The 264,549-nt window shown below is 41.5% G+C and overlaps 18 protein-coding genes and 1 non-coding gene across 34 annotated transcripts; 10 read left to right on the top strand and 9 right to left on the bottom strand.

Annotated features, from left to right (window-relative positions):
* The first annotated feature begins 6,737 nt into the window (after positions 1-6,737).
* Positions 6,738-17,356, top strand: LOC121197531 (natural resistance-associated macrophage protein 2-like). 6 transcript variants are annotated; one of them, XM_041061184.1, is made up of 13 exons: positions 6,738-6,855; positions 7,204-7,326; positions 8,535-8,654; positions 9,957-10,063; positions 10,184-10,254; positions 10,338-10,405; positions 11,151-11,306; positions 11,406-11,564; positions 11,670-11,756; positions 12,381-12,530; positions 13,620-13,693; positions 13,777-13,930; positions 14,646-17,356. In XM_041061184.1, the coding sequence occupies exons 2-13, from the start codon at positions 7,255-7,257 to the stop codon at positions 14,751-14,753; spliced, it is 1,326 nt and encodes a 441-aa protein (XP_040917118.1). In that variant the 5' UTR covers positions 6,738-6,855; positions 7,204-7,254; the 3' UTR covers positions 14,754-17,356. The 6 variants fall into 6 exon arrangements, with proteins under 6 accessions (XP_040917118.1, XP_040917151.1, XP_040917159.1 ...); XM_041061217.1 differs by lacking the exon at positions 14,646-17,356 and adding an exon at positions 12,084-12,186 and having other exon boundaries at positions 13,777-13,908; XM_041061225.1 differs by lacking the exon at positions 14,646-17,356 and adding an exon at positions 12,084-12,186 and having other exon boundaries at positions 12,381-12,540; positions 13,777-13,908.
* Positions 17,357-19,893: 2,537 nt separating this feature from the next.
* ctdsp2 (CTD (carboxy-terminal domain, RNA polymerase II, polypeptide A) small phosphatase 2) lies at positions 19,894-29,479 on the top strand. Of its 2 annotated transcripts, none has more exons than XM_041055509.1 (7): positions 19,894-20,608; positions 23,297-23,460; positions 24,707-24,805; positions 25,288-25,344; positions 25,984-26,076; positions 26,806-26,991; positions 27,560-29,479. In XM_041055509.1, the coding sequence occupies exons 1-7, from the start codon at positions 20,548-20,550 to the stop codon at positions 27,683-27,685; spliced, it is 786 nt and encodes a 261-aa protein (XP_040911443.1). In that variant the 5' UTR covers positions 19,894-20,547; the 3' UTR covers positions 27,686-29,479. The 2 variants fall into 2 exon arrangements, with proteins under 2 accessions (XP_040911443.1, XP_040911434.1); XM_041055500.1 differs by having other exon boundaries at positions 19,897-20,608; positions 24,704-24,805.
* A 14,421-nt stretch (positions 29,480-43,900) lies between these two features.
* Positions 43,901-49,070, top strand: tegt (testis enhanced gene transcript (BAX inhibitor 1)). The gene is made up of 10 exons (XM_041049023.1): positions 43,901-44,044; positions 45,694-45,802; positions 45,887-45,995; positions 46,267-46,387; positions 46,707-46,755; positions 46,958-47,055; positions 47,220-47,299; positions 47,386-47,486; positions 47,689-47,764; positions 48,054-49,070. Exons 2-10 carry the CDS (start codon positions 45,747-45,749, stop codon positions 48,075-48,077), a joined length of 714 nt encoding a protein of 237 aa, XP_040904957.1. The 5' UTR covers positions 43,901-44,044; positions 45,694-45,746; the 3' UTR covers positions 48,078-49,070.
* Positions 49,071-49,615: 545 nt separating this feature from the next.
* nckap5l (NCK-associated protein 5-like) lies at positions 49,616-84,777 on the bottom strand. Of its 3 annotated transcripts, none has more exons than XM_041049019.1 (13): positions 84,625-84,777; positions 67,329-67,414; positions 59,845-59,985; positions 59,202-59,270; positions 59,057-59,095; positions 58,831-58,950; positions 57,765-57,857; positions 54,596-57,489; positions 53,908-54,037; positions 53,579-53,651; positions 52,455-52,733; positions 51,549-51,700; positions 49,616-50,916 (listed from the first exon to the last, which is right to left on the bottom strand). In XM_041049019.1, the coding sequence occupies exons 3-13, from the start codon at positions 59,983-59,985 to the stop codon at positions 50,656-50,658; spliced, it is 4,251 nt and encodes a 1,416-aa protein (XP_040904953.1). In that variant the 5' UTR covers positions 67,329-67,414; positions 84,625-84,777; the 3' UTR covers positions 49,616-50,655. The 3 variants fall into 3 exon arrangements, with proteins under 3 accessions (XP_040904953.1, XP_040904954.1, XP_040904955.1); XM_041049020.1 differs by lacking the exon at positions 84,625-84,777 and adding an exon at positions 69,862-70,032; XM_041049021.1 differs by lacking the exons at positions 49,616-50,916; positions 51,549-51,700; positions 52,455-52,733; positions 53,579-53,651; positions 53,908-54,037 and adding an exon at positions 54,088-54,239.
* Positions 84,778-85,064: 287 nt separating this feature from the next.
* On the bottom strand, positions 85,065-93,720 carry kansl2 (KAT8 regulatory NSL complex subunit 2). Its single transcript, XM_041048446.1, has 10 exons — positions 93,646-93,720; positions 92,402-92,659; positions 92,132-92,304; positions 91,860-91,974; positions 91,137-91,300; positions 90,811-90,974; positions 90,137-90,233; positions 88,994-89,247; positions 87,714-87,920; positions 85,065-86,260 (listed from the first exon to the last, which is right to left on the bottom strand). The coding sequence occupies exons 2-10, from the start codon at positions 92,650-92,652 to the stop codon at positions 86,174-86,176; spliced, it is 1,512 nt and encodes a 503-aa protein (XP_040904380.1). The 5' UTR covers positions 92,653-92,659; positions 93,646-93,720; the 3' UTR covers positions 85,065-86,173.
* On the bottom strand, positions 89,790-89,923 carry LOC121177352. The gene has a single exon (XR_005893227.1). It is a non-coding gene; the product is annotated as a small nucleolar RNA SNORA2/SNORA34 family (small nucleolar RNA).
* Positions 93,721-96,876: 3,156 nt separating the features above from the next.
* Positions 96,877-101,905, bottom strand: ccnt1 (cyclin T1). Its single transcript, XM_041048434.1, has 9 exons — positions 101,729-101,905; positions 100,968-101,049; positions 100,732-100,860; positions 99,997-100,057; positions 99,234-99,296; positions 99,064-99,118; positions 98,696-98,859; positions 98,497-98,567; positions 96,877-98,375 (listed from the first exon to the last, which is right to left on the bottom strand). Exons 1-9 carry the CDS (start codon positions 101,899-101,901, stop codon positions 97,050-97,052), a joined length of 2,124 nt encoding a protein of 707 aa, XP_040904368.1. The 5' UTR covers positions 101,902-101,905; the 3' UTR covers positions 96,877-97,049.
* A 1,256-nt stretch (positions 101,906-103,161) lies between these two features.
* On the bottom strand, positions 103,162-107,348 carry LOC121201018 (SAP domain containing ribonucleoprotein). The gene is made up of 11 exons (XM_041066614.1): positions 107,286-107,348; positions 106,454-106,553; positions 106,236-106,279; positions 106,057-106,127; positions 105,744-105,795; positions 105,520-105,593; positions 105,251-105,288; positions 105,084-105,109; positions 104,920-104,988; positions 104,250-104,336; positions 103,162-104,052 (listed from the first exon to the last, which is right to left on the bottom strand). The coding sequence occupies exons 1-11, from the start codon at positions 107,316-107,318 to the stop codon at positions 104,011-104,013; spliced, it is 636 nt and encodes a 211-aa protein (XP_040922548.1). The 5' UTR covers positions 107,319-107,348; the 3' UTR covers positions 103,162-104,010.
* Positions 107,349-109,773: 2,425 nt separating this feature from the next.
* On the top strand, positions 109,774-121,375 carry pmelb (premelanosome protein b). The gene is made up of 12 exons (XM_041058742.1): positions 109,774-109,831; positions 111,612-111,707; positions 111,911-112,057; positions 112,468-112,596; positions 112,980-113,141; positions 113,256-113,579; positions 119,326-119,556; positions 120,187-120,324; positions 120,418-120,520; positions 120,622-120,827; positions 120,932-121,022; positions 121,213-121,375. The coding sequence occupies exons 1-12, from the start codon at positions 109,774-109,776 to the stop codon at positions 121,373-121,375; spliced, it is 1,848 nt and encodes a 615-aa protein (XP_040914676.1).
* Positions 121,376-122,296: 921 nt separating this feature from the next.
* tuba1c (tubulin, alpha 1c) lies at positions 122,297-125,376 on the bottom strand. The gene is made up of 4 exons (XM_041061689.1): positions 125,256-125,376; positions 123,777-123,999; positions 123,533-123,681; positions 122,297-123,418 (listed from the first exon to the last, which is right to left on the bottom strand). The coding sequence occupies exons 1-4, from the start codon at positions 125,256-125,258 to the stop codon at positions 122,438-122,440; spliced, it is 1,356 nt and encodes a 451-aa protein (XP_040917623.1). The 5' UTR covers positions 125,259-125,376; the 3' UTR covers positions 122,297-122,437.
* A 4,388-nt stretch (positions 125,377-129,764) lies between these two features.
* On the top strand, positions 129,765-142,095 carry LOC121197890 (tubulin alpha-1A chain). 5 transcript variants are annotated; one of them, XM_041061661.1, is made up of 5 exons: positions 129,765-129,921; positions 131,068-131,290; positions 131,383-131,531; positions 131,646-132,572; positions 141,969-142,095. In XM_041061661.1, the coding sequence occupies exons 1-5, from the start codon at positions 129,919-129,921 to the stop codon at positions 142,014-142,016; spliced, it is 1,350 nt and encodes a 449-aa protein (XP_040917595.1). In that variant the 5' UTR covers positions 129,765-129,918; the 3' UTR covers positions 142,017-142,095. The 5 variants fall into 5 exon arrangements, with proteins under 5 accessions (XP_040917595.1, XP_040917603.1, XP_040917578.1 ...); XM_041061669.1 differs by lacking the exon at positions 141,969-142,095 and adding an exon at positions 137,162-137,224; XM_041061644.1 differs by lacking the exon at positions 141,969-142,095 and having other exon boundaries at positions 131,646-133,009.
* A 757-nt stretch (positions 142,096-142,852) lies between these two features.
* jph2 (junctophilin 2) lies at positions 142,853-158,633 on the bottom strand. The gene is made up of 6 exons (XM_041061632.1): positions 157,765-158,633; positions 154,699-155,515; positions 147,793-147,911; positions 145,853-146,775; positions 144,969-145,069; positions 142,853-144,842 (listed from the first exon to the last, which is right to left on the bottom strand). The coding sequence occupies exons 1-5, from the start codon at positions 158,141-158,143 to the stop codon at positions 144,989-144,991; spliced, it is 2,319 nt and encodes a 772-aa protein (XP_040917566.1). The 5' UTR covers positions 158,144-158,633; the 3' UTR covers positions 142,853-144,842; positions 144,969-144,988.
* Positions 158,634-161,081: 2,448 nt separating this feature from the next.
* On the top strand, positions 161,082-173,608 carry gdap1l1 (ganglioside induced differentiation associated protein 1-like 1). Its single transcript, XM_041057137.1, has 6 exons — positions 161,082-161,301; positions 166,290-166,482; positions 170,008-170,181; positions 171,863-171,957; positions 172,950-173,064; positions 173,146-173,608. The coding sequence occupies exons 1-6, from the start codon at positions 161,119-161,121 to the stop codon at positions 173,487-173,489; spliced, it is 1,104 nt and encodes a 367-aa protein (XP_040913071.1). The 5' UTR covers positions 161,082-161,118; the 3' UTR covers positions 173,490-173,608.
* Positions 173,609-176,234: 2,626 nt separating this feature from the next.
* On the bottom strand, positions 176,235-179,664 carry fitm2 (fat storage inducing transmembrane protein 2). The gene is made up of 2 exons (XM_041057280.1): positions 179,479-179,664; positions 176,235-178,748 (listed from the first exon to the last, which is right to left on the bottom strand). The coding sequence occupies exons 1-2, from the start codon at positions 179,649-179,651 to the stop codon at positions 178,139-178,141; spliced, it is 783 nt and encodes a 260-aa protein (XP_040913214.1). The 5' UTR covers positions 179,652-179,664; the 3' UTR covers positions 176,235-178,138.
* A 3,634-nt stretch (positions 179,665-183,298) lies between these two features.
* On the top strand, positions 183,299-192,205 carry r3hdml (R3H domain containing-like). Its single transcript, XM_041052583.1, has 6 exons — positions 183,299-183,323; positions 185,806-186,200; positions 186,725-186,843; positions 186,941-187,043; positions 187,215-187,330; positions 187,825-192,205. Exons 1-6 carry the CDS (start codon positions 183,299-183,301, stop codon positions 187,955-187,957), a joined length of 891 nt encoding a protein of 296 aa, XP_040908517.1. The 3' UTR covers positions 187,958-192,205.
* A 9,583-nt stretch (positions 192,206-201,788) lies between these two features.
* On the top strand, positions 201,789-207,477 carry hnf4a (hepatocyte nuclear factor 4, alpha). Its single transcript, XM_041057072.1, has 10 exons — positions 201,789-201,969; positions 203,011-203,185; positions 203,518-203,612; positions 204,032-204,138; positions 204,223-204,378; positions 204,891-204,978; positions 205,127-205,279; positions 205,460-205,696; positions 205,846-205,968; positions 206,443-207,477. The coding sequence occupies exons 1-10, from the start codon at positions 201,882-201,884 to the stop codon at positions 206,583-206,585; spliced, it is 1,365 nt and encodes a 454-aa protein (XP_040913006.1). The 5' UTR covers positions 201,789-201,881; the 3' UTR covers positions 206,586-207,477.
* Positions 207,478-208,570: 1,093 nt separating this feature from the next.
* On the top strand, positions 208,571-213,736 carry ttpal (tocopherol (alpha) transfer protein-like). Its single transcript, XM_041057124.1, has 6 exons — positions 208,571-208,722; positions 209,387-209,613; positions 210,049-210,292; positions 210,494-210,687; positions 211,019-211,129; positions 211,832-213,736. Exons 1-6 carry the CDS (start codon positions 208,671-208,673, stop codon positions 212,108-212,110), a joined length of 1,107 nt encoding a protein of 368 aa, XP_040913058.1. The 5' UTR covers positions 208,571-208,670; the 3' UTR covers positions 212,111-213,736.
* Positions 213,737-216,476: 2,740 nt separating this feature from the next.
* pkig (protein kinase (cAMP-dependent, catalytic) inhibitor gamma) lies at positions 216,477-238,856 on the top strand. 4 transcript variants are annotated; one of them, XM_041057342.1, is made up of 3 exons: positions 216,477-216,745; positions 236,679-236,860; positions 237,812-238,856. In XM_041057342.1, the coding sequence occupies exons 2-3, from the start codon at positions 236,707-236,709 to the stop codon at positions 237,889-237,891; spliced, it is 234 nt and encodes a 77-aa protein (XP_040913276.1). In that variant the 5' UTR covers positions 216,477-216,745; positions 236,679-236,706; the 3' UTR covers positions 237,892-238,856. The 4 variants fall into 4 exon arrangements, with proteins under 4 accessions (XP_040913276.1, XP_040913249.1, XP_040913267.1 ...); XM_041057315.1 differs by having other exon boundaries at positions 237,809-238,856; XM_041057333.1 differs by lacking the exon at positions 216,477-216,745 and adding an exon at positions 223,713-223,797 and having other exon boundaries at positions 237,809-238,856.
* A 1,062-nt stretch (positions 238,857-239,918) lies between these two features.
* Positions 239,919-252,956, bottom strand: ada (adenosine deaminase). Its single transcript, XM_041057110.1, has 11 exons — positions 252,813-252,956; positions 249,636-249,697; positions 248,761-248,883; positions 247,144-247,287; positions 246,909-247,024; positions 245,648-245,772; positions 242,987-243,058; positions 242,308-242,409; positions 241,883-241,950; positions 241,655-241,784; positions 239,919-240,929 (listed from the first exon to the last, which is right to left on the bottom strand). The coding sequence occupies exons 1-11, from the start codon at positions 252,954-252,956 to the stop codon at positions 240,825-240,827; spliced, it is 1,191 nt and encodes a 396-aa protein (XP_040913044.1). The 3' UTR covers positions 239,919-240,824.
* Positions 252,957-264,549: the final 11,593 nt, after the last annotated feature.

The following is a 264,549-nucleotide window of genomic DNA, read 5'->3' as shown; positions in this document are numbered from 1 at the left end:
ACTCCATACGTACCAAGCATTTCCAGACAACTATGTATAATGATCTTAAAATTTCTACGAGCTAACCAATGCTGGTAAATAGACCGAAAACTGAAACAAACAAACATGAGGGAGACACAGGGGAGACAACAGAACAATAAGTCATTACAAGTTGAAAAAAAAAAAATTCAAAATGAAAAAAAAAAAAGAAATCAATAAGATTTCAGTGACACTTAACCTTTCTGCAATAAAGATGCGTATGTACATTTCACAGGGAATTTTGCATGGGTATATAATTTTATTCTTCATCACATAACATAAGCACATGACAAATTTGCTCTATTTCGAATGGTGCTTGCCAAAATAAACACTTTAAAAACATCTGATTTCATTGCACCAACTTTTTGTCAACATGACAAATGGCAGTGTGTTACAGCTATTTCAGCTAAAATACAGATTGTTGCTGCTGTGTGCTGATTCAGATTTGATAATAAGTCAACTATTGGATTAAAAATGGGGATCAGATGATCTCTTACCCATCAGTCTCATTTGGCCTCTTCTTTAACCCACCTGTAGCTTAAAGCATGCAAGGTCTGAGTGTGACGTTCTCTGGTGTGAAAATGTAGTGGGGTGGTGTTGTTATAAGGAAATAAAATAGGTCATCCTTTATTTACAGTAGTTTTATTTTTCATTTACTAATGTGTTTAAACTGACTGAATCCCCCCTTAGGTAAATGAAGTCCCTAGCAAGCAGATCTTAATAGAGTTAATTTGATCAGATTAAACCTGCAAAGAGTAGTTGATTGATCAATTAGTGGATCGACAGGAAATTAATCACAAAACAGTTTGTAAATTAACTGAGTTCTTTTGAAGGAAAAAACTCTAGTCATTCTTTGGTTGCAGCTTCTCCAATGTAATGATCTGCTGTTTTTATGTCACTGTAAACTGCATACTTAGGTTAGGTTAACCTAACCTAAGTATAAATGCTAAGGTTTTGAGCTGCTGGTCAGAAAAAAAATCTGGACGTTTGTAGACATCTCTTGGAGCTCTGGAGATCATTTGTTGTGATTTTCTGTCAGCAGATTACTGCTATGCACCGCAGATATGTTTTTGGATATTTAATAACCCAAAAGGTGATGATTCATTCATTCATTTGTTCATTCAACAGTCATGCTAACACCGTTGAGCTAAATGCTAACGCTAGCAAACTAACATTCTCACACTGACAATGATAAATGTTAATGCTAATGTTTAGCAGGTTGGTTGTTCACCATCTTGGCTTAGCGTGTTAGCATGCAAACATTTGCTGGTTGATTGTAGTCTGTTATCTGGTTATCTGGTTGTCAATGCCTTATCTTGGTGACGTCTTATCCAACCCTGATATATTTACATAAATAATGCATAACAATCCCTGAAATTGGAATATGAATAATTGCTGAATTGCTAATCCCTAACTCAACATTGTCTCTGTCACACAGCTGTCATTTCTAAGATATCCAGTTCACCACAGCTTCACTGTGCTGGGTCTTTCATGAATGATGAAAATCCTCTTGCATATACAGAGTGATGCATTTTATATTCCCATAATAAATAAATTTTGGGAAATTTATATTCCCAAAATTCCCTAAATAAGAGTCTACAGCCAGGCTCTTAAATGCTAACTTTAGCGTGCTAACATGCTCACACTGACAATGCTAACATGAATATTTAATGTTTACCAAATTCAGCATCTTACTTTAGTGTGTTAGCATGCTAAATTCTGCTATATAAGAACTAAGTACAGCTGATGCTGATGGGAATGCCAGTAGTTTTTCTCGTTTGGTCATAAACCAAACTATTAGACAAATTTTGATCTGATGATGGTGCTAGGTGAAAGGTTACAGGATCAACAAAGTTATTTGTTCATCCTCTGGGCACCAATATCTGTCTCAAATTTCCTCACAATCCATCCAGTAGTCTATGAGACTCAAAATGTCCACAAATGTCAACCTCAAATTTTGAGCCAATCCATCACGTAGTTGTTGAGATATTTCACTGCATAAGTGAAAACTTTGACTTGCTGGTGGTGATAGAGTCGTTAGGATTCATCCTCTGGGGAACGTGATTGTTTGTACCAAATTACATGGCAGTCCATAGTAGTTAGAATATTTCAGTCTGGACCGACAGGCCGATGGTGTGACTCAACAGTGTAACTAACCACTGCTGTAGTTACTGTGATGATACATTAACAGGCTTTTTTCACAGAAGACATTTTGACAGGTCGCAGCAGGTAAAGCACAGGTGTAAATAATAAAATTAACAGTGGCTGAATTCCATGTAGCTGCTTCAATTTCAGGGTTCTGATATTTTTTATGCTGGCTTGCTGTCACACTGTCATTGGGGTACTTGAACTGAACGGAGCCATCATTAATGTTATTAGAAACACCTGGGATTTTCCTGCTGTGACGCATCAAAGCGTCTGCTGTGAAATAGACATATCGGGGTTGGAGGAGGATGACTGAGCACAGGTTGTCAGAACAGGGTGTCTGCAGCAATCTATCACTGGGAGCCTCTGGTAAAATTGTACATCATTTGGTTTGTGGTGGGTGTTTACTTGAAGCATGGACACAAAAGTGTATCTGTAGTGTGTGGATATGATCCTCCTGGATGTAAATCAGTCAGCATTTGTCGCCACCAAGTGGCTGTTTGTGTTGTTGTCACCCACTCCCTCAGTGTGAGACCATTTTATCTCTTTGCAGGACCTAAAAACAACACACACTACCTTCTGCTGCTAGAGGGCGTACAATTACCTGGAGCAGGAGGTGAGTACACATTTTCAAGGGAACATCACCACAAGATAACTGGTAGGTTTCTGAGTCTTTGTTTATTTTTTACCAACCAACTGTTATTTACTTTATATGATTTATTTACATTCATACATGACAAAGAAATGCAGCAAATTCTTCCATTTGAGAAGCTGAAACCAGCACATTTTTGTAATTTTTGCTTGAAAGTGCCTGAATTATTAAAATAGTTGCAGATTAAAATTCTTTCATTTGACTAATCTACTAATTGTTTCAGCTCTAATCTAAAATCCTGGCTGCTGTACTGACTGGTTAGCCTCTATTATGACATCAATACAGATTCATAGCTACCATATGTTCCTTATTATCTTTTTGGTAATTTTTTAGGTCAGTGGGTCTCAAAGGGTCATAAGAGGTTATTACAGATGAATATTAAATACACGAAATTTTGCTACACAAAATTATGTTTATTTCCTCTAATCTTTGTTTTGTTTAGGTTCTTTTTATTTCCTGTGGTGAAATACTATTTCTGCTATTTAATCTTACCTCTTCAGGCCTCTGAATATTAATAGTATGAGAAGGGATATAAATTTAATTAGCCGGGTTTTGAAAATGTCAGTTTTCACTCATTAAAACTTTAAGTATTTATGTTTGTTTATATAATACATATTCCAGGCAGAATTAACTTTTATGTTCTGTCACTCCTTTCATTTGTCAGTATAATTTTTGATGCTATTATGAATAATAAAAAAAAAACATACTTCTATGAATGTGCTGGAAATAAAGCAACAAAAACAAACAAATATATAACTACACAAATTGCCTTGTCCCAGATAAAAACTGCGATTTTATGTCAAAAGAGGGTTTATTTTGAAACTTGTAGCCGGAAACAAACCATGGTTTTTGCTCAGACTTTTATTTTGAAAGGAACCAAAAGATAATTTAACTTCGGATCATTTAACAGGAAGATGAATGAGTGAATAAACGTTCTCATGTCTGGATTAAAGGTGCGTTTACATTTCAAAATAAAATGTAGTTATAAATAAAAAACAATAACCTGATTCACAACAGTTTTATTTTGGTAATCTGAGACCCCTCCAGGATTCAGGTGCAGGATCAGCTCAGACCATTTCATGGTATAAACCGGGTCACGTGGTATAAACGGGTTTAATGGGGAACAACGGGTTCATTTGTCAAACATTGGCCTTGTCTGTGACTTTGTCCTCAGGCGGTTTCTTCCGACCCCTCCTCCTCCTTCCGATCCTTACTTACCTGTCCTGTGAGTCAACACCTGCAGTCGGAGGGACGATGTCCAACCTGCCGGACATTCCTGCGCTCCATAAACTCCACAGAAAAGTACAAGGAAGCCAGGAGGTGGGGGAAATGGATCATTTTATCGGAATGTAAGCGCAGGGCTCTGCTGCTCGATTCGTCTGATGTGGAGAAGTTTGCGCAGAGTTCGAGGAGACGATTCCCGCCGCACACGATGAAGGTGTTCTCGTTTGAGTGGACAGGTGAGTTTGAGATGAGTTCTGACTGCGTTTCTTTGCTGTGAAAGGTTTTCCTTTTTCCAAACAAGTTCCCATCTATATTTAGAACATTTTAACAAGGATTTATAGTCAAAGTTCATATTGATCTTATCATGCTTTAATGGCATTTATTACTTCCTGAGGTGTAATACAATATAATACTATATAATACAGCACAATATAATATAATGTTACACCCCATAAACTCTCATAAAATCTCACAGGAACTTGTAGTTTTGCCGTGAAAGCAAAGTTGGATTTTCACCTGGACACAGCAGGTGACTTCCCAGATTCAGTCCATGTGAAAGTAAAAGTTTTAGGGTTCAGTATCAATAAGAGCTGCTCTTAATGGTTGATTGATCGATGAGTCCAAACAAGACCAAAACAAGTAATTTAAATTTTTTAACTTGGCAGCAGCACTGTCCAACCAATGCTCGAAAATCCAAAGGCTGTTTTTCACTCTATTATAACATTTTACAGCTAAATGATTAATTTATTAATTGACAAAACAATCTATGTTTATGTGTGTATGTGTATAAAGTGTACACATGGCAGACAAACATAAAACCTAACATGCAAAAACATAAAAATAATTAATAATAAAAACAGGAGTCTCAGTATCAGTTGCCCTGATACTGAGATGGGTCCTTCCTGATCTTGTAGAGGGTCAAAGTCTTTTGTGTTAATCACATACAAGTGTTCTGCTGTCACCAAAGACTGTTGAGACATCAGACAACACAACTTCTTACATGGAACAAACTGGGGCTGAAACTAACGAGGTGTTTTCATTAGATATTATTTTCTTAATTAATCTCCTGATCTATGAAATGTCAAATATCAATAGTAAGTAGCAAAAAGGGTCCATCACAAAAATAAAAACAGAAAAAAAGCTGCATATTCTCACACCAGACAACACAACCAAAGAAAGATTGGAGTTCTTGCTTGAAAATCAACACAAAATTATCAAAAAAGAAAAAAAACTGTCCACTAATTTTCTGTTGATGAACTTATTGATGAATCTACTAATTTTTGCAGTGTAGTTATGTTATTTACTGTGTCAGTCACATACAAGTACCCACATGCACACCACATTAAAATCACTGATCCATGAGTGGGAGACTTTACAAGCTACACAATGAAATATAAAGTAATCAGAAGTAGTGCCACCTTTACCAGCTGCAAGATTAAAGTAATGCTCACACATTAATGTAGTAATTAACTAAACTATGCACAATGTGAACTTTAACTTTTAGTACTGTAAATATATTTTGATTTGCTTCCTCCACCACTGCTGATCCACAGTCCAAGTTGGTCTTCAAATGTCTTTTGTTTTTTTTCTGACCAATAGAACAAGAAAGAGATTCAGTTAATTATGATATGAAACAGTCGGAGGCTCATAAATAACACATCACATAAATATGAAGCTACAGGCCAAGATCCAGTTTATCCAATTTAATGTGCTGCTATTGGTCCGCTATCATTCATAGGTTTTTATTCTGGCTTTACTCTCCCAGTACTGACTGGTGGTGTCTTCACTCTCTGCTCTGACGTTCTCCTCCCTTCCTCTGTTTCAGTTTTGATCAGCCTCTGCTCTGTGACCCTTAATCAACAATCACCTGATCACTCCCTCCTTCAATCAGACTCAGTCAGTTATGTGCTAACCACAGTCCAATTCAGCTGAGTCTGGTTTCCAGCATCTACGGTGGGAACGTGTCCCAGAGCAGCGACAGTTTCTTCTTCATATGTTTTCGTCCTGCTCGAAGCTCAAAGCTCGACGTTCATTCTCATGGTTTTCAGTGTGTGTGGAGGATTTTGTTTTGTTTTGATTATAATCCCAGTATAATTACCTGTTTGCTTCCAGTCAGGCGCCCCCCCTCCCAGTGTTCCCACAGATCAGGAGGAAGAACAAACTGGAGGACGAGGTGAGGATGTTTATTTTGTAGACAGTTTTTTTTTTTTTTTTTGTGACGACTCAACACAGTATAACAAATCCCCTCAGCGTTGAGAGAGAGAGAGAGAGAGAGAGAGAGAGAGAGAGAGAGACGTCTCTTCTGAAGCATCAAGCTCTTCTTTTGCCCTTAAACACTGACATTTGTTTTTTTTACCCTTGTTTTCATATCCCAGGACATTTCTCAGCAGATGAAGATGTAGTTAAAATTTTACATTCTGTTCATCATGTTTATATTTTTACTTTATTTCTCTTCTGTCGATCCATCTCATGCGTCCATGCCTGTAAAGCTGGGAATAAACTGATTATATCAGAACATAAAAGGAAAATATTTATAATAATGACATTAACCTAACGATGCAGCTGACACTGTGTGTGTGTGTGTGTGTGTGTGTGCGTGTGTGCGTGTGTGTGTGTGTGTGTGTGTGTGGGGTCTCGTTTCACCATGTTTGTGTCATGTTTCAGCGGGTGATGCCGTGGGAGAGAAAACCGTGATCCAGACCACACACACACACACAGTCTCTGCTCCCTCGGTTTTCCTCCAGAAACAGGATAATGACCCTGTTTCTAGTACTTACTTTGACCAGAGGGTCCCTGTTCCCGAGGAGGACAGTGAGGTAACCGACTAGTGCCATGTTTGGAAAGACCTACTGTATACTGAAAGTATGGGGGGGACGTATGAGGATGAAGATATAAACACAGAGATTATATAAATTTGAGATTTTTTTTTTATACAGTTTGTATTGTGGTGATTAGCCCTTCACTGTTTCTGTCAGTGTTGGGTTTGATTTCTCAGGCATTTAAAGGAATAGTTCAACACTTTGGGAACATACATCAACATACATTCTTCTCCTGTGTTGTTTTACACAATATATTGACATTGTGATATAACTGCTACTTGAAAGTGATTTTGCAGCGTAGATCCCGCTGACGTTAGTGTTTCAGCCGATGTCTCTCTCCTGCAGAGAGGTATTAGCCTCCGTAAGCTGTGGGCCTTCACGGGGCCGGGGTTTCTGATGAGCATAGCGTACCTGGACCCAGGTAACATCGAGTCTGACCTGCAGTCAGGTGCTAAAGCTGGCTTCAAGGTAAGGCTGCGAGTAATGATTATTTGCATTATCAGTGAAACTGCAGGTTACTTTCACATTTAAAGTGACTTCAGATTGCTTGTGTTTTTCTGACTGACAGTCCCGAAATCCTGAGATATTCAGTTCACGATCACATTAGACAGAGAAAATCAGAAAATCCTCACAATTAAGAAGCTGGAACCAGGGAATCTGTGGGTCTTGCTCTTATGTAGAGGTTGTGGGGGTTTACACGTCTGTGCTCAGGGGCCGGTTGTCTCATAGTCCATCCCTGACATTTATGAACCATCTTGAAGGACAGGTCGTTCCCGTGTCTCTCAGATCGACTGGACAGTAAAGAGTCTCAGGTCAACGTTTAACAAAGACAAACTCTGTCCTGCGTTACCAAAACTGGAAACTTGAATTGGTCACCTGTGGTTTAATGAAAGTGAATGGGAGGTGGAGTGAATATTCACAGAGGGTGGTGAAAGAGTGACTGAGACAATCCAGTGTTAAATGATTCTTTTTAGGTTTTTGAGGTGCACCATTCAGGCAGCCATTCACAGTGACAAGGCTGCAAAATACTGAGGAAAAACATGACTTTGCTGTGTTTCTGAGACACTACTGCCAATTCTGTCAGGATGAATTTGGTCCAGTCAAAACCTATTTACTATTTTTGAGAAATTGTTAGTAGTATTGTGGCTACAATGATCAAAGATGATTCAATCAGCTTCAGTAATTTTAAAAAAGTTTTAGAAACGTTTCCTTATTGGAGAGTTGAGGAGAAGAAAAGGCAACAGGAAATCTGTACCAGACGATTGTGGGTCTGGCATGAGGATATAAATATTATACAGTATTGATGTTTCATCCAGTTCCATGGACAAACCGAAAGACACACGTGGGTGAAAATATAACCTCCCTGGCAGAAGAATAAGAGCATGATGTAAGAATGAAACCAGACTTCCTTTATCATTTTTAGATTTGCCACAAAAAAAAAAACGATCATGTATGTTGAAAAATGAGCATCAGCACAGGGCCTAAAAAAATAAAAGTTTCCACTTTTATAGTTTGCATAAGCACTTTTACATAATTCCTCGGAAATCTACTGTAGGTAACCATGTATATGTCTATTAAATAAGCCGCTGTAGCTCTGTTCAAATGAAATGAAAATCTCAAAATAAAATGTGTTAACAATAAAAACATCTCTGTCATCTCTGTTCTCGTCCCGTCAGCTCCTCTGGGTGCTGCTGGGAGCCACCATCATCGGTCTGCTGCTGCAGAGGCTGGCGGCCCGGCTGGGCGTGGTCACCGGGATGCACCTGGCTGAAGTCTGCCACCGCCAGTATCACACCGTGAGTCTGTTACACATCTAATCTCGGCTGTTAACGGCTTCCTTTTTGCATGAAGTATCCCCTCTTCCTGTCAGCGCTCACTGCGTTTACTCACTGTTCTGTTCTGTGATTGGCACAAACACAATGTGGAACCAGTGTTGTCTCAGCAATGATCTAAATAAGAGGCTGTAAGCAGAAGTCCTGGTTTATTGAAACTGCCTCATTGCATAACCAGCTCTGCTGTTGCAGAAGCTGTAATCCTTTGATTATATAATCAAAAAAACCTCAAATCGAATGTTAAGCGTAGTTATCGAATGTGCAAGAAAATGTAAATGTGGAATTTATTTAACTTTAAAAGTTAAATTCACAGTGACTGAGCGAAGCATTCGTGTGGATAAACTTCTAAATCCAGCTTTGTGTAAATATGTATCTGCTTCCCTAATACCTGAAGAGGAAAAGCAACTGTTAACCGCATGACAAAAAATCACGTGACCTCCTCTTTTCTTCTCTTTTCTTCTCTTTTTTTTTTCTCCTCTGGACACATTTTATGAGGCTGCAATACATGTGAGAAAAATATGTAAACAGCGACGTGAATTGGAGAACATTTGCTCAAGTTTGTGTCTTTTATCTTTTACTGAGACTGAGACTTTCTTGTGTTTGGATATCCCAGAGTCACGGCTGAAGAATTCAGATGTTTGTCTTTTGGATGGTTCAGCCAGTTCACCCAGTCTTTATGTACATAAACTCCTCCATTTGAAACCCGTGGGTCAATTTTCTAATTGGTGAAACACTGATGTGAATTTGGGAACAGTCGGTGCTAATGACTGAAAGCTAAAATGGGCCTGTAGACACTTGTCCTGTGCACTTTGTCCACATTGTCTGAGCTCATCATTTCCAGTCAAAAGACCTTAAGTTAGAACAAAACATTCAAAGTTTGACAACACTGATGACAATAAAAGACCCACTGGGGTAGTGAAGCTGGACTGGGGCACAATCAGGGGGCTGGTCAACAGGTTCAGGTCCAAGTGGATCCACATTATGGTTTTTGTTTCCTTTGGAGCCATCATCATCATCATCATCATCATCATCATCATCATCATCATCATCATCATCATCATCATCGTCTCTGCTGTGTTGCTGCCAGCATGGATTGTGTGTAATATAATAATGTGACCTGAGTGATGGTGAATCAGGAGGTGCTCCATAACACTTCCATGCATCAGGGGAACCAGAGAGATCCTGACTGCTAGTCCTTGATTTGAGTTAAGTCCCAGTGATGGAGCGTAACATCTGCAGCTACACTCACCTGTGTCGTTTGTCCAGGTGCCTCGTATCATCCTGTGGTTGATGGTGGAGCTGGCGATCATTGGCTCGGACATGCAGGAAGTCATCGGCTGTGCCATCGCTTTCTACCTACTCTCTTCTGGCAGGTGATGCAAACGCACTCAAACATTGATCAGAGTTTGATTAGAGCTTTAAAATCACTTGATTACTAATTAGATATTCACTTATTTCCAATGTGTGTGTCTTTGGTGTGTTCTCACCCACAGGATCCCTTTATGGGGCGGTGTCCTCATCACCATCTTGGACACCTTCGTCTTCCTCTTCTTGGACAAGTATGGTACGTCACGGTCGCTCTCTGTCGCGTCCTCACAAACGTTTACGTGGATCATTTTCAAATTATGGTGAAATGCGTTCTTTCAGGTCTGAGGAAGCTGGAAGCCTTTTTTGGATTGCTCATCACTATCATGGCCATCACATTTGGATATGAGGTACAAACATTAAACATAGCTACATACGTGATGAGAGTCCATTAAACAGGTTGACCTTGCTGTTTGTCCCACCCATATCTGTGATTTTTAACAGTGAAATGTTGATTCACAGGCTAAAATATTATAAAACGAATATAAAATAATACAGATTTTAATTTTTTATACATTTTAATTCATACATTGTTGTAATTATCTAATTAAACCAGAAGAAGATAAAGATGTTGTCTTTATAGCGCATTTATAGTGGAATTCTAGTATTTTTATAACCTGGTTTGTCAAAATCATCAGATTCATATTTAAAATTTGGTGACGGATACACGTTTTTTGGACCCGTTCTTGTTGTTATCTCCTCACATCTATGACCATCCTCTTACAATCCATCTATGCATATGTTAGGATGCTAATATTTGCTAATTAGCACTAAATAGTACATGAATGACATATGTTTTTGCAGGTATTTGGTCATAAATCAACATATTGGACAAATTAAAATGCTTTTGGACCGACCTTATAACCAAAACAAAACAGACAGCAGGAAACATTAACCACAAAGCCAACAGATTAAAAATTTCCAAGACTGGGCACCAACCAGCACACTTTTTAACTCGTCTCCCAGTCAGTGAGCAGGTGGTGCAAAACCACCAGGTGCTGCTTGCGTGTCCAGATTCCTCCTCATTTGCATTTTAAAAATGTCCACACAGGCTTTTGAAGTTTATTCAGTTGCTCTCTGCTTCCTGTCCGTCAGTATGTGACGGTGAGTCCAGACCAAGGCCAGCTGCTGATGGGGATGTTCGTGCCGTACTGCAAAGGCTGCGGGCCCGTTCAGCTGGGTCAGGCCGTCGGCATCGTGGGAGCCGTCATCATGCCGCACAACATTTACCTCCACTCTGCTCTAGTCAAGGTGAGATGAAGCCGCTGGATAATTATGGCTACTTCCTGTTCTGATGCTGTTCTGTCTGACTGCACCAACTAATCGTTACGTGTCCAAATGTTTTTTCAGTCTCGAGAAGTGGATCGGTCGAACAAGAAGGAAGTGAAAGAGGCCAACAAATATTTCTTCATTGAATCGACCATCGCGCTCTTTGTCTCTTTCCTCATTAATGTCTTTGTGGTGGCTGTTTTTGCCGAGGCTTTCTACAAACGCACAAACACAGAGGTGGTGAGTATCTGCTTTTGCGGCTGTAGTGAAATTTCAGGCTGTGCTTTGAGGAGTGTGAGTTCTTCAGCTGCTGTGCTACAGGTGTGTGTTGTTTCCTGATTCCAGCACAGTGTCTGCAATCAGTCAGGAAGTCCTCATTCACATCTGTTCCCGCTGAACAATGAAACTCTGGAGGTGGACATCTATAGAGGGGTGAGTTTTAAGCTGTTGAGGCATTCTTTATATGTAAGAGTGAAATACAACAGTAAAACCAAAACAGGGGGCTGATAGATCCTAAAATGCCCAGCAGCTCTCAGGGGAGCTGCAGGGTTCTCTGTGGGCTTATCACCGCTAGTGTCACCTTTCACATTACATAGTCATTTCATCCACTGTCCACTATCCTGTCAAATCAAATCCCTGCCTTGTTTTTACTGAAGCACCATGAGCCTGTGCTTGTTTTCTGGTTTATGTAACGCGGCTGAAGTTGTTTTTCTAAGTTGGTTTCGTTGACCGTCCTCCTTGTTTGCGTGTCTGTGGCAGGGAGTGGTGCTGGGCTGTTTCTTTGGCCCAGCAGCGCTTTACATCTGGGCTGTGGGGATTCTTGCAGCTGGTCAGAGCTCCACCATGACCGGAACGTACTCTGGTCAGTTTGTCATGGAGGTCAGTGGAGGAGGGAGGAATTGGCTGTACACTGTAGCTTTACATCAGACACTCTAGTGTGGAATCCGAGTGACTGTAATTATCTACAGCAGCATGTTGTTTACTTTGCTTAAACAGCTGCAAACACCTGCGTTTTTCCTGTCAACGTCACAGGCTGATGTGTTTTCCTTCCCTCAGGGTTTCCTGAACCTGCGCTGGTCGCGTTTTGCCCGGGTCTTGTTGACCCGCTCCCTCGCCATCACCCCTACCCTGCTGGTGGCCGTCTTCCAGGATGTGCAGCATCTTACAGGCATGAACGACTTCCTCAACGTGCTGCAGAGCATGCAGGTCAAGCAGGGTGGGGGTTCACTGGCACCTTCATCCAGGCATTCGCCATCGTCTCACCACCTGTTTTATCCTATAGATCAGCTTTATCTGTGCTTTATCAGTCAATAACCTGATTTATTCCTATCACAGCCTAATGCAATTCTTAGTAATGAATGAGCTAAAAAGCAAATATGTTCTTGTATGTTTCTAGTTATTAAATATTGAGTTATTTAAAACTTTTGCTACTAACGACCTGTTAAACAGATTTAAAGGGACACTCCACAGATTTTACTCCTTAAGATGTCATCAGGGTTTACATCAGCTAATGTTTTTAAAACCAAAAGTCTGTGTTACAAACGAGCCATGTAGAGTCCAAAAGATGGTTGCATTTCCTAGACAGGGAGGTTCTAATGAAAGAGACTGTTGAGTTGCATTATGGGAAATGTAGGATCCAGTGTTTTTGGACCTTGACCAACACTCGGGCTCCTGCTGCATCAACTGTGACCATTCTTTTTCAAGTCCCCCAACTTTATGGGAGTGTGACACTAAATCAGTGTATTCCCCCCTTTTTTTAGAGTGTTTGTACAAACACCTGGAGCAAGTAACAGTAAAGTACAGCAGCTGAATAAATATCAAAATGATAAAATATGGAAATTAAGTAAGAAAAATATGTTATAAAATATCTAAAATGCTTTTTCATGGTAGATTTCACAAATTCGATTTCCATTCATCTTTATTGCTGTTATTAATGTTGCAGCTGGTAAAGATGAAGCTAATTTTAATCTGCTGTTGGGAACTACAAAAATGAATTAAATTTTATTTGCTGATCATATGTTTTGTATCTAATAATTCTAATTGCTTCATAACCTGCTGGGAAGTTTGTGAATTTCTCCTGGGATTAAAAAGTCTGAATCTGATGATTACATTTTGTACTATTAATCTGAGAAGTGAGTAGAAACTAAAGTTATCAAATAAATTTAGTGGAGTAAGAAAATGGAAACATTCAAGTAAAGTACAAATACCTGAAAATTGTACTCAGGTTACTGGTTTAGTACCAGTTACTTTCCACTGAAAACATCACATATTTCTTTTTTATTTCTTCTCTCACAGTTGCCATTCGCCCTCATTCCCATCCTCACTTTCACCAGTTTGCCGTCTCTCATGAACGAGTTTGCCAACGGACTGTAAGTTTATCTACGTTACGAGATGCGAAGGCAAATAATGCTCCACTCATTTTATTTTCTCCCCTTTGATCTTCTCCCTGCAGGGTGTTTAAAATCGGAGGAGGGCTGGTGATCTTGATCGTGTGTGCCATCAACATGTACTTCGTCGTGATTTATGTGACCACACTCGGAAGCGTGTGGCTGTATGTGCTGGCAGCGTTCCTGTCCATAGCATACCTGACATTTGTGGGATACTTGGTAGGTGACATCAGGTCATAGGGGAGAGGATCAAGCAAGAAGGAATTTACTGTGGTTGAGTTCTGTTCTGCTGTGAACATAAAAGTTGTTTAACCAGAGCTTCCAGCAACTCGATCCTCAAACACTCAGGCAGTAAACGATCTTTACTGTGATTTGGTCAAATGTTCAAGTCAGTCATCACAAAGCATCGTCACAGAAAACCAGATAATGCTGTCCAAAGATATTTGCAGTGCTGTTGCTTTTAGCTGCCTGTTAGCCCGGCGTCTGGTTCTCTTAAACATGTCGTGTTTCAGTTAAAACTGTAACAGGAAAATCTGATCATCCGATCATTTTAGTGAACTGTGGACAGCTTTTACATCCTGTTTTTCTGTGGTCACTGAGATTGAAAATTAGATTTCGTTGAATAATCGATCAACAGAAAATTCATCTGCAATAATGCTGAAAACTGATGAAAGTTTTTTTTTTTTTTTTAAACTGGCTCCTTGTCTCCCAGGTGTCAGTGTTTGCTGGTTTTCTTGTCCTTCTATGACAGTAAAATTAATTTAGCAATTTTCTTACATTTAATTGATAGTAAAAATAATTGTTAGTAAGGAAATAACCTGGAAAATTCAATAAAGAGAGATAGAAAAGAAAAGAAAAAGGAAGTATTGTTGTGTCATCTGATCAATCAAGAACTGATTAATTTCTAATCTATGTGTCTGGGTCTGTGCTGCAGGTGTGGTTGTGTCTGATAGCTCTGGGAGTTTCCTGTCTGGATCCGAGCTCCAGGAGAGCGAACGACACGACCATTCTGATCGAGCAGCAGCCAGAGTTCGACTCCTGAGTCAAACCAGTGTTGGACGTTCATCGTGAAAGTGCAGGTTTGGGCAGAGCGACCTGACTGTTCCACCACATTTACTCTTCTTTGGTGCTGATTTATTTATATGAGAAGTTGAAAGTTTGTATGAACGGTGTGATATAAACATACAGAGCTGTGCAGACGTTTCAGGCACTGATGCCACAAACACTTTTTATTTATCAATTAACTTCAACTGCTGTAAACTGAAAAACCCTTAATCAAACTGATGTAGGCTGGTTGTTCCAAGCATCTTGGAGAACTTGCCGTGGTTCCTCTGTAGAATTAGGATTTAGTCTCAGTGTCTTTCGTCTCTTTTGGTTCTGTGGGGGCCAGACCATCTGCTGCAGGACTCCTTGTTCTTCTCGTCTCTGAATACATTTCTATATGACTCTGGTTTCATGTTTGAGCACGTTGTCCTGCAGCAGAATGAATTTCTGACCGATCCAACGCCTCCTTGATGGTGTTGTGTGATGTACTAGAATCTAAACATCTGCCTAAAACTTTTGCACTGTGCTGCACTTACTTAGTAATGAAGAAAGTGTTCTTGTTATTGTCTATATCTTCAGTCACACCCTGATTACTGATTGTACAAAGCAATTTAGATGAGAAGATGAAAACATACAACACATTCAGAAAACTCTCAGGGTTTCTGCAGGTTCAGCAAGTTAGATCTTTTTAAGACCTTTTTCCATACCACCTAATAATCACAAACATGCCAAATTATAACAGTATGATGGAAAACCAGTAGAGAAGACATGGCCTAGAAATATTTATTATTATTATATAAGATTTTTTTCACTACTTTCTAGCAATGACAATAATTTCTTTTTTTCAATTTATTATTTCTTTGACTTTTCTTTTTACTTTTTTTTGGTTTGGTTGATTTTCTGTTTGATTTTCGGCTCATTCCTGGGAAACGATACGTTCATTTAAATTTATGCAACCCAGACTCAGACAGGTGCCCAATTAAAATGTTATGGATTCTTTTAAAATTACTTTTTGCTAAATCGGCACACGGCCATTATGAGTCGATGAGTGACGGTTCAAGGTCTGATGGTGCTGACTGAAATGCCACAATCCACATAACCCACTGACACAACAATCACACTTTTAGTTTATAAGTGTAGAACGTGTCCTGACAGCCTGCAGGAGGAAATCTGTGATATTTAAGACTTTTTAAAAGCTTTTAAGCCTTTTTTGAGGAAACTGAATTCAATGTTTTTTAAGACTTCTGAGGACCTGCAGAAACTGTTATCTCCAGGCAGTCTCTCTTTTGGCCACGGGGGGGCAGTGCAGGCCACAGGAGAAATTCCTCAGCTACAGTAAATGTCTCACCACCAGAGCTGTAAAACATAACAACACATTAAATGACATGGTGTGTTACATCATGTTTTATGTGTTGTTACAGCTTCAGAGACACAAAATTATTATATTAAACAAACCAAAATATAAATAGCTGCAGCGATAGGACTTGACTGTAATATTCCCAGTGTACATTCAGATGTGGCTGGTGTCTGACATGCCTGTGGTGGTGGTATGTCTGAAGAGTTGCAACTATTGTGCAACCGTAAGCGAGTGCTGCTGGATTCAGTGCTGCTCGAATTCCAGTCCTGAAGTGCTTCAGCCTTTGCTTGCCGAGGAGAGGCGGATGGACAGGTTTTTCTTTGCATTGTGGCGGGGAACTTTTTTTTTTTCTCTCTCTCTCCCTGTCATGGAGGCAGAGTTATGTAAGAGGGGAGAGTCTTCCCACCGCCCCTCTCTGTTTTTGTTTTTCTCAATGAGCCAATGTCTCCCTGCCTAGGCCTCACAGCCTGTCCAGTAGGCCCCTTTCCTGGAAACATAGCCTAGCAGAGGCCACTCAGGGGCAGGCCTGTGAGGTGGGAGGAGGGGGAGGAGGAGGAGGAGGGGGGCTCTTCCAGCAAATCACATGATTGTAGACCCTACAGTCCCAGCCCTACATGAGGCTCAGATGCTGCAAGCACATTTCAACAGCTAGTTTGTCATCAGCATGATTGGATGTAGCTAATGCATGGCAGAGTGCATAAAGCTGTAAGTAGAAACTGGATTCCCAGGTGTGAAATGTAGAAATAGAACCACAACACCTGATGGATGGACTGTATGTGTGTGTGTGTGTGCAAGGCGTTCTTTTTTTTTTGGCAATGAATGTCAACATCACCAGTGATTTTGACTGTAACTTGATGAACAGTATTCCGTTGAATTTTGTCATGTTACCACATATTTGATTGTTGATTCAGTGGAATTAACTTTCTGAATCGTCCCCTGAGGACGACCGTGCGGCCTCAGTGTCCTCGATATATTTCCAGATGATTTATGAAAACATGATCTAAGCTGTTGTAACAAACACTGATGTATTTGTACTGTATATTTGCTGTCATGCTACAGCTGGTGACGTGTACCTGATTAACAGACTAAGCCCCCGATTTGTTTTTGTGAAAAGATAAACTTGAACCAGCGTGTTGTTTTATTACTGTGGCACACCAGAACTGGTGGACTTAATGAGATGCAATTATAAAAATCATTAGATGTGTTGTTGTGTTGTAAACAAACAATTCCACTGAACAAACACATTAAACCACAACATAAAATTGCAACCGCTGTATGTCAGGATTATTTAAAAATAATCACATTTGTTTGCATCATGACTTGTTTTCATATCTTTTCCTTTCACTCTCTGGGATTTTAACTGCGATGAACTTCCAGGTCTCAGGTTTGAAATGTGGTACACTTGTGATTTACTTCTCCCTTCACCTCGTGTTGTTTTTACTTGCTTGTGATGAAGAAAGATGGATGTAGTTTTTACTAGTTTCTGCTGTTTGAAGTCACATGCTGTGCACAGATTTTTCAGGGGTGCAACTGCGGCACCCTGCAACACTCGGCCCAGGGCCTCCTTAACACCATTTGACCCCTTTGCTTTTTCTTTCTGTCCTTCTGTCTTCTCTGAGGAATGCACATGCAACGTTACCAGAAGAAGAGGGCAAGACGCACCAGAGAGCAGGCAAAGATAATGAATTTAAACTTGATTTAGTAAACAGTGGCATCAGCTTCAAAACCACATGACATTTTCCAGCTGTGCGGTCCATACTTATTTTGTATATATTTTTACACAGATCTGTCAGTGCTGCCTTAAAATGTCCGACACCAGGAATGCAAACAGCGGGGCCATTCTTGTTTATGCCTTGCATTGTGGCCACTGTGGGCACTGGCTGAGCTTGTGGTGTAATGGGCCCACATGTGTTTGGAATGGGTGGACCGACTATCTCAGCTGTGTAGTTATTCTGTTATTAACAAGTTTATTTTTATTGTTTCTTTCTCTTCTCTTCAGCTCCACAGTCTTACGGATATACGCTGCGTGTGTTGTTCTCTACGTCACTCGTGTGCTTAAATACAGCAAATATCTGCTGTTACTTAATTTCACACCACAGCTCTTCACCGTGCACTGCAGCAAGAAGATCAGTGTGATTTACACAGAGAGGTTTCTTTACATCCAAAGGATGAGGAGGCACTGCAGAACCTCCACACTGTAAATATAAATATCTGGGGGACCCATCAGTTGACCACATCGCCTAACATGGTGTCAAACCTGCTTCTATTTATATGAACAACTTAAAACAAATGTGTTTTAGCCTCGGCTGCTCAGAAAATGACTATACTCAGTAAAAAAATATAAATGAAGAGTAACAGGATCTGTTTGCAGCTGAATACAGCTTCATTTAATTCAAACCGATAGTAACGGGAAATGTTCATGTCATTTATTACTTATTCACTGGATTTAGATCAAAATGACTTTTTTTTTGTCTGAACTCAGCTGAATTTTTACATGATGCAACCATCATGTAATGTTTACGAGCAGCAGTGTCATGGTAAAGTGACTGCATCAGAGCATGGGTGTATGGCTGTTGCACAAATGTTTGGTGATTGCTGTAACACAGTGATTACCAGAGTAAAGTCCCCCAGAATTCTTCAGGCAAAACAACATACAGTTTCATTTTACTGCTCTGTCACTGGAGGGAAGCGAAGTGAGAGAGAAAATGAAAGGAGCCTGGGTCATTGGTTTCACTTTGCCCTCTGTTACCTCCACACATAAAGTCCTTCTGAGGAACAGTTACATGTAGTTCTGCGCAGAGCTGTATCTACCAAGCAAACCCTTCTGATGTGGAGGAGCTCGGTGGAGACTGTGGGGGTCCTTCAGAGAAACTGAAAAGCTCTACCAGACCATTACATACATTACAGGTATAGTATAACTATTTACAGTTTCCTTTAAAGGTTAACATTGTACTTTAAGTTCCCCTATATTTAAAATTGTTGACAAATATAAGCACTTGTATCTGCTTATATTATAGAGTTATAAACAACTTATTAAATGTTTATGTACTATTTATAAATGCTAAATAAGGGAACTTAAGGTAAAGTGTTGGCCGTTTTAAGTGATTATAGCTCTTCAGTGACATGCTGTACACAGACTGTCAGCATGTTACTGAGAGGGTTGAATAGTTTAGACCCCAGTGAGTGCTTTTGCTTCCCATATTAATCAGGGATTATGATATCGCGATTTTGCTCGTAAAAACCGCGGATTTTAGAGTTGCAGTGAAGTAAAAGATAAACCTTAAGTAAAAAAAGCAACTTCTTGATATTAATCCCGGTATCGTGACTAACCAAGCGATGCTGTTGTTGTATTTTTTGGAGCTAAATTTGCATTATTTTGGGCCATAATTCAAAAAAACAATCACAATTTCCACCTTCGCGGATGCATACATTCAAGTTGAACAACAGTTAAAAACATAAAAATTTGCACACTGGAAGCAATAAATTAATATATTTATAGAAAATAAAATATAAACAAACACAAAGAAAATAAGGCCCAGGTGTACAAACACGAGAAACAATGCAGAAATACACCGGCTGTTTTCATTTATATGTTAATTTAGTTGCAGGGATTAACGTTTGTTTATTTGTTTTTTTTTAATAATTTACAAACAACGTGATCTCATTTGCGAGAAAGCAGCGCTGGAATGTGTTCGCTGCGGAGCGTGCGGGACGGGGAGGAATGCCTTGACCACGCCCCCCCTCCTCCCGGCCGTCCAATCACGGAGCGGAGACCGTTTCAAGGCGCCCGCGGAGTCCCAACCGTAGAAAAACAAAACCCCGGATAACAACAAAACTCGTATTTTACACCTAACTACGCCCTGGAATCCGTTTTTCTGCGCCGAAACCTGCTCCAGACGCCGATTCTCGGTGTTTTCCGTCGCTCTTTAAGTCTTCTCGGGCGATGTTGTTTATCTGTAGTAAGGGGGGGCTTGAAACCGCCCTCCCTTGCCCCATTTCCTCGGTTGTTTTCCTTCTCTCGCCTGGATTCTCCATGTTGTTGGTGCAAAAGTGAGGACTTCGCTGCGACGGGAGAGGGGGACTGCTCGGCGATATTACCAGTAATAGTAGCGGTAAACCCGAGACGACGGAGCGGACAGAGACTCAAATAGCCTCCCTCCCCCCCCAACCCCACACACACAAAAAAAAATCATATCCAAGTGCCTTGCCCCCTCCCCGGGCGGACCTCCGAGAGGAGAAGAAGGAGACGCGGTGTGGGGAATAAAGAAACCCTGGAACAAGACAAACCCCACTCTCATCGAGGATCGTTAACTGAGGCGGATGACAAGTTACCTCGGTGAATAATTGAGTCGACTTGCCAATAAAACCCAATGAGGGATGCCCATCAGTTCTCGGGGACAGGATTTGAGGATTTTGAGGGCTCCGTGATTGTCAGATGGAAAGTTCTGTTATCACCCAAGTGCAGAAAGAAGACGTTCAAGTGTCACCGAAAACAGGTGAGACGGGCCCGCGCTGTACACGAGCAGCACCTGCCTCATGTGGCTCGGCGTTATTTGATTGTTTTCTGAATAATGATCAGCGGGGTTGAGGAAGCCTGTAGTGCGCCCATTTGACAGTTGAGCTCTGCGGACGCTGGTTGAGCGCGGTTTGAGGCGCATTGCTTTTTTTTTTTTTTTTTTTTTTTTTTTTTTTTTTAACATTTATCATTTAAACCCTTTAAAATCTTTAATCGAACTCCTATAAAATAAGAGCTATGGAGTTTGAAAAAATAAAATCACACTAAGCTTTTTTTCTAATGACCCCCCCCCCCCCCCCCCCACCCCCACCAGCTGCAGCCTTAGTTGTTTTTCTTCAGTGATCACCTGCAGATTACACATAAAGAGCATATGACTGCTAAATTGAAAATATAAGACTGAAAAACATCTGGTACCAATCTTACATCAGAGGCCATGTTATTATGTACCTGACTGTGCTTTACCACAGCCAAGTTGTTCTTACTGTATTGGATATAAGCTCAAGTGTAAGTTCACAGTCTCCATTACGCACTGGGTTTGCCATCCAGAGCTTAGCTGTTGTTGATCCTGTTTTTGTCTCTCTCTTTTTTTTCCTTTCTCTGCTGTGGGTGCTCTTATTGTGCAAATTCGGTGTCTCTTCATAACATGTGGTGTTGTGATTAGTTCTTCTCGGTGGTGTGCTGCTGCTGATCACGGCCAGCTCTCCAAAACCTAGCTGCTGCCGTGTATTTATGTCTATCAGGTTCCAGCTTGTTTGGCACCATCCCATATCCTACTACTACCAGGTACAGCGTGAGGATCTCGTCTGTCACCACGGGCAGCACTACAGCACGGTGCAAACCAAGCTGTTTTGTTCGTGTATAAACTACGGTGTGGCTGTTTTGTCCATATTTTGGTCCCAGATCAGTGCGCGTCAGTGGCATCAGGGAAAGATTGCTGCGCTCTTCTCACGCTTGTTTTTTATTTATTACCTCTACACGCAAACAGCTCGGCCCCTACATTAATACATCGGGATGTGTATTAAAGGCTGATGGGTGCAAACGGGGTCTAGACTGGCTGTGGATTAACAGCGGGGCTGTATAGAAATACCAGGTGCCGCGGTATTGACAGCGGAATGCACAAACACACCCCTCCGCACACGCCCATTGTAGCGCCGTTTCAAAGATTCCGTTGTTTGCACGCTTTCCCCGGGCTTGAAAGAGGCTTTGCTCATTGATTCTGGCTCACCTCTTGCTTGTTAATATCGAGGATATTGCACGATTGTGGTGCGTTTTTTTTTTTTGCCTCAGGTCATGTTTTGTTTTTTTTTTAGAAAATGATTCACAGTGGTTCCTGTATTTTTTTTTATTTTCCGCCTCGCATGTTTTGTTGGAGTGAGTGGGTTTTAAATGATGTGTTGCATTCTGGCTTTGTCAGCGTGTCACTGATAAACCTCTGTGGGATTAATCTGCTGTTATATTTCTGCCCTTTTACATGCAGGGGAGCTTTAATGTATGTGTTATGTCATAATGGCCAATGCTGCCTTCCTGTGGGGAATCAATAGGCTGAGTTATGCTGACTGGCAATCAAGATTCACATCCATGGGTTACATATAATGTGGGTTGTATTGAACGGCTGTCTTAATATTTTCAGAAAAATGGCGTTGGACTAATGAGGGGAATCTCACAGAATTACCAAGATAAGCTCCAGTGTCCTTTGTCTCTTAAACACAGAGTTGTGTAACGTGGTCACTGGTTGTGTCTGCATTATGTCTTCAGAGCTCTGGGGGTCAGCAGGGTGGACGCCGTAGATGATGGAAAAAAAACGTGTAAATCTCTGAGAAAACAGTCGGCTGGCACACTTCTGGCTGTTTATCAGCAGTTCCTCTTTCTAGGAGGGAGTGAGCGTGTTTACGAACTGTGATGGCACCGTATTGATGGGCATAAATTCATGCAAGTCCTCACACGAAAAAAGCCACACTAGAAAGGACTTGCATGAATGTTTTTCCTCCCCGTCTTTCACTGAGTCTTGTGTGGGGCTGCTGGGAGACCCATCGTCACAGTGACTGATCAAAGACCTGCACAGGCCACTGAGGTGTGACTGCTTGTCCGGCCCGCTGACTGCCTGCCTGCCTGCCTGCCTGGCTGTTCTGGCTGTTCTGGCTGTTCTGGCTAGCTTCAGGCAGCTCTGAGAGGTCTTGGAGTTTAAAATGGCTGGAATGTTTTCTGTCTGTGTTTTCTGTTGAAGGTACTGCTGAAAAGTGTGGGTTTTCCCGCCCTCTGTGATTATATAACATGTACCAGCCATTTCCAGCAGCAGCAGCAGCAGCAACAGCAGCAGAGGCAGGCGCATTAAAAACAGATTTCATGTGCGGGCTATGCCATCCGTGTAGACAGATGGATGGTGTCTTTAGGAAAGAGGAAGCTCATTCCATACGTTACAAGCAGTTCACACTTAATTACGCTGAATTTCTTTTCTGGATTCTGTGATTCGTTTTTGTTATGTTTTTTCATTTCTGTATTGTTTGTATCAGGATTTGTTTTGTGTGTGGAGGGAAGAAAAAAAAAGATTAGGTTGGCTGACGGGAGTTGTGGCGTGTAATTCAAAGCCCCACTTGGCATTTCCATGTTGACTACATGCAGTTTGACTCGGTTTGCTCATGAAAGTCTCTCTTTCTCTGTGCTGAAACAGGCCAGGTGAGCCGGTCTGCCCTAAAACAGCCTCGGAGTTGTAACATCTTCAAAGCGCTCTTCTGTTGCTTCCAAGCTCAGGATGGCCCCAAACCGCCACCACCACTACCACCACCTTCCCAGCAGGCCTTGCTGGATTCACAGGAAAATGGGGCGGTTGTCAAGGTAACACTATTCTTATTCCAGCAATATTTCACACCACCGAAAACAATTTGAAGACCTCAGCTCAGTCCTGCCTTTATTTTTGTTTATTTAAGATTTTACTTCCTTGTCACACCCACACACGCTGCCTGCCATAAGAGAGGAGGTGTTTGAATAGTTTGGCCATCTGTACGAATACACTTAACACGCCGTCGTAAAAATGTGCTTATTATTGTCTTCGAGCACTGTTTTCGTTTTTATAGCTGCGCACTAAAACCACCATTGCACCTGCTCTGAACATCTTGAAAGCCCACCGCAACTGTCTGCGGATATGGAATCACTTTGATGCTCACACTTGATCCTCCAAGGAAGATAAGAACGACAAAGCGACTATCAGTCCTTTAAACAGATGGAGAGAGCGAGCAGAGAACGGTGTATAGCATGCCTTGTAATTGCTGAGGTGGAGAAAAAAAATAAAAAATAAAGCCTTGAGCGCCGGCTGCACACAGCTGGCCACGCTGGTGAACGCTGTCAGCCTGATTAGAGCCTCAGTACCATGTAAGGGGCATTTTAATGAGATGCCATGTTTGTTCACATTGAGGAGTGTCCTCCAGCATCAGGAGCAAACAGGAAGCAGCATCTGTAGGGCCTGGTTATTGTCTGGCAGGCTCCCGCTGAAATGAAACCAAATTAAACATTGGCGCTGATGGGGTTACTCTGCATTGGGGCTTATTGTGGAGTTGGTGAAGGAAGATTGTTGCTCACGGATGGCATATTTCTCAATCTTAATTTTCCTCCTGTAGTGGATACACGATTTCTGTTATGTAATATATTAATAATTAATTTCAGTTTGATTGTTCCCATAAAGAGCCTAGAAACAAAATTAACAAAGGGGGGGAAGATCTCTGAAAATTAGATTATATCAAGGTAATTTCTTTTCCCTGCAGGTGAATGTCTGTAGAGTTTAACAAGACGCTATTGGAAGTATAATGAAATACATAAATATGCTAATCCCGAAGATGTACAACATAAAAGCTTTCGCAGTAAATGATTAAGCCCACTCTTTCAGCCATCATCACATACATGCCTTTCTAAAACCGAGTCTTATCTGTTTTCCCAGAGGTAAAATCAAATGGCCAAGCTTTGGTTTTCACATGAATCACTGTGCCATGGGGACTAATCATGCTCCTCAGCCTTAAATATAGCACCGACAAGACAAATGATATAGGTGGCATGAAACATAAAATCTGTGTGTGTGTGTCCTCAGCAGTCTGAACCCAGCCTCCTGCCTGAGGTGAAGGCCCAGGACCAAGGGAAGATATGTGTGGTCATAGACCTGGATGAGACGCTGGTGCACAGCTCGTTCAAGGTACCACAGCTGTCACTCACCTGATCATGAGACGAGCTTGTTTTTCTTAATGCAGATGTTAGAATTGACCTCAAATTGATATGCTTAGTAGTGTTGTTTTGACCACGAAACTTGTGACGTTACTTCGCTCAACGCTTCCTCTGATTCTCGAGAAATCAACAAACCTGTTTGGCGAACATCGAGTAAACGACTGTATGTTTATTTAGCTGATATATACATCATGGCAGCCGGTAGCAGCGGTCCATCAGCCTGGTTCCGCTGTGATTATTTATTCCTCAGTGTTAGAGTTTCTTCACACGTGTGTTTGAGTAACATCAAGTGAATTATATTCAGTTTGTACTGAGTACTGTGATTTACAGGAGCGTAGAGGAGTCTGGTTCTAAGTGTTCAGCTGTTATGTAATGCCATGTGAATGTGTATGTACACAGCGCGGCTCATGTGAATGAGCATGCCAACCATCTCCCTCTGTGTTCTCCCTCCAGCCCATTAGTAACGCAGACTTCATCGTGCCTGTGGAGATAGAGGGGACCACACACCAGGTAAACGCGCTGTGTGTGAGTGTGTTTGCTGTAGAGGGGAGGGGGTTGTGTTTGTGTATGTGTATGTTGATGTGTTTGCAGCGGTTGCTGAGCTGAAAAGGGATGGGTCTTGTAACTGATCAGCCAGGTTTTCAATGATGGGTGCACGGAGCCCTCTACTGGCCAGATGTTGGAAAAAAAAAAAACGGATACACAAGTAGAAGTGGATGCATCAGCAAGAAAACGAGTCATTTCAGCCCAGTTTGGGTAAAATTTCACTAATAAGTGATACAGTTAAAATTACTGTCTCTGTGAACAACATGTGGAAAAAAACCCTTAACGTGCACTGGACCATTTGTTCAACTTTGCTGTAGAGCCTCTCACTTTTGGACATGTGGAAATGTAATTAACTCAGAAATGTGATTCCTGGGACCCCGTGTGCTGGTAAGGAATCCCCTGTGGGCCTCTGCCTGGTTCAAGTAATCCAGGATAGGCTGGTTAACACTGGCACGGCCTATTCTTGATTACTTGTTTCAGGAACGGGCTAAGAGCAGCTAACGGATGGAAACAATGAGTTTGAAATGTGAAGAAATGAAATGAAATGACAGTTAAACAGTCCCGCAGATCGTACTGCTTATTGACGGTCAGTTTGTTTCACAGGTGTATGTCCTGAAGAGGCCGTATGTGGACGAGTTCCTGCAGAGAATGGGAGAGTTGTTTGAGTGTGTGCTGTTTACAGCCAGTCTCGCTAAGGTACATCAGACACTGAATTAGATCCTGAAATAGAGCTTCATATTTTATCAGGCGTCTTTTGTTTGATATTTTATGTAATGTCTGATCTGTCAGATGTTGTTCTGCTTTCTCTTGCCTTTTAGTTCTTCTTTTACCGTGAGAGAAGCAGCTTAACTTGCTGTTAGTCACCTTAGCCGAGCAACCCTCCTCACATTTACGTTTGTCTCTGGGTTTGGTTGCACCAGCTCTTCCTAAGTTCAGACTTAGTTGTAACATAATTGATTACGAAGAGGAGAAGTACGCTTATCCAAATCACCACACACACTACTTCTTTACACAGAGACAGCTGCTACATAGCTAACTGAAACCCACAGACAAAACATATGACTTCTGAACACTAATACACATATTTATCCTGCATCATAAAGTAAACAAAGTATATCCTGCTTTGTTTGCAGCTTGTGAAGCTACAGTGACTTCCTTAAGTTTAGTAAATCATATAGTTTAGTAGCTAAAGTTGGTGGTTACTAAGAACTTGGGGATGCCTTCACAGCACAGACTTAGGAGTGGATTTATGAACAGCTGGTGCAACCCGTTCCAGATGAGCAGATTTTGAATGCGATGCTGTTTGTTAGTTATTTGCTCTTAGAGTAAATATCCACCATTTGTAGTAAGTGCTTCATTAGCGCAGCCTTGCACATCCCTGCTCTTCCCTCACCCACTCCCTACATCTCCCCTGGCCTCCTTCAGTATGCAGACCCAGTGACGGACCTGCTGGATCAGTGTGGTGTTTTCCGGGCTCGGTTGTTCCGGGAATCTTGCGTATTCCACCAGGGCTGCTATGTCAAAGACTTGAGCCGCTTGGGCAGAGACCTCCACAAAACCCTCATCCTGGATAACTCTCCTGCCTCCTACATCTTCCACCCTAATAATGCTGTGAGTTTTGATCTGCTTCCGTTAGCTATGATGTGCCTCCATGTGTTGATAAATAATACAAATAATATTGATATCCATTATTGAAAAGATGTGGCACTCACTTAATCATTTCATCCATAAAATGGCACAAAACAATGAAAAATATCCGTGATCATTTCCCAAAGTGACATGATCAAATGTCCAAAAACCCAAAGATATTCAGTGTACTGCTGTATAGGACAAAGAAAAGCAGCAGTTCCTCAGATCTGACTTACTGGAACCAGATAATCGTGGACATTTTTGCTTGAAAAAATGCGATTAATCTAATATCATAATAGTTGATTAATTTTATGCAGATTGACTAATTGTTTCTGTGAAAATCCTGATTTGTATGAATGTATTCTGCACTGACACGTCACATTAAATTCTGATTTAAATTGTGCACGAATCTGTTTAAGTTTATATAAATTAATACGCTGCTTTGGTTCAGAACTGTTCATGCACATTAGCCAGGTGCAGTTTCTACATTAATTTTTTAAAAATAGTTTTTAGTCTAAGTTGAATGACAGTTACAATTTGTTTTCTTCAGGTTCCTGTGGTGTCATGGTTTGATGATGTGGAAGATGCTGAGCTGCTCAACCTTCTGCCTGTGTTTGAAGAACTTAGTCAAGCTGATAACGTTTACACCCGGCTGGACCAGCTTCGTGGACATTAAGCTCTCTAGGGACCTTCCTCAGCTCCTGTTAGAGCTCCAGCTTGAAAACCTCTTCAACTACAATAGAAACCGCATATTGTGAATAGGGTTTCCAGAAGTTGTTCTCCTAGCCTCTGCACAAAATACTCTTGTTTAGAAAAATTTGTTCGCATGGAGTTAAGGAAATTCCAAGCTTGGAAAACACAATGTCTTTGGCTCAAACTAAACTATAGATCGCAATCTGAGGCCTTTCCTCTGACCCTCAGTGCTGACAATATTGACAACCACTATTTGAAAACACTACAAGAAAGAGTGGGGAACAACAGCCAAAGCAGTCCCATCACAATCACTCCAGTTAGTATGAATATTAAAGTGGTTCTTTTGCCAAAGCAGAAGCCTGCCTGCCCTGACTTGACTGTTGGACATTGTTTTTTTTATTATTGTGCCTTTTAAGGAACAACAAAAAAACATCAGCTCTTTTTTTAAATCTCCACCAGATTTTATACATTTATTGATTTCTTTTTATAGGTTGTTTTATAAGGAAATCTATTTTTAAATGGTGAACATGGTTCTTCTATGCAACCCAGTTCTGTAATTACATGGACCGTACCTCTGAAGTAGCCAGTCAATAATTGCATTCAGCAGATGTAAACATAACTGTAGCCTTACCTACCTGTAAATGATCAGCAAAAGAAAAGTGTATTTCACACTTACTTCTATTTCTATAAACAGAAATTCTACAAAACATTCAAATATACATAATTAGTGGTCAGATTGATATGATATTATCAGTTATAAGTTAAGTAAACAGGGCGAATTCTCGTCTTTGATGGATCTGTTGAAAGCAGACACACTGGAATATGTTGGCACATAGGATGACCATAAACGCCACAGTTTTCAGTCAAGGTTTAATAACAGTTCATTTGTTGCTATTTTTTTTTTTCTTTTATTACTATAAGACAAACAACTTGCACTTGTTTTATACTGACAGTGCTGAAAGTAAAAACTGTGCCTTTGAAATTCGGACAGAGAATGGTGTTCTGCCTGAACAGAGATTTGCAGGCCTACACACTCTGGTGTGTCATGCTGAGCGTGAGAAAACACTGTCAAGAGCAAGTGTAATGCCATGTGGCTGTGGTACTTGCAGTGCAACACTTGAAAATATCAAATTTGATTTTTTAAACATGTATGAGTGTTTTTTCTATATTTATTGGCCAAAAACTCTGTGTTGTCCAGTACCTCTCAATGCTTAACATTTTCTATTGTAATCAGTTTGCCTACTTTGAGGCTGGCCTTGCGTTTGACTGTTTTTTTCTGTGCCTAAATAACAAACATTTTGTTGTCAAAGTTCATGGATAGTTCAAAAACTTAAGCAGTTAAATCAAATCAAGAGATAGGTGTAAATCTAAGATTCAATCATGCAAGAAAACCTTTTCTTTTTTTCATTTAAAAATTCATTACAGCAGATATTTTGTGGGGTTATGTTTCCTGGGTAATTTTTTTTTATTTTTATGATGTTTGATGCCTGATGCAATTATTGCCTGCATGTTAACTAGTGAAATACGACAACGAAAATGTACCAGTTGTGATGACCAAAAGTATTTGTTTGACAGTCACAATTTGTCTTTGTGTATCAGAATAAATCAAGAGCTTGTTTTGTCTACCTGACCAAAACTCTAAAAGACAAGGTGCTACCAATTTTTATTTTTAAATAAAAATTGGTTATATTTTACTGTTTTTGTGTATTTTTCTGTCATGTGACACAAACAACCCCTTTCACCAACAGTCCAATAGAATAAAACTGCTTTTGCTGTATGTCTGCATACAACAATGAACTATCTTTTTAAATAATTAAATCTTTTATACAGTCATGTTCTACTCACAACATTTTTGTTAAAAATAGAAAAAAAACTCTTTATTTTGGAGAATGTCTGACATCGCTGTACGGCTTACACGTTACGCTTAAGCATATCCAGACTTTGGCCACTGAAAAAGATTTTACACTTGTATTTTTAACTGTCTACAGTGGTGAAATGTCACAAAGTACATTTACTGAAATACTGTACTTCAGTACAAAATGGAAGTACCAGAGTACTTCCACTTTGTTGTATAACTACATATCAGTTTATGAAGTCCTTTAATTTGATCGTTATCATTATATAATATTGTTTTATTTATAGTTCAATATGACAAGGGCTGTTCAGTATAATGATCACTTTTGATCCATTCCATTGCAAATACTTTTGTACTAAACAAAAATGTTGAATATTATACTTTTATTTGCAATGCAGTATATTTACATTGTGATATTACTACTTTAACTCAAGAAAAATATCTGAATATATCTGAAAAATTTTTTGGTTGACCATTTCAACCATGTGTCATTGTGACTGACATATATATATTATTTGCTGTCATTAATAACAGATTGTCCAGTGCAGATCTTTTACTTAAATAAAAGTAGCACTGTACCACTGTGTAGTACCACTGTGAAAAACACAGTACTCCATTAGCATGAGTCCTAAAAGTCCTGCCTTCACAAGCTGGGCCTCATACAATTATGAGGTATCATCATCAGAAATTAATATTCAGTGAGTTTTTACTTTAAAGCAGTTTAAAAACAAAAAGATCTAACAAGGACTGTCTGTAGCTTGAAACGAGACAGAAGTGATCGCTTTGCTGTGAAAGACTCGGGGTCAGATGTTTTAATGAAGGAAATAAGACTTTAAGGACTCGACCACAGACTGAACTGACATGTTAAGAAGTAGATTCTGATAAATTATAAGTCAGTTAAGTGTAATACTTCAGTACTTAGTTACTTTCCATCACTGTAATTTGCATCAGCCCAATTCTTATTCCGGTTTTATCATACGCGTATCTCTGTTTAATTAGTCTTTTAAACGTGAGCTCGTATTAAAAGTGAAAGTTTAAAAACAGAATGAAACAGAAAACCCGCGGCTCCGCTGCACAGCTTCGTGATGGTGCAGCTAAATTTATGAGTCGGCCATTTTAGGTGCACCGGGGACATTACTCGGTGACACCAGGAAGTGCCTTTAAATATAAAAAGGGCACACACTGGTTCTCTGTGAAGAATAACAAATGTTGTTATGGCACACAGCAATTGTAAACCAGCAGACTGGTGACTTTATGCCGCCGAGCAGCGCTGAGAATCAGCGTATTTTCAATTTCACCCTCGGGAATCGGGAGTGTAATTTTCTGACGACACTGAAGTTGGCTTCAGATTCGTCGATTTAGCCTCCACAGTTGAGGTTAAAGTTGTAAATACTAATATTGACAATATTGATAATATTTATGATTCACCCACTGCTGTGAAATGGTCTTCAACAACCCAGTTAAGGCATTAACGCTTTTAAAAACGCACCGTAACTGTGAAAGATTTATTTTACTTATGAAAGCAAACATTTTCACCATCTGGAAAAGACCTAGTTCTAGCTGAAAAAAATAAAATAATAAAAAATAAAAAATAAAAATGAAATTTGCCAAACCTGGACCTAATTAACAAGTAGTCTTCAGTATCTATTTAAAGCACAGTTTCAGATTGGTAAAACCTATATTCTTTGTAAAAACACAAAAAGGGCAGTTATACTACTTTTTGCCACAAACCAGACCACATCAGACGGGGTCTAGATCAAAAACCACTACGCACAGACTTGTAAAATGTGGACCACATTAACCCAGAATCACTTAAACCTGTTTTAACACAGTTTCATATCTGTAAAACTTTTTTTCTATTTGTGAAAACACAGAAATGGGCAATTTCACTGCTTTTAATTTTCTCCATCTAGACCACATCAGACCTGGGCTTGTACATATAAAACGTCTTTACACTTAAAGAACCAGCTGAAGAGTGAAAAAGTTGTGGACTGAATGTGAGCAAAAACACACATTCAACACAATCAAGTGACTTACTAAACTATGACTTCTTTTGGCATATTTTGACGCCTTACTATGCTATGACGTTTTTTATGACATTTTGAGGTCTTACTAAAATATGACTTTTTTGGCATATTTTGACACCTTACCCCCATATTACACTTTTTATGACATTTTGAGGTAAAAAAAAAATTGACTTTTTTTGGCCGATTTTGACGCCATACTATACTATGACCATTTTTATGACGTTTTGAGGTCAAAAAAATTTTTGACTTTTTTTGTCCGATTTTGACGCCATACTATACTATGACATTTTTTATGACATTTTGAGGCCAAAAATTTTTTTGACTTTTTTTGTCCGATTTTGACGCCATACTATACTATGATGTTTTTTATGACATTTTGAGGTCAAAAGATTTTTCGACTTTTTTTGGCCGATTTTGACGCCACACTATACTATGACGTTTTTTATGACATTTTGAGGCCAAAAAAAAAATTGACTTTTTTTGGCCGATTTTGACGGCATACTATACTATGACCATTTTTATGATGTTTTGAGGCCAAAAAAAATTTGACTTTTTTTGTCCGATTTTGACGCCATACTATACTTTGACCATTTTTATGACATTTTGAGGCCAAAAAATTTTTTGACTTTTTTTGGCCGATTTTGACGCCACACTATACTATGACCATTTTTATGACATTTTGAGGCCAAAAAAAAAGTTGACTTTTTTTGACCGATTTTGATGCCATACTATACTATGACGTTTTTTATGACATTTTTAGGCCAAAAAAAAAAATTGACTTTTTTTGGCCGATTTTGAAGCCATACTATACTATGACCATTTTTATGACATTTTGAGGCCAAAAATGTTTTTGACTTTTTTTGGCCGATTTTGACGCCATACTATGCTATGACCATTTTTATGACATTTTGAGGCCAAAAATTTTTTTGACTATTTTTGTCCGATTTTGACGCCATACTATACTATGACCATTTTTATGACATTTTGAGGCCAAATTTTTTTTTGACTTTTTTTGGCCGATTTTGACGGCATACTATACTATGACCATTTTTATGACATTTTGAGGCCAAAATTTTTTTTGCCTTTTTTTGGCCGATTTTGACGCCATACTATACTATGACGTTTTTTATGACATTTTGAGGCCAAATTTTTTTTTGACTTTTTTTGGCCGATTTTGACGGCATACTATACTATGACCATTTTTATGACATTTTGAAGCCAAAAAAAAATTTGACTTTTTTTGGCCGATTTTGACGGCATACTATACTATGACCATTTTTATGACATTTTGAGGCCAAAAAATTTTTTGACTTTTTTTGTCCGATTTTGACGCCATACTATACTATGACCATTTTTATGACATTCTGAGGCCAAAAAATTTTTTGACTTTTTTTGGCCGATTTTGACGCCACACTATACTATGACCATTTTTATGACATTTTGAGGCCAAAATTTTTTTTGACTTTTTTTGGCCGATTTTGATGCCATACTATACTATGACGTTTTTTATGACATTTTGAGGCCAAAAAAAAATGTGACTTTTTTTGGCCGATTTTGAAGGCATACTATACTATGACCATTTTTATGACGTTTTGAGGCCAAAAAAAATTTGCCTTTTTTTGGCCGATTTTGACGCCATACTATACTATGACCATTTTTAGGACATTTTGAGGCATAAAATTTTTTTGACTTTTTTTGGCCGATTTTGACGGCATACTATACTATGACCATTTTTATGACATTTTGAGGCCAAAAAATTTTTTGACTTTTTTTGTCCGATTTTGACGCCATACTATACTTTGACCATTTTTATGACATTTTGAGGCCAAAAAATTTTTTGACTTTTTTTGTCCGATTTTGACGCCATACTATACTTTGACCATTTTTATGACATTCTGAGGCCAAAAAATTTTTTGACTTTTTTTGGCCGATTTTGACGCCACACTATACTATGACCATTTTTATGACATTTTGAGGCCAAAAAAAACGTTGACTTTTTTTGGCCGATTTTGACGCCATACTATAGTATGACCATTTTTATGACATTTTGAGGCCAAAAATTTTTTTGACTTTTTTTGGCCGATTTTGACGCCATACTATACTTTGACCATTTTTATGACATTTTGAGGCCAAAAAATGTTTTGACTTTTTTTGGCCGATTTTGACGCCATACTATACTATGACCATTTTTATGACATTTTGAGGCCAAAAAAAAAAGTTGACTTTTTTTGGCCGATTTTGACGCCATACTATATTATGACCATTTTTATGACATTTTGAGGCCAAAAATTTTTTTGACTTTTTTTGGCCGATTTGTCGGCATACTATACTATGACCATTTTAATGACATTTTGAGGCCAAAATTTTTTTTGACTTTTTTTGGCCGATTTTGATGCCATACTATACTATGACGTTTTTTATGACATTTTGAGACCAAAAAAAAATTTGACTTTTTTTGGCCGATTTTGAAAGCATACTATACTATGACCATTTTTATGACGTTTTGAGGCCAAAAAAAATTTGACTTTTTTTGGCCGATTTTGACGCCATACTATACTATGACCATTTTTATGACATTTTGAGGCCAAAAAATTTTTTGACTTTTTTTGGCCGATTTTGAGGCCATACTATACTATGACCATTTTTAGGACATTTTGAGGCCAAAATTTTTTTTGACTTTTTTTGTACGATTTTTACGCCATACTATACTATGACGTTTTTTATGACATTTTGAGGCCAAAAATTTTTTTGACTTTTTTTGGCCGATTTTGACGGCATACTATACTATGACCATTTTTATGACATTTTGAGGCCAAAAAATTTTTTGACTTTTTTTGTCCGATTTTGACGCCATGCTATACTTTGACCATTTTTATGACATTTTGAGGCCAAAAAATTTTTTGACTTTTTTTGTCCGATTTTGACGCCACACTATACTATGACCATTTTTATGACATTTTGAGGCCAAAAAAAAAAGTTGACTTTTTTTGACCGATTTTGACGCCATACTATACTATGACGTTTTTTATGACATTTTGAAGCCAAAAAAAAAATTGACTTTTTTTGGCCGATTTTGACGCCATACTATACTATGACCATTTTTATGACATTTTGAGGCCAAAATTTTTTTTGACTTTTTTTGGCCGATTTTGATGCCATACTATACTATGACGTTTTTTATGACATTTTGAGGCCAAAAAAAAATTTGACCTTTTTTGGCCGATTTTGAAGGCATACTATACTATGACCATTTTTATGACGTTTTGAGACCAAAAAAAATTTGACTTTTTTTGGCCGATTTTGAGGCCATACTATACTATGACCATTTTTATGACATTTTGAGGCCAAAAAATTTTTTGACTTTTTTTGTCCGATTTTGACGGCATACTATACTTTGACCATTTTTATGACATTTTGAGGCCAAAAAATTTTTTGACTTTTTTTGGCCGATTTTGACGCCACACTATACTATGACCATTTTTATGACATTTTGAGGCCAAAAAAAAAAGTTGACTTTTTTTGACCGATTTTGACGCCATACTATACTATGACGTTTTTTATGACATTTTGAGGCCAAAAAAAAATTGACTTTTTTTGGCCGATTTTGACGCCATACTATACTATGACCATTTTTATGACATTTTGAGGCCAAAAAATTTTTTGACTTTTTTTGGCCGATTTTGACGCCATAATATAATATGACCATTTTTATGACATTTTGAGGCCAAAATTTTTTTTGACTTTTTTTGGCCGATTTTGACGCCATACTATACTATGACGTTTTTTATGACATTCTGAGGTAAAAAAAAAATGTGACTTTTTTGTCCGATTTTGACGGCATACTATACTATGACCATTTTTATGACATTTTGAGGCCAAAAATTTTTTTGACTTTTTTTGACCGATTTTGACGCCATACTATACTATGACGTTTTTTATGACATTCTGAGGTCAAAAAAAAATGTGACTTTTTTGTCCGATTTTGACGGCATACTATACTATGACCATTTTTATGACATTTTGAGGCCAAACATTTTTTTGACTTTTTTTGACCGATTTTGACGCCATACTATACTATGACGTTTTTTATGACATTTTTAGGCCAAAAAAAAAATTGACTTTTTTTGGCCGATTTTGACGGCATACTATACTATGACCATTTTTATGACATTTTGAGGCCAAAAATTTTTTGACTTTTTTTGTCCGATTTTGACGCCACACTATACTATGACCATTTTTATGACATTTTGAGGCCAAAAAATTTTTTGACTTTTTTTGGCCGATTTTGACGCCACACTATACTATGACCATTTTTATGACATTTTGAGGCCAAAAAAAAAAGTTGACTTTTTTTGGCCGATTTTGACGCCATAATATAATATGACCATTTTTATAACATTTTGAAGCCAAAAAAAAAATTGACTTTTTTTGGCCGATTTTGACGCCATACTATACTATGACCATTTTTATGACATTTTGAGGCCAAAATTTTTTTTGACTTTTTTTGGCCGATTTTGATGCCATACTATACTATGACGTTTTTTATGACATTTTGAGGCCAAAAAAAAATTTGACCTTTTTTGGCCGATTTTGAAGGCATACTATACTATGACCATTTTTATGACGTTTTGAGACCAAAAAAAATTTGACTTTTTTTGGCCGATTTTGAGGCCATACTATACTATGACCATTTTTATGACATTTTGAGGCCAAAAAATTTTTTGACTTTTTTTGTCCGATTTTGACGCCATACTATACTTTGACCATTTTTATGACATTTTGAGGCCAAAAAATTTTTTGACTTTTTTTGGCCGATTTTGACGCCACACTATACTATGACCATTTTTATGACATTTTGAGGCCAAAAAAAAAAGTTGACTTTTTTTGACCGATTTTGACGCCATACTATACTATGACGTTTTTTATGACATTTTGAGGCCAAAAAAAAATTGACTTTTTTTGGCCGATTTTGACGCCATACTATACTATGACCATTTTTATGACATTTTGAGGCCAAAAAATTTTTTGACTTTTTTTGTCCGATTTTGACGCCACACTATACTATGACCATTTTTATGACATTTTGAGGCCAAAAAAAAAAGTTGACTTTTTTTGGCCGATTTTGACGCCATAATATAATATGACCATTTTTATGACATTTTGAAGCCAAAAAAATATTTGACTTTTTTTGGCCGATTTTGACACCATACTATACTATGACGTTTTTTATGACATTTTGAGGCCAAATTTTTTTTTGACTTTTTTTGTCCGATTTTGACGCCATACTATACTATGACGTTTTTTCTGACAGTTTGAGGCCAAAAATTTTTTTGACTTTTTTTGTCCGATTTTGACGCCATACTATACTATGACGTTTTTTCTGACATTTTGAGGCCAAAAATTTTTTTGACTTTTTTTGTCCGATTTTGACGCCATACTATACTATGACCATTTTTATGACATTTTGAGGCCAAAAAAGTTTTTGACTTTTTTTGGCCGATTTTGGCGCCATACTATACTATGACCATTTTTATGACATTTTGAGGCCAAAAAATTTTTTGACTTTTTTTGGCCGATTTTGACGCCACACTATACTATGACCATTTTTATGACATTTTGAGGCCAAAAAAAAAAGTTGACTTTTTTTGGCCGATTTTGACGCCATACTATACTATGACCATTTTTATGACATTTTGAGGCCAAAAAATTTTTTGACTTTTTTTGTCCGATTTTGACGCCACACTATACTTTGACCATTTTCATGACATTTTGAGGCCAAAAAATTTTTTGACTTTTTTTGGCCGATTTTGACGCCACACTATACTATGACCATTTTTATGACATTTTGAGGCCCAAAAAAAAAGTTGACTTTTTTTGGCCGATTTTGACGCCATAATATAATATGACCATTTTTATGACATTTTGAAGCCAAAAAAATATTTGACTTTTTTTGGCCGATTTTGACACCATACTATACTATGACCATTTTTATGACATTTTGAGGCCAAATTTTTTTTTGACTTTTTTTGTCCGATTTTGACGCCATACTATACTATGACGTTTTTTATGACATTTTGAGGCCAAAAATTTTTTTGACTTTTTTTGTCCGATTTTGACGCCATACTATACTATGACGTTTTTTCTGACATTTTGAGGCCAAAAATTTTTTTGACTTTTTTTGTCCGATTTTGACGCCATACTATACTATGACCATTTTTATGACATTTTGATGCCAAAAATTTTTTTGACTTTTTTTGGCCGATTTTGGCGCCATACTATACTATGATCCTTTTTATGACATTTTGAGGTAAAAAAAAAATTTTGACTTATTTGGCCGATTTTGACGCCATACTATACTATGACGTTTTTTATGACATTTTGAGGCCAAAATTTTTTTTGACTTTTTTTGGCCGATTTTGACGGCATACTATACTATGACCATTTTTATGACATTTTGAGGCCAAAAAAAAAGTTGACTTTTTTTGGCCGATTTTGACGCCATACTATACTATGACCATTTTTATGACATTTTGAGGCCAAAATTTTTTTTGACTTTTTTTGGCCGATTTTGACGCCATACTATACTATGACATTTTTTATGACATTCTGAGGTCAAAAAAAAATGTGACTTTTTTGTCCGATTTTGACGGCATACTATACTATGACCATTTTTATGACATTTTGAGGCCAAAAATTTTTTTGACTTTTTTTGACCGATTTTGACGCCATACTATACTATGACGTTTTTTATGACATTTTTAGGCCAAAAAAAAAATTGACTTTTTTTGGCCGATTTTGACGCCATACTATACTATGACCATTTTTATGACATTTTGAGGCCAAATTTTTTTTTGACTTTTTTTGTCCGATTTTGACGCCATACTATACTATGACGTTTTTTCTGACATTTTGAGGCCAAAAATTTTTTTGACTTTTTTTGTCCGATTTTGACGCCATACTATACTATGACCATTTTTATGACATTTTGAGGCCAAAAAATTTTTTGACTTTTTTTGGCCGATTTTGGCGCCATACTATACTATGACCATTTTTATGACATTTTGAGGCCAAAATTTTTTTTGACTTTTTTTGGCCGATTTTGACGGCATACTATACTTTGACCATTTTTATGACATTTTGAGGCCAAAGAATTTTTTTGTCCGATTTTGACGCCTTACTATACTATGACCATTTTTATGACATTTTGAGGCCAAAAAAAAAGTTGACTTTTTTTGGCCCATTTTGACGCCATACTATACTATGACCATTTTTATGACATTTTGAGGCCAAAAAAAAATTTGACTTTTTTTGGCCCATTTTGACGCCATACTATACTATGACCATTTTTATGACATTTTGAGGCCAAAAATTTTTTTGACTTTTTTTGGCCGATTTTGACGCCATACTATACTATGACCATTTTTATGACATTTTGAGGCCAAAAAAAAATTTGACTTTTTTTGGCCCATTTTGACGCCATACTATACTATGACCATTTTTATGACATTTTGAGGCCAAAAAATTTTTTGACTTTTTTTGGCCGATTTTGATGCCATACTATACTATGACCATTTTTATGACATTTTGAGGCCAAAAATTTTTTTGACTTTTTTTGGCCGATTTTGACGCCATACTATACTATGACCATTTTTATGACATTTTGAGGCCAAAAAAAAATTTGACTTTTTTTGGCCGATTTTGACGGCATACTATACTATGACCATTTTTATGACATTTTGAGGCCAAAATTTTTTTTGACTTTTTTTGGCTGATTTTGACGCCATACTATACTATGACGTTTTTTATGACATTTTGAGGTAAAAAAAAAATGTGACTTTTTTGTCCGATTTTGACGCCATACTATACTATGACCATTTTTATGACATTCTGAGGCCAAAAAATTTTTTGACTTTTTTTGTCCGATTTTGACGCCATACTATACTTTGACCATTTTTATGACATTTTGAGGCCAAAAATTTTTTTGACTTTTTTTTGCCGATTCTGACGCCACACTATACTATGACCATTTTTATGACATTTTGAGGCCAAAAAAAAATTTGACTTTTTTTGACCGATTTTGACGCCATACTATACTATGACGTTTTTTATGACATTTTTAGGCCAAAAAAAAAAATTGACTTTATTTGGCCGATTTTGAAGCCATACTATACTATGACCATTTTTATGACATTTTGAGGCCAAAAAATTTTTTGACTTTTTTTGGCCGATTTTGACGGCATACTATACTATGACCATTTTTATGACATTTTGAGGCCAAAATTTTTTTTGACTTTTTTTGTCCGATTTTGACGCCATACTATACTATGACGTTTTTTCTGACATTTTGAGGCCAAAAATTTTTTTGACTTTTTTTGTCCGATTTTGACGCCATACTATACTATGACCATTTTTATGACATTTTGAGGCCAAAAAATTTTTTGACTTTTTTTGGCCGATTTTGGCGCCATACTATACTATGACCATTTTTATGACATTTTGAGGCCAAAAATTTTTTTGACTTTTTTTGGCCGATTTTGACGCCATACTATACTATTACCCTTTTTATGACATTTTGAGGTAAAAAAAAAATTTTGACTTATTTGGCCGATTTTTACGCCATACTATACTATGACGTTTTTTATGACATTTTGAGGCCAAAATTTTTTTTGACTTTTTTTGGCCGATTTTGACGCCATACTATACTATGACCATTTTTATGACATTTTGAGGCCAAAAAAAAATTTGACTTTTTTTGGCCGATTTTGACTCCACATTATACTATGACGTTTTTTATGACATTTTTAGGCCAAAAAAAAAATTGACTTTTTTTGGCCGATTTTGACAGCATACTATACTATGACCATTTTTATGACATTTTGAGGCCAAAAATTTTTTTGACTTTTTTTGGCCGATTTTGACGCCATACTATACTATGACCATTTTTATGACATTTTGAGGCCAAAAATTTTTTTGACTATTTTTGTCCGATTTTGACGCCATACTATACTATGACCATTTTTATGACATTTTGAGGCCAAAAAAAAATTTGACTTTTTTTGGCCGATTTTGACACCATACTATACTATGACCATTTTTATGACATTTTGAGGTAAAAAAAAAATTTGACTTATTTTGCCGAAATTGACGCCATGCTATACTATGACGTTTTTTATGACATTTTGAGGCCAAAAATTTTTTTGACTTTTTTTGGCCGATTTTGACGCCATACTATACTATGACCATTTTTATGACATTTTGAGGCCAAAAAAAAATTTGACTTTTTTTGGCCGATTTTGACTCCACATTATAGTATGACGTTTTTTATGACATTTTTAGGCCAAAAAAAAAATTGACTTTTTTTGGCCGATTTTGACAGCATACTATACTATGACCATTTTTATGACATTTTGAGGCCAAAAATTTTTTTGACTTTTTTTGGCCGATTTTGACGCCATACTATACTATGACCATTTTTATGACATTTTGAGGCCAAAATTTTTTTTGACTATTTTTGTCCGATTTTGACGGCATACTATACTATGACCATTTTTATGACATTTTGAGGCCAAAAAAAAATTTGACTTTTTTTGGCCGATTTTGACACCATACTATACTATGACCATTTTTATGACATTTTGAGGTAAAAAAAAAATTTGACTTATTTTGCCGAAATTGACGCCATGCTATACTATGACGTTTTTTATGACATTTTGAGGCCAAAAATTTTTTTGACTTTTTTTGGCCGATTTTGACGCCATACTATACTATGACCATTTTTATGACATTTTGAGGCCAAAAATTTTTTTGACTTTTTTTGGCCGATTTTGACGGCATACTATACTATGACGTTTTTTATGACATTTTGAGGTAAAAAAAAAAATTGACTTATTTGGCCTATTTTGACGCCATACTATACTATGATGTTTTTTATGACATTTTGAGGCCAAAAAAATTTTTGACTTTTTTTGGCCGATTTTGACGCCATACTATACTATGACCATTTTTATGACATTTTGAGGCCAAATTTTTTTTTGACTTTTTTTGTCCGATTTTGACGCCATACTATACTATGACGTTTTTTATGACATTTTGAGGCCAAAAATTTTTTTGACTTTTTTTGTCCGATTTTGACGCCATACTATACTATGACGTTTTTTCTGACATTTTGAGGCCAAAAATCTTTTTGACTTTTTTTGTCCGATTTTGACGCCATACTATACTATGACCATTTTTATGACATTTTGAGGCCAAAAAATTTTTTGACTTTTTTTGGCCGATTTTGGCGCCATACTATACTATGACCATTTTTATGACATTTTGAGGCCAAAAATTTTTTTGACTTTTTTTGGCCAATTTTGACGCCATACTATACTATAACCCTTTTTTTGACATTTTGAGGTAAAAAAAAATTTTGACTTATTTGGCCGATTTTGACGCCATACTATACTATGACGTTTTTTATGACATTTTGAGGCCAAAAAAAATTCGACTTTTTTTGGCCCATTTTGACGCCATACTATACTATGACCATTTTTATGACAATTTGAGGCCAAAATTTTTTTTGACTTTTTTTGACCGATTTTGACGTCATACTATACTATGACCATTTTTATGACAGTTTTAGGCCAAAAAAAAATTTGACTTTTTTTGGCCGATTTTTACGGAATACCATACTATGACCATTTTAATGACATTTTGAGGCCAAAAAATTTTTTGGCTTTTTTTGGCCGATTTTTACGCCATACTATACTATGACATTTTTTATGACATTTTGAGGCCAAAAAAAAAAATTGTGTTTTTTGCCGATTTTGACGGCATACTTTACTATGACCATTTTTATGACATTTTTAGGCCAAAAAATTTTTTGACCTTTTTTGGCCGATTTTGACGCCTTACCCCCGTATGACGTTTTTTATGACTTTTTGAGGTCTTACTAAAATATGCCTTTTTTTGCTATATTTTGACGCCTTACTATACTATGATGTTTTTTATAACATTTTGAGGCCGTTCTGAAAAATGACTTTTTTTGGCCAATTTTAACGCCTTACTATACTATGACGTTTTTTATGGCATTTTGAGGTCTTACTAAAATATATATAAAATAAAATATTTTGACACCTTACTCCTCCGCCTTCAGGATTTTTGTGGATCGTACATCATCATTCTATTAGCAGGGCACTGTAGGGAATTGAACCCCACCCTAGTGTACTAGGTGTACCATAACCAGTGCCTTTTGCTTTTCGAAGTGATGTAAAGGTAAAGTAAAACCTATATTTCAACAGCATTTCTTAAATATTGTGTTATCAACATATCTAGTTAGAATGAGATATGGTATTCGTAGAAATGCTGTTGTAATGAAGGAAAGAAAACCTTACTTTGAATAATGTATACGACATATGTAGGTATTACTGCTATAGAATCAAAGCATTGATTTATGGCATATAATCTATAATGTGTTATGTATTTTTGCGTTACATCTGTGGGTAAGTGGTGATGTACATGATTGTATATGATTTGAAATAGTTCTTAATTGTTGAGAAAGTAGAGAAAGCAAAGGATTTGGACACGTAAAGAGCACACAAACACAACAGGCTCCATTAACCTGCTTCATCAGACAGACAGACAGACAGACAGACACAGATAGACAGACAGACAGACAGACACACACACACAGTGTGTGAGCATATGTAGCTTACTTTAGTACACTCTACTGACTGTATATCATTAGATTTCTATATTGCAAATAAAGTATTCATGCTAAAATCACAGTTCCACTTGCGTCTCGCGTGTCTGCGAGAACATATATATTCTTCAACACATTCAGTTTTTGTTAAAATAGTTGATACTACGAAGATACCTGAGCCCCTTCACTTGGACTATATCTCCCAAACCAGTCTTTCTACATCGATACAAATACTCAATCGACCTTTTTATTATTCTCGTTTGTTTAGTAAATGCCAAAAGAAAATAAAAGTGCTGCAACCTCCTATCACGTGTTCAAATGTAGAGAAAAACATTGTACCGTTCACAGTTTGATAAACAGGTCTAAATTGAAACCTACTGCACCCAAACTTTCCAAATCTGGAGCACATTAAAATCTGACATTAAGATTGTGTCAGACTTCTGAAGCCTGTATTTTAGTTGTAAAACAGAGAAAAGTCGAAGGGGGGAATTTTTACTGCATTTTCCCCCACATCCAGACCATCATCACACCAGACCAGGACCTCCACCTGAACCCAGAGAGACTTAAAAAACAGCTCAGAGCCGTTTCAGAGCTGTATGACCTACGAATCTGAGGCGAACTTCCGTGTCGTCATTTTCTGGGCGTTTCCATGGTGACATCAGCAGGCCGCTGAGAGCTGACTGACACGTACGGGTTTATTAAAAAAAAAAAAAAAAAAAAAAAAAAAAAAAAAAGAGTCAGTCAGGCGAACAGCTCGGAGCGCAGGAGAGTCCACAGGTTTGTATGTTGTGTTAGCATGTTGTGCCTATTGACCCCGGTGTGTCGTATTAATGGTGACCAGCGGTATCTGCCGAAGAACGAAGCGGACGTCGAATTGTGTTGACAGGCGCGCGGACGGGAGCTAGCCAGGCCGCTCGTTATTCAGGGCTAGCTGGCGAGCGACGTTAGCTGTTAATGTGATAGTGCGATGCGTCAAACGCCGTTTCGGGCTGTGCGACCGTGACTCGGCTGGCGTGTCCCGTGTGTGACAACATATTTATTTATGAGTTAAACGAATATGGTTCGCCTGTGCTGCCAGCAGACGGTTAAAACGTTAACATGAAATAATAATAGCTAATACGCTAGCCTGTTACTAGGAATTCCCTTGTTAGCTTGCTAAACGCGATTGTGCGGTAGTTAATGCTCTCAACGCTTGACATTTAGCGATAACCTGTTGTGTAACTTCGCTAATGTTTCAAACCCTCATCTAAATGAACTGCGCACTTTGATCTGCAGCATAAGGTGTATCATTAGCGGTGGAAGCAGTGTTCAGAATATTTAGAGTGTAAGGAAGTATAAGCGTCTTTTATAAACCGAAAGTGTCTTTTGTATGTGAAAAAAAATAAACTGAGAAGTAGCCACAGCTGTTAAATAAATGTGATAAAATGAAAAGTAATTGTTTAAAAAAAAGGGGGGGGGGGGGGGGCTAAAAGAAGATGGAGACCTCTGAAATGTCGAATATAAGTATAAAGTAGCATGAAATGGACATACTCAGCTCAAATAAATGTAGTGAGTGAACAGTATTTAAGCTTAGATAAATGTGCCTGTTAGTGGACTCAACGCTGATATTTAGAAGTAACCTGTTGGGCAACTTCGCTAATATTTCAAACCCTCATCTAATTAAACTACACACTTTGATCTGCAACGTGAGGTTTATTAGTGGCGAAAACAATATTCAGAATATTTACGTACCGTAGCTTAAGTCAAGCAGCTGTAGCACATTACCAAAAAACTCCAAGTAAAAGTGGGTGTAGTATTGAGGGGAATAGTTAAGACCATAAGAAGATTTGAAACACTAAAAATACATTTTTATTTACATAAGTATTATACAGTATTACATAATTTTAAGATGCTTGTAAGGCACAGTGTTTCTCAAGTGATCTTTGAAATGTGATCGCTTTACTGGCTTTACTGGTTACAGCAGCTTCTATCCTGTGCTTTCAGTTTTAACACAGTTCTTTTTGTACTGCGTGAATTTTACCTTTAGGTTTTAGAAAAGTTTTGTACTATTTCTGTGTTGCAACTCAGAAGTTGCAGCAATCATTTAATAGAAAGTAGTTCACCTTAATTCTGAAAATAAAACAGTACTATCATTTTTACAAATGTATCAGTAATCCTTTCTCAGTGTAGGGCCCAGAGTAAGATGGATTTCCATCTTGTAGTAGAGAAAAAAGTACAAATCTTCGCTCTGAAAGGCTTAGAGTAGCATAAAATTACGAGTAAAGTACCTCAAAATAAGTACTTTAGTAAATGTCTTTGTTTTCCCAGAACTGCTCATTAATAAATGGTGTTTGGATGCTGCAAGTCAACATTTATGGTTGTAGAATTTTATTTCATTCTGACTTTTAAAGTGGAGTTGAAGTGTAATCATACGTGTTTCTGTTCAGAGGAGGCATTACCCGAACAAAAATCTCTTCAGATCGCAATTCCTGGTTCCATCATGAACGTGTTTGACCGCAACATCAACATTGATGCCCTCTTCAAGCTCTCCCAAATGTAAGTATGTCAGTATTGGATGTTATCTGCTTTATCTCAAGTCTCCATCTCTCATGCACTGTTCATTGTAATCTCTTTCTGCAGATCTCACTCCACCCAGGTGCACTTGAAGCAGGTGTACTCCAGCTTGGCCATTTGTATGTTTGTGGCTGCAGCTGGCTCCTACGTCCATGTCGTCACACGCCTCTTTCAGGTAACGCTAACAACATGCTAGTTCACATTCCTGTGGAAGACAGTGAAACCGAGCTGAACAGATTGATTGTGTAGGATGATCTCATACAGAATCAATTCAGTGTGTTCTACAGAAGGAGAACAATTCTGAAATGAGGTGTTGTCTTTGAAACAAGTGTAGAGTAATTCTGTTCAAGATTGGGATTTAGCATCATTCAGCACAATAACTGAGTGTTTAGCATCTTAGCCACAGTGTTGTTGCCCTTACGTTTACACTGTGCCCTTGTTCTCAGGGCGGTGTGCTGTCTGTGCTCGGCTCTCTGGCCATGATGTTCTGGCTGGCCATGACACCACACAACCCTGAGACAGAGAAGAAGAGACTGGCCATCCTCACAGGGTTCGCCTTCCTCACAGGTAAACTGATGACGTCGTGGGCTGAACGTCTTAGAATGTCATCTTGGGCTGTCAGAAACTGGGACTGCCATTTTTCACAGTTATCTCACTTTTTTGACACAATTAACTGAGAAAATCATCATCAGATTAGTCGATAATGAAAACAGTTGTTGGTTGCAGCCTCAGCTGCGGGCATGTTACAGGTAAATTTGTTACTTTGCATGTGAACAGGGCTGTCTTTGTTAAATTAAGCTCATGTAAGAGTCTAAAAGCAGTGCTTTCCCTTCTCTCTCTCTCTCTCTCTCTCTCTCTCTCTCTCTCGCTCTCGCTCTCCCTCCAGGTGTTGGACTTGGCCCCACACTGGACTTTGTCATCGCTGTCAATCCGAGGTATGTGAAAGGTTACTCAGTGCACATGCCAGCCAACAGCTGGCTGAATAAAAAGCAAACATTATAACCAAGAATCTTTGAAGAGTGATCTTAAAACGAAACAACCAGTGTGAATATTATTGTGTAATGAATGCAGCTACAGTACTGCGGGTCAGTGGATATTTACTGAAGACTTAGTTTACTCTGGTTTGTTTCTCCTCAGCATCATTGTCACGGCTTTCATGGGAACCTCTGTGATTTTCATCTGCTTCACTCTGAGCGCCCTCTATGCCAAACGCAGGAGCTACCTGTTCCTTGGAGGTAACGCCAGTTTATGATGACTGTAACAATCACCATCTAAAACTATATTCTGTAAATTACAGAATTTCCTCTGAGTTTCTTCTCCTCCAGAAAAACATGGTATACTCAACCTTTACATGCTTTTTTTTCCCCCTTAAAATGTATTGACGTTTTTTTCCTGTCAGGCACACTGATGTCTGGCCTTTCCATCCTGTTCCTGATGTCTGTGATGAACATGTTCTTCGGATCTCTGATGCTGTTTAAGGTAGTTAAACATCATTCCTCACTAAAAGTTCGATCAGCTGTGTGTCACAGTGTGAGGTGTAAATCACGTTCTTTCTTTTCTGACAGGCACACATGTACCTCGGGCTGCTCATCATGTGCGGCTTTGTGCTGTTTGACACTCAGCTCATCATTGAGAAAGCAGAGAACGGCGACAAGGACTATGTCTGGTGAGGATTTATATTCAAGTCCACCTGTTCGCTCATAACCAAATACCATGCAAATACTGTCCCGCAGTGAAGTGTTCAACTATCAGTTCCTGCAAAAAGAAAGGAGCCTTTATTTTACTTTATATTCAATGATGTATGTCAGTGTTTTTTTGTTTTTCAGCATATATACTGATTCACAATCAAACTTTATATTTTTTTAAAGGCACTGTGTGGACCTGTTCCTGGATTTCATCACCATCTTCAGGAAACTGATGGTCATCCTTGCCTTGAACGATAAGGTACGATAAGTCAAAGGATAAGTCTGGTTATTTTCTGTATTTTTCTGATTGTCAGCAAATCCCATGAAAGGAAGAGAGTGAACAATGAACTGATCCTACTAACAAGCATCACATGTGTATTCAAAGCCTGATAAATCTTTCTCAAATACTCACTACAGCACCAAATGTGGATTAAGCCACTGCTGAAAATAGTTCCCAATAAATGCAGTTAAAGTAAAACTTGTTAAAATCTAGGATTAGGAAATTATTCAGGCTTTTTAAATTCTGATTATTTGCCTCTTTTTTTCAGGACAAGAAGAAGGAAAAGAAGTAAAGAAGGTTTGAGTCTAGAAATCAAAAACAATCTGTCAGAAAAGGCACAATTTGCAACGCACTTGGTGCTTTTCACTTTCTGTCTTCATTTCTTGAATTAACTCCTATGTGGTCTTATATTATTGAAATTTCTTTGATTTATTTTTGGAACTTATGGGTTGAATGTAAGTTTCTGGTATACTAATGCTAGTCCCAACATGGCTGTGAGTGGAAAATAGACTAAAGCTGCAGTGATCGGGTTTGACCTGTAGAGGGAAGTGTTGCTCTGTGAAGGCTTAGAGGCTGAGCAGCACTAAATGAGGATTTTTATATTACTGTTATTTAGTGCCATAAATTAATTACAATAGGCTCCTTTTTTTAGTGGGTCGTGAGCTTCTGAGACTGATTATAGTTTAATTTCGAGTTATGTAATTTTTTTGTTGATTTGCTTATTTATAGTTTTCCTCTGTACTTTTCTTTAGTGGAGTGTCACATGATATGGTGTCCCATGATCCCGACAACAGATCCCCCTTTCAGAAATTTCCCACTTTGTTTTGCCCCCCCCCAAAATTTTATTTTGTGACCAACATTTTGAGTAAGAATGGTGAAGCCTGGTAATGCTGACACAAACCGTGACAGCCTGTCAGACTCATGCTTTACAGTAACTCACGCAGATGGACTTACAGCCACTCGGTGGTCTGGATTTTGGACTCTGGCTGGTGGAGGAGGAAGAGTCAGTGCCATCTGTCCATATTTTCAACTTGGAGCAAAGACAGGCGAGTTAACTCACACCACTCCCCTTGTAAATTTCTCCAAATATCTGTTGTCTAGAAATTAGTTTGCCAAACGACGTGACGTTAACCTGACGATTTGGCTTTGGTATTTTGGTACATTGGTATGTTTTTTTTTTTTTTTCTTTTTTTTTGAAAGTGTAAACTGTGAAGAATTTATTTTATTGATGTAAAATTGAGACTGATAATTTGATACATTTGCTCAAATAAATGTGTTGAACGTATTGAAAGTAAGCAATACTTTACTGTCTACCTGTAGATTTACTACTTGCTAGTACTACTAGTACTAGCAAGTAGCAATACTCAATACTCAATACATATTACAAGTAGTAGTTCTGTATTTAAAATGTTAGTAGATTTTGGTCAGTTGTGAGAAAACTAAACTATTTTGATGACAGATTTTTCATTTCAGTTGTTTTTCAGACAAAAATTTCACATTTTCTGGTTCATTGTTAAAGACAAAAGACAAATTCACTTTTTTTTAACGAGAATTAAAAACATAATTGGACGGTTAATCGATCGTGAAAACAATTGTTAGTCTCACAGCACTAAAAATTTTACTTTTAGTGTAATATTAGTAATTTATACTTAGTGTCACACTTTTATATATATTGGAATATTTTTTATTCCAATATATATAATATAAATTCCATTCCATTTTTTTATTACACAGTATATTTCGTGTCTAAGAACCTAATCTGTTTCTACAGCTGCCAAATGTAGCGGAGTAAAAATAAAAAAATATTTTCCTTTAAAAATGACACCGAACTAAATCAAAACATTTTAATTAGAAAGTTGAAAAACGGCAGTAGGTACATAGGACCTCTATCGGCTAGGGAACAAACAGCAACAGAGATGCTGAAATACAAGATATGAACATAATCTACTAAAGCGAGGAGACTGCAATTTTCACAGAAAGATTACAAATAAAAAAAAAAAGATGACTGCAAATGATGTACATTTAAAATAAATAAATAATAGAAATACATATTCATTGAATAGTGTAGCCATTTCTCTTATCTATGTTATTGCTGGTATATATTACCTTTAAATGTATTATGATTTAAAACAGACATATTCTGACAACCTTCCTCGGTCGCAAAACAATATCAACATGATCAATAAAATCGTTTATACATTTAAAATTGTGATGCATGAGTTTAGCAATTAAGAATCACAGACATGAACATTCATTTTTTTTTTTTAGGAGCTCAAGGTTTTTTGTTTTTTTCTTGTCTCAATACATTATGTGATGAAATGACGCCAAGAACAGAACGGATGTATTGATACCGTACGTCAGCTATCGAACTGGTCAGCGCCGCACCGCTTCTTTGATGTACGACAAAGATCCGTCTACCACGATGAGAAAAACAAAAGACAAGTTGCTGAACGGCTAACGGGAGTGGCAACATTTTGTGCTAGTCATTAGTTTGGCCATGCGTCTTGTAGTCCTGTATACATGAATTAAAGAGAAGTGTGTCCACAGGTCTGATTGTGAAAAAGTGAACAACCTATATTACTTGGGTGGCTTTTGGCTTCATGTTTATTGGGAATCCTGAGGAGAAGTCTATCGATCCATCTTTCCAGTTGCAACAGAGAAACAGCTGATGAGACGTCACCAGATTTTTCTTTGCGGACATCAACAAGGGCACAGTTTCTTTTCCTCCAAAGGCGGCGGCGGGTCAGCAGCATCACAGTACAGCCAGCAACCAGGAGACGTGTTCAGAGTGGTGCTGGGTCTTATTGTCTGTGGACTAGGTGAGTTTTTGTCTCTCCAGTCCTCTCTGTCCTCCCCCATCCTTGGCTGGATCATCCTTGGCTGCCGCAAGATGACAGACTGTCGTACAGAGAATCGCTGAGAGACTCGGGGGTCTCCAGGACCTGAGGGCGGCTCGGGGAGAGGGCTTCCTCCGGCCGCTCCCTGAGCAGCTCCAGCCCGGCCTCCCGGCTCATCTCGGGGACGCTGGGAGTGCGGGTCTTTCCCCTGCGGCTCATCCCTGACTGGGCAGGGACGGGCAGGCTGCCTGGGTCAACCACCCGGCTGGAGGAGGGACCACTAGCCTTCATGCTCTGAGAGGGACGCAGAGGGGGTAAGACACATTTCAGGTCATGTGTTTGATCTTATGTAACGCCTTCAGGTGCAAAACAAAAGTGGGTCACAGAAATCATCCAACTGTGAATCTTTAATATTCAGCTGATTAATAATTTGTAAAGGGAGAATGTGGTTCTGTGTTTTTACATTATGTAAGATGCAAGTGCAGATTTAAAAATGTATCTCCACTTTACTGCAAAGTGTTTTCAGCCTTTAAGTGACCCAGATAATTCTCAAGCCCAGCAGCTTGTAACGCTTTATGGTTCCTGTAGGTTTCCAGCTAATTTCCCCGAAAAATTTCAACAGAATTTATACGGTTTCGGTTTCTATACTGATAATACGGTTAAATTGAACATGTTCTATTTGTTGATCATCATCAGTCTGAAACACAAAACTAAGGAATTTTCAAAGCAGCTGAATATAATATAAACAACAGCTAATTCTTTTACAAAATCAAGACAAAGTCTTCCAGAAAGTTCCAACCTGTAAAATAAAGCGTTAACTTGCTCAGGAAGAGATCGAAGGGTTTCCACCCACTTTCTTTTCCAAATTATTAAACTTTTATTCAACCTTAATGTTATCTGGATAGACCAAACGACCGTGTCCCTACCCCTCTGAACGGAGAGCCGAAGGACACCGTCTCCTCCTCTTCCTCCTCCACTGCCAGGTACACCTCTGCAGGCCCTGATGGGGTCTTCAGGTTGGGGAAGGTCCAGGTCTTGGAGCGAGGAGAAAACATGTGTGCTCCGTGGGCCTCTTTGTCTGTGGATGGAGAGGTTAAAGATAAGTTTACACCTCTTTTCCCAACAGAGGGATTTTCTCTTTATTACTGGTTTGTGGATGCATGTGTTGGTCTCTGATCCAGATTGAAATATTCCAACATTTATTAGACGGATTGTCATGAAACTTCATGTTGACTTAACCAAGGACTGTATTTTAAGGTAAAGAAGAGTTTCAGAGTCGAAGCACAGGAAATTATTAGTGTAAGTTCTTTTAAAATTCTGAGACCACCTCATCAGTTATTACATTTACTTTACCATGATTTCTAATGATCAAAAACAAAGGATGGACCACTTTTTAAAAGGCCACATAAAATGTAATGTCATCCCTGTTACACGATCACTCTGGCCAAACTATGGAAGTGTGACGGGAAACCAGAGGGATGATATAGCCTAGAATAATTTACTGTTATTATATTTAGGTTTAGTACTTCCCAGTAGTGCATATGATTAATTAAATTAGTGCCACCTAGAGCCAGATCAGAGTAAGAAAAGGGATAAATGGGTGGAAAATGATTAGGATTCCTGCCTCCAGCAGCACAGCAGGACTTCTGTAAATTAAATTCACTTTTGTTTTTACCTTTTAAGGCCTTTTTATTTCTGAGGAAACTGATTTCAAAGCAAAAACTTCTCAAACTTGCAGACGTCCTGTTTGTTTAAAGTTTAAGTGACCGCGTCCTGAACGATCTGACCTCTTCGAGCTGTTGTTGTGTGTAAGTGGGGCAGTTTGCTGGCACCTTCGCGGATGACGCCGGCCGAGCTTCTTCCCTCCAGCATGGAGCCGTACTGAATGGTGGGAATCAGCTGCTTGTGTGGTGCGTAGCAGTCCTCCTGCGACGTCAGCTCTCTGTCCAGGGTGCGTGCCCGTCGCCCGGCCCTCCCCGGGGAGCCGGAGGAGTGGTGCTCGGCCCCGGCCCTCGTTTTGGACAGCCCCCGTCCCGCTGCGCCGCTGCTGCAGTCGGGCAGGGGGAACGTGCCGATGCCGCTGTCCAGGGTGTACGTGGAAGCACCAGAACCTGCAGAGGACAATCAGAGACTGACTGATGTGGAAAAGCTCACAAAATTCAGGAAACAAACAAATAAAATAAAAAAATGGGCACAAAGAAACTGTGTAAATGAGTTAATTCTCCACCGTTTATCTTATCTTTTCCTGCAGCGTTGGAATCGATTTTCCTCGGGGGCCTGGCCTCGTTTATTTACCTTTGATATGGTAATTAAGGTGTGAGCTAATTTATTTCCCCTCAATGAGAAAATGATGTGCTTCAGTAGAAACGGTTATGGTGTGTCAGAGATCTGCAGAGGTACTATGATCCTGTTACTTAAAGCAAAGCATGAAAGTTATTAAATTATTAAAAATATATTTAAAGAATTAAAAATAAAAGCACTCATTTTTCGGAAAGGCTCCTTTCAGAGTGTTATAATATAGAATATTATCATCATTTATTATGAAGAGGATACCAGTTAGCTTCCACTGAAGTGGCTGTTTGTGTTACTGGGCTCTGAAGACGCACAAACATGGAACAACATGGATGTAAATACATTTACATCTATTTAAGAAAAAAAAACCTAAAAAGAGAGAAGATGAAGTTTCAAATAATTTTTTAAATTAACATAAAATCAGCATTTTAATGTTGCAGCTTGTTTATATATAATGCATCATATTCTACATGCTAATCTTATGTTTTGTGTAAAATATTAATCTGCAGATGTAAAATAAATGTAAAGCACCTTTAAATTAAACTTAAGTACAATATTTACACATCGTTTCAGCTCTGATCAGTTTATACTGTTGATATATTCATGTGCTTATTACCAGATGAGGATCAAATAAGTTGACAAACTCCCGGCGGACTCCTCTTACCTGCGAAGTGCTGAGAGTGAACTGAATCTGCAAGGTTTTCATCTGATGTGATCTTGCCGATTCTATCTGATCCCTGCACGAAAGAACGACAGAGCAGCAGATGGAGCAGTGAACGTACGGAGAGGCAGCTTCTCATCAGCATGCAGGAAACTAGTCTAACAAATTAGGTGCCAAGTTTAGACTTGAAAGTTGATCCTGTGCAGAACAAATTTCCCTGATGCAACAGTGAAAACCCGAGAGCTCGACACATGAAATCAGAGGGAGCTGTGTGTGTGTGTGTTTTGTGTCTCTTTCCTCCCAGTTCGTGTCGACGGAGCAGTGACACGTACCTTCTCCATGTCGTCACGACTGGCGGTGTGACTGATGACGTCGCTCTGCTGGGTAAACACCGGTTTGGAGGTCTTACAGTCGAACGACAGGCGGCGTTGGGGCACGCTGATCACGTCCTTCCCGTCCACTCTAAAGTCACAAAACACAAATGTTCAGTCGATATCTCCGAGCTCCACTGAATTGTTTCGTTGGTGATGTATTATTGTCTTAGTGTTGTTTGTTGCTGTTCTTGTCTTCACGGTGTCTTGTTGTCTTCTGTCTGTCTTCACCTCACTGGTTTCAGAGCATCTCACCAACAGACTGCAGTTGAAAATTAGCCACCTGGCTAACACTGGTGTGTTTACAGACACATTGATTCATGAGCTTTGTTCGTACAAATAAATGAATGAATGAAAAAGTTTGAGAAATACATTCAACATTTTGGGAAACACACGCTTTAAAGCTGAGAGTTAGATGAAAAGATCGACAGCGCTCTTTGTAAATATGAAGCTGAATCAGAGTAAATAAAGTAAATAAAATAGAAAACAGAATAAATTAAAAAACTGAGGGTAATAGAACCATGACATTAACCGATGACGCACTGAACAATGACAGTAAAACACTGCACTTTTCCCAAACTGTTCCTTTAAAGCTACAGTTTGTTATTGTTCCAGCTTTAGACTCCACTTGTCCTCGCTGAGTTCTCACCTGTTTAGCAGCTGTTGCATGAAGTTGTCAGAGCGCGCTCCCCTGTACATGACAGCCAGCTGTCCCTGAGCTTGGTCCATCACCACCTCGCAGGAGTGACCCCTGCCTGACCTCTCCACGTACGCCCTCTCCTCCTCCAGGGCCCTCCTCAGCCCCTCGGCCTTCTCCATCAGAGTCGAGATGTTCAGACCCTCCACGCCTTCCTTACACCTGGTGGCCATTTTCACAGAGTCCCTGCCCACCGAGGGGATGTTTATCTTCCACTCCTTCTTCTCGTCTTTCGCTTTGGTCGCGTCGGTCTTGCGGCTCAGCGCGGGCAGCTTGCTCTTCTTCAGGCCGAACCAGCTTGCGATGCCGTTGGAGGCTTTCTGCTTGACCTCGCTGCCCTGCCCTCCTCTGTCCTGCTCCTGAAGCTTCAGCATGTTCTCCTCGATGCCCTTCATCACCTTCTGCTCGATGGCGGACTGTGGGCTGGGCGCCGGCTGCAAAGGCTTCTCCCCCTCGGACGTCGGAGGTCTCGGGGGAGGAGGTGGGAGGCTGTCTCCGTACATCGGATTCTTTTTCCCTTTACCGCTGATCTTGGTCCTCTCCTCCGATTTGGACGAGTAACGCGGGGTCTCTGCGGACTTCCCCCCTCTGTGGACGGACGGGCCCTGACAAGGTTTGGACGGCGACTTTGGAGGGATTTTATTGGGGCTGTTGCTACTGTGAGTTTTAACGTTATAGGCCAGATTCAGGGAGCCAGGACACTTGATGTTGTTGCGTAGTACCTGCGGAGTGTCTGTGTTGGGGGACGGCAGACCTATTTTGCTCTTGGAGCCTTCTGTCTTCATCACACACAGTTCTTGTTTAACCGCTGCTGGACCAGAAGACTGAGATTTAATGGCCTGTTCATACAGATGAGATGAACCCGGATACTTCAACCCACCACCGCCACCTTTGGGTTTACCATCCAGGGAGTCTGTGTATTTTGAATGTCTCTGCTCCTCTTTGTGAAGCTCCATGGGCCTCTCCACTGTCTTACTCCTTTCCTCCCCATAGGTGCCGTCATTCACCGTGTCCGCCGGCCTGAGACCGACCTGTAAATCCTCGGAGCTCCTCAGCTTGCCCAGTGCAGCCAGCCTGTCTTTGAAAGCGTGGTGACTGGAGTCAGCCTGGGACCTCACTGCCCCGGTTGCAGGCCTCTTGGGGATGGAGGAGGAGTCGCTCCTCCTGACTGGAGGCGGGGGCGGCGGCTGGGTGACCTCCGAGCTCTGCACAGTGGCCTCCCTTATGTCGGTCTCCTGTTTCTCTCTGGTTCGTGAGTAGTTAGCTCTGCCCTGGGCTTTACCGAGGGCGGAGGAGTTGGGCAGGCTGTGATGGTTAACCCACACTGGACTGTCTGAATCCTCTTCATCATCTGATGTGGACTCTGATGTAGAGGAGGACGACTGTTTTCGCTGAGAAGGGGGATTCAGGACGCTTTCTGGCAGCGATTTAACGAGCTTCCTCTCACCACCGTTCGCCTTTGTTTGAGATGGAAGAGTGGTTCTTTTCTCGAGGCCCTGGGCTGGTTCCTCCTCTCTAGAGTTGGTAGACATATCACAGACATTTTCATAATGAGGGACCCTCTGGGATACTTTGGGTGAAGAAGAGGATGCGGAGGAGGAGGGGGCGGCCATCTTTGAGCCAGCGCTGGCTTTAGGTGCAGAGAGGCTGCTGTAGCTTATTTCCTTAGGGGGCGGAGAGCAGACGTCCTCGGGCTGCGGAGGGGAGGTTGGTGCAGAGTGTGTGGCAGGGTAGGACTCGGACCTGGAGGGCGGTGGGGGGGGCTGCCTGCACCGCTCTGTGGTGGTGGCTCTGCGTGTGGGAACAGGTGAGTGGTACACCTCGTAGTTGTTGGTGCGACATGGGATCCGGGAGTTGCGGGTGAGCTGGGGGCTCAGACGGACGGCAGAGGTCGAGGCCTGAGACTTCTCCCCAATCGAGGGAATCTTTAGAAATTTGAGAAGTTTGGACGGGGAGTTGATGGCGGCGGCCTTGACGTCGCTGAGGCAGGAGGGGCTGGGGCTGACGGAGGCACTGGCTCTCACGGAGGACGCCTCCTGATCTGTGCCGTCTTTCTCGGGGGTGGACGAGGGGTCATTCGACATGGCCAGGCCATTGTGGACACCGTCGCTCGTTTCCATGTCACAGTGGGAGATCTCCTTCACAGAGCCGGGCAGGTGGGAGGTGGGACAGAAACCAGCGAGCTCTTCAGAGGCACTGGCGTTTAGACAAACCTCTGAATGATCCTGGTCCTGCTCCGCTCCCATCATCTCCAGGCTCTGATCGGCTTCTTCTGTGACCGACGAGTGGACGGTGGCGCCTGCTGGTTGCTGGTGGGCTTCATTCTTGGTGCATTGTTTGGACGGGGGAACAGACTCCGCTGTTCTGCTCTTGCTGTGACATTCGCTCACGGCAGCTGCAGGAACTACATGGCTTTGGGTGGCGGAGTTGGCTTTTGAAGGACTACAGACGTGGTTGCATGGCTTCGGAGGACTGTCCGGGCTCCTCTTGCAGTGTAAACAGCAGGTGTTCCCTCCCTCACACTTCACCGCCCCGTCACCGTTGACGTGCTGGTGTGCATCAGTGTCGGAGCAGGAGCAGTGGCAGTGTGTGTGGTGGGACTTGCACTGTAGTGGAAGAGGGTCTGCAGAGGCCAGAACAGCTTCTGTGGACATGAGCACCTGGCTGTAGTCACAGAAAGACAAGCTCGCCGTGGACGGGTGGAACTTCAGAGGGTCCGTCTCCTCCATCTTGCGCAGGACCTCCAGGATGTGTGCTTTCTTCTTGAAGAAGGGAGACAGGGCCTCCATGGAGGCGGCTGGGCCGCGAGGACCCGGGGAGGCATGCTGTGTGCGGTAGCCATTTCCCTTTGGACAGAAAAAGATCAGTATCAACATACAATTCACCCGCTGACCCTTAAACGAGAGTCGAACAATTCAGTTCATCAAGACCTTTGAGTGCGTGCGTACAGGAAGTGCGCGCAGGGCAGATTAGCAGCAGAGGCCTTTTTTTAAAGCACAATAGTGGAAAACAGAGCAAATGTCAGAGCACACACAGGTGGGGACTGTGGTCTGTGATATAATCCCCCTGTTTCACTCTCTAAGTCTGCTAAAGCTTTGCTGGTTGGCTGCGTAATAATCACCTTGGCTTGTGCTTCAGTCTGTGCAGGCTCCACCTGTTTGGCAGAGTCATTGTGCAGCTGTGCATTGTAGTCTGGGAGGGGTCCCGCGTGGACCTGTAACAGGAGATTCACAAGGCGATTACAAGGACACTGTATACACGGCATGCTATTGTACACGCAGACAACGAGGAGCTACACCGTCCTGGCATCTGCTGGAACAATATGGAGCAGAGGTGAAAAGACTTGAGATCCATTACTGGCTCAGCAGCGTTTGAAAGAATGAGGTGGAGGTGAAACAGAAATTAGCAGCTCCATCTGGAATCAGAGCCCAGCACTGATACACCGACAGAGGTGGAGCGTGACTCACACATCAAACCTCAGTGCAGTGTTGAGCCACTTCTGCTTTATATTGTACTTTTGACTCCACTACATTTCTCAGAGAACTTTAAAAAATACAATCAGTTGTTACAGATGCAGCCAGATGCAGATTCTTTACTTCTGAGCATCAGAGAGCTGACGGATACTGAAAGCTGCGCTGATGTTAAACTGCCCGTTTTTCCTTTTCTTCATGAAGTAATATGGATGTGTCCGTTTTCAAAGTGTGAGGTTTTAATTCACCACAAACATCATCTTTGACTGTGCCTCCGTTTGCCTCCGCTGAGGGACGACAGATGGAAATTAGCTTTTCACTTTATTTAGAGGAATAAATGTTTTGTGCTTCTTTCCTGTTAAATGAACAATAACTAAAGGCTGTACCCGATAATATTAATCAATGTACATACATTTAATAATAATACTTCTGCACATTTGCATTGTTGTATTACTACTTGTACTACTATACAGTAAAGTACTGCAGCAGACTTAACATTATGAAGCTAATGCTACAATTCCTTCTGCCGTTGTCTCATTCTCTCTTTTTATTTTTGCAGGTATCGTCATTATTATTTCTTGTTTTTCTGTTTTTCCATGAGACCATTTGACTGTTTTTAATGAAACGAGGCAAATCTCTACACACACGATGCTGCTTTTCACTCACTGCATTTAATTCATGATCATTTCTGAGTGACGGCAGAGGAAGTTCATTTACCTGGTAGTGAGCAGTGGGGTGGTTTGGCAGTTTCTGCTGAAAAAGCTCACAAAGCGCTCGGTTCTGCCTCTCCAGGTCAAACACCAACATCTTCAGCTTGATGCACTCCTCTCTCAGATCCTGTTCAGAGACAGACGGAGCAGTAAGACAACTGACGGGTCTCAGTCTATGACATATATACATACATGAATAAATACACAGGTAGGTAAGGTTTAGTTCACGTTACCTTTTGATTCAGCAGAGCTTGGACCACGTGGTTGGCCACCTTTTAACGTAAGAGGACATTTTACAGGCAGAGTTAACTTTTCTAAAGTGACTTAGCTGAATTTCTCATTTTTCCTTTTTAAATTGCTTTAATAACATGAACTCACCTCATCCAAGCATCTCTCATACGCTTCCCTCTGACTCTCGTTTGCCAACATCAGAGCTGAATTCTCCGCCTGTGAGGAAAACGTAAAGAAACGAAACATGTTAACATGGAAAATACGAACAGTTGAGTAATTTATGTTATGTTACATGACCGAGCCCAAGTGGACATAAGAAAACAAACAAACAAAAAAAAAAACTGCAGAGGTGAAGATTTGTCACCATATAATTTATAACAGCAGATAACACAGAAAATGGATCATTTCAACTATAAGAGGAACATTTAATGAAAATATAGATCCTTATTTATTTTTCCCACGTTCACTGGAATAAAAACATTTTGCAAATGGTTTTTATCAAAATCTAATTTCTGTGTCTCTGAGTAATCTGTTTCCTTCTGAACGGTTTGAAAATTCAATTAAAAAAAAAGATAATTTCAGTATTTTTAAACATGTTTAATGTTGACAGTAGTTTCGATGGAGGGACAGAGAGAGTTTAACTATTTTGACCGTCATGGTGGGATTAAGCGTCTCACCAAAGTCACACTCCATTAGCCACTTTCCAATTTGCTTAACTGCTCATTAGCATTTTAATCCGTATGTGGTTTGGGAAGCGGAGTTTGTTTATTGTTTGTCTTTGTTTACTCACCTCCAGCTCTCTCAGTCGGTCCATGAGCTCGCTGCTGTTGTCCTCCAGGTAAGACTCCACGTCTCCCTCCTCGCCCTCCTCGTCCGAACCGAAGTCCTCGTCGCACATTCTCTGCTCTGTCTCATCAGACATTGTTCTCATCTGCAGCACAGAGGGTGAAACTGTAACCGTCACAGTCGCTACACAAAACAATGATCGCTCCTGCAAACGAGAGGCAGGAAACATCGGCCTCTGGAAGACAAACGACCAAAATAAGAGCTTCCTCTATTTCTCTAAAGTCACAATATATGTTTATTTTTGCAGCACCGAGCCATAACTACAACCCTGTCTGTGCAATGATCTGACTGACACATCTGATTTAAATCAGGCAGTGAATCTGGACCAAACCGTGACTGAAAGCAGTTTGGCTCCTGTGGCTTCAGGAGACTCAGAGCCGACTTTACCATATTCACCTCCTTAGCTTAGCGTGTTAACATTCTAAGTACAGCTGAAGCTGACAGGTACATCATGAACTTTGCAGGTGTTTAGTCATGAACTATGAGGAAAAGTCAGGGGATCAAAGTCGTCAGGATTCATCCTCTGGTTCCCGTGACTACCTTTACCAAATGTCAACAACATTTCAACCAACATGAAAATGGTTTTCGTGCTTTCCATGAAAGGATTCAACAAAAATGAGAAATGCTATGAAAGTTGAGTTGTTAGAGCACTAACCACATTTTAAATCACATTTAGTTTCCTATGTTACCTATAAATCAGAGTGCAGGTCATCTGATAGATGCACAGTACTGAGAGGAAGCACTTTAGCTGTTTCTGTCTCACAACAACGGGCTCAAACGCACAGCCAGAGTCATAAAGAAATATCTTCAACAACAAGAACAACAGAGTCATGCAACAGATGGTCTGCCCCCCCCTCACCCCTCCACACCCCCGGCCCCCGAGAGCCCTGATCTCAGCATCAGAGACTCATGTCAAAATCTTCCTCTCAGGCTTCGCAGGGCCAAACAACCTCAAAGCAGTCACACGGGGCGGCCTGTGTGTAACCTGAGAGACGAAACCCAGGGCAAAAGAAGTCCAACGAACACTTCAGCTCTGTAACAACTGAAGGTGACTCACATTCACTACTCTCTTCTCTGTGTCTGGATTTTGGCAGCTGGACAGTCAGAGGGAACTGATTAGACAGATTTTAGTTCATGAAACTAAAATCTGCAGAAGGAGAAAATGAAGCAGTGAAAAATGTTGGAGTTAATTTCCCAGAAAAGGCTCATTTTGTCCGAACGAGATGCCAGAACACAAAGGTATTCAGTTTACAAAGACAATAAACAGGAAAAAACAGCAAATCCCCACAGTTTGGGAAGAAGGGAACAGTGGATGTCCGGCATCTTTGCTTCACAACTGATTAAATCGAGTGTCAGATCTGTTGATGATTAATTTTCTGTCGATCGACTGATCGTCTCAGCCCTCGCCGCCTGCGTCTGCACCGTCCCGCTGCAGAAAACCTCACCCATCTGCTTCTCCAAGCAAATTAAAGCAGACACTGGAGATACCAGTAAACTGAGGTCTGCTTCACATCAGACGCTGTTCTCATCTCCAAGAGTGACGTTAACGTTATTACCACCATTACACTGTGTTTACACTCTGTTTATCTGACGGCCGTGAGATTTCGCTTCAACGCCGCTTCAGAGTTTGGTCCTCGACGGGAAACACAAACACGGACGCTGCACCGCCTGTTGTTGACTCTGCATCGCGGTACCTGCTGTATGCTGAGGATTACTGAGCAGACACATTAATCCATGCATCCTGCATTGTTTCAGATACACACACTGTGCAGAGAGATGAGCCTTTGTGTCCATATTTCTGTGCAGCTTCGACAAATCCACAGATCAAACTGCCGCACCACGCTGAGCTCACAGGCTGCCTGAGACTGCGAGCGTGCTACACTGCAGGGCATATGGCCGAGGACCAGTCGAGTAGGCATGGATCCAGGTGTGTCTCGATGTGTGTGTATGTGTGCGTGTTGACTGTCACGAGGGGAAGTAGGTGTGTCGACGTGGACCCAGATCCAACCGACACATCTTAAGGAGTCATTAGAGCGGATGAGAAGAGCCTGATTCTGTGGCTGGAGGCCAATCAGGAACTGGCACAGTTTCCAGCAGTGTTAAACCTGACCTGCACAGGTGACACACACACACACACGCACACACACGCACCCGCACAAACCTTGTACACATAAATGCACTGAGAAACGTTCAAATATTTACAGGCCTGGTGCATTTACCAAAGGAAACGAGTCTTCAGTGTTTTGAAATCTGCAGCGTAACTGAAGCTGGAATTTCAAATATTTTGTGTCTTAGGCAAAGTTGTCGGTGATTTAGACAAAATTAAAAAGGGTAACACGTTTCTTTAACCTCCCATTTACAATTTATGAGCAGCTTATTGACATTTAATATAACATTTTATAATATTATAACATTATAACGTAGCTGTAAGCAGACGTAAAACACTGTAACTCCTCCTGTGGGCAGCCATGAGCGGAGGCTGGTGTATGAACATGACGAATGATAATATAATAAAACAGTAATAATGTAAAATATATCTTCACAGCAGAAGTTATAACATCAATAAGAAGTCACTGATCTAAGAACAGACACAGATTTCCACTGTTGTTCAAAAACTATTAAAAACACATCAGTGATTCACACCTTTGCACCTCAGTGACACGTTCCTTTCTGGCTTTGAACACACACACACACACACGCACACACACACAGTATTTCTGACTCAATCCCACACACACACACACACACACACACACACACACACACACACACACACACACACACACACACACACACACACACACACCATCATGCCACTGCTTAATCCAGAGCTGAAAATAGTCCCCAACAAATGCACTACTTACTTCTGCTTGGGTAACGTTTGTTTAAAACCACAGAGCTCAGCGGGTTTAGGAAATTATTTTTTATATATATTTAAGACATTGTGTGTTTGGACCTTAGAAGGTTTTACACCTGCGTCTTCAGTTTGTTTGGTCGTGTGGAGGCAGCAGAAATAAGCTGTGAACACATCACGGACATCTTATCACCTTTTAAGATGATACAGTGAACACAAACAGCTGTTTATTTACAGATCCAGCTGTTACAGTAAAAAAAAAAAAAACATTATCATTCACCTGGAGTCGTGTTTCTGAACAGCAGGTGAATTTAAGTTTCACCCTGTTTTTATTCTCTACCAGCTCCTGAGGGAAACGTCCAGCTCTTATGCTTCTGAATGCTCCACTGTGTTCACCGGCCAGTCTCTAACTGTGTCAGTTTGCCTTTCAGTGCTGAGCAGAGGTGTACGTCGAGTTTTTCCTTTTCAGAAACAGCTGCCTGCTGCAGCTGGAAATGGCACCAAAAGTGACCTAGAACAGTAAAAAGGTGCAGCCTGTAAAACCCAAACCACGAGCTCACAGATGCTAAAAAGCTCTGCAGAGCTGAGGAGAACCGCAGAGCTGGGCGATAAATCTTACTACGGCTGACCCCTTTCACCTACACGCAGCCATACCATCCACTGTTAATACAAAAAACACTGATTATAGCTTCTTTACAGGTTTATGTTCTCAGCAGGAATGAATGGGACTGTGTCTGAGCGCCACGGGGGACTGGGACGTGAAGACATGAGCAGAAGAACAGAAAGGTACTAAACTTATCCTTTAAAATAAAAAAAAAAAGGGTTTTGTAGAAAAACAATTCATAGGTTTTTCATTTCCAATTCCATTTTCCAGCCTCCCAACATGAAAATGAGTTTTACATGATAGAAAACTGGAATTATTTGGTTTATAGACCGTTTGTCTGACAAAACAAGACATTTGAAGACATCATCTTGGACCTTTGAACATTTTTCAGTTCTTTTACTGAACCAAGTGATTCACTGATTAATTAAGACAATAATCTGCAGATTAATCTACAATGAAAATAATCGTTAGCTGCAGCTTCAGAAACTCAGGTCGTCCTGTTGATACTGGGATTAAAAAAACAAAAAAACACAATTCCTAGCCCTGAATATGTAAACAACACATACACAAAGAATAAAACCCAGTACTGGGAAATGATCAATAGCTTCTGATAGCTTCAAAAGAAACCAATGGAGACCTGCCAGGCTTTGTGTAACTAGAGCTGTTTGCAAAGCGTTTACAGGAAGATTATCGAACGCGATCGGGCCGCGGATTGTGAACTCTGACTGACAAACCCAAGCAGCAGCGTCCAGAGTGGAGGGTGCTTATTGAGCTGCGACTGACCGAGCGCAGCCAAATCCACACGTATAATGGACGGCTGATCAATGACGCCCATCTAAGAACGGAAGCAGATATTAGCCATCCATCTGACCTTGGGTGCAGGAACGTTGCTGAGTAATTATAAATACCAGCTCTTCTCTTCACTAATGCACATTAAAGCTCCGGGCAGCGGCAGGGCTGAGAAACATGCACACATCTCCCTGTGTTTGTGAACATTCACATGGAAATTACAGCGTGGACCAAAAGACAACAAAAGTGATTCTAAATATAACATGAAAATGTGGTTCTGCCGCCACTGTGGTTTCTTTTGATGTGCAGAGCGAACGTCACAAGCTTTCGCTGAAAAACGCCACGAGAAAGAAGAATCTCTCAAAACACGTTGTTTCTCCTTTTGTCCAGAATCCAACAGGCCTTAAAAACAACCGCTGATCTAGATCCTATCGACGCCCGATCAAAAAACCGATCAACTGATCTTGTCCAGACCAGACCACTCAGACCATCTGGGGCAGGTCTACACTCTCCAAAGTCCCACAGCATCCGAGGTCAACTCTCACTTCTTCATGTAAAGCACCATGCATTTCCCCAAATCTTTAAACATGTATCTATAACATTAACTATTCACAACTAAATGTGCAGTTAAAGTTAAAGTTTGGAGGAAAAAAAAACATAACTGGATATAATTTATTACGAGTTTAACAAACACTGATCTGCGTCATGGATTCTGTGAGGCTGTGGTTTGATTTATGGCTGCAAATAACATTTATTAATCTTCTGATTTTTTCCCTCTTATCAACAGATTAATCACCTCGTTTAAAAAAAAAAATCAGAAAATAAGTGAGAAATGTCTGTTTTCATTTCACACAGTCAAAGATGGCTTCTTCAAAAGACTCGTTTTGTCCGACCAACGTTTCAAAACCCAAAGATATTCAGTTAATATCGTAAAACAAAGAGAAAAGCACACTTTAGGAGCTGGAACCAGACAACGTTTGTCATTTTTGCCTGAAAAATGACTGAAATGATTAAATATCAAAAGACTAATCAATTAATCGACTGAACTGATCGAATTCACGTCTTTTTCCATCGCCTCGTCTTCCCTTTAAAACTCAGTGTCTTCAAATCTCTTGTTGTTGAAAGGTGCAACACAAACAAACTTTCATTAATGTCTGAATTAATTCCTCTGAAAACACCGAGAGGTGAAAATAAACAGAGAGAGAGAGAGAGAAAGCACCGCTGGCTGCTTTGTAAACTGCAGTGCTGTCGCCATGATGGCGGTTTAGGAGCCTGCGACCGGCCTGAAGCTGTGCACACAGAGGCTCATTGACAGGGCAGAGCCGAGGCTCGGTGTGGTCCGACGGGGGCTGCGGTGCCAGGGAGCTCCCTCCGCTGAGCTCGCCTGGCAGACTTACAGCCGCTGGAGCTGTCAGAGGCCGACAGACAGAAGCCACGAGGGGAATGCAAAGAGAGAGTTAATGCTGCTGCTCTGCACACTGCACTGCTGAGTGGCCCGACCGCCTGGCAGGCGGTGGTGGAAGAGTATTACAGATACTTTACTAAAGTAAAGGTACAAATACTGTAATCAATTACAATTACAAGTAAAAACTCTGCACTGAAAATGTCACTTAAGTGAAAGTATAATCAGGGAGATGATGATTAGATTATTTTTACTCATCACAGCAGCATTTTCACTGATTGATTGGTTTGACAGAAGCACAGATAATTTAGATGAGACCTTAATAACCAAGGAATAATTCTAACCAGTTTTCAAGCTGAATTGCCAAACACCTACTTCTCACATATGAGAATAACCTGGATATATTTGGGTTTTGGACATTTGAAACCTTCATCTTCAACTGTTTGGAAATTACACTTTACAGTCAGACACTTTACAGAACAAACGACCAAATCAGTTACATCAGAAACTAATCTGCACTTTAATAAATAGTGAAAATAAACACTAGTCGCAGCCCTGCTCATGAGATACCATCCCATCTGAAGTGCTGTAATGTAAAATGTCCTCCAAACCTTCGTGCCTCCACAGCAACAAACACAACGGCCATGTTCCTTCTACAGAACATGAGCAATGACTAAGCAATAAAGAAAGTTTTGGTTGTTTTTATGACGGTAAAAATGAAGGGATATGTCAGAGAATACAAACAAAGCTGCTGTAATTCATTAAAAAAAAAGGAAGAAGACAAAAAGAGCAAACAGATAAAAGTGGAGGTCAAAGTCAGCACAAAGCTTTTTGTTTAGTTTTTGAAAATCCACCCGTCTCAGAAACACAACCACTAAATCTGACATTGCCAAGTGTAAACAAAGTGCAGCTTAAAGCTCCAATCGCTGAACAAAACAGAGGATCATGTGTTCGCCTGCGAGCCCAGCGAGCATGTGGAGCCTTTGTTCTTCATGAAATGAGTCAAATGGATACCTGTACATGAAAAATGTGAGCTGCGGGGACACTGGTGTGCATTCATCGGCAAACAAATAAAGTGCAACTTGACACCAGAGGAAAACTAATGTGTCATCTACGGTAAATAAATAGCCACGGTGTCCTTTAAACAAATTACCCAGCAGCGACTGCTGCAAAGGTCGGTTTAACTTTTCAAGGGTGAAAAACCACCGAGACAGAATCCGTTTTTCACAACAAACTACAGCTTTAACGTTTGGTTGAATAATCGATATAAAATGAAACGGGAACTTGTCTGAACACCAGTTTCAGTTATTTTTCAGTGAAAAAGGTCAAACGTTCCTGGTTCCACTTTCTCAAAGATGAGGATTTCCTGTTTCTCTCTGTCATATGTAACAGTCCATTGAATATATTCAGGTTTCGATGATTGGTCAGAGAAAAGAAGCAAAACTACGAGGTGTGAACAGCATTTTTCATTTCTTTTTAAAGAAAATGAATCGTTTAAGAGGTTTTTGAAACACAAAAACCTCGTATTTGGTGCTTCCAGCGTCTAAAATGTGAGGATTTGCTGTTCTCTGATTTATATCACTGCAAATGAAATATCTTTCAACAAGCTGCTTGAAGATGTCGCGTTGGTCTCAGCGAATTGATGATGGGGAAACTTTTACTACTGTCTGACAGTTTTTGGACCAAAACAATTAATCAATTCATTAAGAAACTAATCTGAGGATCAATTCAGTAAAGAAAATAATCGCTAGTGATACAATAAAGTTTGAACGCACTCACCTGTGGTTTCAGCTCTCCTTATGATGCTTGAAGAGGAGTCGGTCTCCTGTCAGGCTCCTCTGTCTCCCAGCAACAAAACCAAGGAGCTGAGGAGGAGAAAACACATGGACACGTTTTAATTCATTAAAACAAATAAAAACCTCCGGACATCTCTGCCAGTCCTGTCTGCGTCTCTGTCAATCACAAGACAGAAACCACAAGGTCTGACCGTGTGTAATGAGATCGTGAAAAGTTTGATGGCTTTTGATGGTTTTGCGTTGGTGGGGGGTGGAGGAGCTGAGGCCAGTGTCACCTCTGTGATGGGCTGTGGCGGGCAATGGCTGCAGCGAACAGGAAACCGGGAGGAGAGGAAGACGCTGCACCGCCCTGGGGAGATACCAGCGCTCGGCAGACGCCAGCCATGCCAAGACCACAAGCCCCCACTCCTCCATCTCACTCTCGTCCTCAATCTCTCCTCCTCTCGTCTTTCCTTTCATCTCTGAATCATTGTAAAGTGTAATGAAAGAAAGATGGATGAATAATTCAGCAGACACAGCGTTTAAGAACTCACCTTTTATGTCTTTCTGATAACGTAGGACGCGCCACACAATTTTTTTTTTTTAAAGTTTTAGTCTAATGTGGGATTCCCCCATTAACCGAGTTCCCTGTTAGTTATGTTTACTTTCTACAAAGGTTTCTTTTGTAACCTAAATGGGACGCCCCGTCCGCTGCAGCGCCTCCTCGGTCAGTGTTCTGTCTTATCGCTCCAGATATGTTTAGGTGCCGAGCTGCAGCATTAACTCTTCATTCCCAAATGCAGTTCTATAGGGTAACAGGGCCTGATCCTGTTAGATCTTGTCAAACTGAAATGGGATTAGAGGTGTTGAGCATCTGCCCTCTCAATCTGGGTTTTAATAGAGCGAGAGCAGATCATCTGGTCTGGCAGTGTCCTCCCTGCTACACCTGATACCGAGAAAAGGAAAAAAAAAAAATACAGACCGTGATCTGTGATCCGTGTCATGGAGCAAAATCCCAAAGATGGCAGATCACAGCAGCCAAAAAAAAAAAACAACAGTATTTATTTACTGAGGACCAGACTTTGATTTTTGACGGCTGGACACCGAGAAAATGATGAAATGTTTGAGTGAATCAAATCCAGGTTTTCAAAAAGGTTTTGGTGAGATGCTGCAGATGAGGGAGGACGAGTAGATGAGATTCATGGAATGAGGGCAAGGCTGGAAAAAAAAAAAAAAAAAAAAAATTCAAAGGCGACTCAGCCGAAGCAGAGAGAAGAAATGCACAAAAGCTTCTTAAATCATGTCAGTCGCACTCTTGGGGATTTGGCAAAGGCAAGGCCGTCTCAGGATATGTCAAACACCACCCTTTCCATCTGCCAATCTGGAAAGGCGCAGATTGAAGTTCTTGCTGTGTAGGCAAAGTGTGTAGGTGGGAGATGTAAACAATGTGACAAAAGCCTAAATCCTCACATGATGGAATTAAACAAGATCGGGGAAGACTTGAGTCTTTTCCCCCCCCAAACAAATGTAGGCCAAAGTCGATTTTTTCTTCTTCTTTTTTTTTTTTTTTTGCAGACACACCATTATCACCCAATTGTCTGCATCATTAATACAGATGCAGATAAATATCAAAGAGGCGCAGAGATGTGGGTGAGACAGAATCAGGCTGGCGCGCTCCCTCTGTGCCGTTTCCTGTCTGATGTTTGGCTATATGAACCGAGACGAATCGTACACAAGCAATATTTGGGATGAGGAGCGGAGGAGGCAGTGGAGAGGAGGTGGGGGGAGGGGATGGAGGAGGGGAGCTCCCTTTCCCAAAAGGCCTGAAAGGTTGGATGTGAGCCACGGACGTCTGAGAGCAATCAAACAGAACGCAGGGATCCTCCTTAAATCTGTGCCAGGCAACCTCCACACCCAGGAAACACATCATGGGCCCCGTGCATCTCTGACACAACGCACCTTCAGCCACAAACAACATTTAGGCCGCGCCGTTCACCACCAACGTACACGTTTGGCAGATTTATGACACTTTGTTCACTGCGGCCAAAACAATCCTACATGAGCCCGTGTTGGTTTCACCACAATTAAAAAAAAAAAAAAAAAAAAAAGACGACAGCGGGTGGTAGCACTGCTCGGTTTGCTGCTAAATGCTCCTAAAATGTAAGCTAGCCCACAGATATCAATGCTAACCTAAACACACACACAAACACACACACACGCACACACACACAACACACACACAGACACAGCACAAATCAGACCTGCCCTAAGAGTCATTACGTCCATTCACATCAAGTCAGCGCCGGAAAACCAAACAAATCATGGTCCCTCACTGTCACTTCACTTAATTCTATAAGAAGCAAAAATCCGCTTCAGTTTGACACAGAAACAGCGTCACAACAGGGAGACAGAGCGAGAGGCCCAGCAAACAGCATGTCAGCTGTTAGAAATGAATCAGTATTTACACATCCACAAATTCCACCCTCCCCTGCTCCCTCACCTCCCCGACCAGCAGCACAGATTTTGGGTCAGCTCACCTTCCTCCTGCTGCCTCTTCAGTCATCCAGTCAGCGCATCTGAGATCTCCTCACAGCAGAATGAAATGTAAGGCACCAGAAAAGAGGGGGAGAAGAAGAAAAAAAAAAAGAGAGAGCGACAGAGAGGCCACAACCTTACATTTCTGTCTTCTGGCTGCGGAGGAGATTATTTTCCCCCCGTAAAAGTGCCGTCACCCTCTGAGTGTGGCGAGGAAGCCGGTTTCCTCTATGCTACAGCTAGAAAAGGCCCCTGTCCTTGGGCATGTGCATTGTGTGTGTGTCTGTGCTGTCTGCAGAGGCTGCCATGTCTCCCATTGTTCCAGGGCGAGTGAGGCAGGCTTCCTACCCCAATAGACCCTGCCTACTACAACAGCTGTGGACCAGCCCCCACCTCTCTGCCGCTCTCCCTCTCCCCACCTCCTCCACCTCCTCCCCCCTCCTACAACTCCTGCCTCTCTGACTGCCTGTACTGCTGCTGCTAAACATTAACCCTGCAGCTGCCGGCTCGGGCCATAAAGAGGAGGAGAGGGGGGTTGTGTTTCAAAAGAGAGACCCTACCACGGAGCGGACAAAGGAACGTAACAGAGAGAGGATATCCGACAGCCGGGCTGAACTGACAGGACTTCTGCACACAGCCATTCAGTGCCCTAGAAAGAAGGCAGGCTCTGTGCTAAGAGGATTGTCTTTCTCAATCACACTGGTAAGAAGTGTTGGACTGGGTCCTGTGTGGCTGCACTGAGGAGAGTCACAGGAAATCAGAATGAATTCAGAACACGAAACACACGGGATTCAGGTCCTAAACTCACAATTATTTTTCAGTGTGCTGATTATTTTCTCCATGAACTGATTCTTTTGGTCTTTAAAGTGAAAGAAAATCCTGAAAATGTCCATCACAGGTTGGCAGAGCCTGAACTGACGTCTTCATATTCTTTGTTTTGTCCGACACACGAAATCCAAAGATACGCGATGAAAGTCTGAGGTGATTTATAAACAGTCTCAGTTACATGGTTCAGTTTTCAACTATAAAAAACATAAAAAACATATCCATAACTATAATAAAAATCCAGTGGACATTTATCAAGATTGTCTGTTTATGTTAATTATGTTAAAATTACTGTTGAAGCTGGACCTAGTGAAGACTTTAATGATTCATCGATGATCAAAATATCTGCCATTTATTTCCGGTAATCGGTTGATCTCCTGACATTTTTAATTTCCCAGGATTTGATGTGACATATTTAAACGTCCCGTTTTGCCGACCCAGTGATTTTCAGCTTATCATCATATAAAACAGCGAAAAGCTGCTGAACCTGGATCCAGAAACTGAATCAGCTCTAATACAGTCGTTCTCTCACACACAGTCCCTGTGATTTCTGTGAATGAGTCTGTGCCTGTTCTACTGTCGGTGTCGAGTCTGAACTGGTCAGCTCAGAGTCTCAGTGTGGTTCATCTCTCCGTGGTTTTCAGCCCGAGTGACTCATCTGGTCTCCTGGTTAATGAAGCCACCTCATCCTCATACCCCCAGACATACCAGACACACTAAACCAAGTCTGATGACAAAATGACTGGGCGTCGAGACGACGACGAGGACAACAACAACAACAACAACACGAAGAAAACGCGGCTTTCATGACCAGAATGTGGGAGGATAACACAATAAAGCAATAACGGAAACGGCAAAACATCCCTGGGATTTCCTCTGCAAACCGTTTCTTTTTAAACAGATCTATAATACATGAGCGATCCTTTTTTTAATTTGACCCTAATTGAGTAGACAAGAGACCTGACCTGAATCGACTCTGCCCCACACCAGACTTCCTATGGTCAAAATCAAGTGCCCCAGGGGGGCTTCACATGAATGTCAGTTGTTTCAAGCCATTGTCATTCAGATTTGACCAAAACAGTTGGGCCAGTTTGGCGAGTACAGAACTGCCCCAGATTCACAGCAGAATTTCAATTTCTACACCCGAAAATACAGAAGCCGAACAAACTACGCTTTAAATCTAACAAAAAAAAATAAAATCAAACAAACGGACACTGATAAATCAAAGTGTGGAAAATCAGGGAAAAACCCAAAGACCAACTGCTGCATTAAATACTATCACATGAGCTGAGCTGCCTTTGGAAAACTGCACAGGTCATCAAGATTTAACCACAACAAAGAGAAAAAAAACCCCACGACAGACGCTGAGCTTCACATCAAAAATCACCCAGATCAAAAGAGCTTGTGTCCAGTGAGGATTTACTAACACATATGGTCGTCCTGCCCAGTCTGTCCTCACTGCCAGGCCTCTAATCTGAGTCCACCTAGTGGCTGAGAGAGAGAGAGAGAACCTGAACATGATCATTATGCTGCCACTGAAACTCATTACAAAAGATCAAATCACCAATTTCCAACTCTGCCCTTCCACAGTCCTTAAACTTTAGATAAACTTCATTATGAAATTAATTAAAAATAAATTCAAAGGTTTATCAGAAGTTTAACATGAGGCCTCAGCCCCGTCTGGGTCAGATAAACCCAGTGGATCATTTCCAGAGTTACGGTCTTTTTATTACTAAAATCCTTCTTTGTTGCTGTTACTGTTCCTCCACCTCAGCTCAGCAAGGAAAGTCCAAGTAATAATCACATAATCAATAATAATCAAATAAAATATATAGAAAAGAAGCCTTTTTATGTTTGGCTGAGGTGGAAAACTCGAAGATTTCGATCTGAGATCAGCTGTTGTTCAGCCAGAAGCCAGTTTTTAGTGTTAGCTTCTAAATTAATAGGCATTAATTAAGTCAGTCTGATCAGACTACAACCTGAAAACGAGATGAGCCACAGAAGTTATGAAATATTGATTTCATATGCACAAACTTCAAGTGGAACTTGCTGCGAGGAGAGACGAGAGCTTTGATCAGAGATTCGTTTGCACACTCGCTGCTTCTCAAACTTTTTCTGGTCCCCCATTTCCTACCACCCCCTCCCTCCCCCACCGGCAGAAGTCAAAAAAAGTTCACGTCCCACGATATTTAATCCATCATTAACAGTGGTAGGAGAAGCACGGCGGTGCGGTCTGCGTGACACGCACTGACAAAGCTCCGGGATTTCTGTATATTCACTTAAAAACTCAGAAGGAAACGAAACGACAGATTTGTGTGTTTCACTGCTGAATTCACCCCGTGCGCTCTGTCCCTCTGTCCGTGCCGTGAAGCGTGGAACGTGGCGGCCTCCCACAGGACGACTGTGTGGATGCGTGTGTGTGTGTGTGTGTTGTATTTGTCCGTGATTGTGTGGTGGTGCTTATGGGGTGTCCCTCTGGGGACGGGTGAGTAGGAGGGAGTCGTCACAGTGTGCCCAGTGTTGGACTGGTCATCAGGAAAACTGGGACAAAGTTTTGACCGTCTCCGTCATTAGGATTGTGCAAGAGTGCGTGTGTTCATCTGGCTGAACTGATCTTATTAGTACAAAATATATTTTTTCACAGAATGAAAAGTGAGGGGTTTGTCCCTCCGTCTCGTCCACTGGACGGACGTTAGGATCTTTTACAGGCCAGTATGAGCAGGGGTGTGATTACAGGAAGCAAAAAAAAAGCTGCTTCTGTAGCACATCTGTTCATGTGAGTCATGTTTTAAGACAAACTTGAGAAAAAAAAAATGTGGCTCTATCAGCACAATCCACATGTGGGAGTCGAAGACACAGCAGCGCGGCACATGAGCAGTTAACTGCTCGTGTCACTTGGGGCGGAAAAAAAACTGAATGAAGGCCTGTCAGGGGATCGTCATACCTCTGCTGCGTCAGGCGTTAACGCTCACAGACATCTGTATGGGACATGAATGGGACATTGAGGAAGTAGCTTCACTTCTAAGAGGGTCAAAGGCTGAACAGGCCGACATGACCTGAATGAGAGCTGGTCACATGGTTCCCTGGAGCTAACACAAGGGAATGAGGATAATTCTCAACATAAAAGGCCTATTGTCACCCCCCCCCCCCCCCCCCCACCCCAAACACACACACACACACACACACACACACACACACACACACACTGCCCTCCACCATCCACTTTCCCCCCGAGTGAGGATCTTCTTCACTAACTGCTCAAAAAAAAAGTGAAGTGGACATAAAGAGAGCCGGATACTAAGAATGTCAAGGGGCAATAAAATGTGTCTTACTGGAGGAAAACTTGCCTTTGACCCCTCAGGGGCAGAGGACGCTGACATGTGACTGACTTCACATTCAAACAACATGTAAAGCAGGCCTTGCTGTCACACTGTCATCACACTCAGCGACACCTTTTTTCCAAACAAGCAATTTACATACACACGGCTCCTTGTGTCCTGATTACATAAAGTGACACAGGGAATCTTCAGAGCCGGAAAAACAAAGGACCAAACCAGCCACTCACACAAGACTGGAGCTCAAACGATGAGTTCATTCAATGATTAGAAGAAGAAAAAAAGCCAAAACGTAGCTGGTTCCAGCTTCTCCACTGTCGGGATCTGCTGCTTTTCTCTCTTATATGATTTTATCTGGTCTCAGTTTGTAAATTATGACGATTTGCCGCTTTTTTTTCTTACCAAGTTAAAAATAAATTTTATATCTTTTGGGTTTTCGCCAATGCAAACACTGTAAATGCCACTGGGTTTTAGAAAATAGTGGTGGAAATTTTTGTTGGCCAAGGAAATAAAACGATTAATCCATAAAATAATCAGCAGATGAGCCGATAATAAAAACAGCTACAGCCCTAAATTGTTCTAATAATATTTTAAGGCAGTAAACTTGCTTGTTTGCCTCTTACATGTGAAGATTTCCTACCTTTTACTTATGACAGTAAACTAACTTTTATAAAAATATTTTTGATACAGTATTTGTTAACATTTTAAACGATTAATCAAAAACACATTTGGGAGATTTATTAAAAATAATCGTCGGCTGCAGGAAGCCTTAGCAAAGATACAGAAAGCAGCGATCCGTTAGCAGATGGTCCACCGTTACTGTTGGAGGTCAGATGGCGGCTGAAGCGAGGGAAGAGTCAGGGAAATTCTGAATTAAGAGTTGTAAATCAGACTCATGGGGCACAAAACCCCCATTGAGGGGGCAGACAGTTTAATGGGCAGTAATGTGCACAGCTCCATGTGAGGACGGGGAGCTGATCCACCTACGAGAAGTGTGACACAGGCCTCGGCGAGGAGACGAGCAGGGTCTACAGCTGTGGCTGTAAAAAACCCCGGCGGTGTCGGAGGAAGCTTCTCCCGTTAATATGTATGAAGCCTCGGTTTAGTCAGACCTCATTAGGAAGTCAGGAGGCGCAGCGAGCCAGACGTTATCTGCGGCCGGCGACAGTCTGGTTTGGTGATCGCACCTAACGCGCACAAAGGCGAGAGAAATTAACTCAAGTCAGCAAATCGACCTGAACAGAAAGTTAATCAGCAACTATTTCTGATAATCGATTAATAGCTTCAGACATTATTAAGCAAATCTCTTAAATATTCTCTGGTTTCAGCTTCTGCTGCTTCTCTCATCATGTGACACAAATTATCATTTAGCATTTTATAGACTAAACAGTTAATTGAAAAAATAATTGGATGAAAATAGTAATTAGTTGCGGCCTTAAACACCTCACACCTATTTCACTGTCCTAACACTGGTTTGCTTCCAGTTTCCAAATTGAATTTTAAAATAAAAACTTTATAGCACATCACGGTCTTGCACCGGTCCATTTGTCTCACATGCTCGTCCCTCAGGTCCAATGTCCTCAGAGTCTTTCAGTTTTTGTGCAGCAGCTTTTTTTATCTTTACGTTGTGAGCCCGAGGATCTGAGAGCAGCTCAAAGTGTTAATATCTTTATAATAACTACGTGTGACAATGACAATGTGAAAACAATGTCATTTCACACACAGTAATAACAGAGGATTATCACCTGAGTCTGCAGCTTCCCTCGGCTTTACGGAGCTCTGCAGCGAGTTTCAGCTTCACTGCTCTGGTTCACTCTCACTCTGTCCTCTACCTGCTCAGCACCAAGCAGCAGACAGACACGGTCAGAGACCAGCTGGTGGACAAACTGCAGCATTCAGAAGCTAAAGAGTCAGACATTTGTCTCAGGAGGTGGTAGAGACCAAAACAGAGCGAATACTGGACGTACTAATCACAAAATCAACTTAAAACACGATATGTCAGTGCTGGGTTCACAACTTGCTGCTGCCCAAGTTGCCAGAAAAATCACTTATTGCAGGTTTAAATGTTTAAATGTTAAACATACACCTTTAATCCAGCTTTTAATTATAATGCTTGAGGCCATTAACTATTCTGTTTTATTTATTTATTGTGTTGTGATCACTGATTTTACTTGTTTGGGTTTCAGAATGTGTCAGTTTGGGCTTTTATCACTATTTTTTAAGCAAAACAATTAATCGATTTTAAGAAAATAAAAAGGAAATAATCATTACTTTCAGCACTATTCACAACTTTAGAGCTGACTTTGTTTTTATCACAGTCTCATTCCTGAGCTGCGGTGACCTTAATGAATCCCTCACAGTCCTTTCAGGATTCAAAGTACGCTCTCCACTTCATTTCTTCAATCATAAAAGCCCGGTAATGAAAACCGTTTGTCACGGCCCCTATAAAGGCAGGTTTCATACCACGGTAAATACTCCACAGAGATGTCGTGTCCCCCGCCAACCAGACTACGAGCTGTGGATCCAGACCGCCTGCCAGAGGAGCAACTGTATTCTGTCCAGCTCTACGCGACGTTTCCATGTGTGTCAGCAAACGTCTTTACTACCTGATCCTCAGTGAGTCATATTCGCACCAAACTACTGAACCCTGACACGACTGGAAAAAAATGTGGAGGCTGAACAAGACGCGCCGCCGGAGCCAGAGAAGTTAATCCAGGTCAGAGGCAGCAACCGTGTCCCGTCCATTCAGCCGCTACATTAGCAGGAGCACAGTGTAAAACACGGGTACCGCGACGCGAGGTCTAACAGAGCATCTTAAACCACAGCAGATCACCACGGTGAACTAAACTGCAGGGATCAGAACGTGTGAAGCTGACAGTTTACAGCTTACAATAAAATAATAAAGTCATAAAATGATTTTCTTCAATAATCAGCTGATTGTTCTTTATATAAAATGTCAGAAAATAGCGAAAAATCTCTTTCATTATTCCCGGGACAGAAAATGGCTTAAATTAAATGTCAATAAATTTTTCTGCCAATCAATTAGTCAACAAATCATTTCAGCTTTAGAATGCAGGACGGTTTCCAGGAGCCTGAGGAAATAAAGAAAGGAGGAGGTTGATCCGGCCGAGTATGTTTTATATTTTTAACCTCGCTCTTTTCGCTGCTGATGTAACTTCATTTCCTCATGATGATCTTCATTTCATTTCCTTTCATATTAAATACTCGGCTCACGGTTCTTATGGTGTTTCCTGTGATTAAAAACTTCTCTCCTCTTTCACGTCATGGTGGCTCACAGCTGGGTTAGTAAACCCAGAGTCAGCAGAACCAGAATCACCAGTGTAACCCGGAGAGAGCCAGACTACATTCAACTGTGTGTGTGTGTGTGATACACACTCCAGGCATGTAAAGAACAATGGCACTGGCCAAAAGAAGGTATAGGAGGAGCACAAGTGGTTTGGCGATGGACAGTTTCTCCACATCTGGCCACATCTGGCCGCCAGCCGCAGCGGCTCAAACTCGACCAGGAGTCAGCCCAGCCAGGCACACTCATCATCCACATCCTTTTCCCAAGGTCTGGCCAAGAGGAAGATCTATTTATGGTACAGAATAAAAAGATAATATGGAGGGATATATATGGAGATCCTTGTTTAAGCCTCCAAACAATCTGCTCTCCATCACACTGACAAACACAACCTCCATAGGAAGAGCGTCGATGTTTTTCACGGCATGTAGGTCGGACCGACGGGAGAGCTTTTGAAACAGGAAGCTCATGAGAATTTCAAAACACCAGCGTTTCAGTGAGCACCTTGTGGGAGAGGGTTTAGGGATTGAAGGGGTGGGGGGAGGACGCACGAAGCTCCTCAATAACAACTTATTTTAAGACAAATGAAAATAAACTGCAGGGGGTGCACAAAGAAACACTGTGCAACGCAGAGGATACGAGGCAGCCTGAATACAGACATGACCGCCCACGGTCGCTGTTATTTTTTATCTGCAAAGACTTAATCCAAGTTTTCACGGGTCGTAACTCACAACATAAATCTGAGCTGAGAACCTAAGAGATTGTGTCTGCATAAAAACTGAGAAAAATTACAGCCATTTAATCTTTTTTGTGGCCAAACAGGACGTGGTGTGGGGACCCGCTTTGCCTGAACTGATTAAAGCTACATTCCAAGCCATATTTTCTCTGGCCCGACCGATGAATCGAATGTTTGTTACAGCTGCAGAAGCTAAAAGCAGCGTTTTTGCCAAATTCAATGTTTGTACGACCACAGATTCCTCTGTGGGGTGGATTTTGAATGAGTCCCCTGCATTTGGAGGGAGCACTCTCGCATACTATTAAGATTCCTCAAGCATATTCAATCATGCATATTTCAGAGGCCATATTTGACACAGCGGGCTCCAGTGCAGTTCATGTGCAGAAGGAAAGCACAGAGCCGACGCTTTAGGTTGTTCTTTGCGACTTCTTCGGCTAATATCCTCCCCGACGCGCATATAAATAATCCTAATAAGGCCTGGGTCGAGGCGACTGGGTTCAAATGGGAGAAAACAAAAGGGCTGTGGGGAAAACGATGCAGGCAAAGATAATTCCTTTGATCAGAATATGTGCACCGTGTGCTCGTAAACAGCCGCGACGCCGACGTCTTGCGGAGCTCTCAGTCTCGGCCCGCCCTCCTGCTGTGAGCTTTGCCGTATCGCACCGACTCTGTGGAGGAGCTGATGAATATTCTGCGACGCTGATGCAGACTCCAGAGGTGCCTTTGGTGCATAACCACGGTTAACTACAGGAATACAGTACCTGCATGCATCAGACAGAGGGCCGATAAAGGGCTGAGCTGATAGCTGATAAGGACAGGTCCCAGTCTCAGGCTGGCCTATCTTCAAAGCAGGGCCGTTCATGCAAGGAGGGGAGGTGGTGGTGGTGGTTGGGGGGGGGGCACCAGAGAGATAGGTCGACTACAGGAGGATCTGACCTGTCTGCGCACCCCTACCAGACTTCAAACTGACTAAATTATTGTCCCGTTGCTGTTTCCTCCCTGTAAAACTGCTGAACTACGACCTAATAAAGTGATATTTCACAGGCGGACTGACCTTGACAGTCTGTAAGGTCTTTTGCTCCATTACAACCAACTTTTTTTTTTTTTTCACTCAAGACGCCTGAAGTCAGGTCCACCACAGATATGGCCACGTAGAGCTGCAACGATTCGTTTATGAACAGAGAAATAAATCAAACGGTTTGCATCATTTTTGCCGTTTACAAAGCAAAGATAGTGAAGAAAATGTCAAACATGCTCCAGTTCCAGCTCAAAAAACGTGAAAATGTGATGCATTTTGTGTTTTTTATCATTTTAAACCGATTATTTTGGGGTGGTAGACTGTTGGACAAAACAAGACATCTGAAGACGCCACATTAGACGCTGGGAACGTGTCATGGGAACACAAATAGAAAAAATAAACTGAAAATTAAATGATAATGATTATCAGGTGCAGTCTCAACACTACACACACACTGTGCTGTGTCTAAGAGCTGCAAACAACAATTATTTTTATTAATGTTTTATTAATGTGATTAATCTGTTGGCTATTTGTGGATTAGTTGATTGTCTGAACGGTGAAAACGGTCATCACAGCCTCAAAAAGCCAAATCTGACATCTTCAAACGCCTCGTTACGTCTGAGCAAACACTCCGAAACACAAAGATATTCCGTTTACATTCATACAGAGCAGAGAAAGGGTTTGCTTTAGAAACGCCTTAAACATTAAATCACTAATCTGTCAAACAACTAATGGACCAGTTGCCTGTTTTGTCCAACCAAAAGCTCAAAACCCAAAGAAAAGCAGGAAACTGTCTGAGAAGCTGGACTTTGGTGATCTTTGACAATTTTGAGAGAAAAATCCCTCAAACGATGAACTCGTTTCCGAACATGTCACAGTTTGTTGTAAAATCAGCTTCCTGAATTGACAGAGGCGAAGGCTTGGCTGGCGACGGCGTGTTGGCAGACTCTGCTCAGTCATCACAACTGTTCGCAATTAATTTTCTGTCGATCAACAAATCGATTGTTCGCCTCCTTGTTATAGCTCTGTTACGTTTTGTGGTGGACTGCAACGCCCAATAAACGATTTAATAACCAAAACCAGTTAACAGAACCAACGGCCAAATTAAACACTTACTCCATGCAAGGTTTCCCCTCTGTAATAAAGTCTGAACACCGTATGTGGCGTCTGTGTGAACCGGCTGCAACAAGATGTGGGACACAAAGGCGTGCAGAACATCTGTGAACAATTAGAGGCGAACAGAGCGAGCGAGCACTTATACTGCCCATTACACTTGAATAAGTCACTGGCTCGGCTTTTCATGATGTAATGCGGCACAGCTGGGATATGCAATCTCCAAAGTTGCACTGGGACAGAGCTCTCGCAAAACTTCAATCGAGCTCAAACACGGGCACACAGACCATAAACGTAATCTAGCGAGAGCAGAGTGGAACCACATTTATCCGCAGAACCCCCTCGGCAGCTCTGAGGTCATTCCTCAGGATGAGATGTTCACAGCGGCGGCGGCGGGTCCTCGTGTTCTTGACCAAATATTGTTCCAAATGTGACACACTCGGACACATTGACTCTGAAATCCTCCCGCTCTCCACTGCTCGTGTTCTTTATTCTTTCAGTTACACAAGTCAACTAAGAAATTCCAATAATTCCACCCAATGGACTCAGCAAAGTAGACTATACATGTACAACGCCGCACGCCTCGTCCCTGTGGTGGAACATTTAAAGTCTCCTTCCACTCAAAAATATGTTTTGCTCTTAGTTGCTTCACTGTGCACAGTGATGTATGAGTCTGCAGATGAAGGTTGTTTTCACCTTCATCTGCTGAAGGAGGAAAATTCCTCTGAGCTCATCTTAGATCTGAGTTTGGGAACGTGACTGAGAAACAGCACAATCACGGTCCAACGTGAAACGTACACAAAATGTAAAAGTCGAGCGTGGACTTTTCTTTGAAGCAGGAGAAATCTTATGTCGAGGAGTTTAACTTTATCGTGGCTAAAGTCTAAAGTTCTTCAAGTGACTCAAGTGAAAATTAGAAAACTGTTCAGTGTGGATTTAGAAAGAAGCGAGTTTACCAGACCACTGCACATCATCTCTGCTGGAAGCTCGAGGCTACATTAGCTGCTACTACAACAACGCACCCACATCTCAGGACGAGACAGTCGAGTTGCATTGTGGGTAATGTAGGTTTTGACAGGAAAGAATAAAAATTTCTCTGGCTCTGCTGCATCAGTTTTGGTCTTAAACTCTCCATTTTATGTCCAACGATGTCACAGCAGTGCGACGCTAAATCACTGAAGAACTCTTTTCAAACATGTCTGGAGGGAGAGCTGAGATCAAATCCCCTCATCTCGAACCTTTTCGTTGTATTTTTCGAGAAACTAGTCCGTCACTTAGCTCCTGGCGGGCCTTTGTGCCACTAAGTCTACAAGAATTTCTTACGTGATATACGAAATTTGTCAGCAGTTTCCAAAAACAACAAACTGCAACATTACATCAACAGAAAAACTGGAAAAGACACGAGGGATACGTCATTTCTTTTCAAAGCAAATTTTGGAAAAATGCTGCCTGCAAACACTAAAAGATTCATTGAGCGTTTCATAGGAGATCTTCAGTGAAACTTAAATATTTTACAGGCTGAATGCCGGCCATCTCTTAGAGCCTATAATTCAAAAGAGTTCAAACAATCCTTCCATCCTTATTTCTCCTGACCTAAAGCTTGGTCTCTGTTCAGAAAACGATGAGACAATGAAAACAGCATGAGCGTATATCTGGCCTCAAACCAACAGGCACAGATCATTAAGCCTGGATGTTTTTTCCCCAACAACACGACTCTGTAATAGCTGCACCAAAATATCTTGGATGTTTTGAATGTTGTTTAATCTCCAAAACAGCCCTACAACCTATCAAGATTACTGGCACGCGTTTTACTGCCAATAAAAAAATCCTTCACAATGTGAAAACTAACAAGAAACAATCCGCTCCTCGTGGCCAGAATGCCATTCAGAAAATGTGGAGGGTATCACCTTTACTGAGACGCAGCATTGTTAAAGATCCTCTATGGAAATATTTTTGTTTAAAACATGGGAAACTGATACTGGGCAGTGTGGGCACCGGTCAAATCGATGTAACCTTATCAGAGCTGAAACCATGTCAATTAGTCAACAGACAAAAAAAGAATCAGCAGCTATGTTTATAGCAGATTATCGGTTTGCTCCAGCTCCTTAACTGTGAGGAACTGTTGTTTCTCTTTGACTTTTGTGATCAACAAAATTACTGTTTTTTAGGTTTGGTCTGAAAAAACAAGCAATTTGAAGATGTCAGCTTTGGGCTTTAGGAAGCTGTGATAAACATCTTTACTGTTTTCTGACATTTTGTTGATCAAATGTTTAATTGATCAATCAATAATTAAACTAGTCATTAATTGCAGCCCTAAACCCTGAATGACTTTTTGCTACTGTGACGAAACTCAGCCCGTCACCATGAACACTGGTCATTCATTTCAGTCCCACCACAAACTTTGTGCTGCTGCTGCCGGACATAAAAAAAAACCCTGAGAGGAAACACCTAAAATAAAGTTTTAAAAAACTTAAAATATCACAAAAACCTTGACGTATATTAAACATGTGACTTAAATGTCACTTTAGTTTCCACTGATGAGACAAAAAAAAAAAAAAAAACCCGCAGGAAACGATGAGAAGACTCCAACTTCCCTCAAAAAATACATGAAACAAACAGAAATAAAACATTTCAGACCTGTTTTCTACATCATTTGAGGTTTGACCGGCACCGTTTTCATTACGTCATCTCACGTAACAGTGGTGGATGGAAATAATTTGCATCTTCTTTTGCAGATTCTCTGGAAATCTGGTCGAAATTTGGGCAACGTTTAAGTAGAAACCTGTCTAAATTCTGTTTTCACTTCCTTCTCCTCCCTCTTCGTGGTGCACTCAGGTAAAGACCAGCCGATTCTGGATTTTGGAGGAAATACTGATATTGATATTTACAACATCAACCTGTCCATGCTCTCTGCTGAACAAACTGAACTGGCCAACATATACACCGATACTGATACGTGTGCAATAAGCTGATAAAGGCTGGTATCTAACCTGGCTATCGGTCCTAAATTTAACCTAATTTTAAGCGTATCAGGGAAAGAGAATGCTAATAAAAGCGTGTTTCTACACACCATGTTCTTCTAGTGTTTATGCATAAACTGAAAATGAACATGAGAACAGATAAACAGTGGCTTTGCACCAATAAAAACATTTTAAGATCCTCTCCAGGCACGTTTAAGACGTAAAAAAAACCCCAAAAAACCTCAGATATGGTTTTTACTTCGTCTGCTGGACACAAGATGTCTCCTCCTACACTGAAAAGTCCACTCTCAGTGTCTGTGCACTGTCAGCTTTAAGTTGCGACTGTCTTCAGAGGAGTTTTGATGTCAGAAAACCCTCTCCTCTACACACACGTCACAGACTGAGATTCCAGGTGAGTGCAGAGTAACTTTCCTCCCCCACAGCAGGTACATGTGAAAACAGATTTAACTCATCAGTCTGCACAGTGAAGGTCAAACATCCCGGCGAAGTAATAACAAGGAAAACACCATTTTTGAGCGGAAGGAGACTTTAAATCAGCGGGTTTACAATAAGCTCAAACACAAAAACATCCCTGTGCTGCAGTGATTTATCAGGGTAAACTGATTATTTTGGATTAATCCTCCTTAGAAGTGGCCCAACTTCATATTACATAAAGCGGGGTGGTTTATCCTCCTCTACAGCCCTGCTGCAGACATATTCACATCTCTTTCTCTAACATTATCACTGTGAAGCTGATGTGGTGTAAATCCAGCCTGGTGGTGGTGGTGGAGTATCACCGTCTCCAGTCACAGCCAGGATGTTTTTTTTAAACAGAGCCTGCATTAATGAATCGCAGTTTATTCCTCTGCATCAGTGTGACATGAAAAACGAGCCACTGTCAGGACTCAGATGACAGTTCCTTTTCCATGTTCCCTTTTCAGGTTTCAACCCGCAAAATGATTCACAAACTGCGTCAGGATGTGTGTCCAGCTGCAGTTAAACAAAAAATAAATAAATTTGGATTTGGACTGAAAGGACACGGCTCGAGACAAAAAAAAAAAAAAAAAAAAAAAGAAGACGTCCACATTTTCTGCTTTCTCAGGGACAGGCCCTCTAAACCCAAAACCCTGCACCGAAATGGGTCCCCTCCGACACGGGTACTGCTGTTACGCCCTTGCACGCAAACAGGGAAAATGTAGGAAAACACAAAAGGCGTTTAATGTTACTAACACACTAAAACACACACACACACACACACACACACACACACACACTCAGACATCCCTTATATCCGAACAGACCTTTACTTTCCTGTGGATGTTAAAACAATGAAAAGCACGCCGAAAGCTCAGAGTCGGTATCCAGCAAATGCCTCGACCGAACGAACCATTACCGCGCATGAAGCCGCATTTTACAGATTTGTATTATTATTATTATTATTATTATCATCGTCGTCGTTATTTAACAAACTCACCTCATTTGGTTGGAAACCGGCGGAGACCAGGCAGCCGTGCCATGGCACAGGAAGGTTTAAAACGCAGCACTGTTTCTCGGAGGGTTTCTAGCTGCCTGTGCTCATGGCTGTAGCGGCGTCCTCCTCTGCCTGCTGCAGCCGCTTTCCTCCTCTGCCTCGGCGTTCACTGTTTGGGTTCAGGAAAAGTGATGTCATTGCATGAAATTGCATTACCCGCCCCAATTTTTTTTTTTTTTTTTTTCAGAGGCAGTCCCATGCTGCCAAACATAACTTCACCATATATTTAAAGAAAAAAAAAAAAAAAACACTGCCTGTATATGTGGGTTTTTTTTTTCCTGTGCTTTAAAATATGCTCTGCACACTTAGAAAATCCTCCTGCAGTGATGATTGAAATCATACATCTGATCAAATCTGGGTTTGATTACGAAGAGATGAACTAATGCATCAGAAAATAGTTTATTTGTGGATGAGAGTTGTTTAACAGATGAAAAACATCGAGCAACTAACCGAATACAATTTTAAGGCAGTTTAACCCAGATAGAAACATGAAAACACAATAAATACATGTTGTTGAACTGTCAATTGGAAATGACCTGAAAATGTCACTGTTCTGAAGGTGACCTCTACTGAAAAAAGGTCAACTCAGTATCAGTCTTTGTGGGATGAAACATGGGTCACACACTTCATAACACAGCCCATATTAACTGTCTTTATTTTATTGTATATACCAGTTACCAATAAAATACCTACTGGTTCCCACTGGTGCTTAAAGGACAGATGCACGTTATTTAAATAAATCACTTCAGAGTAGATTCACATTTCTCCTCTTTCATAAAAACAAAACAGCTGAACGTTCAGTTAAAACTCAGATGAGACTTTGGTTTTATCAGCTGGGTTCTTTTTTCCAAAGTTAGAACCAAACTCCCTCTTTTTGTTTTATCCCTTCACTGCAGCTCAGCGCAGGAACAGACTGTGGAGCCATGATGAGGAAATCTGAAACTAAAAAGACAGTAACTTTGGAAAATACCCACTGTTCCACTGGTTAGTCTCTCATTAGCCTTACAACGTTAAAGAACAGTAAATATCGGCTAAGTCTGATCCACCTACATCTTTGTGATATTATTATAACAGAAACCTTCCATAGCTGTGCAACTGAGAAAGGTATGTTTGTTTTCTACTCCAGCAAGATGCTGCAGTGCTGGACGAACTTACAGACCCATTTCTCAACTTGACTTTATTTCAAATCACACGATGAAGTAGAAGATATAAATAAATCAGTGGAGTCTGATGATATGTGGGCTTCAGTAAAATGTGTGGCTGTTAGTTACCCTGTATTCCTCTGATATGCCTGTGACTCCTCTGTTCCCCACGTTTCTGGGTTTCTTCCACTGTAACGACATTTTAAGAACCAGTAGGAACCAGTAGGAACCACTGAAGTGCTTCACTGGTACCCAAGTCATACAAAACGAGTCCGTTACCACGGGCTGCAGTATGAAGTGCTGTACAGTGAAACTTGTTCGCTTGATAATGCTGCAGAGGTCGAGCTTGCTCATCTGGGAGCATCAGCCGCAGCAGTGTCGACGTCCTGTGAATCATCAGCGGCGTCTTCTTCGCCTCCTACAACCTCTGACACCACCTGGGTGGAAGAACAGGAAGTTAGGAGACGACACCAGCCTTTTATTGGCACAGAGGATCTGTTTGTCTAAAAGGTGCAATTTGCTTTTCTGCTCTGTCATGGCTGAGATGGTTTCCTCGCCTCTGACCCGTCACTCAACATTCAGTACAGTGCAGGAATGTAGAGACAAAAGATAATTGCCTTTTTTATTAACGTGCTTCAGTGACTTGTTTTTGCAAACAAACCCTACACCACGCTCCAAAGCTTGTTCATTACACCGTGTGGTTTTGAGCAGACGACGGGTTCATGAGGTGAAATCTTTGGTTGTCAATTAGAAACTGTGGATCTAGATCACACAGTGAGTCCAGTCTGTCCGAAAATCCCACGATGTGGCCACTGCTACAACCACGGTCTATAAACTAACCAAACAGCTGGACAACAGCAGAGAGGACAGGGGACTGAGAATGACTGACTGTCAAAGACGTTCAGTAAGATTACGGAGGACAAATTTTATGGATGAGCAAAACGAGCTAATGTAATTAAAGTACCAAACAAAACATTTTATCAAGTATTTTTTTTGTATTTTTATATTTTAAGAAAAGACAGGAAATGAAAGGAGACACTGGGAACTGCGTGCAATTAAGCCACGACATTCCCAGTCTCTTCTGGGATTTATCTCAAAGGCACTTTTGCTAAATTGTCGGTTTGTGTTTTCACAGGACACAAAGGTCCACGCTGTCCTCCACCTGAACTGTTTCACTGCACAGAACTGACAGGACTATGGCCAAAGTGTATTGTTTTGCTACATGTTCAAAACATGGGGCGGCACAGATGGACGAGGCAAGCAGAGACATGTCATTAAAGGACAGGTTTACATTTTCTCAAGCCTGTCTGAAAACATTTGTCAGAGGCCCATATGGACATCCAAACAGGTTTTGTTTGCTGTAAACATTCCTCGCGTTCATACGGATCCCAAGCTTCCAAACGACAGTGACGGGGGACAAAATCCACAGTCCTCACTCTGCGCAAAAACACATCCCAGAATTCACCTGACGTTAATATTTAGCCTCCTGAATAGGACAAAATAAAATTAGTATTTCCAAAGTAAGTTGAGGGACTAAAAACAACGTGACTCTTCAGACGAACTAAACTTAATAGCCAGTATGAATGGGAGAAATTATTATAGTGAGTAAAAACACTTTCAGAATGTGTGTCTAAATAGTTTAAAGACAGGTTTGGAAAAAAAAAAAAAAGTGACCCTGTCCTTTAATTTTATCTAATATTACACTGTGGGTGTACGATTCATTCACTGGAGAATTTGACATGCCTTGAAATGGATAATGTTCAGTCTGACACAGATTGTGACAAGATTTTATTAGACCCATCTCTGACAGCGTGACATACAATGAACTTGAGGGTTTCTGTTGTTATTGCACAGTGTGTAGGCAGACAAAGCCCGTAGCTAAGAGTTAACCTGGTCATCCATGATGGCATCCACATCTCTTTCTGAAAGCTCCTGGCCTGAGGTGTCCAGGTCGACCTGGTCTGGGTCTTCGCCCGTCAGGATGTCCATTGGCGCCTCAGCAATGGCTCTGATGGTCTGGTCTTCCAAGGCAAGGGCCGTGTCAAACTGAAGAGGGGACGGAGGACCCTGCATGCCATCGCCTTCCACATCTAGGTCCTGTATAACAAGAATATTTATAAAATCTGCATCTTAACATTGAACTTTTAGCCATGTTCAGTTATAGGTACAAATATTTGTTTTCACCTCTGATCGAATTGAATTGATTCAGATGTGTTTAAGGGGGGTTAATACACTCAGCGTCAGCTGCTGATGCCTTATGTGAAGAAGAAACCTACAGCTTTTGACCGTGCTTGTAGTAATCCCAGCTTTTGTTAAAGCCCGATTTTGTGTTTTTAATTTTCAGAGATCATCTGACGATACTGGAACAACAAATGGTGAGTTCTAAAGATCTGGGTAAAAAAATATGAACGTGCGGTCGTTTATTGGGAGCACGAGTCACAACTAAATCTTACAGTAGCAACATTTTGATTTTAAGAGCTGAAGTAGTTTCTACACTTCATCCAAACGTTTAAAACACAAATCATATGCTTCTAGAAAAGATGCCAGAAGTAGTATTTTGAAGCTGCATTCACATCTGCAGTTCTGTTCATTTGGTCCAGAAAAAACTGTCAACTGTTTTTTTTACTGACAGGTAAACCAGGGATTGGACAGTTTTGGTGACCAATGAACTTGTGTCTAATATCACATGTTTCTGAGACCCCGCCCTTCAAGCTTTTTAGTTGGATTCATTCTGGAGTGGCTCATTTGTACTGGAAACTTGATCTGACCCAACTACAAGGTGTACTCTGTAAGCCTGAGCTGAACAGCTCGCCTGTAGCCTGGTGCCGTCTGACGCTGATAAGCCAAATTTACCGGCTGCTAACTGGAGAACGAGTCACAGCTCGACCTGCACTAGCGATGAACTGCAACGCCTTTTTGACATTCGGACAGATAGGACCTTCTGCAGGACCTCCTTCCAGTGTTTTACTCTCTCGCTCCAAAGAAAAGATGTTTGATAACGACCTTAGATTAAGAGTTGACAGAGTTCGGCTGAACCAAACCAAAGACGTTGTGAAAGCACTCCAAAATACCAGCAACGGAATATGTAATGTTATGTGTGGAACATGACATTTTAGTTACAGTACATGTACATTAGAGGAAAGTGGTTGGGTAATAACACATCTACATACATCACTGAACTCTAAGGGAAGGCTCTCTGTTGGCTGAAGCTCTGCTGCACTCAGATACATGTCTTTGCTTGCAAGGGTGAGCTGATCCTGCGGTGGAGGCTCCTGCTCAGGCTGGTACATGGGGGGAGGTAGGGTGAGGTGAAGCGGGCAGCGAGGATCGTCAGACTGACCCATGTGCACGGTGCGGTCACAGGGGACATCTTTCAGGCCTGGACACATTTTGAAAAGCACCTGATTGCTGTCCTGGTAAATGTCTGAGAATCTGGCTGTCAAGGAAAATGACATGATGTGTAAACACACACAGACAACACGAACGTAAGAACAACACCGATAATGAAACTGCTGCCATCTTTAAAAATAAACACGAACACCAGATGCCAACCCGTGGACAGTGATAAATGGGAAACTTCAGCCTCACAGTTACCAAAGTACAACAATTATTCCAATGAAAATAATCTTGCTGTATTATTTCACAATAAAAGGCTCCTTACTGTGCAGCTGCACAAGGCTTGACTCTGCTAATGCTATGGCTGAGTAGGTTTGTACGAGTTAGTGATTTTTGTTGGAGCATAAATGCTTTGTGTTTGTACAGTTTGTTCACAATGCAACGCTGGTGTCAAGGTTTAATCACCGTCCATGTCAAACACAACGAACACAAAGTTCAGCACTTGTAATGAAACCGTGTTGTTGCTCGTTGTTGACACAGAGAAAACTACCATGTAAATCCAGTATGAATGAATAATGAAGCATGAGGCCACACTAAATGAATGCAGCGTAAAGGCAGGTTGGGAAGGGATTCTGTTCCTTCCAACTGAACTGATTAGCCCCTTTGTATCTCTGGGAAAAATCAACAGACCACAGGAAGGAGTTCATGTAGGCTCCCTTTGAAACCAGCAGCTACTGCAAGCTGCTGGTCTTGATTGGGGCCAAGATGAATACGGCTCAAAAAGAGAAGAATGAAGGAAAAATTAAACGAGCAGGGAACACTGTTTGCAGTTAGGTTTGAAATGTAAATGATAAAGTATGATTGTAACTAAGCACTGTCTGAAAATGCAAGTTTTTCCTGTGGTTTCTTGAATGGAAACAGACCATACATCAACACACTGGTGGCCACACTCATGCTGAAAACGTTTTTGAGGATACGTGAGACACAGTGCCGGGTCATAGGAAGGCAGGGATTGGTACATCGGGTCCCCTCCACGAAGGAGATGCATTTCTCATAGACTGTTCTCGAGTGTGGCTACAACAGAGAAAAGACGTGTTAGATAAGGTCAAAACTGTAAACTGTGGCAAGAAAATCAACCTAACTGTTTATCTGTTATAACTGTAATCATCCTGAAGAACATTATCATTCCTGGATGCCACAATACGGTCAGAGGAAAAGCCTGAAAACTGAGTCTCTGAAGCGCTTCGTGTGATGGGGTTTTCAAATTTCAGTTCCACTCTGCTGCACTGAAATATGTTGAACACAGTCTCATGACCAAAACTACGTACCATCCCAATTCACTGTTGTAATCAACATACTTGACACCACCACCCGCTTACATTCAAAGCACAAAACCCCACGTGATACATGTCAGGGATCATGTTACCATCACCTTTACACAGAGCATGTTTGGGTTTAAACAAACAAACAAACATACATATATATATATATAACCATATGTTCTTCTGTCCTCACGCACACTGGATTTTGTTAAATGAAACTATGGGTCAGTTTCCCAAATTACAATTTACTTTTTTTGTGCTTTGGTGAACTGACCCTCCAGTCTTTAGTTTAATGACATTAAGGGTTGCTCATGCTACTATAGTCATACCTGAGGAGCTCCTTCTGTCACAGCCTGCCTCCTCTCCCTCAGCTGCCGGTGCAGCAGGGCTTCCACTCCGTACCGACGACGGTATCGACGCAGAGCTTTGAGCTTCTTCAGGTTCTCTCTTTCCTTCACGGACAGTCCTTCAGGACCTGTCAGTAGACTGCTCCCTGTTATCCACACAGAAAAACACAAATATCACTGAGGCCTGTGAGGCAAGAGCTCTGTGAACGTGAAAGGCTGTGGGCTAATTTCCTAAAAAGTTGAACAGTTGAACAGGTAAGCAAACAAAGCAACATGTTTAGTTTTTAACCAACTGGTTGTATATTCACCAAGAGTTTCGTGCTCCACTTTGCGGTTGTGCAGGTATCTACGCTTTTTCTCCTTCAGCAGGTGCTGCAGGCGTTTGAACTGGTCAATGTAGAGCGACTGGAGCCTGATGAGTTTTTCTCGAGTGATGAGAGCCACCTCCTCTGCTGTGTACACTCCTGCATGTCTACAAGTACACAAAATAAAAAAAAACTGCCTTAAAATCACAAGTAAAGGGGCCATGTCACAGATATGTGCAACTCTTCCAACAAGCTCCCACTAGTCTAAAGACACAATCTTTAATTAAGGCCAAATTAAGACATTTTACGACATCTAATTATATGGTGCTATGAGGAGAGTGAATGACAAAAAGGCAGCTGGAACAGACGGCATCCTGGGACCCCGTGCAGACCAGCTAGCCCCAGTATTTACCCCTATGTTTAATGACGCTCTTGCCCAGGCCACAGTCCTGACTTGCTTTAAAAAGTCACTCACTGTCCCCTCTGCAGTTCACCTACTGCCCCAACAGAGCAACCACAAACACACAGCACAGTGGTGCTGCATGTGACAGGGGACATGGGAACTATACAAGACAGTGAGACTGAGCAGTGCCATATCAAACACCAGTCTATAGCATCAACTGGGACACAAGTATTGCTTAATGCAGATGAATGAAGATTTGCAATTCATATTAACAATATGAGCTCTAAGTAAAACTTCAGAGATGGTTGGATAATTCAGCTTACTTCAGAGGATCCTCGTGATCACTGTCAATACTGTCGGCTTCACTGTCAGGGTCTCCTCTCCACGTCTGGTCAAGCACCAACGGCCCCTGCTCCTCCTCACTCAGACTGTCCTCATCTGCCCAGAGAGGGTGTAGTTAAACATCAATTATATCTATACATAGATGATGGAATGAACTTCAAGAGAAATTATCAAATTAATTTCCCCCCACAGCAAAACACACATTAGATGAACATCACTGATGTGATAGAGTTGACAAAGTCTGAACATTTACCTAAAATACGACTTGCTTCAGAACGGCCTCCCTCAAGGCTGTGTGTCTCCGCACGGTTGTATCCACTAAGCTGAGACAACAGTGTCTCTGGAGAAGGACCGGAAGACGCCTTTCTCATCTGAGCTCGGAGAGCCATGGCATTCCTGCGAGCATGCTCTGCACAGAACGTCACGCTGAAGAACAGACAGAGAAGATATGTCAGAGAGCTGCTTGGATTTGTTATCAGGTGAGGGTTATCAAGCAGGAGAAAGTCAGACGTCTTCTACTCACCCATCTTTCCTCTCGACTTTTGGAGCTGCATTGGGGCAGCGCTTGCCGTTCTTAGCAGAGACATAGCTGCACTGCTTGTATGGGGCGTTTTTGTCCTCCAGAATGTGTTTGAGGCAGAAGTCCAGGCCTTCCAGACGGGGCTGAGAGCATGGTCGCTGGGTGAAGGAGCAGGCCTGAGGCTCCTGTGGCCGGGGTGTCTGGGTCACCCGGTTTCGGCTCGATGGCAAAACATGAATTCGTATCCTGTTCATGGCAAATCTGCAAAAATTGAGAAAGTATGTATTATGATCATTAACAAAGATGACAAAGATTCCCAGGTTCCAGCTTCTCAAATGTGAGAATCTGCTGTTTTTCTCTGTCCTGTATGACAGTTAACCGCATATATTTGGGTTCTGTCATGTCAGTTGGACAAAATGAGACTTCTTGTAGAAGGATTTTAAGGATATTTTTGGCATTTTATAGACAAAAAGGGTTAACAGAAATATAAAGGCTGGGAGGTACACAACTCCATCATGCAAACAAAACTTAGGCTGAATATGTGATTTCAAAGAAATGTAACCGTAGATGATGAGCAGAGAATTTGACAGAAAATACACACATTTTATGAATCCACTTATTTTATCTAGGTCCTTAATAACAAACTGAGCGCAAAGGTCAGAGGTGCTAAAGTATACTGATACTAAAGTGCACCGATTTTTAAAGGTAGGACGCAAACAGAACTATGTGAATCTAATACAAAAATCATCGTTTAAAACGGTTTAAAAAACAAAAACCAAAATGATTTTACCTAATGATATTCACCACAGTAAGTTAAGTAACGTTAAAGCAGGCGGTGGCAGATGGCGTGTATATTCTCACAAACTGTTACAAGTTAACACACATTAATGCACAGACAGCGGTTATAACTATCAAAACGGCTACTGCCTTACTCACTTAAGGGAGAAAATGTATTTATTGCTGATTTAAATTAGTAGAAGTGCATTTCTCCGTGTTGAAAAAGTCTAACAAGCCGCCACACGGCGCTTTAGCCCGCCTCTCTTTACTGCGTCACTCCTTCAGTTGTTGAGTCGCCATCTTTGTTTAACAGTTGCTAACACTAGCTAACGGCTAATTTCCACAATTCGCGGCTAAGAACCGAGTTTTTCGGACCAACTACACCAGAGGGTCGTCTTTGTCAATATCATCGAAATGCTTCGGTGCTAGAAGACGAACATATCCTCGTTTTTTTGTCTATACTCACTCACCTTCTTGTCCACCACCCAACCCGCTCTAGCTCCCGAGGCGCACTACGACGACTGTCCTGCGTTCACTACTGTCTGCCACACAGCCGCTGCAGTTACACGGACCCCGCCCTCTGAGAGCTCTGATTGGCCAAAGCGTTAGCGTTTCAGGCATTTCATTGACCAATCAAGTTGCCACTCAGCGCAGCGACAAATATTCTCAATTACATTCCCAATACTGCAGTAGTAAAATTTATAAAAACAAGTAATGCAACAAGCGCTTTCTTAAAATATTTATTGACTTTAATTGAGAATAAAGCAACCACATTATATCAAAAAGACAGTGTTCACATAAACTACCGGTCACAAGTTTTAGAATGCCCCCATTTTTCCAGTTTTTATTGAATTTTCAGCAGTTCACGTCCAGTGAAGAAGCTCAAATGGTACAAAGGTCAGTGGTAAACTAACCATGGTTTAAAAAAAAAAAAAATAGAAACTGGCCGTTTTCAGGGAATAAGAACTTGACTTGTAGTTTTCCTGCATGCAACTAAATGAAGTTTAAAGTAAATGCAAACAGTTCCTGCACTTACAAACCTCTGCCTATACAACACCCTCTGATGCACTATTAGGACAATACTGTGTTGCAGGAAGTAGTTCTGTATATTGCTGTCAGAGTGGTGAGAAAAAGGCAGTAACAAAGGAAGACAGACTGGTTGGTCAGGGGTTCATCCTACAGCAAGATGATGACCGAAAACATTAGAAGAAAAGAACCAGACAGTGAAGTCACACGATGAAGACCAGCACAGTCTCCAGACTTTAACTCCATGGAGCTGGTTTGGGATGTGTTCGGACAGAAGGGGAAAGCATGACATGAGCAACACATTTGTGGGAACTGCTACAACAGAGTTTTGACAAACTTTCGGAACAATATTTGATTTCCATTGTAGAAAGAATGTCAAGAGTGTGTAAATATTTAGGATTTAGAATTTCATGATTCCATATTTTCTTTAAATCTTTATTATTTATTTGTTCTCTGTTTTAATTTCAGAATACACTGACATTACACTGTGTAAATTTCAGTAACAACTGGAAAAATGGGGGTGTTCTAAAACCTTTGACCGGTAGTGTATAACCTTTTAACTGAAAACAAAAATTACCCCAAAACGTTTCATTTCCAGACCTGAGTGTCACTAAAAACACCAAGATGTGAAAAAACATGAAATTTATTGTAGCTATGTGATTTTGCATTGTTAGGTTGCATGAGTGTCTTCCGTTTTTCTCACAGGTGGGTTCATTTCAAAATGCGTGTCCTTTTGAACGACTCTCTCACAGCATAAAGTTAATACTTATATGGGAAGATTTTTTTATCCAGATCAAATAAAACAATTTTCAAAAATGGCAATGATATATTGGACATCTATTCTAATAGTCTCACCATTATATATTTAACACTTGGTCAATTGCATTGTAGGCAATCCTACTGAGATAAATATTCAGTGCATTTACTGTCTCCCTGTCACAACCAAGAGCTGAATAACTAATAAAACCTCTGCTGCCTGAGCAAAGAGCTGTGCTCTTTCAGCATATCTTCCATATATGAAGGGAACAAAAACATTTTACAATTGTATGGCTGATTTGTTGTACTGCATTACTGTGAACTGCCTAAAACAAATGGGTTTTTGATTACAAACTGAAACAAACTGAAAGCAGGATAAGAGCAGTAATACTATACAATCAAAACCATATAAAGCTCAATATGAATTAAATGTACAGATGATACCCGATTCTCTTGCCAACAAATAGCACCTCTTCCACTATTTTGCTCCAACACAAAATTTAAACATTAATTCGGATTAATTACAGTATTATATTCACGCTCATGACCCTGTAGTGGAGGTATGTCGATAACCTGCTTGCCGTGTATGATTTTATACAACTAAAGAACACATGCAGACATGTTTGATGAATCATGGCTTGTGGAAGGATTACACACGACATTATAAAACTCAACGTCCACGAATTTAGTTTGAAGGAGTCAAAAGACAGCTTTAACATGACTCAATTAGACCAGCATGAACTGACGGGTGTACACTGAGGTTTACACATTTAAACATCCCCGAAGGAAATGCATGAATGAAAGACAACCAAAGAGACAGACAGATGACCGGTGATTAGTCTCTGATAATGTGTATTGTGAATACTTTTTTGTACACTGTGCTCGATATGGTCACCACAAAGCAAATACCAGCACATAAACTGTGTTTTTCTGACATAGTTTTGGGGTGAAGATGTTGTGTAGCCATATGTGCTGCTTATCACTATCCTTAAACGTAGCTGTGATCACGAAAGACTCCCTCCTGAGGAAACCGATGGACAAGTGACAGTTAAAAGACAGAATAAAAACCCATTTCTTCTCTGGAGGGATTTTATTTTTGTTGGCAGTTCCTTCATTGTGACCATACCGGATAGATATGTTTGAACTCTCTGAACCCTCTGATAAACCACAGAATTTATATGCTTGGTATGAACTTGTCCATTAGTGTAATCATTAGAGAACTGAATATGAATATTTTACAACCATTTAAAACAATGACTGCAACACTCAAAATCTAAAAACAAAAGTACAACCTTCCTTAATTTACATCTCTTTTTTTTGCAATTTTTATAACAAAATGTAAAAAATATTTCATGTTTGTTTTAAACATTTTACAAGATTTGTACATGTTTACCAAATAAGGAAGGAAATAAAATAGATAAACACCAGGGGTGGGGCAATTACCTTTTTTTTTTTTGAGGTTATGGGTGTTTAAAAAAAACATTTTTTTAAAAGACAAAAATATTGAAAAGATGGCTTTGGAGACATGCACTCTCAAACTAGCCTGTACAGTCTTGATGGAGAAGTATCCCTCTACACACAAAGAACAGAGGAGAAGCCTTAAAAAAGGTAGAAAAGGGGACTATGTTTTTTTTTTTTAAGTATTCAATTAATAAATAACATACTATAAAAACATTATAAAAAGGCAATCGGTAAGAAGACCTAACAGGTATGTGATGGAAATCTTTTAGTTTCCTCATGATTTCAAGATGGTGACTTCCTCTCAAACAGTCCTCAGGTCCCATCATCACATTTCATTTGAGTTAAGAATAAAACAAACAATTATCTACACTTTACTGTAAATTTTTTTCCTCACATTTTGCAAGCTTTTCAAGCCACTCATTATTGCCCCACAAGTGAACTGTTTAAAAAATAAAAAATTAAAAAATAAAAACTCGCTTGTCTCACCATTACATTTCTCTGCTGTCACACCGAAGCCCATTAAAAACACTGGGTGAGTTTTAAAAAAATAATAATACAATACTTGATGTAACAAGATGGATGTTTGTGATGTCAAGCACAATGTACATAATAACATCTCCTGATCAGGAACTCATTTGGGTAACGGTGGCAGTGGTGGAGGCGGTTCTGAAGGCAGGGGTGGGGGTCTGGGGTTGTTCCCTCTGGAACCACCGCTGTACCGAAAGTCCCCATACTGGGATCTGTAGTCAAACATGGACGGCTGGGACGGTTGGACCCCCTGTGCGCTCAGAAGAGAGTTCAGCATATCAAAAGTGTCCTGGTACTCGTTCGACTGGGCTCCACCCGCTGCACCGTGCCCGTTAGTGTCTGTCTTGTCACTTTTGGAGTGCGAGTAGCTCCCTTGGTGGTGGGGAAGCCCCAGAGCGGGAAGCAGGTCAGGACCATGACCTAGAGTTTGCCCAGAGGAGGACGACAGGGACGGTAGCTGGTAGGGATTCCTAGAGGACTTGCTGACTTTTGAGGCAGGGTGAGAACTTGCTGTGGGATCCTGGGAGTGCGTCCTCTTGCGTGACGCTGAAGAGGATGAAGAGCTTGTTCTAGAGGAGTCGCTGGGGACTTTTTTGCTGCTTCCTACTGCTCCGCTGGAACTAGATGAGTGTTTATGTGAAGAGGAAAGCGAGGCACTGCTAGAGGAGGAATGGTGGTGGTGGTGGTGGTGATGGTGGTGATGATTAGACCGTTCCCTGTGCTTGTCCCTGCTCTTGCCCTCCTCTCCCGAACTCCCCTTTTGCTTCTCAGGCATTCGTATTCTGACTTTAATGTCCTGATCCTGACCCCGGGTGGTGCTGCTGCTACTGCTGCTGCTGCTGTGCCCGCTGCCTGCTCCCCCTGCTACAGGGAAACGCATTTTCAGAGAGCTCCGGTCATGCCTCTCCTTCTCAAGGGGGATTTTCAGAATGATGGGAGAAGGGCTGGACATGTCGCAGGAGGAGGAGCTGGACTGCTGGTGATGCTGCTGCTGCTGCTTCTCCTTCCTCTGCTGCTGACCAATGAGAGCCTGGGCAGCATTGGCATAGTCCCTCTTCACGCTGGCCTCCATGTTCTCCAGCTTCCTCTTCTGGGCAGCCAGGACATCTGCGTTCTTGGCACGGTACTCACTCAGCGATACCTTAGCCGGGGCGTGAACCTCGTGGTTGGGGTGTTGCTGCTGCTGCGGTTGTTGCTGCTGTTCAGATCCGCCCTGACCCTTTCCACTCCAAGTCTGAGCACTGCCAGATGCACCTCTCTCCTTATCACCCATGGATGAGGAAGAAGAGGCAGACGGCGGAGCTGAGAGGCTCATCAGGCCCGCCACAGTACTCTCTGATGAAGCCATGGAGATCATGCTCATCATGGTGTCCCTCTGGTCACCCTCCTCCTGAACTTTTGGCTTGACTTTGGGTGTCTGCCCTCCAGCCTGGGAGCCAAGAAGACAAACAATTACTGTTAAGTGAGTGAAATAAAAACATCCACGTGATAACAGGATGACTTGGCTGTGCTCTGTAGGTTACCAAGGACCAGTGGGGAAAAAGTTATACCTTCCAATTGCGAATCCGTTTCAACCGGCTGGGGGTTTTCTCCAGAATCTGCAGGAACTCATGTGTGAGCTCTGAAGGAAGTTACATGTTACATGTTATTAATCCTTAACCACCTCATTTCTCTACGGTTGCATGACTCGTGGATCCTTCTCAAACACATTTTCTCCCCTTGTTCTACAAGGTCATTTACAGAACATACCATCCAGCAGCTCCAGGGTGACTGTGGGATCAACATACTCCCACCAGTGTTTGCCATCGGTGGACACAGGAATCTCCCAGTTGGACCATTTGCAGGCGAGATGGATGCACACACAAGCCACAACGGGCGGACTGTACTGCAGGCAGAATGTGGTCAAGTGCAGACTACGTGGCAGGATACGTCCCAGAAGGCAACAAAAAACAGAAACAGGAAGAGAGAGAGAAAGAGAGAGAGCAGACATTCAGTATATTGAGTCTGAGAATTACGTTCAATACACACAAAAGATATGAAAACCTGTTCAATCATTTTACTGTTCACATCCAAAACAAACACAGCAGCCTATATTTACATTGAACTGTAAAATATACCTGTTGGTAGCCATAAAGTATGATGTTTGGGCCAAATCCTTACTCGCTGGAACAACAACAGAACAAAAAAACACACTTAAAACCTGCAAATTAACTGATTAATGCCCTAACTTGCCATCATGCTGAGATATCGAAACAGAATTGCGCTAAATTGAAGAGCTGATGCTCACCTCTGACAAGCTGAGTGCACTTGACAACATGAGTATGAGGATGGTCAATGGTGATTTCAAAAGCTGCAATAAAAGGGGACAAAAAGAGGCAGGATTTAATAAAGAAAACTCATATATGCACCAAGTGCAATTTCCATGACAAAGGTTATTTCCCCATTCAGTAGTAATTATAAAGAAACATCCCTGAAAATTAGAAAATTAATACTGTTACACCAAACTAAAGTGGACAAAGAATAATGTGGAATATTGTTTACATGGGGTCTTCTGATAACATCCTGGACAACATGAAAATACCAACTGCTGAATGTGAAAAACGTTAATGGCATGTCAGTTAAGTTTATTTCTGGGCCCTCGTACTGCTGAATGACAGTGAATTTAATCAAAGCCACTGTTGTTTCCTTCAACTCCGAGCTTGAAAACATGACATGGGATTAAACCGTCTGTGGTCGTCATTCTAAAAACCCTTGTTTGCGATAATGCAGCAAGTCATCACAAAGACCTACAACAAATGGCTTAAAAACATGAAGGAAAAAAAAGGGAAACATGAGATATTCACAACAATACAGAAACAAAAGCGGAAATAATGGGTAATGTCACTGTGCGATAAGCGATGCTAGTATGAAGCATGAATGCCACTTTCCAGTGCTTCTAACTGCATATGGGGTTTCTGTGGACAAAAGTAAAAACAGGTTAGCACTACTGTTTTAATCACATGTGGTTCTGGAGGGAAATCAAGGGACCCAGTTCTTCCTTCCCAACTTACCCAAGGTCTGGAGTATTATGCTCTCAAGAATGACCAGGTCTTGGGCTTGTTGCAGGTAAGCCTGAGGTTGAGAGGACAGGCACGTTACTCACTGGGCGCCCTCTTATCGGTTGTCAAACAAGAGCAACTGGACACGCTATGGGATTTTGAAAATGTCTGACCATTCACCAGAACGGCTGGTAGAATGAAAGGCCGGGGTGGTGACATTTGGACATATTAAAAATAACTATTTTGCCAAAGCTGGTACAACTGGTACAGGTGCTCTTGTTCTACAACTAGTAGACATCACATTACCTGGAAGACTGAAAACACAGAGACACTGGGACGCATTTCGCCCTTTGCTCTTTTGACCCACGCATCATGCAACCTCAACATCTGAGGTAACAACAGCTCATAACAGAATAAAACTGTACCCAGTTTGGCTGCAATGTGAAAGGCAAGCATAAAAAAGAAAATTACAATAGCTGTTAACCTTATTCCAAGATAGATTATATTTTAAAACACTAGAAGAGAAATGTGATGGAGAGTGTCACAAATTGAAGCAATGAAAAAGTTAGTGGCCCGTCAAATCTAATGTTGAAGTGCAGCAACAAAGAAAGGTTTAAAGGCAAACTGCTGTTTCTGAATGAACACACACACAAAAACAGCAAAATTAGTAAGCCAATGATAATCTTCAGGAATTCTACTCAGGTAAACACATGAGGAGACAAAGCACAAATCAAAATTTTCACTTACATCACTGCGTACATCTGGTGAAGGCTCCTGAGGATTGAGGCATGCATGGGCAACTTTAATAACATGTTCTAGCTTTCGGGGCTGCTCCTCAACCTTCGCTGCGAGGAAGAGAGCGGCAGGAGCAATAACCTGGCGAGGGGAAACCGAAATACCAAAACGAAGTTCATGAGGTTACATACATACGCACTGACAGCTGCATCAGGGGCTTCATGGGGAGAATGACAAAGAATACTTACATTTCTGTGAAATCTGGTGAAAGACTGGACCATGTAGAATCGATGCATGTACACAATGGCTGTATTAATTGTAAGTTGGGATCTGATACATGTGGTGGTTAAGGACAATGATGTCAACAGCACTAAAACACCTGCGCCGATTGTATAACAAGATCACGACTACGGTGGTTGGTTTAGGTATTAAATAAAATAACTAAATACTTTAAATTTAGCTAATAACCAACAAAAATCAGAATCACATCAACCTGGTATCACGTCAGTGGCAGAACAACATTGTTGTAGACCCAGCTAGCTTCAGATCAGTCTGAGGTTAGCCGGAAGCAGTTAATTAGAAATAACATTTAAAAGGTTCGACCCTAAAAATATTATATGATAAACACTTACACCAAAAACCCAGTGTTTAAATACATAACAGGTTGTCCTACGCGACAGATTTTCTTCACAAACGTTTACAGTGCGAAGCGAAGCTAATGCTAACGTCCTGAAGGCCCGCCGACCACACAGGCCTTCACGGCCCCGGTTCAACCTACTACGCCGCCTTCAGATAACGTTGGCAGGCTATCGTAAATACAGTAAAATCACAACCCACCGCATGAAAATGGCAAGAAACACAAAAACAAACCAATGGCCTTCGAACAAATCACAATAACAAACACCGGCGGCGCTCTCGGCCGAACCGGCTTCACGAGAAGCTAAACCTCGCTAGCTAACAGGCTAACGGAGGCTAGGTGAGACGCAAGTCGTCCCTCGACAAAAGATACACATTGAGCCGCTGCCCCATGTCCTGGAGCAGGTTCGCCGCCTGTTGCCTGTAGGACAGCTCCTTGTCGGGATCAAGTCCAGCTCTCCGAGATGGGCTGTTGTCGATCTGCTGTCGTGTGTAGTACCATTTGTTATTACAGCTTGCAGGGAGCGAACGAAACGAAGCCGCCATCACTGAGAAGGACGAGAGTTTAAAATTTCTGCGCGTCACAGGAACACACGTCACGCCGCAGGAGGAGAGGCGGTAGGTGGTGGTGGTGGTGGTGGAGGGGGGTGTTAAATTGTGTCGCCTAATGTTGACAGTGGTTTCTATTATTTTGTCCACCCCGTTCAAATTTTCCTCAGTACTATGGCTGTATTATATGTAAGCCTAGGGCTGACTAAATGACAGAAACATCGCTTTGTACAATGCAGTATACAGAGAGGTTCAATAAAAACTGAACATTATAACCTTCATGAGGGAGGATTTACTACAGGGCTGTTCTGTTAAACTGCATTAATTTTACCCCCCAAGTCGTGAGTAAATAAATTGTTCCACAGAGCTCTGTTATTGTCCAAACACTATTAAAAACACATGAATAAGCCACATCATCGCAGTGGGTGACACATTTCTTCACAACAGTCAACGTGGGCACTGTAGTTTATTTTTGAGTCAGTCCCACATACACTGCACTGCTTCTGTGAACACAAAAGAAGTTCCCAACAAATACACAATTTAGTCCTGTGTGAGTAATGTTTGCTAAAAAAATACAGTGACCAAATGGTTTAGCTATTTATATATATATATATATATATATAGAGAGAGAGAGATAAACAAACACACACAAACACACACACTGCGATGAGATATATATCTGACACAAAATCTCAAGTGTTTGGCTCTGTTGTGTCCATAACAGGGGCCAAAGCAACAGTGCTGAAAGCCGCCCAGTATCCTAAAACTAGCAGAACTAGCAGAAGTACTCTCACTGGAGCACTGATCCTTTGTTGTGTAAAATTTACTTCTATAGTTCACCACTGACTCAGTGGAATCTCCATGAAATTGAACCTGTGTGGCACTTTATACGGTGACAGTTAAGTGTGATCATGTGGCAAAACAGGTTAAAAAAATAAAATGTTTTTGTATAACAATCCTCAGACTTTAACTGAAATATGATCATACAACAACCCCATTAAAATGTACTGAATGATGAACATAAAACAATAAAAAGAAAATCCCCTCACTCTAGGCTTACACATAATACAGCCATAGTACTGAGGAAAATTGTGACTGAATTGGCTTTTTATTTCCATGAGATTGAACAAGTGTGTTCACTAATAAAAATATCCTCTCTTAAAGAAGAGTCAGTGCCTTTCTACAGCAAACTCCAAGTGCACACAAAAGATACAGAGATACTGAAAACAAGAAATAAGTGAAGCAGATACCAAAAAAAATCGAAAACAATTTATTTTAAATCACAAAATGTTAGAAAATGGACAGATAACTGAAGCAGTGTACTAATGGAATCCCAACAAGAAAACAAGAAAATAACAGGCTATCTGATAGAGCAAAAGTACAATTAAATACGCACAGTACATACAAACAAGTGAGTCCTATCATTTAAATGGAACATTAGAATATTACCTCCAATAAATACAACTTTACTTTCAGTTTGTTCAGTTATCATTTTTCAATTTTAATTTCACTGTTTTGGATTTCTCAGTCCTAAAATATGGTATCAGCATGTGTGTAACGTAAGAGATAACTGCTCCTTCTATGAAGTGTTGAAGTCTAATAAACGTCCTAATTTAAAAAAAAAAAAAAGAAGCAAAGAAAACTGCCCTTGGTGGCTACACTTGTCACCTAACGCTACACTTCCTGTAGCCGTTTCACAATAAAAGTATTCCTCATCTCAACTTGCTCACCTCGTCTGTTTGATGTTCAAGTTTGATTTCAAGTCATTTTATGCAGAAAATAGTGAGAGTTTGATTTGTTTGATGAGCAGTAAGATCAGGAATGATGAGCCACCAGGGACTGAGAAATTAATATGAAAAGCAGACAAATCAATTTTTTTTTTTCAAATTTATAGTATCCACCAACTTTGTGCTCAATAATGACTGAGAACTTTTTCTGTTTTCAAAAACATATCAATGATCTAACTCACCCATTTGTCTTTTTATTTATTTAACTGTACTTTTGATCTACAGGAATCCTATTATTAGTGACATCTGTTATCTTCGGGAATCTCTGTTGTACAGTCATGAAAATGTTTTACAAAAAAAGCGAACTCTAAAATATTATTTACACTTTCCCAAATCTTTCAGCGCGCTTCATTTTCTTTGCCTGTTGGAAAACAAAAATACAACATTTATGTTAATACTCCTCCTTCCTTTATTCATTCCCATTTTTTCATATTTCCATTAATTCCTTTGGGTCTTTTTACGTGTAACTTACGGCATTGTGATAAAATATAACTGACCACTATGTCAAGTCAAGCAATTGAAAAAAAAAGAAATATGGTAAGAAGGAGAAAAGGTTACCTCAGTATCATCTGCTGCACCTGAACCTGCACTCGTCATGATCCCAAACCTCTCCTTCCTTTTTTTCAGCTTTTCATCCTCTTCCATCTACAAAAACACGTTGGTATCACTTTAATGTCAAATTTAGACAAAAGGCAGAATAAGGTAACGCTTTATTTTACAGGGTTCCAGGTGCTATTCATTTCCTTAAAAATTAGCTGGTGTCCAAGAAAGACCTTTGCAGTTTGGTACTAAAAACAGAAATGGAGAAAGTGTTAGCTGCTGCAGTTAACACTGCTACAGAACCCACTCGTTATATTTGAATTTTTAAGAAAAAAAGTTCATCATACTCCATCAGAGTTCCCTGGAAAGACAAACTACATCTTAACATGGATTCTTCATGACTTTGAACTGCCACACATTACAGATCCACCAGGAAATCAGTAAAATTAATTTGAACTGCATTGGAAAATCCTGTTTTGTTTCAAAATAAAACAAAGTCCCTGCTATAAAATTTCAACCACTCATGGGTTACACCTACAAACATGTTTCTATCACAGACCAAACCTACAAAATAAAGTGACTCAGTGTGGCACATTTTCTATCCAATCAAAAATTATTTCCAGGAAACTGATGGATACTGTGGCCACTATTTTTTTTACATGTTTCAACAACAGAAACTCGTGGTCACCTTTTGTGAAATGGATGAGACGTTCATGCCAAATCTTTCCGCTCTCTTCTTCAGCTGATCGACGTTCACCTTTGTGGGACACAAGAACAATCGCCTCGTTAACATCGTCTCGTTAAACGTAAGGATAAAGAAATTTATCAACCAAATTTTTTTGCAAAACTTACAGCAGCTTTACTGTTTGCAACGAGACCTGTTCGGGAGACAGATGAATGAGATGGTGGGATGAGAGACAGCAGGTAGAAAACATTATGAACAACATGATAAATGCATTATGATACATGATGTTGTTACATTATATTATAACAACATGGGGCAAAGAGGGACCACAGACCTGGAGAGGGACTGGAAGTATCCGTGGATAAGCCAAACCTGAGGAAAGGGAGCAGAATAAATTCAACATGGAAGAGTAAATCCAGCTTATAACAACTTACTACCAGGCCACACGAAGTGCTGAGGGCAAGAAACATGAATGTTCAGCTCATCTAATTAAGCAATTAAGTAGTAAGGAATATTATCTTTACTGTTAAAAACAATGGCCAAAACTATAAAAGTGAAGCCCAAATTAAAAGACTGTTATAAAAGACGGTGTTGAAGCCTTACCTTGCGGCACGTATGGCCTTCTTGCTTTCAGCTGTTGCTGGCATGTTGAAGCGTTCAGCTCTCTTCTGTAGTCTCTGCCCAACAAAAGGTACAATTTCAAAATGCAAACTTGTACAGTGGCTGACAGAAGCTACACATACAGAGGCACTGGTTCTACTGGTTCCCCATGCTCCATATTAAAATATGCAGCATGGGGCTTCCAATCCAATTCTTGTCATACGTACTTCACTGGCAGATGATGGAGGAGCTATTTTCACCACCTTCTTTTCAGTGGGTCTGAAAGAAAAACATGTAAAGAACTGTAATGAAAGAAAAGTGATTGAAGATTTCTACACCAAATATGACGACCAATACCGGTAGACCAACTACCTCATGTGAAGTCATTTAGACAAGATGTACACATTTTGGACATAATATGACTTTCTGCCACATAAGCAAGAATCAAGACAGTCAAAGGATGTTACTCAGTAATTCAACAACAATATATATACTGTTTTTTTGGTTAAAAAAAATATGTAGACTAAATGACAAACTTACGTCTCGCTCTCAGCAGATTCAGAATCCTTGTCAACTTTTATGTTGTTGGCACTCTCAACTTTAGTGAAATCCTAAAAGAGAAACGTAGTCAATGATCACTACTTCAAAAACTGGTCTGAGGAGGTCCAAGAGGGGGACATGACAGAGCAGATATCAAGAAAAACCATCAGTCTCATTACCTCTGTATCCTCTGCCAGCACATCATCAACGTCCACATCTTCCTCTGTTGTTTGGGATGTGGGATGAAGAAATTTCCCACCACCAGGGAGCAGTAAGCGAGAGGGGCAGAGGGAGAGATTAGCGGTTTTATCACATTATTAACAGGTGGGTTTTTGTCTCACCACTCGCCTGTTCATATCATGTATAAAGTGAGCATATGCATCATAAATATCCTCACCGTGCTCCTCCAGATAGGCTTGCAGCCGAGCGATGAGCTCCCCTTTGTTCCCCTTGGTGTCCAGACCTCGGGCCTCACACTCCTGCCTCAGTTCAGCAAGCTAACACAGCAAGAAACAGCCAGAAACAGCACTTTCAACTTAACGACCACAAATGACCAACTTCACCTTGTAGTCAACGCTCTTTGTTTGGGACAGTTTCCTCAATATAACGTGGTTCCACATAAAACTGCTCGGAGTGAGATCTGTGGATCATCCAGAGCAAGCAGGGCAACATTTCTGGAAAGTCGTGTTGCAATGATATGAGAGTGTAGTGCAGCCACACCCCTGTGATAGGGGTATATAGTATATATATAGTTTTTACTTCTCAATCACTCTTTGTCTTCTACATTTGAGCTGCTGTGACAAGTGAATTTCCCCCGTGGGGATCGATAAAGATTCATCTTGTCTCAATTGTAAGATCGACAGAGGTCACACACTTGTTTGCCGGTGTCCTCAATTTAATCAGACAGAGGTGGCGGGAAACTCTGTACCTAAAAACCGAAACCACATCTACTGTTTTAATCTAATACTACGTTTTATCTGCGAGTAATTGTTCATCCCGAACAGACTTATTGTTGTGTATTTTAACTTAGTTAGCTGTTAGCTTGGCGGCTGAATGAACAACGTGAACACACGCCGGTAGTTAGCCTTCACACATTTTACTGCTCAAACTATCCACTTAACCGAAACCTCGCTCTTTGATGCAACAACTAAAACCGTTTAAAACACATTCCCTTCTGATAAACTCACCTAATGAATGTAATAAAAAACATATAAGTGTTAACTACAAACCTTCAGCTTCTGCAGCTCTATCACTTCGGCCATCTTTCTTTGTTGTTGTATTACTTCCTCCAATCAAACAGGAGCCGCTCTCCTTCTGAACGCCGGCACGAACTCACAGCGCCGCCTGCAGGACAGACTGACGCACTGCAGGCCTCTGCGGAAACTAGGCTTCCTCAAACCTCTGCGCGCATTTTGAGTTGTCATATGTCGTTGTAAAATAAGATGCGATGACCTCAAAGAGACTGAGCCTTCTCTAGCGCTCAGCTGAAGTATGCCAGGGGCCACAAAACTCATAATTACAGGGAACAGAAGCGGTGGTGAAGGAAGAAGTCAGACTCTTCAGTTTATTCATTGTAGTTGTGCCTCTCGCATCGACTGACTTGCACGTCTGGGGTCTGGAAGGGTATAAATATGATGATGAGATTTATTTTAGTCTTTAAGCTACACCTCCATAATGTTTTGAACACGTTCGCTACACAGCGGGACAGTATATTGTGTTTTTTAAAGGAATAGTTATAGCACAGTTCTTTGCTTTCTAGATGATAAGCTTGATGCTTCTCTCATATTTGTTCATTCACTGCGAAGCTACGGCCACAAGGCTGGTAAAAATAATTTGCACAGAAATTGTGTGAAAATAACAGGTTGTGGTCTTACAGGTAGTTATTTCTTAGATTTTTTGGGGGGTTGGAGCAGTGATTTTACTTTTCTTTTTTTTTTTACATTTAGAGACAGGCAAGCTGTTTCAACAACAACAACAACAACAACAACAAAGTGATTAAGCCTATTTACCAAAATCTCAACTATAATCTATTTCTGTTGTTTTTCCCAAACTTTATTTGCCATTATGAGTGGGCACACTGACTCAGACCCTACCCAAAGCCAGATTTAACTTTCATCATGTTGTCTGATGCAGACGGACGTCTTTTTCTAGAGCACTGAGGTGACACGTTTTACAGTATGCTTATTTTTCATATGCTAATACAGCATGTGAGGTCATACAGCACAGTCGGAGATGAGGCCTGAGTGGGAGTTACCGGGTTCACGGTCAACACGACAGATGAAACAAGTCTGAGCAGGATTTGCTGTGAATGCTGACATTGTTTAAAAAGAGGTTTAAACAGTGTCACAGTTTGGCATATGATATGGAGACAAAAATCTTTCAACAAAGTGACTTTATAGTGCTGGGGGTAGAAGGACAAAGCCGGATGAATTTAGGGAGTCACAAGTGCTTCAATAATCCTCATTAACGTTGCATTCCTCCCATTTTTTTTCCCTCCAAGCACAGACTCTGTTTGCAGAATGTGTGACCTATTGTAGTAATGACACAGAAATGAATGACCCCCGTTACAGTTTTAATATTTCGAACACTACATTTTATCCCACTGTCTAAGTATATTATACTTATACTATTTAAGTATAGTGCATCTGCAGCTAATGCAATTTCTACGAATATACAGCACTTTTTTTTTTTTAGAGTTTTCCAGAATGTCTTTTTGACAGCTAATGATGAATTTCAGAGTAAATCCGCACATAATTAGGAATAATTAGAGAGGGAGCCCAAAATGGGTCAGGTGACTTTAGCAGAGATTTAGGTGACCTCTCATATTGTGTTTGAGCGCACATTCTTTGTGGAATTGGCACCCAAAAAAAATAATGATACTGGAACCCTCATGATCTGAATATGATCCTGTTGTGTTGCACAGAGCTTTAAACAGTCCAGTACTGATAGAAGCTTTGTAAAAAGGCCAAAGAAGCATCAGACAATAATGATCTCAGAGGGTTTGGTATCAATGCAAAATATTCTATCAACTGCAGATAAACTTTTCTTTACACACTTTATTTAAAAAATTACTCCATGCATATAAAAGTCCTACATTCCAGTTATTACTTGAGTGAAAGTACAGAAGTACGAGCAGTAAAATGTACTTAAAATATTGAAATTAAAGGATTGTGCTGAAAATTTGTCCACATGAGTCTTATATTATTATTAAATTATTAGATCCTTAATAATGATGCATTGGTATCTAAGCAGCATTTTGATATTTAAGGAGTTAATTTAAACTACTTTTAATTACTGTCTGGTAATTTAATCTATAACTGCATCATGTTCAAGATGTTCACATGTGCAAGATGTTTGAATAATTAAAAAAATATTTCTTTATTCTTTTTTGATTTATGCACACTCGAGCACGTCTCGTGATCCAGACTGATTCCATGCAAAAGTACATGTGGAATTTTTGCATTTCTGACGTGATTATGTGGTGCTTTCTCTACTGTATGCACAACTGTAATCCTCAAGACGTGCCTTTAATGTAAATACACAAATCACAGTCGGTTCGGGTGCCCCTAAATCTCGCTGCAGGATGGGCGGGCTGCAGGGCGTTTCTCCTGCTAATACACTATATGTGAGGTCAAACATCAGAGAGTTTATAAGACCGGTTTTCTGTTGCCTGCTGCTCACAAAAGGGATTTTTCACAAAGAGAAGGTGCACTGACAATGCGGACGTCTATTGTACTTGTGGTGCTGCTGGCAGTAGCTTCACACACTGCGGCGAGTAAGTACAGAAAATTAATTTTTAAACAGAACTGTAGCTCAGAGGGACGATAGAAAGAATTCAGACACAGGCAAAAACGTTAGGACTGCAGGTTTAAATATAGTCTAACTTCAAATGAATGCAGCCAGAGGGAGACAAACTTAAAGATGGACAACATCAGTACCTAGTGTAATTAGTCATTGGGTCATTAATACTCATCATTATTCATGTATAAGCAGCAATTTACTGTTGTAGTTTAAAAGTTCATCATATTTTATTAGAGCAAATGTTTTATATGTAAAATTGTGATCAGCTGTCAAATAAAATGTAATGGAGGAAAAAAAAATATTTTCATCTGAATTGTTGTGATATTTAAGCAGAAAGCAGAATACAATGGAACCACATGTTTCAGTGCTTGAGTAAATGTACGTTTAAATCCTGGACAGCAGTGGTAATACTGACATTATACGGTGTAGATTTAATAAGGAGTCATTTAAATTTCTGTTCCTTTTATTGTCATTGTCTGCGGAGAGATTTCATTTGGTTTTAGTGAGACTAACTTTAGGTTTCAATCAAGTATTAAGATGTCAAAAGGTAAAAATGTTCCCTGTGAAACATAATCATCAAATCATCTCTAATTTCTTTCCTTACACGGACATAGGTCCGCATTCCTGGTAAGGTGCGTTTAGATTTCAGCACCTCCAGACACTTTGGTCTTGGTCCATAAGATCTGTGTCTGGTTTAAGATCCAGTTTCATGTTTTTCCCATGACCTTATTACTCAGCCATGCATGAATGGCACAGGGTTTGACCTTTGTAAAAGTACCAGCTATTTCTTTTAATCCTTTTCTGTTTTCTTTCTTTTATTTAGTCCTTTTGCCACCTGCCTCTGCAAAATCTTACAGGGATTATATTTCACTTCATCCTGTAATTCAACATTCAGCCGCTGGCATCAAACATCTTAAAGCTGAACCATGAGTGCAGTGATGAAGGAGAGAGATTACTCTGAAATAATCCAGACAGAATTCATGATCACATTCAAAATCTGATTTGCTGAATACTGTAGCTCTGTTATTTGCCATTACGCTTGAGTTTTTGGTTGGACTGTATTGATGTTTAATCCAAATTCAGCCCTGTGACAATGTTAATCTGCAATAAAAGCATGCACACACGCACACACACACACACACACACTCAGCTGAGCATCACATGAGAAGGATTGGAGCAACTTGAGATTAATATAGCCAGTTAAATACCCTCATTAGAGCACCTACAGTCACCTCTACCTTCTGTCAGATCATTGAAGTTGTTATTTATTTATTTGTAAATTCTGTATATAAAAATTCTATTTGTAAAACTGTTAAACCAACAGAACCAGTGAATGTTACTGAAAAGCTGCATTAGAGAGTTTGTTAGAGACAAATACAGCAGATATTTTTTGTGGACATGAGCTCATGTGTCCCATAATTTAAACACTGTGTCTCTGAGACGTGATTAATTTAATCTGAGCTGGTGTCACTGTGTTATTGTGGTTCAGTTCTGTTCATTTTAAATACTTTAAAGGAATCTTTATTGTTCATTTATATTGAATTGTATGTATTCCTGTGGACAAATTTCTCTCTGGATTCACAATTAACTGGAATTAATTAATTTCAAATACTGAACACTGAATCTGTTTTCCCTGAATTTAGTAACAACTTTTCCAGGCAATGTTTGGACATTATTAGGACATTGTGGAGCCATAAACTGTAAAAATCTGTGTTTTAGGCAGCGTTCATGTTCTGCTTTTGTTATAATTTCAGAGCCAAAAAACCGTTTCACTCGCTATCCATCATGGAACACTAAGATGTACCCGGTCTGGAAAGATGGAGACCCACGATACAAAGACTCCTGGAAAGGTACTTTTGTTGAAATAATGTTGGTAAAATCAAACACTTGCATTAAGCAGCACCAGTAGAGAAAGAACGGGAATTTAGGGGAAGAGAGAGCTGGAAAACAAAAAAAAAGTCTGACCTCTGCATTATGTATTTATTTTGGAGAACCCACAGACGTGTAAGCTCTGTGTTCTGTGCGCTCAGCGTTTACCTGTCTGCTCTAACAGGTGGAAGAGTGACCTTTAATGTAGGGAATGATTCACCAACTCTGACCGGAGCTAAAGTTACCTTCACCATCGACTTGGAGTTTCCACACAACCAGAGGGTGCAGCCTAACGGAGACGTTGTTTGGGCTGAAGACTGCATCGTCAATGGTAACACATTGTGCAGACACTTACACACTGTTGGTCAGTCGGTTCACAGCTTTATGCCTCACTGAAACATCTCAGTATTGGATTGATCGGCATTAAATTTGGCACAAATGTTCATGGTCCTCAGGGGATGAATCCAATTGATTGGTGTTGAATTGGTGACCACCTGACCTTTCCTCTAGTGTCATCATGAGGGTTGACTATAAAAACATAAGCCAGAATGGTATCTGAAATGATTAAGTAATGATAATTGATATTTGACTGTGTTGAAAGAAAAGTGATATAGTGTATAACGTAATAAAACAGTATAACATACAGTATTGATGTAGTTGTATGGGCTGTAGACTCTTAGTCTTGTTTAAATCTCTTTGTCACAGTCTCTAACAACCTCAACGCTCTCGCTTCTGCTACAGGAACAAAATACCACGAGTCTGAGCCAGTATACCCAACACAGAACACAGACTGGGAGGCTGTTTTTCCTGATGGGACACCAGTTAAGAAAGACAAGAAGCCGAGTTATGTGTTTGTCTGGAAGACCTGGGGTGAGTGGAACTGTCGTCTCTTATTAAATACCTCTGAACTATGTTTTTTTCTGAGGGTCAGAGAGTTTACAACACAAGCTGTGACCTGAGATGTGACCCAGGACGGATTAGACATGAGCCCCATTATGTGATCAGATTATCACTTCGTTTGTCCTGCATGTAAAAAAACAAATGTGCAAATAAAGCATTTTTTCCCTTCTGGTGTTCAAACGTTGCATGTATTATGGCACAAGGCTTCAAAAGCTATGGCCCTGAACGCATCTCAGAAGCTTTTGCATTTTAACCGGACACGTCATTTGATGGGTTAAAATCATTCACAGATTCTTGTTTTGAAGAAGCAGCAAAGCGTGTCTCATGCGTGTCTCTGGATGCTCGTTTGGCAGGTCAGTACTGGCAGGTGGCTGACGGCCCCTCCTCCTCTCTGACCATCGGTACAGACGACATCCCACTGGGCTCCTACACCATGGACATCGTTATCTACCACTACCGGAGCAAAGAGAAGTTCATTCCCCTGGGATATGCCTCCACCCAGTTCTCCATCACCGGTTAGTTAGGGAGTGTGGGAAGATTGCTGTGGTGGTGGTGCTGGTTTCCTAGAATGAGTCATATTTTGCTTGTCTTGTCTGCATATGTTTGACATTATTTGGTGTTACCCTCAGATCAAATCCCCTTCGCTGTCTCCCTGGACCAAGTGAACGACATTGTGGCCGGGGACATGCGCTTCATCCAGAACAGGGCGATCGCCTTCACCATCACCCTCCACGACCCCAGCGAGTACCTCAGCAACGCGGACATCACCTTCAACTGGGACTTTGGGGATGAAAGCGGAGCCCTCATATCCAGAGAGCTGACTGTCACTCACACCTACATCAGCTCCGGCTCATTCAAGCCTCAGGTGGTGATACAGGCAGTCATCCCTGATAAGGCCTGTGATCCACCAGTTGCCACGCCAACCAAGGCCCCTACTGATCAGGGCACTACAGGTAAGGAACATGAGTTTGTTACGGCGGCGTGGGAAGCGGCCAAGATTACAGGCTAAACCCAAATGCAGAACTCAGAGGCAAGGTGGTGCTGTGTACAGTCTTTATTGCAATTATGGCGAGGTGAGGGGAAGAGTGGCTGCTCTCAGTTGAGGCAAGGCGAAGTCCGTAGTGGAGTGATAATGGATCGAATGGTCGATGGAGCGTGGGAAGGAGGCAGGAGTCCAGGGATGATATTTCAGGCGATGAAGAAATGGACAGGTGATCCTACAGAACGAGACGAAGACAAGATGAGAATAGGAATGACGGCTGGAATCAAAACACGGTAAATAACTAGTACAAAACTTTCTGAGCCAACGTGTCTACCCGGGACGTGGTCTGACGAACTGGCGACGACAGGACTGCAGAGCTGGTTTAAATCACCAGTCGGAGGTGGAAGGCTGATGATTGACTCAGGACAGCTGTGTCAATTAGGGAACGGACGTCCCCACACTCCATCCTAGCGAGAGAGCCACACACATACACACACCACAGACCAAACAGACAAACGAGGACAAACAACCCACACAAGGCAGGGGATACACAGGACACAAAAGGAAGGAGGAGGGAACCCTGAACTAACCCTTAACAGTACCCTCCCCCTAACGGGCACCTCCCGGTGCCCTACCAGGTCTGTCTGGATGGGTCCGATGGAAATCCCTGACCAACTCAGCATCCAAAATCCGAGAACGGGGCACCCAACTCCGCTCCTCAGGTCCATAACCCTCCCAATCCACTAGGTATTGAAGACCTCTACCTCGCCGACGCACATCCAACAGCCGCCGTACCGTAAATGCAGGTAGGTCATCCACCAACCGGGGGGGCGGAGGGGGTTCGGCAGGAGGGCACAAAGGACTGGAAGAGACGGGCTTGATCTGAGAGACATGGAATGTGGGGTGTACCTTCATGGACTGGGGCAGTTTCAGTCTCACCGTTACTGGGTTGACCAGACGGTCAATTTCAAAAGGACCAATGAATCGTGGTGCTAGCTTCTTAGACTCCGTCTTGAGGGTAATGTTTTTAGCCGAAAGCCAAACCTTTTGTCCAGGGACGTACTCAGGAGCAGAGATCCGATGCCGATCAGCGATTCGTTGGTTTCTCTCTTGAGTCCTCAGCAACGCCGCTCGGGTCTCCCTCCAGACTTTACGACACCTACCGAGATGGTGCTGGATAGATGGAACTGCTAGCTCGACCTCCTGAGAGGGGAACAAAGGGGGAGAGTAACCTAATGAAGCTTCAAAAGGTGACATACCTGTAGCTGAGCTAATAAGGGAGTTGTGGGCATACTCCACCCAAGCCAGATGACTACTCCAGGAAGAGGGATTAGATGCAATCACGCACCGCAGAGCAGCTCCCAGGTGTTGGTTAGCTCGCTCGGCTTGGCCGTTAGACTGTGGGTGAAAACCAGAGGTTAGACTAGCAGTGGCCCCTAATGCTCTGCAGAACTCTCTCCAAACTTGGGAAATGAATTGTGGGCCACGGTCAGAAACTATATCAAGGGGAATGCCATGTAAACGGAACACGTGGTCCACTAGTAGCTGGGCTGACTCTTTGGCAGAAGGAAGCTTAGGAAGAGCCACAAAGTGCACTGCTTTAGAGAACCGATCAACAATGGTAAGGATTACCGTGTGACCCTGAGAGGGGGGAAGACCGGTGACAAAGTCCACAGCTATGTGTGACCAGGGACGGCTGGGAACAGGTAGGGGACAGAGTAGACCTGCCGGGGGGCGATGAGAAGCCTTGCTTCGGGCACAAACTGTACAAGCAGCAACAAAAGTCCTGACATCAGTTTCCATGGTGGGCCACCAAAAGTGCTGTCTTAACAGGGCTAGGGTTCGTGTGGATCCAGGGTGACAAGCAAACCGAGAATTATGTGCCCACTTGAGAACTTGTGAGCGAACAGAGTCTGGGACAAAAAGCCGATTGGGGGGTCCAATACCAGGATCAGGGTTGGTCTGCTGTGCCTCCTTGACTTGGGCTTCAATCTCCCAGGTTAGCGTAGCCACCACTCGAGAAGCAGGTAAGATGGTATCAGGAGAAGAAGTTTCCTCCCCCTCAGGAGCATGTTGTCGGGAAAGGGCGTCGGGCTTGATGTTACGGGAACCTGGACGGTAGGTGAGAGAAAAATTAAACCGGCTGAAAAACAGGGCCCAGCGGGCCTGACGGGAGTTCAAACGTTTTGCTGATTGAATGTAAGCTAGGTTCTTGTGATCTGTCCAGACCACAAATGGCTGTTCCGTACCCTCCAACCAATGGCGCCACTCCTCCAAGGCTAGTTTAACAGCTAGCAGTTCTCGATTACCCACATCATAATTCTTTTCCGCGGGAGACAGCTTGTGGGAGTAGAAAGCGCAGGGGTGAAGCTTTTGGTCTGGTCCGGAGCGTTGAGACAACACTGCACCAATCCCAGTGTTCGAGGCATCCACCTCCACCACGAACTGCTGGTTGGGATCTGGTTGAATGAGGATGGGTGCAGATGTGAACAGATGCTTGAGTAGGTGGAAAGCCTCGTCAGCTTCAGGTGTCCAATGGAACGGGTTGGTGGTGGAGGTTAGGCGAGTCAGGGGTGTGGCCACAGAGCTGAAGTTGCGGATGAACCTCCGGTAGAAATTGGCGAACCCCAGGAACCTTTGCAGCTGTTTTCGGTTGGTAGGCACTGGCCATTCAGAGACTGCCCTTATCTTCTCTGGGTCCGTGCTCACTCGTCCCTCCTGAATGATGTAGCCCAAAAAACTGACAGTGTTAGTGTGAAACTGGCATTTCTCCGCCTTGACGAACAGTTTATTTTCCAGTAGTCTTTGCAGCACCTGCCGGACATGACTTTTGTGATCTGACATGTTCTGGGAGAAGATGAGAATATCATCAAGATAAACGAAAACGAAACGGTTCAGGAAGTCACGGAGGACATCATTTACTAGAGTCTGAAAAACTGCGGGGGCATTGGTCAGACCAAAAGGCATTACCAAATATTCAAAATGGCCTAAGGGGGTGTTAAAGGCAGTTTTCCACTCATCTCCCTTTCTGATTCTCACCAGATGATAAGCACTTCTGAGATCTAACTTGGAAAAAACAGTAGCGCCATGGAGCAGTTCAAAGGCTGAGGTGAGTAGGGGCAGAGGATACTTGTTCCTAATAGTGATGTTGTTAAGCCCCCGAAAATCAATGCAAGGGCGAAGTGTCTTATCTTTCTTTGAAACAAAAAAGAAACCAGCTCCCAGTGGTGAGGAAGATGGGCGGATTATACCTGCTGCCAAGGACTCCTGGATGTACTCCTCCATACATTCCCTTTCAGGACGGGAGAGACTGTACAGCCGACCTGATGGTAGAGGCGCTCCCGGCAGTAGGTCAATGGCGCAGTCATAGGGTCTGTGAGGAGGCAAAGAGATGGCACGCTGCTTGTTGAAAACCTCCCCTAGGTCATGGTAGTCTGCAGGAACAGTAGATAGATCAGGAGCACTTTCTATTGCTGGCCCCGGACTGCTACCTACAGGGAGAAAAGCAGACTGCAGGCAATGGGCATGACAAAACTTACTCCATCCTGTGACACGGTTACCAACCCAGTCTATTTGTGGATTATGGAGTCTTAACCAAGGGTGTCCTAAGATCAGTGGTGTCTTAGGAGCAGAGAGAACGTGAAAACTGATGGTCTCCTGATGGTTCCCTGACAGAATTAGCTTAACTGATTCAGTGCAGTGAGTAACCCGAGCTAGTATGCGACCATCCAAAGCACTAGCAACAAGAGGCTTCTCCAATTCCCTCAACCCCAACTGAGCCTGTATAGCTAGCTCAAAATCAATAAAATTGTCCTCTGCACCAGAGTCTATGAGTGCTTGTAGCTGCAAGGAAATGGATTGATTACAGAGAGTTGCAGGGATCTGCAGTCTGGATGGGGGAAGATTAGTTTCTGAGTTAGCTGTGCTCACCAGTACCCCCACACCTACTGATGAGCCCCTCCTTTTGGCCGCAGGGAGCAGGCTGCCACATAATGCCCAGGTTGACCACAGTATAGGCACACCCCTGCCTTAAGGCGACGCATCCTCTCCCCAGGGTCCAGTTTTGCTCGGCCCACCTGCATTGGTTCCTCCTCAGTAGCATCGGAGGAGGGGAACTCCCCTCTAATCCCGCCAGCTGATGGCGACGCGGTCACACGAACGGAAACAGGGCGACTGGGCCGAGAGGACGCCGGGAAACGTAGTTCCCCGGTCTTTTCCTTCCGTCGTTCTCTCATACGATTGTCCAATCTAGTAGCCAAGGAAACAAGAGAAGTTAAATCTGGAGGAATGTCGCGGGTAGCTAACTCATCCTTGAGCTGCTCATTCAGCCCCTTAACAAACACTCCCTGTAGTGCTTCGTTGTTCCATCGAGCGTCCGCAGCCAGAGTCCAGAATTCCACTGAGTAATCCGCTACGCTCCGGCTCCCCTGCTTAAGACTCAGCAACCTCTGCGCCGCATTACCAGCATGGTCAGGATGATCAAAAACAGTCTTAAACTTATCAATAAAATTGTCGTAAGACGTAGCGCTTACCCCACCGCTGGAATACACAGCCTCCGCCCAGGTTAGCGCTCTTCCCCGTAGCAGACCCATAACGAAATGAATCCGGGCAATGTCCGAGGAGAAGGTAAGAGGTTTCTGGTCAAAAACCATGGCGCACTGCATTAGAAACCCCCGACACTTATCCAAATCCCCGGAGTAGGGCTCCGGATCCGTGGCGTACGAGTCTCTCGGTGTCGGCGGAGCGGAAGTCGCCATGGGCTGAAGCGGAGGGGACTGGTGCGCTGAACCTGGTGATTCCGTGGCGGCTGTGGGAGAGATCTGTGAGGTTAGTTGTGACATGAGTAGGGACATCTGGGCTACCTGGTTAGCCACAAAGTGACTCTCCTCAGAGAGGGTCCTCAGTAATTGTTCATGTCTCCCCAGGAGCGCTCCCTGGGAAGCTACTGCCTTCTGGAGCATGGCGGTCTCGGACTCTGAGTCTGCTGGGTCCATCTTATGGCCAGTTCGTACTGTTACGGCGGCGTGGGAAGCGGCCAAGATTACAGGCTAAACCCAAATGCAGAACTCAGAGGCAAGGTGGTGCTGTGTACAGTCTTTATTGCAATTATGGCGAGGTGAGGGGAAGAGTGGCTGCTCTCAGTTGAGGCAAGGCGAAGTCCGTAGTGGAGTGATAATGGATCGAATGGTCGATGGAGCGTGGGAAGGAGGCAGGAGTCCAGGGATGATATTTCAGGCGATGAAGAAATGGACAGGTGATCCTACAGAACGAGACGAAGACAAGATGAGAATAGGAATGACGGCTGGAATCAAAACACGGTAAATAACTAGTACAAAACTTTCTGAGCCAACGTGTCTACCCGGGACGTGGTCTGACGAACTGGCGACGACAGGACTGCAGAGCTGGTTTAAATCACCAGTCGGAGGTGGAAGGCTGATGATTGACTCAGGACAGCTGTGTCAATTAGGGAACGGACGTCCCCACACTCCATCCTAGCGAGAGAGCCACACACATACACACACCACAGACCAAACAGACAAACGAGGACAAACAACCCACACAAGGCAGGGGATACACAGGACACAAAAGGAAGGAGGAGGGAACCCTGAACTAACCCTTAACAGAGTTAAAGGACTCGTTTTATAAAATAATAAACTGTACAATCTTTGTAATGTGTTAAAGCGCAGACTTAACTCAGTTACCTTCTCTGTGCACAGTGAAAGCTCCCGCACTGGCGTCTGCTCTCCCTCTACTGGTTTCCACCAAGGCACCTGGTCCAAATGTCAACGTGGTGCCTTCAGACACAGAGGAGGACAACACTGAGGATGAGGCCTCCACTGCCTCCACCACCCAGGCTGCCCAGGAAACGCCCACAGTGACCAAGACCCCCTCCCCTATCAACCATGACCTGTCAGCTGACAGCGATGCGGGGGCTGGGCTTACAGCAGGTACACTTCTTTGAGTACTTTCTCGCACACAATTAGGGTAAAATTTTACCATAAGATCACCAGCAGAGGTAGAATCTACAACAGCAGCAACGTGTCCTGTTCAAATGTGAAAAACTGAACCCGCATCAGCTGACCGACTCCCAGATAAACCAGATAAGAGCACCGGACGATTTCCTAAAATGCAAATGTGATGTAAATCTTTAAAGAAGCGCCGGCATTGTGTGACACAAGCAGAGCGAGTTTACTTCACAATGAATTGCTCTATTGTGCTTTATCATTTGAATTCATTTGAACTCATTTGATTTGCGTGTTGACTGAAGTTGGTTGGCACCATTATCTATCACCAGTGATAGTAAGGGACTAAGAAGAAGAAAATAGTTGGGGTGGGGAGATGGACTGACTCTTATGTTTCTTTATTTTATAAAGGAGAAAGACCTTCCCCAGAGTTCTGCACTGATTTAGCATTGCAATCCTGTGACACTGACTGACAGTCAATGGATAAAAAAAAACAAACGATGCAGCAGAAACAGCTGACTGAGGTTCACTCACGTGACTCATAGATGAAAATAAAAATCAAAAATATGGGTTAGATCCGATGATACTGATTACCTGTTGCCGTCTGTCCACCAGGTGCAAAGCGAACTGTGACACTGACAGGCCAAGCTGCAGTGGTAGTAGTTGCGAAGCGGGATGCTGACGATAAACCCTCTGATGACGACTGCGTGATTTATCGATACGGCTCCTTCTGCACCGGCATTGAGGTGTTTGGTGAGTTACCTTTCAGTAGCTCTACGTTCATCAAAAAGTGAAATGATTGAAAGTGACCGTCCTCAACCCTGTGGCCCCTGTTTGTATTTTCAGAGGGCATTGAAAAAGTAGAGATAGTTCAAATGGACAATGCTGTGATGGCAACACCAGAAAAGGACAAAAATGTTTTGGATATCACCGTTACCTGCCAGGGAAGGTGAGCGCTCTGGTGATACACTTTTTTTTTTTTTTTAAATAATCCAAAGCGGTTTGTTGTTTGTCTTTATTCACTTGAGCAACGTCTCCATCTTTCTCCAGCCTTCCTAAAGAGGTGTGCAGCGTGATTCTGGACGTAGAGTGCTTGAGGCCAATTCACACCATGTGCAACATGGTGGAGCCCTCGAAGGAGTGCCAGCTGGTGCTCCGTCACTTCTTCAATGACTCTGGTGTCTACTGCATCAATGTGTCTATGGCCAATGACGTCAGTTTAGCTGTCACCAGTGCCAAATTCAACCTCGAGATGGGTACGCAACAGAACCGCCATACAACAGCCCACAGAGCTGGTTACTGGGTTTGACAACACATCTGTGCTCTGTCCCGCATAGTGATGGTTTGACATTTGTTCCAGGTCCCACTGTTTCCTCCTCCGGCACTGTCGCCATGTTGTTGGGTGTCGTGGTGCTTGTTCTTGCAGTAGGAATTGTGGCATATTCCTACAAGTAAGTAATGAATTGATCCAGCTGACACTTATTTGCTGTGTATCCAAAGCCTGATATATTTAATCTCCTCCTCTTCCAACAGGCAAACATGCCCTTTCACAGTGTCTCACACTTTGTCGTTGTGTTTATGAAAACATTGATTATAATCGCTTCAATCAATATTGTCGGTATTTCATGCTTCACTCACCAGGCGTTTCAAGTCCTACCGACCTCTGAAGGAAGACACGACTGCGTCTGGAGGCCAGCAGCACGGCCGGGCTCACAGCTGCTCTGGAGCCTTGATCTTCTGGAACCTCCTGAACAGACGAGGAGCCGTCGACAACTGCCCTCTGCTGCAGGACCGGCCAGTGTGAACCATCACCGTCCTAACACAACCAAAAACAAAACCAAGCAGCATCTGATTTGCAGGTTACAGACACCTGGGATGTCTTTTTATACTTTTTTTTAAAAACATGTTTTCTAAAATGACAAACTTCATGAGTGTGTAACATTTAGGTTTGAAATCAAAAATTAACTGGAATTGTACCGTAGACATACTCTGATCTTTTGTACCCGCTTGAAACAAGTTTGATATTAAAGGTGTCTGCTTTAATTTGGACAAAACTGAGTTTGAATGTTTTTCCAATAAACTTTGCTCAAAACAGTCATGGACTTTCGCTGATCTGTGAGTGTAAAACAGCTTCATGAGATATTACTGAAGATTTGAGACAGACTTCCTGTAACCTGATGCTGGACTCATCCATGTTTTATAAAGCTAGAAAAATGAAGCCTCCTCCCTCCCCTCCTGTGGTAATCACAGGTTTATGATATTGTCTCATTTGGTCGAAGAAAACTTTCACAAATGATGTTTTCACTTACGAATCGTGATAGAAATCTAAAATTATAGATCTTCAGAATTTAGCAGGGACCGTAACATGTCATTTTTCACAAATGAAACTTACATTAACCATAGAAGTGTCCTGAGTAGATAAATGCTAATTGAAAAGCAATTTGAGAAGTTTTGGATTGGTGCTGAGGAAACACACTGGTTCAACATGATGATTTACATCAACTAGAAATTGTGATACTGTGTTAAATGTTTATAAGAATAATGCACATCATAAGTGAATGCTGAGAAACTTCAGGAAAGACTTAAATGATTGGTTTTCTAAGTTTTCTAATACTTGTTTCTACATATTTCAATATTTTGTGACTATTAGTTGAAATATATTGTATATTTATGATGAATTAAGAAAAGACAACTTCAACTTCACATCACAGGAATTTTATTTAGAACAGAGCCAAACTTGACATTTTCAGGAGTTTTAAATCTGAGAAGCCAAACTTGTAATTGACAAACATTTCTGTTGTGGAATGCATTCAAGAACACATTGCAATCAATTATTTCCTGTTTAACTAATGCCTGCATGTCCCTTTTAATACTCCTCTCCTTCCTCCTCTCCCTCACCCTCAATGGAGTCGACTCCGACCTCCTCATAATCCTTCTCCAGAGCTGCCATGTCCTCTCTGGCCTCAGAGAACTCTCCCTCCTCCATGCCCTCACCCACATACCAGTGAACAAAGGCACGCTTAGCGTACATCAGATCAAACTTGTGGTCAAGCCGAGCCCAGGCCTCTGCAATAGCAGTGGTGTTGCTCAGCATGCACACAGCCCTCTGCACCTTGGCCAGGTCTCCACCAGGAACCACAGTGGGAGGCTGGTAGTTGATGCCGACCTTGAAACCAGTGGGACACCAGTCCACAAACTGGATGGTGCGCTTGGTCTTGATGGTGGCAATGGCTGCATTGACATCTTTGGGCACCACATCACCACGGAACAGCAGGCAGCAGGCCATGTATTTACCGTGGCGAGGGTCACATTTCACCATCTGATTGGCCGGCTCGAAGCAGGCGTTTGTGATCTCAGCCACTGAGAGCTGCTCATGGTATGCCTTCTCAGCAGAGATGACGGGGGCATAGGTTGCCAGAGGGAAGTGGATACGGGGATATGGCACCAAGTTGGTCTGGAACTCTGTCAGATCAACATTGAGGGCACCATCGAAACGAAGGGAAGCAGTGATGGACGATACAATCTGACTGATCAACCTGTTAAGGTTGGTGTAGGTAGGACGCTCGATGTCGAGGTTCCTACGGCAGATATCGTAGATGGCCTCGTTATCTACCATGAAGGCACAGTCAGAGTGCTCCAGGGTGGTGTGGGTGGTCAGGATGGAGTTGTAGGGCTCCACCACAGCGGTGGACACCTGGGGAGCTGGGTAGATGGAGAACTCCAGCTTGGACTTCTTGCCATAGTCCACAGACAGACGCTCCATCAGCAGGGAGGTGAAACCAGAGCCGGTGCCACCTCCAAAGCTGTGGAAAACCAGGAAACCCTGAAGACCAGTGCACTGGTCAGCCTGAGGACAGAGAGGGAGACACAGTCATCAAATATAGGAGATGCAATATTAAGATTCACTTTGATGTTTTGAGTCAAAATGAGGAAAATGAACTCTTCTTATTTAGTAACGTACCAGTTTGCGGATCCTGTCCAGCACCAGGTCAATGATCTCTTTGCCGATGGTGTAGTGTCCACGGGCGTAGTTGTTGGCAGCATCCTCCTTACCAGTGATCAGCTGCTCAGGGTGGAACAGCTGGCGGTATGTCCCAGTGCGCACCTCATCTGAAGAGACAGAGTCAGTCGGAAATGACTTAAATGTTTTATTTAATCAAATCAAATAAGAGCAGCTATGGTATCTATACTTAATGAGAGTTTACCGATGACAGTGGGCTCCAGGTCCACAAACACTGCCCTGGGGACGTGCTTTCCAGCTCCAGTCTCACTGAAGAAGGTGTTGAAGGAATCGTCTCCTCCTCCGAGAGTCTTGTCACTGGGCATCTGTCCGTCCGGCTGGATCCCATGTTCCAGGCAGTAAAGCTCCCAGCAGGCATTGCCAATCTGGACACCGGCCTGACCAACGTGGATGGAGATACACTCGCGCTGTGGAAAGAGAAAACAAGACAGGTTGTTTATATTTATTCATACAGATTCAATTTAATAAAACTGCTGGCTTTTACATGTAATCTGCCACAGTAACTGCCACCTACAGTAAATGCATCTAGACGCTGGGAACATTGAGTTGCTCCCTCTATCTGAGATTAACAGGCAGTGCAGCAGGAGGCACCTCCCTGCACCACAATCCGCAGGGGACAGAAATGCCTGACAGCAGCCCCCGCAGAGGCAGGACGCTCCTCTCGTCTTTCGTCCATTCTTTTTTTTTTTTTTGTCCTCTTGTCTTTTTATCTCACCCTAGCTCCAACTTTTGCAAGCATAAGCACGAATGCAAATTCATTTGCATGAGCAAAGGCGCGTGCACGTTATCAGTCTGGAATATTCCACTTGCTCTTGTGCCTTAAAGATGCACAATCACAGCAGATGCTTGAAGAAAAAAAAAAAATGAATCTGCTCAATCGTAATTAATTTTATATCACAGAAATCAGCATATAATCCAAATTAAATGATCAGTTTGGTTGAAATCAATTAAGAGATGGGATGTTTATCTAAATTAAGTCTTTATATTTCATGTCATGTTTGAAACAGAAGCATTATGTTGCATCATTTTTTTTCTTTCTAATCATGGATGAAATTAAAAACATATATTCACTGCTGTAGCCTATGAATTAAAAATGATAGCTGCAACCTAGTGTCTCCATCCATCCCCACCCAGTGCGCCCCTCCCTGCCTTGAAACAGGGTAGGGCATTTGTAAGGTGCCGGATTTTGACCAATTCACACATTAAAAAAAAAAAAAAAAAAAAAAAAAATTAATAGAAATAAAAACCAGAGAGACGAGCAAAGCTCCTGGTTCATAAAGGAAAACGCATCCATCCTCCTGAGTGGCTGTTACTTGAGCCTGAATGCCGCCAGGCAGTGTATTGTTCTCATCCCTACACAATGACAATCACATCGTGCCACTGCTACACACAAATCTGTGCATCAACAATAAAATCACACTGTTCAACTAACGACCCCGAATATACACAGAAGCATAGTAAACCTCGTATTATGGCAATAAAACGCGTCCGTTTACTGAATCAGAGGTGGGGGTCAGCTCACGATGGAGAACCGCTGAGGACGTCGTGTAACAGCCGAGATGCCGGCTGCTGCTGCTGCTGCTGCTGCATTTCCCTTCATTTCTACCTCACAGAAAAACATTTTACCTGACGAAACACACAAAGGAGAATAAAAGGAACTCACCATGTTTCCGATAGAGGCTCAAACAGGAACGGGAGAAGGAGAAAATGCGGAGAAAGAGGCTTTTTTTTAAAAAAAACGGGTAGGTTTGCGTCGCGTGTTGTACCCAACGGGGTCGATGCAACAACTGCTGAATGGGAGGGCGGTGCTACCAGATTTATACATGCAGGGCAGCGGATTTGCTCCTGTGCACACAGGAACACACACACACACACACACACACACACACAAAAAGGTTTTACAACCAGCATTTGGTAATGCTATTCAAACCTGCCTCTACTGTAAATGTTGCATTCAGATTTGAACATGATCATTGTAAAAACCTGCTGCTTAGTGCATTGAAATAAGTGGTTTAAGCCACTGAAGGGTTGGGGTTTTGTTGTAGATGGGGTTAAAAATATGAAAAATATGTGATGGGAATAATTTCTTTAAGCTTTAGGGTTTGCTGGAATGTAATTTTTCATTCTGAGCTTTTTTTTTTTGGTGGGCAGAAACCTGAGGCCATTCTTATTGGAAAAAAAAGGGCTAGTTCAAACAAAGCTAATTTATTATGCATGCAGAGACTGCATAGATCTACTATATAGGCATGACAAGCTGGAAATCAATAGAAAACAGCCCTGTTTGTGTGCTAGCTGTTGTGTTAGAGTGTATGTGAGCAAATTCTGTGACTTGTCTGCAAATGCTAGAGACACCTGACACACTGTAAATGATGCAAAATGGCTGAATGCGTCTGCTGCACAAGATGCTTCCATCTCACTCGAGCAGCCAGGCATCCATGTTGCCGAGGCCTGCCATGGTATCCGCCCGGCATGCCAGCTCTCCAGCTCTCCTCCCTCTTTGTCCTAGATTCTCTGCAATGATGTCATTCAGTGGGCTGATCACGTGTCTGCCTGTCTCTGTGTGTGTGTGTGTGTGTGTGTGTGCCTCGGCTGTTCAGCTGGACTGAGGCCGGGGCGTGCTTCCTCTGGTTCTGTCCTGTTTGAGGAACTGAAATTGCCTGAATTGCACTTTACCTGATATAATGGGTGAACTGTGGCACTTGATCCGTGCACAGGCTGAGGGATTCACAGTTTAGCTTCTGCAGTTGCAACATTAAAACCCTGCCCTTTAAGCTGTCTCGAATCCTGCAAGGAATGAGAGTCATTTGAAAAGAGGTTAGCGTAGTGTTAGTGACATAATCATCACTGTGAAAGTCTAGAAAAATCCTCACTGCAGAATGAACCAAACACTTTGCTTTTTGTCAGAACACCCAGTCTAATATGGGAATAATCATCATTTATTCAGCAGGGGATTCTGTGTTTGCTGTACTCGGTATGAACTGCAGGGGATGAAAGAGAAGGACAGGAAACAGCCATGGCTCCTAGCCAGGACTTCTTGAGAGAACATTCTCCACTCCCCCTCCTTCTTCTCCTCCTCCTCCTCCTTCTCCTGCATCTCCTCCCCAGCAGCTGTGAGACAGGGAGGGTCTGAGCAGCTGCTCACCAAGAGGAGAGAGGGAGGATGGGAATGCTAGAGACATGGGAGTGGTCCTTCATGGCATGAAACTGACCGCACTGCATCTTGCAATGAGAGAATATGATACCCAACAAAGTGACAGAGCATATTTTCCATCTGTCACAACAGAGTCCCTGTGCTGAGTGTTTTAATGTTCAATTAAAAAGGACCATGAGAAGAAAAAGGCTTTGGTATGTTTAAATAGATAAGCTGAGACACTGAAAGATTTTGAGGTCTTGATATTTTGTTTGACCGGCGTGAGCCTGCCAGGGTGGGGCAGAACCTCGCAGGAACACTTGTCTGGAGGAAATAAAACATGTTTTGGTTCTGCAAATCAAAAACAAACATATTAGCTATCAATGACAACAGATATAACAAATAACAACCAGTAAACCCTGATTAGAGCAGCATTAAAGCATTTTAGCATTTTAGCCAGAGACTAAAATGAAAAAGAGCTGATGGATTTGGGCCATAAGATATTTGGGCTACAAGATATTTCAGGTATCAACCTCTGTGATGATTCTCAGTTAATAATTTGATGCTATTATTTACAAATTACCATAAGTCACACAGATACACGTAAATCAAAACTGATGCTAGAGCAAACACAAACAGATACACATGCATGTAACAGATAATTTATTAAGCCATCAATTATGATCTATTCATAGTCTTAGATGTGACAAATGGTCATTGTACAACACAGATGAGAAGCAGAGAGATAAAAAAGACTGGAGAGAGAAAGTGAAAGCATGTGTACGGAAAAGGAAATAACACATTATCAACCAACAGAATCAAGAATAAAAGAGGTGAACGAGGAACAGAGGGAGACGTTCAACTGTGAACCATGTTTTCACGCAAAGAAATACATTTAAATTGGTTAGTGTGGTCTCTCATGCAATAAATATATGACATGCTGCTCTTTTTTTTATTTAAGATTGTTGTTGATGTTCATTGTTAAATAAATCTGGTGTTATAACAACAGAACAGGTGAATTGTACCTGGTCAGCGGGCCCATCTTAGCCTGATAATCTGACTGAATTGTCACTTCATTCGTTCATATTCAGAGGTCAGAGGCAGAGATCCAGAGGTCTGGAACAAGGCTGGGCTCCAACAACGGGAGCCTGAAAATGTCAAAAGTGACATCAACAGAGAGACATCAGATATAACACGTTTAAAACCCAGTAATATCAACAAAGTCCTCTATAACTTAGAAAATTATCAAAATAGTTGCATACACATTTTCTATCGTTGATTGTTGTAGCTCTAGCTGATTGTATCTGAACTGTACTACTGCAGTAAACTCCACCCTTCTGGTTCCTAAAAACAAACGCCGGGGATACCAGTTAACTGAACTGAGGTCTGCTTCACATCAGGCACCGTTCTCACCTCCAAGAGAGATGTTAACATTATTACAACCATTACACACATTAGCTGATTTCACCCTGGTTGCAGCTCCAGGTAGCCTACAGCAGAACTAACTACCTGCAGTAGGCTACAGCTTCTCTTTACTGTGTATCTCAAAATCTGGGTTATTTTAAGCAGCTCCCCATTCAAAGAGGTGTCATTCCTGCCCCTGGGACCGCTGTTGTCATAGAGTTTCCTTTGTTGTTAGCAACCAAGGTGCTTAACTGTCAGTTAGTTTGCTGGGACTTTACGTAGGCCCATCAAGAACAATTTATGGGCTTTCTCAACAAAAGTTAATTGTTTGAGACAAACACGGACAGAGCTGTTACACACTCAGTTACATTACTGTCTAGAGAAAGCGTGAACTACGAACTACAACTGTCTCGATGAATATATGAACAAAAGAGCTGAGCCACACTGACGCCATGCATCTTGTGTTGCAGAGGCCACACCCCAGCATCCTCATGACAACATATATGTGTATTTTTTTTCCATCAGTTTTACAGTAGGACAACATGTGCACTTTTAGACAAGAGCAATTGTGTTTCTTTACTGACACGGGATATCAGGGTGAAAGATTTTGGGAAAGAGGTGGTTGAGACACCCCACATCCCCCCACAGAGGCAGCTGCAGTGCAGCCCATTAATGCTGCTATTTAAGCTGGATCACGTGGCTACCAGATAAAGGCGGTCTGTGTGGATACTAGGCTGTATCCAGGCAACTCAGTTATTCATTTCCTAGCAACCGTTAAATCTTGGGAGGAGGGCTGGGGGTTGGGCATCTGTGGCTGTCTGTGGCCTACATGTCCCTCATCTGTGACTGGGCAGTTTGACCTCTTTTATCCAGAGGAGACTTTTGTAAAATCAGAATACTGGAAGTAAAATAAACTACTGCTTCTGCTCAATAAGGTCCAAAGCCATTGTGTAAACACAGTGTTAAAAAAATACAGAGAATACTTGACTAACTGCGTGATCTCTCTCAGGTATTGTAGGAGACAATAGAGGGCACATGGCCAGAAATATAATCAGTGATAAAGCTTGGATGGACTTTTTTTTTTGGTAACCCAATCTTCCTGAAAATATATTTTAAATGACTTATAACATTTTGCATTAAATACATATACATGCTTGTTGACATCATGTACGCACTGATAACAAATTGTACCAGTCTTTATGGAAGATGTTCATAACTTATCAGTGTATCAGGAATTCATGAGTTTGACAATTTGGTAAATTGATACAGATAATGGCCAAAACCAATAGGATTATAGTTATCACAGAGTTATATTCCCAAATTTCAGACTCTATTCTATTCTGTTTTCTGCTCTGTTCTGTTACAAGCTGTTTGACGAGTTGGTATGTTTGTATGCATTAGTTTGACTGTTACATGGCTCCATGGCAGACTGGGCCTGTCTGGTACCAACATGCTGAAAATTACGCAGCGTTTTCCTCACAATGAGAGGCGCCATGCTTCCAGCACAATGACGGGAGGAGGCCGGGAGTCGGGTGGGGTCTGGGAGGCGGCCTTTGTAGCGAAAGCCTCTCGTCCAATGGAAAGTCGCGGACTGCTTCGTAGCGTCAGACTGACAGGGAATTGACCAATAGCAGCAAAGCAGCCGCCGGCGCCGGGGCTGCACTTGCATATATACCACTGTCCATCCTCATGTGCGCCATTATCTCTTACATCGACCCCATAACTGTCGAATTGTAAGACTCCCTGTCGAGGAGCTTCTGCAACCCTTCTAGCGCGACAAAACACAACAAAAATGGTAAGAACTTTTTTCGAAACTTTGATAAATAGACATTTTTGCAGTATCATGTTGTTTCTACTCTTTTGGGATGTGACCTGTGGGTATGAGGAGGACGGGAGGGAGCGTTAACATGAACGGAAAAGTGGGATTAAGAGGTCGAGGTATCATTAAATGTCTCATTACTTCAACAAATGGGTCTTAAACAAGTAAATGTTGCCGAGAAATGCGGTTATTACCCGAGGGTTAGTGTGGGGAGATGATCTGGCGCGCTTTGGATGGGTACGTGGCGGGCAGACTGAACAAAAGAGGTCTTCAGCGGATTGCGGGGCTGTGGACAGAATGAATAATGTAGGCTTCGGTCCAACCACAGACTCTGCGGTATTTTATTCTCTCCCCCGATAATGACTAAGCCCCAGTCATCACTTCTCGTGACAGCTCTGCCCCGTCAACGTTAATTCAGTGTGCCGGCAGGGAGGATGCGCATAAGCGGCACTAGCTTCCAGTGGCCCACACCCAGAGAAACTCTATCCGCAGGGAAAATGGATGAAAGTGCTCTGTCAGCATGGCGCAAGGCATTAAAAATGCATGCCAGTAATGGACACTGCTGAGTTGTCCCCTGATAGCTACAGCGCTGATGCTGGGCCAACACAGAGCAGTGTCCTCTGTTTTAACTTGGCTGTTATTTTATGTTTTTCTATCAGCAGATTAAACTTTCTTTACAATATGCCGGAGTAGTTTACGTTCAGTAGTTTACGTTTTCACACGAATTCCAACCAACGTCATCCATTACCACTGTCGCATAGCAACGCAGTGCGCCAATCAAAAGTTGAGGCTGCGAGGAGACCGTTCGACCGTTAACCAGACAGTCATTGATTGGTTACTAATCAAATGAGATTTCCATTTCCAATAAAATACAAACATCTGTATGTTCCTCCACAAAATTAATGCAATTTATTTGGAAAGGTAGGCTTTTAGGAGACTCTTATTTAATAACTAAGAAAAGAGAATTTAAATTTTTAAAATTTTATAATTATCAAAGTGGAATGATGTTATCTCATGCTTTTTGTGATAATTTTTTTTTCCTTTCCAGAATGAATGCAAGATTTAAAAAAAAAAAAAGAATAGATACAGGTGGATAACCTCACTTGTTTTCTCTTTCCATAGCGTGAGTGTATCTCCATCCACGTTGGTCAGGCCGGTGTCCAGATTGGCAATGCCTGCTGGGAGCTTTACTGCCTGGAACATGGGATCCAGCCGGACGGACAGATGCCCAGTGACAAGACCATTGGAGGAGGAGACGATTCCTTCAACACCTTCTTCAGTGAGACTGGAGCTGGAAAGCACGTCCCCAGGGCAGTGTTTGTGGACCTGGAGCCCACTGTCATCGGTAAACTCTCATTAAGTATAGATACCATAGCTGCTCTTTGATTTTATTAAATAAAACATTTAAGTCATTTCTGACTGACTCTGTCTCTTCAGATGAGGTGCGCACTGGGACATACCGCCAGCTGTTCCACCCTGAGCAGCTGATCACTGGTAAGGAGGATGCTGCCAACAACTACGCCCGTGGACACTACACCATCGGCAAAGAGATCATTGACCTGGTGCTGGACAGGATCCGCAAACTGGTGCGTTACTAAATAAGAGGAGTTCATTTTCCTCATTTTGACTCAAAACATCAAAGTGAATCTTAATATTGTATCTCCTATATTTGATGACTGTCTCTCCCTCTCTGTCCTCAGGCTGACCAGTGCACTGGTCTTCAGGGTTTCCTGGTTTTCCACAGCTTCGGAGGTGGCACTGGCTCTGGTTTCACCTCTCTGCTGATGGAGCGTCTGTCTGTGGACTATGGCAAGAAGTCCAAGCTGGAGTTCTCCATCTACCCAGCTCCCCAGGTGTCCACCGCTGTGGTGGAGCCCTACAACTCCATCCTGACCACCCACACCACCCTGGAGCACTCTGACTGTGCCTTCATGGTAGATAACGAGGCCATCTACGATATCTGCCGTAGGAACCTCGACATCGAGCGTCCTACCTACACCAACCTGAACAGGCTAATTGGTCAGATTGTGTCGTCCATCACTGCTTCCCTTCGTTTCGATGGTGCCCTCAATGTTGATCTGACAGAGTTCCAGACCAACTTGGTGCCATATCCCCGTATCCACTTCCCTCTGGCCACCTATGCCCCCGTCATCTCTGCTGAGAAGGCGTACCATGAGCAGCTCTCAGTGTCTGAGATCACAAACGCCTGCTTCGAGCCGGCCAATCAGATGGTGAAATGTGACCCTCGCCACGGTAAATACATGGCCTGCTGCCTGTTGTACCGTGGTGATGTGGTGCCCAAAGATGTCAATGCAGCCATTGCCACCATCAAGACCAAGCGCACCATCCAGTTTGTGGACTGGTGTCCCACTGGCTTCAAGGTTGGCATCAACTACCAGCCTCCCACTGTGGTTCCTGGTGGAGACCTGGCCAAGGTGCAGAGGGCTGTGTGCATGCTGAGCAACACCACTGCTATTGCAGAGGCCTGGGCTCGGCTTGACCACAAGTTTGATCTGATGTACGCTAAGCGTGCCTTTGTTCACTGGTACGTAGGTGAGGGTATGGAGGAGGGAGAGTTCTCTGAGGCCAGAGAGGACATGGCAGCTCTGGAGAAGGATTATGAGGAGGTCGGAGTCGACTCCATTGAGGGTGAGGGAGAGGAGGAAGGAGAGGAGTATTAAAAGGGACATGAGGCACTAAATAGTCAATAACTGATTCAAATCATTCTTAAATACATTCCAAAAAGAAATGTTTGTCTATTAATTTGGCAGTTCAGAACAAAAATGTCAAGTTTGGATGTGAAGTTCCTGTGATATGAAGGCCAGAGGAGGCATAACCAGGCTGTATCTTGGAAGTAGGAAGGAGTTTACTCTTTGGAGGGTGAGAGAGTAGCATTAAGAGGGACATAAAGCACTAGTGAATCAGGAAACGGTTGTTTAAATTTGTTCTTAAGGGCATTCCAAAATGAAATGTTTGTCTATCAATAATGCATTCACCTTTATTCAGACTGCAAAATCCAAAGTCAGTTTGGCTCTGTTCTAAATAAATTTCCTCTAACACGTGACGTTGTCTGTGTTGTTTTTAATTTTAAATATATTTTGTTTAAGAATGAAAAATAACCATAAGTCAGGAGTGATCGGTCAGTTTCCTGAGTCTGATGTTATCAGATCAGGAAATTGTGGAAAACACTGTGCACCAATAAACATGCATTATCACATACATACCCATAATACCCACAGTGTTTACATCATGCTTTCAAATATTTGAAATGAGTGTCATAGTTAAATCTACAGTAAGGATATTTGAGCTGTAACTTCCTTCACCAGATATAAACTGCTTCACTCAGTTATGAACTTTGTTTAGTTGATCCTAAACCCAGTGAATTATCTGTGAACTGAACCTGTAAAGAAAATCAGGATAACTCAACATGTGACAGAAACACTGATATAAAGACAGGTTAAATATTTTTGCACATTTCATAAAGAAGCTTGAGACATTAGATTACATGTCTGATCCTTTGAACAGCAACAAAGCCTTAAAACTGTGCGAATACAAGACATCAAAAACATAAATCATTCAAAATTTCTTTTAGTTAATGCATCAGTGTCACTCAAATGAACAAAATGTGGGACATTTGCAGTTCAAAGCTCTTAAATGAACACTGAATGAGTCTCCTCTTTGGGTTAGACATAGTAAGAGAGGGGTGAATCATTTTTACTGTTTAACCTCAGATTTTCCCAATTTCTCTTCACAATATGTACAGTTGTAAACACAGTTTCAGTTTGAGTTTAGTGACTGAAATACAATTGAAACAGAACCACTTAGTTATCCATTTATATGGAGACCCCTGGTGGTAGTGTTGGATGAGAACAAGGGTCAAACCCAGGTCAGAACGAGGGTTGTGGCCATATCCGTTTAAAATATTTCACACTGACTGAACAAAGTTTTTAAGTTGTGATTTCCAGTGATTTAAATCACCAGTCAAACTTTCTTGTTTCCATCAGTAAGTATTATCATCCTGGGCGTGTACCTGGGAGGCCTGTGAGTGATACTAACAAGCCAAGTACCTCTCTAGTATATTCAGTAGTCTTATGAAATCTCTCAGGTAACTGCGTAGACACCATATGCAGTACAACAATCCAGGTTACTCGGACCTTTTAATTTTTTTAAAATCAGCTTTTATAATCTTGGTTTCACTGTATTTTCCTCTGTTGTATTTCAAAGAGATGGTAAACCGTCACACTGTCATGGCTCACTGGGACTCTAGAATCAAATGGAGCCATCTTTAATGTCATTAGCAACACCTGTGTTTTTATGACAAGTCAAAAGTCGTATTTAACGAAGACGCGTGTTTCAGTTTAACCAATAGGAAAGATGCTTTTGTGACCCTCTACTAATCGGATTCGCCAGGTAAAGTGGGTATAAAAAGCACCAATGGATAGAATTCAGTGTCAAGTTCTTACACGGGGGTCATTAAAACGCCAGTGTGAGAGTTAAATTTGTCTGTTTCTCCTCACACAGCCACACAAACATGGTGAGTACGGAACAGTGGGACGTTTTCTTTTTTATTTAACCAGGTTGAAAGCACAGCCCTCATTGGCATTAGCTAAGATCATGTGTTAGCTAATGTTAGCCCAAAAGTTTAACCTAGCTTAAATGTTTTTTTTTTGGTGAAGTTTGTTTTCATTGTCATTTTTTAAACCCCGTATTTGTTTACATTGTGGAAAATTAAGTACGCCGAATTTTCTGTTACCACTCCCTGTCCGCTGTGTGCCGCTGCATGTACTGACAACAATCACCGAATTACTTAAATACTGAAGAAAACTTAAAAACGTTATGATTCCCAGGCGAATTCTGGAGTCACGAGGAGCGTCTTTTTTCAGTGATTTCTAAGCTGGTTTATGGCCGTTGATTTGCAGTGGACATCAGACAGTGATATTCTCTGAACGTATAAATATGTATAATATGTCTGTGTTCAGATTTGACAGAGCTGAATCCGTTTTTTTGACACAAATTAGTGTAGTCGGACGCCAAGGGTTTCCTACCTTAATTGCTGCTACAGCTGTTGATGGTGTTGATACTCGGACTAAGCCACAACAACTTCCTGTTGTATTTAGAACACCTGCATCCCAGCCTTTCGTAGGTGGAAACCGCCTTAATAGTTCAAAAGTTAAAGCAACCCGCCCACACAAATGTTAGGGTAAATGTGTCTTGATGTCGCTAGCATCAGATTCGTTACAATTTTTTTTTCTTCCTATGGACTTTATCTTTTGAGAAATATTCAGCATGTGTTGAGTAATCTAAAGTATCTGATTAGGTGTGGTTAAAACATAAGAATCTCTGGTTGAGTTTCTTAAATGTTAAATGTCCTTGTTTGCCTCCAGCGTGAGTGTATCTCAGTGCACGTTGGTCAGGCCGGTGTCCAGATTGGCAATGCCTGCTGGGAGCTTTACTGCCTGGAACATGGGATCCAGCCGGACGGACAGATGCCAAGTTACAAATCCTCTGGAGGAGGAGATGATTCCTTCAACACCTTCTTCAGCGAGACTGGAGCTGGAAAGCACGTCCCCAGGGCAGTGTTTGTGGACCTGGAGCCTGCTGTCATTGGTAAACTCTCATTAAATGCACCATAGTTCTCAGTGATTTGATTCAATCAAATGCTTAAGTCATTTCTAGCTTTATCTCTTTCTCCAGATGAGGTGCGCACTGGGACATACCGCCAGCTATTTCACCCTGAGCAGCTGATCACTGGTAAGGAGGATGCTGCCAACAACTACGCCCGTGGACACTACACCATCGGCAAAGAGATCATTGACCTGGTGCTGGACAGGATCCGCAAACTGGTGAGCAAATTCAGAGCAAGAGAACTTTCTTTTCTTTTCTTTTTTTTTTAAATTTAATAAGGCTGAAAGCTTGGGGAAAAATTGTGAGGAAAGTGACATCAGTGCATGTATAGCCACTGCATCCTGGTTACAAAACATTAGATAACTTACATCTGCAGGTGTCTATGTATGCCACCTACACCTATAGATAGGAGAGAAAATGTCTCATGTAATTTGAATATAGAAATCATCATATTCAATAGGTGGTTGCTTATCTGCATCTGATGGCAGTAATGCACCACGAGTCACCTCCCAGTTCATATATATATATATATAATTTTTATATATATATATATATATTTTTTTTTTATATTTTATTGGTCCCAGCCCCAGTTCTCATGGATTCCAAGCATCTTAATAACTGTATCTCATATATTTAATTAGTGTCTCTCCCTCTCTGTCCTCAGGCTGACCAGTGCACTGGTCTTCAGGGCTTCCTGGTTTTCCGCAGCTTCGGAGGTGGCACCGGCTCTGGTTTCACTTCCCTGCTGATGGAGCGTCTGTCCGTGGACTACGGCAAGAAGTCCAAGCTGGAGTTCTCCATCTACCCAGCTCCCCAGGTGTCCACAGCTGTGGTAGAGCCCTACAACTCCATCCTGACCACCCACACCACCCTGGAGCACTCTGACTGTGCCTTCATGGTAGATAACGAGGCCATCTACGATATCTGCCGTAGGAACCTCGACATCGAGCGTCCTACCTACACCAACCTTAACAGGTTGATCAGTCAGATTGTGTCGTCCATCACTGCTTCCCTTCGTTTCGATGGTGCCCTCAATGTTGATCTGACAGAGTTCCAGACCAACTTGGTGCCATATCCCCGTATCCACTTCCCTCTGGCCACCTATGCCCCCGTCATCTCTGCTGAGAAGGCGTACCATGAGCAGTTAACGGTGTCTGAGATCACAAACGCCTGCTTCGAGCCGGCCAATCAGATGGTGAAATGTGACCCTCGTCACGGTAAATACATGGCCTGCTGCCTGCTGTTCCGTGGTGATGTGGTGCCCAAAGATGTCAATGCAGCCATTGCCACCATCAAGACCAAGCGCACCATCCAGTTTGTGGACTGGTGCCCCACTGGTTTCAAGGTTGGCATCAACTACCAGCCTCCCACTGTGGTTCCTGGTGGAGACCTGGCCAAGGTGCAGAGGGCTGTGTGCATGCTGAGCAACACCACTGCTATTGCAGAGGCCTGGGCTCGGCTTGACCACAAGTTTGATCTGATGTACGCTAAGCGTGCCTTTGTTCACTGGTATGTGGGTGAGGGTATGGAGGAGGGAGAGTTCTCTGAGGCCAGAGAGGACATGGCAGCTCTGGAGAAGGATTATGAGGAGGTTGGAACAGATAGTATGGGAGATAATGATGAAGGAGAAGAATATTAATCAAGCATACATTCCCCTCTGTTGATCTCTGATCTGTGCCTTTATCAATGTCAAAAATAAAGTTTGTTCATTGACTGAACCATTGTTTGCTGTCTTTAATGCACTAATTCCACAGGGCAGAGGTGCTGTTGTGTTGGTAGTTGTTACGCAACTGACTTGAGGAAGAACATCAGGACAACATGTAAGAGGTTTGAGCTTAAGACACGTCAAAGGGTTTTACTTTGGTTCTACTCATATGATCATAATGATTATGGTTGAATAGAGTCCTTGTTTGATCCAAGTGGGTAAATGCAGTTTTCAGCAGCCAAGTCACAAATTAAGAAAGCTACACGAGGATAGTCAGAGGTAGATAAGACAAAATAAAAGCAAGTAACTAAAATTGCTACTAAAAGCTTTAAATGATAGTGTCTGCTTGTACGTTCCAAATAGGTAGTCTAGTAAATGTATATTGTCATGATGTGTTTCATTGGAATTGCATAGATGAGAGCTGATATAACTACACAGTGAATGGATACTGATACTTAGGTACTGTATGGAAGATAAAATTTGTAGTTAGGTATCCTGCAGAGATAATGGGAAGATGTTGGAGATGTGGCTGCATAAATTCAACATTTACTGATAGGCTGAGAATCTGAATATTTTATAACTGATTTAATATACACTCTCAACAGGTGTATAACAGGGATCCCTATTTAATACAAATCATTAAACTCATCTTTTTACTACTACTACTATTCTAATCAAAGTGATTACTAACTAATGCAGTGGAAAAAAGGAACAACATTTCAATAAATGGGGACCTCTGCTGGCAGGAGAGGTTGGAAGTGAGACAAAGGTTGACACCTCAAAGCTTCAAGTGCCAGGAAGAGGCTGTGATTGCAAGTAAAATGGTGAGGTGAAAAAGAGCATTGAGAGCTTTTACTTAAGTAAACGTAGCTATTAAACATTGTAAACATGCTCCATCACATGTAAAAGTCCTGTATTCATGATTTCACACAAGTACTGGCAGCAAAATAACCAGACATGGAGACTGGTCAGAATTCAGGGAAAGATGAATGCAGCCAAACCCTGCTCCAGAGTGCACATGAGTGCACAATCACCTGAAGCTAAGGCAACACTGGACTGTCCTTCAGTGGCCCTGCCAAAATCCAGACTTAAACCCCGCAGAACATCTGCCGTCCTCAGGTCTCTGTGTGGAAACCTGAGGCAGTGCACAGACACTTCTCATCCAATGTGACGGAGCTTATGAAGATCTTCCAGGAAGGATGGGGTGACCTGCACAAACCCAGGTGTGCAAAGCTTGTAGAGGCTTAACTGAGAAGACTCAAAGCTGTAATTGCTGCCAAAGGAGCTTCTACAAAGTACTCAAGAAAAGGTCTGAATGCCTTTATAAATTACAGTTTTCAGTTTCTGCTTTTCACTTTGTCATTATTGGTCATCGAATGTAGATTGATTGGCAAAAATGGGAGCTTTATCTATTTACAATTACATCTACAACACTTTAAAGTGTGATGCCACTATAATTATGGTGGAGTACAATATTTACTTAAATGAATTTAGTGGAGTAAAGTATGTCATGAAATGGAAATTCTCAAGTAAAGTACAAGTAAGTATGTTAAAACACCGATGGGGCTACAAGCTACAAGGTTAGCATTAGTGCTAGAATAATGGTCTGAACTTGTAGTGTGGAATAAGGGCTGTTTTTTTGGTTCTTCCTATTCTGTCCACACCCTTGAACGCATCATTTCTGACACCCACGCTGGATCGCCTCACTGTCCTGTGGAGCTCGTGGCGTTTCAAAAGACGACGATGACTGTTTCACTTTAACCAATAGGAAACGGGCACACACGACCCTGTAGCCAATCGGATTCAGCAGCTCTCTTTCCGCCGGGTCAGAGAGTATAAAACACCCCGCCCAGCTGATACTCAGCAGTTACTTCTTACACAGGACACATAAAGGCCTATTTGTAAGAGCTAGCTTACCACTTCCTCTTTTTTTTTAATCCGAATTTCTCAGAACTTCACAGCTTCAGCAAACATGGTGAGTATGAAAATGTACTTTTTCGTAACTTATCGTGTGTTGATTTAAGCAAAATCAAAGCTCCGCAGTGTTATAACGTGGCAGCCTAGTTCAACTAACTATTAAAGAGGCAGCATCAGCTGTCTACATCTTAGTTTTAATCCAAAACAAAACTTAAAATGGCGGACGATTAACCAAACTTCATGTTCAACAAGTTGTTTTAACTGTAATGTTGGTCAAGTTCAGTGTAACTCGATAGGGCACAGCCCAAATGAAGTTCAGCCGTGGCTGCCAGTTTCCTGCTTTTCCTGAACGCACATTGACCCAGTTGGCGAAGGTCAAAGTGCTTTGAGCCTGAAACATTCCTGTGCTTTATCGCCTGTTTGAAGGGCCAGGCATTGATGGGTTATGAATAAAAGAGCCCCAGGGCACAGACAGGTAAAAGGGCCCTCCTCCCCTGTCCAACAGAAGGCCCCCCAGACTGAAAGGATCCTGGACTTTGTGGTTGTTTTGAGTCTTTAAACTGAGCTTTGCGCTTTTCAAACAAGAAATATTAACAGTCACATCATACAGAACCACAAATCCAGTGGCCTGAAGGTTGGGGTGGGGTTGGGGGTAGGAGAGGGCCCCAGCCCAGTAGGCCCATTTAGTAATCCACTCATGGGGCCTGGCCTTTATGAAACTGCAGCCACATGCTTTTCAAACAAGACCTATTCACTAAAAGCTTTATGGGGCTTTTATATTTAATCTTTCATGTTGTACATTGTTTAGGCCGACTTTTGTTTAACTACAGCTGTGTTTGCTTTGAACTTTGATGGGAAAGTTCTCGTTCTCAGCACAAGCTTTTCTTCCTTAAGCACATTATCTGTCAGAATAAAAAGCCACTCTGTGATATTTTTGTCTCTGAAGGGCTTTTCTATTCAGAGGGTAAATGAATGTGCAACATGTGTCAGGTGACCTTTAGTCACGATGTTCTGATATCTGGTTCTTTACAAAGGAACCTTTTTTTTTTCCCTCCTCCTCAGATCATGCATTAGCTCCAGAGCAGTCCTCAGCATGTGACAAGTAGCCTCCAGCATAAAGAACAATGTTAAAAAGAACCATGTTTCAGCCAACTAAGCCTATTTTTAAAATTTCCCATTAAGATTTGTTACAAAACAAATGCACATATTATAAGAGTTTCTTTTTTTTTTTTTTTTTCCCCCCTCCACAGCGTGAGTGTATCTCAGTGCACGTTGGTCAGGCCGGTGTCCAGATTGGCAATGCCTGCTGGGAGCTTTACTGCCTGGAACATGGGATCCAGCCGGACGGACAGATGCCCAGTGATAAGACCATTGGAGGAGGAGATGATTCGTTCAACACCTTCTTCAGCGAGACTGGAGCTGGAAAGCACGTCCCCAGAGCAGTGTTTGTGGACCTGGAGCCCACTGTCATCGGTAAGCGTCATCACTTTTCCCTGAAATTTTAATTTAGGCAAATTAATTTAGGCAAAGTAAAATGTATGAAAATAGTTCACAGAAACTGACTGAGTCTCTTGTTGTCTCTTCAGATGAGGTGCGCACTGGGACATACCGCCAGCTGTTCCACCCTGAGCAGCTGATCACTGGTAAGGAGGATGCTGCCAACAACTACGCCCGTGGACACTACACCATCGGCAAAGAGATCATTGACCTGGTGCTGGACAGGATCCGCAAACTGGTGCGTTACTAAATAAGAAGAGTTCATTTTCCTCATTTTGACTCAAAACATCAAAGTGAATCTTAATATTGTATCTCATATATTTGATCATGGTCTCTCCCTCTCTGTCCTCAGGCTGACCAGTGCACTGGTCTTCAGGGTTTCCTGGTTTTCCACAGCTTCGGAGGTGGCACCGGCTCTGGTTTCACTTCCCTGCTGATGGAGCGTCTGTCTGTGGACTATGGCAAGAAGTCCAAGCTGGAGTTCTCCATCTACCCAGCTCCCCAGGTGTCCACAGCTGTGGTAGAGCCCTACAACTCCATCCTGACCACCCACACCACCCTGGAGCACTCTGACTGTGCCTTCATGGTAGATAACGAGGCCATCTACGATATCTGCCGTAGGAACCTCGACATCGAGCGTCCTACCTACACCAACCTGAACAGGTTGATCAGTCAGATTGTGTCGTCCATCACTGCTTCCCTTCGTTTCGATGGTGCCCTCAATGTTGATCTGACAGAGTTCCAGACCAACTTGGTGCCATATCCCCGTATCCACTTCCCTCTGGCCACCTATGCCCCCGTCATCTCTGCTGAGAAGGCGTACCATGAGCAGTTAACAGTGTCTGAGATCACAAACGCCTGCTTCGAGCCGGCCAATCAGATGGTGAAATGTGACCCTCGCCACGGTAAATACATGGCCTGCTGCCTGCTGTTCCGTGGTGATGTGGTGCCCAAAGATGTCAATGCAGCCATTGCCACCATCAAGACCAAGCGCTCCATCCAGTTTGTGGACTGGTGTCCCACTGGCTTCAAGGTCGGCATCAACTACCAGCCTCCCACTGTGGTTCCTGGTGGAGACCTGGCCAAGGTGCAGAGGGCTGTGTGCATGCTGAGCAACACCACTGCTATTGCAGAGGCCTGGGCTCGGCTTGACCACAAGTTTGATCTGATGTACGCTAAGCGTGCCTTTGTTCACTGGTATGTGGGTGAGGGTATGGAGGAGGGAGAGTTCTCTGAGGCCAGAGAGGACATGGCAGCTCTGGAGAAGGATTATGAGGAGGTTGGAACAGATAGTATGGGAGATGATGATGAAGGAGAGGAATATTAATCAAGCATACATTCCCCTCTGTTGATCTCTGATCTGTGCCTTTATCAATGTCAAAAATAAAGTTTGTTCATTGACTGAACCATTGTTTGCTGTCTTTAATGCACTAATTCCCCAGGGCAGAGGTGCTGTTCTGTTGGTAGGGAAAACCTTTTAAATGGAGCAGAGCAGATTTATCTGCATCTGTTATTAATGCTAAAATCATCAAAATGTTTGAAGTAGTTTTAAATGCCACCTTTTTAGTTTTAACTTCATCCTAAACCACTGTTAAACATTTAATATCTAAATGATGTTGATCTGGTTGTCACAAATATCTAACGAGCTTTGACTATAGATGATCCGGCTGCTCTACTCACTTAAGTCACCTGGGGGCAGTGGTGTTCAGCGGATGTTTGACTCCACAGCACTCAACAGTAGAAAACATCTAAGTTAAACTGTTGCAGGATGCCTGTAGTTGAAGTACTAAAATGACTTTAGTTTTATTTCTTTTTAACAGGATCAAATGCTTTCAGTAGATCTATCTTTTCTAATTTAATGTTTGATGTGTGCTTTCTGTGGGAACTGTCTGAGAAGAACCGAGGCCTAATCCCGGCCTGGTTTAAAATAGGGTGTGGTATTCACTCTGGCCCAAGGGAGGGATAGTGGATGTCTCATGCTGGCAGACAGGTGGTGTTTAAAAATACTTAGTTCTGCTGTTACTAGACTGGATTTCTTTAGGATAATGAATGATCACTGCATAAATTTGGAAACTTGTAAAAGCAAAATTTGGAGAGGCAACATAATCTGGGGCAGAAGAGACGTTTCCTGACTGGGTGACCGAAACATAGCACATTCACAAGTGTTGTAAAAGTTTTTATTTAATCTGAGCTTCATAGTTTTGACCGTGTTTGGCCACACAAATGCATTTCTTCAAATTCAGCGGTGTTATCTGATTTTATTAAATGCACTAAAACTGACAAAACAAAATGGCTTCTACATTACACTGACCTGAATGAATTTTATTGCACTTACCATTGAGCTCATCTGCCAATTTGATGAATGCACTGATAGATTAGATGAACTACCAGTGAAAAACGTTTTATGAGATCACGGGAGACTAATTAAAGCTGCAGCTTTTTGTAGATTGCTGGTGGATTTTTCTTTTTGCATGAAAGGCAAAACAATTTCAGCTAAAAACCTCTTTGTTCTTTTAAAAATCCTAAAAGAACAATGGAGAAACATTAAACAGCACGTCTGAGGAGTGCTCTTCTCAATGTAAGACATGGAGTTAAGTTCATTCTATATTTTTCTCCATCTCACAATCACGAGGTAATCTGACTGACTCCTTTGGGAAATAAATAAATTTGGGGTCGTGTATCTCTTTGACAACAAAATCCCCAAATCCTACAACTGAATATTTTGAATGCTGAGAGGATGTGCACTTCAAAATGGTACAAAAATACAGACGCATACACACAAAGTGCCCTCATGCGTACAAAAGTTGAACTCATATTTGGCTCTGAAGCACAACAGGCCCTGAATATAATGTAGTGGAACAAGTGTGGACAGTATTCTTCACTGAAACATACATGAAAACATGAACACTACATGAGTTCACGGGCAAACACACCATCCCAACCCACCTCCTGCCGCTACTACTATAAACGTACTACAACATACAGTGGTTGTTTTAAATAAGATAAACCCCTCCTCCTTCGTTTTCTGCTTGCTTTTTCTATTGCAAAACATACACAACTCTCATTTAAAGCCACCTGGACGCTAAACAGCATTGCATGGCAAAAGCCACAGGAACATACAAGCACGTACACAAAAGCAGAGAAACTCCTTAGCTTCCTATTTCCTTCTCAGTTTGGTTCATCAGCTCCCAAAGCAAAGCAGCAGGACGACAGTGAATGAATATGAATCCCAGTGAAAATGGAAAACTTCACAGTGTTGAACACCATAGTCTCAAAATACAGATTTTGCAGGATGCAGCAGCCAAATGTAGCTCAAGATGCTTCGGAGTCTTTCTTAAGAGAGTCAAGAGCAATAAGATGAAAACAACAACTTGGCTTTACACAACATTAGATTACAGTCTGTCGATATTCAGCAGTATTTGGACTGACACGCACAGATGTCTCTCACACATTTCAGACTCATACTTAATCTTTTGTTTTTCAGCTTTTTAACCACACGCCGGACACTGCAGGTGATTAAAACAATGATATTAACAGTTATCACTCCCAAATCCTTCACACATCTGCTGCAGTTGTGTCTAAAAAAATAAAAAATCAAGTTCAAGGTCTAGTGGAGAGAATATTAAGTCTGTATATGTGATCAACATTCCTTCGGCCTACGTAATACAAACAAACATATCGTGTGACAAAACATACTGATCTACTGGGTTTGTCTAATCGGTCTGATTCGGTGTTGTGAGAGGCAGCCAGTGTGTGCCAATCAAGGATTCAGTTAAAAGCCTTTTTTTTTTTTTTTTTTTTTTTGCGTAATGTTGACACACTTGTGACACACTGTGAATTCTGCCACTCTGCTTCTCCAGTGTAAGCACTGAGACATACTCTACCATCCAGCCCCCTCCCGCACTTTAACATACAAACATCATCATATTCAGATGTACTGAATCGTTTCAGTCAATTCAATGTCCTTCAGTTTCTCTAACCTCTGGAAAGAGAGGAGCTTCACAGAGCCTCGCACAATCACACCAACAAAAACCTTTAGAAGAGCCGTGGCTGTCTGCACGAGGCTTTTCCCCCCCCTCAGCGGTCTCTTTGATCTCTGGTCCTTACTGAGGAGGAGGAACGCTATCTCTCTCTCTCCAACGCTGCCGGTGACCTGCAGCAAACCAGCATCAGTCTTTTAATGGACTCGAGCAGATCGTTAAAACTTCCGTAATCTCACCGCATCACTTCTTCGTCATCACATATATATGCCATATATATATATAATCATTCAGATTACCTGAGGTGGTGGAAAATGTCTCATGACAAAATGTGTACAAAGAGAATGGCCAGGCCGATGTTGAGCAGGATCACCATGCAGATCATTATGGTGTTTGGGCCCTTGAAGAAAAAAAAAAACATTAAAAGGAACATATGTGGTTTGAAGACAGGGAATTCAGTGAAGGACTAATGTTTGACCAAAGTAAATTTCACAGTAAGGCTGAGTGCCATGACATGTTGGGAAACGAACACGTTCATTCAGTTTGTTACTGTGAATCAGTTGAGAAGATTGATACCGCTCATACATATGTATATTAAATACGAAACTACAGCTGGGAGACAGCTTAGCTTAGCATAAACAATAGAAACCGGGGAAACAACTAGCATCTGTCTGAAGGTCAAAAAAAAACAAAACAAAAAACACTGCAAACCCTCTCCTGGCTCCAGTGGTATCAGTCTTCTCATCTATCTCTGAATGAATGTCATTCTGTCATTTTAATCCTTTCTTAAGCCAAATAATTACACACAATATAACATGGAAAACAATTTATATCATGGTGTACAGTAGTTTTAAGTAGTGACAATAAGTCACATCATGTTAAGTGTTAACATGCTGACGTTCAGCAGGTGTTTACAGTGTTTTGCAGGTATTTGTTCATAAAAAATTACGATTTTTACCTGCTGGTGGTGCTAGAGGGAAAAGTCAGGGGATCATGAAAATCATTAGGCTTCATCCTCTGGGGACCAGAGGATGAATTTCATGGCAACGAGTCCAAAATTTGTTGAGATATTTCAGTGTGTACCACAGTTGTGGACCAACGGACAGACCAGCATTGCCATTCCTACAGCCAGGCTGCTAACATGCCTAAAAGTAATCTAATATCAGTATATTTACTATCTTACCTCCAGCTCCAAAGACTCTGCTGTCACCTCACTACCTGGGCTCGACACCAGAGCTTTCAGTCGGGCTTCTGCTTTGGGATCCACCTTCGGGGCTGGTTTGGCAACAATGGCTTTGGCTTCCACTTGCTTTGGTACTGATTTAGGTTCAAGGTTGGGTGCAGGTTTTGGGGAAGGAGCTGGACTGGGTTGCCGTTTTGGTAATGGCTTTGTCTCTGCTTTGCTGGATGGCCTGCTCACTTCCCGGGACTCCACTTTGCTCTCGGAGACGGAGGGCGCTCGTTCGTGGACTGACGGAGCTCTTTCAGTTTTGGGCTCTGCAGCTTTGGGCTCGGGGGTGACGGCTTTGGGCACTTTGGTGGGGGGGCGCGGGGCTTCTTCTTCAACTTGAGAGATGAGACTATTCCTTACAGGGGCAGTAGTGGCAGGAGTGACATCTGGAGCTTTTGCTTCGGAGTCAAACTTCTGCAGGGGCTTGATCTCCAGGTCAGAGCCCTGCTCGTTCTTGTTACTCTGTCGGCTGGGGGTACGAGAGGGGCCACGACTGCTGGGGCCCCCTCCTCCTTCAGGTGCTGCTGATGTGGGAGCAGAAACGGAGGTTGAAGGGGTGGTGGGGCGACTACTGGGCCTGCTGTTGGCTTTACTGCTGCCCTTACTGCCACCACCTTTACTGGTTTTGTCTTCATTCCAGCTTCCTGGACTGAGGAATTTGGGCTCTTCCTTGTAGGTGATGCCTGGGCTGGGGGAGGGGGTGCGGCCTGGGGATGAGCCAGGCATGAGGCTGTCCAGTTCATTCATGAGCGGGCTTTCAGGCGGCGTGGGCAGGGGCTCCTCCTCAGCTAGCAGCGGCTCGTGCATGACAGTGTCTGTGTTCTCACTGCCCTCCACAGCCTCCTGTAACACCCTCTTCTTCAGATACTCAGGACCTGAGTAAAACCAGTTCAGTCAGAACATTTATTTAGAATTTATTCATCACTGAGTTCACAGGGCCTCAGTTTATTAATGGTCAGAGCAATAAAACAAACAATTATTAGTGTCATAACTTTACAAAAACACTTTAAAAAAAACACTTATTTCCTAAATCTGTTATTTCCTAGTTAACAGAGTCGTGAAACACTTCTTTCTCCCACCACAAGACTAATTACAGATATTTTTTTGCTCCTATTTCTTTAAAATAAATGCCAAAGAAACATGAGGCTTTTCCTGCACAGACAGTGCTTGTGGTTATTTCATGGCATTTGCTGAATATAAGAAAAAAAAAACCCGAATCAGTTCCTCACAGTTTGTTCTTTAAATTGAGGTTGCACCCTTGTTTTCCCCAGTGAAAATAAACCAGATGGTGCACATGCTGACACTGTATGTCAGTGTTGTTATCTCCTTGGTGAGAGATGGAAGAATGCATAGCAGAACTCAGCCAGGCCTCGTCCATTTGTAGTATTAGTCAGAGACAATTTGGGCAGCGGCTCAGAAAGCTGGACGACCATCGGTCTGTGTGTGATTCCTGTAAGCTCGAGAAAGCAGGAGGGGAAAAAAGCAAGTGGCTCCTAAACGGCTGCTGTGCTTTTCTGTGAATGTGTGTGTGCGTTGCCAGACTCGCAATGAAACTGATATGATCCCTTCGACCCAATGAGATGTTCCTTTTTTTAGACATTCAAATGCGACTACCCTTGTAACGAGCCTCAGCTTAAGGATCTATGTACAGGAACCAAGTATAAAACCAGATACGTTGCTGTTTGATTGTATCTGCAAGTATAAAACTAAGGAAAGGATTTTGTCTGCATTCATGTTGTTTAGGAAAAACTGTAAACATGAGACACCTGTCAGAAAAAAAAAACATGATGTAAGATTTCAGGTGAGAATAAATTCTTAAATACATAAAAGTCAGTGCTGTATGTTTGTATGTATGTTTTCCATTGTTTTTATTCATTCTGGTGTCCACTCACCTGGCTGGAAGAAGGACGGGGAGAGCTCTTTGGCCACCAGTCTGGCAATGCTGGACTCACTGTTGGAGGCCTGAGACGCCTGCTCAGCTGCGTCCGACTTGGCCTTCGCATGGGCCGTCCTGCAGGGGACAGATGCAAAACAATTTGAAAATAGCATCTGTGCAGGTTTGTAACACCGTCCGTAGTTTTATATTAATCAGTGTGAGTGAAAAGATTGATTCAACTCTAATTTATTTGTCATTTTATCATATTCTAATACGTTTTAATGCACTTTGACCCCGATCTTGACCCTTCTCATCACACCTTGAAACCACAGACCTTGAATGGCGAGTTAAAACAGTTCAAGACTGACCAGAAATACCACAGCACAGGTCTCGTTTATAGCATTCAATCACGCTGAAACGAAGGCCAGGGCTGGGTGGCATCTGGTCATACGGCTCATTAGTATTATTAGCTATCAAGAGAGGAGGTGTCCTTTTCTGCCGCTGGACTGGGACAGAAATAAATGATGCTTTTATCGCCCCCACCAAGACAATGAGTTATTGCTGGCAAGTTGCTGAGGACTCCATCATCACACATATTTCTAACTTTACATAGACACAGAGAGGGGACAACAAGACAGACAAGAGAGAGTCACCACAACACAACAGCAGTTCATTTTTTTTGGTTTCACACAGCATCAGAAAAGTTTGGATCTATGGATTAAGATTGGGATTTCTTCTGTTCAATTTATATTCATATACACACAAACAATGTTGAAAATCCAGTTTCTACATCTATTCCCCATTGTATTAATTCACTGGTGCTGAAAACCAGTTTGATCTCAAGGGGAGGATGGATGTCTGTCAAACATTTCATGGTCATTCATTCAATTGGTGTTGAAACATTTCACCAAACGCCAAAAAACCTCTTGGTGGCGCCAGAAAAGCAGCAAGGGAATCAACAAAGTCAACAGAATTCATCCTGTGGGGACCAGGAATGTTTTGGACTAATTTCCATCCAGTAGCCGCTGAGACATTTCAGTTTGGTCCGAAGCGGTGGAACCGAATGGCCAACACCGCCATCCCTCGAGCCACACCACTAACTTGCCTAAAAACCTGGCAGCTGAATGCTGAGAGTTCGAGGCTGCTGCTATCTGTCCCACATTAACTGGGAGAATTACTGATTGTGATTACTCTGTGGATACTTCACATTCTGTAACTTTACACTGAGCTGAAAATAGCCTCCCGGTCCTCTTGAAGACTCAGTGAGAAAGTTGCTTCCCACTGGAACAATTAGAGACTCCTGAGGTTCCCTGTTTGATATAGATGAGCTCCACCTGTCCACAGACAGTCAGCACCTCCTCTTCCAGAAACCTGTAGGCTCTGTTCTCTCAAACTCATGTTTATAATTACGCTGAAACAAACGTGGAGTTAAAACAACAACAGCTGCTCTCTACCAACAAGCGTTTTGGTACGGCTTCGAAGGCAATTCTAACCTGAAACCTAAGACCAAGTCTTAACCGTCTAACAGTGCTTTGAAGTTGTGTGGACCAGCCAAAATGTCCTCACAATACAAAAATGTCCTCAGTGCAGTAGTTCACTAGTTCTGAATGTACAAACTATGATGTGGCTCACCATAGTTTAAACTATGAAGTGCAGTTTATAGTTTTTGGAGAAGAGTGGAGGTCTATGTGGAGGAAAGGCTGAAACAAAGAAATATTCTCACTATGGATTAAACGGCAGATTCTTTTTTGATTCATCATTTTGTCGATAAAATGCCAGAATTTTATAAATGAAATGAGTGAAAACTGTAATTTTTCTCAGACCAAGGTGACATCTTCACAAGTCTTTTACCAACAGGCCAAAATCTAAAGATATTCAGTTTAATATTATTTGATTCAGGAAATTATTGGCAAATATTTTTTGGTTTAATCAACTAATCTAGTTCTACACAGAGGAATAAGATGTACCAGGCTTTGGATTCATGGACAATATTTATTAGCATAATCAATTCATTGTTGTTGTTGTTTTTTTCATGGGCTTTGTTGACAATAGGAAAACACTGAATATCACCAGACTTATTCTCTATGGACCAATCAGAATATTTTGCCACGCTTCACATTTCAGCAGCTACACAAAGGTCAGACTTAAGTGACTAATGTCACAAACGGAGATTTTAACTTTACTACAATGCCTCAGTCATGACGAGAGTACGTGCCACAAACTCATTCGTTTGGCTCCGGGTTGCCTCCAAACAGAATGGTACGTTTAAAAGTTGACAACATGGCAGCCAGTGTGTTCTGCTGGGTAAACTGCCAGTTGGTGGGTGGAGAAGAAAGGATGGCGACAGATGGCTTCTTCCTGCAAACTGACTCTACCTTCCACCCCACAGCTCACTCGTACCACAGTGGCTCTGTAAATGCTGTGATCTTAATGGCATTCAGTTTGCAGCAGTGGTTGAAAGAGTATCTTGTAGGCGAACTAAGGCTGCGCACTAAAATGAGTGAACGTTAGATGAAAGTAAATACATTTGATCAAGTTCTGAACTTAAATTCAATTTCTTCTTTTACAGGAGTAAAAGATCTGAATATTCCTACCACCACAGCTTCTACTTCTCTACATTTTAGAGACAAATATTGTACTTTTTACTTCACTACATTTTTTGACAGCTACTAGTCTACTCTAATAATGTATAGTATATTTATAGTATAGTATATATTCATATTAAATGCATCATTGTGCACAGTGAGGACTTTTACTTTTGACATTACAAGTAGATTTTTAAGACAATACTTCTGTACTAGAGTCATTTTTATTGTGGTATTAATGTTTTTGCTTAAGTAGAAGATCTGAGTGACTCTTCCACCACTGAAGAACAGAGATTTACTTAGCTAAAAATACCAATCCTACAAAATATGATCACTTCATTATAAGTAAGGTCTTGCATTAATAATTTTACTTATGTGGAAAAGTACTTGCAGCAGAAAGTTCTCACTAAGAGACAGAAAGACCCCTGTGACAGAGCTATTTTCTGTTATTGTATTATTAGTGACTGCTGTGTTGCTGTGTTACTGTGCAACTGGCATTTTAACATTTTAGCAGGTCGCAGTGGAGCTACTTTTAATATGTTTATGAAGTTCTGGGTTGTTCAGTCAATAAATGCAACATATTCTAGGAGCTGATATTTTTGTGTGTGAAACATTTCTCTTCAGAGTAACTTGTAGGCAAACTGTGGCTGTTAAATACATGTAGTGCAGTAAAATTTACAATATTTCCCTCTGACATTTAGTGAAGCAGAGGTATAACATAGCATGAAACAGAATTACTCAAGTAATGTACAACTTCTCAGCACAGTAACCAGCTAAAGCTATATCCAAAGCAACAGTCAGCAAGCAGACAGATGGCTGACAACAGCATTCACAACCCAAAGAGTGTGTCGGTCAGTGTTGGTGCCTTATAGCTGGAGACCAGCACAGCTCTCAGCACCATAAATGAGCAGAAACCCCAGACTTGAGTCATACAAACCATCACATGTCCTTGAGTGTGAGGGAAGAACTCAACCCTGCACTGCAAAGGAAAAACAAGTTTAACCCTTAAACAACCAGTCAAGTTATCCAGATGCTGCATTAGCAGACAAACAAAACAAAACAAAACAAAACAAAACAAAACAAAACAAAACAAAACAAAACAAAACAAAACAAAACAAAACAAAACAAAACAAAACAATTCATTATCTGTTCAAACACCAGCCTCCAATTATCGGCACCCACTGAATATCAACTACACACAGTGCATTGTAGTTATGAAGTACTAGTTAAATTTACATACTGCTCATAAATGCTAAACACTGACGGTTAAACTGGATGGGAAATTATGGGTCGTGAAACCACAACAATTCTCTGAAGGACACAGAAAAGGTTTGTCGAGCTGACGAACTGCAGCGTCGGGTGATAACTGTCTGCGACACCTTTCACACATCAGCAGTCATGTGACCCATTGTTAATATAAAAATACTGAGCGTAGTTGTCTTAAGTTTTAAGTGTTATTAGACAGTAGACAGAGTCGAGTAGACTCTTGAGACACTGAACACAAGGAATGTCTGTCAGTGCAGAACAAAAGGATTCAGCTGAAATATTTTCCTGTGTGTCCCTTTAGGTTGTGTAACTGTGGCCGTCTGCGTTGGTCTTCCCGTGTTTCTCTGCAACCAAACACGACATTTGACACTGTGACCTAAATACCCCTTATTCTTTCAGGGCTGCCTTCAGGAGACGCTAGTTGTACTCTGAGGACCGATGAGACATCAGCTGCAGGAAGACGCTCAGCTGTGTCTTCAACACCCAAAGCTTTGAGACCACTGAATAACCGACACAGTGGATCTTTATGTAACGTATATCCTGTGCGATACAGACAAATGTAAACGCTTCTCCTATCCAAGGTCCTGCTGTTCTGCTATTTTGCAACCATCTGTTTTTTGTCACGCTACAGTTGTCCTGGAGCTGGTGGCAAGAGATATTCTGTCATTCTGGCATGTGCCACTGGATCTTTGTGGAGGGTCCTGTTCAACTGTGCAGTATGTGTGTGTGCTTGTGTGTGTGTGTGTGTGTGTGTGAGCGGGAGAGGGAAAGACAGAGGGAGCGTGAAAGGGTGATTTAGTTTCTATAAAAAGACGACTACATGTTTCAGAGTATGATTAAGCCCCTTTGCCAAAACACACGTACATTAGGTGCTAATTGCAAACTCATTACTGCAACATTGGTGAGAGGTCACATAAGGAACAGCTACAGAGGTCTTACTGACCATGATATTATTTCTCTTTAAATAATAAAACACAGACGGCACATAGTCCAGAGCTGAGGCCAGAGCTGAACTTTGTTTACAAATGTTATGACCGGGCACAAAATGCTCGTATCAGCAGTACAGTACGTAACCCAAGCTGCACAACTAAAGCTAGGTGTGGTACATATATACACTAACCCTTTATACCCAAGCAAGTGCTTATGAGCTGTGTCATATTTATATCCGTGCAACCATTTGACACCACTGCTGATGCAAGATGGATCGAGATCTGTGATCACGAACTGTTGCCGGCCGGTGAGCAGAGGAGCAGAGGTTTACAGGAGGTGACAGAATCAGAGAAAGCCTGGAAGCAGATTGATGTTTTCAGGCAGGGTTGTGCGCCACAAGTTTCTGATTTGCTAAGACTGGACAAGAGTGAGTGAAATAGAACGTAATATGACAAAAAGAAGGAGCCAGTGCAATTCAGCACAAGAAAACAGTCTGGGTGTGTGTCTGTGACTAGGCAGGAAAGATGGGCTCTGAAAGCAGGGGGTGGAGGGGTGGAAGGGGGGATAATCAGCTGTTGCATTCCCCTGTGATTGTGATACAGCAAGAGTGTGCCTGTCCATATTTAGTCAGGGCTCCTCTGTGACCACAGGGCCCCTGCGTGTGCGTCATTTACACCCTGTCCTGCCACACAGGTCCTCCAGACACCCGGCTGCCAACCCACGCAACAGAACAATGTCCACAGAGTGTCTGAATGCCAGTGAACGCTTAGCTAACCGGACCTGAAGAGGCCAGGTCTGGCACCCCACGCAGTGCACAGGTTGTACATGTATTTTTAACCCTCGGCATCTTTGCCAAAGGATCATAGAGTGAAGAAACCACTGCCAGGAACAGATGTGTCATGTCTCCTCTGCTTATATAATAACGGATTGCAGTATAATATTCGGGACCACTGCAGAGTAGCTGTTTAGTTAGTCTTCCACAGTGGTGGCAGAAATACTCTTTACAAGTACCAATGCAAAAATACTCTATTATAAGTAAAAATACCTAATTTGAAATCCCACTTCATAAGACTCTAGAAACATTATGAGAGAAACATACTTAAACTATCAAAAGTTAAAGTTGTTTCTGCAGAAAATTGTATTTTATAAACACAGCCAATATTTTGTTTGTAAAATTTTAATACGAAATATACCAGCTGTCAAATTTAGTGGAGGATAAAGTACAATGTTTACTTCTGAAATGTAGTGTGAATTAGCTTAAACTGGAAATACTCAAGTAAAAGTAAATAAAATTGAATTTAACCACAATCCATGAGTAAATGTACTTAGTTATATGCCACTGCAGGTCCTCCAGTAGTTCGGAGTGTTACATATTTAGGAGTTTAGTGAAGATGTATTTCCTGTGAGGGCATGTTTGGTTTGTAAAGGCCACCGAGGTGTTTCTGAAAGCCGTCCTACGTAAACACTCAGTGTTTGCTTCCATTCTCAGCTCTGTCCAGGCGCCTGTGGATTTGCTGTAGGTGAGCTTAAAGCAGTGATACAGTGAACACTGGCTCATAACTCTTATATACTGCTTATCCTCAGAGTACAATATTTAGATTTGAATCTGCTGGGACAGGGGTCTGCAGTCCATCAGTGCAATGCTCACTGCTGTAAACACTGAGCTTATTTCAGGTGCTGAGGATGACTGTGGATAAAAACACCACCGCCTTGTACGGTCAAAGACAAACTGAAGGTAGACGTGTGCATGTCTACACATGACCAGCACCTAAACATGTCGCACGGATATATGCAACTAGCCTGTCTCTATGTTAAGGGGTCGACACTTATTCATTGTCTTGATGAGAGTAGCTTGTCTCGCCAATATTTTAGATGTGAAGCTAGTGTGTCCAAAGGTAAGAAAATCCACCTAACAGCAAATCTACAGCTCCCTGATTAACACGCTACAGAATATTTTTCTTGCAGATGGTTAGAAGAGTCTTTAAGGACTCTGTAAACACCTTCAGAACAGCAGTAAGTGTTGTTAAAGAACCTCCTGGGTTTTTAGAGATCACCAGGTACATATATTTCTGAAAACTGGAAGCATATTGCTGTGATTCAAATGAACTTGGAGAATCATCTTTCCTCTTGACTCTAATTACCTGGAGGCAGCGATCTCTGCCTTCTGCTTGCCGATGGCTGCAGCCCTCTGAGCTCCCTCCACTGCTCGCTCCACCTTCTGCTTGATCTTGGTTCCCTTCAGCTGGATCACCCTCTTCTTCATGGCCTTCACCAGCATGTTATTCATGTACTTGCCCTCTTCTTTCCCTCCCTCCGCGAAGGTGGTGCGGCCGTAGCCGTGTCTCTGGTTGTTCAGCCACTCGCCCTCATACTTCAGCCCGCTGGACCTTTCGCTTATTCCGTATCCTGAGCGCTTGTCATTCTTCCATTCGCCCATGTAGACCTCTGTGGTGGTGGCATCAATGTCGGCCTCCACTGGGGGGAAATCCTCGGCTCCGGCCAGACTCTCGTCCCCAAGGCTGATGGTGGAGTTGGTGTCGCTGGCATTAGAGCTGAGAGCCGATTCTGTCCTCAGGAAGCTGATCTTGCTCTTCTGGCTGGACAGCGAGGTGCTCGAGTCGGACTTCTTCAGTTTACCCAGCAGAGAGCCCCTGCGAAACAGGCCCTTCTTCTTTTGTTTCACTGCCTCTGGGTCCACCTGGAGGGTGAGGGCAAAGCCTCCGCGAGATGGTCCCAGCTGGGTAGGGGTGGCAACGGGCGTCTCCTCGCCTGAGGCGTTGGTGGTGGTGATGATGGGGATGTCTTGCTGCAAGACGGTGCCGTTGCTGTGCTCGCTGCGAAGGGAGGTCAAGGAGGTACGAAGAGGGGAGCGGACAACTGCTGCCATGCCATAGGGGACACTCTGACGGACACCATAGCCGTGCCGCATCCCACCGGTAAACTGACCCTGGAAAGTACCTGCAAACATCAAAAAATGTGAGTTTTAATTATTTAGAATTAAAGAGAACAGGAGACCATCTTGCAATAGGATCACACCAACCGCGACACCCATCAACATGTTGAGATTCTGACCCATGTGTAGTCAGTAACCATTACTGACCACTCAGGGGCTGGACCACACCCGTCCTTGAATTCTGCCTTATTATGATCTAGACTACACATCTGTAAAGTTTAGTGACTGTATCCTGTATTACTGTGACTGTCACACTGACAAAATCTGTCCACAGACAGACAGACAGACCTGTAAACCACCTAACTTCCCACTGCAGTTGGTGTCTCCAGGATCACATTTCGCCATGATGGTACACACAAGGTGAAAACACCGCCAGCCACACGCTGTTGCAGCTGGTAATTATTTTCTGACGGCACCACAGACCAAACATCAGAGGCTGTTTTTAGCCATGCTATCAGAGCTCTAGTCAGTCTGTCTGTTGTCCGTTCCATTACTTTGGTCCAGACTGAAATATCTCAACTGTTTGATAAATTGCCATGAAATTTGGTAGAAACATTCATGGATCCCAGAAGATGAATCCGACCGACTTTGGTGATGCCCTGACTTTTCATCTGGCGCCATCATCCATTTAAGACCTGCAAAACCCATCAGCCTCAGCTCTATTTTGTGTTTAGCACTAATTAGCATGCTAACACACTAAACCAAGGCCGTAAACACATTATCTGCTAAACATTAGCATGTTAGCAAAGCACTGTGAGCATGTTAGCATTCTGATGCTAGCATTTAGCTCAAAGTACCACAGTCTATAGAGCGTCTGTAGACTTGCTAACATGGCTTATTAAAACTATGAAGTTTAGTAGTTTGCTCCATGTAAAACTACTCATACTTTTATTTCTGCCAGAATGTCACGGGTATCTTTAGTGTGACAAGTCTCAGTCATTAATATCCTCACTGACAAGTCATCTTGGGGTCTGGACTCATGCTAAAATTGACATGTGGATTATAGTGACGGCTAGGCCTCAGCCCGTGAGGCCAGGAGGGCACGGGGCTTGTGGGCTATTATTACATCCTGACTTCTGGTGCTATCACATCCCCCCCAGCGCGACTTCCACCAGACTGGGCCTCAAGCTGATGAGTCAGCTCTCGAGGAGGGAAGCCACCACTATCGTACAAATACAATCAATTTTATTTGTCCAGTTGATTTAGTTTCTTCGACACAGTAAAGCACACACACACCTGGGGGTAGACAGGGACCACCAGAAGCTTCTGGAGAATATTTAAGGATGAAAAAAAATACCCAGGATTCTTTGTAACCTCACTTGAGAATACCACTTCTTCAGTGTGGAGGAATGTGGCACATTCACTCAAGTACGGTACAATTTTAAAGGTAGGTGTATGTTACTTGAGTATTTCTACTTCTCTTCATTTCAGGGGTAAATATTGTACTTCATACTGCAGCACAGGTATGTGAAAACTGTGGATACTTCACAGATTCAGATTTTACATAAAAATGCGATTGGTTTATAAAATGTGACATTTTTAGGGACAAAACTATGCAACAGTACATAAGCAGTGAACCTACCCTTGGTAAGATAAAACATATTAATACAACACCAAGAGGGGGGCTGCATAATGAGGACCGTTTCCTTATGTGCAGCGCTTTCACAAGAAAAACTACACCATTCAAAATCTTACAAAAGTAAATACTCTGAACACTTCCTCCACCGCTGTCCGTGATGGTGTAGTTAAACAAAATGGAAACATTCCTACAGGGTTTTATTTCCAGCGACCTCTTGACTGACAGCAGCAGAGCCATATTTTCTTCTGGTCTCACACACACACACACACACACACACACACACACACACACACACACACACACACACACACACACACACACACACACACACACACACACACACACACACACACACACACACACACAGATCATAAACGACCACAAGGATCATCAGGCAGCTCTGTTTTGTCTTCAGTGAACTTGGTGAAATGGACCATAAGGCCTCACTTTGATAGAGGTGTTTCGTAGCACAGAGTTTATCATCCCCTCAGGAAACAGATGCACTTAGTTCAGTTCAGTGTCGGAAAGCAATATTTCACTTTACATTTATTAGATAGCTTCTATTTACTTTTCAAATTAAGATTTTACTGAAGATGCAAAACATGTAATCAATAAATAAAATACAGTGCCTTTTATAGATTAACCCCCCAGTAATGATCACTGTGGGAATCTCACCTCCATCAGCATACGTTTCTGTTCCGTATCCATCCTGAAGTCCATTATTCCATGTTCCTTCATACTTTGCTCCACTGCCAACACTGATCCGGACGCCATATCTCCCTTTGAAGCCATGAGTCCATTCCCCTTTGTAAATCCAGTGTCCTTTGGTTTCTACTCCCAAACCGTGACGCTTCCCCTGCGACCAGTACCCCTCGTAGGTGTTTCCGCTGGGCCAGGTGTAGACTCCCACCACCTCGAAACCGTAGTTCCAGGAGCCGGAGAACTCACCCTGGCCTTTGGGTCCGGTGCAGATGCCATGGCCGTGGGCTTTGCCCCCCTCCCAGCCTCCGCAGTAAGCTCCGCCGTCGTCAAACTCAAATCGTCCTCCGCTCATGCTTCACCGCAGCGCAGTTACGCACCGATCAGAAAGTAAAGCTGTGTTAGTCTGTTACCTGGCTAAAGATACGAGCTCGGTCAGTCTGACTTCACCTTCACCTGACATCAAAACTGGTTGGAGATCTCCTCAGTGCTGAACTTGTGCGGGGCTTCTTCTTCTGGAGTTGGTTTGGGGATTTCTGAGCCTGTCCATGAAGCTCCGGGGCGCACGGCACACCTTACAGAAACTTTATTTTGCTTTTTGTTTTCTTTTTTTCTCCAGATTACTCCGGTATCTTTTCCTTGGATACGTCGACCTGTCTAGATTTACAGTTTCCTTCCAGAATAAATTGTGTTTTGTTTCAAGTTTGGGGCCAATTACCGGTTATCAAATCGAATTATTTCTGCATTTGCGTCTTAATAAGCCAGGGATCTTACATGGCTCTTCCAGGTGGCCACAGAGAAAAGCCCCTCTCCCCCTGTCCCTGCCACCCAGCTATCTCCTGACGGTCGCTGCTGTTGGAAATATTTTAGCAGACCTAACAAGGCGACCAATGCACACACACACACCCTTCCAAAAATACAACCCAATCCTTACTCTGCTGCCTGCAAGGAGCCATGCCAGAGTCTTGCCACTTCGGGACTGAAGTAAACGGCGCTCAGGAGTCTGCTCTCTCTCTATAGGTTTCACCCTGCACATACACAGTGCGCCCGGTTAATGCAGTTTGAACACAATTCTTCTCTAATAGGCAATTAAGCTCGATGAAGGAGATTTGAGAAAGTAGATAAATCAGTTATTTCCCATTTATGTTCCTGTGTGGCCTTTAACGTTCTCATAGACCTTATGGCACAACGTTAAATGCCATCAGAATAATATTTCTACAACATCCCAAAAGAAAACTACAGCATGTGTGTCTGTGGTTTAGGTTACAAGTTTTATTTAACAGTACATATTGTACCTATAAGTATATCTAATATGGTAATATGTTATTGTTACGGTATATACTTATTGTTCTACTATAAAATTTGAAATTCATCTGTAGGATAATGGTTTCTGTTTTAATAGACAGTGGTTAGAGTTATAGTTTGCTGGATAACTAAAGGAAACTATTCGTAAAACGTACAATTTACCGCTAATATATCCACCCAGTCACTATTTTACATTGCGACCAGTTTAACGTACAGACATACATAGATACATGACTTTTTTTGTTTGGTTTTTAAATAAATGGGAGAAACCAGAGCTCCACTCTCTTCACTCCCTCTGCTGACAAATGATGGTAACTGCATCACAGATATTCCAATTTCCTCTTGTGTTTAAACTTTTTGGAACAATGATGAGCAGTGGTGGAAGAACTGTCCTTTAAAAAAAAAAAAAAACAACTAGAAAAAAGGAAACGAACACATTAATATAAAAACACCCAATTACAGGTAAACGTCCTCAATTTAAAATCCTACTTAATCATTATCAATAAAGTGTGCTGGAACTCAGGTAAGGAAACGACCATCCATAAAGGAGTAAAACACTGGGATCGCAGACTCAAACCGTGGGGATTCTTACTTGGAGTGAACAAGGCAACGGAGGTAAGTCCACCGGAAAACAGGGATCAACACAGGAGACAAATCCATGAGGCAAAACACAGGCGGAACAACAGGTGTGCACGGAGACAAGGCCACAGGTACAAACCCGGGAACGAACACAACAGGAGCGAACCAGGACATGACAACAGACGAACTGACAAAGAGACGGAGGAGAGACAACGATAAACACAGAGGTGAACTGGCCACAGGTGATTCACATTAGGGCGGGGCCGACAATCAACAACGCGGGAAATAAGACAATAACAGGAAATAGATAAGAACAGACACACAAGACAAGGGGCTTCAAAATAAAACAGGAAATACTGAACAAGAACTCAAGAACCAAATCCAGAGTAACACGATGTCAAAATAAAGCAGAAATTGAACAACTGAACAAAACCGATGATGACACCAAAGCAAGAGTCCTCAGACAGTCCATGAAGATGTCAACAAAAAAAGACCTCAAAACCCATCATGGGCTGAACAGACCAAAGAGTCCAACAAAAGAATCCAACAAGACCATCATGAGGCGATTACTCACATGGTTTTAAGTTATTTTACAGGCGTTGGGGAGAAAAAAAAATGTGTATTAAGAATTTTGTGGCTCCAGAATTATTTGACCTCTTTGAACCTCAATTATTTAAATGAAACCATCAAAGAGGTTTTGAGAACTGGGGATCACACGCCAAACAGTTTTAATACGGTATAAATTCCATTATATTTTAAAGGCTCTTTACATGTTTTTATATAATCTTAATTTTAAAAGCAACCAGAAAACCAGTAAAATAGTACAGTCCACTTCCCTCTGAAATGTAAAGTAACAAAAAGTGGAAATACTCAAATAAAGCACCTCAAAACTCAGTCAGTGTCCACAATGAAACTATACACACACGCGCCATGAACATCTATCTAAATTTATTTTTATTTATTTGTTTGTTTGTTTGTTTTTTGGTCAGTTTGCACTGAAAGACGTGTTCCAGTTCACCGTGCATCACCCGGGCTCTGTGCTGTGGTCCACAGCCTCCGTGTCCTTACCGGGGCCGGTTGACCTTCCGCGGTAACGCTCGCTCCGCGGATCTCCACCGCGCATGTTTGTGCGTGGCTCATCGTCATGTGATGTAACTCGGGTACACATCGATTTAATTGTGAGTGCAGCAGCATGCTCGAGTAAGCAGCTATTTGCATATGGATTAGGCTGCGTGTAGAGTTTTTTTTTTAAATCTCTGTTTTCATTCCGAAGTGAAACCGATTTCAGCACCGGAGCTGTCCGACGCGGAGGGGTGCCGCTGCCGCGTGAAGCGATGATGCTGAGCTCGAGCTGCTGAAATCCTCTCTCTCTCTCTCTCTCTCTCTCTCTCTCCCCTCTTCTCTCCCTCCTTGCTCCTCTCCTCCACACGCACAAAACGCTCTGTCATGGCGTCTTCCAACCATGTTACCCCCACCAACTGTAGCTGGTGGCCCATCTCAGCCATGGATGAAGACGGCAAAATCACAGACGGGGAGGAGTGCGAGGAACCGACGGCGGAGCCCAAACAGCCCTTCAACAAAGACAGGCTCGTGTTGTACCACTGGACGCAGTCTTTCACCTCCCAAAAGGTAAAAAAAAAAAAAAAAAGCAGAGCTTGAAAATGGAGGTGGCTCCACGTCTCTTTGCATGACATGATGCTCCAGCGTGGAGCTCCCTGTGTTTGTGTCTTATGATGATCTAAGCATGTTATTTTTTTTTTCCTTTGGTGCATGCTTTTATTATTATTATTATTATTATTATTATTATTTTTTTTAATTCGTGCACATACATCCGGAATATGAATACGCTCCTGCAGCTGGGCAGATCTCCCGGCTGAGGCGTTCAGAAAAGGCGCTGCAGCATGGGGCTCGTTTCCTCGACATGAAGCGGGATCGTTGGTCAGTTCAGCTCTGAACGTGTCACCTTTCACATCTCATCCACCTTTTACCGACACGTTGAAGCTTTTTTCTTTTTAATATCTCGTCGCAGCCGGTGGATGTGGTGACAGCCTGTGTGCTCTGACACATGACATCCTAAATAATTGATTACAGTGATGTGCAAAACAAACCAAAGGCCATCCTCCCCCCTCTGCAGCGGAGTCACTTCATATTTTGGCATTTTTAAAAAAAAATGCTTTCCTCAGTTCTACCTTTAAATTACCTTGGCAGACAGGAAGCTGTGCCTCCCCTGTTAAATTAAAATGGGAGGAAGATGATCATTCAAAGCTCTGAAAACGTACATGATGAGAATTCATATCAATAACCTGTATAAATGTACAGCATGTACAACATTTTAAAGGAGTATTTCTGTGTATTTACAGATAAAGATCAGTTTACCTGTCAGTGGGAGTGTGACCCAGCCTGTGAAAACAGCTGTGTAATTCACACATACAGACCTTAAAGCTCAATTCAGAATTTTTATTTACTTATTTTGTTTTTGCCAAAATCTTTTAGTGTTGATGGTTCACATTCGTGTTTGTGTGTACCTTGTGTCCAGCTCTGTTGTGAGCACAGGTGAGGTCCTAAACTGCCATGCATGTGAGTCGCATGTGTACAAGATTGACAACAATAACACAGTTTTGTGCGACAGTCAAGAGAAGGCGGCAAAAGGCAGAAGCCTGAGCTGCTCCCCTCCACGTTTGTTTTTCCTGATCTAACCATCTATGCAAGTGGCCCAGATCTGATGTGAAAAAAAAAATCTGATTTGGTTTGTTCACACTCTCATTTTTACTCAGAATCAGATTTAGGCCAGTTCAGAATTTAATGTGGACGTAGCCTTTAACGGAAAGTGGACATTAAAAACTGGGCTTGTGAAGACTGAAAGACATTGAAGAGACATTTAGCGGTGCAGGGGACGTCTAATTACAATACAGTTACGGATTGGGAGGAAGTATTTTGAGAAGTGTCCAACTGTGGACCCTCACGTCAGGGGACCACAAGTCTGTGGGCCAATAGAAAGAGAGATGTGTCAGGGGCATGAGTATAAAAGCAAATAAGCTGCTACTCATACAGTTAATTTAACTCTGTGTTAAAATCAAACACCGTCACTAACAACACGCGAGAGGTTTGTTTTCAGTCGATAGATTACATTACAATCTGTTTCACAGGGTTTTCTACAGTTAACATTGGCTCATCTCATCACCTAATAGCTCACAGACCTGGGATCCTCAGATCTGAGGTCCACAGTGGGACCCTGTATTTTGAGCACCCCTGGTTTCAGAAGTAAAAGTCCCATTTATTTTTCCCATAGATGTTAATACTTCTTCTGTTTCTTTGTCTTGACCGTTTTGAAAAATCAATCTCCTGTTAATTCCACAGATTTATGGATGTTCAGTACTAAAACACTGGAGCATCCCTCATTTAAAAAAAATGATTTAGGTTTTTAATTGATTAATCGATCAGTCGATCAACAGAAAAATAGTCGGAGAAGCTCGAGTTTTAGTCTTGTGTGATAGTAACCTTAATATCTTTCGGTTTTGGGCTGTTAATCATACAAAGCAAGAAAAACTATCGTGCATTTTCACTGTCAGTTAACCAAACTTTAACTGGTAGATGAGTTGGGATTTAAAATAATCTTTTAATTGAAATCCTGATGAGTTTCTCTCTGTTTGCACTTCACACTGTATGACTGGTAAATTCTCTTGTCATGAGACGTGGATCAGTAGATGAATCACGGGAACATTGCCAAGCATGTGTTCAACATGAAAACAGCTGTAACACTGTGTCTGTGAACTGAAAGATGGTGTTACAGGATATTCCTCTCCACCGTCCGCTCCTATCTTATCTTATCTTTGGACCAATCACCTTGAGCCGATGCTCAGTCTCAGGTTGGTGCGTCAGTTATGAGGCACGACTGTTGGCTCTCAGCCACCGAAGTCTGAGCTGCTGATTGTGCCGGTTGTCACTCAGTGGTGGGTAAACACCGGGCTCACTGTCACCATCATCACCTCCATCCTGGAGCTGGAGTAGCTGAAGCGACTCCACGATCTCGTGTGTGACTGTGCTGTCAGCGAACAGACTATGGGGCACAAAACACATTTCAGCCAAAAAAAAAAACCTGAATTTTCACAGCAGTCCTGATTATATTACATTTGTTTGTACAATGGAGTATGACAGTTGTTGTTATGCAAGCTGCTGCGTGTTTTAAATGGCATTTTGGGGATGGCTTTCATGAGATTAAGAGGCCAAGCACTAGTTTGTCCACTGCACCAGAACTCTGCTGCGTATTTTGTACCTTAATGTAACACAAGTGCTTGCAATGTGATTGGTCAAAATCTCTCTGCAGCACCTTGAAAGATGAGTGTTATATTTAGTCAATCTTTCGTGACTTGCAAAAACCTCTTTCTTTCTTTAAAGAGACAAAAAAAAAAAAAGAATCCTAACGTAAATACTGAGCGAGTGAGAATGACAAAGGAGGAACCTCTCCAACAGATCAACAACCGTTATCTCTGTGAAGACACTATCGTCATCAGATGTTCAGGGGATTATTTACAAGTCTCTCTATGCCTCAGCAAGTTCCTGAGGAAAGAGGGAAGCTGTACCATCGAACTTCTCTCGCACATTTCCCCCCTTTCTCTGTGCTTATAACGCTTCATGACAAACTGCTACTGTAACTGAGCTTCCATGGCCTGAACTGAGGCATACAGTACATTCATCCAGCTCACAGCAGCAATGCATCGTAAACACAGCAGATATGATAAAGACAGAGACAGATGGGGCGCCATACCCTGCACTAACGGCACATTTAGAGGGCCCCGGCTTCACAGATCAATACAGCATTGGCAACATCGAGGCCTGCGGGTTAGAGATTTACACCTTCAACGGGCCTTCTCTGAGACTGTAACGCTCTGCTGCTTTCTCTGTGTGTGGAGGGAAGTGTGTCAGGATGCCAGGATGGACGAGTCAATCAGTCAATCAGTCAGTCAGTCAGTCAGGCAAGAACTATCTTCATGTTGTTTTCATGTTGCTGCATTAACAGACAGTGGTGGACAAAGTATTCGCTTATTTTACTACATATTTGTCCTGATGCATCAATGCATAAACCGCAATTTACTATTGTACATAATCAAGGTGGAGCTAGTTTTAACTGCTGTATTTTATATACAGTTACAGTTACAGTAGAGTATTATAATCCAGTGGTTCCCAACCTAGGGGCCTGGCCCCTCTAAAGGGTCACAAGATGAACCTGAGGGGTCGTGAGAGGAATAATATGGCAGAAAACAGGAGAAAACAAAGTTCTGCCACACAAATTTATATTATATTATATTATATTATATTATTCTTTGGACTTTGGGCCTTGACCAAGTTAGGAGAAAGTTTAATCTATTCAATGTGTTTGTCTAAAATTTATTTTTTGTAGCAGAAGTATGAAGCAGAATAAAAAGTATAAATATCTAATACTTAAAAAGTAAAGTATATGTACAGTATTTGAGTAAATGTGCTCATTACTCTCCACCACTGTTTACAGCAAACATCATGGTAACCTGCAGATGTAGCTGAAATTCCAGTGTATTATAAGGTAAAAGGAGTGTTTTCGTGCCTCCCAGGCAGCTGCACTGCTTGGCATCATCACTAAGGAGTGACTAATATTATTATATAACAAACTCTTATTGCAACAGTGACTGCGTTGTTGTGGGTGTCACTGAGGGACACCTCAGCGGTGTAAGACTGGGACCTGAAATGTTTGACGGTTTTATATAGAAATCCTTGATTTAGTGTGTAACAGTGCCACGCTGATGGAGACGTAAAAGGCTTTTTTCTTCTTTGACACTGCAGCTGCGTTCACAGATTTGTTCCTGCTGTCCCAACCAGCGGTCCTGCTGTAATCACTGTGCCTGTGTTACTAAATCTTTCAGGTTTATTTCATTACGCCACGTCTGGTCATGTTCAGCAAAACTCCCATTTTGTCGTTCTTCCTAAGCGGCCAAATGTGGTGCTTTATTCCTCAAGTGTCATCTCCTTTCATTAATCTTATTCCCACTAATAGCTCTCTGTGGACCTTGGCTTCTCCTTCATCCCGCAAGCAATGGATCCTGACTGTCCTGGATGGTTCCTGCTCAAACTTTAGCACGCTGTAAAATATCTCATTAGCTTCCCACACCACACAAACAATTCAACTGAGCCTATTTCCTCTATACAACACAGACGTGATAACTTTTTCATGCCATGAACAAAGAGATGAAGCTATCAGCCAGACAGCATTACTCTGGTGATACTGAAATAACTCTTTTCAGAACAGAATATGACATTTGTGCACACAAAATTTCTCCCTGTGCATGTTATTTTCTACATTTGTTTACATTTTTTTTTTTTAAATTTACAATTTACAAAAAAGGTGTGGTGTGTTTAGAGTTTACAAAAACTTTCTTTCCTAGTGTCAGCTTTACTTTTTTGGTTTGATATCCTGAAACAAAGAGGCGGCCTGCATCCAATTATTGCTTTTAAACATCTTGCTCATCTTTCTCTCGTTCCGCAGCCATTAGGTCTCATCACGCCTCTGTAACAGATCTGCAGCTGAGCCTCGGTTAGCAGCTTTCACCTCCTCAGAACTGAAGCTAAACGTGTGCTTCTGATTGCAGGTACGTCTAGTCATTAACGAGAAGGGGCTGGTCTGCGAGGAGAGGGATGTGAGCTTGCCGCTGCAGGAGCACAAGGAGCCCTGGTTCATGAGGCTGAACCTGGGGGAGGAGGTGCCGGTCTTCCTCCACGGGGACACCATCATCAGTGACTACAACCAGATTATAGATTATCTGGAGAAAAACTTTGTGGGAGGTATGGTACAGTAAGAATGTGGGTCCCATGTGATGATGCTGTGTCTCTTTTTTCTCTTCACTTCAGACTTTGATTTTAACGCTGCAGCTAAAAGCAGCGACGGACTAACGTATAGCTTGGCCAATCATAGCTTAGCAACCTCAGCTAGGCACGGCAAGTTTTAGATTTCACTACGTGTTGAAGTGTTGAGCATGAGAAACACTTGGCGTTTAAAGAGTTTGGAGGGTTTAAAGTCTTTTCAAAACTAAAAAGACATGAGTGTAAGGGAAGGATTAAACAGTGTTTACAACAGTGTCCCTTCCAAAGCCAAGGAGCATATCATTAACTACCTGCATTAGTTTGTTGGGTCACGTTAGAAAAATAAAAAGAGGCCCTGATGACTGTATATCAGAGTTTAAGCTAACTGCTTTCTCTTTTAATGATAAAAAGTCAACGATACTATTTGAAAATATGCTCAAATATTCAAACTAACCAGCCAAACAGGGTTGTATTATAATGAATTATATTATAATGAAACAGCCTGCTCTTGCATTTTATCTCATCATGCTCACAGTACTAAAACTAACCAGCTCTACTCTGCGATATTCTTTATTTCCATGTCTTTGACACAGATCATTAACATGCAGTTCTACTCTCAGGCCTTTTAACACACAAGCACCATCTCATCTAACAAATTAAACCAGATTTTGAGTCAGGGCCCCTCTCTGTGGTAATAACCGTGGTCTTGTCTTACAGACTTTCATATTTTAGTTGTGTGTTAGTAATTAAATAATTTTTCAAACATGTTTAGTGGATAAGAAAACAAACAAACAGTTAATTAATTTAAAGTAGACCAGCTGACACACACTGAACCATGGGCTTTCCAGACTGGGGCCCTGTGGGGATTTAGGGCCCTGGTGCAGTTGCCTGATTTGCCTTGTTGCTAAGTTAGAGCTACAGAAAATATCAGGCAGCGTGCGAAGATGGGGCCATTGGAGGCCATCTGTCGTCCTTGTACAGAGTGTGTCGGTGTGTTCTGTGCTGTGAAACTCTGCAACAATGTCTTTGCACCAATGTCACCGAGATGAAGTCCTCTGATTAGATTAGACAAAACTGGAATGATCCCACGGGGGGAACTTGTAGGAAACAAGACACAAATTTAATGAATGAAGAAGGAATTATTACTGAAAACACAGAGCCCAGTAAGTAAATAAGTAAATAACGACACCAGCAGCTATTCAGATACAATGAGGATGGAAGAATATGCACAAGATGTGTCTCAGATACAGATTTAACAACCATTAATGTCCTCCGCTGAATTTGCAGCTCCAAGAGTGAGCAAACGTTAAGATGCATACACTGAATCCTGTACGTTATAGTAGCTATAGCATAGTATGGGTGACGTGTCCTATAGTATCTTCAGTTGAGACATTATATTGTTATGTAATGTCCTGGGACCCTGAAACTGGTAAAGGCCTGAGGGAAACTGGCCAATAACTGGAGATGTCCCTTGTCTTGGTTTAGTCAGTGATGCTTGAACGCTTTGCAGAAGCTGTGGTTCACTGCTCGCTCAGTAATAAAAGGCTAGAAGGCAGAAATTGTCCCTGGCGTTTGTTATCTTTGTCTCATTCAGCCCCGTCCATTTTAGCTCTTTGATGCTGTGCTGTTTGCAGGTAATTCCACGAATTTCTTTTGGAATAAGTCAGTTTGAAATTGTAGTAGAATCTGCAACCATACAAAGAAGGGTGAACTGCAATAGTTCAGTTAAAGTGTGGTTGATTTTTTTTTTCTTTTTTGTCTGTTGAACGTTAAACGAATCCACCACATGTTTTAAAACCAGACCTCAAGCTGGACGTGCTTTTAGCCAGAAGTCAATCAGGGGGATAAGTCTTACAGACGTGCTTTTTCTCTGCGTGTAAATCCCTAATGAATGCTGGCAACGTGGGCCGCAGCTGGCCTGGAAAGTGCAGATGTCTCAGAAAAGAGACTCTTATACTAGTACAGAGCGGCGCAGTGCCAATTCACACTAGTTTACAGTGTTGTTGAGATGCAGCAGAGGGCTCTCGCTGTGTGAAAGCTGTTTATTGATGGAGAACAATCAAATAATCAGGGTCTTGGCTACGCTTTTATTCTGTAAAGATAAAAGTGAACGTGCTCCCATGTCTCCAAGACAGTCGGAGGCTGTTCTTCAGACGCGTTTGGCCTTAACTTGCTGGTGTGATATTTCCACCACAGTGCTGCAGCACACCACCTACAGGACCTCTGCTCGGCATGCCCAGGTCGGCATGTTGGTCCTGGGACTGATTACTCAGCTTTCTGGAGCTCTGCCAGGTGCAGCTCCACCCTCCACAAGCTTTTTTCTTTGGCCTGAACATCCTCGAGCGGCCAACTGATTGTCCTGCGTTTGGCTGCCTGTGACCCTCCCTCTCTGTTCTGCTAACCTGCCTCACTCTTCATACTGAAACTCAGCAGCAGGTCGTTATACTGAACACCATCCCTCCCAGCCAGGCAGTGTGCAGCCAGCCACAAGAATTAGGCCATTAAAACAAAAACACTGGTTCACTAAACAATAGCATGTTTTAAAGGAGTAGTTCAACATTTTGGGGGGATAATTTGTGCAAAAACACAGGTGTAGAAAGTGGCTCTGAGGCCTGAGTTATAGAAGAGATTGATACCACTCTCATGTCTGGATGGAGCCAGTAGCTGGTTAGCTTAGCTTAGCTTAGCATGAACAGTGAAGACAGGTGGAAACAGCTAGCCTGGCTTTGTCCAAAGCTAACGAAAATATTCTTACCAGTAGCACTGAAGCTCAATTATTACCACGTTAGGTCCATTTCATTACCTGTGCACAGGTCCAGGTTAGCTACTGTATTTCCCCGTTTCTAGTGACAATGCTAAGCTACGCTAACTGGTTGCTACTTAAGGGACACGTCAGCAATTTTACCCATCAAGATGAGACTCCCACGGCATTAAAACACTGAACTACCTCTTTAACAGACAGATACTATATGAGTGGAATTCATTTTGTCTCCAACTCTGCAAAAAGCATTTACTTACGCATGAGATTGTGGCCTCACGTTGTGGTTCATACCATCTTTTTGTTCATATGGATCAAATGCATTTCATCTCATGGGATCATACTGTTTATTTAGCTTAAACCGGTTCACCTTAAATTCAGAGAGGCTTGTTAGGTTTTCTCGAGCTCTCTTCAGTTTAACTGTCAGGCTTTGTGAAACGTGACCGCCGGTGTGTTACAGAGAGCGAGGGGTGTCATCTGTTACCAGGTTACCATGCTGTGTGTCTGTTTGACGGCTGAGGCAGGGAGAATTGTGTTATTTTGGGTGTTGTGTAGCACCAAGCTCGATGATAGTTGCTTGGAAACCTCCAGCTTTCAGGGAAGTTTATGAACATAGATCAGTGTTTTAATGTGTTGGTTCATACATTTTGTTGAATCTGTGTTACTGTCTTCAGTGGGGTCTGAGCCACATTAAAATGCTTTCTCTCTCTGTATCTGTGTTTCCATGTGTCGCCGTCTCGCCCCTGCAGACACGGTGGCTCAGCTGATTCCCGATGCAGACTCGCCTCTACACGATCGTGTGCAGCAGTACCGCCAGCTACTGGACGGTCTGCCCATGGACGCTTACACGCACGGCTGCATCCTCCATCCAGAGCTCACTATTGACTCTATGATCCCAAAGTACGCCACCGCAGAAATACGTAGTAAGTGAAGCCAGCTCACTGTACTGTGCAGACATGGTTGTTTATAACTCTGCATTAATTACCTGAAGAACATGGTGGATGTTTTATACACTCAGTTGTCAGTCTAACACAGTCCTGCTGTTTCTGTTATTTATTCTACCCTCATTGATATAAATGGGGTAAACAAAACAACAGAAACACCTGATATTGTAATATTTCATTTTTAATATTGATGCATAAGGTGGAGCTAGTTTTAACTATTTTATACACAGTTAGGTATTTCAGTCCAGTGGTTCCCATTTGAGGTCAGGCCTCCTTCAAAGGGACTCAAATAATTCAGTGGAGTGAAAGTATAATGTACCAGAAAATGTAAAAATATAAGTACAGTATACAGTTAATGTATTTATGTACTTTCCACCACTGGATTCTAGGAACTGAATCCACTCCAGTGTGTCCAAAACACAAAGGCAAATCTCGTTTGGTGCATCGAAGCAGGATGATTTAATGTGACAGCGTGTTCTGCTGCATTTCACAACGCATGTTCACACACGTTTGATATTCTGAATGAATGCGTGTAGGTTTACAGGCGTTTAGTTATACACTTTTGTGCCAGTTCACATGTTCACAAGATTTGATTATTTTATTTGTGACAGTGTCAGTTTCTGAATATGCAGATATGAAGAATGTTTAGATCGAAAACCTAAAACGTAGATGCTGTTTTTGCTTTTGCCCCCTTTTCCATGTGAATTATTTTATTTTTGATACACAACATAAGTAGATTTCAGAGCTTTGAACTCATCATTTACCAGCGTTCAAGGTGAATGAGCTTCAACCAACTAGTCTCCCAAAGCAAAAACAACAAACAGACATTACGAATGCAAAGCTATTTATCTTCCTTTACAGCATTTTCCACATCGTTGGTAAACAAATCCCTGTTTTTATGTGCACGACGTGATTAGCATACTGTGTAATTTGACGCTACTCAATACCAATAAGCCCTAAAGCAGCACAGTGTAGTGATGCCAGGTTTTATAAATCCCAACAGCAGATATAAGGCAAGTCCAGTGCTCTGTCCATCAGGTAATGGCATCGGCATGGAAATCAAAGCAGCAGGCTGGACTGGACCAAATTCTGCAGCAGATTTAATTATCCAGTAAAACCCTGGTCGCATCAGTGATTTGTTTGTGTGTAATTATCCACTGATGTTTGTTTTATGTGAAATAATGTGTCACTCTGGTGTTGAAAGGAGTCCTGTCTGAATCTGGACCACACTGTCTGATCATGGCGCAGACTAGAGGGACAGTTCACACTAAAATATTCCTACCTCAGCATGGCAAAATGTAAAAACATACTGACACACATTTTCAGTGTAGCTACAAAAGACTGATAATGTGTCTCAACCACAAACTGGTAAGACTCTACCAATATAGGACCGAATTTCCCTTTAAAGTATAAGACTGATGATATTATATATTTTCGTTATTGTCAACAAAAAAAGTATTTTTGTTATCAAGTGTCACTCAAGCACAGGTAAACAGGAGTAAATAAGAATAAGCTCTCAAACTAGAATACTACACGATTCAGATTTTTACACTTCAAATGTGAGTTTTGTCAAACACATTTTCTTAACTCAACAGTAGATCAGGGCAAAACTTATGAGTGCTCTGTGCGTGTGTGTGCGTGTGTGTGTGTGTGACCTCAGGACACCTGGCCAACGCTGCGACGGAGCTGATGAAGTTGGATCATGAGGAGCCTCAGCTGACAGAACCGTACCTGTCCAAGCAGAAGAAGCTCATGGTGAATTACTGTGATTTTATCTTTTCAGTGGTTAAAAAACAAAAACATGAATAAATTAAAGGATTGTAATAATAAACAATAATAGTAAACCCCTTAATATATCACAGTCCATTTAATTATCCATTAACTACCCCCAAATTTGGAATGAATACCTGGATTATTTCTTAATTTCTTTAATTTACCAATTAAAAACCTTGCAGTATATTACAGTCCATTTATTTGATTAAATTATTTTGCATGGGGGCACAGGAATGTAAAGAAGAATGTGATATTTTGTCATAAGTGTTAAATATTTTGTGATAGACAGACCCACAGCAAGTCAAACTCTCTTACGGTTTAACAGTCATATTATAATCACATATTATTTCAATTTCCAGACTGCCTTGGCCCCGGTAATTGAATTCCAGGTCTGAAGCTGAGAGAAACTTGATCATTAAAAGCCTTCAGCAGTTTCCTCTCTTTACAGTACTGAAGAGCTGGAAAAAAGAAGCACACAGATCCTGTAACACTGTACCTTTGACCTAAATACAGTTCATATTCTCTGGAGAAAATATCCAGATGTACTAATATATTATATGTTTGCATCTGTTACTGTCACGTTTTACCTTCTTCTGTTGGTAGAAATGGAAAAAAACAAGAAAAATAAGATGCTGCACATGATGACAGGCGGTAAAAACACAAAGTAGACAGAGAGAGCACAGAGCAACACATCTGTTATTTTTAATAACATAAAAAATAAATAACATTTAAGATAGTGTTAGTCTTAAAATACTAAATCCCTTTACATGCAAGTACCAGGGGGTTCCTGCATGTAAAGGGCAGTAGTTTAGGTTTATTGATATTTTATTTGCAGCAGCTGTTACTTTTCTAAAGTACTTAGAGCGTGTAACCCATATTTAACACCATAAATGTACTTTATGATGATAAGAATTGCTGGTTTGCCTTTTGGGGTTAAAGTTTTTTTTTCTTGGTTTTGTTTTTTTAATTGACAGGCAAAAATCTTGGACCACGATAATGTGAACTACCTGAAGAAAATTCTGGGAGAGTTAGCCATGGTTCTAGATCAAGTGGAGGCTGAACTGGAGAAAAGGAAACTAGAGTATCAAGGTTTGTCCAAATGATCTGTTATACCACAACACGTTCTATGCATTTCCAACGGTGCTCTCATTGAATTTTCTTTCCTTGCAGGTCAAAAGTGCGAGTTGTGGCTATGTGGACCTGAATTTACACTAGCTGATATCTGCCTCGGAGCCTTGTTGCACAGGCTCAAGTTTTTGGGACTTTCTAAGAAATACTGGGAGGACGGCAGCCGACCCAACCTGCAGTCCTTTTTTGTGCGCGTGCAAAAACGCTACGCTTTCCGCAAGGTCTTGGGCGACATCCACACGACCCTCCTGTCCGCGGTCCTACCCAACGCCTTCCGGATGGTAAAAAAGAAGCCGCCGTCCTTCTTCGGGGCCTCTTTTCTCATGGGCTCCCTGGGAGGGATGGGCTACTTTGCCTACTGGTATTTAAAAAAGAAATACATGTAGTGAATGCCCTCTTGTTGTGTTAAATGTCTGTGTATTTGTGTGATGTTTCAACTTTTCTGTAATGTTTTATGACTGCAGGAAAACATAATGAATCTATATAGAGAACACTATTACTTACCTGGGTGAACAAAGAAATATTAAAACATTCCATAATAATAAATTCTTGACAGCACATTTTCTGGTAAGCAAGGCCTTCATCGAGTTTAATTTCTGGAAACTTGCAGCTCTTGCGCCTGCGAGTCCACGTTTAACTTCTGTTGGAGGCAGGTCCACTTACACTGAAAACTTAAAAGTAGAAACCCAGACGAAATGTTAAACACAGTTACGCCAACAGGGGTTAACTGACCTTCGCATGCCACTATTATAGTCATTATTCATACCTGCTCTTCACGCCTCCATCTGCCTGAGGTTTAACCAGTAAAAACCACAGGAAAATTATACGTGATAAATACTTTCTGATAAGTGCTGTGCTGCCAGAAACTGCCAGATGACATGATGGAAGGATGGAGGCGAACTATAAAAGCAGCAGTCTGACATTTTGGGAAATTTAATTTCTAATGGACTTTTTTGTTGAAACTTGGATGAGACGCTCGATACAACTCTCATGTATCTATGCTAAATATGAAACTGCAGCCAGGAGGTGGAGAGCTTAGATAAAACATCCGCCCACCGACACCTCTAAAGCTTACTAAATGAGTGATCGTTTGTTTAATCTATTCTTTGTTTCTCATGTATTAACTTTCCATTGGAGTCGCAGTGCTAAACATCCTGTTTTCAGAAAAATAATTACCCAGACTGTATAAATATGAAGTTAGAGCTAGCGGCTGGTTAGAATAGCTTAGCATAAAGGCTTAAAATGGAGGGAAACAGCTAGCTCCCAATTTTTCCACGACTCTCAAAATCATCTGGATTGAAAAAATATTCCATCTGTTCCACTGAAAACCCAAAAATTCAACATATTTTCAACTTGCCAGATTTTAAAAACTTGCTCTTTGTGTAAAAACGATTTACGCTGTATAAAACCAATATAACTGATGATAAACCTTTAAATTTTGGTTCATGTTGTACAACTGCAGCAAAGGAGACATTTCATTTCTGTTTATCCTTTTTTTTTTTTTTGATTAGGAAACCTTAGAAAAAACTTTTTTATCAAGTAGTGGACAGAAACTCTTTTTTTTTTTAATCCAGATGTTTAGAAGAGTCTTTTCTGATTCTGGAAATACATTCAGAGAATGAAGAATAAAAGCTGGGTCATGTTAGAAAAGAACTGCCAGTAGTTCGTAAGACAGCCTGAAGTGTGTGTGAATTTCAGACATGATTTTTTAATGTGTAATGTAATGCAGACCACAAAAGGCCTAGTTAGGGCTTTTCAAAGGGTTTAGTGCTGTGAATGTACTGGAATCACATGAGAGGCACAGACTGAAGCTGCAGCTTTATATTTAACAGAAAGACTTGAGACTGGTACCCACCTCCTCATCTAACTCTCAGCAATTAAGCAACTAACCGTAGTTCCCCAAACTGTCAGACTGTTCCTTTAAATACCTGTGCACCCTACACACGATAACATACGCACACACCGAGACACGTGCGCTCAGAGTCAGTTTATTTAGAGCACCACAGATCACACAGCACACACTGGTCCACTGTCACCCTCTTTGTGGCTGAGCAGGAGTTCAGATGTTAGAAATCTGGTAGTGAAGCTGTAAATTCTGCGTCTATGGCACAACAGTGTTGGGTTATAGGTTTAGGATGTGCATCTCATTGCATGAGAACTTTCTTACTGTGTGAGAGTGTCGTGAATGGGGGGGATGGGGGCAGGAGGATGTGGACTTCGTGTCGCCAAGAGGCAGAATTTCTGATCACTACCAAACACCAGAGGCACAGATTTGTAGATGCTGTGTGGTTGAACGTAACCTCTGACGCACCTGCACGGCACCGTGTGATGGAGACGGTCCCTCAGCAATATTTTACTGCTGTTTGTCGCCACCTCCTCCTGACAGATGCAAGATTGTTTTTACAGATAGATATTTTTAATTACGCATTGTCTCATTTCTTTTACTGTGCTGAATTTTTAACGAGCTCAAAGGGTAAAAAATAAGGGGAACGGGTGGGGGCGGGAGGGGCAGGAGGGGGGGGGCAGGAAAAAAAAAGCTGACTCATCTGAAGGCTGAAGGAGTGAGATGAGGAAAAAGGAAAAAGCCTTTCCCTCCTCGGCGAGCCTCGCCAGCTGTCTCATTGTTTGTTGATGCGGCGCACTTTCCCCGCTCCACACTCCCCGCACCCTTAATGGGGAGCCTTTCTGCTTTTTCCTTGTCAGACCTCCGGAGTTTCACATGTTACAAACCATGCGCTCTTTAGGTTTTACTCATCATGTGAGGTCCTGGCTGGAGCTGTAAGCTGCTTTTGGTTATACAGACATTCTCGCAGTAAGGACTCACAGTACAGTGTTTTCTCCTGCTACAGAAACTCGTCTCTGCAGGTGCTGATTAGCAGCGCGCTGCAGCCGTGGAAGACAACGTTGAACCAAAGACGATGATCAGTGCTCCTTTAACAGTAGCATCGCCCTGCTGCGTTAGAGCCGATGATTAGATCTGATTTTCAGTAAGAAAAACTCCTCTAGAACAGTGAAAGCTGCAGCTCATTGTGTCCAGCTTCCTGTTTGATGTGGATATGATATAGATTTAAGATCGAACTGTCTGGAGAGACATTGAGGACATGCATTAAAGGGAACGCGGAGGTCAACTGTTCATGCATGAGCAGCAGAGATATTTATGGCACAAAAGAGAAAAGAACATATTGTAATTTTTTTTTTGAAGTAAACAAGAAGACATTCGGGTGTAAAGTACTATTTCCTGATTTGATTTAATCACAGAATTTGCCTAATTGTTATTTATGTTGTTATTTATGACGCTCAAACATTCAGTTGTTTTGTTAACTTGACAAACAGCAGATGACACTGTGGGGAAAAAAAAACCCATCATAACCAGCCACTCATTGTGAACGCTTGGTACATTTTGATTAGTCTGCAAAAACACCTGTTAGGACTCCACTGCTTCTTCTGACTGAAATCACACCACCTGAGGGGCTGGATCTGTGCTTCTTGGATCACACAAAGAGTTCAAGTCGAGAAATAGTAGTTGTGATTTGTGGCCATTATATTTCACTATAGTATTTTTTTATTTTTTATTTTTTATTTTTTATATTTCTATATATATATATGCATTTATTTATGGTGCTTTTTATGATGTTTGTTCATAAGCCTTAATTTATTCAGTTGCCATCAATGACAAATAAATAATGAAAATAAAACAGAGGGATCCTGGTTTTTATTTTGCCAGAACTCACTGTGCTGTTTCCACACAGTTACTAACTACTATGATTTACATTATGAATAATAAATTATTATTATTTAAAAATAATAATTTATTATTAAAAATAGAGCTGTAGACAAGTCTTGAATTTACAGTTTCAGTCTTTAAAAAGTATAAATAATTTCCTAACAATGGAGAACTGTAGTGCTGCTCAATCAGACGTGGAATAATCAACATCTGGTATTTTTATGGAAGCAGGATTGTGTCAAATCAACAACAACGTTCATCATTCATGTGCTTTTCTTAGATTCTGTAAAACAATGGAGGTCTATGGCACAGGGGAATCAGATTGGCAATACTGACTTAGTGAACTAAGTGGCTTTAATAGCTAAAAGCTAATTATCTGCATATATTTTCACAGCCAATTAATCACTCAAGTTTTTTTTTTCCAATGACAAAAGTAAAATGTCCGCTGGTTACAGCTTTTCAGTTGTGAGAATCTTCTGCTTTTATTTGTAAATTGAAAATCTTTGGGTTTTGCACTGTTGATCAAACCAAACAGGACATTTCACAAACTGGGCTTTAGGAGACTGATGGATATTCTTCCCTGTTTTCTGACATTTTATGGACCAAACGATGAAAATAACTGATTATTTCCAGCCTCATACTTTAAAGCATTTTGATTTTCAGGACTCGCCTACAACTACAGTGTGTATATGATGAGGCATTAAAATTATTAGTTATCACACAGCTGCAGTAAACCCAAACCAGATGTGATTAGCTCATTAAAATCCTACATGTAGAGTGAAATGCACTTCCACTGTATTTACCGTGTCTGATCTGACTTTGTTCTGACGGGAGTTTCCTATAAAAAGAGTGAACATCTACTGTACATTGGTCTGCAAAAATACATTTACTGTCAGTGCTACACACATGGAGCTGTAAACATTCTCTTGTGTTTCCACTCGGATATCTAAAAGCTGTGGTTACTCATCCACGAAAAAAAAGCATTTTAAGGCAACAAACTGGGAGACAAACTTTTTTTTATCATGCGAGCCACAGCGGCTGAAGGTGAGAGGCTGAAGCTGGACAGAAGAGCAGCGTCTTGCTTTTATCTCAGATTACCAAGAGTCATTTTGGGAACAGCAGCTGCCAAACACTGTGGAGGAACTGTGAGCCAGGTCCTCCTGTACAAAACAACCTTTCTGTGAGGAGGGAATAACTTAAAATAGCGTGGACGGCTTGGACCTGGAGACAGATAACATCAACTGTAGTGTGTTGTTTTGAGGATGGCTGCAATACTAGACACAGTGTCATACAGGAAAGTATGACTGCAGCTTAGGCATGTTGTTTCTGTTCTTTGGGGTGACGCTGAGGGGGGAGTCCTGGTGACAAAGGTTTTAGATACCAAACCCGATACGTCAGATGCCAGCCCAACAGGCCAAACATGGTCCCTATCAAATTTTGAAATAGGTCATGGAAGTAAATTGAGGTGCAGGAAAACATCCACACCCAGATCATCACGATCAGATTCAAGGCCACATACAGTAGGTTGAGAACCAGCCTGGGCAGTGCAGACAGATTGGCTGTCTTCACTGAGGCCATGGGGGCCATTTCCTCCATGATGAAAAGAGAAGAGTAGGACAGGATGAAGGAGTGCCCTGAGATGTCGTAGCCATTCCAGTGGAAGCCGGCGCCCCTGCAGGTGGCTTTGGATATGAACTCCTTGTTGATAACACCCTCGATGCTAGTTTCATAACAGGAGCCGGTCATGTCCTCGATGTAGAAGAACGTCTCCGTGCAGATGTACCAGACGGCTGTTGCCACTGCCAGAGACAGCAGCCGCCGGCCAAGGAAGGACACGCTCCTGCTGAAGGAGGAGTTGGACAGGAGGACGAAGGGAGTCAGCAGCAGCAGCGTCCACCCCCAGGACACTTTGACAAAATAGCTGCAAGAGGAACAGGTGATTCACTGCATCAGATCTGATCACTGTATGTTTTCATTTAGCTTAAACGTAAGTTAATTTTAAAGCAGCGCAGGCAGAGAGGAGTCTGAGGATGCCTCAGGGATGTGCTTCACATTATTTACATAAAGTTTACAAACGTTACCCACCACAGACTGATGGTCTCTCACACACACACACACACACACACAGACCAGGTCAAGCTGCAGCAGAAAGACTCCACAGAGTACCGAACCGAGAAAGGATGAGTTTTACTGCTCACGAATTCAACTTTCCATTTGTAAAAAGGAGGAATGTTTGATTTGTTTGTATTTCTCCTTGAGAATTAAACCAAACGATTGTTCGATTATTAAAATAGCTGCTGATTCGTTTTCACTTACTCAACTAATCGTTTCAGCTCTTAGTTTACTGATAAGGACCTTCACCCTATGTTCACTTACAGTGATTTCACGCTCGAGCATTTGTTTTCTTTCTGTTCACCCTCGTTTTGAATTGAACTTTATCAGCACAACACCCAGCTACAGTTTACCTTTGACCTACTTCACTTCAGTTCATCGTAACTTCATTATAACACAGTCGATAAAACTGGGAACAACTCCAGACGGTGCTTTTCACCTGTCTGTAGCAATTCACCTGTCTGTGACAGGTGTGCTCACTCGCACGAGCTCCATATCAACCAGCAGTGTCAAGCTAACAACACATTAGCACTACTCACACATTCAGGGCATTTCTGCTGTTGCTGAAATATGTCTGCGGGACGACGTCCAGCTTCTTCAAAACCGAGCCCACGAATGAAACGAGCAAAAACATCCAGGGGAACAGTCGCCGGGCGGCCGGTATCCTCCACAGTGCCGCCAGTTTGTTCACAATGACATCCACCGCCGCCATGTTGACGCTACTGTTTTTTTTTTTTTTTTTTTTTTAACTTTATTTACACAATGGAACTTAACAACCGGAACAAAGCAATGTGTGCTCGAGGTATTACACTGATCATAATCATAATAAGAAAAAAACTAGACATAAACAAAATTTTATTTAATTAATTAAAAATCACATTAATTACATTGGCTTTATTTTTCCACAGTTTTAGAGTTTGTGCGGTATTTTAATGTGTCTACGTGGGATTATAAGTTGGACATTAACATAATAAGGTTGGGTTGCAAATTCTCTGTGTATATGGAGTTTTGCTAATAAAGAAATATGGTTAACATCGTGCTTTTTCTTCATATTTTATCAGTAAAAAAAGCAAATTAAATAAATTAAATTTTGAATTTGAGTATCTAATTTTGTTGTTGCAGAGCAAAAAGTTTCATCTGTGTGTTGACAAAAACGGTTAACATAGAAAAAAACAAAAAACAAAACCCTACATCACTTTGAAGTTCTCTCTGTTACCTGCAGCCAAACCCATCTTCCCACAAAATCTCTCTCTTTCCGTGATAGATTTACTACCACTGCGACATACGTTTTCTCTCCTCTCATTTATCTGACGTACACTTGCCCAGAATGCTGAATATGCTGTATTTTGTCCCATAGGTCCTTTTTTGTTGTTATTTTCAAAGTGATTTTACTTGATTCAGCAGTGATGCAGCAAATGTTGGGCAGAATGAGTGTTGGTGCAAAGTCGGGAAAAGTCTGAGTCCACAGTCAGTGTTGGTTAAAAATGATGAATCTTGTGTCCATTCTCTCAACAGACATACATTTTTTACAAAGATAACTTTACAAAGAAAGGATATAATTCTTAGAATAGCCATTGAGATTACTGTTGGTGTGTGTAATAACAGAAAACAGCATCTTTTAGGGATCATTGTTTGAAATATTTTAAAGTACGAGAGACTCGGCTACACACACAGACAGACAGACACACACTCTCCTCTCTGCTCTGGGTCATGTTTGCTCAGACGGAGCCTTGTAGTGTGGCATGTGGATGTAAGTCAGCGGGTCAAGGTGTCAGGTTTCATAGCTCTTGCTGACCTCAATACAAATGCAACCGCAATCACAGAATCTGTGAAGACGAACTGACACTGAACACACCTGACTCCATAACAGACTCACTGATTCATGTTTCTCCTCTTTTTTAAAAACATTTCACTCAAGCTATTGAACCACCACCTGTGATTGTTTTGTCTATTTTGTATGTAAATCATGTGTTGTGTTGCTTATACTCATGATGGTGAAGTTGAGTCCAGCTCTTGCTGAGTCATCACAATTATACTAGAAGATTATAAATCTCCTCTCGTAGCATTTGAATGCAGGACAAAGTTTGTCCTTGATGAACTCCAACTTGGCAAACAAGTCTCTTCTAGAAATGTAGTCTTTTTCTCGGCATGCCTGGTGTTTGGCTGATTGTCCGTCAGGGGCCGATGCCAGATTACAAACTCTGGCAGCAACAGGCAAAATGCATCTAAATTAAATGGTTACATGTCACAGTCCAGGCATTTCACCAAAAGAGCTGATTTAAAGGGACTTCAGATTTCTGAGGTCAGATTTAAAAAACAAAGTCTTTATACAAGACAAAACATTTGGTTTTGGTTCACAGCTCGCCTCCGTGTATCCGTGTGTGAACATGCTAAAAGCAAACACTGATCGAAACCTCTTCCAGAATGAAAATCTCAAGCAAACATGAGAAAGGGGATGAGGCATGAAAACTCTCCTGCAGACATCTTGGCTGGTTTATCAAAAGGCTGCGGCTTTCCTGTGCTGAATGGAAAATGTCACCGTGAATTATTAAAACAAACTCTTCTTGGCTTAGCCCTGAAATGATTCCAACACTTTACTGTCAGCCTGCCCGCTCACACTGCAGAGAAATGTGCCCGTTGTTATATTTTATGTTTTCTTTCAATGACTGAATTTGACTTGAAAAAGTGATTTGTTCTTCTCAGAGCACAATTTCAAAGAAACCACAAGTAAACGCAATAAAATTAACTCATTTTGACAGATTTTATCACTGTAAACCTGCACTAAGTACTTTCATTTGGCTTCTGGGAGCAGTGTACCAACATTTAAACATCACAATGACACATTATAAACTTATTAATGAATTTATTGTCAATTCACACTCCAATATTCACTGTGTTTTTATCTTTGTTTTGGTCTCCACCAACTCCAAAGGGAAATGTTCGGCTCTTTAGCTGCCAAATGTTCCACAGTGTGTACCAGTTAATTGTGAACTGCTGCTGGGAAGGCAGTGTACAGTGGGTCTGCCTGCTGCAGCTGGAAACGGCAGCTGAGAGCAGTGAGAGTGAACCAAAACAGTAACAGTTGCTTGAAAACCGAAACGATGCTAAAAGCTGCTGAGGGAAGCCTCATTATCAACAGTGACCCCTTTTAATCCCCTGTTAATTTAAATATATTGATTAAAATAACTTTAATGTACCTGCATTCATTTGTCTATAATTGATAAATGTTGTTCTTGAGAGAAGCATTTAGTTTCCGCCACAGCTGACATGGTTTTTATAGATTATTCCAAATCCTTGGCTTCTGATCAGGGGGCTGTAAATCAGGTGTAAGTGCTGCTGTGAAAAGATTAAGCATCTTCCTCCACCTTTCTTCCCTCCTCCACCAGCTGCTGAGCTGACACCTGAAAATCTGTGGCTCAGGAACCTCAAATACAGTTGGTACAAAGTTAGTTTTATGGTCCTTCTCTGGTAAATACAGGAGGCCACTGAGTTCTCCACCTGACCTTCCAGACACGAACGGGCCACATTGAGCTTTTTTATGCAAGTGCCCTGCAGCGCCTCGAACCAGACAGATGATGTCATACTGCGCGGGGTGAGGGAGGGTCTCTGGGAAAACCGTCTGGTCTGGTCTGGCCGGAGAATCGTCCTTTCCCAGGTTTGACCCATTTTGGACTGTCCTGCACAACGTTACTCTGCTCAGATTTCCTGAATGTTTGAGACACAGTCCTGCAGAAATGTCCACGAGCCCCCACCTGAAAACTGCTTTGTGTGTTCAGTGGTTTCAACACTGTAGAACGGGAAACTGCTTCATAAAAATTCTTCTGACCATAAATGTTTAATGAAAAAAAAAAAAACTAAAGCTGTGAATTACCAGCTCTTTTACTGACAAGTGTATTAAATCAATGCAAATGTATTTGCAGTGATTTTATCTCGGCACATGCATGTTACGACCTCACCATGTGATTCCTTTGAACCAGAACTAAAGGGTCATGAAGCCAAATGGTCCAACCACACAGACGCTGTTTATTAGTCACTGAGTACTTACTGCAACGGTCACATTTCCATCTTCTGTCTATGTCGGCTGGAAGCTGCTGAATGACTGTTTAGACTGACATTATTATATTATTCAGCAGGAATCGCCCAAACGTTCCAGCAGTCCTCGGTCAGACACTCTGCGCTCGCTCCACCGTCTCTCTTTCTCCCGTCTTTGATGTGCCATGATAGAAATATTAACTATGTGACAGAACTGACACACATGTGGGCAAGGCTAAATTTAAACTCTGGATGCTGCAAGTACAAGGCTTCGCTTTCAGTGCTCAAACTCATCATCCGGTCAGCACGATAGATACGACTGTAAGGATGACAGTTGGACTGCATCGAACAGGTGAGATAAAAAATAATACAGGTGAGGCAGAAACGCAGATAGAATCAAGAAGTGCTCTGTGTTCATGGTCAGTTGTAGACGGTGAGTTGGTCCTTTAGGTCAAAGGAAAAGCAACAACAAGATGCGACCCCCTGGTTTCAACTGAACCTTGAGCGTTGCTGACCTTCTGTACGCCAAAGGCCTCAGTAGCCTCTTTGATGGATCCTTCTGTGCATTTTACACACAAAGTCACAAAGTCTGGCAGCGCTCTGCTGAGCCTGTGTGGAAGTATGCTGTGAACCTTTGAAGGGCTGACTTCAGAGGGCTTACCTGAGCAACCAGGTGACACACAAATACTGTGCATTCAGGCTGATTCCACCTTTTTCTCCATATTGAAGAAGAACGGTGATTGGATGGTTTAGTCCAGACACCCTGATATCAAAGTTTACCTTTTACTGTTATGATAAACCCTAATGACTTTGGTGATCACCTGACTTTTCCTGTGCTGCCATGAGCTTGATATTTGTGTTTTTGAGTGAAATATCTCAACAGCTATTGAGTGGACTCGCATGAGATTTGATTCAGACATTCATGGTCCCCTCAGGTTATTCCTCAACCTTTCATGTAGTTCAGTCAAAAAGTCAAAATTTTAATTTGTTCAACTGATTGTTGTGTTAGTTAGCGTTTAGCTCAAATGAGTAAATCATGAATAATTATAATTAAAACCACTTATGTCACTACTTTGCCACGAGCCACAAATGATGTGGTAACATCAGATTTCTCAGACTTTACTTATTTGCTATTTAAAAAAAAAAGACTGGTAGTTGTGACTGAGCTAAATGAACATGGATCAAGCTTCTTGCCCATAAACTGTGAACCGGGGTTCACTGTGAGTGCCAGAGTTAAAGAGCCTTTTATAAACTGAGATTTCTCATAGTCCATGACTTTTCCGTTTATCTTACATGTAGCAGAAGTTTAGGTGGGTAGGTATTTGACAGGACATATAATTTTGTATCCTAGATTTAATTTCATTTTCCAGTTGTTCCCCTGTGTTTGAGTCCTGGTCTCAGTGATCTCTTCGACCCCAGTAGCTGCAGAGCCAGGTGGTGCAGTGTATCTTGGCAGCATCTTCAGTCTCTCGTTATACTATATTACACAAGGATGAGGGTCTGGGGCTCTGACCGAAACCAATAACGGCTGGAGATGAACGCTGACTCTGCAGCCACTTTTCTCCCCTTTTTGTTTAATATGCATTCTTCACCACATCGCTGCGTCCTTCCCCAAGGCGTGCTCATTCAAACATTTCACTGTGTTTTACTGGAACAACTCAGGGAGGTCATGGGGCAGCCGAAACATGTTTTATTACTACTGTCACAGACTCTTGTATCATCATCAGCAAGGTCTCAAATGAGGAATTGGAATATCAGAGTCTTTTTATTTTATTTAAAACAAAGAAATTGTGTAACACTTCATCTTCACTCTCCCGTTTAGCATTCATAGGCAGTGTATAAATGGTTTAACAGCCGATAATGAAGTGCCTGTGAAGCATCCATATCTGGATACTTGTGTAAAGAGAAATGAATGAATGAATGACAGTAAAATAATTCTATAAAATTATATAAAATATAAACAACAAGTGCATCATCATGTGTCACAAACAGTTTCTTATATGTTTAAAGCGTTAATGATTTCTGTCATAAAACAAATCAAATATAATGCTGAACCCAGAAACAATGAAGGTGGCCAGTAACATATCTCATGATTCCGGTGTCTGTTGTGAAAGACAATTTCCTGCGATTTTCTCTGCAGTTGAGAGAGAGAGACAGAGACAGACTGTGAGTCCAGGGAGGAAGAAGAAGGAGCGGACAGGCGGGTTTTCTTCTTGGAGTCAAAACTCCCTGACACACATGACAAGCCAGCTTGTTTGCAAAGGCTGTTGCTGAAGTGAAGGTCTCCTCTGCTCCGTCTGCTCTGTGAAAGGATCTGATGAAGGTACGAGACTCAGCTTTCTCTTCTTCTTCTTTTATGAAACAAATATGTTGACTGATCACAGCACGGGCTGGTTTGCAGAGACATTTAACAGCTACTGATGAATGAACTGAAAGTTTTTTTTAGGAGAATGTGACTGCATATGTTAAGATTCTGTTTTTTAATTATTATTTATTTGGGGGATTTTGAGCAAATGTTTAAATTAATATTACTTGAGTTTGTTTGCATTGCTTGTAATGAAAGCTGTGAGGAGTTACTGAAGTAAAGCCCAGAACAAAGTGAAGAAATATCAGAAACATAAAACACCAGGTTGCACTTTTTTTTTTTTTGCTTCATCAATTCAAATTATTTAACAAAACACATTTTTTAAAAGAAGCTGTGATCAGGAAAAGGAATAACTAAAATTATGTTTTCCTATCTGTTTCTAAATTTTTCATTCTTTCATAATGGCCTTGAACTTACACATCAAGTTAATTTACCATTTTTCATGCATAACAAAAATCAGCCATTTGAGTTTCCTTCCTTGATTTTCTTTGTCAGTCTGATCATGATCTGAACTTCTCTCCTCCTCAGAGTTTTGCAGGGACGTGGTGCAGCTGCCTCCTCCTCCACAGAACTCAGATGGGTGCTGCTTGTGTTCAGCTCCTGTTGGCTGCCTCCCTGTGGACGATGCCTGACATGGGAGCTGCTGCTGCTGCTGCTGTGCTGTCGAGCTCCACAGAGCTGCTCAACACAACCAGAGCCGGAGCTGAGACACAGTCTGACATCAGGATGCTCACCGGAGCCGCAGGGGTGTCTCGCAGCAGACGCAAGCGAGCCATTTCATCCAGAGAGATAAACGCCCTGCTGGATTACCACAACCGAGTCCGCTCTCAAGTCTTCCCCCCTGCAGCGAATATGGAGTACATGGTGAGGAAACAGTGGGGGCGAGAATCAGACCAGATTACTTTATTATCTTCAAATACAAAAAGGGCAGAACACACAGCAGAATTCATTCATAGGTTGTAAAGGCGAGATAAAAATGCCTTACAAAGCCATCTCAAGAAAAAAACTCAACATGAGATACAACATTAATGTTCTGCTTGGAGTCCTGGAGGCCCCCCGGGGCCCCTTTAACAGCTCAAAAACACCTCGATACTTCCTGACCGTTCCTGATTCTGTGCTTATAAAATGGGTTAGTGAAAGCCCAGTCTGAGGCAAAAGGGAAGGGTTTTCTGCATCCACACAAATGGATGGAGAACTAACCTCAATGCTACACAAAACAACAACACATAACAACATATCTTTGTGTACCCTGTGGTACAGAAATCTTAAAAGACAGCAGGGAGCTGATGTATGAAAGTGTTTCGGCTTCAGTCTTATTTTTAGGTGAAGAGCAGAATCGATTTTTCTTGTTTTCTTACTCCAGTTCTCTCCCTCTCTTATCTCCTCAGCTCTGGGATGAGGGATTGGCTAAATCAGCTGACTCCTGGGCTTCACGGTGCATTTGGGATCACGGTCCGACACAAGCCATGAAATATATGGGTCAAAACCTGTCAATCACTTCAGGAAGGTAGTGCAGAGATCTGCGCGCAGAATCAGCCTGTACTCACTGAGACAAGATGATGTTACTAATTTGGATGAATGATTGAATGTGTTGGATGTGACAGGTACCAGTCTATCACTGATCTGGTCGGGTCCTGGTACGATGAGCGACACCATTTCTCCTACCCGAACAGATGCAGCGGATCTGTGTGCTCTCACTACACTCAGGTACAGTGGGCAGATTTTCTTTTTTCGAACTGAGCAACAAGTCAGGAAAATTGAAAATGGAGAATTGGAAATTCAGAAAATTAAAATTATTAGGGTGGGGGAGTGACTTAAGAAAAAGGGAAAAAGTGCAGATGTGGACAGGTTTCAGTTGTGTTTTGTGGCTCCTGACAGATGGTGTGGGCGAGCACCAACAGAGTGGGATGTGCTGTCAGGAAGTGTTTCAACATGTTCGTGTTTGGGAGCACCTGGAGGGAGGCAACGCTGCTGGTCTGCAACTACTCTATAAAGTAAGAGGGACTTTTACATTTTATCAGGAAACACACACATGGCCGATGCATCCCAGGTTCCCTGTTCTGTCTCACGTCTTCTCCATGTTTAATTACACAGCAGCAGTGTGGTGATGCAGCCTTTTCTGTTCAGTTCAGCTGTTTTATTTCCCTGAATAATTCACAAAATATCATTATATTTAGTCAGTAATGGAAAGTAACTAAGTACATTTACTCAACTAATGGACTTAAGGACAATTTGGGGAAACTCGTACTTATAGTATTTACATTTTCTGCTAGTTTTACACTGTGGTTTTGCTGCTTGTATTTAGCTAAAGGCTCTGACCTTTTTCTCTGTAAAATTGTGGTTTTACATCATACATACTTCAGAGACATTATCATCAGGAAATGCAACACGTTCTTAATTTTTAAAAAAGCTGTTAGACCCGAACACATAAGAAGAACAAACGCTCAACAGGGACCTGCAGCTAAAACTATGTTCATATGTGTTTCAGAGGAAACTGGGTGGGAGAAGCTCCCTATAAGACTGGGAGGCCTTGTTCTGTGTGTCCGTCCAGCTATGGCGGCTCCTGCTGGAGGAACCAGTGCTCACCAAACACAAAAACCAGACGCCTTTCAAGGTATTAACGCAACACAGTGTTTTAAATGGGTTTTAATGGAGGAAAGAAAAAAATACAAACTCTTTATCCATGTGAAGTCCAGCTTTAACGAACACAACCAGAACAGAAATGATGCAACAGATCCAGAGTGGTACAGTATAAATAAATGTTTATATTTCCATTGCTGTTGATCATCCACATCACTGACAAAACGTTACTGAAAAGCAAAGAATTATTTTCCTTTATGGGGTGAAAATTTGTTTTCATTCATCGTCAGAGTTGTTTGCACTGTTTTTGATGAACTTGTTGGTTTGAGTGACTTTTTAGAAGCACTGACCAAGAAATGAAGCACTTTTGTTGTACAGATTATTCTTGCTGTAACCTTAGATGTTATTGATTCTGTTTCTAACCTGATCAGTAAAACATTTTTCATTGTTCAGTGTGAAAAACTGTCAAGTAATCCCTGCAGTAAACCAGAATGTGTTTAATTCATGGCTGTGTTTTCGCCCGACTGAACATTAATTAAGCTATAAATAACCAGTGATGCTGTACATCCCTATAAATAATCTGAAGTTCACGACTTGTGTTTATTTTCTGCTGCTGCAGGAAGTTTTCTGTCCTGCATTTCACCTCATTACATCTTCTCCATTTACCCCTAAGAGACTTCCTCTGCCATAAAACGGGAGACTAATGCAGATTTTATGGTCTAAAATATGAGGGAATCAGCTGTGCCTCCAGACCAATCCGTGGACCCACACTCGCGCACACACACACACACACACACACAGACACATATGCAAACACACCAAACAGCAAGCGTATAAAATATGTGATATGGAAACCATTTTCTCCCTGCAAACAAACAAAGTTCCTCACAAACAAGTGTAAAGAGAAGCCCAGCTCAGCTCTTAGGGGACTGTAATAACTGTTTATTTAGCAGCTCATTATTCAGATGTGGAAAGTGACTGGACCTTATTCTCAGTTTTTTATTTTGTATTTTTTTTATTACAGTTAATAATCACGCCTGTTGTTTCTAACACTTTATGAAATGACTGGCTGTCTTCAGGCTGTCGTCATCAGTCAGTGCTTTCACTGGATCTTAAAGAAATAGTTTGGCGTTTTGGTAAATATTCGTATTTCCTTTCTTGCTGAGAGTTACATGAGAAGATTGATGGAAACAGTAGGATTGGTTTTGTCTGAAGGTAACAGAATCCTCCTATCAGCACCTGTGGATCTCACTAATTAACACACTCAATCTTGTTTGTTTATGAAAACTAATTTATGACTTTTTCCCTAATTTTGGTTGTCACGGTGACGACAAGACACCCAGTAAAACCAAAGCTTCTCAGCTTTTTGTAAAGATTAAACAAACAAGTAGTAACATGTTAATTTGTGAGCTTAAGAGCTGCTGGTGGGTGGATTTCATTACCTTTGGACACAGTTATGCTGATTCCCCCTGTCTCCGCTCTTTATGCTAAGTGAGGCTAACTGGCTTCTGGCTGCAGCTTCATATTCAGTGTACAGAGGTGACAGTGGTCTCTATACTCTTATTTAACCAGAGAACAAGTGTTTCCCCAAATCTCTAGCTTTTCATGTTAGCTGGTCTGTGTGACTACCAGTTTGAATCTGAGTCTTAATATTGTTTTTGAAAATAAAAGAAAACAAGTGAAACCAGTCTTTTTTTTTTGCCAGCAGCTGCTATCTTTTAAGCCTAGAGAGTGTGATGCAAAATTGTCTTCTTGAATTAAAACAGGTGTGTGATTTTCATTTTGGTGGGTAGAGACTGTGGACGTGACATTTCTAAATCAGATTTCAGACGGTGTCTCGACATTCACAGGTGTTTCTGGCCGTGCTCCGTGTCTGACAGCTGAAGCAGTAAGCGACTTTTTCCCCCCCGGTGACGTCAGACATCATACACAGTTTGTGAGCTGCCACCCTCAGTACATTCTCCACTCCTCTCTGTCTTTCATGTCACTCCCCACCCTCTCTCCTTTCTGTATAAACTCTGCTTTTTGCACAGCGCTCTTATTCGCTACTAATCTGTGTGTGGAGAAACCACTGTTCGGTGATGAGAAAGAGGGAAAGGCACATAATAACTTTATGTCTATTTGAGTTTCTATCATCATGTTGCCATAGTTACAGCTGCTATATAGATTGGTGTCCATACGAGCCTGGTTACTGTTTAACCTCCCCACCCACATTTGCCCAGATTAGGAAAATCAATAAGATAACAGCAGCAACACCGGCCTTACCTTGCACCAACAACACCCTTCTCACACTACAGCGCCCTGCGCCAAACTTCCACATTTTACACCTTATGGTGAGGGAAGAAAAAAGCGGATTTAAAACATATGCTTGAGAGGAGGCGGGTGACGACATGGTCAATGTAAACAAACAAGTCAGTTCAAGTATGGAACTTCCATTTGGTGAGTACACACTTTCTCGTTTTTATCAACTTCACTCGCTGGTTTCAGTGGAATAAGGTCAAGTGTGGCGGCTGCTTGCTTTCCCTTTTATTCGTGGTGGTTTTGTGCGGCCGAGCTCTGCTGGATCACGTCTGATTCAGAGTGGAAATATCATCGCCATTTGAGTCTGGCTTTTTTACACGGCTCTAATCCAGGAGGTGTGTCAGAGATATGGAGGCTGGTTAAAAAAAAAAGGCCATGGGAGCTGGGCCTGATGGTGAGGATGTTTTTGAAATGTCAGAGCGCAGCAGGTCTGGAGGGGTTTACAGGATGATTTGAAATGATCTGAGCATGATGCTGTTGCTGCAGTTCATGGAAGCAGTAGTAGCTGTGGTATTGGATGAATTCAGATATTTTTTTCTGCAGCTGGGGAACTGAAAACATCCTTTCTGTGGATTTAAACTAACTATGAAAAGCCTGAAATATTAAAGCTAAAGTAAAACTTTGATGAAGCTTTGTGTTTTGATGTGGCCACAGTCTATGATGCTGCACAAACACAGACACGGTTGAGGGTTTGAGGGTCTTTCAGAAATCTCCATCCATCTCCCTCCACCTTGCTTCTACAGGCTAAAGATGTTCCCTGTGTGACGTCTGTTTCAGCCACATTGTGCTGCCTCTCTCGCAGATGCAGCAGTTGGTGGGGGTTTTGTTTTTTTTTACGTCCGCAGTCATTCATCGAATGATTTGCATGTCACAAAGGGATGTGGAGATGCAAATCCTTTTTCACAAAACTCTGACCAAACGAGAAACAAATGATTAATAAAAAAGGGACTCATTTGGCTGAACAGTTGATGCTCTCCAGAACAGACGCTGCTGCAGGATCCACATTGGCCTGTGGAGCTAAAGGTTTTCTGAGAATGATGGGACTCACTCAGTTATGTCTTTCAAGCCTTTTCCTGAATAACTGCACCATTGAACAGTTTAATGGGTCAGCTTAGCTTAGCTTAGATTTTTCTTCATACATCTGCTTTCCCCATTTCTTTTTCCCTCTGCTGCATCACTTCACAAATTACTCCAATTACAAACAGCCTGGTCACACAAGACAGTGGCAGAGCGATGTTCATCTGCACGTCTCTGACTCTGACACTAACACTGATGTGTAACGTGACACTAACACTGATGTGTAACGTGAACTTAATCTCTGAAAGATTTTCTATATCATAAAATAATAATAATAAATAATAATAATAATAATAATAATAATAAATTTGTGGTTTTAGACGTTTGGTGACGTTGAAACTACTCGCAGGTTTGGTTGGTGATCTCCTGTACTACACTCAACCCCTCTGCAAATTAGTGGTCACCCAAAGTATTGCAACAAAGCCTGTCGCTCAAAAAAATCATTTTTACCGTAGACCAGCATTATAAAAGAGACGTCTGTTAACGAGAAACCTCAGGGTCAGTTATTACTGATTTTGTTATTAATCAGTTATGTTATTAATAAGTCTAAAATTAAGTTTTCATATTTGTAAAACATTTCCCAGAAACCACTGGGTCTTATCTTCATGACGTCAACCAAATATATAATATCTATGGGCTGAGCAGGAACAAATGAAGGGGCCTGATGGGAGGAGCACTAATACATATATGTGCAGTGGGCCACACCCCAGTCTGGTTTAGCAGTTTATGGATCAGCAAAGGAGGGTTAAATAAAACCGGACTCATGGCTCTCCAGATCTCTCTCAAAGGCCAACACTGTCTATGGTGCAAATTCATGGATTAAATTTGAATTTAACGTTCAACTCAATGTAAAAAATTTCATGCAGATTTACTTATAGAAATTAAGTTTCTTTTTAAATTATTAATTAAAAAACAAAAACTACAGAGACCAGGTGTTTAAATTAATTACGGAGTCATGTTAAATGTGAAAGTGTGGATTTTTTTTTTTTTTAACATGGAACATCTTGTCCAGGCTTTTCACAATATTTTGACTTTATCCATTGTAACCAGACAGAAGGGGGTTCAGTGTTTTGGTTTTTATATAACTTTATATAAAAACCATCCATGAATCTCACCACTGGCTGGATTGCTAAGCCGCACTGTGTTTGAGCACAATAGCAACATTTTCTGAGAGGATTTGTTTACTGTATATGCTTCACAAATCTTCCAAAACCAGGACATTTATGTTACAAATACATTCTTTGGCAGCTGCCTGCTCTAAGCTTCTTTTTGGTCTGGATCGGGTTGTACTATGCTTCTTTGTCCAAACACACTGCAAATCGCTGTTCTCGAGCAGATCATTTAAGCATGATGATTAAAGGCAAACGATTTGGATCAAGTTTTATAATAAATGGTCTGCGTCTGCCAATATTTACATCCTTTTTTACCTCTGTAAAGCCTGAAACTGCTGAGACCAGCTGACAAACCTTCCTCTTCGAAAGGTAACTTGTGGGTCATACAATACGCATAACTTCATGTCAGACACACGGGATTAATTGCTCAACGGTCAGCGCCTGGACAAACTCCCCAGCTCTGCTGTTGGCAGAGTCTTTTGGTGAATGTAAACATGACAACAGCCGTTCAACAGCCTCGCCGCAGATATCTGTTTGCCTACAAAAGCTGAATGAGTTGACAGCGGGGTGAAGAGAGGCCTGGTTCCTCTACACCCAGAGACAGAGTTAACAGCTCACAATGACTCAACCAGACTCACAAACGGAACGTAATCTTGTCAAAGGCCCATAACACAACAAGATTTTCCAGGTAAATAATATCTGTGGCATAGATCTTACATGGTACAGTAGTGTGTGAGCATAAGGATGTCATGATAAACATGCTGTATTTATTCCATGTTTGAAAGAAACTGCCATAGTTTCAAGAGGTGAGTCGGTCAAAATCTGTAACTGCTACAACATAATACAATACAATGACTGTAAAACCATAATCTGAATTTAATTGTGAACTGAACTGAAAAACTACTGCATTAAAACTGTTAAAGTACTGAAGTATCACCAGTAAAATGTACTTAAAGTATCAAAAATGAAAGTAAAAATACATCAAACACTCGGAAACTCCCAGCTAAAACAAATGCAGTCACGCAACACAGCAGTCCTGCCATAAATCCTTCTTCATGAAGGTTTTAATGTTTGTTGAAACTGTGTTGATTCAACTGTATGATCATGTTGGAGGCTGCAGCTTGTGGTGCTGTTAAACTTCAATGCATTATGTGGAAATTTAACCTAAGCACAGTACTTGAGTAAATGTATTATTAGTAGGTTTGTTTTTCTTCACTGTTGTCATCTGATTTTGACTCTAACCTCTGATACTGATACTGATCTGTTTCATCTTGCAGTTTGTGACCGCATTCTCTTATTCAGTCAAACCACCAAATAATCTGATCAAACTGTGATAATCACGTGTCACATGAACTTGATCTCTGAAAGAATTTAGACACTAAAATAAGATCAAGAACAAAAATAACTGCAGCTGCGTGAAAAGTACCAAGCTTGTGTTATAGAAAAGTTACAGAATAGAGAGGTGGTGAACAAACCACTCAGCTAATGAAGTGAAATTGAATCTGTGCTGGAATAAAACACGATATTCAGTCAATCTAAATGTGCCTATCTGGAGGCAGAAAGGCCAGTTAGCTGCCTACCTGCCTGTTTTGAGGATAGACATTACACACTGTTCACTTGACACTATTAATCCGAGTGTTCAAGCCTCCAATCAAATCTCATTGTGACAGGCATTAGGGGATAATCCCTGGGCAATGTGGGCCCTTACAGCTGGCCCGGTGGCCCCGGCAAACAGCACTATCCAGTAACAGCAGCCCTGCTTCTCCTCTCAGTCTGCCTCAGCCTGGCCAGGCCTGAGAGAGCCGCTGAGGCTCATGGGCCTTCGCTCAGCTGGCCGGCTCACTGTCAGGGCTCGGCCTTCACGGGGATGTATGGCCAGGATGGGACGCTGCGCTTCACCAACACAGGTAAAGGACTTTGAGAATTTGGCAGAGAATGTAGATTATTCCAGAGCTGAAGGTGAACAACAAGTGACTGTTTGTGCGTTAAAACCACAGAGCTGTGGAAAGTAAAGCCGCTGGAAGCTAATGACGAAAACGCAGGGCTGATGTGAAAATTATCACAGTGAAGATGTGCATTTCTGATTCACTGCTGCTTGGAATCTTTCAACAGAAGTGTGTTCGAAAAGCTCTGAATGTTGACTGCTTGCAAGAGCTGCTTCACTGACAGGAAAAATAAGGGGCACAAATCAAGAACATTATCTTGACAAGTCAAATGATTGGATTTGATGTGATGAAAATTTTGGACACAGAAAAATTCAGTGGTTCAAGAGTTTGTGGATGAAACATCTGCTGTTGTCGAAGCCGGTGCAGCTGAGCGGTGAACTGATTATGGGATATGTGTCCACATGATGGCAGTAGTAAGCAGTGATTTCACACACCTTTGACGGTAACTAAGAACATACTGCACTCTCTGGTACCAACACTAAGGTACAGTGTTGAGGTACTTAGTAGTGGAAAGGAACAAAGTACATTTACTCATGTACAGAACTTCAGTTGTGTGTTTACTACACTACACTACATAGTACCTTTTATGACACTACATTTATATTGTAACTAAAGCTACTAGCTATCCTGTAGATTCAGACTATTTAAAACAAAATATAACCAGCATGTAAATTAACATGCATAATCACAAAAATTATAGCGTGATCAGACAAAAGAGACAATTTGTTCCAGCAGAACGACACTGGGGGGGCAGCAGGTACAAAGAGAGAGATTAATGAACATTTAGGCAAGTGACCTGATGGAGTGTTGAAACTGTGCACCACATCATGATGCGGTCAACAGTCTGTACATCAGAGGGCTGATAATGTGTTTGCCTTATTGAACTAAGCCAAAAAAAAAAAAAAACTTTTCTTCCACAGTATGAATCAGATTTCAGTTTTAGATGTTGCACGGATCACGTTGGATTCCTGAATATTTAGTGCCTTGTTATTCAAAAAGTGCAGGTTGCGTATCTATTGATTGGCTGATGACTGAAGGACCTACAGAGAATCAGAGAGATAAACTTGTGCTCAAAGCAGAGCTGCTGACAGAGGTGATTGGGTCTGCAGTCAAAATGAATTCTCAGCAAAACAGAGTTAATGATTACAGTCCCTTATCACACACTGTGATTGATTTACGTCTTGCAATGGTCTTCGTGTTTATTGATGCAATTGTTTACTTATTTGGTGCACGGGGACTGTTTCAGTCTGACTGGATGTGTAGCAAGATGAAGCATGTTTTTGTAGATTAAAAGTTTTTATCTGGAGAATGCTGCTTTCAGGTTGAAACATCACAAAGATGTGCTAAAGAGATGTTTTAGCCTTAAAAAGTTGTGGACTTTACAAAAAGAAATTCACTACAATGAGGAAATTCTGAACACACAGGCAGAGCACACAATCTCAGAAGTAAATTGAGGAGAAACTAAAAAAGTCATAGTACTATATTATCCTTGTCCAACCACCCCACCTTGGGATATTAGAACTAAATAGACACCAGTAGTTTATCATTACCCTGAGACCAAATAGTCATCATGGGTGAGGACCATATGACAACTCGTCTGTTGTTTCAGAGAAAGGATCAGATTTTTTTACAGCACATATCTGTCTTTTTAGTTAACATGGCAAGGTGTCTTCAAGGATTTGTTCAGCACAAAACCTCAAAAACTACATATCTAGTCTCAATGCAGGGGATGAACTGACTGTGGTTAACTGTGTTTGTAGGCCTCTGAGGATGAATTAGCTTCTTTAGAGGTACAGAGTGCTATAATTTGACAGGAAAAATGAAAAATAAGTTCTTTAGTAAAAGTATTTTCCGTACACAATGAAGACTGGCAAAGGACTCAATACAATTTGTCTAAAATAGCTAACAAACATAACATTATTGGGAAATTGTTTTATAAAAAAAACTGTATTTTGATCATTACAAAACAAAAAAATCAGTCTGTGTCATTATGAATAATGAAAGTAAAATAAATGCTATTTTACCTATGGCACAGAAAATATGATATTCCCCTGGTCAGCCACAGGGGCTTGCATAAGCTGTGTTATTTGCAGATAGTTATCTGTTGACAAGGTCTTTGCCATGACACTCTACTCACCTATCTCCTCCATCTACTGCAGGAGAGCAGAGCAGCAGCAGCTTTTTTCTGCTGGCCTCAAATCTGCTGCAGCCAGCACATTGTCTCCTTCTGTTTTGCTTTTATCAACATCAACACGCTCCTGGATGTGCTTTACAAACACTCGCATTTCCCTTGTGGTGTGGAAGAAACAAAATAGATCCCCAGACAGTGTATATTCCTCATCTTATTAACTCTTCCAGGCCACCATGATCGTCTTTTAATCCCAGCGGCTGGCTCCTGCATTTTGATTTTACTATGTTGCGTCCCTGCCGCTCGCCTTTGAGATCGGACTTGGGGAAATGAAATGTAGTCATTGAGGAGAAGGTACAAATAGGCAGTGGTTGCAAATGGAGTTTGGTCAGTGGTCGGAGATTCCTATTCAGAAGATAGACAGGACTTTGTTCACAAACTGGAGTTTGAAGTTTCAAAGGGGAGAATCACACAAGTATTACATCAGGTCTCAGCGATCCTTTGACTTTTAGCCCCGGGGCAGGAGTTTGGGTGACTGATTATAAGACAGCACTCTCTGGCCCATCACAGTTCAGCGTGGCAGCCTCCCAGTGAATTTAATATGTTTTTAACAGCTAAATGTCAGGCAGTTGTTGTGAGCTGCAGCTGTTATCAAAGCAGTGTATAAAAGCTCCGCTTCAGCTTGAACAATTGCTTATCACCAATTTATTTTGTGTTCACAAACATTTTGAGAATACAAAAACAATGAAAATATGGTCAGACTTTTTTGTATTCTGTTACAAACAACATTCCTATGACACACTTGTCCAAATATTCACAAAATCAAAATAGAACAAATAAAATGGCACAGATTTAATCTAATGTGGGACCTGGACTCACAAAGACAAAATTAAGATGAAATAAAATTAAACAAACTACGAAAAACATAAAAACATTGTATTTGAAGCATAATACAAGATAAAAACACTTAAAGCTAAATCTTATTGCCATAGTGGTCTGACAAATGGTGCATTTTAAATTCTAAGTATGTTGACCCATCTCTTCTCTTTCCATTTGATACAAATTTTAACTTTGCCTGCCAAAGCATTTATACTCGTTGTTGTGTTTATTGCTTGTTTCTGTTGCTCTTAAGTCCCCAAAAATCAGTTTTTGTACATTTAATGAAGATTTTCTTTCTATATTTAACAAGACAAAGAGGCTACAGCCATGCTAGCTGCTCTGTGTGGCTGCTGTTGGGCACAGCGGTGCTTTGAGCTAATCGCTAACATCAGCATGCTAGCATGCACCACAGTGCTTTATGCTAAGCTAGTTTATCATTTACTGTGTTTGCCATCTTACTTTAGCGTGTCAGTGCAGGTATAGCACAGCACACTGAATGACAATTCTGTCCCTAAACCATGCTGCTAGCAAGGCTGACTTACATCCATTAATTCTTGATTTACTTGCAGAGAGTTTGACGAGGGATCAGTACCACTCACATTCACAGTAAATAGTGTATGAAGCTACAGACAGCAGCCTGTCAGTTTAGCTTTGGTGGATTTCGTTAGCTTTGGACAGAGCCTGCCTGGCTGGTTCCAATTGCGATGCTAAGCTAAGCTAATCAGCAGCTAGCTTCATATTTACTGCACAGACACACAAGCGGCATCTATGTTCTCATTTAACTCTTGGCAAGAAATTAGATAAAGGCTTCTTCCCAACATGTCAAACTTTCAGAAAGACCTTTTTTCTGTCTAAAAATGTAGACTTAAGAACTATTTTTTTTAAAACATAGATTTTCCGGATTTGTCTTTAGCAGAACTTTGTTGTCTTGAATTATGAAAATGGAGACTGTGTATAAATTTGTCAGCAGCAACGACCATGTGCTGCTGCATCGTTATTTTATGTTTCGTAGCCTCCTGCACGTGTCAATCCAGCCTGTCCACTGTGGAAATGTAGGGACAGCACGTTAACAAAAACTCCCCCCCACCTCAAAATGCAGATAAGTTATAGGATAATTCTGAGCTAACCAGCCCTATCTAACACATCAGAACAGTTTGTCAGTTCGTGATTGAGAAAGCTATAACAGCGCAGATTATACTTTATGGTCCTGTATATGACCGTTCCTTGAGGAGTTCACAGAAATTTAAGATGGAAATAGCAATAAAAGAACTTTAATGACGGGGGAGATAAGATTTGCTGTGAGTGACTCATTCATAGCTCCACACTTCTTCTCCCATCCCCTCCTCCTCCTGCCCCCTCTGATCACTCGCTTACTGCTTTGAAATAACCAACACACTTCTTGAGCAAATATGGGCATTGCAGAAGAGCAGCACTGATCGAACATGAAGAAATGTTGTAATGGATGACCTCTGTACACACAAACGAAACGACACGCTCCAATGGAGCTGCGTTTGATGCAGAATGATCATCTCTGAGCATTGCAGGACTGTTTAAAAGGCCGCTAATCATTATTTGATCATGAGTGTAGTTTCCATTGAGTTAATCAGGTTGTTAAAGACCATCACTACATTTGCTTACTGTAAGAGCTAAAGATCAATGAATTTAAATCTGTGATCATTCCTGATAATCAGAAAAGAGTAGTTTCTGTGGGTTTTTAATCACAGGTTGATCACTTCTATTCCCCTCTCTGTTTGGATCACTGTAGGAAAGGAGTTTTGTTGATATTTAATCATTGAACAGATCATGTCAGAATCATGCACAGGAGCCTCCAGGAATGTTATGGTGTTTACCTGCTGGAAGAAAAATAATTTTATGATCCCCAGTATAATTTGAGTGTATGGTTAACAAGTTCACCTACATGGGGTTTACTGCTTCTGAGGTCTGGTTGAACTCGGGATCGTTGACCTGCTGTTATGTACTGGCACTTTCTCTTCAAATACAAGACTACTGTTTGCTGTGTGACATGTAAGAGGCGGCCGCTTTGCGCAAGCAGAGAATTTAGCTCTGAAAACAATTGGATTCAGGATAGTTTGTTCCTAAAAGTCACACGTGAAAACTCACCCAGAACTGACATCACCTGTGCCTTTTGTTTGGATTTTAAATGTGAGAAATTATATCAGCATCTCGTTCTCTGTTCAAATGTGACACATTTATTTCAGTGTTTTAAGTTTTATTTACATTATAATTACACCCAGGAGTGGAAAATAACTTCTGCTTCATTTCATTAATAAATCCAGTGGTGGAAAGGGACTGTTTACTCAAGTACTGTACTTAATAAACTGTCCTTAAGTTGGTAGTTGTCTTTTACAACTGAAGTTACAGTTACTTTGAAGATCAAATTTTAACAAACAGAACATACTGTACATACAAATAATGACGCACTGATGCAACCTGAATTTCCCATCAATATATAAACTAGTTAAATAGCTGACCTCTGCCACCTAAAACATTTGAATTATTAGTAATGATAATCCAATAAAGTAATAATATAACACCAGGGGATCATTCAGTCACCTATTAAGTACATTTCACTTAACACTTTTGTATTTTATGTATCTTATGTAAGATTTTGAATGCAGAACTTTTTCCTTTAATGTTTTTTGTGGTATTTGTCTTTTTATTTGAATGAAAGACGTCAATGTGTGCATCTTCCACCACTTCATAATAATTACATGTATAAAATAAGAATCACACACAAAGGGACAGTTGACATGGCCACAAAAATAAAGGTTTTCATTCTCATATGAAAATTGACATAATTGTGGACTTGTTTTCTTGCAGTGCAGTGAATCTTGTGAATTGTCCTTCAAAAGCATCCTCTTAAATTTTTACAAAAACACATCATTTTGTTTTTGATTGGTTTTTCATCGGGTTGATCTGGAGGTGCTCATTCTAATTAAGTCCTCTGAGACATGCATGTGACAAGAAACTTCAGAAATGACAAACTTCCCTTCCTCCTGCAGAATCTGTCCCTTACAATTTTTTATTTTTCAAAAAATGATTCTTAAACTTGCCCTGAATCATCGAGGCTACATTCCCAACCACAAGTGTGGAGCTTTTGGATCAGCCTCACGTGCACCTTGCATTTTCACAAACAATGAAGTCTTTTACATAAAGGCATCACTTCGCTTTAGCAAGAGCTATTTTCCACTGTTAATTATGCCAGAATTAACTAAGATTTACCACCGACGTATTAGACATGGAAGTAAGTCTGAATGCAACAGACTGACATGATCTGACTACTGTGGTGGAAGAAGTGTTCAGATCCCAACAGCAGCCAAACCACACTCTGTTACAGGCCTTGAATTCAAGGCCAAACCCTGCCAGCTTCCTCACCTCCGCACAGCCGGCCAGTCACGTGAAGTCACTGTGAATGTTGGATTCTCAGGTGCAGAAAGATATAGAAATAGATACAGGCCTCCCAATTTCATGGTAGGAAAGGTGGGTGAGTGAGGGGGTTTCCACAGCGATTCGACCACCTGACAAGTCGTTCTGACAGAGTATAGCGGCACCTTACAACTGCCTCTCTTCATCTCCAGTGTGAACCAAGCAGAACCAGCTGCAGTTTGTGATTGTTCTGGCTCATCTGCAAAATATCATAACATGGTTTATGTTATTATAACAAAATATCATAACGTGTTTTGTGCCTCTCTCTCTTTTGCGGTGGGTTTTTGCGGTGGTGGTGGTGGTGGGGCGGGGGGGTATCTCATACATGTCTGTGCCCTGGGGGCCCATCGTCGCTTCATCCATCCATCACTGAAGTTTTATGCAGTAGAGATGAAAAAATCTAAATACTCAAGTCCAAATACTTTAAAAACTGTAAGTCCAGTGTGGGTCTCCACACAGACACATGAAGCTGAGCTTTTGTTTGTTCTTAGCTGCTTTCTAACGTAATGTGGATATTGTAACTTGTGTGCATGTGATTTCAGCATGTTACAGAAAGGGTGACCTATAAAACGAACTGGTTTAAAGTGGTGGAGCAGTGATTTGGCAAAAGGCTGACATGATATAGCTCTCATGAAGGAATTGCTTATCCATTACTGACTGAGAACCAAGAAATGGTGGCAGCAGATATCAAAGTTGTGCTATCTCTTCAAAAAAAAAAAACAACCCTGTGATTCACCATTGAAGGGGCTGGTTAACCATCAACCACGGAGACACTCCACCTCTCCTCTGGTTAGTGGCACGAGAGAGAGGCAGGAGAAGGAGGCGAGCTCTGCTGTCAGTCACTGGTCTTCTCTCTGTCTCCATCACAGTCAACTGGGCCAGGGAGCAACCTTGTTACTGGGAGGAGCTTGGCTCAAAAAGAGGGAGGGGGGGGTGGGGGTTAGTGGAGGTGTGTGGGGGTGTGAGAAGGGAAGAAGGAGGAGGAGGGGGTGGGGGGCACATTAGCTTCTTGGACAAGTCTTTCTGCCCCACTGTCAGGTAGTTGAGAATTTGTTTGTCCAAAGCACTGGCAGACATGGACATGGCAGACTACAGCGAGGCTCTGGACCCAGCCTATACTACGCTGGAGTTCGAAAATATGCAAGTGCTCCCCTTGGGCACAGGTGAGTTACATATATGCAGCTCTGGCGCTGAACTTTGAGACTTTTACCGATTTAAAACTTTGGTCAGCAGAGGACAGAGGGAGTTCTGGCATGAAGTGATAAAAAGGGGTCATTTGTCCATCTGCTTGCAGAGGGCTGATCCTGTGCAGTGGTCTACTTTTATCACCTCTGGGTGCGATGGTAAAACATTAAGAGATTTTGATTTACGAGACTCTGCTCTGTTCTCAATGCGCTCAGGTCATTTGGTCAAAGCAATTTTAACCTGTTTCAGCTTGTAGGGTGATGCAGTGTCAGACTGATTACAGTGGGCTGATATTTATTCTCTGATGAAGCAGTAGTTTGAGTATCATGATCACGGTTCTCCTGTTACAAACGGTCTGTTCCCACAGTCGAAATTGAAGAGAAAGGGCTCAGTTTTTTTGAGATGCGCTTACAGTGACACCAACCTATTTACTTATGCAACCTCCCATGACGCCTGGCTGTGATCCTGATTCTAAAATTCCCTTTCAGACTTAAACTACCTCACCACTCAACTTTTTTCATCACTTACAAATTTCTGCTCTGTTAAATAGACGTGCAACAAAGTCTTCATGAGTCATCCTGCCATTTTTAATCTATAGCATGTGTCATGACATACTCTGTGATTTATTGACCCGGTCTGGTGACTGTGAGGGAGGTTAAAAAGAAAACTGTCTCCAGTGATTGCCTTTTCAGAGGTAATCAAGCCTACATCAATTATGCTCTGTTGACTCTGTCTGAGCTACTCAGGCAGGTTCTCATGAAGGCTGGTTTTGATCAGCCGTCAGTGGAGCTGATCACTGTACTCAGTCCGGCCGTTCACACCTTCTTAAATTAAACCAGCTTGACAATCTGTCAGATAGAAACACTATTTTACAGCCTCTGAACTGGTGATCAAACATATTTCTTGATGGCAGTCCAATATCACCTAATTAAGCTTTTATATCACACGTCTAAAACCGATGGCCTCAAAGCCTGCTGACCTGATGAGGGGTCTCTGTCTCTCTTCTCTCCCTGTGTCAGACTCCTCACCGGCAGAAAACACCAACATGAACGCCAGCGGCCACCTGGCAGCAGGCAGCCTGTGTGCCATATGTGGAGACAGAGCCACTGGCAAACACTACGGGGCCTCCAGCTGTGACGGCTGCAAGGGTTTCTTCAGACGCAGCGTCCGCAAAAACCACATGTACTCGTGCAGGTGAGGGCAGATCACCTGATGGAGGAGAGAGAAACTGGGAAACACTTTTTCACTCTGCAAATTATTTTTTTTTGGGGGGATTATCAATTCAACCTGTTATTTTCTTGATTAATTGATCGATCTTAATCTCCTTGCCATAAAATATAAAAATGCCTGTTTTTTTTTTACTCAAAGAAATGACAATTCTTCGATTATCAGAATAGTTGTAGATTAATTTTGTGTTGAACGGTTAATCGACCAGTCGTTCTAATGATCTGGTTCTAATGGCTTCACTCGTTCAAGTTTCTTTTTTGAACGTGTCACAGCACAGACTCATTCCATTCATTTTCCAGGTTCAACAGACAATGCATTGTGGACAAAGACAAGCGAAATCAATGCAGATACTGCCGACTGAAGAAATGCTTCAGAGCTGGCATGAAGAAAGAAGGTAGGAGACGTTTATCTTTTCAGAGAAGACTGACTGAATCTATGAAACAAACAAACAAACAAACAAACATTTTAAATTACCCATTTAATCAGCAAATCACAGCCACAGCTGTCCCCACTGAACTGACACAACTCGTCTGAATGTGTTGCAATACCCTGGAGAGTACTACTTTGTTAATGTTCACTCTGTAGAAGCGCTCAAGTCTCTGCCCAGCTTATGCTGAGCAAACACTTCCAAGCAATAATAGCCATATACTGATAAACATGACAACCTTGCAAGACTTATTTTTCTTTTAAATTACACAGCGTCCAACAGATCCAGTTTTTGTTCCAACACAGAAAATAAGGAAATTTAACATTTTAAATTTGCTCAGCTGCATGAGAATTGAACATTTTTCTCCTGCATGTGTTTGTTTTTAGCTGTGCAGAATGAAAGAGACAGAATCAGCACCAGGAGATCCAGCTACGAAGACAGCAGTTTACCGTCCATCAATGCACTCATCCAAGCAGACGTGCTGTCACGACAGGTACTAAATCAACTCACATCTAACTGCTCCTAATCTCCTGTGATAAGACATCAAGTGATTTCACGTCTGCATTGCCTTGTGTAGATCACCTCCCCTGCTCCTATACTGAACGGTGACATAAGGACCAAAAAGATTGCCACCATCACAGATGTGTGTGAGTCCATGAAACAGCAGCTCTTGGTCTTGGTGGAGTGGGCTAAGTACATCCCAGCCTTCTGTGACCTGCCCCTGGATGATCAGGTAGGACTCATAGACAGACACAGTGTACATAGTTGTATAGACACTCTAGTCATTCATCAACCAGCCATCAACTCAAAACCATGCTGTGGGCTTTCAGGAGCACACAGGTATAGACTGACTGAATATGTTCTTCCTACATAAATGAAAATATTTTAGAATAAAGAAGATGAATGATAAAGGACTACGAGGGAGTTTTCATCTCTCAGAACCTTAAACTCTTCAACCACTGTGGTTAATGTATTTTAATCCTGAGTTAGAATATGATGAGCTTGTTTTAAAGTTATATCCCTCTTGGAAAAAAAAATGCAGAATCATTAACAGTGTGATCACCAGGCCTTAGTAACTGATTTGCTGATGTTATATCAGTGAGGGAACCAGTGTCTTCCACCAGGCTTTTTCTCATGCTCTCGCCCTAAAGCTTCAGTTTACACATTGAACTTCATGTGACATAATACTGACTTTAGAACGAGTTATCACACAGCTAATATGTAAATGAATTCAATGTGTTTCAGGTGGCTTTGCTGCGAGCTCATGCTGGAGAACATCTCCTGCTCGGTGCTGCAAAGAGGTCCATGCTATACAAAGATATCCTCTTATTAGGTAAAACTGACACATGGACATGTATTTTACGGCACTCATGCTGTCAACACTCATTGCCCAATTCTGTAAAAAAACAGTATAACCTCATCCTGGAAGAAATTCTAATCTAGCATTTTCAATTTCTCCCCAAAATGGGATTCTCCCGCAGGAAATGACCACATCATTCCCAGAAACTGCCCAGAGTTGGAGGTGGGCAGGGTATCAGTGAGGATCCTGGACGAGCTGGTGCTTCCCTTCCAGGAGCTTCAGATAGACGACAATGAATACGCCTGCTTGAAAGCCATAGTTTTCTTTGACCCAGGTACGACTGCTGACCAACTTTCTGGATTGTATAAGATACTTTTCAAGCCAGAAACATCTGTGAGAAGTTTAAAAACTAGTGCGTGTGAAGAAAGCCCCTCAGATGCTGTATACAGATGAAAAGTTACAACTCATTAACAGACTTCTATTTGTAAACACCCCTGCTTTTATTTGCCCACAGATGCTAAAGGTCTGAGTGACCCTGGAAAGATCAAGCGCATGCGATACCAGGTCCAGGTCAGCCTGGAGGACTACATCAACGACAGGCAGTATGACTCTCGAGGCCGCTTCGGGGAGCTGCTCCTGCTGCTGCCGACGTTACAGAGCATCACCTGGCAAATGATTGAACAGATCCAGTTCGTCAAACTCTTTGGCATGGCCAAGATCGACAACCTGCTACAAGAAATGCTTCTTGGAGGTGAGCTCGTTAAGATTATTTGTGACTAACCATAGCAGAACATGACAAAATCCATGTGTATTAACAATACAAACAACAGAGAGGACTGTGGCATCCTTTGTGCAGTCACATTTAAGACCGACTGTATATTTGTGTGTTTTGTCTCTCAGGTTCTGCCAATGAAGCTCCACATGCACCTCACTCGCTGCACCCTCACCTGGTTCAAGAGCACCTCAGCAGCAATGTTATAGTGGCCGGCAACATGCCAACGCCGATCCACAATGGTCAAATCTGTAAGTGCACAACACATTAAACAAAAATGTCCTTACATGTGTAGCACAAACGCTTAAACATTGAACTTTTTGCACTGCCACAGTATGTCTACCACAGTTTGATCAAGGTGAACAGAAGCATTAATTTACACCTACTGAAATGGGTTTTATTTTGATTAACAGAGACTATCAAGTTTTCCTCTCACAGCTCCATGTGCAGTCTAGTCAGGTAGCTGGAAGGGAAAACAGGCTCGGCAGAATAATCCTCTAAATTCTTCATGGAAACTAATCTGGCTTATTTTGTCAAAGAGAACTTCTGTTATTCTTTCTTAACGTGTTTAATACTCTGAGAAATTTCACAAAAGTGCTTATTCCTTATCTTAAAAAATTGTTTTGCCCCAAGACATGTTATACCACAGAATGGTAAATATACACCTGCTTATGCTGCAGTTTCTGCCTCTAACTCGCTCCTGTTCTCTGTGTCCCACTTTTCAGCCACTCCTGAAACCCCAATCCCGTCTCCACCTACTGCCTCCAGTTCAGAACATTATAAAATGGCTCAGGGGGTCATAGCCACTGCCCCCAAGCAACCAACCTCCATCCCTCAGCCTACCATTACAAAGCAAGAGGCCATCTAACAACCCTCTGAATCCTTATTCCTTCAGTTTTTTTTTATTGTGTTAAACCAGGGTCTTTATATGTAAGTTTATACACAATCAGCATTGAAGCTGTTAACTTGACTGAAACAATAAAGTAGCTAAATATATAGAATGTAATTGCAATTGTGTTCCTTGCAGATTGCTAATCTGAGTCTTCAGGGATCTGTTTGTTCATACATGCAGCTGCAGTTGAGCTTCACGGTTCAGCGAAAGCTATAAGCAAAACTTCCCAGGCATACTGTTGTTCTGTAAGATCGACGTGCATTATTGTATGTATAGTTTATTACTGCGTAACATCACTTCTTTTAGCATGGCCTCAGTGTGTGCAGTAAGGCTTTTGTTAGACATGGTGATGTGATCATGTCAGTGCTTTATGAATGTTACAACTGGCCTTACATTGTCATGTATTTAGTGTTGCACAGTATTTTATTTTATGTTCATTAGTGATGAAATTGTTTCAGTCATGAACTCAGAAATTTTTATCAAAGCTAGAGAAAGGAAATTCCTTGAATGAGTTCAGCTTTTTGGGGTCTCTTAAATATTCTGTGACAAGACTAAAATATCTGTGGTTTGTTCTATTTGCTGGAAAATGCATATTTACAGTAGTAAAATGTAACATGTTAAAACTGAGACCAAGAAATCTTGGTACATATGGTGAACTCTGTGGTGCAGCAGACACACTGAGGATGTTTCCCAATAATATGTTGTATTGGTTTTTAAAAATATATATTTTATTTTTTGTTAAGTACTTTGTCATGGTTTAACTGATGGAATAAAATGTGCCTTGTAACCTGTACTGCCTTTCAAAAACAGGCATTGTTTTTGCCTTACAATGTGAACATGAATTAATAAATCTCAAGATCTATTTTTACATTTTCTGCAGACCATATTTTATACTACATATGATTATAAGAGAAGAGCTTACTGAGGAATGAATGGGATAGAACATTCTCAGAGATCAGACATGATCTCTTTTTTTAAGTCTCTCGAGGAAGAAAAATGGGTCCAACGTGGCAGTCCTGCTTGTTCACTGATAGCCTATTGCAACATGTTGCTTCAGCTTGATAAACTGCCATAAAATCATTAGAGATAGCACTGATTCAAGACAGAAAGAAAGGACGACCATTTGAAAGATATATTCCTATATTCTTTATCAAAAAAAACCCCATTGCTAATGCCAATTTGATGGACTTAGTCAAGTCTAAATGCAGCACATAGGTTAGATTACCATTACAGCGGTACACAAGTGGACGGCTCAGACATGAAGGTCACCCCTAAAGACATCTAAACAAAGCTTTTTTTTTTTTTAAATAAAAACACCAAACACTTACATGAATATGAAGTGATTAGTTAGATGTAGTGTTTTTAAAATTTTCAGATTTGAAGTTGCAAACATACCTTGCAGATACTGACATGTCATGTAGCCTGTAGTGACAGAGCAGCAGCCTGCAGCTGAGTAAGAAGCAGTAAAACTCTGCCATCTACTGCTTTCAAATGTAACTGACGCATCCAATCTATCCAGGGAAAATGTGAAAAAGAAATGTAGGCCACATAAACCCTCTGAAACAGATGGTTTAACTAACTCATTTATAGAAACATTTACCAAACGATAGATATAACCTGTTCAGGAAATTTAAAAACTGCATGAATCTGTGGTGGATAGTAAATTTAAAAGTAAGAATTTAGATTTTCTGCTACTTTGTATTATACTCCACTACATATATTTTACAGTTATACTGTAGTTTGTAGTTACTTCCCAGATTAATATTCTATATAAAACTCATGAACCAGTGGTTTCATGTTGCTACTCATTGTGTTTGCTATTTTCCGGATGTCAGTGAAGGCAGCACAGCAATCAAAACAACAGACGTACAGCACGACGGCTCCGCTGCGTCACAGCGTATCACATGTTGTAAATGGACCAATGAGAGAGCGCCATTTTTCCACCCGGAAAAAGGATTTTCCTGACAGGTCCGTTGTGATTTTTTTTCCGACGCTGTGGGTCTGCTTTGAGTCGTTACGGCTGTTTTTTTTTTTTTAAACAATTTTATCGCTTGCCAATGGATGCTCACAATCTACGTCTGTCCTAGAGGGCTAATTTTAAACGCATTTTCGGGTTGGTATTCAGTCTTTATCCTGAGTTTAGTTCTGTCGCAGTGGTTGAGCTGAGGGTCAGGTTGAATTAGCCAGACTCTGACTCACTGTTGAATAAACGCAAACAGCGGGCATGTTAACGCTTGTGCGGCTTTGTAGGGAACTCTCCTGCGCTTCCCAGGTGTCAGAGAACGTTTTACGTCCAATATCTGTTAACCAGTTCAGGTATTAATTGGTCTAAACCACTGCATATGCAGTAGTGGGATATGCACTAAGTACATTTACCTCAGTGTTGTCCTTACGTACAGTTTTGAGGTACTTTTACTTGAGTATTTCTGTGCTACTTCTACTCCCATGGGATGGGATGGAATCCGGGATAATTCTCCAGAGGGGACCCAGTGCAAAAACCTTGTTGTTGGACCTCTATTGATCCCTCAGTATGCATGGCAGTTTCATTATTTCCCAAGAAACCCAGAAACGAGGAAAGAGGAATGTTATTGTGAAACATCTGAAGTGCCTAAAATTTTAGCACAGTACCATATATTATTCTTAAATGGGGTATATATTATGTTAAAATGCAGTAAAAGATCTCAGTACTTCTTGGTTCTGGGCTGGCACTGTTAGCTTCTGTCTAAGATGTAGTGTTTTCACACTAAGTGCCTCTTTGTGTGTTGCTTTCTAAACAGCTTCTCCCAGTCAGTCCATGGCCGATCAGCATGAGTCCATCGACCTCCGGTCTCCTCCAGTGGACCCATCAGCAGCTGCAGGGCACAGCTGGTTCCCGGGGCCCCCTCCGCCCATCTATTCCTGCACCCTGACCCCTGAACTGGTGGCCAAGGCACGGGAGGAGCTCCAGGAAAAACCAGAGTGGCGTCTCCGGGATGTCCAAGCTCTGAGAGACATGATACTGAAGGTTTTACTTTGTGATTTTATGCCATATTGAGACTCCATAAAAACCATTAAACCATTAAAAAATGTGCTATATACTGTATGTCAGTAACATTTAAAGTAGGACAGGTCAGCTTGATAGAAAACATCCCAAAAATTAGAAGACTTTGTCCCTATAACCCCCAAAAACTGTCAAGTAATGAAAGCACTGAATGCCAGTGACCGGAAGTAAATCAGTGCATTTACTCAAGTACTGTACTTAAGTATAGCCTTGAGGTACTTGCACTTAATTCAAGTATAAATAAATAAATAGCTATATGACATTAATGTCATATATTTAGTCCAGAGTCCCTGAAGTGCCAAAATAATATTTCTAATCTTGTTGCACAAGATGATAATTTGTTTGGCCAAGATTTAAAATATATAATCTCTTGTGATTTTGTCTGACCTGACTCTACAGGAACAGCCCAATCTCAGGACAAGGCTGGACGACGCCTTCCTCCTGCGCTTCCTGCGGGCCAGGAAGTTTGACTACGACCGTGCCCTGCAGCTGCTGCTCAATTACCACGCAGGTCGTAAAGCTTGGCCAGAGGTGTTCCAGGACCTGAAGCCATCCACAGTAAAGCACGTCCTGGACCTGGGCTTTCTCACAGTCCTGCCGCAGCCGGACCCCAACGGAAGATACATCCTGTGTCTCCGACCAGGTCGGACAATTCAGCTGTTTTGCAGTGACTTAACCATTCTATAATTACTGTTCTTCATTAGGCTGTCAGATTACTCAGAAGTGCTCAGACCCAATGTGCTCTTTTGAAATCTCTCTCTGACTAATTGCCAGTTACTGACAGTTCTTCCAGTATGTGCTTTACTCATGATCTACAGTTACTCACCACGGTCTCCTTTTACAGGAAAATGGAAACCAAATGATTATCCATTTGTTGACAATGTGAGGGCCATTTATCTGACTCTGGAGAAACTTATCCAGCCGGAGGAAACGCAGGTGAACGGCATCGTCATCTTAGCCGACTACACCGGAGTGGGAATGTCACAAGCATCCAATCCAGGCCCGTTCCTCGCCAAAAAAGTTGTGAGCATCCTCCAGGTAAGAACTCTGATCATGGAGATTATATATACTATCTGACAGAAATGTAACATCCTATGATGTGTTTAAAGTACATGTGTTTGTTGTTTTCCTTAGATGTGTGATTGCAGCATTTACTCCAAAGGGGATTTAGTTTTTTAATGAGACAGCAGTAAATATGACTTGACATGAGAAAAAAGCCACTTTAAAACAATGGCTCTTGAGCTCTGCCTGTTGAGTTTTGTCGTGACTGCAGAGTGTGTGATATTTGCATAAGCACACAAAATACACGTGAACCGCTTGACAAGGACCAGCTGACTATTCTGAATGCAGTTTCTCTTCTAATTCACAGGATGGGTTTCCAATCAGAATCAAGGCTGTTAACATAATTAACGAGCCCAGGATTTTCAAAGGCATCTTTGCTATAATTAAGCCGTTTCTGAAGGAGAAGATGGCAGAGAGGGTAACTATTGTCCTTGAATTGTCTCTGACTCTTTTGTCTGAAACAAAGGCCTGTTTTGAATCGGGTGCCTCCCTTTTATCCGCAGCTTGTTCTGCAAAATGCCGGTCTATTTTCATCAGTTAAACTGGAAGGCCAAGCATTTTCTCTTCTTTTCTTTTACCCTTTTCATGAGAGGGGTGGTTTTGTTCATTTAAACATACCACGTAACAGAGTTTTGATTTTTGGAGGCAACAGAAACAAACTGTAAACACAACAAACCTGTTAGCATACAGTTACTTGTTTACACAATCAGCAGATACAGAGCAAGATTAGCATTTAGAGTTGTTTTTTTTCTGGCCACTTGATGAATCTAAGTCCAATATTCACTTTCCTCTTAGCTCTGGTTTGTGCTCCACAAGCTCCTGAGGGAAATTTCTGGCTCTTTAACTGCTAGTTGCTCCAGTGTGTTCACAAACTATCTGGTGTTGTCTGGTGTGGGGGACAGATGGCATTTAGTGAGTGAACCAAAAGTAAAGTTGTGAGCTGCAGAACCAAAACAAAGAGCTGAAAGAAGTTATGAAGCTCCGTCGGGCAGATTATTCTTTGTGGGTTCATTGCTATGAGTAACACCTTCCACATTACATGAAATATTGATCATAGCCACTTTAAATAATGAAGCCGGTGACGTCACTGACATGGTGTCCTTGCCGTCCTCTCTGACAGTACATCCTCCACGGCTCCGACCTGCGCTCTCTGCACCGTAACATCCCCCGCTCGGTCCTGCCGGAGGAGTACGGTGGCACCGCGGGCCAACTGGACATGTGTGCGTGGTCCAGGCTGCTGCTGGACTGCGAGGAGGAGTTTATAGTGGAGTTTTGCCAGCCAGATCCACTAGAGGGCGTGGTGCTCCCAGACTCCATGCTGTTTGAAGGAGAGCAGACCAGTGGGCAGGATGACGACACCTTTAGGGGGCTGCGCTCCCAACTTTACTATTGTTACTGATGCACACTGTAGATGCGTAGACTTCCATCGCTGAGAGGACAGTTTGTGTGTCATCTGAAACATGTGTGTAGACCTTTATAGGGCAAGTTGCCAATATTAAACATGATTTATTTTACTAACAAAGCAGCACTACTTTAGGCAGGTTGTCTTCTCCAATTTACACATAGCCCAGCATTCAATCATGGTTCCAAGGCAGCTGCAGACTCATGCAAAGAGGCTTTTGACATGAGCCGGTGCACGTTTAGACTTTATTGGTGACCTCTACAAATTGATTTCTGGTATTTACAGTAAAGGACAGCTTCACATTTTTTTTCAACAGTCAGGTTTTGCTCGATGTAAACATTCCTCCTGCCCATACTGGCCATTAAAATACGCCTTCGTAATGTGCTTCCAATGTCAGAGATATGGAGGGGACGGATCCACGGTCCTCATTTTGTGTTTAGCTGAAGCTAATATGAGGCCTCAGCTGAATGAAGCGGGCATCTGCTTAGTTAGTTTTGGGTTCAGAATTCCCTATTTATGTTCTCAGCTGTCCACAGCAGCACAGCACTGAAACAAAAACACAATATGAAGCTGCAGAAGCCTCATATTAGCTTTATCTGAACTTTGAAATCCATTTTTATCTGGAATGTGCATTTTTTTTTTCACCCATCTCGTCCTTTGAGAGCACGTTAAGAAGGGCTCTCTAAATGGCCATGATGAACAGAAGGACTTAATACGACAAGCTACAACTGTTTTAATGTACAAATGGGCATGAGTGTTGTTTTAGGACAAACATGTGAAATACAAATCTATCACTTAATGTTTTCCAGAGGAATAATTCTAAAAACAGCTTCTCAAACTCACATCTCTTCGGTTTGACTGGTATCTGCAAACTGACAGTCACAGACTGACATTAGTGCTTTGTCTGTACAGTTACATCACCCTTCAGCTGATCAAAGAAAAAAAAAATGGAGACAGTTTTTGTGTTGGTAACCATCTAATACATTGCCTTAAACTGTTGTTAATCAGTAGATTCACCTAGGGATGCATCATAAATCCTGTTGGATTTGTGTGTACCAAAGCAATATTTGTGTTTATTGTCATCAGGGATTGTTTTACATAAGGGTGGATACACATCGGTGTCAGTAAGTAGAAGTAGGCGGAGAGAAAGAGTAATGTCATAGTTTCACCAGTAAATGTTTTTAATTCAGTATCTCGCTCATACACAGTATTTCAGGGCCTTTGTTTATCTGATGCTTTAGTTTTCTCTGGCTTGAATCTACTGAGAGGATTATTTTTCTAAGATAATCTGCCTTATGTTTTTTTGTTAACCTTTTTTGACCTGTTTGCCTGTGTTTCATTGCGCGGTCTTAACACAGGGCCATTACTGATCACAGGACTCGGAACATTCGGTCCTGACTCTATAGAGACCTGGTTTGCCAAACTTTACACCAGGCCATGTACAGAAATGTGCAATAATGTTGGATCTGTTTTCATGTGGTAGCCCGACGCTAACTTGAATCATTTTGTTCGGTCTTTTATATTTTTATTTTAAGCATGTTTGTGACTCTAAGCTGTATTGTGTTGCAGGATATTTATCATTGGTAGTGTGGACAGTAAAGTAAAACTCAAACTGAGAAAGTGCTATTTGTGTCTTGTTTGTGCTGTGGATGCTGTTGTTGGCAGGGGATGGTGGTATGCTGCAGGCTCTGGGGAAGTTGTGGGTATTTTCACAGCATAATTGCAGCTGACTTGAGCAGCGTTTCCCAAACTGGGCTCATGGGTCCCCGAAGACATCTGAAATACAGTGGTGGAAGAAGTGTTCAGATTTTTTTTACTTTATACCACACTGTAAAAATACTCCATTATGAGCAAAGGTCCTGCATTAAAAAACAATCTTCAGTAAAAATACATAAGTCTTAAAAACAAAATGTCCCTTTATGATTGTAATGGAAATATATAAATTATTATTATTACAGACGCATTAAGATTTAAGCACCATTTTAAGGTTGTAGCTTGTGATTAAATGATCAAATGATTTGTGAGACTTTAATGTGCAAATCAATAGTAATTGTGGCTGTCAAACAGCTGTGGGAAGTTAAATAACTTAAGCACTACACTTAAGTGCATTAAAAAAAAAACATGATAAGCTTATAAAAAATGCCTTGTTAAAAAATAAACCAGATCTTCCTAAACAGCTGTTGTTGGACTGTGACCCTTTGCGAAAGCACAGTGTCTAATTGGGTCCCGATGTCACGCTCATTAATCATCTCATGACCCCTCTGATCCTTCAGAGGGTCTCATCCCTGGGCTGGGAATCACTGCGTCCAACTACCAAACAGTACACACACTAATTAAAACAAGCTCCACCTGCTCCAGCAACAACAGTAAAATGCTACTCGCACACTGATGCATCAATTAACAGTTTAATAATGTCATAATGATATCACTGACAGGGACCATTTTCCTGCAGAGCAAGAACTTCAAGCACATTTAGCTGATACGGTAAAACTTCTCTACTTTTACTGTATTTAATTAAAATGCAGAAATTTGACTTGTATTTTCAAATTGTTGTGTTAATACTTTTACTTAAGTAAAGGATTCTTAAATTAAGTATACACACACTTTGTTCCTTTCCACCACTGGAGAAATGGTTTTATTTTTTTACATAAAAAATAAATAAATAAATAAACAATGATTGTGTAATTATCCCGCCTGTAATATACAATATTCTAAAGACAGTGAGAACTCCTCGGGGTAAAGAGGACATTAATTACAAGCAGATGGGTGAGCCATGTGTGTATGTCATGTTAACATTCGGAAAACCTTGCATGATAAGATGACTCCACGCTTTAAATTTTCATCAGGCCAGTAGAGCTTAGCATGGTGGTCTGAGCTCAGGTGACCTTGGTGGATTTAACTGAAGTGGTTCCAAAATATTGCAGTATTAGAAAGTATTAGAAAATACACCTAACAGATGAAAATGTGGAACTATGAGTAAATTTAAACAATGAAGAGCTTTGTCTTGAAGTCAAGATTAAAATAGGTTTGGCATGTGAGTCTGCTGGTTTGATACTGGACCAGTGCCATCTGGAGCACTTACACAGAACTCATTAATTTGTTCTGTCTCTTTCATGAGATTTTGACTTTATTTTAACTCCACACAGCCTACGCTGTTGGTTTTCTGTTTCCATGGCATTCATTTAGTGAGCAAGACTGACTGTGGGCTGTACACTCGTGTAGTAGGAGTTCATATCAAAACATGAAGACAAAAAGCAGATCAGTTAAAGGAGCTCTCCGCCGATTTTAAACCCAAAGTTCAGTTAATTCGACAGTTTTTCATCCAGATTGTTAAAGGAGTCTTTCAGGACAGAGACTCAGAGAATCAGGTGCTTAGATCAGTGACTTGAATGTAGTGGTGATACGTGAGAGGAACAAACTAGGGCTTGGTGGGTGTAATGAAAAGATAGGGTTGCATTATGGGAAATGTAGGATTCAGCATTTTGGAGCTTGGTTTATACTAAAAACCAGGATTTCTCAGCCTATGATACTTAGATTTGATGCACTGTGAATTACCTTGTGTACGAATGGTGCTATATAAATAAACCTTGCCTTGCCTTAGATTTGACTGCCAGCTGCAACCACTGTTTCTTTTTATTATCACTACTCCTGGCAATACCGTTCTTTAATGATCAACGGATTGTTTGGTTTATAAAATGTCAGAAAATGGCAGAAACTTTCTTTTGAGCCACAGTCAAAAACACAAATACAGTATGTTTACTTTTCTACCAGAAAAAAATCCACCCAAAACCAACAAATATTGTCATTTAAGAGGCTGGAATCTGTGATTTATCTTTTTCTTAAACAACTCATAAGCTATCAAGAAGGTTTCTTGGTTCCTGGGGTCATAATGAAACGTGCACGGTGGTCAATTTTGGGTCCCAACAACAAATATTTGCCCCGGACCCCCCCCCCCCCCCCCTTAGGTGGTCTGATCAGGCCATGGCTATGTGTATGTAATAAACTGCCACCTTGAGTGTATGATACATCTCTGCTGACCTCCCTCCATGTTCAGGGTGCAGAGTTAAACAATCTCACTAAAACCAACATCAGGATACATGTGGGGGTTCCCTGCCAGGACATCTAGTCAGCTGGGGTGTCTGCTGGTTTGATGTGCGCTTAAATAAAACTGTCATGACATGAAAGCTAAAATGCCCCCTCAACAAAAAAAGAAAAAAAAAAGAAAAAACAGATGTATAATCTGTGAGTGTTTGATCCTCAGTGCAGTGTGGCGTTGGCTCCAGCCCACAGAGGAGTGGGAGCCTCCACAGGCGGACTCTGATTGGCTCAGACACGGCTAACTCCATTTTGGAAAACAGCTGTTTGAAGACACAACCTTTTCCCCCTCCGTTGTGTGCAGACGGTTCCCTGCGAAAGCACCCAGCCTCACTTTTGTTTTTTTGTTTTTTTACGCACACTTCTTCCTCAAGCGTGTATTTGTTTATTTATTTATTAATTTATTCATTTGCTTCAGTTTCGGCCCAGTTCGGCTGCGTGCTGCGTTTCTGTCCGACTGCCAGGAAACTTAACTGTGGATCCATGGTGTTAAATTTCCATTGTAACAAGTGGATAACAGGAGGCGACCCGACCAAGGTTAGTGGCGGTCTCTTTGTGCTTTTGTTGTGGGTCTTACGCGCAGAGAAATGGCAGTGTTTGAAGTGACCGTCCGCAGGGGAGCCGCGGAGTCACGAAGCGAGGGTTTCTACATTATTTTTATTTATTTTTTTTGTATTGTCCATCCGACACAGCGACCAACGTTAAGACGATAATGCATCTTTGAACGCAGAGCCCTCGGTGTCCGCTGTGCGCACAACGAATCCGTCAAATCTGCCTCCGGTTTTCTCCTCGGTTCCATTTTTTTTTTTTTTTTTAAATATGTGGAATTACAGCGTGAATGTTAATGATAATTCACCACCACCCCCCTCCTCGAATGTATGAGGCATTCAAGTGCATCCATTATCCTAGGCGCCTGTGTGTATTGTGTGTGTACAGTGTAGAGGACTGGCATGCACGTCCTTCCCACACATTAGCTGCTGCATTCAGTGTAGCTAATGACAGGCTGGATAGCTTTTGAAAGCCCTCATCTCCTCTCTCATCAACTGTGCCTTTTTTTTTTCTCTGTCAGTGCACCCAGCCCCCCCCCCCCCCCCCCCCCCCCCCCAGCACAAATCAACTAATATTTCCTAATTCAGTAAGATAACAAGGCAGTGGTGACAGCAGCTTTTCATGCAGTAACCTGGCTGCTGAGTGAAGAGAGGGAGCACGTCAGTCCAGTTTTTCTGGATCTGAATCCTGTGAGAATGACATTGCTGGATGGAGACGGCGCTGAGAGATTCAGCAGCAGGCCGGCGGGGAGCAGCCCGGGGACCCCCCACTTTGCATGAGTGTTGCTGGGCAAGAGCCAGTTACTGGGCATGGGCACTGGTGAAAATAAATACTGGCTTCTTGCCTGCCTGTGGTGGTTTGCTTCACTGTCGACGGGCTGACTGTAACCATAACAGTTTTCTCCCTGCGCTCAGTGCAGCAGTGCAACATGCACGTAAAAAAAAAGGAAACGACTGTTCACATTTAAATTAAAATGAAATAGTTTTGCAGTATTGCAGCATAACCACCAGCCGTTTTTTTCCCACAGTCAGCTCACAGACCTGGACTGTGTCATGTCTTGACAGGGACAAGCTTAAGGAACTGTGTTTAAAAACAGGGTGGAACTGTGATATGTAATGATTTGGCATTTCATAGCTTAGGGAAACTGTTGCACATCAGTGGTGACATTTTAGAAAACATGTTTGGAAAGAAAAGCAGAGGAATATAACCTAAAGGAACAAAGTGAGGGTAATACGTAGGGCTGCAGTGTTCTGTGGATTATTTTCTGGATTAACTGATGAATTGTTTGCTCTATATAACTGTAAGAAGTGTGTTTCACAATTTCCAAAAATCCAAGGGGGTGATTTCAATTTGCTTTGTCTAACCACCTGTTAAAATCCTAGAGATATTCAGTTTACTATCACATAAGATGAAGACAAGAAATCCTCATAATTTAGAGGCTGAGACTAAGGGACGTTTGGTGTTTTTGCTTGGAGGATGACCGCAGCGGTTATCAAAATAATTGCAGATTATTTCAACTAATCATTTCAGCTCAAGTAGTATGGTAAAAACAAATCATGGTGCACATCATGTTTGCATATTTTATCAGGAGCTTTAGCTGAAGGTGACTCTGTCTGGTCATAAATGACATGTCAACGCCGGTCCTGGACAAAAATTTTGACGTTAAAGAGCTTAGAATATTTTTCTATTAGAGGAAAAATCACATGTCGTAAGGAGATTAAGCCACCTGATGAATTTAAGGTTACGTTTGGCACCGTCTGATGTCAGATGTGGTTGTTCTTTGGAACGGTTCTCTACTGTCTCGTCTCCTCTCTTTGTACCAGCAAACCAAACATGGTCCGTTATCCTTCAAAATGGCCAAGGGGGATGGAGAGCAGCCAGAGCAGAGTGTGCAGTGATGCTAGAAAACCCCTGCTACTAGAAAGACGCACACATGCCCTGCTGACCTTTGACAGAGCCTTGCAGAACCTTCCCCTCCCGTGTTTCAGTCATATCTAATGACTGTGAAAACAAGGCCCACAGAAGAAAAGACAGACCGCTTACCATTAAGATTACGTGTGCTCATGTTCTGCCTGTTATCAAGGCTCATCTTCGCGGGGCCTTTGTGCGCTGTGCATCTTCTAATCTGTGACACCGGTTATTCAGAGAGCAGCTAGATCATGAGTAATCAGGTCATGCAAGTGCAGTTATGATTATCTGCAGTGCTGCATGACCAACACTCTCACCAACACCGCTCTCCTCCTCCAACTCCTTCAGCAAATGGAAGCCATATCTGCTCCTGCTGAGGGCTGCCAACAACAACATGATTACTCTGAGAACATTTGGACCCTTATATCCCTGCTCCGAGACCCTGCATTAAGGACACAGAACGGGGATGGGAAGGTTACTGTGTGGTTGTTTCTGTCAGTTGTTTTTCCATAAGTGAGCATCGTGTTTTTTTTTTCTTCTGTATTCCACTTATATGTTGATATATTGTAGTTCATATAGATTATTTAATTCCCAGATAGGGTTAGGGTTAGAATACAAAGGATGTTGTCCTCTAACGAGAATGTGAAGCAGCTGGATTCATTGCTTTTCTGCAATAAGGACAGGTCATTACATGCTTTTGATAAAAATAGCAATCTATTCTCAGAATTGGTTCAAGTGCCTTCTTGATTTCGTTGAGATTATTTCCACAATCGGTCGCCTGCCTGGAGGTCCTCCCGTGTTTAAGAAACAACAGGGATCAGAAAACAACAGTCTGTGGCCGAGCCCGTAAACAGTGAAGCAGGGTTCCGATACCATGTGAACCCACTGCTCCGGCTCTATTTTTGTGTGCTTTCCCTCTGTGTAATCATGGGTTTAATGTGTACATATTTTGTGGACGGGGATTTGACGGTTCAGCTGCGTTGACCTCCAACCACATTCTTTGCCCTGTGCGCAGAGGACTTAAGCTCCTCTGTTTTTAGCTCCCTGACTTCCCCATGAGGAGAAATGAGTGCCATCACCCCGACCATCAGCATCTCGTGTGACAGACCGAAAAGGCTCTCTGGTACTTAGCCATTGCAGACTCTGGTTATAAGGATGAAATTATTATTTAATCTCTAATTTCTTTTTATATTGTTCAAGTAGTTGAAGCAGCATTTCTACCCCCCCCCCCCCCCCCCCTCCCCTTTTTTTTAGAAAGTGAATTCAGTTGGTTTCTGGGGTCAGACGTATGAACAATACTTTCCACGCAGAACCTGGTATTAGTAGATGAAGAACGCTTCAGAGGAGCGTGCACATAGTTCATTCACAATCAATTTATTTCCCTGCGTTAATGTTCTTTTCATGTTACCCCTCATTCTGAAGCACCTTGTACAGTCCTTCTTTGATAATGGCACTATAAACTACACCACTGATTATCCGTCTGACGTTTTATAATAGTGATGATGGACATATCACAGGTACATTTAATAAAATACAGGTGCTATAAATAGCCACAGCCGTGGCTAATAGCCGCGTGTTATAGCAGCTGCTCTGACACTGATGGAGGACCTCACTGATGTGGCACAGTTGCACTTGTTCTTTTGACAGGTCTTGCAGTGTTGCTGTTAGCGGACAGAGGCACTGACATGCAAATGTTATGTTTATGGCTGAATGTGGAAATGAGGCTTGCACACGTGTGACCAGCTCCACAATGATTGAAATAAAACAGAACCGCACATACACATGGCTTTATGGATCCGGTGGAAGGAATGCATATGCATACTTTATCTTTAGAGATTTATGCATCTGGTCTGCAGAGTCTAAATGCACAGAGGTGTAGGAGGCCAAATTCATTTTCAGACTTAAACCTGTAGACAGATCATCGTCTTTTAAGCTGACATGAAGAACTTGGTAGTAAACGTTGCCCACACATCCAGCGGTTATGGGGCAACATCTGGGTCTTTAGCTGCTAAACGCTCCACTGTGTTCACCAGCTGGTCTCTAAGAGTGTCTGTCTGCTGTTTGGTGCAGAGCAGGTTGTGTACAGTGAGTTTTTAGAGCTTTTTTTGTTTTTTTTCTGCTGGAAACAGTATGAGAGCGATAATAGTGAACCAGAACAGTGAAGTTGTGGCTGAGCAGCTAAACGATGAGCTGAGACTCACTACAGACGTCCATGAAGAAGAGGGGAGCTGCAGACTCAGGTGATAGCTCTCTGTACAAGCAACTCCTTTCACATTACACACTGTTTTCACATTGTCATTTGATACATGGCCATAATAAATTGATCAATTATAACCATATTAAAGCAATATAAAGATTACCATTGATTCCTTACAGAGAACAGCTTCCATCTTAAAGTAGAAAGCTTATGCAGCTCCTTGCAGAGTTGGCAGGATGGTATGTAAGCAGCGTTGTTAACCATATGTGGGCAAAAATACGAGTGTCGGGGGGCCACACTGAGGATACTGAGAGACAGCAGAGAAGACAGTGATTCTGCAGGAATAGTCTGAGAAGTTTCTCTGGACCTTTTTTTTTTTTTCCTCTGCTGTGAAACTGGGTCACGCTTGCAATATACTGTAACCACTGTGGGTACAAACTGACCACAGCCCCCTGTTATCAGCCAGGGATCATAATGCTAACTTATTAGCAGCCCACAGCGATCGACTGTGCCGTACTCAAACGATACATTTTGGTTGGAGGATTACAAATATTAAACGTTTGATAGATTTTATTCCAGCTGAAAATTGGCACAGGAGATGTAACACTGACCCAGGCAATGCAAATGTCTTACTCCACGGCCTTGTTAAAGGCTGGGATGGGCTGCAGCTGGCCACAAACCTGCACACAGCAACTGGCTAAAGAAAATGGATGGATAATGCATATCCATTAGTCAGTTTTTTTGTTGTTGGCAGATTTATAAGACCCAAATCAATTTCCTCATGTACTCCCTCTTCCTGATAAATGACATTGTTTGTTGAGGTTGCTTTTCAAAGTGGCAACACATCTGTTTTTCAGCATTAAAGCCAGTTGATTTAATGTAGGAAAGGCAAGTTACACCCTCTTACTTCAGCGGGATTGGCCGACAGCATCAGCATAAATTTCACAGATAGGGTTGAGTTGTTGAATAAACACAGTTTTGAATGTATTTGGCGAGAGGATTTTTAATCAAACCTTATTATGTAAATGGATTCTCATCCGTGTGAATTGGTTTGGAAGTAAAATAGTGATGTCCTGTTTTTCGGCCCAGCGGGTCAGTGGAAGATGATTTGATGAGAATCCCCTGTTACCAAAAAAAAAAAAAAAAAAAAAAAGCTTTTTCATTGTTTTAAATGGAGTGGCCCATTTCAGATTCCATGTGATGTGAATAAAGCGCCAAAATCAATGAACTTTAAAAGTGATGAGACAGAAAAATGCTCAAGGGTAAGAGGAACAGCGTGACCTTCACTGTTTGACAGGGAATCAGAGGCTTGTGATGTGCCTGATGCTGTGATTTGATGCACCCAGGGAATTCTCAGGCTCACTTTGCTTTGAAATATTTTATTGTTTCTCTGAAAAGGTTTTCATGTGAATTCCAGAGGAGGGGAAACGATGAGCTGTGATGATGGGAGGCCGCTCACCGGTACCAAATTATTTGTCATTAAAATCACTTGACATGCTTGATAAATTAAAAGTATGTCTCATTTTTGATGCTGTTGCTGGAGGAAAACCCAATTCATCAAATGAGTTAATTACTATTAAAAAGGCATATTACGTGTTTTAGTTCAGTGGCCTGTCAGTAAGTAGGCTTCTTAAGGCAACATTAAGCACCTGTTTTACCTTAATATAACAGCTTCAGAATCGTTTTGGCGTTGCACTGACTTGTAATGAGGAGAATGGTACCTCTCTCATTTCACTCACACACACACACACACACACCACCCACTGTGGGTGAAGCTACTTCCGTGGTGTACTGGCCACCGGGCATTCTGGGAAAAATCCTTTTGGGCCACCGTGTCAGTGTGCCAAAAATTTTTTATTTTGGGCCAAGTGGCCATGTCGTATATTCTGTACATATGTTATCAACCCTCATCGACCCGACCCCATGGCGGCCTTTCATTCCCAGCACACCACTCAACCAGCTCTTAGCATCTATATTTTAGCACACGGCTGCTGTGGGTTCAGGTGTTTTGAGTCACTCAGATTATGCTGAGTTGACATAGACCAGACTGTGTTCTTGTGTGTCAGTGTCCTGCAAATTTCCACTCGCGGCTGCAGAGACTGCAGTTGCTGCTGCTCCGCGACATGACGCAGTGTTGCTTTAAGACAGGAACTGCAAGTTTTGTAGCTTCTCTAAGTTTAGAGACAGCCCATAGTGGAGTGTAAGACAGTAAAAAAAAAAAGTTAAAATTTTCCAACATTTCACCAAAAAAATTGAAGATAAGAGGAAAGTGCAAAGTGAGATTTTTTAATTTATTTATAAGGGTCAAAAGTAACATGTTTTATACTTCCTGTGAATTTAATCCGTCATCTTATTTCCATGTGTTTTTGGTAAATAATTTGTGTTAACACAGATTGAAAATGGGATGTAGTTATTTGTATCCTTGCCAAATTGGCCAAGTACGATGGAGTTTGGTAAAGGGCCCATTTTTCTGCAGAACAAGTACTTTAATACGTGAAAGACGTTAAGCTGAAAATACTTTTGTACTTTTGCTTGCGTAGGATTTAGAATGAAGGACTTTTACTTGTAATGGAGTATTTTACATTATTGTAATAGTAGTTCCACCTGAGTAAAGTATCTGAGTACTTCTTGTACCGCTGTTAACTGCACTGGTATCACAGTTGGCTTGGTGACCTGCACAAGGTGTTTGTCCTGTAAACCAGCATGAACGATGGTTTTGTTATCTAGGTCTAGAGGAAAGTGCAGCAGTTGCCTCTTCTCTTTTTTGTGGTTGCTCACGGGGAGGGTTACGTATGCGCCCGTTTTATCCCCGTCAACTCAGCAAATCGAATCACATGACGCCCACATCCTCCTAGACTTGTGGAAGAAAAGTGTGGCGACGCAGCTCAGTGGAATCAGTTGGCAAACCTCAGGCACACCGAGGCCGTCGGTACAGGTGAGAGGAGCGACTCATTTTCTTCAGATTATTTTTAAGTGCAGCGTAAAGAGCAGTTGTGCTTAACATAATCAGGTTCCCAGCTTTGGAAGAGGGAAGTGTGTTGTTTTGTTAGAGAGAGGATGAGGGAGTTGTGGGTGAAATTCTAACAGGTGGTGCAGAGATGCAGCCTGAAACCAGATCATATATTCTGTTACAAACTGGATAAATGGTTGTGTGCTGCAGCATAACTGAGGAGGATGTATTACGTTTCTCAAGTTCTCATGAAAGTAATGAAAACACTGGAGCCTGTGAGGCATATTTCCTTATATAGCAAGTACAATAAACACGCATGCATTCCTTCTCTTCAGCTCTCATCCTCCTCCTTTTTCCTTTTGTCATCTTCATGCTTTTTCTGTCCTTTCTCTTTCCTCATCGTCCTCCCCTCATCTTTATGCATACCTCCCTCACCCTCTCATCTCCCTCTTGTCCTTTGCTTCGTCGTCGTCGCCGTCCTCCTCCTCCTCCTCCTCCTCCTCCTCCTCGTCAGCCCAAGGGTCTTGTTCGGCCTCCAGTGTGTGTGCAGAGAGCCTGGGAAAAGATAGGGCATAAACAACACAGGCAAACAAACCACCTGCTTCCTGCTGAGGTCTCGTGTTGTTAAATGTGTGGACAGAAATAGAACCGGGCAACCTTGCAGTAGAATTAGAATAGATAGAATGGACAGTGGGAGGAAAAATCGCAGACCAGCACAGCAGTTATCCACAGCACGTGACTGTACCTTTGTGTTTTAGACAGAGGAATATGTGATTATAATGAATATCTTTGGAGTTTCTTCATTTAAAGAGTGTGAAGAGAGTTTTTTGATAAATTCGAGTAAAGATTAATCTCAGAGCAAAATTGTTGCCAGTTGATTTTCTATTTATTTATTTTATTCTATTCATTATCTGCTGAGTGTCTTCTTGACTTATTATGTTATAATGGACTGTCGCAGCTCTGTTATTGATAAATCTGCCAAAATTTTTCTAAATAAATTGATTAATCCCTATGTCTGTAAAATGTCAGAAAATAGTGACATTGCCCATCATTATTTTGTCCGGACCTCAAGGTTGCCTCTTTAAATTACAGTCACACATGTTATAATTTCCTTCTTTCGTCCAACCAACAGGTGCAAAGCCCAATGACCTTCAATGTACCTTTATGTAAAATGGAGAAAGTCAGAATCAGAAAAGCTGGAACTAAATTTTTGCTCAAAAATTTTGAGTAAAGTGAAAAAACTCTGACATTTCAGAGTGAACTGTGTAGAAAATCCACACGAGAACAGACATGAAATAAATACAGCTTTCATAACATTTCTAAAATACTGCTTTTTTCGTGAGTCCTTTCAGCTCTCTGTACTTTTCCAGACACACTGCAGAGTCCCACACATCTAAATATTTTCAACATGGACGCTGCACCTGAGAGGACTTACAGCCATGCTGTGTCCTTTACCTGCTTCATCCCTTAGAGTTTCTTTACAATGTCATAAATTAGTTTAGCTTTTGAAATAAACAAGAGAGTAACTGTTCAGAGATGTTAGTCGTAAGGAGCATTGATATACTTGTTTCCATTATGAGAGATAGGGAACATTACATACAAGAGCTTTGTGTGTTTGCTGTTGATATCCATCCATACAAAATCTGTTTCTCCCGACACATTTGTTTTTGTAACAACACTGCCTGTGAAGAGTCTCAAGAATGATGAGAGTCTAAATGAACAGTTGCTGCGCCGTTCGGAAGCAGAGATGCGACCACGGTTTTTTGGAGGAGGTGGGGGTTGTAATCACAGTCTCATTTGGAGTCCAGTTGGAGCACCTGCTCCTGACTCAGCTGTGAATCATGGGTGGTTGATGATACTCAGTCACACCCATCCTATTCACACACACACACACACACACACACAAACAAACACAAACACAAACCAGGGGATTCCCTGTAGCCTGAGGCAGGGCATGCTGCTACAGTAGACTCGGTCTCATATGTCTGACCACTCGTCTCTACTTCCCTTAAAACAATAATCGATCGCAGCTTTTTGCAGTTTTTAGGCCACAGGGACACAGTGTTGTACATTCAACACCTTTGCTGATGTGACCTTTACTTACCTCCAAACCTACAGAACAATCCCCTACTGTATATCTGATACTGTTACTTAATGTAGGGTGTGAAGGCATAGCAACATTATGGTTCACCGGCTGTCTTCACTCCAGAACCGCTATTGATTGAACCAGCTGCTAAACGAGCTATGCTAACAAAAGGGAGCGTTGTTGTCTGTCTCCTCAGTGATGAGTCTTGTGCGATCCTGCCATCTGTTTAGCTGATGAGATGACTTAGTAGATTAACAAAATCAATTTCAGTGTGTGTCTATGTGCCGGTGGTTTGGTTCCCGAGTTTGTGCAGAGTTAGTGTCACTGAGAGGAGATCTGTATGCTTTAATTACACAGATTCAGGAAAAAAAAAACGTGTTATATAAATGTTTTCTTTCTCTCGGCATTTGTTAACATTACTTTCTCAGCTGCACTCATCAGTGTGGTTCTGTGTTTGGTGAAATAACTGGCTGTCCTGAAGGAGTTCCTGTGCAGTGGCAGGCCATGTGAATATGATGTGGCTTTTTGGATGAAATGACTTGGTGAAGTCTTTATATATGTATATACGGTATTTAATGGAATAGTTTTGAAATTTGTAAAATGCTCTTATTGGCTGTCTGACTGAGGGCTAGATACGACTCGTGTGCTTGTCTGTTCAGTATGAAGCCACAGCCAGGAGACAGTTGGCTCCCTGTGAGTCTTGTCGTTGCTATGAGGTGTCCAGGAAGCTGGCGGTGATTTTCCAGACAGAACTGGTGCTGGATAGTTAAAGGGGAACTCCACCATTTCCACAAGTTTGAAAATGAAAAAAATCTGGGGGTGTGGAGGTAGCAGTAACCCGCTCCACATATGAGCGTGAGGCTCAAGGCTCAAGGCTATGTCAGCTGCTACTAGCATAACACACCTGAATCTCTGGCCCACCTGTCGGTGGTCAGGTTGCATCGTGGCTTGTGTGGGTGCCAGGTTTTGATGAGGAAGGAGAACGTGTAGGAGAAAAAAGACAACCCCTCTGGTTCTGCTGCATTGATTTTTATTTCTATTTCAGAATATGCACTCAGTGGCCACTTTATTAGGTGCAACTGTGCAATCTAATGCAATCAGTACAACAGCTCTGAGGTGTTAATTCACCTCTGTGTTTATAACTGAGGCTGTAGTTACTGGTGCTGTTGAACTGGGTTGCATTATATTGAAATGTGTTCCTAATATTCTTCTGCCCTCATATTTCATAATGGCGAGTCATTAGAAACACCCCTGCATATAATGCAGTCAGGTTCAGCACTACTTCACACTACAGCCTCAGTAATAAACAGTTAAATTCATTTCCTTCACACAGTGTCAGTCAAAACTGAACATCATCTTTGTAAAGGCCCAGTTTATGGTTCAGCTGTTTTATTGGATTGCATTAGATTTTACAGGTGTACCTGATGATGAAGTGTCCACTCAGTGTTTATACTAGTCTCTCAAACAGGTGACTCACTCATACTTTGGTCATAAACAGACAGAAATAACAATGCTCTGTTTTATTTTTAAGGACAAAGCGCTTAAAGCGAAAACAATAATTGTTAAATGTTTTTTTTAAACGTAGACACTAAACAATGAATTTACAAATGGCCGAGTTGCTGCATTTCCATCTGTGCATCTGTCAGTGTTATAGGAGTTCAATGCTAAATCAGCAGAGTACACTGAAGTACTCTCAGCCATGTAAACTGTGTGAGCACAAACAGTTATGTATAACCCAGACTGTGAATATGACTTTGCTCTGTTTTGCTCTTGCTGAGCCTTATCCACTCACGTAGAATAGGGGGCCTTATTTTTCAGCATATGCTAAATCAATTTCAAGCAATATTTACCAAACAGGAAAATGTCTTTGGCTTTGATATTTAGATTTCAGAATGAATAGAAATATTTGTTGGCATCGGCAGGCTGTGTTCTCAGCTGGTGCCTTTCATATCTTATTGGCCTTTCAGTTCATATGGGGAACACAGTTTCATCTTCCACTCATCTTCTTCCTGCTTTCCCCAGGGGTCCCATCCTCTGTATTACTGCTCGCGATCTGAATTCCTCCTCTAGGCCTCATGATTCACAACACAACATACCCCTGAATACATATGTGTACAACACAGCTACATGAAGCCATAAAAGCCTGAAGTCCCTTTCACTTAGATACTGGCACCCATGTGTTTTGGTGTCCCACGGTTTAATCCACCTGAACATCAGTAAATATGTATTTTTGACCTTTCATGCCCCTGTAGTTTGCTTCAGCCTCATTTCAGGTCGTTTCTGATGATAATAATGTTTAGCCTGCTGTTAAAAATTTTCTCTTGCTATTTAATGCACTGGTTTTATGCTCAGCTTGAAAGTTAAAGAACACAAGAACAATAATTTTCTCTACCCGAGAACCTTCTTTACGCAGCAACCCTAAAATCTTTTATCCAGTGTCTGCAGTGGGCGCAGCTTCAACAGCACTCACAGTAAAACAGCTATTAACTAGATCTAAGGTGTGAGCAGGCTTTAGCCTGACCTGTTTTAGTTTTACTGCACTGATGACGGATCGGCCGCAGCTCACCTGCCACATTGATCCAAAGTCGAGAAGACCTTCTGTACAGAAACACTTGACCGCACAGGTTGTCTGTAAAGTTTGGAATTGATTTTCCTGACCACCGAGGATCATGGTGCTGTATTGCATCTGACCTTCTAATCCCTTATTAGACAGTTGTAGCCTGAAGTTTCTCAGGCAGGGAGCAGGTAGCTGGTCCTCACTCCTGGTGAAAACATGATGCAGCCTTGGCTTTTTTTGTAAAATCGTAAAATTGATTTCATCAACTTCATCATCTTTTGTCATTAGTCGTTTAAACAATCTTAAAAATAGCAAAAAATTTTCTGGGTCTGTGTTCTTAAATGTGAATATTTTCTACGATGGCAACCTAAATATCTTTGGGTTTTGGGCTGTTGATCGGACAAGAGAAGAGATTTTATGACTTTGCCTTGAGCTTAGGGAACTTAAGATGTTTGTGATGTGATAGTTTTTGCTATTAGCTGACAGTCAATCGATCAAACACCTAATTGGCAAAATAATCTTCTGAGTAATCTACAATGAAAGTGATCGGTGGTTGGTGGTTGTTGTCCTTCTGCTCGATTACTTATCTTTATACACTTAAGCAGAGCTGAGACGATCATTTGACAGAACATTAATCTGCAACTACTTTGATAATCAATTAATTATATCTGTCTTTTTTTTTTCAACGTATAAAAGCCAAAGATTTTCTGGTTCCAGCTTCTTAGTTGTGAGGATTTGCTGTTTGTTTTATGTCACTATAATTATTTTGGACCATTAATCAGACATAAGAAGACATTTGGAGACTTCACCTTGGACTTTGCAAAATAGTTTTTGCCTCATTTCTGACACTTTACAGACCAAACAACAAATTAATGAATGGAGACAATAATCTATAATGAAAATAGCTGTCAGCTGCAGCCCTGCTCACCTTAACATGCCAGCAGTGAACATCTGAGACTGGGTGTCATTTTGTGTTTTTAATGGTGGATGTCTCTTTTTGGAGCACAGTCATTCATATGTATGTTTTTCTTCTCATGGGAGACAAATGCTGGGAATTGATCTCTGAAGTGCTCCGAGTGTGGGGAACCACGACTCTAGCTGCTCCTCCGTGTGCCTGCCGAGATAATCTGTCCAAGCTAGATTGATTTTTGATTTGGCCGTAGCTTTCTGAAGTAGCAGTCTTGCCTGGGCCTTTTGTTTTATTCATTAGTTCACTCAAGACTTTTCCACAGTAGCTGATGCTAATAGCCTCGGTCAGGCTTCTTATCTCCTGCTCCTCGGCTGATTCATAATGCCTTCAGGCGTAGGAGCTCAGTACGCTCATTTAGGATGGCAATTATGCGAGAGTGGCAGTGATCTTTCTCGGTATCTCCGCTCAGTGAAAAGGAGATAGAAAATTGCATTGAGTATCCAGTGTTATCAGTGATAATTCTACATGTCTGACAGAGAAGATGGAGACTTCTACCGTGGCTTAATAGTAAGCCTGAGACTTTAAAGTGCCAGCGAGAGAGGTGGTAAAAAGTTCTTGTGAGTAGTGGAGGTTTGTGTCTGCTCGTCTCCTCAGCAGGGAAGGTTTTCACAGTCAGTGTAAATGGCTGACTGCAGAGGAGCAAAAGCTAGCTGCTCAGCAAGCAGGAATATTCACTTCACCAGGGGAAATTAGGCCTTCACGCCCAGCCCGGGTCCCAGAAGAAGAGGAAGGATATGGGGCAAATATATACACCGTAGTTGAATGGACAGGGCTTTTATTATTTATTTATGAGAGGAAGACCGGAGAGGAACAACAATGCTATGCCCGATGAGGAAATACAGCTCCCTTGTGTTGGAAGTGGGCTCGTTGTCAACCAAGCAGCTGCTGACATCATGTGAACAGACAGTGCCCAGACCACATTTGACGGGGGCTGAGAGGCAGCAAGCAGGAGGGCAAAGAGCTGAGGCACACTAGTGTTCTGGTGCTCTCAGTGTGTGACGCTGAGGGTGAATGGATTTGGATGAATTTGCCTGAAGTGGTTTGGTTCAGCTTGTAGACACCGGGCAGCAAACGAAGCAGCTCTGATCACTTTGGTAAGAGAGACAGTTTGTTTTTAACTTTTGAATTATCTGTGCTTTTTGTTTGGATGCGTTGTTTGACCACAAGAGCTGAGAGAAAAAAAGAAGAAGAAGAAAAAGCAATTTCTTTCATTTGAAAAGCAGCAGTGTTTACATGGTTTTATTAGAACTGTTATTATTAGTTGATTAATCCTCAAGCAACAGAAAATGGCAAAATGGCAATCGGCAACAATTTTACTATATGGTTAAGTAATTTTTCAAATAAAAATCTAAAACACAGTTTCACTTTCTCTAATGTGAGGATTTGATGCTTTCCTCTAAGGGTGGACAGTTTTTTTTTTACAGAGCTGGAACCAAGACTGGGCCAATACATAGAAAATCTAATAACTGAAACCAATATACATTTGCAGTAAAAATTAAAATCTTGGTGTCAAAATTTAAAATAACGCAAACTCATAGTCATTAGACTCAGTATCAGCTTACAACTTTGTTGAAAGACCTTTAAACATATGTTTATTTTAAAGAAAACTTTTCAACATTATCTTTAACTGAAAACTTTAATAAAATAAAAGAAAACAGCTGTATGCATTGCACACCACCTTCACTGGTGTTGGTTGAGTGTTACTCCTATACTGTACTGTTTAGACCTTTTCTTTAGTGCATCCATCTGCAGTGAAGGTTTAGAGAAAGAGAGTTGAAAGTGGGGTCGCAGGCTGACATTATATTCTGAACGCTCGATTATGCTTTATTTATTATAGCACAACAGCTTTGGAAAACCTTTAGTTGGTTTCAGTTATTTAAATGTTATATATGAATAACATGATAAAAGCCAACCTGTCATTTAAAACGCAGCTGCTTCATTGCTAATGATTACTATAGCTGAATATGTACAATAGAAAACGAAGTGGCCATTTAACTCTGACAACTTTACTCCATCTCATCTATGCAGCCCAAGTATGAATTATCAACCATCATTAGACTCAGTATCAGCTTACAGCATTATGACCATCGACTGCCTATGAAATATAAAAACAGCAACTCATACGGGCGAGTAATATGGTGGCTAAAATATTACTTGTGATGTGTAACCAGTGTAACCAATTATTTTATTTTATTATATTAGCAATCTGTTTATATTAAAAAAGATTCTGATAATTGTAAAAATGCTTTATATCAGATCTGATGATTGGCTCGGATGATAATAGGTCAACCCCTACTTTCCTCTGTCTCATCTGGGTGTAACAACATATTAATCGATAATGAAAATAATTGTTAGCTGCTTTTTTTTTTTGTCAGCTATGTCACATCCACCTTTAAGTTTTAACTTAAAGGTGGTTCATTAAGTATTCAAGGTTGAAAAGGCCATTGGAAAAGTTGAGTTGCTATGAGAAGCAGATGAAACTCATTCACGTGAAGGCTTTTTGCCTTGTCAATAAATGCAGCAAAATTAGTTGACAGACTTGAAATTGGTCGTGTAGACGGCGCTAATGGATGTCGAAATCAGCCAAGAAGCCAGTCTTTGTATGGGTTATTGCAGATAATGTGAGTTTATTACTCACAAATCAGGCTTAAAAGGCTCCAGCGGGATAGTAGTGAGCCTGCCTCTCTAATGGGCCCAGTGTAAGTGGCTATGCTGATTCATATTCCCTCAGTGATCTCAAAGGATTTTGTCCCTAATATCTCCATGGCAGAACCTTTCCTGTTACATGTCACTGGCCCGGTGTGGTCACTGTTTATGTTCAAACCAGTTATGAAGGAAACTTCTCTGCATAAAGTACCACTGTGGTGCACTTCTGTTTAGCCTTTGCTTTCATTCACAATGAGGTGATACTGCTTTTTGTGTGGATATGATAATTCAGCTCCTTTCTTTCACAATGAAGGATTTACCAGAATTTGAATTAGGGTGTTTTCCTGAAAAACTTGAGAAACCCCACTTTGGAAATGATCCACACTTTCAGTTTGGAGCAGGAAGGAGAGGGGGGAAAGAGTGAGGCCAAGCCGAGTTCAGCTCATGAACTGAGCTGCAGCGATTTCCCTTTGAGGATTGAGTTGTTATTGTCTTGAGTGAAAATACACACCTGTGACATTTGTCTCGTGGTAGTGTTTCCAGGTGCAGCTGTGTCGAGTTTCTCTCTGTATGCACACCCTGGCCTTTTCACATAAAGACGCCCTTTTTATTTAACTAGGACATGCACTTTAAGGGTGCTATAAGTCATAATTCCTGGAGTGTGATCAGGAGATACTGCTTAGATTTCAGTGAGCATACACTGTGGCTTCAAGAGCACATAAATATGTCATTTACCAAAAAACAACTTTTAGGATTCTGGTCTCTAAATTACAGGAAATGAATCTGTCACTTATCAAAAAATGCCAAACATTCAGGAATTTGTGACAAACATTTTTCACTATTTCCTGAGATTTTACTGTAAAGACTAAATAGCTAATCAAAACAATTATGGACAGACTAATAAAAAAATGTAATGTAGTTGTTAGTTGCTGGCCTAGATGGTGAATGACTGTTCTGTTACTCCACTTAATGAACATGAGCTGCAATTAGTTCAGTCAGGCAGAAGGTCATTGGTGTCTTTTCCAGATCATCTGCTTCCAAGTCACTTTACATGTTCATTTGCATTATACAAATCACAGCAGGTGAACAGCACCGCTTCAGTCTGTCAGCCAGCGCTACAAAAACAAGTTCATCATCACAGTGAGCTTTGTGGATATCAGGAATAAAGTGATTTTAAAATGCAGCGCCATTAAACTGCTTCTCCCACAGCTGAGACCAGGCAGTCAGGCAGAGAGGAGTGTAAACACGTGCTGAAGAGCAGAAGGCAGAACGTCACCGCCGCCATCGTCCCTCCATGGAAACCTGTTAATGATCTCATGGTAGGATTTGATCCACATGCACGGGCAAGCAGACTAATTAAACAAACAAACGGCAATTAGATGGGGCTCCCATAAGCTGCATAACAACTGGGCCAATGGAGTAGAAAAAGGCAAACATAACACAGCGCTCAAACGTAGTCATTGCTGCACTAGATGCACAGTTGGTGCTAGTTGTTTGTGTTTTAACAGTTAAAGATCTTCCAATCAAATTTTTCACTCTGAGTTCATGATGGATTATGGTTGACACCAGGGCTAATTTTTTTTTGCATTTTAATATCATGATTTGAAAGGGACATTTTCATATAACTTTATGTGAACTACACTTTCTGTATTTCTCTTGTAATCATTCTGTTATGGTATAATTTAAAGCTACCACCAGCAGCCACTTAGCTAGCCAGCAAGCTAACCTACCTTAGCACAAAGGCTAGAAACGGCTAACCTGGCTAACGTGGCTCTGTCCAGGGGAAACAAAATCCACCTCTAAAGCTCACTCATTATTAACATAGTTTATCTTGTTCAATCCATACAATCACAGAAGCTTAAAAAAACGTCAATTTGCAGTTTTATGTGGACATTATTGGCTTGGACCATTTTGTTAGCTTTGGACAGAGCCAGGCTAGCTGTTTACCCCGTTTCCAGTCTTTGCGCTAAGCTAATGTAGCCTGCTGCTGCCGGCAGTTTCATACTTAAAGTACAGATATGTGGGTGATATCAGTTTACGCATCTTGCTCTTGGCAAATCAATTTATTTCCCAATATATTGCAGTAATTGATATAATTAAATCTTAAGCTGTAGCAGCTGAAAGTTCACAGTAAGGTTGCTGCTGTTGCGGCTTAATGGTAACTGCAGCCACTGAATTTATAGCAGCTGTAGCTAATAAAGTAAATTTTGTCTGTTAAAAGGCTCTGTGTGTGCTGTCGCCTCTTCGTTCTCTCTCGGTCACAAATCACGTTAAAAAATTAAGAGCTGTGAAGCTGCTCTTCCCATCAGCCTGTGTTAGGCACTCAACTATTGATCATTGTAATCTATTGATTTTGTTTGTATCAGTTAATCATTTCATCTACAAAATGTCAGAAAATAGTAAAAAACAAAATCCAAAAAATACGCCCATCACATTTTCCCACACACCAAGATGATGTATTGAAAGCAAAACACATTCAGTTTACAAAAATGTATAAGAAAGAAAACTAGAGTAAAAATTAGATACTGATTATTCCTCTGTGGATGAGTAATCAATTAATCAGTTAACTTTCAACGCTAAAGAGTATTGTCAGGGATCATTAGTTAGATACCAGCCATTATCATATGCTTCCAGCAGTTTGTCATTATTACCGTAGGTCAGCTGGCCTACTTATCTGTTTATCTAATCAATAAATAGAATGATGCTCTCAATGTTGTAATTATATTTGAATATTGTTTAGTAAGTAAACTACTTCTCTAACTTACTGGCTTGAAAAATAAACAAATCCCAAGAGGATGTTGACAATAATCAACCACATGATTTTATCTGATTCTATTACTGTACAAACAAGATAAGTGAATATAATAACATGTTTGTGATGCACATTAATATCTTGTTTGTCTTGGTCTATGTAGGGCACAAAAACAGTTTAGTCAGAAAAATCAAAGTTACATATTTTCCTGAAATCGTTCAGCTCTAATTGGTAGTTAGTGAAAGCCTCAGTTGTTTGAACTCAAGGTTGTGGAAAAGGTAGAAGGTATAATTATGAACCTGTGAGCCACTGGCCTCCCACGGTTCTTTGGCTCACTAATGACTGTAGATGACGGTCTATCAGAGGACCACACCACCATCTGCAGTCGGAAATACAGTGTGGCTCTTGTGTTTGGCAGGAGCACTCAGCGAAATGCCAGCAGCCCAGAACTCAGTGACATTTCTTGAGGTACTGCTCTTACCTACAGGGGCCTAAACATTGACCTTCACTGCAAATTTCACATTCCCAAACAGCATCGCCTACATCTGCGTGGCTCGTGACCTCCCAGGGAATGACCCAGGGTGCTTCCTTTTTGGTACACATGCTGTGCATAAGAGAGAGAGACGACGATTGTGGGACCTTTTGAATAATGCTAAAGGAATGCGAGCGAAAGTGTTTGGGAACAGACTGGCCCCGGGTCAGCGTGTTGTAGCCGTGTCTGCCAGCTCGTTTTTATTCCTCTGCCATTCTTCTACTTGTTTCCCTTCGAGACTTCAACCCCCTCATGTGTCTTAAAGATTCATAGCTTCGCTGCTCAGCTGTTCTGTCATGGTTGTAGTGTTACACGCTTTATAAGAGGGGTAAGTCTGTAGCTGCCCATTACGCAGCAGTGAGGTCTTGGCTATCTGTGCCGGCCTGCCGGGGGAGGTCTTCGGGGACTGAGGCTGTAGGACACGAGCAGCTGTGACGACATTCACAGTCTGAAACAGTGTCTCTTTCTTTGCATCAGAGGACTGTTTCCTTCTGTTACTTCCTTATCTTTTCTATGCTTTTCTATTCTTCCATTCTATTTCTATTCCTCGTCCTTTCTGGAGCAGTCTGATTATTTGTCCTCTTCCCTCTGAGGAGTTACCAGCTGTATAGTGTTTTAGTGGTTGGCAGGGTCCATGACCTAGTTAAATATGGACTGAGAACAGGAAACTGAAGAGGAGTGAATGGCAAATGGGAGTTCGACTCGCCTTTATTGCTTGGGCTCTTTCTGGCCCCACCTCTGCTTGTCCTTTGAATGCTTTAAAGCTCTTTTACTCTGGCTTTCCATATTGATCAATGCCTTTTCCAGCCCACTTTTTAAAATCCTTGCTGTGTCAGTACTTTAAGGACAAATGGACTAGTAGTGGTGTTTGACGATGCAAGTGGGAGCCCAGAGAGATTTGATGCAGCTTTTTTGTTTTTAGGACGACCAGTTAGCACAGATTTCGGGAGTGTCATTACTCGCTGTGCAGAAATAGAAATGGCAATTATAACACCGTCATTCTGTCACTCTTCTTTTTTATTAATTCTCTCTCAGCTGTCAGCCTCTCAGTTGAAATGCTTCTGAAGTGGCCCCTTTCTGCCCACTCTCTCTCTGCACTGCTGCACTGGTCATCCTCAGTTGCCTCTTAAATAGCTCAGCACTGTGTGCTTTTTTTTTCCCATTTTTTTGTGTCACGTTGATTCTGCTGAAGTAGAAATGCACAGGACACAGTGGTGCGTCCTCCCACAGGCCCTGCAGACCACGAAGGGAGACAGCAGGGTGATTTATTTGCTTCTTGCAACACCTCCGCAGCCGTCTGACATCCCCTCCTCCCTCTGGCAGGTGTAATGAGAGCGCTGGTCATGGACAGATGATGGACGTGGAGACGTCGTACTCAGACTTCATCAACTGTGATCGCACAGGCCGCAGGAACGCAGTGCCCGATATCTCAGGGGAGGGGACAGTAGTGGCCAGCACCAGTGAACTCACCAAAGACCTGGCAGAGATGGACCTGAAGGCTGCAGGTCAGTGAACTGATATCTGAATACCTGTGTAATATAGTGTAAAAGGAAATATGCATACATGTGTGCTAAAGACCAGGGGGCCGCTTCACAAAGATATTTTAGGCTAGTCCGTAGTGTTAGACCGGTCTTAATTAGATTAGCCTAATGCAAGTTAGACAGTTTTAAGTTGGGATTTTGACAAAGTTAGAGCCTGACACAGGTGAGGGTGGATTATTCAGCTATTAACCCCCATCCTCACCTCGACTCTCATCGCTAGTGATGTACTGTTACGTCCTGTTATGAGGACAAAGCTTTGAGCAGTGCATGAATTTAGACGTCTGTCTGAAGTCTGACAAATACTTTGACCTGAGCTGTAGTCAAAGTCTCTACTTTTGAGAAACCAGCCCCTGGACCTGAGGGCACCAACATATCAAAACACAGACAGGTGGTATTATCTAGATTGTAATCTCAGTGAGATTGGATTGTTGTCGCCTCAGCACTAAATGAGCCATAACGGCAGCACAATGAGAGCTCGTCCTTGCTTCCTTTACTCTCAGTAGAGTGTCAAGTTGTTGCCAGGAACATGTTGCAATATGACGCAAATCCCCAGTCGGACAATTTTGTGTTAAGTCTTTGTTCTTCTTGACTTCCTTCAAAGTCAAAGACAAGTTTCCCATGACATGAATAAGCAATTTGACCGCCATAAATCAAACTACTTTTAACACTGGTCTGGTGGGAAACCTCAAATTTAGAAATAATCTGTTATCATGCTGACACTGTGTTGCTACAGGAAGTTGTAGTTCCTTCCTCAGAATTCTCATTATTTATTTCCTTCAGGAGCGTGAAAGCAGATTTATTCCCTGCTGTGAGGAATGCCGAACCATTTCTGAGCTTTATTATATACACTGTGACTGATCTCTGCGCATATTGTTTCCCACGCCCCCCCCCCCCCCCCCCCCCCCTCCCCAGAAGGAGACCCGGGGGCCTCCCCAGCCCCTGAGGCAGAGGGCTCCACCAGCCAAGACGCCCAGGGAAGTGGAGGCCCCTCCTAAACCCAGCCAGAGACTGAAGGGGGGCAGAGCCAAGGAGAGAAAAGTAGAGAGGAAGCAGGTGAAAGTGGTGAGACATGGGGAAAGGAAAGAGAGAGTGTATATTGGTTGTCCTAAGCGGACATGAGGACACCTTCGCTCACTGCCGGCCTGTTTGGGGCTTCCACGGCTCTAAATGTTCGCCTTTTTATTGGATCAGATTGTAACATGGGGAACAGAACAGAGTAGAACTGACATTTGAGATGCTTTTGCTTCATACTCTGTTAGTCATTTATATCCCTGACGAGTCGAGAAAGCACAGAAACTTTGGATTAATGTCTGTGGAGATGGACTGAGCGGAACAGAATTCATTTATAACAACACTCGAAACGTTGTTCCAGCCTAATATGGAACCGTGTCATGGAGGGTGTATTCATAATCACCTGTTTGTCATTTTCTTTCTATGTGTGTGTGTGTGTTTGTGACCCTCTTGTTCAATTTCATCGTCGAGTCGTCTTTTTTTTTTTTTTTTTTAGTAACAACCATAGTCACCATTATACTGTCGTGTACGGACTTCATATTTATTGCTAAATGTTCAGTGATAACTTTGTGATAGCAATTTTCTTTGTGTAATAAAATACTTATGAATTACTGTAACTGTTGTATTATATGTTTTCCGGCGTAATTCACGTGGCGTTTTGCAAGTTTCGGTTTTATTGAACGCAGCAGGCGCAGGAGCTGTAAAGGTAGTGAGTCCCAGCCAGGCAGGATTAATGAGATCAGCTCCGAGTTGTTCCAGAGCCATAAATATTACTGAATGCAGCTTTTGTGTACATTAGGATGGCCACAGGATGCCAGTGTTTACATTTCCACCTACATTACATTTCCCAGTGTTCCCATTTATCACTTTATACAATCAAGAAACAGCCGTTTATCTGCAAAGCTGTATAGACTTTTAGCAAGTGCAAGCCTTCAGAAAATGTCCTCTTTATATTCACCTCTTTATAGTACAATAAAAAAAAATGAAACGTATACACTCACTGAGCATTTTGTTAGGAACACCATGGTAATACTGGATAGTTTGTCCCTCGGTCCTCAAACAGCCTCAGTTCTTTGTGGTATAGATTTCACAAGATGTTGGGGACATCCTTTTGAGATTTTCGTCCATGATTTATCAGCTGCACGCTCACGCTGCCAGTCTGCTGTTCCACCAGGAGGTGTTCTACTGGATTCAGACCTGGTGACGGAGGAAGCCACTAAAGTTCACTGAATTCACATGAAGTCTCACAGTTTGAGATGTCTTTGCTTCAGCAGCCTCAGCAGAAATCTAGATTCATCAGACCAGGCCACCTTATTCTGGTCTTTAACTGTCCAGTTTTGGTGATAGTGTGCCCACTGCAGCCTCAGATTTCTGTTATGGGCTGACAGAACTGGAACCCGACGTGGTCTCTGCTGTTGTAGTCCATCCACATCAAGGTTGAACGTGCTGGTCATTCTGAGAAGCTTTTCTGCTCAACACAGTTGTAAGGAGTGGTTATCTGAGATACCTTAGCTTTTCTGTCAGCTCCATTCAGTCTGACCATTCTGCTCTGACCTCTCTCATCAGCAAAGTGTTTCTGTCCACAGGACTGTTGCTTACTGGATGTTTTTTGGGGGGCTTCATACTGAGTGAAACTTCGAGAGACTGTTATGTGTGAAAATCACAGGAGATCAGTAGTTTCAGAAAATACTCCAATCAGCCTGTCTGGCACCAACAATAGTGCCACAGTCAAAGTCACTAAGATCACATTTTTTCCCCTGTCTGGAGTTTGATGTGAAAATTAACTGAAGCTCCTCACCTGCACCTGCATGATGTTGTGAATCACGCTGCTGCCTCATTATTGGCTGACTGGATAATACCATGAAGTAGCAGGTGAAGCAGGTGCACAGGTGTTCCTAATAAAATGCTTAGTGAGTGTGTAAGGGCTGGAAAGGCTGGCAGGGCTTAGAAAATTATTTGAAATTGCTGTAGCAGCAGATTATCGGCATAAAGAAGTAGTCTGACATGCAGAAACATTCCATAGTAGCTTTTATTATGGTCAAATATATTTTTCACAAGTGCGAGCTGTGACTCTTACAAATGGAACTGCTTTTTCATTTAGAGACATGAAAAAAGTATTTTAAATAAATATATACATCAAAATAATTGAGAGAGTAATTGTGAAGTGCACAACCACATTAAGTCACCAGTGGTTTGTCCAGCAAGGCGACAACAGTGTGCCACCTAGTGTTGAAATGTAAGACTAGACTTTTGGTTTTGCGCTGTTTGTACCTGATGAGTCCTGTAGTTTTGCATGTGGTGGGCAAAAAGCACTTATGTTTGTAAAACCGGATTTCCTCATTTCACCCTTAAACCAAACGATGAATGTTCACAGTAAACCAAATTTTTCCCATAAGTAGTAAGTTCACAGTCAGCACTGCTTTCATTTATCCTTTATCACTTGCTCTCACTCTTTACCACAAATGTCTAGCGTACTATAACATAAAGTTTCAGCTATGACAGAGATGAATGATACCTGAAGGTTCCCTGATTCTCTTTATGACGACAGGATGTAAACACAAGATGAAAAGTGTATCCAGAGTTTTGATATAAAAAAAAAATTTGCTATATTAACAAAAAAACACTTCCTTGCACCTTGCAGAGCACCACGACATCTCCCAAAACTGTGCTGTAAACTAAAGTATTAAAGGTATGTAAGTATTTAGATGGAATACTGGCAAAATATAAGCCCTAACGCGGATGATGTACAGATATATGAGGTGAAGGGAGCAGCTTTATGATAAACAACATATGTGATATATTATACTATAAGTTTTATGTCTGGATACATTCCCTGTATCCAGTGGAGGGATTAAGGGTTCAGAGCGATTTGTCCCTGGGTTAGGTCACATTTCTCCTCAGATTTCCTCAACAATGTTTAAAAGGCAGTGCTCTGTATCATCCCATAGGCCTCACGCAATTTATAGACTAGCTCTTTCTTCTCCTCCTCAGGCAGGAAGCTCGACTCTGCAGACTTGATGTTCTATAAGACACAAGAAGTCAATAAAGAACAATTTTAGTGTGCTGTCAGGTTATACATTCACTTTAAAGTAGTAGTTTGATGTTTGGCACTCATTGCCTTTCTTGCTGAGAGTTAGGTGAGAAGACTGATATCACTTTCGTAATTGTACGGTAATTTGGTGTTACAGACTGGAAACAGGGAAACAGCTAGCCTGGCTCGGTCAAGTTACCTCATAAGCTCACTAATGAAGGTGTTATATTTTGTTTGTTTAATCTGTACAAAAACTAAAATATAAAAATAGTACTTTATGGTTTTACGGGGGGTGGGTTCTTCCTGGAGTCGACACCATGGGATTGCCAGGCAACCAGCTGAGACTTAAGGAAGTCACTGCACCCCGCCAAGAAACAGCCTGGTACATTCTGTTACTTTTGGACGCAGCCAAGCCAGCAGTGTCCCCCATTCCAGTCAAACTCAGTGCATATGCTAACCTGATGAACCTGGATGTAAAGCACAATTCTTCGCACACTGTCTAAAAGCATCAGGAATAATAGTATTTCAATGGGACTGAAGCTTTTCAGTGCCCAGTGGAATACTTCTTTGATCTTTTGTTCTCCTGCTTTCATTAGCAGCGGACAAAGGCATCGCCACGCACAGGGTATCTGCTCCCCATGCTATCATTTCAAACCACATTCAAACGCCTTCTTTCTGTGAACCACTGCCCCAATTATTCATGCATTTGATCTCACCAGTCGTTTGAATTCCTCCTCTGTGAATCCCATGTACTTGTGTGCGGTGCTGTAGTCGAGGTGCAGGGTTGAGTTGAAGATCAGAGGGTCATCTGTGTTCAGGGAGTAGTTGGCCTTGTCCTTCCTGAACCTGCATAAAGGAAGTAATGACATCCAAAGAAAAAGTGTCTACATCTGCTTTAATGCAGGTTAACTAACAGAACGTCACGTGAAATAAAAGCAGCTCACGTGATGACAGGATGCTTGGTGAAGTCCGGGTCGCAGGCTCCTGTCAGCTTACTGGAAACAGGACACACCTGCAATCAGAACAGCACAGCGAGCTCTCAGAGGCCTAACTGTTGCAGCTGTTCTCCTACCGGTTGTAACACTTAAGTCCCCACTAGGGGTCACTGTATCACTGTGTCACCACTGGGGACTGAGCTACTGTCAGTCAACTGTATCACTATAATTACCTGATAAAACAATCTCACGTTCCGTCTGTAATGATCAAAGGTATCAGTGTGTGACGATGAACAGCACATAGTACATTCAGCTGATTACATAACAGGATCATTTCAGCATGTCTGCATTTTTAATGCAGCCACAATTTAATAACCTTGTCGGCGACTCAGCTGTTTTGATGGAAATAGCAATGAATTTGGATATTTCCTTACCTCAAAGTGCATGTTTTGAGCCAGCAGATTTTTGTACAGGACTTGGTCTTCCAGGGTTCTGTAACCATGTCCAACACGTTCGGCTTTCAGCACCTCCACAGCCTAAAATATTAGACAGGGATCACAAGATGCAAAAGGCTATAAACTACAAAAAAAAAAAAAAAAATTCCTTGTAGTACATGTCAGCAGAATCTGCATGCAGGCTATTTCTAGAGGCACACTTGCAACTGTTGTGGCATAGCCGAACTGTCACTTTGAAGGATGGCTTGCTTAGAGAGAGGCCACTTTATGTTGGCAGACACAGTGCAGTGGGATCATACCGTGGTTTTAAATAAAAAGACGTTGAGACATCGCAGCTGAGATGGATGCAAACAGCAAACAATAATTGCAATATGTGCACCTACACATATGTATTTGTATGTGTTTGTGTACTCCTTTGAGCATTTGTTGCTGTGGATACAAACTAGTCAGCGTTAAAATATGTAGTCCTTTGTGATTTGAAGGGCCTTCCATTAATGTTCCTTCACCGACTTTTTTTATTTGGATCTCTTCCCTAAAAGCCCGTCTAGTCATTTCTAATGTTAGTGCGTGACTCCATTGTTTTGTTTAGTCAATTAAGTTCTCAGATGTTCTCACCACCCAGTTCAGAAATGTCTCACGTCATTGTTGAGCAGCTCACCTCCTTCACCACAGACGCCGGGCCCACCTCTCCGGCATGAACCGTCCTGTGGATCCCACAACGCACTGCCTCCTGTCAACAAAATCAATCATGGAGCACATATGCAGCCAAACAGCACAGCCAAACATCTGCCTTTCACATCTGCGACACTGCAGCATCTACTGAGGTTCTTTTATCATCCTGACAGGTTTTTGTACACACTTGTTTTATTTTGTATCAGAGGGAAAGAAAGTGTTGCTTTGGCTCTAGAATAAGAGAACAACATTCTTCACTACATAAACTACTAAACAAAGAAAGATTGTTTACATCATCAAAGAGGGAAAACTAAACGCAGCCCTCTGGTTTGAACATCTGTTTTCATTTTGGCATTTGATAACCTTGGACACTCCAAGTATGCCTTGCTTAATCTGCATGTATGTATCTAGAGGTCACATAGTTATGAAGATAACCCTCAGTATTAGCCTGGACTCTGCTCTGTCAGTTCTGCTTCTCGTTAATAATTGAAGCACATTTCCATTTCTTCCATCAACACAGATTCAGCTTGATGAGGTTTCAGATCCTCTCTCCACTGCAGATAGTGAGAATGCTTTCCGGAGAATTGAACCACATGTATAATACGCTGTAGTTATATAATAATGATAATAGATATTTATATATGGTGCTAATATCAAAACTAGATGTGACGCAGTGCTTTAAAATGAAAAATGAAACGGAAACTATGCACAGTAAATCATATACTGTACGCATACAACATACTGATAAAGTCCCCTAAATATACAAAACACTTCATACATACAGTGCATATACCAGCCTGCGTACACACACAATTACACACATGCAGACAAAATGGCCTGAATTTAAAAAAACAAAAACAAAAACAAAAAACAAACAATTAAAAAAATAGTATAAGTTAAAATAAGTTTCTGGAATATATTTAAAAGTGGGTCCTGATTTTGCAAATCTGAGTTAATATTAGTTTAGTCTAATTATGGGCAAATCATTTCCGTGGTATTATGGCATTATTGATGTGCAAATACTATACTTGTAAACCATCACGTGAAAGCTCTGAATTATTGACCAGTTATCTGCCTCAAATGGCTATTGACTGGTTGTATTTTAACCTTGTCGTCACACAGGTTAAACAAATTGTAGTGATCGGCCTTGTACACACACACACACACACACACACACACACACACACACACACACACACGTTTGCCATCTCAAGTACAACATTAGTGACTGATAGAAAACAGACACAAAGAATTTTCATTTTGTGTTTACTGCCCACCTCTACGCTATCACTACATCAACACATGCCTGAGTGTACGGCTGGTGATTAGTGCTGCCATGGTGACAACCTCCAGGGCCTGTGCTTATCATGGTTCTAGCAAGCAGGATGGAGAAGTTGTTAGCTGAAAGTCACAACAGACTGTAATGTTAAACTATACATGACTCAAATACACAAATGCTAAATATAGAAATGTGTAGTAACAGAAAACCAAAGGAAATACCTAGTAACAGCCAGATGCTGATAAAGAGATAAAACTTCCACCTCTATTCATTTTCCTACACTGTCCTAAACTGTATACAGTATATTGGCTGAAATATTATGATCTGTCCCCAGGCAGTCAAGCCATCCTGTGTCCATGCAAGCAATTAATTTTAGGTAAGACTCTGTCCCCTTCCACAGCGGCAGAGTATTAACTGATTAATCTACTTCATTCATTACGGTCTGACAAGCAAAATTGATTACTTACTGTGGTGTTCTCTGAATTAATCAATAAATGCTGGCTGAAAATCAAATTGAGTTTTTCTGAGAATCCTCAGAGTTTAAGAGGAAATTGGTTTGGGGATATTGGGTTTTACTCCCATACTGTTTTTATAACAGATAAAGACATTGAAATCCTCATCAGTTTGACAGTGGAAAAAAAAAATAAAGATCTATGTTCATAAGAAAAACTGTCAGTTAGCCGTAACACCTGAGCTCAAACCTGTTCCACAAGCCACATCACATCCTCGAGACACCATGAATGTCTGTACTGTTAAAATATTTCAGTCTGGACTAAATAGTGGACCAAAAGATTGACATTAGTCTTTAAAAACATACCACGGTGTTTATAATTTGAACCATTTCCACCATCTACAAATTCTTTCTAAACATTCCTGAAAGTTGCGATAAACTGCAGCCATATTTCTATCAGCCTGCAGTCTGTGGGAACACGAGGTGGGCTCCGTGACTGTCAAATCTTTTTAGAACCTCGAAATGACATTGATCCACTATAAATAAAATTGATGGCCACTGTACTTTAATGCCAAAGTAATCAGTCCACTTTTATTTATGCTGTCTGTAATATCCCTCCAGCAATCACACTTCCTGTTAAACTGTGTAAGGAATCGCAGGCTTTTTCAAAACATTCACATTCAAGGGCACAAAAGACTGAGCTTTTCACGAAGCAGTGAGACAAGCTGCTGCATAGCTGACCTCGGTTATTATTATGACCATTAACTGATTTTGTTGTTGCAGTAGTAGTTGTTGCTCAGTGCTTCGCATGTGAGGCTGTGATTAAAGGGACAAAACAAAGACACAGCAAAGCCCCACGCCTTTTTAATCTTCCTCATGCTTTGACTGGAACAGTCTGCTGTTATTAAAGGACTCACCTCATAGGCCCTTATGTGTTCTGGATTGGCTTCACATTTGAGTGACTCATCACCTGCCAGATCAATGGCGACCACACCCTCGCTGCGATATTTCTTACACAGCTCGACCACGTCCATGGACCAGCCTGGAGAATGTAAAACAGACATTACTACACGGTTTGGTCCTGCCAACTCAAACCACACACATGCAGATGATGAGTAGATGAAATGGGATGACACAGCATCATGCTACATCCATGTCCATATATATAGATATAGATATAGATATAGATATATAGATATAGATATAGATAAATAGATAGATATAGATAGATAACACATAAATGCACACACAACCATACATACATCTGTAGTCTCTTACAGAGTGAAATCCAAAATAGGAAATGGCACATATGAATTGCAGTTGGCAGCTGGGTTACATAGATAACAGCTGCGTGAGTGGAGCGTATTGCAACATACATACGACTCCAGTTACTTCTGCTTCTGATACAGGAACCGATCGAGTTGCCACAGTTAACTGCGGTACACCTTTTAAACTGTGCACGCCATAGATGTTGCTAATGCTGCTAATTCTAATATAGCACATTATCACTGTCCTGTGAAAGCCATGTATCTCCAAAACAGAATGGCTCTGTTAATCCTTTACCTTTTCATCTAGTGCCATCATCAGGTCAAAGGTATAATTTATCTATTGCTTTGGTTTATAACCAAAAACATGCAAAACTAAAGGCATTCGCATCAATATCAAAAGTAGTTAAGTGCTAATTAGCACGATAGCATGCTAATATCTTAAACTAGGATAGTGAACATTGTAAACCTTATACCTGCCTCAAATCAGCATGTTAGAACTGTCATTATGAGCATGTTAGCATAGTGATATTAGCATTTAGCTCAAAGCACTACTTTGACTAAGAACTGCTTGCACTCTTAATCTTTTCCAAAAAAAATGTTTTTTTAATTTGACTTAACAAGAGAGAATGTTCTGAACCCATGAAAAAGCTCTCAGTCCTTCAGCTCATTTGAAAAATTCAGAATCTTTAAATCTGGAGACGCGTGGTTTTGTGACGCATGGACTTGTAAGGGTTTATCATATGCATTAACATTTCTATGCATATTGTGTTTTTTTTTCCTGTGGTGCTCCTGCTCATTACTTGATAAGGATAACCGAGGCAGAGCTATTGGACGGGACAGAAGACAGTACAGTAAGGAACCTTATCTCACAAGGCAGTTTTGGCAGACAGGAGCATGAACAGTTCATTACTTGGCATGTGGCGCATGCAGCATAGAATGGACCTGGCTTTGATACTGAAGGCCCTCTCCCCCTCCCTGAGGCCCTCGTTAACCAAGTGCACCACCTCATCTGGGCTCAGGTCACCTCTGAGTAAAGAAAACACAGAGAAAAAAAAAAATGAAATGAGCCAAACTTAGTATTTTCCTCCCTAAAAGCACAACACACAATTTTTCACCAATAGCTGCAGGTATTCATAAAGACTTACTCTTTCTGGTTCCATGGTATGGGATCCACTTTCGTGTTAGCCAGAAAATGAGGGCTGTATCTGACCTCCACGTAAATCACTCCTTCCTTTGCTTTGTCCTCAACAAACTCATAGGCTATCCTCTTTATGGCCTCTCTGTCTCCACTGAAAAAGAACAGAGAAAAACTCAAAATTAATGACATGACTGTTTGGCTTTGATAAACTTATCTAAATGATAATGAATAAAACCATTAATCACTGCTAATCCTTTATCTAAACTGTGGCTTTCAAAATGAGAAATTTATGCATCTGCACAGTGTAACCGATATGATTATACTGACTTCATAGGTAGTGTGATTTTTTTGGGAGAGCAGGGGAGTTTTAAGAAAAGTTTTTAAAAATCTTTCAGATTTATATTTTATTTCAGCCTTCTTCTCTGGTAAATATTGTAAATTGTAGTAAACATAAGTGACTAGTGGTAACGGTGTGGTTTCAAGACATATACATTTTATATATCAAGAAAATTAATCAGTGGTTATCACTGTTGTTAGCTGCAGCCCTTCGGCTAAGTCAGGGCAAGTCTTCAACAAAAATAATAATTCTGTGGAAGGCCTTTTTTTCCCCCATAATTTCAGCCACCCCTCCTCACCCCAGCAATTTTAATATCATCCCTAACCTTGTGGTTATTACATTTTACAACTAAACCATTTCTGTCTGTCTTGCCCATATAACTGTACTGCATGAAAATGCAAAGTAGTGTTATGGAAATATTAGGATATGGTAAGTATGTAAATAGTAGAACCCGTTTCCCTAGTTCCTTTAGACTCAGCAGCACATTTTCTGTCCCCACATCACGTGACGAAAAACAACACCGCTTCCAGCATTTGCACTGAAAAATGAATGCTCATCGCACAGGTCTGAATGCCTGTTGTTCTCCAGTGTCCTCTCATTACACACAACCACATCACTGCCCAACTCAAATAACAATTCTGCATGAGCTAAACTCACCTAGCAAGTTCCCTGTGTTGTTGAAGCTGTACTGCACACAAGGCTTTCAAGAGCCTTGATACAGAAGGGTCCATTCAGCACAACTGCGTGCTGCAGTCCAGCCACTACAGGCCGCCATTGTTGAAAGATTTTACGGCCATTGAGTATCTGAAAGACTGTATTTGGTCTTTTCTAAACAGCCCTGTCACTGGAGGACTAAATATAAGACAGAGTGACACCGGAAAGGGTTTCATACAACTTTACTCTCCTTTTAGTTTGGTCTCCAAGGTGACACTTGATCTCGATAATGATGTGTTCCTGTTCTGCATGTCTGGCATTTAAAATCAACTCCCTCCCACCTCGCGCTACAGAATTACATTGCGTAATCTCGTTGTGTCTTACATCCCAGTACCATCACTCACAAACTATACAACACACTCTGGTTTTTAAAGACATAATTGTAGTAAATGCATGTGTGTGATAAACTGCGTGACTGGACTTCATTGTAAACATTTCTGTGACACTAATGAGGTGGACCCTGACACTTAATCTCTCAAATCTCGCTCTTTGTACTGCCTGTCACCTGCTCAGCAAGAAAAAACCTTGGGTAATTATGAAACTGAATCATTGAAGCAACATGTCAACACTTACGCAACCACATGCATGTATTCAGCAAACTTTCCCAGGAACTTGGTGAGGGTGGCAGGCTGTTCTAGAATAATATACGGTTTCATGTCCTCCACAGTATCTGCTGGCAGAAAGATGCCGCGCCTCCTAGAAGAAGAAGAAGGAAAAAGAAACAATTCAGGGACAGTGCTGAAATTTGTACTGAGCAAAGAAAAACTGAAAAGAGGGCAGTTGTTTGTGTGATGTATTGAAGCCTGAGCTATCGCCTTCACGGCTGAATTATATATTATTTAAAAAAAACAAGCCTCTGAAACTAGTATTCCAGGATTCATTCAGCATATTGTAAAACTATATTCTGAAAAAAACTTGTACCGCTCTTTACTTTAGAGCTCCACTCACACTGGATTTTTGAGGCTGATACCAATATTTGAGAGTTAAAGCTGCTCTTAGCAATTTAGCGTCTTTCAGCTCATTGTTTTGGTTTTGCCATCAGCAACTTTAATGTTATGGTTCACTCTCATCAGTGTTGTTTCCAGACATACACTGAACACAGTGAAACATTTTGCAGCTCAGCAACTAAGGACTCACATATTTCTCGCAGAAGCTGGTGTAAACCAAAACCAGAGCTAGGAGAATCACAGAAAGACGACTGAATGCTAATGTTGCTCCATATCTGCTGGTTGTGTAAATAAGCAACTGCTTGCTAACATCTTTGCCACACCTACTTTATAAGGTGATACCATGCCATTATTGTATTTAACGCATGTTACACTGCCCCCAGGTGGCCAAAAACAACAACAACAACAAAAAACTAAATTTAATTGCATTAAATTACAACATGAACACAACACAAAACCTAAGAAAAACTATTTCTGAGTATGAAAAGTTAACTAACTTACTTGGCAACGTCGAGAATGGTCTGCACCCTGATGGCTCCATCGAGGTGCACGTGAAGCTCAACCTGTAAGTGATATTAAATTTAAAAAATCAGTCAATCAAAACAAGTTATTTTCTGAGTTTAGTCTGACTGAATTGTGTGGTTTAGAAGAGAAGAAGAGCAAAATGTCAGCTATCCAGTAGTGTTAAAAAGAGAGTAGTGACTGTGCTGCAGCTCAATGTTTTGGCTGCAGCCCATCATGAATGCAATACGCATGACTGGGCAACGAGTGGTGGAAAGGCCAGGGGTGCCAGAGAAGGGTCAGAGAAGAGTAAGTGTTCTGGCTCTCCTTCCAACGCTGAGAGAGACGTGATTTATCTTCGCAGATGACTCCCATGAATCTCTGCTCCTCTTTCAACAGCTAACGCATAAACAACGCTCATTAGTCAGGGTGAGACTCAAATTAGAGTTTCCTTGCTAGAGGCATTTAATTCTAATATCTGGTTGAAAGTGATGACGATGAAGAATGAGCACGGTTATGTAAATCAGCATCTAAACAGACAAATTGGTTTCAGAGTTTATAATGGCCAGTGTGCAACAAGAAATTAAAGCAATGTAAAGCCAAAGATCAAATCTGTTTGCAAAGACCAAATGCACTGCTGCCTTTAACCAGCAGGAGGCAGCAATGCACTTGCAGTGCCTAGTCTGCCGGAAATGAAAAGACGAAGAAATCAAAACAACACAGATTGGGCCGATTCCTTGGTGCAAACCAAAATCACCCAATATGTTTGACGCACTCGTGTTATATCATTATGGGCTTCTCAAAATTTTCAGACGTCGTGGACAAAGCCAGCTTACACGATTTGAGAACCAACTATATGAGTATGTACTTCCACATATGCAGAAACGTCAGTTGAGTAGACGGTCCTTCAACACGACATTTTTGTGTTCACACTGCTAAAAGAATGTGGCCACATGTGGCACAGACCATGTCCAAATGTAATCTGAGTGACCGGATTCGTAAACTCTGTTGATCTATGAGGTTTAAGGCAGCAGTCGATGAGCTCGTTGAACACTGCTGGGCTTCATCCAGCTGTTTCTCTGGAGAACTCCGGCTGTTTTAACTTCTGACTTTCACCACTGAGTCCTTTGGGAGAGGAAAGGCTCAAAGCAAAACAAGACATTTTGAGGACATAAAACTCAGGCTCAAGGGTATGAATTCATCAGCATCTGTTAAAAGATGGATTTGGAAACGTGGCAAATGACACAGCACAGTGCGTGTTTTCTAATGAAAATGTTCCACTTCAGAATTTAGAATTTTTCACTATTTTCTGACGATACATGCAAAAAATCAGCAGATTCATTGATACTGATAATTCTGGTGACAGTTTTGTTTCAGTCCCTTTTTAAGCAAAAGCTCCATACGTTCTCTGCTTCCTGCGACTTGGAGAGGACATCACTTCGAAACTGGAGGTAATTTTTCATTATGTTCTGATGATGTGTGGGCCGAGTTCTTCAATGATTAATACGGAAAATAACCTGTAATAACCTGTTAATATATAATGAATACAACTGACACTTGCAGCCCTAATTATGTCTAACAGCTGATTAAACCTGCTTCCTTATCAACTTAATTTTATAGAAAATGAATTCATGTACATGTTGTGCAGCTGTGTCCATCTCTGTTTGACAAAGGCGGGAAAAAAAGGACGAAAACATCAGATGTTTCTAACCAAATGTTTGCGACAAGAAACGGTTTGTTTTGTTAAAACTGTTTGAATCTCATATGTTTACATCTACTTTCTCCCCTTAAAAGCCTGATGTGTGGGTCATGTGATTCTGAAGCTGTTCCAGATAGAGGACAGCTGTTTAACCCATCTGCAATTTAAGGAAATCCTGCGGATGTTCTTTCAGCATAGACAGCACTTCCTGTGCTACTTCGTGGTAATTTATCATTATGCTAAATTTAATCTGCGTTTTGGTAAATCCAGCTGTGTTACTGCACAGCAGGCTCTGGTTAATTGACTGATAAAACATATATGTGTTGAACTGAACTGATAGTCCAGACATTTGAAAATGTAATTTAAAAAAAACTATTCGCTGATATTATATAGACCAAACAATTAATCGATTGATTAAAAAAATTAAGAGCAGATTCATTGATAATGAAAATATTTGTTACCAGCTCCACTTACAATACTGTTATAACCCTGTAGCCACTCTACTGTGACCACAGCCAGCGTATGAGGTGAACTGGTGGAGGCTGCTGCAGCAGGCAGTTACCCCATGCCTGGTATCAATTCTACTACAGCAAATTAATATTTAATGAGATTATCTCTGCAAGCAGCCACCGCTCCCTGAGATCTCTCCTTTTACAATCCACAATCTCTTCTGGTGTCACACATCTCCCTTTCTTTCTTTACCCGTCTTTTCTGTTTCTCTGTCACAGACACAGTCATTTCCTGTCTTCTTATCACCTCAGTCTCTATATGCATGCTCAGGTGCATGCTCAGTCAGCAGGAAGACTCCAAAGGGCACTAGTGAGTATTCGCCTCACGCCTGAGAGCCTGACATGCATGTCAAACTACCTGCGAATTAAAGGTACTTTACCAGCCTTGTTCTGCCAGTTTGCAGCCAGTATTCTGAAAATCATGCACAGCCTGAAGCAGCAGAGCATCGGTGACATGAATTAAAAGTGGTTCCCTTCATCATCCAACCAGTTTGCATGAATGGAGAATCCCTCTGAGCACAGAGCAAAGCTCTGGCAGGATCCAGTCTCTGTTTCTGAAGTCAAGGGTTCAGAAACTGAACTGAACAGAAAAAAACAAAACAAACAAACAAAAACAAAAAACAGTGAAAAGCTGATTCTCTTCATACCACAGTTCCGCGTGTCCAGTCTTGTTAAAAGCCGGGTAATCACATGTCAAACTGCAAGCAATGGAAATGTTCTTCCTTGATTTAATACGGGTATGAAACAAACACGAAGAAAACAGTAACTAATGTCTATTTTAATAAGGATATACTTCATTTCTGTCTATATTTAACCATTCTTCTTCCTCTTCTTCCTTGTTACATGGACTCTTATGACACTCACGCTGTCATAACGTGCGTGAAATCAGGAAAAAGTGCGCCCCTTAAATAATCCACCGGCTTTAAGGTATCAGTGCTTACAGCACAGAGCACCGGCTGATAAACGTACCTTTGGCTTGTTGAATACCACTTGTTCAGAAGTGTGATCGGCCATCGTGGAGAGCCTACGGTTGCCGGTGAGTCTGCCGGTGCACAGAGAGCTGAGGACTGGAGAGCCAATGCTTATCGCAGCTCGCCTGGCTATTATACGCATGACTCGGGGACACGCCTTTATTCTCACAATACCAAAAAAAAAAAAAAAACAGCACCGCGAAGGGCTCGTTTGCTGTCCAACAGACACGGCACAGAACCTGCAAGCTTGTACGGCTCAGAGTGTGCATTAACCTGCGTGGACTACAGTAGGTAGAGGGATTAACGGCCCTGTAAGGCAGCAGCTTTACGCCCATGTGATGAGAGCTTTACCTCCGGGCTAATTAATTATGTCAAACCGCGTTACGAAACACAACAAATTGCGGTATTCATAATAACTACTCGTCGTTTAGTCTACAGACAGATAACGGTCTCTCTGTGATGAATATGTTGCAGCGGGCCTGTAAGTGGGCTTACGGGTCATTCATCCCTGGGTCTCCCTCTGTTTTCTCAGAAGCACCGGTTCCTGTCCTCAGATGAAACTTGGGTGTTTCCTAGAACAAACAAACAAGCAAACAAACAAGTTTTATGAGAATTGTTCATAAACCCTGATTTTTTTTTTTTTTTTTATGTTTCAGAGGTCTAGAATACCCCAGCTGTAAAACATGGTTAAACATGGATTATTTTATTTGTACATAAGAGGCCTGACAGGGAGTCAGACCTCTGTGGGATAAAACTGACCCCAGACATAGCCAGTGTCATTATATGGTGCTGTACATTTCTTTGTTGGTTGTTCATGCGTAACTAACATATAAGACATAAAATATTTTCTTATTGAGGAAGCATTTATTTAAAAAAAATAAATAACAATAACGTGAAAACAAAGATGTTGACATTTTGAAAACACTGAGTATTTGTTTGGTTGTTGAGAAAAATAATGTGTTTCATAACAATTCTTCCTTAAACGTGTACGTTGAATTCAGCGGAAACTCAGAAGTTACCACTTCGGTACTGACTATAGATACAATACCATATATTTTGTTTTGATATTATACATTTAAATAAAGAAAGCAGCTAATGTAACAATTCTTCCTCTTCTTCTTCTTCTTCTTCTTGTGGTTATTGCACATATGCGGTGGGCTCAGACATGAGGAAGTAAAAGCAATGAAAAAAAAAAACATGGGTTAAATATTTTTTTGAAAATGGCTAACAGCTCCACAGTGCTGAGTCTAAGGTGTTAACCTTTAAAATGTAATACTTGTACACTATTTTTGTGTGTCTCATTAGGGAGAGAAGCAAATGTGATGGTTTTTTTTTCAGAACAGTGTGTAGTGCAAACACAGGAGAAAACAGAGAAATAGCACATCACAAGGTCAAGAGTCCCCCTTTGGTTTATAGTGTGAGGGCCATGGACATTGCTGCTCATCAGGGAGCATCGGTTTCACTTGTGCTTGCAGTTTTTATTCAGGGATAACCCCGAGACTTGGCACCATATTCGAAAAGTTGTGAAACTATAGCGGAAGATGTCTTTCCAGTGTTTATAAATGTGGGATATTTTTATTCAGATGTTGAGCTAAGAAGAAAAATATCCAAAAGGAAAACAACCTACAAATGACTGAAACATGTTTGAAAAGGATGATAATAACTGCCTCCAAATGTCTTTGTGCATATGCACAACTCATTCCAACCTGCCACACATCTGGAGCCGCATGAGGCTCTCTATTAGAGAAGCGAGGACATGAGAGGATTTTTAAGAACAGTTTGTACTGCAGACAACACATCACGAGGTCAAGTTTCCCTATTTAGTTTTTATTGTGTTGACAAGACGCAGACACGCCTCTGTCTTAAGAGACCTGAAATAAATGATGGAAAGCGGGAGGTCAGTTAATTGCTTAAACAGCTGGTGATGATTAAAATGTCATACATGCGTGCAGATTCAAGCCTTTAACCACCAGTGTTCTCTTGCGAAACAAACCCCATGTGTGTGACTTGCTCTTTTACTTCCACTTCCATTGACCAATTTCTTTTGTTTGCATATTTTTTTCCTGCTATGAAACACTGAGAAACAGCTGCACTGACACTTTTCATGTCATGTCATGTGCTTGAGCCTTTTTCAGTCTTAAATAAAATATTGTTTTGTCACTTACTCCAAGTAACATGGTCATATCATTGTCCTTATTGGAGGTTTTGAGTTTCCTCCTGCTTCATCTGTGGTGCTCAAAGCTTGAAAATGAGATCTGAACATCTTTTTTAACAGCAGAGTGTAAAGTAAAGTAAAATGTCCTGGTTACTCAGGTTAATCTTCTGCTCCTGCTGTCATCAGTTTTCACAGAAACAGATGTAGTGTAAACCTCATCAAGACTGAACCTGTACAGAGGTTGCTCTGCCACCGGAGCATCACATGTGTCTTTGTCAGTTAGCACCACCTCGTGGTTGTAGCTCACAGGAGGCCCGGGGTGTTTTATCAACAGGCAGCCCATTCAGATTCAGATACACTGTGGTAATGGAAAATAAATGCACAAACAAGTATCCACTCATTAGTGTTTAAACAGTTCAGCATTAGTCCTCATAATCACATGAACAAAGACTGTGCAAGGACTGACACTTGACATAAATCTGTTTTCTTATCCTGGAACCTTGGTTTCATTTTTGCAGTTTTTATTCGGGGTTAACCCCAAGACTTTGGCTTCATATTCGAAAAGTTGCACCAATGTTGAGAAACTACAAGTGTGCAGCAGAGGATGTCTTTCCAACATTTATAAATGTGTGATATTTTACTCGGATATTTTGAAACCAGCTATCATAACATACAAAAACATACAAGAGGAAAACAACGTGCACATAACTGAAACATGTTTGAAAAACATGATAATCGCTTCCAAATGTCTACAGTGTTCGAACTGCCACTTTTTGTTATAACGACTGATTTTTCCTGTCTGAATGAAACACACTCCGATCTGTCACACACCTGGAGTTTCATAAGGTTCTCTGTCAGAGAAGCAGACATGAGAGTGAAAAAAATAAGAAGTGAAAAATAACAAGGTCAGTTACCCATTTACGTTGTGTTGACAAGACGTGGAGCAGCCTTTGTTCAACGAGACCAAAAATAAATCAAAGCTACATAACTACTATTTGAGCAATTACAAACTTTTAACTTCAAGTTGCTTCTCACTGCGTTAAAATAGAAATGTGTAATTAAATCCTGGGATAGTAACTTTTAATGTTTACTTTGGTTTGGTTAAATACAGAAAATGATTTAGATACATTAAGGAAATAGAGGAAACAAGATATGGCGTGTCGAGAGACAGTTTAAGAGTTACTGGAAGGCTGACTCCATTTTTATTTTTTACTCTCCAGCCTGGATGTTTCAGTCTTTCTGCTCAGCTAAGCTAACAGGATGAAGGCTCCAGCTGCATGAGTATTTCCCAACATTTTTAGCAAACAGACCCCTACTAGGCCCTGTTACGTTGGATAGATCATTTGTAGGTCATTGCAGTAACTACACTGGCAAACAAGCAAATGCGAGTGTTGAAAATCTTATTCCAAATCCATGGGCATTAATATGCTGTTGTAATAGACGCCACTCTCCTGGGAAGACTTTCCATAACAAAGGGTCCTGGCTGCAGTGCAGGCTTGGAGTCAGTGTTTCAGTAGGGTCTGCTATTTCTTTATGCACCTCATGGACAGGGTTAAGACAGCACCTCTAGCGTTCACTAATCAACATGCATCATTTTGTTTGTTTTATGTGTAAAAATGGCAAGCTGTGGTTTTACAGTGGGTTCTGTGGTCTGGTGCAGTGACTTTGTTTTTTATCAGTTAGCCTTTAGTGGATGTTGTTTTCTTTGAACAGAGCCAAGGTAGCTGTTTCACCTTGTTTCCAGTGTGTATGCTGAGCTAAGAATGCAAAATTCCACCAAATGCCAAACTAGTATTTGAAGATTTCCCTTAACTGGTGTTGAAAAGGCCCCACAGCAGCTTGTTACCAGAGTCTGAGTCACTGAGCACAAAGTTGTAGCAGCACAGTCAAGTCCTCAATGATCAGTTCTGGAAGTGAAATTACTTACCTGGTTTTCCGGCTTGTCACAAGTGTCAAGACAGCAAAGATGACTTGACTCGGGGTCAGCGAGTGGTAATGTTAGTGAAAGACTCGTCTGCCAGAGAACTATGGCTTGTTGAAACTGTCAAAGCTGGAGTGGAGATTCTGGTCAAGGAAAAAACTTTCACCTGCCCTCCCCCAGGATGAGAAGGACTCTGAGCTGGTCTGATTAGAGACAAATCCATGTGGACATCTGTTAGGAGAAGATATAAAAAAAGGCCTGTAATGATTGATTTTGGTTGTAGGGCCCCCTGCCATTAAAAATGCCTCGCAGGTGGCACTGAAACAAAACCTAAATAATTCCTGTTCTTTTTGACGATTTCAACTTCAGGGTCTTACCCAAACCATGAAAATAGCCTCAGACTTAAAGTACATGGCCATTCTTTGGCCAACATAGTTTTATGCTCCAATAAATAATGTTCATTGAACAAAACTATTCCAGTAACATCCAAGATATAAACTATGTTAAACACATTGTATTGCATGAGGCCCTGTTTTAGTTCCTGACCATTAAAACCCTCTTCAGAATGAAAACTTCTCTTCATCCTCTGTCATATCAAATGACTCTTCTCAGTGGCACTGTGGCAAAATTCCTGCCTGGGACATTGTTGGTCTATGTTTGGTTTTCAAACGCTGCATCAAGCTTTTCAACTTTTACAACTTATATCAGAGAAGCATAGAATAGATCAGCGTGGTAGAGGCGAAGGCTGGATATCACTTCAAACAAAACAAACAGATACTGTGAAGATGAGAATAGGGATCATTAAGTTCAGGAAGAAATATATGAAATATAAACCTGTTGTACATTTGAACTTTCCTTATTTGGCCACTAGAGGTCTCTTTAACCTAAAAAAAAAAAAACAAAGTTTGTGCAGCTTCTGGTTTAAGAGCAACAGCAATAATGTTTGGGTCTCTAAACCCTCCAGACTGTCTTATAAGAACAAACCCTTCCCTGGTGAAAGACAAATTCTTAAATATAAAAGCATTTGTCCAAAAACAAAAACAAATGTTTTTTCTTCAAAAGTACTTGATAGTATAAGTACATTTTATTGAATACCCATATTCCTTTACTTAGGTAAAATGCCAGTGCTGTTACTTATACTTAATTAGAAGAAGACTAATTAGAAGATGATCACATACCACTGCAATATATTTTGGAACAGACTCACGGGAGGGAAAGTGCCATAGGAAGTTGTAACGTGAAAGGGGAAAAGATATTTGACTCTTCTCATTCTCGTCTTCACACATATCTTCACACAGGATGTGTGAAATGTTCAGCAGAAACCAGACAATTCTACAAACACTGAAAAGTTACAATGCAAGCTTATAGACTGTTTCCAAATTACCACTGGGAAAGCAGCAGCACATCCTGACTACTCCCACGCACTGGCAACCGCTGCTTCATGCCATCACTGAACCATTTCACCTGTAATTTAGTTACTGTGGTGCGTCCAAGGCAGCCTGTTTATCTCAGAGTTGAAACTGACCGGAATACTTGACTTTGTAAGTGACACATGAGGAATTAAGTCAGCGATGCTTCCCCTGGTTCCCGGAAAGCAGATAAAACTAATCAATCATGCAAATGTGAGCTGAATTCTTCCTAAATTAGTTTAAATGTTCCTCCAGCATTCCTGTAGCGCTGTGTCTAATGCTTTCATCCTCGATACATAACATCAGATGTGTCCAGAACTAAAAAAAATTCTGGTTTGCAGTACACTGTGAATGCATCTGTAGTGGGATTCTGTCTTCATTAAGTTCACCAGCAGGGGCTAGCATGGTAAACATCCTCAGTGGTCTTCCTGTGTCTCAGACGTCTCCACCTGTCTGCAGACTTTTCTTTGCCCGAAGTTAGTGACAATCTCAGCTAAAAATATTGACACTGTGTGCCATGCTAGAAGTGGCTTCCTTCATGAATTGAGTCCTTGTTGCTTATTTATTTGTTCTGATTTATTTTTAGTAACCAAAGCTAGAAATGGATGTGTTGTTGGTTTAGGTGTGTCAGCGAACGCAGGAGCCTATTTCTACACTGTGTTGCTGCAATCAGCTCCCCGCAAACAACCTCCTGAACCTGGACCTGGGCAAAAAGAAGAGACCAGAATCGAGAGGACGATGAGACAGCAATATGCACGTCAAGTTCATCTATAGCCTATTACTGTTATGATCAGCCCCTAGGGTGGCTGTTGGAATTCTTTTTGGATTGTTTGAACTTTCGTCAAACTCCCTTTGCTTTTGTTAAACTCTTTATGGACCTTTTGGACTTTTGAGAATGTTTGTTTTGGTTTCCTGAACATTGTTTATTAGTTCCTGTTTTTATTTTGAAGGCATGTTACTCTTGTTTTGGTCTCTTGAGTTTCGGTCTGCATTTTCTGTTTTATTTTGAAGCCCTGGCCCTCGTGTGTCTGTTCTTGGTTCACTTCCTGTCTTTGTCTTGTTTCCCCACCTTTGCTGATTGCCTGCCCCGCCCTAATGTGATTCACCTGTTACCAATTCACCCCAGAATGTAAGTCTTGTTGCTCCCCTCTGTCTTTGTCAATTTGTCTGTCGTCTTGCCCAGGTTTGTTCCAGTCTCTGGTTGTACCTGTTACCTAACCTGGCTTATACCTGTCATTCTCTGTTTGCCTCCTGGTTTTGTCTCCTGTGTATGAACCTTGTGTTTCCCTGTGGACTTACCTCCGTTGCCTTGTTTACTCAGGAAGAACCCCTGAGTTTGCTTTTGAGTTTGTGTTCCAGAGTTTTCTCCTTCGTGGAGGATTTTTGGTTTTCTCCTGAGTTTTTTTCCTGGCTTTCTGGACTTTATGCCAGTGATTTTTGTTTTAATAAAAGACATTATCACTGGTTACAGCAGCCAACCCAACAGTATGAACTGACCAATTATGGACCCAGCAGGCCTGAAGTTTGAGGTAGAGTCGGAGGAGTTCAAGTGCACTCTCATGCTCCTGTGCCCACAGACATACAGAAACGTATGTCTGGGTTGGGTAGCCTTCGGCCTACTAACCCCCAGTCAGCCTCCCAGTCTGTTAGCAGCCTCCGCAGCAGACATAGTCATTGAGGATCCTGACGCCATGGGGAGCCTCTGCTGCTCAGCGCCACAGGGACCTGGCTGCCCATTAGCTTAGCCCCCAGCTGGACCTGGAGTTGACCACTCCCATTGATGCACCATCCTTCCGGTGTCGAGGGTGCCGGGCAATGTTCCACCTTTTCCTGCATTGGGGATCCCAGCTGATGCATCAGGTTTTCCAGCACTGGGGATCCTAGCTGAGGCTCTGCCTGTTCTTGGTCCTCCAGCTTCACCTCCAGTGGGGCCTCACCTTTGCCGTCATCACCCTTCAGCTTTGCTTCCAGAGGATGATTAGCAAGTACAGTATTTGCTATGATCAGCATCTTAGCATGCTAACATTTTCTAATTAGCACCAAACACAAAGCACAACAGAGGCTGATGGGAATGTCAGGAGTTTTACAGATTTTTGGTGAAGAAATGGTCAAATTAAAATTTAAAAATGGAAGGCACATCAAAGTCACTAAGAAGCATCGTCAGGAAACTGAATGTCTGTTCAAAATTTCATGGAAATCCGTTTAGCAGATGTAAAAACATTTAACTGGATATGTTGGTGCCAAATGAAAAGTAGGAGGTTCAACAAAGTCTGTAGGCTTCATCCTCTGGGTGTCTTGGAGGTCTGTACGTCCAGTAGCTGAGACATTGTTATCCTAAGTATCACCTGTCAGAAATCCCATTTTCAGCTCTGTAATTTAAAACCAAACCGAGAAGCAAAGCTGCGTAACGTCAGTAAGTTGCCTTTTGTCTCTGGAGCGACATTCTTTGGGGTTTGATAGAGAGTGTGATGTTAAACAGACAGTTGTTTCTCCCTTTTCTGATACATCTGTCAGTCCAGCTGCCATAATGAGTAGGTGTGAACGAGCGTCTGGACGATCTGTGCTTTTCTTTTGTCGCTGTAGACACGGCAGTGACCTCGGCCCCGTGTACGTCAGGAGGTGACCTTTGGTCAGGACGACGTCCTTATTGTCGGCTCTGGGTGTTCCTGTGGCAACACTGTGGGATTTTCACACGTCGAGCCGGAATGTCTGGAATCTAGGTGTCATTTTAGAGAAAACATTTTGGCTGCTGCTGGAGTTATCCATGTTGGAAGCGCCCTTGCTGTGATTTTGTGTGTGTGTCTGTGTGTGTGTACATCTGGACCACATCTTGACACATTAATCATATAAACGGCAGTAATATGCACATGCACAAAGGACTTACACAATCAGACCAAATTCTTTTTCTCTGCTGTGTTTCCATTTTGTGGTTTCAGATTCTGTCCTAGCACATTTTTAGAGTCCTGGTGTGTGGAATTTTAGTAATTACCATATTTAGTCTCCGGCCGAATGGTTGGGCAGAATTAAATCACGTCTCAGTTCACTGCTTTGGATATGTTTAGACCACTTACTACAACTGAAGCTGAACATTTCATCACATGAGAGCTGTGCACCTGTAGGATTTCCTCAGCCGTTTCACTGTTCCAGAGGAAACACCTGGACATCTTAGTGGTGAAAGTACTTTTGCTGCTGTTCACTGTGTTATGCAAATGTTAGGAAACTTTTCCGTCTGGTTGAATATTTACGTCTTCATCTCGTCTTTTTCCTCCCTATTAAAAGTCTTCTGACCGGGTTGTTTAAACCTTCCACTATTCACGCAGGTATTTGCTCTACGTGCTCTAGTGGTCAGTGAAAAAATGAGAAGTCAGTGATGAAGTAATTTTCTTTCGGGAAAAATCTCCATGTCTCTATTAGAGGAAACTGTTTGAGCTGAGGCGTGTTGAAGGAGAGTCATAGGGAAGAAGACGGAAGAAAAGCAGACATAATGGACACGGTGCAGTTTGAGCATTTATTGTGTTTTGAATGGATTAAGACGGCTCAGTCTGTGACCTCGTCAGGGTGTGGTGGTGATCCAGTGAAACCCGTCATTACGTTGCCTCTCCAAAACTCTTACTGGAATAATGAGTCAGTACAACTCAGTGCATCAACATCATGGACAGGCTACCACTCACACGTGTTTTCTGACTTAAGGCTGCAAAGTTGGATCATTTGCATGTTTGTTTGTTTTTTTTTCTTTATTTGTCTATGACTGCTCCAGCAGTCATAGATAATCTGCCCTCCTCACTGAAATGATACCTGCAGTTCTGCTAAAGTCAATGTGCCAGTGAATGATTGAGGTAATGTATTGTAATATTGTATTATTTGTGGCTGTTGGAGCCCACATCCTGTTGAGTCAGACTCAGCTCAGTCATAGCTAGTTGGCACCAGTCAAGCCCACAAACTGGCATTATATTATTAGATATTATTTGGTTTTGCTGAGGTTACAGCGCTGGGGGTACAAACTTGTACTTTTCATTAAAAGCACAATCCTAAACACGTGTAGAATATCAGAAACTTTGTTTTGCAGATATATTTTTTTAATGTGCAATGTCAGCATGGTAAAATGCTCAGAGCGACAATGGTGACATACCGATGATTCATCGTCTTAGTTTAGTGAATATAGCTGCGGCTGATGCAAATGTTAAGTTTCGCAGGCAGTTGATCGGAAACCAAAGAACTCAACACATTAGTAATTGTACCTGATGATGCTGCTAAACAATATGAGGATCACCAACGTTATTACAGTGAATCCTAATGGGGGCATGAATGTCTGCGCCAGATTTCATGACAATAAGTTCAATAGCTGTTGAGGTTGTTGAGCCATTTCACTTACAAATACAATGTTGTGGTGGCACTAAAATAAAAGGTACAGGGGATCGCCAAGGTCAGTCAGATTCAGCCTCCAGGAACCATGATGTCAATCCATCAAACAGTTGTTGACATGTTTCAGTTGGACCAACAAACAAATGAATATGTTAAATACAGTGCGTGAAGTTGGTAGCATTTGCTGATCCCCAATGTGGCAGCTACTGGAAATCAATGAAGGACCTGTTGTTTGAATGTCATTTCACGGTGAAACTGTACTCTCAAAGCAAACATCAACAAAACAGAAGTGCAGAAGTTTTCACATCTGTAAATGTAGTTTAAGAACTGCGTAACTTTAGCAGTGTCACCTCTGAGTTTCATCACAACAGTCTGAGTCTATGCTGCATTTCACGCTGCCTCCACACTGAGGTATTTTTGGGTCGTTGGACAGCTTTTCTGAACATGTGTTAGACATTTTTGGTCCACAGCGACAGATTCGGTGGAGTGATTTTCTTTTTCTGTAGCACTTTGATCAATTCATTCTTTTCTAACATTTACAGGACAAATAATATTTTCATTACTTTGCTCTGCTGTTTCTGCATTCGCAAAATCAACAAGGAATCCAGTGGGCTTTTCTTACACACCGTCACATACCTAAATAATATTCACCCGAACTGAATGAGGGTTATTGTACAGGATTTGAAGGTGTCTTCAAAAGTGTCCATTGTCAGTGACAGTGAGACTTTACTGTCTAGGAACTTTCCAACATCTGGGAGCTCTGGAAAAAATGTGTCGAGCCTTCTCTGCCTCCTTTGGATTGAGTTGGCAGATATGATTTCACTATGACTGATACTGGCTGCAGTTGTTGATGTTATGACTTGACTATATCCTTTTCACACAGCAGCTGTTCATGGATCAAGCATGATGAAGCTGGACAATCAAGCATTGTGAAGCCAGGCAGCCATTCGTACAGTGTGTCCTTTCAAGTATACCTAAGATTATTTAAGCTCGTGCAGTAAAACTCTTAATCGCCAGGAGAAGCTTGAGGCTTTTTCACACGGAGTAATTGTCAAAGTAAGTAGTGAGAAGTATTTGTAACACACAGAATTTTGAGATTGTCTTTCAAAGTACTGAACGTTATCGTGGAGCTATTGCTTATTATAATGCAATCCTTCCAGCCTCTGTCATTCTTGGAGAGCATGGAAAACACCTGGAGTGGTGGCCAGGAAAGCATAGTTTTCAGAGAAAGCTGCGTTTGAGGCCTCGCAGCACATCTATACTGGCTGGCCACCTGGAGCCCACCTGCCTGGGACACACATACTTTCCTCTTCTCTATCTTTCTGTCTGTCTCTTTCTATTTATAACTCGTCGCTGGATGTCTTTACCGCCCACCCAGCTCTGTGAGAAATGACTGATGTTGAAATTCAGGAATCTAGTGTTACTTTTGACTGAATTCCTTTTTACCATGAATGGTAATGCTTGCATTCTTTTTCAGTGACTGCAGTCTTAATGCTATAGTGTTTAGATTCAGGCACGTTGTGGTTATGAGAGGATCCTTATCTTATTCTGCATGTCTTTAGCCATGATATTCCCTCTATGGATGGCAAAGTCAGTCAGTCTGTCCATCACACTGCAACAGACTTGTATCAACAAATTTCTGATGTACTGCCACGAAATCTTGTACAAACATTCATGTTCCCCAGAGGATGAATCCTGATGACTTTGGTGATCTTCTGACTTTCTATCTAGCACGCCTGCAGGTAAAGAGTTTCACTTATCCAGTGGAAAAACACATCTACTGGACGGATTAGCACAGAACTTCTTCTCGCGCAACCATGAGGTTGATATTTCAGGATTTATTCAAATTTCTTGACAACTACGTGATGAATTGCCATGAAATATCAAC

This window comes from Toxotes jaculatrix, chromosome 2 (assembly GCF_017976425.1).
Source record: "Toxotes jaculatrix isolate fToxJac2 chromosome 2, fToxJac2.pri, whole genome shotgun sequence".
Classification (NCBI taxonomy): domain Eukaryota; kingdom Metazoa; phylum Chordata; class Actinopteri; family Toxotidae; genus Toxotes; species Toxotes jaculatrix.
Note: the sequence above shows the minus strand (reverse complement) of the source record. Positions and strands in the feature narration are given on the sequence as shown.

Bases quoted from the DNA above. Each gene is read 5' to 3' on its own strand.
- LOC121197531 (XM_041061184.1), top strand. From the start codon at position 7,255: ATGAGCATAGCGTACCTGGACCCAGGTAACATCGAGTCTGACCTGCAG. The intron at 7,327-8,534 runs GTAAGGCTGCGA...TCGTCCCGTCAG, and splicing joins GTGCTAAAGCTGGCTTCAAG to CTCCTCTGGGTGCTGCTGGG. The intron at 11,565-11,669 runs GTGAGTATCTGC...TCCTGATTCCAG, and splicing joins AACGCACAAACACAGAGGTG to CACAGTGTCTGCAATCAGTC.
- pkig (XM_041057315.1), top strand. From the start codon at position 236,707: ATGATGGACGTGGAGACGTCGTACTCAGACTTCATCAACTGTGATCGC. The intron at 236,861-237,808 runs GTCAGTGAACTG...CCCCCTCCCCAG, and splicing joins GATGGACCTGAAGGCTGCAG to AAGGAGACCCGGGGGCCTCC.
- jph2 (XM_041061632.1), bottom strand. From the start codon at position 158,143: ATGAGCGGAGGACGATTTGAGTTTGACGACGGCGGAGCTTACTGCGGA. The intron at 146,776-147,792 runs GTGAGTGGACAC...GGTTTTACTCAG, and splicing joins CCCGTCCTTCTTCCAGCCAG to GTCCTGAGTATCTGAAGAAG. The intron at 145,070-145,852 runs GTAAGATAGTAA...TTTTTCTTCAAG, and splicing joins CAGAGTCTTTGGAGCTGGAG to GGCCCAAACACCATAATGAT.
- fitm2 (XM_041057280.1), bottom strand. From the start codon at position 179,651: ATGGCGGCGGTGGATGTCATTGTGAACAAACTGGCGGCACTGTGGAGG. The intron at 178,749-179,478 runs GTGAGTAGTGCT...TTCCTCTTGCAG, and splicing joins AGCAGAAATGCCCTGAATGT to CTATTTTGTCAAAGTGTCCT.
- ttpal (XM_041057124.1), top strand. From the start codon at position 208,671: ATGCTCACAATCTACGTCTGTCCTAGAGGGCTAATTTTAAACGCATTT. The intron at 208,723-209,386 runs GTTGGTATTCAG...CTTTCTAAACAG, and splicing joins AATTTTAAACGCATTTTCGG to CTTCTCCCAGTCAGTCCATG. The intron at 209,614-210,048 runs GTTTTACTTTGT...CTGACTCTACAG, and splicing joins TGAGAGACATGATACTGAAG to GAACAGCCCAATCTCAGGAC.
- gdap1l1 (XM_041057137.1), top strand. From the start codon at position 161,119: ATGGCGTCTTCCAACCATGTTACCCCCACCAACTGTAGCTGGTGGCCC. The intron at 171,958-172,949 runs GTGAATTACTGT...TTTAATTGACAG, and splicing joins CCAAGCAGAAGAAGCTCATG to GCAAAAATCTTGGACCACGA. The intron at 173,065-173,145 runs GTTTGTCCAAAT...CTTTCCTTGCAG, and splicing joins AAGGAAACTAGAGTATCAAG to GTCAAAAGTGCGAGTTGTGG.
- tegt (XM_041049023.1), top strand. From the start codon at position 45,747: ATGAACGTGTTTGACCGCAACATCAACATTGATGCCCTCTTCAAGCTC. The intron at 45,803-45,886 runs GTAAGTATGTCA...CTCTTTCTGCAG, and splicing joins CTCTTCAAGCTCTCCCAAAT to ATCTCACTCCACCCAGGTGC. The intron at 47,056-47,219 runs GTAACGCCAGTT...TTTTCCTGTCAG, and splicing joins GAGCTACCTGTTCCTTGGAG to GCACACTGATGTCTGGCCTT.
- ccnt1 (XM_041048434.1), bottom strand. From the start codon at position 101,901: ATGGCGGCTTCGTTTCGTTCGCTCCCTGCAAGCTGTAATAACAAATGG. The intron at 99,119-99,233 runs GTGAGCATCAGC...TTTGTTCTGTTG, and splicing joins GTGCACTCAGCTTGTCAGAG to TTGTTCCAGCGAGTAAGGAT. The intron at 98,376-98,496 runs GTATAACTTTTT...CTTGGCTCCCAG, and splicing joins AACGGATTCGCAATTGGAAG to GCTGGAGGGCAGACACCCAA.
- LOC121197890 (XM_041061644.1), top strand. The intron at 131,291-131,382 runs GTAAACTCTCAT...CTGTCTCTTCAG, and splicing joins CCTGGAGCCCACTGTCATCG to ATGAGGTGCGCACTGGGACA. The intron at 131,532-131,645 runs GTGCGTTACTAA...CTCTGTCCTCAG, and splicing joins TGGACAGGATCCGCAAACTG to GCTGACCAGTGCACTGGTCT.
- kansl2 (XM_041048446.1), bottom strand. From the start codon at position 92,652: ATGAACAGGATACGAATTCATGTTTTGCCATCGAGCCGAAACCGGGTG. The intron at 91,301-91,859 runs GTAAGCTGAATT...GTGTACTTGTAG, and splicing joins GATCACGAGGATCCTCTGAA to ACATGCAGGAGTGTACACAG. The intron at 89,248-90,136 runs GTATCCTCAAAA...CCAGATTCTCAG, and splicing joins GACCCGGCACTGTGTCTCAC to ACATTTACCAGGACAGCAAT.
- LOC121201018 (XM_041066614.1), bottom strand. From the start codon at position 107,318: ATGGCCGAAGTGATAGAGCTGCAGAAGCTGAAG. The intron at 106,128-106,235 runs GTAATGAGACTG...TTTCTCTTTTAG, and splicing joins TGCTGGCAGAGGATACAGAG to GATTTCACTAAAGTTGAGAG. The intron at 105,289-105,519 runs GTAAGGCTTCAA...CCCTTTCCTCAG, and splicing joins AAGGCCATACGTGCCGCAAG to GTTTGGCTTATCCACGGATA.
- ada (XM_041057110.1), bottom strand. From the start codon at position 252,956: ATGCGTATAATAGCCAGGCGAGCTGCGATAAGCATTGGCTCTCCAGTC. The intron at 248,884-249,635 runs GTAAGTTAGTTA...TTCTTCTTCTAG, and splicing joins ACCATTCTCGACGTTGCCAA to GAGGCGCGGCATCTTTCTGC. The intron at 241,951-242,307 runs GTAAGGAAATAT...TTCTGATTGCAG, and splicing joins CTCAAAACATGCACTTTGAG to GTGTGTCCTGTTTCCAGTAA.
- nckap5l (XM_041049019.1), bottom strand. From the start codon at position 59,985: ATGAGAACAATGTCTGATGAGACAGAGCAGAGAATGTGCGACGAGGAC. The intron at 54,038-54,595 runs GTGAGAACTCAG...TTGTGACTTTAG, and splicing joins ATGCAACAGCTGCTAAACAG to AGTGGACGGGAAGGACGTGA. The intron at 53,652-53,907 runs GTACGTGTCACT...TCTTTCGTGCAG, and splicing joins GTCGTGACGACATGGAGAAG to GGATCAGATAGAATCGGCAA.
- ctdsp2 (XM_041055500.1), top strand. From the start codon at position 20,548: ATGGAAAGTTCTGTTATCACCCAAGTGCAGAAAGAAGACGTTCAAGTG. The intron at 25,345-25,983 runs GTAAACGCGCTG...TTTGTTTCACAG, and splicing joins TAGAGGGGACCACACACCAG to GTGTATGTCCTGAAGAGGCC. The intron at 26,077-26,805 runs GTACATCAGACA...GGCCTCCTTCAG, and splicing joins TTACAGCCAGTCTCGCTAAG to TATGCAGACCCAGTGACGGA.
- pmelb (XM_041058742.1), top strand. From the start codon at position 109,774: ATGCGGACGTCTATTGTACTTGTGGTGCTGCTGGCAGTAGCTTCACAC. The intron at 111,708-111,910 runs GTACTTTTGTTG...CTGCTCTAACAG, and splicing joins ATACAAAGACTCCTGGAAAG to GTGGAAGAGTGACCTTTAAT. The intron at 112,597-112,979 runs GTGAGTGGAACT...CTCGTTTGGCAG, and splicing joins GTTTGTCTGGAAGACCTGGG to GTCAGTACTGGCAGGTGGCT.
- hnf4a (XM_041057072.1), top strand. From the start codon at position 201,882: ATGGACATGGCAGACTACAGCGAGGCTCTGGACCCAGCCTATACTACG. The intron at 205,280-205,459 runs GTACGACTGCTG...ATTTGCCCACAG, and splicing joins CATAGTTTTCTTTGACCCAG to ATGCTAAAGGTCTGAGTGAC. The intron at 205,697-205,845 runs GTGAGCTCGTTA...TTTGTCTCTCAG, and splicing joins ACAAGAAATGCTTCTTGGAG to GTTCTGCCAATGAAGCTCCA.
- tuba1c (XM_041061689.1), bottom strand. The intron at 123,682-123,776 runs GTAAACTCTCAT...CTGTCTCTTCAG, and splicing joins CCTGGAGCCCACTGTCATCG to ATGAGGTGCGCACTGGGACA. The intron at 123,419-123,532 runs GTACGTTACTAA...CTCTGTCCTCAG, and splicing joins TGGACAGGATCCGCAAACTG to GCTGACCAGTGCACTGGTCT.
- r3hdml (XM_041052583.1), top strand. From the start codon at position 183,299: ATGACAGTTGGACTGCATCGAACAG. The intron at 186,844-186,940 runs GTAGTGCAGAGA...TGGATGTGACAG, and splicing joins CTGTCAATCACTTCAGGAAG to GTACCAGTCTATCACTGATC. The intron at 187,331-187,824 runs GTAAGAGGGACT...TATGTGTTTCAG, and splicing joins GTCTGCAACTACTCTATAAA to AGGAAACTGGGTGGGAGAAG.